Source organism: Strix aluco, chromosome Z (assembly GCF_031877795.1).
Source record: "Strix aluco isolate bStrAlu1 chromosome Z, bStrAlu1.hap1, whole genome shotgun sequence".
NCBI lineage: Eukaryota > Metazoa > Chordata > Aves > Strigiformes > Strigidae > Strix > Strix aluco.
This window is the reverse complement of record NC_133971.1, coordinates 30,492,177-30,762,732: the sequence shown is the minus strand read 5'-3', so window position 1 is coordinate 30,762,732 and position 270,556 is coordinate 30,492,177. Positions and strand designations below refer to the sequence as shown.

Here is a 270,556-nt window from a genome sequence, read left to right as displayed (position 1 = left end):
GCGCACAAAGGCGTCGGGGGGGCGGGCAGCATAGCCCCATGGGGCCGAGGCCCGGCGGCGGTGGTTGGTGCGGCACAGGGCATGTCCGTACCGCGGGGAAAACCTGTCCGAACAGGCAGCCTTGTTTTCATGATTGCTCAGATGGGTTTATCCACACAGTAAGGAAGGAGCAGGAACATGTGGTGTGAAGGATGAAAAGTAGAAACCGCTTTAAAGAATGAAACAGCTTTAGATGTAGCGAATGAGTCTCGTTAGTTTCCTCTCATGACTGGAAAATAAAAGGAGATGGAAGAGAAGTAAAGGTGAGTCTCCACACCATTGCAAGGGCGGTGCCTGTGTTGCAAAGGAACAGCTACTGGTAGAAATAATCAGGAAAGCTTACTGAACCGGTCCCCAGCACTGCTTGTTAGAGGAATTCCTCTGGACTGAGCTGTCTCAAAACAGGTCTCGCTGCATGCAAATTACCCACTTCCCTTCGAAGAACATGGTCTGTCCCACACCTAAGGTCTTCTCTCTCCTAACGTCTTTCTGGTAATAAATTATTGTTAACATATGAATACCACATTTGAAATATGTCCATCTGGACACAAACACAGAGAAGTGAATTATAATGATGTATACATTAGAATCCAGGCAAAACTAATACACTTTGGGAAAAAAATGTAGTAAAGGAGCAAAATACCAAGATACTTCATACCCTAGACTTTTAAGTGGGAAACTCAGAAATGTCTTACCATTAAATTCCCTGCTGTCAGATGTCAATCAGAGCATGTGCTACAAACGCCCTCCTTGCCATAGTCCCTTTGCTCAGCCCTTTTTGGCCTGCTTTTTTGATAGCTAGCCTTCTAAATTAGGAAATGGACATAATAATCAGGAGTGTAGCAGCATCTCATTTATCATCTCCTTTTCTGTTACTCATATTACGAAATAAATGGCACAAAATACATCCCGAAGAATAGGTATGAGTTTTAGAATCATCCTTCTTCTGGATTAATTACAGTTTGCAAGTTCATCTTACTTGATGAAAGCACAGAGAAATTTCTCAAAGAAAATCCATGAAGCAATTAGTAATGGACCTGTGTGTCTTTCATATTTCTCTGTAGCTTCCTTAGTTAATGCTGCAGCATCCTAATACGTGTACATGTAAGAGGCAAGCATGCTGCCGGCTCGTGCTGTTCTGCGGAACAATGCCAGGTTGTTTGCTGAGAGCAGCATTAATGAAGGAACCAGCTACTGCTGCTAATAGCAACTACAATGTAGGATTTTGTTGTAACTGTATGTTGTGAAAAAAGTAAAGAGACTGAAGTCTTTGTAATGTTTGCATTGCTGCTTTCTTTGTGGAGAGGCATGAGGCACATAATTGAAATTAGAAAAAAAAAAAAGCGTGACTATCAAAATCCTCACATCAGTGATATGAATAAGATCTAAACTGTGTAATCTTTGATACATTCTTGTCAGCTGAATCAAGAACCTATTTAGATGCCTAGTATGGTAATTTGGTAATAACAGACTTGTTTTAATTATAGGTTGTTTGTACTTGAGTAGAGAAACATAAGCACATTTCTCAATGTTGTGGCATGGGAATGTAACTCATAAAACCCTGGGATGCAAAAGTTCCATAGAAATGTATTTCATGCAGGGGTCCAAGGTCACAGAGTTTCTTGAACAGATCTGGCAGTGGCTACCAAGGCACGATTACAGGATAGAGCAGCAAGACTTTGATAGCAAAGCTCAACAGAATTGTAAAACCCTTTATGCACAGAGGTCCAGTTGTCAGTTGTCAAGTTCACCTAGTTGAAGATAAGACTTGCTTGCAGCTGCCTACTCAGTGACAGTCATGTTGTTTTGGAAAATGTGCTCCGGAGATAGCTGTGTCCTGAAAAATAAGAGCTCATGCAGAGCTGTGGGAACATCCAGGGACATTGAAATGTTGTAAATCTAGATACGTAAGTCTTGATATTAGTGGGCTAGTGAAAGGAAGGAGGGGACACTGCTGGTGACAAAAGTATATTCAGGATTCAAATGTTGCAGGAGGGTAGCTATTCAAGCACAGTTGCCACTGTTAAGACTCCTGGCATTGATTTGCAGCTATTGCCACAAACTGTCATTTAGATTGTGCAGCTAGCTCTCACCTAATGTTATATCTGCAGCTGTTGCATGAACAACTATGGAGGGTCAGTCCTCGTATTTGAAATTTAAAAAAAAAAATTACCCCTCTCCCTGTTATTATCACTACCAGCAACATAGCTCAAAGCCAAAAAAAACTTAAAGACTGTTAGTGAGACATGGTCATAGTCTATGGCGTGAAGTTTTTTGCCATGCTGCTTACAGGTACAGGCATTATGTTATGTAAACCACAGAAGGTGTGTGACAATCTGTGTTATGTACATCAAAATATTAATTCATCTTGATTTCTGAAAATGGGTTATGGAATAAATGAGTCCTTTACCTTGCAGATTTCTGCTGCTGAAATGTGAAGGTTGCCATAGATTAGCCTGTTATTTAAACTGCCTGTTTTTTTAGTCATCCTTTGACCCACCAAAAATAGACTTTATCATTGAGAACAGAACCATATAAACTGGACAAGTTACAGTAAATATCCAACTCATTTTCCTGTAGACCATCTGCAGAGATGATTTCAGAGGGTGAATTATAATGGTTGTTACCATTCTTAAAGATGAAATCTAAAGAAATATCAAAACATTAATATCAGAAATTTCAAAAAAAAACAACCAACAAACAAACAGTAAAAGGGAACTTATTTGCTATAATGCCACAGGAATATCTTATGTATTTTAAAAGGAAAAGAAGGAAAAAACACCAAACAGTGGATTAAATGCTAAGGCAAGTCAGCAGCAAAGCCATGAGTTTTAGTAAAGCACAGAGAAAAATCACTCTGATTATTGCAGACCTTTTCTGAGTTCAGCCAAGAGAGATGGAAGGAGTATTCCTGTGAAGAGACTGTTAGAAAGAAGGGGAAGAACAGTTTATGCTATTGTTACTGCAAAATCAAAGTGAGCAATCTGTGCTTATATACAGTATATGACCTGAAATACTGGCACAACACTCATTTACAATAGGTAGACTCCATTGTTTTACCAGTCATTCTGGAATAGGCCAGTACAGTTCTTTTGGATTAATCATTATGTTTGTACTCATTTTCTGTCAATTTTTTTTTTTTTTACTTTTATACCAAGCTACAGTTAAGTAGAATAAAAAGCTAATTCTGAGCAAAGAAATTGCAAGTAATAAAATTAATTGGATACATTCCTAGCAATCAATTATTCACAAATGGTCACAAAATCTTTTGGCAACATTACAGAATCACAGAATGATCAAGGTGGAAAAGACCTTGAAGATCATCTAGTCCAACCATTAACCTAACACTGACAGTTCCCAACTACACCATATCCCTCAGCGCTATGTCAACCTGACTCTTAAACACCTCCAGGGATGGGGACTCCACCACTGCCCTGGGCAGACCATTCCAACGCCTAACAACCCCTTCTGGAAAGAAATGCTTCCTAACAGCCAGTCTAAACCTTCCTGGTGCAACTTAAGGCCATTCCCTCTTGTCCTATCGCTTGTTACTTGGTTAAAGAGACTCATCCGGAGCTCTCTGCAACCTCCTTTCAGGGAGTTGTAGAGGGTGATGAGGTCTCCCCTCAGCCTCCTCCAGACTAAACAACCCCAGTTCCCTCAGCCACTCCTCGTACGACATGTGCTCCAGACCCTGCACCACCTTTGCTGCCCTTCTCTGGACACGCTCGAGTAATTCAATGTCCTTTTTGTAGTGAGGGGCCCAAAACTGAACACAGGAATCGAGGTGCGGCCTCACCAGTACAGGGGTAAGATCACTTCCCTGTGCCTGCTGGCCACGCTATTGCTGATACAAGCCAGGATGCCATTGGCCTTCTTGGCCACCTGGGCACGCTGCTGGCTCCTGTTCAGCTGGCTGTCAATCAACACCCCCAGGTCCCTCTCTGACTGGCAGCTCTCCAGCCACTCCTCCCCAAGCCTGTAGCGCTGCTGGGGGTTGTTGTGGCCCAAGTGCAGCACCCGGCATTTGGCCTTATTGAAACTCCTACAGTTGGCCTTAGCCCATCGCTCCAGCCTGTCCAGGTCTCTATTATTTATCATTTGATAATTTGTAAGTTTATGCAATATAATAATTACTGGTTTCAGATAATTCTGAAGTGAATGAATGCTCACCATCCATTTTATAGTGGTATGTCATTTCACACAAGTCACACAATATAGTTTTCAGTTACTCGCTGGACAGTTTATGTAACTAACCAGCAGTGTAAACCAGTAGCATTAGAGCTCAGTTTCCTGAGCTTTGCAATAGAGTTTTGCAATAGAGTTTTGCAATAATGTTTCTTGTTTTTTTTCAGTGGATGAACTGAACAACTGACACACATTTATGCTGAGTTTTGGAAATGTATGTATTATTCATAAGTGGCTTTCACCAAGCGTTCAAGAACCCAAAACTAAAAGTTGCATATGTGGAAAAGCCAAATACAAAGGGAGAAAAAGATTTGAAAGTTCTGAAAGCAACCCCTCTCACTTAATGGATTAATCATTGTCAGAGTCAATAAACATGTGTGCCAAAACCATGGGCTGTCAGATTTAACATAGCTATCACAACATTTGCAGAAGATTTGGGTTCTTTGGAATAAAATCTGTATAGAAACAAGCCTGAGGACTTCCATTTGGTTTTCATAACTGCTATAAATTCAGTAGGGGGTTATTTTTTTAAAAAATCCTTCTACATCAGTGAAAATATCCTTAGAAATACATTATATTTTTTCAGACTTTATTATCTGGGTTTCAGTGACTGACAAATATGCTCTTAGTTTCATGACTAGCCTACCACTGAAGTATTTGCTCTGTGCACAGATTTGCTTTGCCAAAAGCCATTGTGGTTTCTGAATATAGAGAATTGCATTCCTTGAAGGTGCTTAATATTTGATACTAGGAAGCTAGAATGTCCAGAATCACAGATAATTTTATAAGTCTTGGCTTTAGGAAATAAATTTATTCTTTTAGATTCTGGAACACATAATACAGCCTCCTAAGGAAAACACCAACATTATGAACTGAAGATCATTTCATTGGATTGGATCACCTCTGACCAATAAAGAGGCTATATATGGCTTTCCAAGGGGAAAAAGGGATTGTAGAAGGAGTTAAATCACTCTGGCATGCATTTCCTAACATCATAAACAAAGCGATCAAAGAATCAGGGAAGCTGCCGTGTATGGAAAGAAATTAATTAAGCATTTTTGGGGTGATGGCTGCATGTTTTTACCAGGTAACACCCCCTACCTGAAGTATGGGGTACACAGTACAATTACAGTGTATTACATGTATATGAGAATTGCGGACAAAATCGTTGGAGAGATAGAAGCTCTTGCATATGGAAACATTGCTAGATAGGATGACCTAGGCTTGTTGTATGTTATACATTTAAATTATTGGTTTTACTAGGTGTTTCTGGAATTTTGCAAACATTTCCTGTATTGTGTCATCTTAAACTCACAAAAGTACACTTGAATTATATTGCTAGGCATATTATATTGATACATGTTATCCGTAACACTTGTGTTATAGATACAGTGTTACCTGTAATAGATTCTGCCCTGACTGCTGTTGAATTCTTTGAAGAGTATTTTCAGTCTGAAGATGAACAGTAAAGGAAAACATACATGTTGGAGGCAGGAGTCTGATCTGGTGGGCTGTTGGACATCATCTGCAGCATGGGACACCATCTCTATCCAAGAAGCAGGATCCTGACTTACAGGTGTCAAGATGCAAAACACATTTGCAAGTATCTTCTTGAGCAGATAGAAGGGACAAAGTAAAATAAAAGAAGAAAACAGAGGATTTTCTTCTATGTGATTAGTGGATATTAACCATAATTTCATCTTCTGTGTCTCTCCATTGTCGGCACTTGTCTGGACTGAGAGGTGTATTAAATAACCTCTGACAGTGTATTAATGGGCCTCTAGCATTAGCAGCGCCCTCTGCAGGCTTTTATTTGGTTAGCAAAGAGAGCTATAGCAACTATTTTGATTACGTATTTTTACTGGATGAGCTAGTTCTTTTTAAATATTTTTCTAACAGAGCATCATTTAAACTTGGGAATTTTATTCTCAAGCTGCTTGGAAACAAACACAGGGTGCTGTAAGTGAACATCCACAAAGTGCTACACAAACAAAGTTACATGCTTGTTTTGAGAGCCTGGTTTCCTAGTAGTTTGTGTGTTACAACTGTACAGCATTCTGGGCAACAGGAATTCCAGCTTGCATCTCTCTTCCTCTTAGGAGCTCATCTCTGTCATGTCTGTCTATACTGACCTGGCTGTGTCTGAAAGAAACAGGTGATCAACTCAGGTTTTAGTTCTTTGTGGTCAATGGCTGTGCTGGAAAAAAAAAAAAAAATCAGCTTTTTTATAAGGGCCTTGTGTGAGATTTGGCCACATTGATACTGAGGTATATCTGTCCCAACTTCCCTAAAATGCAGCTGCAAGTACAACTGAAGTTCTCACTGTCAGAGAAGGCATCATATTTTGAGCTGTTTCCTGTTCAAGTCCAATGTAAAAAGCAATGATTTTTGAACTCTGTTTTTTTTTTCTATTTGTTAATGTTCTATCTGTTGCAGCTTAAAATATCTTCCAGTTATGGGACAAAACTTGGAAATCATTTATCTCTTGGTAATTTAAAAACATGAAAACTGATTCCTCATCCCAAATCATCATTGATTAAATAGTAACCCATTTAATGTGAGAATATAATCAGCATGAAGTAGGGCCTTTTCATTACTGTATTTATGAGTAGATTGCTCCTCTTCATGCCTATCCCCTGCACATCAAACAAAATGTGTCTTCCAGTCAGGAGACTCAGAGCAGTGAGGACAATTACATTTCCAAGACTTCTGACTTCTGGTCTGAGACCATGCAGGGACATCTGTGTGGTCTCTAGGAAGTCTTCTAATTAACTATCCTGTGGCCTGTTTAGAGGTTTGATGTTTGTAAATAAACACTGTGTGGAGCTATAGAGCTTATTCTTCTGGAGATGTAAATTAGATAACATCAAAACAGCAAAATAAAAGGGGAAGTGCTATATGAACTTCTGCTTTTAGGCTACACTCCAGTAGTCACATCTTTTCCGTCACTGGACCATGCCAACCTGTCAGCAGTTCCTTGACAGAGTTAAATAGACATTTTCATAAATGTAATCAAAGCACTTGTTTTCAGTGATATGATCTTAAGAAACAAAGAGAAGCATTTCAGGTTTTGTAGACCATACCCACAAAACTATTGAGTGGGAAGCAAACTGGCTGGAATGCTGGCAGGACAAAATACAATTCTGTACACCGACACTTACTTGTTTCGGTAAGCATGTTTCGTATCACTGGACACCAGTTTTCCAGCTTCAATACTGCTTTATGACCTGGCTTAATAGTTATAGTAAATAAAGGACAATTAATGCAAAATAAGGACGTGCTCAGGCAGATATGTTTCCATTACTCATCTTTTGGGAATCACATGATGAAACATAGCACCAATTGTTCTTAAAAAATCCTGGGAAACACAGGTCTCGGAGTGACTGGATCTTATTAAGAATAATTGCTAGGTTTTATTAAGAATACTATACTTCCATGTTAAGAGTTATTTTTCTGTTTTACTTATGTAGGTCAATGAAAATTGCTGGCCAACCCTGAATATATTGAAATAATTTCTGTGACTGAAAATGCGCATGCCTGATAGAGGACAGATGCAGCAAGATGTTTAGTCAGAAGACTCCAGTTTACCAAGCATGTGCTTTAAGTGCCTCAGTGACTTACTTTGGCTTCAGTGGTACTTAAATACATTAAACACCTCAGTGTGCCCTACTGTAAAGATCAGAGGTTTTAATTCACACACTGAAAATTAGTGAAACATGTTTTTAATGCACTTCTAAACCACGACTACAGTATCAACTCTCAAACACTTTTTTCATCATTGATGTTTTGCCCTAATTTTCTTTCTAATTAGGACACCTAACAAATGCCAGCTCAGTATGACTTTACTGATAGTAATGAGAACATTATTTTATCAGTGTGTAAATTCAAGGTGTTCTTGTCACTTGCACACTGTTGGCTGTTCTCACCCTTTTACGTCAAAAAGGGCACCAAGGTCAACAAGAATGGTCAAAGGCCTCAGGACTACAGACTGTTGACAAGGCTCTGACCCAGGGTTAAGGTCATTGAACAGGATGTGGAAAATTATTGTACATGACCTGAAGAGAACTGCAATTGTGAATGTTAATGTAAGATACATGAGTGAGGGCATGCGTAAGTTTCACTATTGACCTTCAACACTGATCAGCCAGAGAGGAGGAACTGGATGAGGCTACCTGCATGTCCATGCTTATGTGAGTGTGGTTTGTGTTTACATGGGAATTACAGAACGAAGAGATGAGGGGGAAATATTAAAAGTCTATCAAACTCAACTTGAATGAATAAGGACCTGGTGTTCACTGTCCCTCCCAGTGTAAGACCTAGACAGTATCTAATGAAGCTTGCCCTTGGATAGGTACTGAACAAACAGGAGGAGGAAGTCAGTGGGTCCACTTCTTGGGTAGGCTGTTATGTTGCAGACACATGTTTTCTCCCCATTTTATGATTTTTTTCCAAAATCAGTGGATCAGCTAGCATCTATTATTCCTTGAAGAGCTTGAAGAAGACTGCATAAAGGATAAAAATTGTAATGCCCAGAATCAAAATCATTTCTGTGTCACCTTCATTTGGGATGCATAATACATAGTCCATGAGCAGTCCCCAACATTAAATGAGGCAAAACTCTAATGCTTCATCCATAGTATCCAATGATCCTCCTTCAGCTTTTACTCAGGCAACGCATTTCAAAATGCCATGTTTGTGTTCTTTGACAGAGTATCCATTTTATCCAAAAACCATTTACAGATATTACAAACATTAGATAGAATTCTAATTAATCTCTATTGACATAAAAAAGGAACCTTAGTGACTCTCCAATTACAAATTCATTTTCAATAGATGGATTTAAAAAATTTTATTTTGTGTTTAATTCCTCTGACAGACATCTGAGAACTTATGGGAAGGCACACGGGCAAACCTGCTCTTGCAACCTTTGCTTTTCCAGCTGGAAAAAATCACAAGCTTGCAAGGCTTGTAAGCAAGCACAGGACATGCAAAACTGAAGTCAGCAGAAAAATTGTGTATAGATCTAGTCCTTGAAACTGTTCAGTTTTTGCAGCTTTTGTTGAACATAAAGGGACTTGCAAAAACTCGATGCCCCTCAGGATTTAGCTCTGTGTATATGTGGGAAAACCAGATATGCCACTGCTCAGCAAAATCTGTAGAAAAGCTAGATTTAAAAGAAGTGCTTGTTCATGTGCATATGCTGTCTTGAGTCATGTGACATTTTTGGCTTTGTGGGACTTCTGTCTTGTGATGCTCTTCCCTAAGTTTTATAACAGTCCTTGAAATGCTGACTTTTCATCCCTCCTTTGTTCATACTCCCACTAAGAACTGAATTTCAAAATATTATACCTCTTGGTGAGACAGCAAAATAAAATGCCCATGTTACAGGCAGAGTCCTACACTGTGTTGCAAAAGTGGCTGTAAAGGTCTGAAAAAAATTTTCCAAATGTGACAGGAAAATCTGAATTAAGGAGCTGAAAACTGAGCTTCTTGCCAGTAGAAGAATACAAGAGGTGTAGAAATACAGGATTATCCACCAAGAACAGGACATTATAACTTCATTATTGACAGAACTGGTGGAACCACTTAGCAATCTGGTATTTCAACATGTAAGTAATAGGTAAAATACAAGTCTCCCTCATGTCAACAGCAATGGAAGGTACCACTGTTACACATGTTGGACAAGGGCTAGGTGTCATTAAAACTAAGAACACTAGAGCCAGATTCCAAGCCTCTTTGTTACAAAATGCGTACATGCTACTAGTGCACAACAAATAATTTTTTTAAAAAGAAGAAAGAAAAACAGATCTCTCAGTGGGATTGTTGTTTTCCCTGCCAGAAGAACGCTGAGGTGGTGTTCTCACGGCATTCAGAAACAGCTGTCACACATACCCAACATCCCTGGACTGAGCACAGTGCTTAGGCATCAAACAGCTTGTCTGATCGTATTTATAGAGTCTGACTTGAAATGTCACCTTAGTCAAATAGCATAAAATATTCAGATCTCTATATTTGTAAAACAATGTCTTTAGAGACTTGCCATGGATTATTGGAAACATCAGCCAGACAGTGGTACTCTGGCTCAGTTGATGTTAGTTATGTAGGTTAAAATGTTAACAAATGTGTTGTCAGTTTATTTTTGCTTTTTCTGTGGTTGTTGACACATACTGTTCAAGAGAAATTTGAAATATTAAATATGCAGAGGAGGGCAGGGGGAGAGGAGAGGAACCACACAGAAAATAGGACTGAAAACCATTAGTCTAGCATACAAAGAAATCTTTACTATAGTTTGCTAACAAATTCCTGATGAGAGATCCTCATCAAAATCTTGTTGTTGTTTGAGACACACAGTATGCCAGGGTTATATGCCCAACAGCCAGAACAGGGGTTAAATAACTGAACAGGAACACAATTTGCTATGAAACTATATTCTTTTCACATCCTCAGGGCTGCTTAGTAAAAAATGTTCAGATTTTTAGCTACCTATTCCCTGTTTGGTTTGGGGTTTTTTTTTTTTGGGGGGGGGGGGGGAAGTAGCACAGTTACCATCTGCCATTGTCTTTTTTTAATAGTACTTGTTTGTACTTGCATTTTGCCAAGTTTTTTTTTCTGAAAATGATAGAATCTTATTATAAGATATTGTTTATAATTGTCCATTACTCTGTTTGGTAGTAGGTCTTTCTGTAGCACTTGAGCTGATGATTTATTCAACTGAAAATCACTTGGCTCCATAACATGATACCTTGTATAACACTCTAAGTTAAAAGTCCTTGCCTGAGCATGGTTGTTCAGTAAAAGCAGAACTAGTGCAAGGAAGGTCTCTACCACTTGTTATTGCATTATCAGCCTTACCAATCTTCTGGTCTGCTGCCTTGTGAGAAGTACCAAAGTTGCAAAGTCATGCTGTGTAGCTGTCAGAAGCAGCCCTGAAATGGCATCTTGTTAGATTTAACCAAGTTTGTTTTGAAAAAGAAGTGAATGGGTCACCACAGCATGTAACCAATCCACCTAACTGCAGGTTTGTGGCCAGCTCAGCAAAACTTAACTGTAGAGAAGCTGGGTCAACTTTTGTTTCTTGATTACTTTCATATTTTCAGGGAGAAAAGTCTATTTGAGTGGTTATAGGGATCAAGTCGGCTATATTTCTGCTCAGAGTTTTCCAAATCTCTGCTCACACCTCAGACTGTTCCTGCTTTCCTAAGGAAAAAAACTCCGCTGCTGTGCAATGAAGAGCAACTGGAAGTTAACTGACTTTTAATTTTTGTTAAGAGACAGTTATATTTGACTATGACTATAATAGCTCTATGCATCTATGCTTCCCTATTGCAAAAAAACCCTTTAATATTTAAAAATAGCAACATCCAGGGCTGTAGTTAAATATGACAGTTAAAGCAGAAGGAGCAGAGTTACTGCAGAAGTGGCTGCTCTAAGAATAGAAGTCACAGGAGATGTCCTGCTCTTGTACATACATGACTGCTATTAAAACTAGTAATAATGAGCGTGGGACGTTTTGCAGAAGGCAATGGACTCCCCATTGCTGGGGGCTATGTGGCTATAGCTGCCCTGGCCAGCCTCATTGGTGACCCCACCAATGCACCCTCTGCCCGTGGGTCCAGGAGCCTCCTTTAAGCTCGTGCCCAGGCACCCAAGCCTTGCCAGAGCTGAGCTGTAAGTAGGTCTGTGCCCAGTCCTGTCCCGTGCTGCCCTGACTGCTTTTCCTGGCTGGACCATGGGTCAGTGCTGTAGATTGCCCTGTCTCCAGGCCTGCTGGCTGTGCCTAACAGGATCCCCTGGGTGGGTCTTGGACCTAACTCGTCACCTTGGCTGGTGAGGGGTTGTGGAGAGACTGTGACACCAGCCCTGGTCCTGCTCAGGCATCATGGGGTTGTGCCCTGCTGGGGAGGGCATAGTGCTGAGGTTGTCCTCTGCTCCTGGTTCATAGCCCCTCACGGGGCAGCCTGCTTTTGCAGCTCACTGTCACTTAGTTTACCCTGCAAGGATAGTAAAACTAGTTATATGGGGATGGTGGTGAAATGTCAAGAGATGTGGGGTTTATTCCTTTGATGTCCTTCAGTCTGCTTTTATTAAGGTACATGCTTGCCTTCTCCATCAGTAAATTAGTATGATAGTGTTTACAAACACTTGGAAAACACTTTGAGATTCTCAGATAGAAGATACTGTTGATGCTTCACTAGCTTACAAAACCATGAAGTCAGCTGATTAAATCCCTTTCTCAGGAAATTCTATGCTTCTTACAAAATAGATCAGATGACAAATGGCAAAATTCAGCACAAAAAAACAGTCCCTGCTTTGAGTCCTCTTATGTGAACTCATACCCAAGATAGAAAAGGGGGCCAAAATAGACTGCCTTGTTCCTTCTGAGAGCAGCTGAGTTTTCAATGCAGTTGTTCCTACTTTTTGAGAAACATAGCTATTTTGCTGCTGCTTTTAGCAGACACTTTATGAAAGCAGGTATTTCCCTGCATTCAAGTATATTTGCTATAGTACAGTCTGCTGTACAGTGGGCTTCTGTAAATATATCACATCTGCTTATACAAAGCAGCTTGCAGCACTGAGATCTCCAGTTACTGGTGTTCGGAGGAAAACAAGCACAACCTTATCTTATTGTTGTCCCAACCTTCTAAAAGCCAGAAAAGGAACTTCTCTTTTCATGTACAAAAATGGATTTTTAAAAGACCCTGTATCCTGTTAAAATGCTAATAAAAAGTTTAACTTAAATCTACCAAAGTGGAAAAATTCAAAGAATTAGACTGAAAATACAAGCCAGATTCATTCCAGTTTTGTTTCTCTTAGCTCCCTGTGGCTTTTTGGATTTAATCAACAGTTCAAAAGACTTTCAGGGTTGTTCATAGTCACAAGGAGGGATTTAAACCAGGTTGTGTCACTTTTGCCCTCACAGACTGGTTTTGTACCTGCTCTTCACAGAATGTATCTCCATGGCACAAAGCCCAATTCTGTAAAAAGCCATGCTATATCGTGCCTGTGAAAGGCACGCACCCACATTACCTGGCCAATGCCTGCAGAATCAGAGCAGCAGGCAGGGCAGTAACTTGTACCCACCCTCTGCAGGAGTGCTCCCACTGTCAGACAGCTATGAAGTGAAAGGCTGGTGTGGAGCAAGCCTTAGCATCTGCCTACACATGGGAATGACTAGCTCACAAGAATCACCACATAGGTCTGAAGAAAGGTTTACCTTGTTCCTTATTCCTACTGTAAGGCTTCTGGTTTCTGAACCATCAGCAGGCCCCTTTACTAGAGTATTTACTTCATGACACTGCAAGATGAGAGCTGTTTCTCATTACAAGTAAGGTTTTAGTATATATCAAAACAGTGCACATGTTCTTGTTCTCCTGGGAAAAACCCAGATTTGAACAAGTGTCTGGCCAGACACCAAGGGCAAAACTTTTTTTTAAAACAGACCTTTTTTTTGTTTGTAAGCCTAAGCAATCAGAGTCTCTGAATAGGAGGTCAGTAGTGGATAAATGCAGCTTGTTACTCTTGTTTATTAAAGGGGGTTATAAAGGAAAATTAATACAGGCAACACTGGGTGGGAAACAGTGTCTCAAAAGTTATAACTCCAGGAAAGCTGGTGTCCTCACAAGTATAGACCTCCACATGCATAAAAAGGGTTTGTGTGATCTTCAAGACAGGAGCACAGAATTGGAGAAGGTCTCATGATTACCTTGTCCAGGACCCTGATATCACAAGACCCAAGTCATACAATCTCTTCCATAAACTTAGCTTGAGCTCTAGCTGTAAACAAGATTGGGTTTTGCTCTACTATTTTCACTGAAAATCTTCTGAGCTTCCCTACTCTGAAACTCTCAGGAAGCCTCATCTCTACACTACATTTGGCACAGATCCACTTTATACCTTCATTTCTATCCCACTGTTGACTTTTAAATGTCTCCTTTCCATCCTGGTGAACTATTCCTCCAATAACCTAAATGAGATATTTTTCTTAACAGCAATCCCTCTCAGGCAGGCACGCAAAATCCAGGGAGTACTCAAGTACTACAAAGGGCAATGACAAATATACAGGCTTGGAAACAGGAAGCTTAATTATCTCAGTTATGATCTTGTTTTGAAATAAAATATCAAGGAGCAAGTCATAAATGTAGCCCAGAACTAGAGCTAAGTTATACATGCAGTTCTGCTGCTGTAACTGACAGGGTACCTGAGGCAGATCAATTAAAGAATGAAGCTGAAAATATGCAGATTGATAAAGGATGCATAACTTTTATTGAGACCCAGCCCAGAGAAGATGCATAGGTTGATGACCTTTGACTTAAGAAAATCCTTGTCCTTCTCTACATGGGACTGTGAGTCCATCTGTCTAGTTAATTTTGCTAAATACTTCCTACAATTCTTCATAGCTTACCCTATTTGAGTCAAGAATTTCTCAGCTTCTGCCCATTAGCAGTTCTCCTGACAGGCAAGGCACACAACTAAATTTCCATGTTTCAGGCAGTAGCCAGTCACCTGGAAGCACCAGGAATATTAAGTTATCCCAGCACACAGTTTGGCTTCCTTGTCTGAAGTATCAGAGATTGGACAAGGTCAGCAATGACTAACTGAGCAGAGTTGTCTTGTGCCCTGAAATGGCCTCCGGGGTATGTCTTGTTCAAGACCGTTGACTGATGTGAGAAAATTTTTCACACCCTTGGGCTTTTTTCACCTTCCTCTCTCCAATGTGGGGTACAATTGTACAACTCAGCATTGTGAAAATCCAGGAAACCTGACCTAACCAAATTTCTCCCAGTGGAAGCAACTGGGGCTCTGATCTTTGTTCTCTTGCAGCAATTGTCATAAGCATTTTTAGTTTTGGAAAACTGAACAACTTTATAGAGGTGAAGTTTGAGGCTTGTTATAAAGAACCTGAACTATCCTTCATAAACTTAACATGGGGGCAATTACAACAACTGAACCAGTGATCTCTTCTGGAGTTAAACTCTTAAGTCTATGTCAACAGCAGAATGTATGGGAAGGTGGAAATAGTTCCCATTCACAGCATATAGTAATCTTCAGCTTCGCAAAATTTAGACTGTCATGTAAATAAGCTTCTCAGCTGGGAATTCACCAGATTCTCCATCTTTAAGTTTGCTGAACCACATTCTGCTTCTGGCTTTGAGTATTTAACTAGTCCAGAAGCAGGCTCTATCTCTGAGATATTCCCCAATATCTCAGCAAGGGCTATACTCTGTGGTTTACATTTTGCTTCACAGCTCATTAGGAGCATGAAGTATGTGCATAGCAAACGTACAGAAAATCAAAGACTTTGCATCAAGATCTAAATATGTTGCTTTCGCTCAATAAATTTACAGCTCTCTTGCTGCCTCAGTTTTCTCACTAGTCTGAGACAGCTCCATGGACTAGGGTTGCAGTATTTTGGGGATGTACAGAAGCATCCCTCAGCGGTTCATGGCTTCTTATATGAACCAGGAAATTCTTTGAGCTCCCAGTGCTTCATCTGACTTTACTATTCTCACCAAAATTCTGGACCTCTCTTGAAACAAAAATTGTTGACCTTCTTCTGTTCCCTTTTTCCACCAAAAGCTTCTCCTTTTTCAGTGACATTCTCAGGCTTATATGTCTCTTCACCGATATATGGCTTCTTTGTTCTGCCAGGTTTTACTTTACTGCTCCATGAATACAGGGTGGAGTTATTTCACCATTTGTCAACTTAGCATTTTGGTATAGCTGTTGCCAAGCTGGAGCATTGTTAAGACTGACAATTGGGAAGAGTATGTTCATTATCTCACCTGAAAAATGGTGGATTTCATACACAAATGCAGTCATCCAGTAGCACAACAATCTTCCTGCTAGCAACATTTCCACTGCAATTAGAACTCTAAATTTCTGACTACATAGATTTCCCACCTCACCACAGGAAGCCAGTCTTCACCAGTTGAGACTCATGTAGTCATCTTGCCCCACTGCTTGAAAAACCTGTGTGTGTAAGGAATGCACTTAAACCCACTCTTCAAAATTATACTGCACTTTCCTTATGTAAAGTGATTTCTAACACAGACTTTGCATGAAAGGCATTTCACTTCTCACTTGGAAAAGCCCATTAAGGAAAGAGGGTTGTGAGTAAACAAACCTCAGCTGCAGAAAAAGGGCAGTAAACATAAAAGCCAAAAGTAAATATATCTGAACTCAATTAATGTTTCTTTCAAGTCAGCTTTTAACAGTGTTTGCACAGTGCACTTACCTGTGTCAGCTGCTTTTTACCAGCTGCATATTGAAGTTGAATGAAATATTACAGTGCTCTGTCTATAAAATAGTATTTCAGGGCACACTTGACAACCTGCTGAGGAAAACTAGGATGTCATGTCAAACCAAATGGCAGTCATGGATCCGAGGCCCACGTTTTCATCGGAGTATAAGAAAAGTCAGATAATTGCAAAGGATACAGAAGCTAATTTGAACAACAGATTTACAATCAAAGGTCACTTTGGGTTAGAAAGGACTTCTGGAGGTCACTTAGTTGTTTCCCCACCCCCACAGAAAGTAAAGCCAACTTTGGTGTTAGATCTGTTCCAGTAATGGTGATTCCTTACAGTATAGAGATGGTTTGTAAAACCTTTCTCCTTTGCTATTTTGTGAACTAGGAAGTTACTGGTCTTGGTGGCAAGCAGCATGTTTCTGTCAAGTGAAGGAAGAAATTCTGCAAGAAAAGATGACTGTACTCTTTCTTAAGAAAGACATAGAGTTTTATTCATTGGCAATCCAAACCTCTAAAAGGCATTCACAACTGCTCCCACTAAGCCATGGTCAGAATCAACTGGTAGTTTTCTGGTATGCAGACGTAAGTCTTGTAAGACTAACATTTCAACTGGCCATTAGAAATCCCCACTTCAGTCTTTTTCCAAAGGTATTAGCATTCTTGATGTTAACAGTTTCTTTCATCCATGTCTATGCTGATGTAAATCAAGTAAATGGAGTGGGTTTAGGCTGTTGCTGATATGAAGGTGAACGTGGTACAAAACAGAGCTAATCTTATTCTCATCTGTGCTCCTAATCACAGAGAAAGCTGCAACTCACAGATACTAAAGATGTTGCTATGGTAGAAAAGTCCAGATGAACCTACTGCAAGCCCTTAAAATCTGTGGTAAATAGCAGAGGTGAGGAATGAGCAGGAAAACTAATCACCCAATTTGCCTGTAGCTCCTGTGCTAAAATGGCAAATATGTCACTTCATGTGACTGTAAAGCAGGTCAGAGGATGGCAAAAGTAGAGTTCCTTAGCCAGATGAGAAGAATTAAATAATTTATTTAAACATGCTTGTGAAAAATGGTCATAATTAAAATTCAGTGAACTATGTTTTTGATTACTGTAAACCAGTGGGTAGATTCTTTGCACATCTTTTCTTAGAAACATTCCACTAACTTTAACTGAATCCATACCTTTATACAGTACACTAACATGCTATTGCTTATGACATCCTCCTAGCTGGGACAAACATATGGAAATGAACAGAGGAGGTACATATCAGAAAAGATAACTGAAGGTTCCTATGCAAGATATCCATTATGCCACTCTAAAATGTCAGTTGAGAGTGTAAGTAAGTTTTAAAGTCAATCCCTACAAACTTATCTTTATGTTTCATCTAAAAGTATTTAATATTTTGTAGTCTAAAAATATCAGCTCTTGACTCACTGCAAACTTCAAAACTATAAAAAGAAAAAACAAACCCTTCAAACATTTTGCAGGCAGTTTACCTGTATCTGAAAACTCTTACTTCAGCTGTTTCAAGATAACAGAATGTGAAACAGTAGCTGAAGCAGAAAGAACAGACTCATCGCATCACACACATATCATATGCTTAATGGTTTACAGTAAAAACCAACTCATGCATGAATTCATAGACACATATAGACTGGTCAAGCTGCTGATAAGCTAACTTTCACATACTAAGATGTGACAATCATCCTGATTTATTTTTATTGCAGTTCATAAGTATCCAGAGAGAGCTGGTAAAAATAGGAACTTGTAAACCAAGATACATTTCTGGATATTCTTATGGTTATTACAGTAAATAGTACTATTGCTCCTTTCGTATGAAATGAATAGGGCATAGGATTGTTATGTGAAACTGAGCTGCCTCTGCCTAGGGATGGCAGGTGAAACATTTCAGTGTACAGACCATTAAGAGGGAAAGCAGGGCAGTGTTTGCTATGCCTGTAAAATGGGCAGGAAGCGCTGCCCACACCTTTTCTTCCTGCCCACGCCAAGGCAACATTTACTCAACAGCATAAGATAATGTCAGGATGACTTTCATTTCAGTAAGGAACAAAGATAATCACCATAATCTAATTTCAGAGACTGTCATGTACTATTTATGTTCACCCACATAAACTAAGTTTGAATTACTTACATTTTATGATTATGAGGAAAAAATAAATGGAAAAACGCAAAATTAAGACCTTCCAGGAATTCAGTGGGGTAGATTTTTCACTGTGGCTGACAGAAGGGGCTTGTAGTTCTCAGCAGAGTACAGATGTGACATGGGGAGAAATTGCTTGACCTATGCACTGACCCTTAAGTATTGCTAGATGGTGCAAGCCAGGGCAGTCCCCAAGCTGCTATTGCATCTGAAGCTAAGCAATGCTTCAAGAAGCTGCCTCTGATTCTCTGACATCTACCTGATTTGCCATGTCAGCAAGGACATAACAAGCCTAGTGTGGATTTGTCTTAGCTGAATCCAGTGGCTACAAATGAGTATTTAAAGGTACAATACATAGATATTAAAGTAGAGGTGATGACAGAGATAGACTTGTTTTTCTCTTCCACAAGTAAAATCAACGGCAGCCCTGCTATTTAAAATCAGCTATCCTAGTGAAACAGAAGAGGTGTGAATGCTGTCTTTCTGGTCTCATAGCAGCACTGTAGGTCCACTCCATGCTGGGGTAAATAGCTGCAACATGACACTGGAGAAGCAGCTCCCAGTCAAATCCAGAGCAAGTGCTATGAAGAAAACCTTAACATTACTGATAACAGTATTTTTTGTGAAACAGATAGCACTCTTCCAAGAGCAAGATAATTACAAAAGTAGTTTCCATGTGAAGACCTTTCTTCAGTCTTGTTAACATCTATCTTAGGAGAAAATGCAGCTCACAAGAACCGTGCTCTTTGAAAATAGTATGCCAAATCCTACCCAGTGCCCTTACTTCACTATCTGATGACTACCTAAGATGTAAAGTTGTTTCCTGTTGGGCATTTTTTCAAAACTGGCGCTGTAGAAGCTACTCCCAGTACACAGCATATTTGGAGTTGAATGAGGAATTTTTAGGCATTCCAGTAATACAAAGTAAAACAGGTAAGTGCCTGGCATAGAAAAGACTCATCCTCTGAGAAAAGTTAAAATCACTGTTTCAAAATAATCAGTGCAGAAACCTAGCTGAGCTTCATTTTCACTTTTGCTTCCAAATTCCTCCTAAAGAAAATTCTGTTGAGTAATCAGTTCAAATGTAAAACTTCTTACTGTCATGTACTATAGCATCACTGTTCACGATTTTTTACCTGACTTACTTAAGGGGTTTTACATAGACTGTGCATTAAAATTCTCTTCTGTGACATAATGTTGATTTATTGTTGGTGTTGGGATTTATTTTTTTTTTTTGGGGGGGGGGTCAGTCTGTTCTTTGATTTAACTTCAACCTCTTACTGCTTTTGTGATATGAAATATCTTCCATATATTGCCATGCTGATGGGTACTTGTGGTAATTTCCAGTTTAATTTGTTGCAAAGTTTGGAAATGAGATACAGGCATATAATGATGTCTCCACCTGAAAGATGACTGTTTAGACATAAGATAGCATATACATCTTTTATTCAAATTCCCACAAGATGTTTGAATTCAAGCAACATTCCTGAGACTGGAACAGTTAATAAAGGCATTCTTAAACAAAAATTCCTTGAACAACAGTAAGTCCAAAAATAAAGTGTATCAAAGGCACTCAGATAACCTCTTCACAATGGTAAACCACATTTCATGATAGCATAGTTCTCAGTAACTTCAAGATATGGTATCTGAAGAGGCATAGCTTTCCGTTGCTGCAGTGCCAATAAATCCCCATAAGTTTACTGTTTATCCCAAAACTAAAGTGCTATAACTTTCCTTTGAAGTCCCCAAAAACAGATACAAAAAGTGCAAATTAAGGCATGTGATATGAAGAGTTTTCACAGACCCACACTCCCATTGTCTCTTGAAGCCGTGACAGTTGACAAGTATAAAGCCTCGGTTTGAGAATTAAAATCATCTCCTTAAAGAAAGAAAATGGAATAGTATTATTTTTAAAATCTGCAATAATTTGGGCAAATAAATAGCCTGATTTTAACAACTGAGTGGTAAAGAGTGAAAGGCCTGTCTTCATTGCATGTAAGCTTTTCTGGGCCGTTCTGAAGTTACCATGGCTCCTTAAAGCTGTCATTAATTACAACAGGCATCCTGTTGCAATGTTTCCAGAGAGAAGTATTCTCTCTCTCTCTCTCTTATCTGTGATCCAAATTCTGAATTTGCTATTACATCAAAGCTATCACTGACTCTCAGCCATATAAATGAAATAAAAACCCTGAAATCTGGTTAGACAGCATCCATGGGAATGCTTGTCAGTAAAACCTGTGTATCTGAATAAAAGTTTGCAGAACTGGGACTTCAGTGATGAGTTCAAATGTGCTACAACTTCAGTGCTGATACAGCTTGAGCTGTAAATTAAAATGGTAACGTGAACAATCCTTGTTCCTGTAACCAGGGCCATGTGGGTCATTTCCAAGGCTCTCTGGTAAAGTATCTGTGGCTTTTGTGCTTCAAGTACCTACTCATCATGGAAAAAAGGTTCTTTCCAGTGTTTCTTAAAAATATATGATGCTGAGAAATATAAATGTTTGTCATATGACTTACTGCATGTTGCACAAAGATTTCGGTCATTAAATGAAGAAGTAAAACAAAACCACAAAAAGCAGCTACCTCTCCTTTAATTTCTTCATTTCAGTAAGTGCACAGAGGAGGCTAGGGCCTACAAAGTGAAAAAATTCTACAACAGTAATAAAAAAAGCCACAGGAAGCCACGCCATGCTCAGACAATATGCACTGGAATTATGTCCGGACATGTACCAACACTGTCCTCCAGATTGCTGCTTGCCTTGAGCTTTTGTTCATTTGCACATGGCATAATTCCACTGAAGTTTCACACCATCACATGAGAAATAAGAAAGGGCCTTTGACTACAGCAACGCTGATTTCTGAAGGGTGAAAGTGTTTTTCTGAAAGTGTTATTTTGACTGTAATATATACCGATGGCAGTGGATTGTATAGCTACTGATAAGATGCAAGCACTACAATCTGAGGTGATATGGGAATCAGTGAATTCATGCCCTCTCCATCCAATCCCTAGTTTTCATTTCACCTACAGAGGTTATTTTTTAAGCTGGTGACTTCTTGATGTATTTTTTTTTAGCAATGAGAAACATGGGTGGCTTCTCAAGTAAATCCTGTCCTTGAAACAGCCCAAAGTTGCCCACATGTCCAGAAACTGCTATGTATTTTTTCTTCAGGCTGCTCAGTCAGCTGCATCACAGTTTTACTCCAGCTTTGCTCCTTGGGGGACAATCATGCATATTTCTGGAGCACATTAGGCAGCCTTGGGGCTTGCCTCAATAGGCTGTTACGGTCTGCTTGGACTCCAGCAATTACAGCTGAACCCAATGCCACCGTACCTAATACCTGCCACAGCCTCTCTCCTGACAATACATTAACCTATCAGACTTTTATTTATAGGTAACAAAACTGATTTATGTAAGTAGGTGTTTTAAGAGCTTTCTTATCATATTGCTTATAGTTTTCTATGATGGTTTCTTTTTTTCTTTTTTAGTACAGGACAGTTATATGCATCCTGACACTTTTTTAGGCATTATCTTACTTCTGCAACATGAAAAATTCCTGGATGTCTAGGGAAGTCACATACTTGTAAGATGATACGTGGCTCAGTGGATGATCTAATATTCCGGATAAATGAGGTATCATTGTTAAAACCTGTGGCCTGAGCCAAAAGTATAACACACTATTACCACAAAAATCTTGATGCCATCCAAAACAACCAGCTTTCTATGTGTATCTTACTCAGATGAGGCTGCTAGAACTGCAGATAGTATACAGAGGTGTATACCAAGCTATGTACGCAAGCTATCTGGAGTTCAGTGAAAGGGAACAAACATTTATAAATTTTTACATCACCTGTGAGAAAGTCATAATGTTAGGTACTGCATTTTTTGAAAATTGAAGAAAAGTTGAATTTAAATTCAAATCTAGCCTCTATTTTGATGTAATATTATTTGAGTTGCCATCAATAAAGATTTTAGCTGTAAAAAAGAAAAAGGTATAAGCATAAATATAGAAAACCCTATGACTTACTGTTCTCCTCTTTCAGGTTAGGGTTCAGTTTTCTTTTCCTGTCTGTTAAAGTAAATATATGCAGATTTAGATTAAATATTCAACATATAAAATAGATTTTAAATTCAACAAACTTTTAGATCAAACTGAGCTTTAAGCACATTTAAGTTTATTAACTCCTGCCAAATACATAAACTTCTCTACACTTCTTTTCTTTTACAAATTTTGAACTAAATTCTGAAGTCCTTAATAGCAAGAATTTCATTTCATGACAGTATATTTGTCTGAGTTTACTAGAGACTATTCATGTGCAAGAAAATACTAGAATAATAGCTTGTTTGTTTTATTATCTTTCCACTATTGCACTTGTAAACAAGAGAATAAACACTATTTGTAATAGTCCAGTACAACATACCACTTTAGTTATACAGCCTTAATGGAGATGGAAAGTAAAAGTTCTGTGTCATATGCTGTAGCTACAGTGTTTTTGTAGCCATGAAGAAAAATACCATTCAAACCATGTTTTTACAGCCCTTCTTACCCAAGCCAAAGCTTGTTTGTATTCTTTACAGAATAGTATCTGGTCAGATTAAAAAAATGTATCTTCCTATATACATTGTCCCATGTAAGTAACAAGGTGAGGAAAATAAAACTCAACTCAAATGATCCAAGATCTCATTTTAGAACAGAGTGCATCTAGAAATAAAACACGACCAAAGTCACACAAGCATCCCTAGAGTTACTAAAATTTCCAAAAGGTTGTTCACGGGAAAAATAAAGAATAAGGGAAAAGATTCACTCTCTGAAGCAAAATGTACCTTTTTTGGGTTGCCCATTCTTGAATGATTTTCTCTTTTGAAAGATTATTAGTGCAGAGGGAAGGACAGCTACCATCACACACATGGGAATGATAAATAAGATCAGGGATTTTTGTCCGCTGTACTGTGTGCTCATTAAAGCTGTCAAAAACATGAAAAGAAAGTAAATTTATAACTTACAAAACAGACATCATTTATGAATTTGGCAGTTCTGATTCACCACTGTCTTGCTCTGACTGAACAAAAGATCCTTAAAATTTATCAATGTAGTGTTTTACACTCATTTTAGGAATACTGTATTCTGCAATATTACTAGATGAAGCTTTACAAAAAATTAGTTAAATCTCTCATTTGTATGGCATTTGAGTGAGCACTACTGCAATTTTTCTGTATCCCATTTGAAGAAAAATTAATTAGGAGTCTAGATCAGGGATGACACCCGTACAAATTAAAGGATTTCCTCTGTACTGGCAGCCAAATAATGGGAGCTACCCTAAAATTAAAATATAAAGAAAAACAACAGACTGGCTTGTTGGAGTGCAAGCTAGCTGAGGCTTCAAAGGTGTAAATAATACTGACTTGTTTCTTTTCCAATATTACACTGTTTTCTAGAACCAAAGTCCAGTGGTGGATCGGAGGACACGATGTATGTACAAATACTCCCTGTCTTGTACAAATTCAAGGTGATACAAACCTAAAGTGGAAAGGTGAGCTGAAGTTTCTCCATTTAGTTCTTTATTCCAGAACACACAGCTGTAGTTGTCACTCATATTTGGTTTGAATGTCAGGATGCTGGTGACATTGTAGAGGCCATCTGCGGTCAGCGTATAGGTGGTATTTACAGATCCACTGAGATTGAAGTTCTTCGCATTTTGCCAGGAAACCTCTGCCAGAGGAAAGCCTTCTGCCTGGCACATGAAAACAAACTTGTCTTCACCTGGTTTTCTCATTACTTGAGTGTTTATTTTCTTGTAGGGTGCTGCATAAGAAGAAGTTGACGAAAATTACTTTACGCAACAATAGTAATTTTCCCACTTGACTCTTCCTCCTTCCTTTTAATGCCATACTTTGCCTATGGCTGTATCTGAGGTACGCTTATTTGAAATTATGAAGGATGTTTTGTAGAACAATTCAATATTCATTGTTCAATCCTTGTCACACCTACAGTGACAGAACTTACTCCACTACTTTATACAAGGCAGCAGCTGACACTGAATTTATAATTCATCAATACAGAGGAAACAAGTGAAGTCTCATGGGATTCTGTTTTCACTTTTTGAATATGCTACTTCAAGACAAAGGCCATTTTTAATGTTTATTTTACCACAACTTATAAACAAGTGTGATATTTTCATCATATTAGAACAAAATTAACTTAGAATTTCTGTGAGGATAGTTCAGAGGAACCAATGTGGGTCTTAAAAATGGCTGTATCCATTTTTGCATTTTACAAAGCTCATTGTTTAAATGGCTGTGTGGGAAATGAATGCTGCCTTGTATCACATGGACATACTGCAGTTAGTGGGAAACACCAGAAGCCTTTCAAAGACTGGTCTATCATGCTGTCCAGTAACGTACACCTTTATTGCTAATGTCCATTTGGCCCCTTGCTCTGGGAGCTGCAGTCTCTCAGGGAATTCCCAGTCACTTGGGTAGTTGCAGCAGTGCTCGTAAGTAAATTAAAGAACTTCTGAGAAACTTTTGGGAATGGCTAGAGGTGGCCCAACAGGGCAGGGTTTCAAATGAGAGGTGGGGTGTGGGGACACTGGAGAAGAGGGTGTGTGAAGAAGGAGAAGGGATGAAGGACAGAGGGGCACAGTTGCTCTCCCTCTCTGGCACAGGCTGCTCCAGGAGAAGCTCAGCTGGCTGTTGAACTGAAGACCAGCGAGCACTAAGACTACTGCTTTGGATCACCTGGGAGCTGAGCACAGGGTCTTGGTGAGAGAATTAGCAACAAATTCCTCCAAATTAATCAATTTCTACAAGCCTGTAGGAATGTAGTAGAGATATCTCAATGAATACATACTTACATTCAATTCAGCCACTAACCTTTTACTTCCAAAGTAATGTACTTGTAGTCCACGCCCTGGTAGTCAATGAGACAAAGGTAAGATCCTGCATCTGTGATCTTCACGCTAGTGATCTGAAGGATAGCTCGTCCCAATTTCAGTTCACTGTGCAGAAGTGCTGCTCTTCCTATGTAATCGTGATGTTGGGATGGAGGGAATGCTTTCCCATTGCGGAGTGTGTACACCTCTTTTGATTTTGACTGGCTCTGCCTTTTTTGCTCCCAAACAACAGTCAGGAGTCCTAGGTTTAACGAACCATTCACAGGGAATCTGCATTCCATGGTCACGTTGCTCCCATACTCCACAATGTATAGCTGTTGAGGAACTTCAACTGTAAATAAAGCTATGGCAGGGAAAGAAAACAGTTTCATTTGTTGTATTAAAATATGTTTTGGTTTTCTTTAAATTTGGGCAAAAAGGTGTCATGTAGTCAGGCATATGGTTACTGATTTCACTAAAAGTTTTAAGGATTTTTTGTTCCTACTCACACTAATGTTTTTACCATGTCAGTAGTATTTATAGCAAATTATCTATATTCTGTATTGATTAAGAGTCTGAAAAACAAGGACAAAATGAGCAAGGATTTATTTTCACATTTTAGGAATAACTTAAGGCTGGGTCAGTGATAACACAGGGAGCACTTCTGTGAAACTGTGATTGTATCTTATATGTCCTAAGATTCTCATAAAAGCAACAGTTAATTGTAGAAATAGTAAGTCTAATTTCATTATCCTTTACAAAGAGAAAATCACTTTTCTCTTTGTAAAGATTACACTGGATAAGCACTGGATAAGTGTAACTGAAAGAACTGCCATGTAGCAATTACAGTCCTCCACAATCCTGGGACTGTGTGAGTATCATTTGATCCCATGCATCTTCTCAGATACATGCAACAGTATTACAGAAAGTATATCAAAGTAATCTTCTTAGCCATTCACCAAATCTGAAATTCATAGTTATGAATAGATCACCATTTTAAAGTGTACTTGATAAATGAGACTTATTCATGACACATCATTCAATATACCTTGTTACTGCTTTCTATATTGGATGTACCATATATTGATAGATTTAATTCAGAAGCACTTGGAAGTATTGATAGTGACACTCAAAAGAGAAGTTCATGCAAATGCTTATGCATTTCTTTTATTTCATGTGTTTGTGAAATACTTACAGGGAAGGCTTCAGTTCCCCTTAGTAATGTTTGTTTATTCACTTTAATACAACCATAATGAGGGAAAAAATAGTATGAAAAAGTGCCAGGCCGCTCCTGGGCTTTAGGCAGGCTGCTCCTGCTACAGGCATGGTCAGGGGAATACATGTGGTTTTACTTGACTCTGCCTCACACTGAGGTTGTTCTGCTTTACAATGGGCTTAGGTTGCTTTGGCCATCTCCCCTCTCATAGCCACGCCTGCTAATGCGGGACACCTCAGCCGTCAATACCCTATGGTTTAAAGAAGCTCGATTGTGGAAAGCGGCAGACATCTGTCCCGTGTGCAGTTAGTACACGGTGCCTTCTGTAAGACATTGCAAAGCAGAGGCTCCAGACATCACTGGCTATTCATGAAAGTATTGCTGGAGGTGCTGAAGCCCATGTACTGAGAGCATAGTGGTATCTGCTGCATTGGTTCTGCTGGTGGAATTGAAATGTAGTTTCTCTCCCACCTGAAACCACAGAGAGCTGCAATTCCAGCAACAGCATTGTGAGGATCTGGAACATTTTCTCAGGTGGATCTGAAACAAAAGTAGGATTGCATCAGAACTTGCAACAACCACCTTCTGCTGAAGTAGATTAGAGCCATGCTAACCTTCAAAACCCGCAGCTAAAAATCAGCCAAAAACTCCCCAAAACACTAGGCTACCACTAGAAACAAAGAAAATCCTGATTCAACAACCTGTGCACACACACGGAATATGAACCACTGATGTGAGGCAATGAAGGGAAATAAAACATTTCCACAACTTCACCCGTGAGGCTTTCAGGATCTGTAGCTTGCAGGCAATCTTAAATAGTCTGACAGGGATGTGCTTTTACAACAACTTCACACTGAAACTTTACCCTGGAATAATAAAAATCAATTGCAGCGGCTTCTCACATGTGAGAGAACTTCACAAACATGCCAAAGCAGACTTTTTTAACTGCCTGCACTAACACCTTACCTAGTTTACAAGATCGCTAACCCTGATTTTGTTTCAACTCTGCTTTGCATACTTTTTTGAGGATATTTACTGAGTTCTTTAACCTCAAGACCAGCAGATACCTGGAACACAGTGTTAAGTACTGAAAACCTTGGGGTGGGTAAACTAAAGTTTGCTTCAGAATGGATTAGATATGAAGACTTAATGCTGCTAATTCTTTCACTTTGCACGTGGCAGCGCTTGACGTGTACAAAGTATGTTGTATTACCGACAGTAAACCAACAGCCCTGAAATAATGCAAAAGGAGAAAGTCCAGTTTTAGAGTATCTTCCTGTTCCAGTAACAAGCAAACTATTATCTGTAGTTTTGTATACAGATCAACAGAACTGTAACAAACAAAGCAAAAAACAAAAACCAGGGACAACATTTATAAAACTAAAGAGAAAAGAAGGAATAATTACTTTGAATAAAGCATGATAACATATAGTATAATCTGAAAAATTAGAAAAGGAGATCCAGAAATAAGCATAAGGAAGTAAAGAAGAGAAGGAGCAATTTTAGACTTCCCCAGAGCTAGACCTACTGGAGAGGGTTTTTAATTTTACTTCCCCATTCATTTGTGGCTTAACTTAAAACATTCTGGCTCTGATTTTCTCAGATGCTGCATTTCTCTGATTGCTTCCACCTTTCACCTCTCAGTACCTCACAAAGTCAGGCTCAAGCTTTAGCAAGGTTAGCAGCCAAAATTAGAGGACTTTTCCTGGAAATTTAAATCTTAATCTTTTGATGTCACAGCTAAAGGTGACATTTATGTCACCATAACGGTGGATATGCAAACTACAGTAAGCAGACTTATTACATGCAAATAAAAGCTAGTTATCTTTATCAGAGGACTGAGCTGCCGCTAATTAACGTGTGATAAAGCATAAATATTTTAGCTGTATGAGAAAGGAGCTAATAAAAACCATCAGCATCAGTACCTCCATTCCTTGAAGGCAGAAAAAAGATCCTCTACTGCCCTGACAGCTGGGTTAAATTTCACTCATTATGTAGCCACCAGTGTTTCAGAGTTAATACTATAAAGAAATTTACCATTCTCCATCTCCTGCTGTGTTCACATCTTCACACAACCTACCTAGAAGCAGGAGGACATAGAGGGAAGAACTGAATGAAGAATGGAACAGTATTTCACATCACTGTTAGATCCCTGGATTAGCCTCATTTGGGACATTTGAGGTGATCTACTCTCTTTTTATAGCTCGGAGTACATTGAGAAAGCAGAGCATGTATCTTGCATGACATGGGATGGGACTTTTTAAAATATACATATTACTGAGAATAAAAGGATAGAACTAAAATAAAACAATACACCATCAAAATCCCAGCAGGCAACAATCATAAACAAGAGTAAATCTTGCCTGACCAGATGGGTTAGTATGAGAAGAGCATGACACATATCATAAATAAATAGAAGAACCTAAACAGGGAAACATTTTTGCTTGCGATATTGAAAGCAGAGTCATGGAATGCTTGTGGGATCCATATTAGAAGGATCAAGGATCTATCAGCAATGATCTGTATTAGAAGCCATCCTTCTTTATTTCTGTGATCTTACTAGTGGACATCAACCTGTTGTGCAACCTCAGTGCAATGTAACCAAACAACTTAATCATGTGGCTCTGCCAGGCATCCTGACACACTTCCATGAAGAAGGTCTACGCCAGCATCTGGAATGTGATTTCTTCTGAGCTTGCAGTACCAACCATTCATGCTGTTACAGGATAGCCCTCATTTTCTCCCTACCTTTTGTAAAACATATGCCATGATCTGCTATGCAATAGTCCTTGTACACAACTACCCTCACAAGTTCATGCATAGCAGTATCTTTTTTTTCCTTTAAGCAAAAGGCCATTTTTAAAGTGTATTCATCATCTGTCTGTTACCATTTCATAGGGATGTAACAAAGGAACACTGCACCATGAATATCAGCACTTAGTGGTTCTGGCAGCAAAGTCAGAAATTGAAATTCACACCTGAGAACATGAGAAAGTCGCATGACATTTCAACAGCAATTCAGATCCTGTCAGTAAATGAATTTCCCAGACCAATCTGCAGAAGAAAAAGCAAGTTTTCACACAGTGCTGTGTGATTATGGAAATGAAGCTGAATAAACCTTTGAGGGTTGAGGTGATGAAAACCATAGCATCAGACATCTAAAAACTATCATGGCTTTTTATGACTTGTAATAGTTTCGATGAGGATGTAGGGCCCAAGACTAAAAATTTGAATGGGAACAATGAAAACAAAGGCATGACAATATGAATGGAATAAGGGAGGAATATAATCTTCTCTTTTTTATTTTACTTTAAGTACTAAGTTGAAACATGTACTTAACTTTCTTTGGCCCAAAAGGAACATGTTCTGGTAAGTTTTCTTAGTGAATGCTGAGTGAAACCCAGAAGACAATGATAATAAATTGCTAAAATTCCCCCAAATGGTCTAAACAACACTATGTATAGTTTTCCTCCTTTGATTCAGTTGATCATGTCTATGACTTTAGTCCTGGCCCCAGCTCACATACCCACAGGGATTATAACACTCATCTCCCCCTCAAAAATGTAACTTTTGGCCAATGGATTGTACTATAAAATAAAATCTCAAAATTCTCCTGGTAAGGAGTGAGAAAGATATTTCTTTTCCCTCAGAAAATTTAGACTCAGCATTCCCATTTCAAACTGCACAAGCTGTACGCTCCAAGCCACAATATTGTTTTCAACATATTCAATTTTCAACATGAAGTATAGACTTCATTCAATTCTACAGACAGAAGTGAAGAGATGCTTGTCCTACAGAGCTATATAAGGCTGCTCTCAGAAGGTAAAAGTGGTGGCAAAAGGGGAACATCAAACTCCACTATATGCTTAAACCATGGAGCTCCTGAGCAAAAGCTGAGATTCTTCTTTCAAGTAGCTGTGCTTTGTGTAGATCTCTTTGACATGCATTTATTGTTATGGCTACTGGATCTTCTTTTTGGGGAACATTCGAGTTGTGAACCACAGTGAGTTGGCAAAGGAGGTTGGCACCAATCTGATCAGAAGTGTTAGGACTGATTTGACCTCAGTTAGTTAGAACTCCTACAATGTTGACAATATTGCAGAGTTTGCAAGAACATTTGTAAGAAAAGGGACATTGAAAACACAGACTATTTTGCAATCTACTCCTTGGAAATAAAGATTGAAACCCATATCTGGATAATGTGAACTGTGAATTCAATTCTATTCCTTCCATACATGTAGCTGAAAGATTGTAGTGCTCTTCTTAAATAAAAGGAGCATCTTAGTATAGGACCTTAATACAAGACCCTCTGGCACCACCTTTGGTTAGTAGCCTTGCTATGATTGTACCTGGCCATGGCAGAGAGGTTGGACTAGGTGAGGTTCCTTTCAACTCAAACCATTCTATGATTCTATGATTCTATGACTGATTGCTGCCAACACAAGGATAACAAAGAATGCTGTGCCAGATGAATCTTCTTTATGTTGTCCACTAAATGAACATAAACAGAGGCACAGTCACTGATTTGGGGACCTTATAGTCTAACAAATCATGGATAACCCTTTCCTGGAAACATCATTTCAGTTCTTAAAATATTTGTATTCCAGTGAATGGATGATTAAGAACAGTAAACACATTTAGCATTTACATAATGATGCTTAGTAGCAGTAAGCAAGGAGAGTTTTGTAGACCAAGAGCATATCTTCCGCTAGAATAATCAGAACTGTTGGAAAACCTAAACAAGCTTCCAAACATAACAGCTCTTCTCCAGGTTTAAAGCAGAAGTCAAACATACATAGAAGTCCAAATAATCACAAAATCCAAAAAAAAGGGTTAAAGGACTGAGGAGAGGGTACTTGGTCCTTTTAAAGTTAAGTAGGTATTGTAGGCAGACCCTTGTTTGTATTTTATTTCCCTGCAGATCACGTTAGCATCTTGACAGCACTTATGATGTGATCATGCTCAGTTTTAGCAGGTATAACACAGGTGTTCTTACAAAGTTCCTGGAAGAAAGCAGGGACATTGTACTCCACAGCTGGAATTTGGAAGGAGGAGGGCAACATCACCAGACAAGGTATTGCAGGTGATCTGAAAGACTGGTGAGAAATCCTGAGCTGACAGACTTTGTTACAGATTTGAAACAGCAAACCTGCAACTGATTTGTTCATTCCTACATTCAGCATTTTTGGGCTGCTACTGACATACTCTATAACATCACAGAGATCAGCTCAGATCACTCTTTTCCTATTCCCTTTCCCCCTACAGCTTTTGTATTTTTGTACTGCAAAGGCAGTGCCTGCACAAAGCACAAATCAGTGCCCCCTGGAAATATCACAGAAAGAGAAACTCATCTGAAAAACAGAAGCAATCAAGCTGTGTTAACATGGCATCCTACTTAGCTCCATTTGGCCAAATGAAAGAAAGCATCAGAGCAATACCAAGCTAATGTGACTGTACTGCTTCTCACCCTAAGCTAGTTTGTTTTGGGGTAACTCAGATCTTCCTGTATGAAACTGAGTTTTATGCTCACTTTGTTGGAAAACAGACTATCTTCTCATACACACATAAACTACAAAAGATTGAGGGGCTCCAGTCACTGTTTGCTTTCTTTAACTTTCTCTGTTACTGAAAGTCCTTTGTCTTCTGTTCATCTTGCGGTTGCAAAAGCTTCCTTCCCACACTCTCATGTGTACAAAAAGACAGAACCTTTTCAACCTCCTCATTAAATGATTGAACTGATTTTCCTTTCAGTGATGGATCCAGTTTAAAAAAAAAAAAAGTTTAAAAAAAAAAAGTTTAAAAATCCTGGGTGAGAAAATAAACAACAAAAAAAGCATCATTAGATCCTCATACAAACTACATCTGTTCTATATCTCACCATCAGAGAGAAGGTACTTTGTTTCCATTTCAGGGATTTCATAAAAAGAACTAGCAATGCATATTAACATTTGTTCAAAGTCCGTCTCAGTATATTCTGTGGATGTAGTTTTCTGTCCCCTTTCTCCACAACCCACCTCACCCACACACTCTCACCTGCTGTCCCTTCTCTGCTGTTGCACGCTTATTGCAGTCCCTTGTTGTCCACCTCATTATGCAATCTACTGTTGGGTTTATCGCTTTATATCTGATGTTCACATCACCTGTGACAGCCTATTTGCATTGTTTTGGTCTGCTCTCCATGTCACTTCGGCTTTCAGGTGAAGAGATGTCCTTTCTCACTTCCTTCTTTGCTTACCCTTGGTGTGAATTTTCACTATCCCTGCATCATGTAACTGTCACCTGTTGTATCTTTTTCACTGTCACTTTTTTTGTTCAATGACAAATACAATAATTCTAATAATTCTAATACAACTTCAAATAAATGCTTTCTTTTCTCATAGATGATAAGATTTGGTTGAAATTTTGTTACAGAAAATGTCATCACATTTAAAATGCAGCTGTGTAGAGAACACACGCCTTTCAGCTCTTAGCACTTTGGCATGAGGTGCTGCGAATTTTCTTTCATATCTCCAGCTTCTACAGAAAGATATACTTTTCAGAGAAGCACAAGAAATTCTCCTCTTCCTAGCCTGTGCTCCTCCTGCAAATGCAGAAAGTGAAAGTCCCCAGACTTGCTGTACAACCAAAACAACCTATCATCTGCAGCTAGGGGTTTAATAACAACTGAAAGAAAGTAAGCAGGAACATATAGATACAAATATATAGAGATTTTTTTTCTCCATATAACTCTTGCCTGAAATTCAGAAGGAAAGCTTTACAAACAGCAACATCCCAATGCATAAGCTGAAGAGGCTCGCTAGCACCACTCTTTTGCCTTTACCTATGACAGAAGAATGAGTTGCAAGACAGGTTCTAAAACTTTATTCCCCAGGGTTTGAGGTTATATGGACATGTGTTTTAGAATCTGGGATTTAGCCCATTTCTGGTTCAGAATCAGAGTCCACTCCCTACAAATAATTTGAAAATAAGCTTAAGCGAATCTTGAGAATATAGGAAAAAATCTGCAACCCATCAGTCAGAAATACAGTAAATATCAATTTGCATTTTAGCAGTGTTATACTCACATCAGATCTTTATGCAGTCATTGGAAGAATCAGGTTCATATAACAGCTAAGATTTTCAAAGTTTTAAAAAGTAGCTCTATCCTATTTGCATGGTAGCAGAAACTATCCAACTCTCATGATCAGTTTAAAACATACACCGATAGCACAGCTTGTAGGCTGACCTTATTCAGGCTTTATGTCAGAGAGTGACTGACTGTGTTAAAAGGAAGCCACCAAGTTTCTTAGGAATTTGTAAGCAGTTCCAGTTTCATTTTGATGTTTCATGATGAACATACTCTGAGTTCAGTGCTCTGCATTGCTGAGAATGTGCATCCAAACAAGTTTATTCAAAGCATTCTGTAAAATTTACGTACTCAAATTCTGCTTTTAATTACACCCATCATTTTTTGCTGGATTTATAGCCATTTAAAGCAGTATACAGCCTTGGCATCTGAACTTGCATTTACTAAGACTGTTCTGCATTCATGAAACTATCAAGTTACGTTTTCTTAATTTTTCATTAGAATATTTTTACAAGAATTCCTCGTGAGATTACCTAACATTTGTAACACACATTTCATGTTAATTTTCATTTATATACATATTATTTAAAAAAAAATCACAATGATCACAAATCCACTGGTTGCATCTCTGCCATTTTGCTGGTCAGCCCATGCTTGGATGATGCACCATGGATACATGTCACTCAAGGACACTGAAGTTACTTTTTTGGCCAAAAGGGAAAAGGGACACACATTCTGCATGCTGCTCCATGAAAAGCCCTGCAGGTCAACAGCAATTATTCTATTTTTATTATTAGTTATTCTTTAATGTAATTGTTATAGTCAAACACTGTTGCCCATCAAGGTTGTGAATCTCCATCCTTGCAAATTTACCACACTTGACAAGACAAAGCCTGGGCAATTAGATTTAAGGTGGCACTGCTTTGAGTGGAAGGTTAGGCTAGGTGACTGCCAGAGCTCCTTTCAAACACAGTCTATTTTGTCTTAACCTTATCAGCGGATGTCTGTGTATTTTACTGTTACTAGGTACTGTTTATTTCCATGCTGCAGGTCATCACTCTATCTTTTCATTTATGACCACACCATGAGTGGGAGACATAAAAGAGGATGCAGTCACCTCTTCCCAGGTTTCCCAGATGCATTGGTGCTACATATGGGACATACATACTCTTTTATCTCCAGTTAGTTCCTCATCACTTGGGAGAATTGTGCTCTAGCTCCACATAAATAATGATTATGGCTTTAGTCCCATGAATCCCAGCTGGTTTGGGACGATGTATGATGATTACCTGTCTCACAGTTCCAGTCTGACTCAGACCATGAAATCGTGTCTCCTGCTTAGTGCAGAGCAATCTACCTCAACAAAACCACTGTTATGCTACTACTTTTTTTTTTTTTTCCTTTCTCAGGAAACTTATCCTGTGTAGCCCTATCACATAAAGTAATTCCTGAGTAGCCCAACCTTTTTCCAGAAAAACTCCGATGACCTCTTTGGCAGCTGTCAGAAGTCAGTGGTTTGGATGACTGGACACTTGAAAGAAAGACAAAAGTCCATAGGGCCAGAATTGAGCTTGATCCATGATTTGCAATTAAAATCAAGTTTGTCTGATGTCCTAACACTTTCAATAAAACAAAAAGGTAGCAGCAAACTGAGATCTGCGCTCTTTCCATAAGGATGTGAAAGTGGGGGAATTGAAACTTCCAAAGACACTTCCTCCTGACTGATGCTTATGCCTACTGCTTCTCTTACCTCCACCTTCGCCCTCCACCTGCCACCAACTCTCAAAGCCTTGCCTTGTAGCCTTCCATACTAAGACAAATAGCCTATTTCGTGAGAAGTATTTATGTAAACACACCTTGCAAGCAATAACATTTTTTAAAGGATTTATTAATGGTAAAACAAAGAAAAAGGCAGAAAAATATGATGTGCAAGTTGTATAGAGCCCATAGGCATTTTGAGGTGGGAAAGGCAGGAGATAACCTTCTGCCAGAGGCATTGTAAAAGATGGATGTCCCAGCTGGAGTCATGGTGATTCCCAGAAAATGCCTTTGCATAATACCAGTGTCCTACCAAGGGAGACTTTCTACCTGCATAGAGTCCTCAGGGAAGCCTTGTTTTGTTGATCGCTATGTTCCTTTTTTTCTGATTAGCCCTGTGCTTGCCTACCCCATTCACAACTTCCTTGCCTGTTTGTTGAGGAATCTCTACATCCCCTGTGTCTAGGTGTCTAATTTCCCTGCAAGTATTGAGACTCCTGAAAAGAAAGCAAAAGTGTTCCTTGTTTTCTTCCCACCTGACAGAAAAGGTACCCCAAAGTTACTTCACAGTCACCATCACCATCTTATACTCATTCTGAGCCAGCTCTGGCTACAATAGGTTTTCTTCATGTGATCCTATTTTGGGACAGGGACACAGAAAGCTCAGTGTGATTGCCCAAGAGGCAGCTACCTGCTTTGGACATCTCATGAACCCAGCAGTACCTGGCAAGGACTTGGCTGGGACAGTCACCTAGATTGCAAGACCAGAGACATATGGAGAGGGAGACAGGGAATCAGGGAGAAGATGCTGCAAAACCAGAAGTTCCACTGTTAACATTGGCAAAAGCAGAAATTCCACTGGTTGCATCTCTGCCATTTTGCTGGTCAGCCCATGCTTGGATGATGCACCATGGATACATGTCACTCAAGGACATTGAAGTTACTTTTTTGGCCAAAAGGGAAAAGGGACACACATTCTGCATGCTGCTCCATGAAAAGCCCTGCAGGTCAACAGCAATTATTCTATTTTTATTATTAGTTATTCTTTAATGTAATTGTTATTAGTAATGGCATTCACATTCTACAAAATTAAATACCACATCACAAAATAGGCCACCAGACTGGTTCATTACCACATTTTTCCAATGAGCGAGTCCTGAACTCAAATACCAGTAAGCCAATTTAGATTGTGCACATGAACTGGGCTTTTCTGAGCACTTTTGGGCATCTAACAATGCCTGGCCATTAGGAAGCAAAATGCAGCTTACTGAAGCTGAGTCTGCTCTAGCTTTCTGCTGAAATTCTCTTTCCAAACCACTGAAGTAGCATACAAAAATTGTTAACTGAAGAAAAAATATTACTACAAATACGGTGTTTAACTACATTTTTTATGTTAGGATAAGAAGGATTTCCTCTTACCTAGTTCTCATGACCTAAATGCGTCATATTTTCAGTTACATATGTATTGTCCCTCTGTCCTGAGTAGAAAGTAATTGTGCTGAAACAACTCATGGCATTGGAGGATGAGCATGTGGGCCTGTCTCCATGTATTTATAAAAATGAAGCTGAGAGACTAAAAGCCTAATTTGTAAAATTACTAAAATTAGATTAGGCAAGTTCTGTTTTGGATGTCAGAAAAACATGAAATAGACCTTATTTAGAGAGGACAGGTCTTTTCACATCATCTGTTATCTACCACATACCCTGCTTTTCTAATAAAGTAGCAAAATTTCAAGCTTCTTATCAACCACTCAGGAATTCAGGCACTGGCATTTTGGTTGTTAGGGTTCAGCTACAGTATTGAAAAATGTATTTATATCCCCTTATTTCATTATCTTACTCATATGATATACAGCATTGTCAACAGTAACTTACCTTAAAAGTTACAGTTCCTGCTGTCTGGTGGAGCTTGATAAAGATGTCAACTTCAGTTCCATGACACTAAGCATGCACTAATAGCACTGCCTTGCAGAGGTTGATAATAACTAAAAGGAGTAGACTTTTCACTTTTACTTTAATATGCAAACAGCCGTTGCAGTCTCAAAGAGGAAGCAGGAAATGAAGAGGTTGTCTGGAAGGGGAATTATTTATGTGGTGATATGAAACTACATTTGTGTGTTGAGGAGAGTCAGTGCTTCTACAAATGGCCCTAATATTTCCAAAACCATTCTTGCACTCTGGGAATAATTAAAAATTGGCCATCGCTTCAGTGACACCCAGACTGTGGCCTCAAAAAGCATGCTGGGAAGCAGGAGGGGATGTTCAAGTTCACAAAGCATCCTTGAAGAATCAAATTGCAAGAATCAGTATCAGAATATGCAAGCTCTGCAGTGAATTAAGGAAATCACTTTATAGTAACTATTTTACTTAACTGAGGTCTACCAACTCCATTATGGTTATGAGATTAACTTCTCTATCCTAATATATAGGGCAGCTTGCTGAGAAATGTTAAAACACAACTTTACATTAGCTAGTGAAGCCCTGGGCAGAGGGCTGCATTTACATTCTTAGGAGTGCACAACAGACTCATTTATTTTAAACTCAAAAATAAAACCTGAGGCCAGTGAGATTCCAGCTTTCCACTGTCTCTTCTTTGTGGGAGCCATCAGAGGGATGACATGAGTGTAGACACTATTCTACACCCTAATCTTAGATACCTGATTTTTCCAGAAAAAACCCAAGTAGTGCTAACACTACTTATTGACAAGTCAAAGAGAGCAGGATAAAACACAAGAAAACTGAAACATTTTATTAAAAAAAAAAATTGTGAATAGCATTGTAATAAATAATTTTCATCTGTGTAGGACCCCAAAAAAATCTGTGCACCTAGCAAAATGTAACAAAGCAATAGCTTAAGAAATGGGATCCAGGAGCATGTTCCCTCAGCATTTCTTAAGTAGTCACATAAGCATGTATTTCATGTCGTAGAAGTTCTCTTTCTTCTATTCCCAAGATGAACAAAAAGGCAGTCCAAATCAAGAGCCATTCTTCCTGAATATCCAAAGAGTTGCATTATCCCCAAATTGTAAATCAGAACAGTAATGAGCAGTAACCAAGTAGTGCCAGCTATATCACAAGGAAATTAAATCCCCAAAACACTTTCCAGAAGAATAGATCAAGAAACTCATTATTATCTAATAATTTCCAAACCGTAGTTGCCAAGAGGGCTACAGCAGCTATTTCAGTCTTAGCTGTGAGTATCTGGTATTTTAAGATCTACAGTAAGGACATGTCTGTATGGCATCCTGTCTTGTTGCATCCTTATCTTTTATGAGGATCAAAGTATTGAAAAAATTCTTCAAAAGCTGGAAAACAAAATCTTTGCAGGGAACAGAGAGCTCAGTTGGGGGGCGGGGGGGGGAAATCTCATAAGACAGCCTATTCAAGAACTAGCTATGAAATTCATGATGGTCATAGACCTAAAGTGCTTACCTTAAAGATATTTTTAATTAAATATGTCTTTGAAAGTGCATAAACTTGAGAAAGCAGAAACTTGGATATTTAAATAAATACCTCCCTACCTAGTCACATATACAGAAGCCTGAATCCAAGGACTTTTTATCCTATAATAATTGTTAACTTCATTTCCTGAGTTACAATGATATAGAAGGTTGCCATCACAGAATAAAAGCAAAAAATTAATATCCCCCTTAATAGACAGAACACAGAATGTTGAGCTGTCAAACCTTCACCACAGAGGAAAAAAGCTTCCCCTGCTTTCTCTAGGTCTTCTCAATTTGCATATCTGTAAAAGGAAGAATTATATGAAAAAATTATCAAATTACAAATTGATGAAGTCACAGAACACTTCATGGCTTTGGGACTCTTTCCTAGAGTTTAGAGGTATCAAAAAAGTTTCCTTCATTGTCAAAATAAAGATCTAAAATGAAATTAATTAAAAGGTCAAATAGAAAATGAAGATGATCATGGAAGGAAATACAGTTGTACTTCAAACACACTGGTGGGAAGTGCTCTCCAGAAAATACAGTGAAATTGCTGTGGATTAGGTCCGCCATTTTTTGAAATCTTTAAAATTCTTTCAAATACATTCAGTGTGCTATCTGTCACTATTCCTAGCAGCATAGACCCAGGCCCTAGCTCTTTGACTTGTAGATCTATACCTTCAGGACCAGCAGGCTTACATTTGTTTATGTTTACTATAGTAAAGTGTAGCAGGGAGGGATTTTGGATCTCATTAATATAAGTGCTTTAGAAGTCAGCAAGAACATGAAAGAAAAACTGCAATAACTTCACGCTTCTGTTCCATACCACAGTATGTTTCAGAGATTTCAGAGATTTAGTCATTTATTTTCTTGCTTTGCTGAGACAGAATCTCACAGCTTGAGACTTGTTTAAGCGGCTGTGATGGGTTAAGGTCTCCCACCCCACTGCCATCACCACTCCTTCAGCTGTGCTGGCACAACTGTTTCTGTAACAAAAATATGAACTAGAGAAAAAACTGATTTGGGTTGTTATACATCTCTACATCACATTTTCCTTCTCATGGTTTTTCTTTTTATTTTTAAAACCAGATTAATTATTTGATATAACTCCCAGTACACAATGCGTTATGATGGTGAGTTTGTAAGACAGAATGGGAGGCGGTGCTTCTCTTGAGGGCTCTGTCTGTCGAAACAAGGGACTAAATAAACCAGCCATGAATCAAGGCTCTGATGACCACGGATGATTTATGCTGTGTGCAATTTGCTTCTATTTTTCCTTTTATCATTTATACTTACATTTCAGCTCTTTATCTTCAAAAGAAGCATCTCTGCAGTCATGTGTATCCTTATCTTTTGATAGCTCTTTAAACAAATGGCATACATACAGATAACAGTCAGCATAGCTTAGATTTTTCATAGAGTGACAAATCTTTGTTAAAAGTTGCTATCACAAGCCATCCTGGAACCATGTGACTTAAATGCACATCGAGATAAGAGATTAATACTAAATGTTGTGTCCTTTGGGGCGAGTATTCTCAGTAGGTTTTCTTAGGAAAACCCCCAACTGCCAGTATGAACTAACTTTCACACTGCAGTTTAATTTGAAGTGGTCTCCAAATAAAACCATACAACAAATTAAAAAAAAACCCAGGCATGAGCCATCGTGAGAGGAGGCTAAAGGATTTGAGTGTCTTCTCTCCCATAGTAAATATTAACTCTCTTCACTCCTTCTTGCATTTTTCACTGTCATGGTGGTACTGGTCATTCACTGAGCTTAGCTCATGGCAAAGAGCATTAGTATCTCAACAGGAGGAAAAACAAACTGTTACGGAAGTTAAAGCTTCTTCCTGTGTTACATTCAACAGGGCCAAACCCTATGTCCTCCCTATGTCCTCAATGCTGTGACAAAGACCCTCAAATGAACACTATAATACTAGAGAAAACACAGGATCATGCCAACATGGCTCAAATTGCAGCATAGAGTCTGCACACCGGGATGTGCTGCCATCCTGAGTTATCTGTTCCAGGGAGCATGTCCCATCCTATGACAGACTTTCCAAAACACAACACACCACTCTGTCCTTTTCTTGCGCATATCAGGACTACATTTGCTCCTGGAACAAGTATGCTTTTCTTTCACATTTTCCTTTCAAGAAGTTGATATAGTAATGAAAAGTCACTCTTCAATTGTAATTTGTAGTTGTTACATAAATGAAAAGTAGAAAGCAAAATTAAAGTTTAAAGAAAATCTGCATTAGGTTGTCATTGTTAGAATGTAAATTCCCAAGCAATTATTTCCACAAGAATCACACTGAGCTAGATTTATGCCATGTGTACATACTTGCTATTGATGAACTAGCCACAGGTGTTCTGTTGTCCTTATTTGCTCTAGCTGAAAGAAAAAGAGACAAAAAAATCAAATAGAAATCAAAATACTTACTTTAGATCTAATGGGGACATAAGCACACCAGTGGGAAGGGCATACCTACTACAGTGTAATCACTGGTTCTGGAAATACTCCATTTTTTCAAAGACTTTAAAATATATTCTTCAGTGTCCCCAGCCTGACAATTTCCTTTACAGTTTCTTTTCCTTGTTCCTAAGCCAGAACTCCATTGATACTATACACTAACATCACTGGAAAATACTTGTTCAAATGGTTTTCCATTGCATATTTTCACCCAGAATTTGGGTGGGCATTAGGGAACAAGAAGGGGATCACCTTCTCAGTGCTTTTTGAGGGGAAAAAAGCCCATATTTCAGGGAGATTCTGTGCTGAAAGAATCACTTTCCAGTTGTGTAGAACAGCTTGAGTTTTAAACGAAAAACCTATTACTACTACTTGTAGTTTATGACACACACACACACAAATATATAACATAATCATGATAATCATATATATCATGACACGTATATGTATTATCATGTATACACACAAACAATGAATATTACAAAAGCAACCTAGGAAACTTCTGACCTTCGCTGAAATCCCCAGATGGGAATCTTCTGAGAAGTCAAGGATTTTGCTGTCCCTTCTTCCACTTTCATGTTCTGCTCCTATTCCTATCATGTTCTTAGGACAAATATGTTCTTATACATGCAGGGTTATCTACAGGCCTTCTGCAGCCTGTTAGCATGACATGATAGCCTGTTAAGCTTACGAACACTTCTCCCAGGACACGCTTCCATAGCACTGATGCAGGAGAAGAGTCTGTGACCAAAACACTGAATATCCACATTTAGTTCTATCTTGCATTTATTTTATGGAACTTGAACATGAATGCTCCGTGGTTATAGATGGTTTTGTGTAATTTCCAGACAGAAATTAGGGCTGTTTCTGGTTTTCACTGTGGAAGAGAGAGCTGGCAGACAGGAAAACCAACAGTTCTGCTATACCATTTCAGAAAGTAACCTCTCTTAGTCTAGAAGCTTTTGAGATAGCACTTGAAAAGACAGTACAAGTAGCCTTTGCATTAATTCCAGATGAGTTTCATGCTAGCTACGTACATTTACATCTCCTATAAAATTCAAGAATTTTGAGAGAAACTTTTAATCAACTATCTCATTCAAGTTTTTGAAGCATTTCTGGTAATAATTTACAGAGTGGTGCAGTATGATATTATAATGCTAAGAGTACTGTACCAGCTTCAATGCCTCTTGTCCTTTTTCTCCACAGATAACTTGACAAAAAAAAAATTCAAAAGTTATTTGGAAAAAAAGAAGTAGCTACGCATCAGCTAAATGTCCTTTTGACATTTTCAGATGAGTTCTATGGATGTTCTGAGATACACATGACTTTATTGTATCTGTTAAAATGAAGAGTAAAAAGTACCCCTGAATATAAATTCCTCAAACACATCTATGTTCTCTCCAAGGAAAAAAACCCACAAACAATCAAAGAAATCAAAAAATGCAACAGTACTTACTTCAGGTTAAGCAACATGTTTCAAATATTTTTTCTTTAATTTGGGGGCAAACCATATTATTTTCATGCTCAGATACCCTAAAAATTATTTCTCCAAATTTTTTCTTTGGTTAGCTAGCAAGTGAAAACAAATTACCACCAATGCTTTAGCTTTCCCGTATTCTGTGATGCTGAAAATGTCCAATTCAAGTCAGTGAAGTGAACGGAAAAAACTCAAAATTTAACAAGGAAATGAAGGGAATATTCCCTCTTGTGAAAAAAAAAAAAAACAACTTTCAGACTCATAACCTTGGACATATCACTTCATATGTAGACCACCATTTTTATGACACTTTAATCAGAATAGAGATACATGTAGAATTCATAACAATTAGATCACTTAAAAAAAATGTGCTCACAATTCAGTGAAATTTTTCAGAGAATGCAAGAAGAAAAAACCCTAAAAAACCTCCAGTGCCCTGTCTGCTCTCAGCATTTTGGTCCCCAGTCAAAAGGGAGAACACAGAAATTCCATTTCCAGGAGGTGCATAAGCTGTGCTTTGATGTTTGTATAGACTGAACACTACTCTTACTGCTCTACATCACTACCTGTAAGAATCTAGTGGTTACAGGAGGTCTAAGGCAGACTTTTATTATCCCATTCCACCTCTGTGAGGATGAATTAACAGATTGATAATAACTGAGATACACTAAACTAAATAATTGGAATACCTTTTCTTATGCAGAGCATAAATAGCATCAGTGATCCAAAAAAAGCAGTCACAATGAGAATTGCTCCAACAAAGCGTCTGCTCTCAGTCCACAGAACACCATCAGCTGAATCTTGGAGAAAAACAAGTGGGGCAAAGTCATTACATAATTGCATAAGCTTCTCCCTTTTCCTTTCATTTTCACCATATTATTTTTGCTATGAGCAGTTCAGACATGATAACAGCATTTCAGACTGTGTCTAAGGTCAGGTGCTGATAGTGCATTTCACTATATTTCATCCCAATAAAGGAAAGAAAAGATAGAACATATTCATATTTATTTTTGCTTCCTGCAGTCCATGTGATAGTGCCTTTGATTCCTATCACTAATCCTGCTTGTCACCAAAGTGTTACATGTAGCTTAGTTTCCCATCAGGTCTACAGGAAAAAGGTGACTGAGAAAGAGACAGAGTCCCTTTCCTCTGGTAAAGCTCTGAATGCAAAGGATACGTGGCCCACTTGAATCCCAGAGGTGTTTGTTGTTGAAACTAAACTTGCCTGCTCATCACTCATTGAAAGGATGACTTGGCTTTCTCACTCTCAGCTGTCTGTTTCCACCCCTTGTCAGTCCCAAAAAGTGCGCCAGCACAGGCGTTTTTAAAACTGCGTGGTGAACAGGACCAGGGAAATGACCTGACCAAGTAACAGTCTGATAAACAGAAATACTATTTTTGAGTTGGATCAGGTCTCCACTCTGGTTAAAAGCTTGTGCAAAGATATCAGGGTACAATGCAGAAATTAAAAAAGTAGCCAAAAGCAAAAGCAGCAGTGGTGGTGCCCAGTTAAAAGGTCTAATGAGAAACTGTATTCGTCTTCTCCATTCATGCATCTTCATTCAATCCCAACTTTATGAGAAAAAAAAAATATCTGTCTACAGTTTGTTAAATTTAAATATGCTCAAAGCAAAGGCTGTAGTGGCAGGAAAAGACCATATTGTTCAAATTCATTTGACAGTTATCATCAGCAAAACAGAACATTCTTGGAAGGTGTGTTTAATTTATATGGAAGGATTTTATTTCTAGGCTCTGAGCTATATGCTTTATAAATAATGGAACTTTTTTTAACACTCAAAGTCAATTTTCACATAACTGTAGGTCATGAAAAATTCCTGTCCTTGAATTCCATCCACACATTCATGATGAACATGTTAGTTATGGTGCAAGTGTACACTAATAGCAAAACTTAACAACACAGGTATTTCTTTTTAGCCTTTTCAAAATTAGGTAGCAAAGAGAAACAAATCATGGCTGATTCAACTGGGACAAAATGACATAGTACCTTGAAGTGTATAACCATAAATGAAATTTAGAAATGTTACCTGCTATGTGTAAAACAGCAGATGTGTTTTCTTGCAGCTCTTTATTCCAGAATACACAGTAAAAAATCTCATCAATTCTACTTTTGATTGTAAGGGTACTTGTCACACGATACAGCTGGTCACTTCCAGTTTCATAACTTGTGTTTGCCTTATCAGTCAAATCTTCATGTTCTCTGTTTTGCCATATCACTTCAGCTTGTGGATATCCTTCTGACTGACATGTCAACTTCCATTCATTATCTCCTGTGCTCACCACTCCATGAGTTATAGTTCTATAAGGAGCTAAACACATGCAAGAAAATGACTACCAGTAGGAAGCCAGAAGAACAGTATATATTAGCAAGACACCTTTTCTTTATCTCTAGCCCCTGGGTCAAGTTTCTGTACATCAGCTTGGATTTTATAAATAACGATCTTGACAGGAAAAGGTACAGGATTTATTACAATTTTGACGCTGTTTAGAAAATTGCATTAGCTTTCTGGTCTAAATGGTTTTGCAGCACCTTTCCTCACATGTCGTTATGGGAAATAAAGGACAGAACATGGATTCAACCTAAACAGAAACACAGTATTATACACCTCCACAAGGCCATGAGGCGGCTCCTGTCTTTGGAGAGGTTTCTTTAAATGCTAACCCAGACATGCCTTACTTCAGGGACTCCTCTGAAATCTTTTAACAGCATCAGATAGCGCACTCACCCTTAACTTTCAGATTGATTGTCTTGTAGTCGGCTCCCCCATAGCCAATAAGACAGCGGTAAAATCCTGCATCTCTGAGCTTCACATCAGTGATCTGAAGGAGAGACTGTCCCAAGTTCAGATTCTCTTTCAACAATTTTATTCTGCCCCTAAAGTCACTATGCTGACTTTCGAAGTCTTCCTCTCCTTTGAGAAGTACATAAACCTGCTTCTTTAACTTGTCTTTCTTTTCCCAGCTGACACTTAAATCTCTGAACTTTAATTTCCCATTCACTGGAAATGTGCATTCCATGGTCACATTGTTCCCAAGTTCCACAGTGTAGAGTGACTGAGGAGCTTCAACTGTGAATAAAGCTGAAAAACAAAATTTGGAAGAAAACTTTATTTTCCAATTATAAGCCTAATCTTCAAAGTCATGTCTTACCATATATGTAGGACATTTTAAGGAGCGAAAGTATCTGCCCTCTTCAGAAAAGTTAAACGTTTTTGCATGCATATGCCCAAGTTTGGGACAAACTGTGCTATTTATACCTGCAGACACCTGCTTTGTGGACACATGCAGTGTGATGCTGTACTAAAAATAGGTGAATGTGCATGCACAGTCCCTCAGCTGTTGCTTTCAGAATACTGCCACAGTAACAGGCAATTGTTAGTGCCTTGGATGGGAATGTTCTGTTTAGAAAATGTCAATTGTTTTTACACACAATGTTAAAGAATACGGAACAATTCCCAGGTTTGACAGTGCCAATAAAACTTTTTGTGTAATGCAAATGGTACCTTGTCTGAAATGGTGTCTATGCTGAAATATCAACAGGGATTTCAAACTGGCCCCATATCAAAGCACACATATCTAGTTGACTGTAAAAGCATGCTAGGACCTTTTTACTTAAAACATTAAGGAAAAAACCCAAATGCTAGCACCTGAAGGAAAACTGATGAATTAACATTTCTATGCTTATACATGGAAAGGAAACATACTTAAACAGTTCTACTGTTTCTCATGACTCAGCTTCTTACCATTTAGGAAATGCCAGTAGAATAAAAATACATACAAAAGCAAAGGCTTTTCCATGATGTAGACAGAACCTAAAATGATAGAATAATAGACAAATATAATTATCTGCTCATTTTCTAACTTGCACTGTAAAATACACTTCCTAGTCACTCCACATGAACTGGACAGAAGGCACTGAGTTCCACTCTAGCCAATAACATGACAAAATTGCCCTTTAGCTACAGTAGATGATCAGGCAGAAAGCTTCCTGCATGGGTCCAGGAAGAACATCTAATTTTATTTGCTTTAAACATTTGTCCTTGGTTATGGCAAAATATATGCTTATCACTATCTGTCAATTAGTAAATAAATACTCACAAATACCCCATTGTTCTAAACTGTAGCACAGAGTGTTGCTTCTGCTAGGAGGAGAATGGAGTTTTCTATATGCATTCAGTGGAAGAAATAAAACTTAGTTCTTTCCCACCTGTTTGCCTTAACATACTGTGAACGTACCCAGGTTTTATAATACCTGGCCTCACAGTATTTGTCAAGAGGCTTAGGAAGTTATGTATATTGTGAACAGAATTCATGCAATAATTAATGACTTAATATTTACACAATAGTGTCTTTGTAAAACAGTGACAAAACCAGTCAGCCTACAACCAAAATCTATTTTCTTGAATTTCTGCTGCTGTACCTCTGAACGTGTAAATTATTTCAATTTTCTGTCAGAAGTTTTCCCCTCTTTATTGACATAGCTTTTATATTCCTACACAACACTTTAATACTATAAAACACTGATTAACGTCAATTCATACACTTAACCTTCACACACCCACTGCACTTGCCAAGTGTGTATTTTAAGTCAGAGCAATACTAGTATCAAACACTGCCATCATTTTTCAAATTACTGGCAAGAAAAATTCAAACTCACTGTAAGGAAAGTCTTCTGTGAGTACAAAGAACTGTAGAATTTTATCTAAATGAAGTTCTCATTTATTTTGGATATCCAAACAGACACAAAAATAAGGAAAGAATGCCTTTAACTGGTTTCTAGTGGTAGTTTCAGCATTTGCATAAGAAAGTAAGCAACTGTAATACCCGTCACACTTCCTAACTGATGAAACTCTATCTGGACTGCGACTCTCTAGCATTTTTGGTAAGATGTTTTGTCTTTCTTTCTCTGGTTGTCAACTTTAAGTTGGTAATAAAGTAACAATATTGTCCTGAATCATAAGACACATGTGCTTTTACAGTGTTGTGGCTTAAGGGAATTGGACTCCTCACAAGAATTTGATTAAAGCTACTTTTTTCCACAGATTGCTGCTGCCTGATTCCAATGGCAGGTTTGCAGAAGGCAACAGAGATGGAGCTGAGAAAGGGAGTCAATCTATACATTGTTAGGCAGGCATGAGCAATTACAAAACGATGTTCTGCCAACAGGGGCAGGAAAATACAAATAAGATCTTTCACTCTGAGGATCTGTTTCATTGATAAATAAATCCTGAGCTTCTTAATGTGGTTAGGTACCCAATTCATTCCTTAGCCACAAGTGATGTTCTTAAAAGCACTAGCAAACTGCTGCCTAATTCTGTGGGTACCTAAGAGTTTTCTATGCATGAGAGTGCCTCCATCATGATGCTGCTGCCTGAGTAACAAGCAGTCCAGGGCACCAGCTAAGGTCCAGAGTAAAGCTTCTCAAACAAGATAGCAGCATACCGATCTCACAAGTGTGCTCTGATCACACTTACTCTCAAGGGAAGCCTTTAGAAGAGCAAGCCACTGAGACTGATCGATATAGCTGTGCACCCCTCTGTGCTCCCCATGCCAGAATAACCAAAGTTGTAGTGCACTCAACCCCAAAATACCTTCTACTTTTTTGAAGTAAAGGCTGTAGCTGAGAGACTGCTCAGAACAAATAGCACGTGCACTACAGTCACAGAAAGGTATCCATACCTATGCATGCAACCCATACCCATTTTTTTGTCAGGAGTGGTGTTCTGACTAGACAGATGACAACAAGTAAGCTTTTACGGTTCCAAGACCCATGCTTCTATTCTGCAATTGCTGAACTTTAATTTGTGTGCTTTCTCCCACCGTAGAGGAAAACAAACACAAAGAAGTATGACTACTTACAAAATTTCTCAAGACTGAAAAAGTCTGCTGCTGTACTCAATTTTTCACTTTTGGAGAGAAAAAAGTAGGTCCAGGTCAAATCCAGATGCACATGAAAAAAAACGCTGCAACAACCATTACAGACCCTTCTCCTGTTTCACACTGAGCAGAAGCATCCCCTGTCTGGATCAGTTGAAGTAGCTTGAGACCCAGATGCCAATCAAAGATCTTTACCAAAGCTGCAATCTTCTCACTATTTTTTCTTACAGAACCTACCACAATGCCCCTTCTCTCCTCCTGCTGGCTTCTGACATCTACAGCAAACACAGTTTTATAAAAGCAAAATTATATTCACTGTGCAAAATGCTCTTCAGTATTGCTGCTGTATGTTTCCCTCACAACCAAATGGAGAAGACAGGAAAAACAGAACTATTTGCTCAAAGACTTCTTATGACAGAACTTAAATGTTGATGTAACTCCACCTACATCTTCAGGAAACTTCCCCATTATTGGAAAATTCCCCACTAGGGAAAATTCTCTATTGCTAACAGTGGTTCACTGTAACCAGAGACAAAAATGTTGGGAAAATTAGTACATAAAATGCCACAGGCATTTTAAGAAACATGTCATCTGATCATAACTCTATGTGATCAACAGTCCTTGGAACACCAGTAGCAAGAAGTCATCCATACACAAACTCAGAGTCCCTACAGTTTTAATCTCAAACTGTGCCAAACAGCTGATAACAATGACTGGAAATTTCTACACAACATACTCATGTCTGCAAATGTCATAAGCGGGAATAATGGGAAGAGCATTGCCTACCCTTCTCTGGTAAGAACAGATATTCTCTCCCCAAGATTTGGGCACAATGAAGGCCCCTTGCCTTGCTACTGTGTAGTGCAAGAAGAGTTGTTAAGTCTATGCATCAGCTTATCAAAAAATAAAGAGCACCATCTTTTCCTGGATTGTGTAAGTCATTCAAGAATACAGAAAAAAAACCCCAAGTATTAGAAGCCAGAGGATGTACTCACATTCACTTGCGGACCGTAGTGGGATAACCTGGTCAACAGCACAAAATACAACTTTAAATATATGTTTCAGTGTAAGTTCGTCCACTTATGTTGTCCTTGCTTATGTCAAAAAAGGGTTGAGATTCTCAGAAGAGTTAAAATACTGTGAAACGACTAGAACTTCAGAAGGTATTTTCTTCTTTCCACTTAGCCCACTCACAGTAGCTGTCATGGAAGCAAAAACACGTAACTGGTAAGTGTTAACCTTTTTACTTGACGTGTGGGAGGAACATTGAGATAGTGGTATATGAAATAGCTGAATGTAACATTCAGGTTCTAATAACCTGAAATTACCATGGGAGGTTGAGAGGGTGGATTTCCGCAACAGGTGAGACCGATGAAGATTAATTTCCACTGATTTCTTCCACACTTAAAAACAGGTTTAACGGTATTTTCTCAGAAAAAAAAAAGATGCAACAAAAAGAAAATGAAACACATTTGTAAAATACTGACTGTGAGACCACAAAAGCCATTGATGTAGCTAGCTTTCAATGTCATGAATTTAGTTCCCTCTTTCTCACTGCTTGCCTTGAGGTCACAGGGTTGCTTTTTCCAGGTAAGTATTTAGTAGTAAATAACAGACCAGGACAGGGGTTTTCTGGTTTTGTTTTTGGAGGAGGGTTTTGTTGTTTTTTATAGATACACGCACACGTTTTACAGCATAGTTATACAGTGCGGTTGGTGTTTGGTTGTTTGTTTTACCTCTGTTGTGCAACAGATTTTCCAGACAAATGTCTCAGTCCCGCCTGTCGTTGGCGAACGACCAGAGCAGCCTTCGGGGAGAAAGCACCCGGGAGGGCAGCGGCAGCTGCCAGCGCCACGGGCGCGTCACCGCGGGACAAGGGCCGCGCAGCACCGGGCGGGGCACCGGCCGCCGGCACCCCCCCGGGCTGAGCTGCGGGGCAGCCGCCTCCCCCTCCCCGGGCGCAGGAGATGCCGGGGCGGGGGCGGACGAACACCCGCTCCCGCCCTCGCCTACAGCGGACGCGGGAGGGTGGTGGGGCAGACACCTCCCCGGCCGATCCCCAGCCCGGCCCCCCCTACCTGACGGACCTCGGGGCGCTGCGGGCCACCTCCTGCTCCCGGCGGCTGCTCCCGGCGGTGGCCGCGGGGGCCCTGCGGAGCGGCGGCCGCCCCGGTCGGACCCGGTGCGTTAGACCCCAGCCCGACCCGGCCCTTCCCCCCACGCCCCCGCTGCCGGTTCACCGGTGGAGGCCGCTCCGGGAAGCCCTCCCACGCCGCCCGAAAAGCCCCGCCGCCGTGCTCCCAGCCCGGCGTTTCCCGGCGCCGCAGCCCGAGCGAGCCAGGAAGCCCTCCCGGGTGACTTTTCCATTCCTGAAAGCCACCGGCTCTCAGGAAACGAAACAGAAAGCGGCCGCAGCCGCCGCTCTCCGTGACTTTCCTTCTCAGGAGGGCGCGGCACGGCAGGCGGCTCAGCGTGGCTGCTTGCTCGTTTATTTTCTTTTTTCTTTCTTTCTTTTTAAACAGGAAACACTGTTTCATGGTGAAATCGCATCCTTCGCTTCCCAAACGGACGGCTTGCGTGATGAAATCAACTTAGGTGGACAAAGACCGGTGTGAAAAGACTGTAAATCTGATAACACAGCATCCGGGATGGCTGTAAAGTCCGGCAGCTACATGCTGCTCCTCCAGAGACAACGATTCAACAACAGCAATCCAACTTTATGTAAATAGCTTTGTTCCCTGCCACTTAAAGATCCTGCTGAGGGGTAAAACTCCGATTGAATAACCTGATGATACAGTTTGAGAATATACAGTGGTATACGCTTCCTTTGCTGTGATAATGTTTCTCATGTTACGAAGCATAACCCTAACAAGATCTCTGCCATAACCTTCCCAAAAGCAAGCAACCCCAAAACAAGAATATTACTCAGGACATTAATCTACCAAAGAATCAGCCATTGTGAACACAGTTCACTAGCGAGTACATTTTCAGGGTGGAGTATAAAGCAAATTTAAAACCGTGACTCATAGCAGCATGCACTTGACAGAGATGTGTACTGCAGGAGGGGAAGGACACCCAAACCTCTATGCCATCTATGCCCTAAGTATCAGGTACTGCCCTCTGCAATATGTAGTTAACGTTTTTATGGGCCATAAGCCAGCAGGAGGCTGAGAAGCCACTGGAAGCCATTGGGTTTTCTGTTGAGACAGCACATTGCTGTCAAGGTGCTTGACAAAGATTGGTTTCATTCACTGAAGTCATAGAACATGAACCCCTCAGAAAGGAGGATGTAGAATGTTAGGTTATACGATAAAAGCTCCTCTGCACCCCCACAGAGAGGCAATGGCAGGTGGGGGACCCCAAGTAACACCCTGTCCCTGCTGCTCCCAGGCCCATCACAGGAGATATCGGCCCATCAGAGACCCATCTCCACAGGCACAGAGGAGCACAAAGATTCCAAGGCAGGTGGGAACCCAAATAAAAGACTCAGAGGACGGTCTCCCAGGAGAGCCTAAGCTCCAGGTATGAAGCACACCAGGATGAGCCAACACCACAGCACCTTTCGGACTGAGGGAGCTGCTGCCTGGTGCTGTGCTGTGGGACACATTATAGGATGCCGGAGAAGAGCATTTTGGCATTGCACAGGCCTTATTGTGAGATGCTTAGGGGACCAACCGAAGGTTCCAAAGAGATAGGTCTAAGTGATCTGGGGAGGAACGACTGTGAGACAATAGAGGGGTAAGTGGATAAGAAGGACGAGTTATATATAAATAGTTGCTGGTCGATGCACTTGTCTGGCCATGCCCTGTGCCCAGTTAGTGCAGTCTGTCGTCTGTTGTAAAATTGCTTTCTGACCCTTTTCATGGGTGAATGACTCTTTATTCGGGGTGCGTGTGTGTGTATACAGGGGTCTGCATGCGAGCAACTAGACTCATACCATGGGTCGGAGGACCCATGTGTCCATGGTGCAGCAACCAGAGACTGGAGTGGGTGGACGTCAGTATCAGCAACTGAAGCAAGACCTCAGCTGTAGGGGCCCCTATGTCTGTGGTGGCAGCAGCTGGACTGGGACCATGGGCCAGATGGCCCCTCTGCCGGTGTGATGGCAGCTGGGGAGACCTGTATGACAGCAAGTGCCAGTCCCTGGAATCAAAGGTCCATGTTCCTGGGTGCAACGCCTGGAGCAAGAGGGTGTGTGAGTGCAAGCAAAGATCCAGCCAGATGAGTCGGCAAGTATGTGCGATGGCCTGGGAGGCAGGGGTGGGCGTCTCTGAAGGGAAGATTACAGGAGGAGCTGGGACCCTATCAGAGGGACTGAGGGAGTCCCAGACAGCTGCTGGAGAGACCATGGGGTGTGGGGAGTTTCTAGGGAAGAGCCCCACTGGGGGTGTGTGTGGGGGTGTGTATGTCTGAGGGAGACACCACGATAGGTTGGTACTGGGGGAGCAGGGGAGTTCTGGCCAGCTCTAGGTGGAGGTTTCAGAGAGGGGAAGTGGGGTTTACGCGTATGAGGGAGGTGTCAGTACCAGCAACTGGAGAGGGGCTGCAGGCCTTGTGAGCTAATGTGTCTAGATGCCAGATTAGGAGACTGGGATCCAGGGGCAGCTAGTGGGCAGACTGAACATCTGAGCACAGCTGTGGGAGGAATCCACATTGTATGAATGTATATATATTCCCACCAGCGGACTGCTGTCCTCCTGCTTCCGCCAGAGGGAGGAACAGAATGAAGCTGTTGATGCTGTGTGTGTGAGTGCTCTGTGCGTCTGTCTGTGTCATCTGGCTGGCTGGCTGGCCGTGTGTATATAATGTGGTGTATGCATGAGTACTGTGTGCATGTGCCTACTAGGAATACATGCTCAGCTGATACTGGTTGGACCTATGGGCATGCAGCTGCATCAGCCTCACCTCTCTTTGGCTGTAAGGTCTGCCTGATACCCCCAACATGCAGATTTGTTCCTTTCAGTCAGAATCATAGTACCAACAACTGTTACTCCTACTCTCTGTGTGCTGATGTTGTGATTTAACCCCAGCCAGCAACTAAGCACCACGCAGCCCCTCGGTCACTCCTTCCCCCTCCCACTGGGAGGGGGAGGAGAATCGAAAAGTGTAAAACTCCTGGGTTGAGATAAGAACAGTTTAATAACTAGAATAAAATAAAATATAATAATAACAAAATATAATAATAATAATAATTGTGATTAAAAGTAATATAATAAAAAGAGGGAGAGGAAAATAAAACCCAAGAAAAGACAAGTGATGCACAATGCAATTGCTCACCACCCACTGACAGAAACCCCAGAAACAATTTCCCCACCCGCCAACTCCCCCCAGTTTATGTACTGAGCATGACGTCCTATGGTATGGAATATCCCTCTGGCTAGTTCGGGTCACCTGTCCTGGCCACGCTGCCTCCCAGCTTCTTGTGCACCTGCTCGCTGGCAGAGCATGGGAAATTGAAGAATACTTATACTTAGGACAAATGCTACTTAGCAACAACTAAAGCATCAGTGTGTTACCAACATTATTCTCACACTGAATCCAAAACACAGCACTGTACCAGCTACTGGGAAGAAAATTAACTCTATCCCAGCCGAAAATCGAACAGCTAGATACCTTTCAAAACAAAGGACACAGAGCTACATTTGGAGTGTAATAGCTGCAGTGTTCCACTGTATTCTGCCATATGCTCTAAACAACATTTATGCACTTACCTGCAAGTTGACTACTGAATTTACACCTGCAAAACTACTAGTTGTAGTTGAAAATTACATATTATTTTCTGTACAGAAACTCATCTTTTCACCTTTGTTCCTCTTGTTGGCCTACTGACTTAAAGATTGATGTCTACCCCAACCTTAATACATGCCCTACTCTGTTATTGATGTATAGTTTTAGTTGAATTTTATTGCTGAATCTGACATTAGAGACAAGTCTGAGTTTCTGTAATGCATGATTCACTGAAACTAATTCCATTTTCTATGTGGAAATGAAATATGGAGACATTTTCCGTATTGGGAACTAAAAGCAGCTTATGCACAATACAATTGCATCCTACCTGAGGCTTCTGGAGCATGGGAAAGCAGCTCTGGATAGCTACATTGGATTTTGCTGCACATCTCCACTGTTTTCAAACAAGTACCTCAATGGAGCTGTATAAAAAGGTGTATTTAGCCTCAGTATGCTGAAGGAAGAATACAGCCTAGACTAAGCTTAATGACAGGTAAAGTGTTGTTTATGGCCAAAGGAGAAACAGAGCTTATATGTAAAACTAAGAATTTTTTGCTGTCGTACCAAGCCTGCATTTGTCTATAGTACATAATTATGTTAGTCATAGCGTCATGGTGGTACCATGCAAAGATGACAAAAATAAATTCTGTCCCTCTGTTCTGCTCTTGTGAGATCTCACCTGGAGTACTGTGTTCAGCTCAGAGGCTCCTAATACAAGAATGATATGGACCTGTTGGATCAGGTCCAGAGGAGGGTCACAAAGATGATCAGGGGCTGGAGCACCTCTCCTGTGATGACAGACTGAGAGAGTTGGCGTTGCTCAACCTAGAGAAGAGAAGGCTCTGGGGAGACCTTACAGAGGCCTTCCAATACTTAAAGAGGGCCTACAGGAAAGGTGGGGAGGGACTCTTTATCAGGGAGTGTAGTGATAGGACAAGGGGTAATGGTTTTAAACTGAAAAGAGGGTATATTTAGATTAGATATAAGGAAGAAATTTTTTACGAAAAGGGTGGTGAGGCACTGGAACAGGTTTCCCAGAGAGGTTGTGGCTGCCCCCTCCCTGGTAATATTCAAGGACAAGTTGGATGGGGCTCTGAGCAACCTGGTCTAGTGGAAGGTGTCCCTGCCCATAGCAGGGGGGTTGGAAATAGATGATCTTTAAGGTCCCTTCCAATCCAAACCATTCTATGATTCTATGAAATGAGCCATAGAATACTGATCACTTAGTGAAATTGGTACCAGAGACAATCCAAATAACACCAAGCTGCAGGCAGGTCAAGAAAAGTTTGGATAGAGCAGGCCTGAAAATCCTCAGTCCTGAGGCCTTGCAAACTCAGTACAAAGCTCATGGCCTGCTACTAGGACTAGAATCACAGGGCTACATGATAACAACCATTCCCTGGCACTACAGGGATTAGTTGTAGTAGTTAAAGTGTATTGTAGCGTACCTAGCATATATAGTTTGAGTACTGGTCACATTTGGTATTTAATATGCAGTGTTACATGTGTAATATCTTTTTGTGGATCTAAAGACTGCAGTTCAAACAGAGAATTTGTGACTAAAGTTAACATTTGGCTTTATGAAGCTGCCTTCATTACCAGAAGGGCTAAAGGGTGTAGCCAACCTGTATCTACCAGACCATGCCACAGAGCACATCTGGTTCTCTGGAAATCCTTCTAACATCCACAGAGACTGCTGCAGAGGGTAACCAGAGCCCACTGTGATACCAGCAACAGCACCTGTGACCTCTGCATGTACCATGGAGGAGAGGACAGCATCCTCTATGAACTCCATTAATGATAATCCAGAAGTGTTAGGGAACCTCTCTAATGGTGTCAAGCATGACCAGATACTGAAGGGCTCTGTTAGACTAACAAAATGTGATAATATGAGAAGGACAGTATAAACAAAAGATGAAATGTTAAACACTTCTCCATTCTTCGGTTTCTTACAACGAAGAAAATGCTTTCTAGTAAACACTAAATCAAATCCCACTAGAAAGGAAGAGAATCAGATCATGGGAGTGGGTATCACCTGCTTAGCATTTACAGCATTTGTGATGCAAGAATCCTTTTCCAAATGGAGAACAAAAATGAGCAAATATGAGCTGAGCAATCATTATCCCTGGGAATTATTAAGAAGGAGCATATCTCTTTAGTAACTTCTTCACTTTGATGTCACAAGGTGAAACAAGTCTATTCCACACGTTGTTATCCAGTAGGTTCCTCTCCAGTTGCAGATTTCACCACCTAAATTAACAATGGAATTTGGACTTCGATTTTTTAAAAAACAAATATTTGATGGGTAGGAATTGAAATTACCCATCCAGTTTTGTCCTTATGGTTCAGAAAAGAGGCACACAGGTCATGGGAACTGGTGCCAGACGTGAAGGTAACCACTACAATTAATTAAGCTCGTATTTTAATAAGCTTTAAATTGTTCAGTAATAAACGTGACATTTGTAAGTGGAAAATTTACTTATACAGCTAGGTAGTGTACATAGAAATAAAGCTACAAAATAGTCACAAGACCAGACAAAGCAGTCACAAATCAGTCTGAGAAGTCTCCTTCTGGTAAGAACAATAAATGACTACAAAAAACATTCCCAGAATGAAAAGGAAGCTTCTAGTTTAAGAGCAACTTTAGTAAGCTGATAAATGCTTTAGTTAACTAAGAGGATTAGATAACATTGGGACTTCCCTTATTGCAAACAAAAAATGCTGAATCAAAGCTAAAGGTTTATACTTGCTCTGTGTACGTGCTTGGATTTTCAAAGCTCACATATCTACATATATTCATGCACTTCCTTTTTTCAGAAGTTGAGTAGTAAGAGGAAAACAAAAAACAAAAGTCTTCAAGGATGTAATAATTTTGTCATTAACATAAGATAGTAGAAACCTGAACTTTCTGCTGAACGCTCGTTACCAAAAGAAATATAGTGATTGTCACAAGAACAGAATTTTAGAAGTCATACAGTCATTCATGTTTACAGTCAGTACACTTCTAGTACTCAAATAAATGAGCTATGGTAAGACAGGGAAATCAGTTAGCTAAAGGCTATGAATTTAAGGCATTGATTTTTATCTCTTTCAAACTATTTAACTATTTTGATCCAGCAGCTTTAAAGATACAAGGTATTAAATAAGCATTTGCTGTTCCATTTTGGAAAATATTGATAGATTTTGGAATTTAATTTTGTAGACAATCTTTCCAGTTCAATGGAATCAATCAAGCAGACTGATACAGATGTAACCTCCTTTCCAAATACTTATCTCTAATATGATTCGCTTCCTTCTTAATCTGGATTATGAAACTGAAGTGTTTCAAATCATTATGGTAACATTCAAACTGATTCACCCAAGTGCACTATATAGAAAGATAAGAGAAAGAATGCTTACTTTCTTTCAAACATGTCTTCTGGTTGTTCTTCTATGTTCCTTTTTCTTTCTTGTCATGTAAAAATCACATTTAACTTATCCAATAAACATCAGCATTTGCAAAAGTTACAGTTATTTCCATTTTTAGGTTACTTTTTTTTTTTTTTTTTGTTAAGTACCACAACCAAAATACCTAAGATTTAATTATTTTTTGATCAACTACTTGTGGAGAAAATACATCTTATAATTTAAATCTTTTTAAAAATATAACAAGAATGAAGGAGACATGACTGCTTAGCTAATGGCTGCCAGTTTTGCATTACTACAAAATGTCTTTATGACTGTGTGTGGGTCTTCTGCAATGGCAGCAATCCCTATAGCTTTCTTGACTAATGGAACACTGCCTGCCTTCAGAAATGCCAGCAACCCAACAGCACCATGCAATATGTGATGTTGTCTGATTTTTGTCACTAGATTCCTTATCATGACCTGACAGATTGGTGTTCAACAGGCCATAGCCTGGAGTACTGGAACAAGAGCCTGTGCCTAAGCCTAGGTTTTACACGGCTGTACTCCACAGGACAATGGTTCCCAGCCGATGATCTGCCAGCACATCACGAATAAGGCACTTCACTGAAGTAGACTTGGCAGCACCACTTCTCCAAGCTCTTGTTTTTCATTATCTGGTTGAAACACATAAGACACTGATGGAGGGGTAAGACAGGTGTCAGCCAGCCAAGCAGGAGATTCTGGATTTGATTGTGGTTCTTCGGAGGTGTCTCTGATTTCCTGTGACAGCCACTCAAATGAAGACCATCAATGTGGCTGGGGGCGTGGGAACTGGAACAAGACTGGCAATGTCCTCCAGTGCGGTGCCATGAATATTCACACAGTATCAGTGAAACCATACTGTTCAGCTGGTGTCTGGAGCAGCAAGCAGGTGTCAGCAAGGAGAGGCAAGAGCTGCAGCCCCTGTTGCAGATGGGCTCCTCCCCAGTGTCTGCAGTCTGGTGTAGCTCAAACCTGCCTCCCCTCCACATGCATAAACCACAGTATCTTTTTATGCCCTACGTGAAATTAGCCTTCATTCTCTCTGCTACTTCTCAAATCCTAATCCTTTCTTCAGAAACTAGCCCCACTTCCCTAGCAGTCAGCCACAGTTCCTTCCCGCGCCCCCCCCCCCCTTCTCTACTCTTATATTATTGAAATCTGCTGCCCCATTATGTCAACCTTTCCACAGAAACCAGACTTCTGCAATACAGAGGTCTAGTGCACTCTTTCTACTCAAGAAAATAAATTTGGGCAGACCAAAATGGTTTGCTTGGCTGCCAAGGGCTCAGTGGGTGGGGGTGGATGACATCTTTGGTAACCTGCTTTGAAGGAAAATTACATTCTCTCAAATTTACCAGTGAGAGACCCATCAATCACTATTTCCTCCGATGAAGCCTAATTAAAAATACCTGTCAGTGGCTGCCAGTGCAGTACTGCCATCTTGCGCGGAGCTGGAGTATAGCAGGAAATTTCTCCCCTTGGATCTCTGCTGCCAACCACTACCAGCAGGCAAGGCCTCAGGGAGTTGCGTGCCACCTTCGTGTTCATCACACAAGCCACTACTCCAACGCACTTGGAGGACGGATTCTTCTATCACGGATGGACAGGTCTGTTATCAGCAGTGAGTGATTTCATCTGTTAGTTATAATTTTTTCTGTCCTTCTCTGCCTTCTCACCCTCTGACCCTTTCTTGCAAGTATTTCTCTCTCCCTCCTCTGTACACCATCATTTATTATTTTTTCAGTTCCTTCCCATAATTATGCTAATCTTCATTTTTCATAACATTTTACACAGCCACCCATCACTCATGTTTCTAACCAACCTTCTTGGATCGCAAGCAATTAGAATTAAGTACACATAGTCCAGTGCATCCTCCAGTTCTCTGTGCATGATTGTAGTTTTATGAGTCAGCTTCCCTGTTTCCCCCTCCCTTGGTTGTTGCTGTCATTCACTGTATCTTTATGACAGGGAATGTTTTGAGTCTAGTTACAACCTTATGCACATATTAAACCGCAGAGAAGTTTGCCAGAACAGGGCTTTTCCATGTTCCTTTCTTGTGATTGGCAGCTAAATATAGATAATAGATATAGATAATTTAGATAAAACAAGGCATATGCCAGGATTTTTATTCAAGGGAGTGATATAATACCTTCAGGAAAACTATTAACTGTAGGCAAAACACTTGCTTTCAAAGGTGTATGCAGAATCTTGGGACAGACGGCTTCATCCTTGCAAGTGCTTACATCTATAAGCAGTTAAATAAACACTTACTCTATATTGTAAATTGACAGTAAAAGTTTGACATGGAGCAGTCTGTCAAACCTCTGGAGCTGAAAACACACCCTACTACCATGTTTTTAAAGTTTGTATCTCCTTACAAACTAAAACTATGTGCGGTCAAGAGATTAAATACTTTTAAAAGTCACAGGCATTTTTAAAATATCACAAAAAAATTCAAGTTATTGTAAAGACTTGAAGTAAAGATGTTAAGCAATTTTCCACAACAGAAAAATACTGTTTTTTCCTTACTTTTCTCCTATTTTCGTTGTGCCATTAAATAAAGGGGAAAGGAGAAAAATAGGAAGACAGCTGTCTTCTCAGATGTTTTCAATTTAGGAAATGAATTAATACTAGCAATATGCATTTAGAAATGCATTTAGAAAATGAATTAATACTAAGAATCACTTGCAGGTCAAGACATTAGCAGATTAAGTATTTGAAAATTACACTCACTACATCTGAATCTCATTACATCTAAATCTTGAACTAGAAGACTCTGGATAGGATGATTAATACTTATTGTAACATGAGATGCCAAATTCCACTATGAGGTGGTGTTTGAGGTGCTGTATATTCTCACAGACTGGTGTTGGAAACTTTAATGAGTGACTCTTTAGTGCCAGAAGAATCCCGGGAATCCTATCCAATATTTGGGTCACCCTTTAAAAAGCCAACTAACAGGAGCATAATTTTTGTCTCAACACTTTTTAAATTATGAAAATTAAATGTATTTGGATTTCAAAGTCAGCCTTTAATTATGGATGATGATGCCATGAAAACATTCTGACACATGATGAAAGGCAGAATAAGACAAGAAGCTTAAGTGTCAAAGGTATTTAATTTCTTTCTTTGCTAATCTATACTTTATACTGGTTGCATCATGTCCGAGTTGTGAACCTGCCAGGGCCTGTGAATACATTTAACGCGGTGAAGAGATCCTGGAAGTTTCTTGGGACAGTTTCTATAAAAAAAAAAAAAAAAAAAAAAAAAAAAAAGACAATGACGTGCAGGCACCTGCAGGACTGGTATTTCCCATCCAGTGCATGTTTAATACCCACGCAAGCTGCAAGAGCCAGCACGAAGCCCTTCTTTGCACGTTTACGTTCCGAAGTTGCCTGAAACCTGTAATGTCATTTCAATGCCACGATGCTCCTCGGTTACAAGTGTATGTGGGACCAGTCCCACTTTTTTTTTCAGACTGGTTACTTGAAATTAGCTTTAAAAGAACATAAGAAAAGACAAAGCGTAACCTGGTGACAGAAACCAAGGGCCCAGGTACACACCAGCGGTGCGGTTCCCCCACAGACGTTCCAAACGGCAGCCGGCCGCTGCTCCCCCACCGAGCTCCCGCACCCCGCGGCCGGCTGGGGCCCGGCGGGGCTGCCCGGCGCCCGCCCTTCAAACGGCGGCCGGCTCCGACCAACCGCCGGCCGCAGACAGCGCGGCCGGGGCGGGGCGGGGCGGGGCGGGGCGGGGGGGGCGGCCGGCCGGTGGCTGGGTGGGTGGGTGCCCTGCCGCGGAGCAGCCCGCACCCCTCGTCCTCTGCCCGTGGCCGATCGGCGCCGTTCCCGGAGTGAGGCGGGGCGAGGCGGGGCCTGGCCTGGCCTGGCCGGTGGCCTCCGCCGGGAGCGGGGCGAGGGCCGCCCTCTGGCAGGGAGGCGGGCGCGAAGGGGCGGTCCGCTCAGCCGAGGAGGGGGCGGAGGGCCTGCGGGAGTCGTCGGCCCTTCGCGGGGCGGCCTGGCCTGCCCGCCGCGCTGCCCCGCGGCCTGCCCGCCGGCCTGCCTGCCGCCCCGCCCCGGGGCGGGCTCCTCCGAGCCGCCTGCGGTACGGCCTGCGTTTCCAGCCGCGCCGGCCTCACCGGCCTCGTCTCTTCTGTGCGCCAGGGCACGATGGGGTTTGTCTTCTCGAAGTCCATGAACGACAGCCTGAAGGCTCAGCAGGAGTTTATGGTCATGAACTCACGGCTGCAGGTAACGCATACGCCGGCGGCGGTGTGCAGGAAGGTCACCCGCGGCCGCTGTCTGCACGGAGCTGGTCTGGCGGCCTCACCTGCTGAGGCTTGCTCTCCTTCCACAGCTAAAGGTGCTCCGTTCACACACTCTGCCAATTCCGGTGAGGTCATCTAATGCAGCAGGTTCAGATGTGTGAAGCACCTTTCTTTAACCATTTCTTCGGAAGTCTGTGTTAACAAGTTGTAGAGGTGGAAACTATCCTTACGCTAGACAGACCCTAAAAATACAGTTTTGGAAACTTACCTCAAGCAGTCCACTGAAGCACAACAGGGCTACTCCAGTGTTAAGTGACACGTGTATGTTAAAGTGAACCAGAAACAGAATGGTTACTGGAACATGGATACTATTCCCTTAAAATGCATGAGTTAAATATGTTTCAACCCTTCCACTACACAAAATCTTTCAAACAACTCGTTCTTTAGGTTCAGTTGGGTAACTGCAGTTATTCCACATTACTAGGAAAGCACTATACAGCTGTTCATTGTTCTAGAAACCTCAGGCTAAATAGGTCATAGGGGATTGTTTATTCCCTCTCATAAAATAATAAAATAGCAGCAGAGCAAAAGAAGGAAAAGGAGTTGGACCAAGGTTCAGAAAGTTGTCCTGAATGGAAGTTACAGTGTAGCACTAGTTAGAGCTTTCTGGTTTGTTGTTAGGTATCTTACAATTTGTAACTTGTTTATATACTAAATGGTAGAATGCAATCTGAAGGATTTAGCTGGAGTTTGTCCCTTTAGTTTTGTGTTTAAAGTGAATAGAGGTGAACTTAAAATGTTTAAAGTAGTGATGGATGAACTTCCAATTTATTAAATTGCCAGTAGATGGCATATTCTAGTTTTCAAAGTAGTTTGCAGATAGTAAGTTTTGTAGGATCACGTGCAAACTAAGCTCTGGAGGTGACCCTGGAAATGTGTCTAGGAAGGAGAAAGATAGCATAAGGAAAGATACTATAATAAAATACTGGATAACTCTTAACTGTTTAAAGAAAAACAACTCTTTGCAAGGCTTGTAAACATAATTTTCTGTCTGTGCTGGGTTATATGTTTCTCAGATGCAAGCACAAGTTTTGTGGACAATTTATTTTTTCCCTATACAGAGAGTCTCCTCCAACTCCCAAAGTTTTTGGAAATCCAAATGATGAGAAGGTTTTCAGTTTGAGAGAATGATGATGAAATTAAAGTGGAGGCTTGCTTTATGATCTGCTTCTCTGCTGTGCAGAACAAAAGACAGAGTTGAGGAAACAGCTTGAATTCAGTCCAGCATTTGTAGAGTGCTGCAGACTTTGAATGGCAGTCTTTGGCCTCTTGACCTCAGGTGCCTAACAACTCTAGTTCTAGCCCAAATGCTCAGGCTAACATAAAAATAAACTTCTTTGAGGACAGTTACAAAAAAGCTACAAAAAAGCCACAAAAAAGCCCTTTCAAGATTGAATACAGTATTTTTGCAAGTTGCTCTTTAATAACTCTGCCTGTGTTGTATTTCTTCTTTTTGACAATAGCAACTGTAAACATAGTAGATTTATTTTGTGCTATGTTTGCAGACATACCAGCCATGTTAGAAAACCTGCATCTTTTAAAAATGCATAAAGCGGGCAGTTATGTCAGGTGTGAAAGATACAGTGGGGACAAGGGGAGGACTTAATTTTGTGTCATAAGGGGATGGAAGAAGATAGCTCTGCTCTGAGCTTAGGGAGAGTGTAGGGGAGAGGAAAAGACGGCCAGTTGTCTTTTCCTTATGTGACTAAAACCCGTGATATGTCTGGAGTCTAGTGTTAGACAAGCTACTTTCAGGCTATTTGTGGAAGGTAGTACAGCCTGATTTATTTGTTTTTAGACAGAAATTGTAACTACAAATACCTGGAGAAGTTAGGTCATGCTAGGACCAGAATGAAATAGCTTAAGTTAAAGCATGAGATATTCTCTTTTGGTGAAATACTGGTATTTGGATGCTGTCAGTTCTCCCATCTTCCTCTGCAAACCATCATATTTACTAATAAAATAGAAGCTTCCACTTCAAGCAATATGATGTGATTGGTATGAGAGATTCAAAAGTACTGATTTGTTTTAAACTTAAATCTATCTCAACACATGGGATTGAAGCATTGTGGAGATTTTCATAGCTTCTGAATGTGATTTGGTGCACCCCATGGTTACAGTGTTGAGGGAATAGGGTACTATTGTTACTCAAAGCCAATTGGTGTGGGTCAAGAAGTCATCAGAATTGTTTCTTCTAGAATGCCCTCCCTGCTAGCAGTGTGATAGTGCTTAGAAAAGAACTAGGAAGTCTTTGGGTTGACCTGGAACAAGACACACCAGGTGTTGGTGACACAGTCAGAATCTGTGAAGGCTTCTTCTGTTCCTTGTAGATGAAGAGGAGTCATAAAGTTACTGTAAATTGTTTGGAATAGGATTTTTGTGCTATCAGTTTCCATGACAGAATACTTCTTTTTTTTTTTTTTTTTGATAAAAAAAATATTAGGTATGCGCTCTTCTCTGAATGGAGAGAAGATACAAAGCTGTTCAGTCATTGACTTATCCTCTGTGGAGGATTGTAAGTTGGAGGGACACCACTGCAAAAATAGAAAGACAAGTAACATGACAGAAGTTGATAAAGACCCCTCCAAATACCAAGCCTTGGTGCATGCTAAAGCTTGGTCAGTTTTAGAGTTGCTCTGATGTGTGCTGGACACCCAAACCACTTCAGAATAAGAGAATGTTAAAAGATGTTGTAAAGTTGTGTACATATTTTTTTCTTTATACCCTTCTTGGGATATTTCTGAAAAGAAGGGATTGTGGCCTCGTAAATTGTTTCTTAATGCTTTTTGGAAGAATAATAAAAACTCAACTGATGGTTTGCCTTGATGTTGAAGGACTTGCCAGTTGTTTGTATTGTCTTGGTATGGCTCCAGAATGAAATACCAGTCTGTATCAAGTGGAGACTGTTTATGGTAGAAGTTTGTTGAGGCTTCATTTTTATCATGAGCCTGTTCCTTAAAGTGTAACTTGCAAAATTCTTTCCAAACACTTAATATCTCAGATCTACAGCTCAAGCCTAGCATATGGCCTTGCTAAGTGCTTTTAGCATGGCTGAATAGGTAAGAGGAGGTTCCAGGTCTCAGAGCATTTGTAGTGGATTATTTATTTTCATGAGCTGTATGGGTGCTCTCACCACAATTAAAAGCAGGGATTTCGTGTATTTCTTTTGCTGAAGTTCTATGTGCTGTACTTTCTGTTCTGGTTAGACTTTTATTCCACAACTCAAATATACATTGAAAAAGCTATTTCAATAACTATTTACTAAGAAAGACATTTTAAGATATACAAGGCAACTTGCAGAAAGATACATATTTTGAAACTGACAACTAAGAATGCAGCAATATTTGTGGCTGGTCATTCATTCCTCAGTATGGATTAGAACACTTAAAATATAACTTTTTTTTTAATTTGATATTTCTAGACTGTGACATTCCTTGACCATCAGGTGGGTCTCTTCATAGGAAACTGTGAATTCTCATACTTCGAAGCTTGCTAAAGGCTTATTATGATGAAACAGGTTTAAGTATGATTAATGCATAAGTACATTGTCTTCAAATAATTTAAAAAATATTAAAACAGCCTTGTATGCTCTATATGTAGTGTTATTTACAGTGATAAGAAGCAAAATCCTGGTAGAAGGTCATGGCACAGTGTGACTGATTCTAGGACTACATAGAGCAAAGCTTATTAAATTAACTTTGCACTACAGAAGAATATTTCTGTGCTGATGTGTAAAAGACATTCTAAGTGCAACTTAAACACTTTTACTTTAGCGTATAGACGTAAAAAAGACTAAGCTCTCCTGTGAATTTTTTGCCAAGCTTTCTCATGCATGTAGAGGAATCAAAACCACTTCCTTTTGTTTTGAATGGACTCAGTACTATGCCACTCCCTCCTCACCACTCCCCATCCCCAGGTTAGATTTTACTTTATGCTCAGCTGTTATTTTTATAGAGGTAATACCGCTTTTGGCTCTAAAAAGTTGCTTTTCATTGTTTTGCTTGGGAAACTCTACACAGGGGAAACCAAGTCAGTTCCCAGGTTTCCTGTATATAGTCTGTCTAAGTACTCAATGAACTACATGATAGGTAACCCTTCAGAGGACGAGGCTGAGATTTTGTTTTATTAGGGGATTTGTGGGTTATTTTTCCAGGCGTATTATAAGAGTTCAGTGACATAAAGATATCTCGATGTGTGTGGGAATAATACTGCATAGTAAACAGTGGCTTCTAGTCTATGGAGTTAAAAAAAAATTAAGTCCTGATAGCATTTGAAATCCTTGGTAACTGCTTTCAATTATACCTCAATGTATAAGGTGTTTTCTTACTTAATGAGAAGAAATTTTTCATTGGAACTTCACAAAGAATTAGTGGTAGACCAAGTCCTTTAATGACTAGCCTTTTTACTCTTTCATATGTTAGCTTGCAACATCATTAATAATGACATCTGAATTGATGACTAGTTTATAGTTTTGTTATATCACCCTTTTTTTTAGCATGAGATGACCAAAATGGGAAGGCACTATCTGACTGATTTGTTTGTGGTATCTTTATGTATAACAATCATACCTAAGGGATTAAGCACTCTCTTGATGTTTTCTAGCTACTGAAGTTTTCACCTAGATACTGTTGTGGGAAAATTGTACAAAAATGCAATGAGGAGAAAGAGAAACACTGGTTTTGGTCAGAGAATGGAAGACAAAAATCTGTTGTATAGGGGACTGCCTAGTGGTGTGAAGTAAATGAGGGCAGGTCAGCTCAAAAAGCAAGAATTGTATAGCTAGAGTTTAAGCCATGTAGAGAATATTAATTCCTAGCTTTGTTGAATTGCTAAATGTGATACTGATCAGGTTCTAAACAATTAACTTCTTTCTCTGGTAATTTAGAGCACAAGGAATTCTCTGAACTATTACAGAATGTTTTTACTCTGTTAAAAAAAACCAACAAAATACAACAAAACAAAAAAACACACCAAAAAAAACCCCAGAAAACCCCAAAACCAACCAAGAGACAATGGAAAACCTCCGTATTTTGTCCAAATAAAACAATAAATCTCATTCCTCTATCCTAAAAAAAATTGTGCCCAGTATAGCAGCACAATAGGAATATTTTGCTGTCGCAGCAAGTATTAAGTAAACAAGTCTAGAACATATCTGGTCCTTGCAGAAGCTTTTATGAGTGACAATGTGATGAAGTTTCTGCAGTGTGGATGATTCTGGAGACAGGAGGCCTGTACATGCACAAGCACACATGGACAGAGCCTGAGAAACAAGCAGGAAGAACAAGAGCTGTTTCTGGTCACAAAACTGCAACATCATGGGAATAACTGAGATGTGGTGGAGACAGCTCATGCAACTGGAAAGCTGTAACTGACAGATACAAGCTCTTCAGGAAAGACAGGTAGGGAAGACAAGGAGAAGGGCTCCCCATGATGTGAAGGAGTAGCCTGTGGGTTAAGGTCAGAGGAGAGGCCACAAAACATGACACTGTGGTGGGAGTGTGCTGCAGACGACTGGTCAGGGTGACAAAGTACATGAAGCCCTTAAACTACTGAAGAAAGTCTCTGGATTACTGACTCTGGTTCCTCATGAGACTTCAGTCTCCTAACATCTGCTAGAAGGACCATAAAGCAGGACATAAAAAATTGAGTACATTTCTGGAAAATGCGAGGGATAACTGATACAGGTAGGTACTGGATGGGTCATCCAGGACTCATGTGCAGCTGGATTTGTTGTTTACAAATAGAGAAGAGCTGATTTGGAGGTGTAATATCAAAGGCAGTTTTGGTTGTGGTGGCAAGATCAGGATCCTGAGGGGACTGAGGAAGGCAGGTAGCACAGTGCAGACCCTGGACATTGGGAGAGCAGATTTTCTTATTCAGGGAACTGGTAGGTGAGGTGCCATAGGGGGAAGCTCTGGAGGACAAAGGAGTTCAGGAAAGCTGACATGTTTAAGGACAATCTCCTAGTGTCCCTGGCAAGACAGAGCCCTTGGCAACAATACAGGCCCAGGGGCTGACAACTGGGGAGCAACACTGTAGAGATGGAGGGTACACTGGAAGACAGCAACAAGAGCATAAGCCAGCAGTGTGCCTTGGCAGCGAAGAGAGTCAAAAGGACCAACTGCAAGGGCTTTATAAGCAGGAGTGCAGCCAGGCTGAGGAAGATGACAGTTGCCTTCTGTTCAATGCTTTGTTAAATGGATTTAAATACTGCCTCCAATTTTTGTCCTCCTCCTCCCTCAATACAAGAAAAATGTAGATGAAAAGGGGCAAGTTTAGTAGTGGACCATCAAGATGATCAAGGTCTGCAGCACTTCTTGAAAGGAGGCCAAGTGAGCTGGACTTATTCACCCTAGTGAGAGATGCCTTCTGGAGTGCAGAATCTAACAACAGCACCCCCAGTAACTGTGAGGAGGTCATCAAGAAAGCAGAGTCAGGGTGTTCACAGTGGTGGATTGCAGGAGGGTGAGAGGTAGTGGGCATACATTGAAACAGGAGGCAGAGAGCAGTTCAGACTGAATATAAGGAGAAACCTTTTCCCCCACAAGGACAGGCCAATGTTGACTTACTTCCTTCCCACAGGAGCACAGGCCCAGTGAAGCTGTGCAACCTCTACCCTTGGAGGTTTTCAAGATGTGACTGGATAAAGCCCTCAGCAACCTGGTCTGATCCTGTTCTGAGCAGGACATGCCGCGATCCTGTCCAACCTGAGTTATTCTGTGATGCTCTGACCACCAGGCACAGACTGTCCCACTGTATTTTGTGGATCCTAGGAGGCAGGATTTCCTCACATCATCTTCGCAGACTGAGAATTATGATGAGTTCTTGATGAGAGTTATGATGAGACCTCTTGATGTCTGCACTCCTGTTGAGCACGACATACACAGCAGTGATCTGTTGAAACAAGCTGTGACTTGATCTAACTTTTAACTGACAGTTGTTAGATAGACTTCAGGTATGTGTAAGTGATACTGATACAGAAGTAACATCACAAGGAAGGGAATTCAGATTTAAAGCCTAAGTGTGCCCTGCATGTCAGATTGTAAAAACTAAGCAAAAATCTTGTTGTGTGGGGGAATAATTTACTTGAAAAAGAATTGTACGATCTCCTGTTGTGGTGGTTTAGCCCCTGCTGGGGTCTGAGACCATGCAGCTGCTGCCCCTCCCCCACAAAGGGAGTGAAATACAAAGCCCCGAGACTGAGATAAGGACAGGTTTAATACAGCAGAGCAACAGCAACACAACAAACAATAACAATAAGAATAACAGTGATAACAATGAACAGAGCAAAGTATATACCGATACAGCAGTGAGAGAACCGGCTGCGCCAACTCACACGATCACCGATTCTTCCCGCGCTCGCGCCAGGATGTGACATCAGCATGATATATGAATAACCCGGCTAGAGCTTCCTCCCACTGCTGGGGAAACTTAAGCCCATCCTGGCTAAACCAGGACACCTGTATATTTTGAAAGTTTTATAATATATATTGCTGTATTCAAGGTAAGTTTCCCCAACACTGCTTAATATTACTTATCCAGCAGTAGCACATACATAAATTGGTCAATATCAGCAATTCCAATAAAAAGCGATAACCATTATTTAAGCAAAACTTATTAATAAAAAGTCTTACTTTGAGATCACAGCAGTTTGGCTCTGCCAGACTTTCAGGGGCAGATCAGACTGATAAGAGTTGAAGACTGGAGGACTGGAATTCTTGAAAAATGTAAGTCTGAGAATAAAGTAATACAGGAAGAGCCAAAAATCACTGAAAGTGCTGGGAAGAAAAGAGACTAGTTAGTGTTTAGGGCATATAATTTCTGTAGCTAACAGATTTTTATTGTTGTTTTGGGATAGCAGTTCAGAGTGATTTGGAGCTTTGTTCAGATCAGTTTTGGGGTTTTTTTCCCATCAAGAGAATTCCTTATCAGACAAAAGGATAATCTTCTCTGTGGGAAAGCATAATTGCATTCAGGAGTCAGAGATAATCCTCCAAATTAATCTTTGATGAGAGCCACATAACCTTTGAGAAAATAAACAGGCTAGGAAAATAATACACTTCTGACAAATCTTGTATTTACCATAACAAAAAAGTTTGATTATAACCTCCTGTCTGCAATATGAATCTCTGGATAGTCTCACTCCTCCTGCCATCCCTCCTCTCTTCCTGTTTTATTAAGTCAGACTGTAAAGTGCATTCTTCTCCCCAGGTAATATTGGATAGCCAGGAAACAGCCATAGATCCGCTTTCAGAGCAGTTAGTCTTTGGGATTTTACAGACTTGCTCCTTGTACGCTCCCTGTGTGGGCATGGGAAAGGTTCCATACTCCTTGGTGAAAAAGATGCCAATATCAAGTAAAGCTGGAAAAGTAATGGGTTGATTTTTCTATTTTGACAATGCAGTGCAATTGCATCTTTTCTGAAAATCCATGTCAGCCTCTCCTTGTTTTTCAAATCTTTTCCCTATTTTGGGGTCCCCAATGTTATATCGGTTCATTTCAAGGCACGGGAAGACTACGTTTTCCACTTTTAATGAGGGCCAGCCAGTGGTATTGAAGTTCCTCTGCAGTTCTGTACCTAATTGGATATATTTATGCTCCTTTCTCTTTTTTTCTTCCCCCCCCCCCCCCCCTCCTTGGTGGTGATTTGGGGTTTTTTCTCTGCTTTATTTTAAGCTCATTTTCAAGCTTTGGCAGTGATGCAAAATAATAAGGAAAGTAAAACCTAGAGACATTTTTTCCCCAGTTAGTAAAAACTGTTGCACTGCATAGCTGGGCAGATAGAATAAAACACTGCTAAGGAAACTCATCCTCCAGTGCAATAATGCATAGTCTGACTTTTTAAAGGTGAAAAAGAATATAGCATTTTCTTCTGTGAGATGTTGTTTTGGACACAACACAGAAATGCCAAAACCATGTTTGACTCTTGCAGATTCTGTAGTGTAGAAATAACTTAATTCATCCAAATTATAAATCACAAGATGTCTACTTCTGAAAATGACTCTTAAGTGTTCTGTGCTTTCATCTGTTCTTCAGTTCTTGCCTATGGAGAAAAATGTATGCATTTTACACTGCATGTGCGAGCTATGGCACATGCATTCATGATTCAGCTTGAAGTGAAACTGCTGTTGAGTGTTTTCCATGTCTGCAAATGGCTCTAATGCCCTCAGTGTCACAAGAATATGCTTTGGAAAATTATTTCATCATAACATTAATGTGTAAACATACATTTCATTAGATTGTAATTTGATGTCGTAGAAGATGTGTGACAAAAGAATTTGTATTTGTAAAAACTATCAAAAACTTAGTGAAAGCACAGATAAATGCAACTTTTGTTTCCTCTAGACTGTCAGCGCTTGGTTAGAGGCAAAACATAGCATGATTGCATTACTTTCCTACCAGGGATGTATTGCCTTAAGAGGTTTACGTTGAACGGCAATAAATGCAACAAACAAGGCAGTTTTCTCCAGGCTCAAAAATTTGTCCTTAAATCTGAAATGAAAGTATCAAAGTACCCTGTAGCAAGTTTCTAAGTAGACCATGTTTTATGGCCAAATTATACTGGATTTTTTTTCTGAATTAAAATAATAATAATAATAGTAGAAAAATAGTCAGACCTATTGTAAGTGATGGAAAAGAACCAGAACATTTCAGTTTCTATCCAGACACTCAAAGTTTCTCAAAAGAAAATCTGGCCATAATTCAATTAAATGTTTGTGCAAAATTTCATATTGGAGGATTGGTTTAGAATTCTGATTGTCTTGATGAATTGGAAAATGCCTGAAATAATAGGCAATGGTATAATAGGTGACAAAATAAATATTAGTCCAGAGCGTTATATCCAAGAAGGAAAAGTTACATAGATTGAGTATAAGTGATTAGACTTCAGGAGCTTAAAAAAGACCTAGGTTTTATATACTTGTGCATAAATATCGGTGTATTTTTTAAATATATATATATTTGTATACTGATGTATAAGCTGAGTCAACAGCACAGATTCTTGTAAAAAGCAAATGTAATTGTGGATTTATTAACCAAAGGATAAAATTACTCAGTTTGCACTACTGATGACTTTTCTGGGAAAAAGATTTTAACATTTCTTTTAATGAGCAGACAAGCTGTGAAAAGTTTAGAGGATGGTAGTAAGACTAATAAAGGCATTAGGATCTATGAAGAAAGCATGAAGAAATCATATTTTCCTGATGCTATAAACATGTCCCTTATGAATTTTAAGTTTGTGTGTGCTGGTGGTGGTTTTCTAATCCACTCATTTTTCTCATACATCCTTCTGGAGACACGGAGTCTTTCCCATTGTAAAGCGTGCAAGCAAGAATTGGGATAAATATTAGCAGACTTTGAGTGCTTAACTGCCGTTATATGGGTTACTAAGAAAGGCAGTGAAATTTGTCACTGCTGGTCTTGATTGGGGTAAATAAATGTCTATTTCAGCTCCCTGCTTTCAGGCTAACTTTAAAGGACCTCTGAATATGCTTTTTACCCTTATCTTCATGACTATGCAAACAGTGGAGCTGAAGTACCTGAACAGAATGCAGGTCCATTTAACCAAAGACTGGCTAATATGTAACAAGTTTCTTCTAGATTTATTTCGAACTTAACACTGTTTCTTCCTTAGCGACAGCTCTTTTCCAACCCTAGAATTTCTAACCTGCTCAAACACATAAATAAATGTGGTTTGGTGGGGTTTTTAAATACAGAAAATACCTGTTTTTCAGGACTTAACACTGATTTCTGTGTGAATGCTATTATATTATGTTACCAGTGAGATTTTTATCTAGCAAAGATTACAAGATGTTGTAACTTCAATTATACAGCTCTTTGTTATTGGTGTTTGATTTTCATCTCAATGTATCTTTGAAAATCTACACAACAATCGTAGGGTTTATAGATGCCCAGAAAGAAATAAGTTTAAAACTTTCAACGGGAGTTTTGGGTTTGTTTCTGATTGGGAAGCATCTGATAATCTAGTTATCCTCCTAGTGGCTTTTGAAGTTCTTACTTTTTAAGAAGCAGAAGTTTCTGTGGTAACATATGTGACGGGATATAGTGAAAGAGGCAGATGAAGCATTTTAAACATGTGTTCAAGTGAAAAATTAGATTACTCATTTAGCATAGATAAAGTACAAGCAGTATTTGTACCTGCATAGTTAAGATAAATGTTTTTTACACAAATATGTACACATACAAATATTAAGTTATTGGTTGTGTGAGATTTGAGTTGAATAATGGATTCTACTATCCTTAGGATATGTTTATACATAACATTTTGCTGAACTTCCTTTACTACTGCAGATACTGAGAATTTTGTGAGGGAGAGATGAAGAAAACCTGACTTATTTATCAGGCAGCTCAGCGATCTCCTCTGCCCTCCTCTCCCTGGTTAGTTTGAAAGTGGGAAGGAATTTGTATTTGAGAGGAAGGTTTTATATACATAATTTTTATTTCAGTTAAATTAAAAATGTATTAAGAATATAAAGATGCTATTGCGAGATAGGACAGTAGGAGTTTGGTGGCATGGACAGTGGCATTGAGTGCACTCTCACCAAGTTTGTCAGTGACACCAAGCTGTGTGGTGCAGTCAACATACTGGTGGGAAGGGATGTGCCATCCAGAGGGACCTGGACAGGCTTGAGAGGCGGGCCAGAGTGAACATCATGAAGTTCAACAAGGCCAAGTGCAAGGTCCTGCACACGCGTTGGGGCAATCCCAAGCATGGTTGCAGGGCAAGGAGTGGATTGAGAGCAGCCCTGCGGAGAAGGACTTGGGAGTGTTAGTGGATGGAAAACTGACTGTGAGCCAGCAATGTGCACTCACATCCCAGAAAGCCAACCGTATCCTGGGCTGCATCAAGAGAAGTGTGGCCAGCAGGTCGAGGGAGGTGATTCTCCCCCTCTACTCCACTCTCATGAGACCCCCCCTGCAGTACTGTGTCCAGCTCTGGGGCCCCCAACATGAGAAGGACGTGGACCTGCTCGAGTGGGTCCAGAGAAGGCAACAAAGATGGTCAGGGGCTGGAGCACCTCCCCTGTGAGGACAGGCTGAGAGAGTTGACGTTGCTCAACCTAGAGAAGAGAAGGCTCCAGGGAGACCTTATAGAGGCCTTCCAGTACTTAAAGGGGGCTGTGGTGGTTTAGTCCCTGCTGGGGTCTGAGACCACGCGGCTGCTGCCCCTCCCCCACAAAGGGAGTGAAATACAAAGCCCCGAGACTGAGATAAGGACAGGTTTAATACAACAGTGCAACAGCAACACAACAAACAACAACAATAACGGTCACAGTAATAACAATGAACAGAGCAAGATATCTACCAATACAGCAGTGGGAACAGAGCGATGGCATAATACACGTGTTAACCGTGTTAACCGACTGTCTCGCTGGCGCCAGGATGTGATGTCAGCATGGTATATGAATAACCCGGCTAGAGCTTCCCCCCTACTGCTGGGGAAACTTAACCCTATCCTGGCTAAACCAGGACAGGGGCCTATAGGAAAGGTGGAGGGGGACTTGATCAGGGAGTGTAGTGATAGGATGAGGCATAGTGGTTTTAAACTGAAAAGAGGGTATATTTAGATTAGGTATAAGCAAGGAATTCTTTCCTGCGAGGGTGGTGAGACACTGGAACAGGTTCCTCAGAGAAGCTGTGGCTGCCCCCTCCCTGGCAGTGTTCAAGACCAGGTTGGACGGGGCTTTGGGCAACCTGGGCTAGTGGAAGGTGTCCCTGCCCATGGCAGGGGGGTTGGGACTAGATGATCTTTAAGGTCCCTTCCAACCCAAACCATTCTGTGAATCTAGGAGTTTTATGAGAAACTAGACATTGGGCCACATTCTGTTTTAGTAATTCAACTTAAAGACAAATGCAAAATTTTAATGAAAACCAGAGGAAAAGAAAACAGAACTTTCAAAAAGGGAAAATATTAATGTCTTTGATATACAGTAGACTAGGAGTACTCCATTTTAGGTAAGGTGAATTGACCTAATAAGCCTATCATTTTGTTCAGGGCAGGGACCTGTATCTTTTACATGTTCCTGTCCTTATCCTAGGATTATTTTTGAGTAATAAGCTAAAAGTAGGAATGGAAAAGAGAGTATAAGAAAGTATGAGTAAGGGCAGGGGGTGATGCTCTGTTTAGTTTGATGATGAAGTATATTTGCAATTAGTATTGTGGGATTCTGATGGGTTTTTTCTTAATAAATTCAATTAACCCATTACTTGTTCAACATACTTTTCATCATTTATCAGTTGATCATAAAATGAGATGGCTGTTGAAAGGCATATGTGTGCTATGTTTTGACTCTTGGCAGGAAGAAGAATGGGTAATGTTAAAATACCCATGAGTTTCTGAACATTAAAACTGCTTTTTATGTTTTATCATTTTCATCGATCAAAAAAGAAAGAGAACTGACCTGTGCTTCTGCATAGGCTGCTTTCTGTAGAGTCTTTCCTGTGCTTAATAAAACTTTGTGTGATGATATTCTTTGCATCTACAGATTTGCCAACTTATCTTTATTAGTAAAAGATCAACCACCTTCATGATGATATCTGAAAATTTTGATTTTTCCTAACGTCTTAGGCATGGAGTAATTTTCTGCAGGGTTTTGTAAGTCCCTAACCTTTTCCTCTCTAAAGTTTTTACTGAGAGTTAGTCAAAAGGGTTTTTTTTAAGTTCTATTACAATGAAAACAATTGTTCTCTTTCTTCCATGTGAAGTAAAATGTAAGCAAGCTTTACCTTTACTGACTACTACCATTCTTTTCCCTTTGGGGTGGGAAATAGCTAGATTTGTTTTCTATTGACAAGATACTAGTAGTGCTTATGGCATCTCTAATGCATTTGTCTTGAAGCATTAGAAAAATTGTTTTGCCCCTTAGGTGAGCTGGGCTTAATTCAGGAAATAAATGCTCTCTATATCCTTATTAGTTTGTGTGTATCAAATGGAACAGAACAAGATGAATGATATCTGTACTGAGGAAGATTAGAACAATCCATCTCACAGGAAAAAAGCCCGTTTAGTTGGTATTAGCTGGGATATTGTATACTCTGCCTGATCCCTGTAAGGAAATAAATGCCGTGGTTTACAAAGAGCAGATTTTAATAGCTATTTCTAACATGCAGGCACTACCAGAAAAAGATGCAAACAGACTGATTGCTCCAGCAGTAATGAGATAAATGTTAATTAAATCTGTTCAGTGGAATCAGTTCTACCAGTCTTTTTGCTGGGGAGTATCTGTGAGTAGTACCTATCGTTGTGAGTACAGCTTGCTTAGGTAAAACTTTTGTTTTGCTTGGAGGTGCACATAACCCCTACATGTGTAGGCTTAGTTTGTTGGGGAGAGTTAACTGACTTCAAAGAAAAAATGCCTTCTGAAGCTGCCTCCTTTAACACTATGAATTTTCCATAGTTCCTTCCTTCTTAGTAGAGCAAACCTACCATTTTAGTCTCCTGCTGTTAAGTCCACTGAAGTCAAATCTGGCCATTTACTTGTTTTTCTATGAAATACTTTTCTTTGAATGCTAAGTTTAAAAAGAAAAAAAAAAAAGGGGGGCAGGGGAGGAACCCTGTATTGTGCAGAACTCATAAAAGCCCAGGATGTATAATGTATAGGTAAAGAGCTCTTATACCTATTTTAATTCTGTAACAAAAATGGTTTAAAGAGAGACACAGTAATCTTGCAAGTCAGAATCTGAAATGGATAGGAAGAAGCATAATATTTGCAGATTTTGTTGGTATTATAACACCCTTTCATACCATGGTATCACTTCACTGCCATTTCTTCCAGTTTTCATTTTTGATTCAATGCTCTGAGTCTTTATTTCTTTTTTTAAAAAATAGGTTTATGAAGCACACAAGGTGCATACCTAGAGTCATTATTGGGAGATAGAAATAAGAAATTGAGTAGTTCTTACTTATTCGGTTATTAGCCAGATTTAAAAATAACTTGATATTGTAATGTTAACTCTTACACTGCTTGATCTATTTTACTGTTCCTGCAGCATGGATACCTGTTTTTTGCATAACTGGCCATCCAGTGACTTTGGTTTGTCTTTATAGATCTAGTATAAAGCTACTGAGAATTCTAAACACTAATAATGATACCTTAAAACTTTGCTTAGTCTGTAGATAAGACTATTAAATGCAGGTGGAGGACAACCTTCTTTACTCCGCTGCATGTTCGTTACTTAAAGGCCACACAGTTGAAGCATAGAAATGCGAGGTTACTGCCAAGAAATCTTACTTTTGTACCACAGTCCATTGGATTGAGTCCCTCCTTTGCACAGCTTAAAATGTCAAATGGATTTAGGTGCTTTTGATGTTATTTTATTTTTAAACGGCATGTAATTCCAGTAACTTATTGACAACAACAGAAATATAAAGGATTTTTTTTAAGTGTGATTTATGTTCTGGCTTGTGGCTAATATCGTGAGACACCTTTCTTTTTATGATAGCTCTTAGCTGGTAAATATGTTGTAATGTGTCTTTGCATTTGGAAGCTTTAAAAATTTCATTTTATTTTTAGGGAGTGTAGTTTCTTGCAGTGCTAATGATTTTAATTGTTCTGTGTACTTGATGTGAAAAATATTTGCAAACAAGCTTTGAAGCAGCAGGATAAAACATTTAAGTCTGATTTATTCTAACTGTTTGATCTAGAGGCCCATTTCCTGACACTTCTGTGTGCGCTCTGGTCACAGAACCAAGCAGACGCTGCACAATTATTACAAGTTGTCATCTCTGTATTGCACTCTGTTGACTTACAATGGAGCTGTAAACATAGGTATCACTATGCTATTTTCCATTTATTTTTACTAAGCAACCATTTGCAGCAGCTTCTGGTTTTGTCCATTGATTAGGAAGGATGACACCTAGGTCAAGTCGCATAAGCCTTTAATCTTCTGTCTGCTTATGAAAAGCCAGGTGCATTGCTACTGCAAGGAGTTTGTGCAGTTACTTGGCTATACTACCTGCAGACCAACTTTTATATGTGTTTTGTAAGTGATTTGCAGATTTTTGTATGTGTGACTGTCATATTTTTGAAAAATTCAGCCCTATTTTCATTGTGCCTCTAAGTACTCAAGAAGGTAGAAGTTGCTAGTTGTTTAAAGAACACTTTCAGAGTCTCTGATAGTTGAAAAACTGTAAGTGAAAATAACCTTCTATTATAGGCACAGTAGCCATGGCCTATAAAAGATGTGCAAGATATTAGCCTGTGACAAAACTGGAGTTTCTTTTAACATGAGTGTAAGAATATTTCAAGAGTTTCATGTTCCTCTTTTCTTAGATTTAGATAGTGAGTTTAAGCAGAGATGGTGTATATTTATCTGGCTGATAAATTCTTCTAAGGTAGATTGTTTTTCTGTCTAAATATCTGTTTACCAGATATGTGAGCATAAATATATCTTAATGATGGTGACATGAAATACAGTTCCCTAAATAGGTTTACTGCTACAACTACTCTCAAGCCAAGTGTTTGTCCTGCCCACTATTTTAGAGGGATTGGGGGAAACAGCGTATCTGCCAGGAGAGCCATTAAATATATCAGGTTGCAAATAGAGGCTTTATCCAGGGGTGGTTACTATGTCGTCTTCTCTCCAGATATATCCTGACCTGCATGAAATACATCAAAGAAATTGTATGGAGAGTGAAGAAAGAGCATTTTGCACTGGCTCTGCTTTGCATTTCTGTTGAGCATACCACCTTGCATCCCATTTGTTTTGCTTTGTGCATCACCTTAACACAAAACCAAAGTAGCATCTGTTCCTTCCTACAGCATCTGAACATGAAACAGAAAGACAGAAAGAAAGAGAGAAAACAAGCTAAGATTTCCAATCTATCTACTAGTGCTGATGTGGCTTGTAATCCAGAGAGGACTGTTTATTTTTTTGCAAATTGTCAAAGTTGATTAAATTATTTCAGATGAGAATTTTCTCCCACTGAATTTTAATCAATGAAATGATGGTATAAATGCTCTTTTCTGTGGTTTGACATCATTGTGACAGTCTGAAGGATAATCAATAGAAATGATAAGGATGGTTGCCACTGACTAGTTTATTAGCATTATCAGTTTCACAGTAACTGACCTTTTCCTTCTCCACCTCACTTCTCTTCATCTGTCATGTTTCATTTTGTCAGATTGATTTCCTTTTACTATAACAGTTGGTATGCAGCAGACTTCAAATGCTAATCAGCCCTTACAGTTTCTCACGCAGTGTTGAGAAACTACTAGCTATATTTGAAGAAAAATGGGAAAGTTGTTTCTAATTGGGTCCTCCTGAGAGTGTTATAAAATATGATACTTGCTACTACTACTCATTTTATTTTGAAATACTAATTTAAATTTTAAAATTACGTGATCAATATCACAGAATCACAGAATGATCAAGGTTGGAAAAGACCTTGAAGATCATCTAGTCCAACCACTAACCTAACACTGACAGTTCCCAACTACACCATATCCCTCAGCGCTATGTCAACCTGACTCTTAAACACCTCCAGGGATGGGGACTCCACCACCTCCCTGGGCAGCCCATTCCAATGCCTAACAACCCCTTCTGGAAAGAAATGCTTCCTAATATCTAGTCTAAACCTTCCCTGGCACAACTTGAGGCCATTACCTCTTGTCCTATCACTTATTACTTGGTTAAAGAGACTCATCCCCAGCTCTCTGCAACCTCCTTTCAGGGAGTTGTAGAGGGCGATGAGGTCTCCCCTCAGCCTCCTCTTCTCCAGACTAAACAACTCCAGTTCCCTCAGCTGCTCCTCGTACGACCTGTGCTCCAGACCCTTCACCAGCTTCGTTGCCCTTCTCTGGACACACTCAAGTAATTCAATGACCTTTTTGTAGTGAGGGGCCCAAAACTGAACACAGGAATTGAGGTGTGGCCTCACCAGTGCCGAGTACAGGGGTAAGATCACTTCCCTGTCCCTGCTGGCCACGCTATTGCTGATACAAGCCAGGATGCCATTGGCCGTCTTGGCCACCTGGGCACACTGCTGGCTCCTGTTCAGCCGGCTGTCAATCAACACCCCCAGGTCCCTCTCTGACTGGCAGCTCTCCAGACACTCCTCCCCAAGCCTGTAGCACTGCTGGGGGTTGTTGTGGCCTAAGTGCAGCACCCGGCATTTGGCCTTATTGAAACTGGCCTTAGCCCATCGCTCCAGCCTGTCCAGGTCTCTCTGCAGAGCCTCCCTACCCTCGAGCAGATCAACACTCCCACCCAACTTGGTGTCATCTGCAAACTTACTGAGGGTGCACTCGATCCCCTCATCCAGATCATCAATAAGGATGTTAAACAGGAGTGGCCCCAAAACCGAGCCCTGGGGGACAACACTCGTGATCGGCTGCCAACCAGATTTAACTCTGTTCACCACAACTCTTTGGGCCCGTCCAGCCAGACAGTTTTTTACCCAGCGAAGCATGTGCCCATCCAAGCCATGAGCAGCCCATTTCACCAGGAGAATGCTGTGGGAAATGGTGTCAAAGGCCTTACTGAAGTCAAGGTAGACAACATCCACAGCCTCTCCCTCATCCAATAAGCGGGTTGCCCTGTCGTAGAAGGAGATCAGGTTTGTCAAGCAGGACCTGCCTTTCATAAACCCATGCTGACTGGGCCTGATCATCTGGTTGTCCCGCACATGTTGTGTGATGGTACTCAGGATGAGCTGCTCCATCAGCTTCCCGGGCACCAAAGTCAAGCTGACAGGCCTGTAATTTCCTGGATCATCCTTCCGACCCTTCTTATAGATGGGCGTCACATTGGCCAGTTTCCAATCTGTTGGGACCTCCCCGGTCAGCCAGGACTGCTGGTAAATGATGGAAAGCGGCTTGCCCAGCACCCCAGCCAGCTCCTTCAGCACCCTCGGATGTATCCCATCCGGTCCCATAGACCGGTGTATGTCTATGTGATGCAGCAGGTCACTGACTATCTCCTCCTGGATTGTGGGGGAGTCGTTCTCCTAGTCTCTGTCTTCTGGCTGAGGAGGCTGGATTCCCTCAGCGCAACTAGTCTTGTTATTAAAGACTGAGGCAAAGAAGGCATTAAGCACCTCAGCCTTTTCCTCATCGCTTGCTACCATGTTTCCTCCTGCATCTAGCAGGGGATGGAGGCTCTCCCTGGTCTTTCTTTTGCTGTTGACATTCTTATAGAAACATTTCTTGTTATCCCTGAGGGTTGAAGCCAGATTAATTTCTAGCTGGGCTTTAGACCTCCTGATTTGCGCCCTGCACAGCCTCACAGCATCTTTGTAATCACTGTGAGTGGCTAGCCCCTTCTTCCAAAGGCTGTAAACTCTCCTTTCCTCCCTGAGTTGCAGCCAAAGCTCCCTGTTTAGCCAGGGTGGTCTTCTCTGCCAACAGCTTCTCTTACAGCACCTGGGGACCGCCTGCTCCTGTGCCATTAAGACTTCCTTCTTAAAGAGTGCCCAGCCTTCCTGGACCCCTAAACCCTTCACGATCATCTCCCAAGGGATCCTGTCAAGCAGGTGCCTAAACAAGTCAAAGTCAGCCCTTTGGAAGTCCAGGGTGGCAGTTCTGCTTGCCCATCTCCTGGCCTCTCTAAGAATAGAGAACTCTATTATTTCATGATCACTGTGCCCTAGTCAGCCTCCAACTGCCACATCATCCACCAGTCCTTCTCTGTTCACAAAGAGGAGATCCAGCAGGGCACCTTCTCTGGTCGGTTCACTCACCAGCTGCGTCAGGAAGTTATCTCCCACACATTCCAGGAATCTTCGGGCCTGGTCTCGCTCTGCTGTGTTGTATTTCCAGCAGATGTCTGGGAAGTTAAAGTCTCCCACAAGAACAAGGGCAAGCAATTGTGAGATTTCTCCTAAGTGCCTATAGAATATTTCATCCACGTCTCTATCCTGGTTGGGTGGCCTATAGTAGACTCCCACTACGACATCTGCCCTGTTGGCCTTCCCCCTGATTCTAACGCAAAGACACTCCACCCTGTCTTCACTACACTTGTGCTCAAAGCAATCATAACAGTCCCTAACATACAGCGTCACCCCACCACCTCTCCTTCCTTGTCTGTCCCTCCTAAAGAGCTTGTAGCCATCAACTGGCGCACTCCAGTCATGGGAGACATCCCACCATGTTTCTGTAATAGCCACTACATCATGATTTTCCTGCTGCATCATGGCTTCAAGCTCCTCCTGTTTGTTACCCATGCTGTGTGCATTGGTATACATGCACTTCAGATGGGCTGATATTTATTACTAGTAAAGAAGTTGCTACTGTTGTTTAAGAAAATCTGCTCATTACGGAATTAAACTTGCAGAAATTTAAATAGTTTTTTTTTAAATTATGATATTAACTGTACTTGTATATTTGTCTCTAAAACATGGCCTCGTTGTAGGATGTGCTTTCTTAACAGTAATAAAAACACGTGCTTGGATGTGTACCCATGCATCCACATCATGGCTTCAGCTCTCTTGTGCCACGCACAGCAACCTGGCTGGGAAAACTACAGCATCTCCCTTCCTCCCATGGCAAATCTGTGCCTGAGACTCTTTACCTATAGTTTTTATGCAAGCATAGGCACGTAAATAGTCCCTACTGAAGTTTCTGTGGCTATATAGATGGGAGGCTTTTGTATTTAAAATAAAATAGAATTTATTCCCTAAGACATGACACTTGGATGGTGAATTATTGTTCACCTGATGTGTATGATGTGTACCTGTGGCTTGTTTCCTCAATAATCAACTTCTCCCATCAGTGAGATTATTCTAAATAAACTACAGCACACCTCAGTTAAGTTTGAATGATACACATTTTTTTCATCTTATCTATAAAGTTCTATGGGTGAAGTTATGGTTTGCAGTATAGTGAATACCTACTGTTCTTAATTCTTGCTTCTGATCTACCATAATGGGAAAAGAAGTTATCTTAAATGTCATTGCAAAGTATGTCCTAAGGGAAGAGGACTTGGCCTTTGTTGTAAAATCTGCATGTTAATAGGTCAGTTGTCTTCTCCACCCTTTCACTATCCCAGTGTGGCTGGCATTTTCAATAGGACACATGTGGAGGACAATAAGACACAATTTCTAAGAAAGAAAGAGCTGAAAATGGGATATTGATTTGAACTGCAGTCAAACATGATTTCATTTTCTATCTTTCATCTAATTTGGAATCATCATTTGTGGTGGACTCCTGAGTCTTTCCATATATAGATCTGCTTTCAAATCCTGACTTGCTTAACTTTAACGTAATCTTAATGTAATAGTTTCGCCTTACAATCTACCAGTAGTTGTTTGCAGGTGTAAGTCAGTGTATGAGGGTATCCTGGTCATTCAAACCTGTTGGAGCTCAAGATATTAAATTCAGATTGACATGTTAAATGGGTAAGCACAAGGATATTGCCCGTGAGTTTTTTTAAATTTTGAAAGATTGAGGTACATAGGAGTTGTTTGAGTGCCCATGTAGGTGCTTAATTTTGCCACTTAGAGCATCCAAAATTCGTTTGAATGCATATACTCTTTTAGTGTCAAACATTGCTCATAAACCTATTTAGCTGCTCAGATGTCGGATGTGGACATGCTAAAGCAGTCTTTGATGACACAGCGTGGGTAGGTGTTCTGCTTTATGTCTGCTCTGTCAGAGTCTGCCAGAGGGGTGTTCCCTGCTGCGCTGAACACGCGTTGCTGGAGCCCACGCATGGAACGTGACGGCAGCATTGACCCACATCATTTGGCAGTGCAGTGACTACAGTGCTCTCTGGAGAGAGCTCAGGCATACTCTAAACTGTTTTTTCTACAATCGTTCCAGTAAGTTTAAGTTGGGCGATGAAACAGTATGTTCTGGGACAATTTTAACTGTAATTGTGGCTCAGTTTTCCCTTTCCTTTTCCTTAAGAATAGCTTGAAATCCAGTGAAGTTGGTGTGAAATTGCCCTGGCACGCTTTGACTAAACCTCTTCGTTATGCAGATTCCTGTTGCAGTCCTACAGCTACAGCACTATAGTCTTTTGTTTTGGCAAGATGAAACTATGCCAAGTCACAAAACTAATCTTGGAAACAGAGAGCGTTTCTGGCATTTAGGAGAGGTATTCCTGGATTTAGCATAAGACTGCATAGGTTTAGAGGGATTTTGGAGCACATTTTATTATGTTTGTGCGTTGTTATTAGATTTCCTCCATATAACTTATGACTAAATAAAAGTTGATTTAAAAACAAACTCTCCAGCAATACTATAGTTTACTTAGCATCCCTAAAAACATCTCACTGCTTTCTTGGTGCTACACTGTAAGTTTATGGACAAAATAGATATTTTATAGTAAACTGTTCACGCAACTTCAGTAATAGCAAGAATTAAATTATTAATTTAGCTAAATGTCACTAGATCTACTTTTTACTGCCTTCTGTGCATCAAGATTCCTCTGAAAGCTTTTCTTCTTGGCTACACCACATTTTCCTATGTACACATCTCTAAGATTCATCTAAAGCTTCCCTCCCACATATCTTTTTTTTAATAAATTAATTTAAATACAGTATGGTGTTTAATCTAGGTAAGATTTTACATTCAGATTGAAGAAGTTTGCTCAAAGGAAAGGAACTAGGAACATTTTCCTGCACATTTCCCCCCCACCCCCCACCCCACCCACCTTATTTTTGGATGGGGTACCATGTAAAAAGTTGAGGATTTTTTTTAAGTGGAAAAGAGAAAAAGATCCTTCAGGTTAGCAACAAATATGAAAAATTGTTTGTGTTATCTGGCTGCTGTTTATAATATACAAAACAAGTTGTTTTCATTTATACTAAGTTAGTTATATAAATTACTTGTAGATATACGTGAAAGTATCCTTGGGCTTCTGAAATTTGATATGACAGGCTCCTACAGAAAGGTGTTTGTTTGACCTTAGTGTCTGTGACTTAGGAATATCTTTTTCTTTCAGTACTTGGGTTTTAAAGAGCTATCAAAGTATAACTTGTGTGAGAGTTTTTCTTGGGTTTTTTTGTTTGTTTGTTTTTAAAGAAATCATGTTAGGATCCTTTAGTTTACTCTTGCAGATTAAAATTTACAGCTTTCTTTTTATTCCATGCTTTGTTCTTTCTATGCTCGGTGCATATTAAACTGTCTGTTTTTCTTCTTTTCCATTAAGTTTCCTTTTAGTAAGACCTATATTTCATCAGCATATCCTTGTCCCACTTCTTCCCCATGTACTTCAAATTGAAGCTCATTTAGGGTAATGCTGTGTATCTTGGAAGCGTAGGCTCCTTATCTGTGCTGGGAGGCAAACAAAGGATCCCTTAATACTTTTCACACATATGCAAACTACACACATAATCAAATAGAAGGGAAAAATAGAGGTCATTAAATTGATATTACATGTCATTATTCTATCTTGTCACGTCAACCCTCAGCAATTTACCAGGCTTAGGATATTGGAGATCACAATGGGGCTAATTAACGGGCAGTGTGCTAGTTTACTTTAGAATTTCCAGGTGTCTCATAGGTGACAAAATAAAATCTAATTATTCTGATATTTTATTAAGTGGTTTGTCAGCCATTATATAATTGCTACTTCTGAAAAAAGCGATCTGAAAATTATGGATATCAGGAAGGTAGAGCCTGTTGATATTTTTTCTGAGAACAATTGCCCTATAAGTCTTGAGGAAAGAGAAACAGATGAAACAGCATTGTGAGACTACAGTGAATGTTGTTTTTCCTACTGTGTACAATTATATGTAATTAGATCTGTCCTTTTTTTTATTATGCAGTCTAAAAAATTAATTCTACCTATCCAGGTACTGAATGAGCTTGTAAGTAAGACAGCAAGATCAACATAGTCTGAAGAAATAATTAGTAACAATTTAACAGAAATTGTTCTGTTCAGGCTAAATCAATAGTAATGGAGATAAATAAATGGGCGGAAACTTTAAGTAATTACAAATCCTTTAAATTATTCTTGAATTAGAAAGCAGGAGAAAAGAACAGATTTAATTACTTTTATAGATGCATGAGAAGGGAACTTTCTGAATTCGCTCTTTGTTCTTTCTTTTCTAGAATATACTTTTTTAGGCAGCTGGTATTCTGTTTTCTGTACCTTGTTGGACTTTTTATGCAACTTAGTTAGCTAGGCTAGACATACCAACTCAGGTACTCTGAAAAATCAGTTACAAACATTAATGGGAAGAACCAGTCATCTTATTCTGTTAATTAACTTCTGTACTCTGGTTTCAGACTGCTTATTTTTGGCACAATTCTTACTTTTTGCATCACTCTAAGGAGGAAAGACCATTGTCTTTTTGGTGTTCTGTACAGTAGAGAGGAATTTTTAAGAAATACTAAATTTACCTTTATTTAATGGAAATGTACCAGTATGTTTAAATGGGACACGTAATTTAAAAGAAAAAAATCTAATAGTCTGCTTTTTTATTCTTACGCACCATAGAAAGTTCTGCTTTGACATGTGAATATACAGTCTAGATTGTACTTTTTGCATTACTGTTTTTAATTTTAGTTACAGAAGTACTTTCTCATGGACTTTTGATATGTATCCCAGTATCTTTAAAAGATCTGATATCTTCACAGTGTTTTTTCTGTATTTGTAAACTATGGTGTTTCAAAAGTTATTAGCTTTATGATGCATCACAGAGAAATCCTCAAAGGGCAAAGCAGTGTCAAGACTGAGTCTAAAGATACTATCAGCTAAATTAAAATCAAGCATAATAAATTGGAAAGCACCTAGGTGGTACCCTTTGGATCACCATGGAAATGCAAAGGTCAGAGAACCCAGGAAGTGCTGCTGAGACTTGGAGAGCTCTTAAAACCTAACACTGGTATTTTGGTTTTCTTGACCTTGAGAAGCAGCATTAGAAAGATTCTGCATTAAAGCATTTGCTAATTGACCTAAGGATTTATTGGTGTAAACTATTCTGAGTTATTACTGAAGAAGACCATTCTCAATCAAAAGCTATGAATGACTGAAATAAAAGAACAAAAGAGAAACCTCAGTGTTTTGCATTTATGGAACAACGAGAGATTGACTCAGTCTTTAAAATAAATGGATGACTTAATTTTGTTTAACCTCTCTCCCTTCTTTAGCTGGAAAGGCAACTACTCATGCAGAACCAGATGAGAGAGAGACAAACGGCCATGCAGATTGCTTGGACAAGAGAATTTCTCAAATACTTTGGGACATTTTTTGGACTTGCTGCTGTAGGTTTAACAGCTGGGTACGAAGTTTATTTCCTAACAAAAAATATATTTATGTTACATTTATATTTCTATATTGCTAGATCTTCCTTTTGCACTATAAGAGGTAGTTATTTTTATCCAGTAACTGCTCAGAGGTTGATCAAATGACAGAGTGACTCTGATTTCTGTCTGCTTCCAGATATGTTTTGGTTATGTCTGTACTGCAGACATATAAAAGCAGAGACATGTCAGCTGACAATAAAATAATACAGCTGAGGTACCAGAAGTTCAGCGTAAAATAAAAGTTGTGTGGAACATGAGGGATTGTTTAAAAGCCATGCTATTTTCTTTTCTGTATTGTGATTTAATGAACTATTAATGAGCAAGAAATCCTTCATCATCTGGTATTTTTAATATGTCAGTGAACATATTCTGAAATCTGTTTACTTAAAATTTGAATCAACAAACTCACCCAAGGGGAAAAAACCCTGGCTAATAAAGCTGTATTACATGGGGAAGAACTTGCCTTATAGGACTTTTGTTTGGTAACATGTTTTTCTTGTGCTATAACGTGTTTAGAGGGAATGTAGGATATATTTGTGATTTTGTGTACATAGTACAGATTAAATGCACTCTATGCATTATGTGTTCTTTGTGGACTCAGATGCATTTGGAACTGAACGTAATATCTTGATTGCTACATGTTGCATGTGGCTGGATGAATATATGCATATGCACATGCATGCTACATGAGTCAGATAATGCCATTTTTGTTAGATATATTCAAAACTCACTTGAAGCGTTTTTTTAATACCCTAGGGTTGATATTTGAGTAAGAAAGCAACCAGAAGACGAATGCTTTTGAGGAAATTAAGACTTGTTCTTCTTTGATTAGAGATTGTAGAAGGACACACAAGTCCAAGACAGTCAAGGTCAACCTAAACTAACAGTGCTGATGTGCTGAATGTCCTAAATAACATTTTTTCCTTTTTAATTTTTTTTTAACAGAGCAATAAAAAAGAAGAACCCAGGAGTTTTACTGCCAATAGTTCCCTTAAGCTTTATATTTGCCTATCAATATGATATGGGCTATGGGACACTGTTGCAAAGGATAAAAGGTATGTGTATATAAGTCTGTCCGGTTCACACATAGAACCAAGCTTAATATTTCAGATAACCTATTACCTTTTTAGAATGTCTGGGAGAAAACTTGTGATAGATTTTCTCCCTTTTTTTGACAAAGATCTTACTCTTTCATTTCTTTTCTTCTCTTACAAGCAGATACTTTCTCAGTCAGGAGTACTCACTCTACTTTTACAGCCTTTCCCTCCAGTTAAGACTGTTTCTTGTCTCTTGTTTTAAAAAATGTGAATTCTAAGGCTATAAATACAGCTGAAGAAAGCATTGCATATTTGGGAGAAATGACAGATCTAGTGATTTCTTTCCATATTCCACTCCAATACTGCTGTTTTGGCAAGGCGTAGGGGATGATAAGAGCAGATAAAGGGACACAGACAGGAATCATGCCCTTATACCTTCATGACCTATCACAGTTGATCATCTTGCCACAGTGCCCTGCCTGCTAAGATGGAAAAAGGAGAGTCCCAGAAAGTGGGGTCTTGCCTCATAGTTAAGTGATGGGTGTTGAGGATTACAGAGGTGCATTTATGTTAGCTCTGATTCCTAGTGAAGGAGACAGGCTAAGAGTGTTCACTGTGAGTACAGCATTGGTCCGTGGCCTGTCATCTTCACAAATCATCTTAATTAACTAGCTTGATTTTGCTGTCTGCTACTGACACAAGCATACAGAAACAAAATAAAAATTTGTTTCAGCTCCTGATCTTAGCCTCTGGATCTAAGAGCTAGGTTTCCTAAATCTGTGTACTTCATTGAAAATAATGAAAACAACACTGCGTACTTAATTAAAAATTGCAAAAATATTGCAAATTTGACTGCAAAAGACTTGACTGGTGTCATCAACAGGAAAGAAAGAAACTGTACTACAAGAAGAACTGATGACTTGAAGAACTGAGATAATAAAATAGGATTCAATTTGATAAGAAGGCCAGCAGGAAGCTAGAGACTAGTAGGTATTTCTACCATCAGAGCTCACCAGCTGGAAATGATAGAAAAAGGGGAAAACCTGAATGTATTAGGTGATCACAGAATGAGTATAATCCAGATGAAATAATAAGAGTCAAGCAAAGTATACAAACATCAAGTGAGGTTTCCTAGTATCACAGTATAGTTGAGGCTGGAAAGGACCTCTGGAGGTTGTCTGATCCAACCCCCCTGCTCAGGTAGGATCACCTAGAGCCAATTGCCCAGGAAAATGTCCAGATGGCTTTTGAATATCTCCCAGGATGGATATTGCACAACCTTAGTACAAATAGAGAGTACAGATAGGAAGGTATTGATGCAGGAAAACAGTAATACCTTCCTTGGAAATTTATACATAATTTGGATCACTTCTGTATAAGGAATCTAGAATTACTGAAGAGTTAAAATTATTAGGGAATGCTGAGCTGCCTTGCAAGAGAAAATAAAGTGATTAGTTTGTTTAGCCTTGTAAAAAGACATGAGAGATTTGGGTCTACAGATTCTATTTACAGGATAGGATAAAGGAAAGTAAGAGAAGGAAATTAAACTAATTACTAATATCATCTAGCATTAAAGGAAGTGGACTAGACTGAATGAATCTAGGTTGGAAATCAGAAGAAGGTTTGTAAATATGTGTAAATCAGGTTCAGGAGTTCATTTTTGGTTTAAGATTAAAGTGAAGTAGTTGAAGAGAAGGTTTTATGATGCAATTGGCCTGCAGGCACAATGCTTGCTCTTATTACTCAGCTGATCGCTGTGTCCACTCTCATACTACTTTCTCAACTGCTTCTCTGTTTGCCCATGTATTCTGTTGGTGCATTGTATGCTTCACCTGTGCGGTGTAATAATGAATGTATACTCCATTCCCTTTATTGTTCCCTCTTTAACTGGTCTCTTTCCTTCAGGATATGCCTATTTTCAGCCTCAGACAATCCCTCTCCTAAGCTAAACTGCAGTTATTTCTGTACTGCACAATCTTCCTTGTATCTGAACCACCTTGATCGAATAGCCCTGCTGTCCTTCATTCTTTGGAATCAGTTTATAGCCCTGGAAGGTTTCTGTATTTCTCTTTTGCCAGGCATTTTGCTCCGATCTTGCTTACAGTTAATCTTTTCTTCTTTCTCTAGCCTACTTGTCCAAACATCTTCTCACAACTTGCTTATTCTCCCACACTGAAGTCAGGGGGGTTTTTCCCTGCTTTGTAGCTTGGGCTACTTAAAGCGAAAATTGAGGACATAAGGGGGAATACCTGTGCCAGGGCCATGTATCAGAACTGAATCTCTTAGGGATGGCAGGGTTAGAGAACAGTGCTCAGGTGCACTGTCTTCTCTGAATGGCTAAGGACACAATCTTTCATGGACCTGCTATCTGTATGCTTGGCCTTGCCATTCTGCTTCTCTCAGTCCAGGTACATATTGCTGGTGTTTTTCAGACAAATGATTAGAGGAGGGGAGGGATTATATAGCCAGCCTCCAAATGCACAGAACTTCTCCACTAAGCAATGAAACTCTGGCTACCTTTTCTGAGATTTAGATAGTTCACTCCTTGTATCCTGATCCATGTGAGAAGCATGGTGTCTGGGCAACCTGTTCTAGTGCATGTGTGACACGCATAGAGATTTGACTGTAACGTCTCTCTGTCCCCTAAGATCTCTTGCTATTTCATAACCACATGCTATATGCAACTGATGGACATTGTGTTATTACCAGTTACAGGGAGTTGTAATCAGTGTTGTCCTGTTGGATATCACTGATGTGTGGAGATCCCAAGCACTGTAATACTACCAAAACTGCAGTTGCAGATTTCGGCATTCAGAATGTTTTAAAGAATTACCACGATCTTGACTGCATTACAATATTCAGTGAGGTTTACTGCACATAAATACAGCTTCAAATCACTGCCATAATGATCCTCAAGCTACGAGTTAAGGCATAGGTAAACAAGATTGTTGGCATTGTACCAAATGGCATCAGCCAAAACAAACACATTCTTTGCCTAATCTTCCTCCTTTCTCACATCACAATCAGACCACCACAACTTATGTATGATGTTCAATCTGTATCTTTGTTTTTTGGATTCTCTGTCCTAGATGTTTTCATTCCAGCCTTACCCAGAGCATTCTGCACCCTGCAACTTCTCCCTGCTAGGCTGTTAAGGCTGCTTTTTTAGGTAACTGTCTTACCAAATCTTTTTGTGAGCAGTATGCTTTGACCAATGCTTCTTCAAGTCCTGTGCCTGTAGCCTGACATCTTCTAGCCTAGGCCTGAAATAAGAAGAAAAATTGTGCCCAAATACAGCGCATCTAGGATATTGTGTACGGGGAATTTGCTTGTTAAAGATTATGCACGCTTTTACGTGTATGTCTGATCCACCCTCTTCTCAGACTCCTAACTGGTCAAATACAGTATGGGGTTGGTACAAAGTACATGGTGATGCTAAGTCCTTGCTGTATCTCATGCTTCCATTCCAAAGCATGTGTATAATAAATAAATCTCTAAATGAAGCTTTATTCTAACTCAGTATAGTTTTTTAGGAGAAAGGGGCTAACAGAAACAGCAACAACAGCACAATAGATTGTTTTGGTTGAAGTTCTTTCAAACAAATGCAGCCTGAGGCAGATACTCAGTTCAGATCAAACACCTCTGTGTGCAGTTATCCCATCAGTCAAAATTCCTTAAAGACAACTTTAATGCTACATTGGCATCAGCTCATTTCTAAAATACATAGCTATGACCTGGTATTTTGTTGTTCTGGCCAAAACAAGAATAGCTAAATCAATTTCCTAATTTTTTTTTTTTTTTTCTTCCTTTGCTTTCTCACAGTAAGGATGAGGAAATTTATTTAATTTCTTTATTTTTTTAAGGTGAAGCAGAGAACATATTGGACACACACAGCATTTTGCTAGAATTGCCAAAAGGACCACTCACTTATGAAGACCTGGAGAAAATCAGAAAATCTCAGAGCAAGTTCTTCACAGAAAAATAGGAAGATGGTATAAAAGCTTGATATCTGAAATGTGATTGTATACTGGTTTTGGACAGAAATGAATCATTAAAATTTTGAGAAAATTATGAGATTTTATAAAATCAAAATATAATTCATCTTTTAAAATCTGCACTTCATAAAGCAATTATTTTCATATTGTATGTAGCTGTTGAAAAATATCAATTGTTGCTGTAGCATATTGCTCTTGTTTAGAATGAAATATTAAATTTCCACTGTCTATTTGGAGTTTGAAAATAACTTTCACCTGTAGTAAAAATGTTCCATACTGACCAAATTCACTATAATCAACAAAAATAAGTTAATTGGTAGTTACAAATTTGTATAAATATGGTCACAATTTTCAAGTATATTTAAAGATGCAGAGCTCAATTTGAAGTCAGGAATAAACAGTCAACTCTGAAAAATAAGACACTTTTTATTTGCTGTTCTTTAGTCAGTAAACTCACCATCTGCTTCAAATTCTGGAATAAACAGCTTTTATCAGAAGTAGGTTCAGAAGTAAACACGTCACTTGCTAACTGTGTGTTTTACTCTTAGGAGAAACTGTATTAAAGTATGAGCAGAGATAATTTCTCAAAAAGAGAAAACAAATTATGTAGTTATTTCCTGAATCTTTTTCATACTTGTTTGATATTCTGAAACTCAGGATAATTTGTTTACATGAAATCAGAGTTTCACTACTAAGATGAATATTAGCTTAGGCTAACAGCAAGCAAAATTATTAATGTATGTGTTTGTAATGGGTAGATCCAAGGGGCCTTAAAAGTAATGAAAAACTGAGGGATTTTTTGCATGCCTTCACTCTAGCATGGTATATAGTGAGAATATAATTTTAGTATATTTTAGTGTTCTGATGTTACACTTGGCAAAAAATGCATCTTTCTGTATTGGAAATCTTGTTTAAGCACAGATTATTCAGTGTTTTGGATGGAAAATCTTCTAGCATTCGTCTACTTGTGGAATGAAAATCAAATGCTCAAAAAGCATCCAATAATGAATTAAGCCTAAGTCTGTACTGACAATTTGTTGAGTTAAAAATTAAATTCCAGCTGGAGTTAATGCCCTGAATCTATTTTTGAAGACTACTTGACTAAAATTGTAATATAGTTACAGTAAGACAGGTGAATATATAATAAAACAAAAACTTCTCAATGTAGAAGAAATTAATAACAGTCTCCATAGCTGTGTAAGATTGATTTCTGAAAGTACATTAACTTCCACCTTCAAATCACTTCTGTAATTGGTTCTCTCATCTGCATATTAACGATGCATACAATATGTAACATTTCAAATGTGATGCATTTCATGTGCAGACTGATAAAATGGGTTATAATAGCTTGTTGAGTTATAATGTCGTGGTCTACACTTTGGCTGATTAGGGTTTAAGGCGGTGATTTTAATTGTCTTGTAAGGCGTGCCTCAACTCCATGCCACCCATGTTCTATAAACTCACAAAATGCAGTCCAAGACCACCTCATGTTTTCTGCCTGTCCTATAACATAATCCCTTGCCACTTGCTGCATATTATGTACTACTCTTAGGACATATGTATTGCTGCTTACTTGTTTTGCTTTCAATAACAGATTATCTACTACCTTTCCTCCAAGTTCTGAAGTTCACCTTGCTTTAATTTTGAAGAAGTTACAACAGCCTTTTATGTTTTAATATGTCATCTATCGATACTCTTTCTTCCAAGAAAGAAAAACAATTAAAGCAGCTTGTTTTGGTATTTGTATGTCTCCACCTGGGCCTTTTAACCCACTTTTTAATCCTATGAAAGACATTTTTACAAGAGAGCAGTTTTAATAGCAGTTTTATTTACAAATCCTAGAAAATTAGGAAATACCCTAATCCTATCCACTGTGGATTAGGAATTAATATCTGTGTGTTTGCAATAGATTGCTGGCTATGGTGTTGGATCAAAAGGCAGTGTTAAAGGAAGCAAGCAGGCTAAGCAAAATAATGACCCACATAGCAGTTTTAGGAGATAATAGGATAGCTACTTATTACTCATCTAGCTAAATTTTAATTTTTTTTCCTCCCAAATGTTAAACATAGATCAATAGTGTTCATCCATTGCAAGGCTCCACACTAAATAGTGATAGAAATGGGGCAAATTTAATTCAGTGTTACGCAGTGAGTATCAGTGAAAAGTTACCAGATCTATAAAGGAAAAGCAACGGGCTCTAAGCAGGACAGCCTAATGCCAAACCCAGAAATGGATTTAAACGGGCTACATAGGATGTGCCAAAGATCATCAAGAAGTTAAGGGTTAATCACCTTTACTGCCTTTATTTTTTACTGTTAGCTTTGCTTTTTTTTTTTTTTTTTTTAAAATAAATATATGCTTTTGTTTTGAAGATGCTTATTCTTTGTTACGGAGTATTTATTCTACTGCCAGTGTATTAATCAAAAGGCTTAAATGTGCCAAGCCCAGTCATAACTGTCACATAGGTATCCAGCCACAGAGTGGTTGAGCTGTATAATTTCCTTCAGATAACAATGGAAGAAAGCAGGAGAGCTTACCTTTGACAGGGTCTACTTCAGGGAAATAGATGTTTACAGCACAATTGCCCATAATCATCATGCCGGTTGTACTCATGGAAATAAATAAATAAAACACCTAAAACATCCTGCTCCCTTCTGTCATTGGTGCTTGACTGGCTTCAGATGTAAGACTTACTTCAATATATCACAGCAACTGTCTTTGTTTTCATGAATCACTGGGGAAGAGAAGGAGAATAACTGCAGGGCGAGCTTGTTCTGACCTGAGGGCACTCCTTCTTACCACATTAATCCTGTTGGTTTTTCTGGTTGTAATGTCTGATAGCCACGTATCCTGAATCAGTGTCACCTGGAGCAGGATTCTTCCAGAAAAGTGAGAAGTCAGTGATGATTAGGATGTTAAAATTAGACTTTGTGTTCTCATTATGAGTATGTCTCATTTAGAGTCCAAGAAAGTGCATGCTATTTGTGAGCCACAGCTGCCTGCCCCACACTTCTCTTGTTAATCTGGTTTTGAGAGGAGTATTGTTGAGAAACAAGCAAATTCACTTTGGGGAGGTCCAGTATGAGCTCATTCCTTCATTCCTTGGATGAATGATTTAACTTTTCTGAACCCTTCCTTTTGATAAGGGAAGCTGATTCTTAGAGTCCCTTCCTCAATGTTTTGAAGTTCTTTTATGACTATGACTGCATATCACTGCTTTTAAAAGTAGAAGGGAAAAGCACTTGTGTGGACATATACAAATGAGATTGTTTCCACATTATTATTTAATTGCTTAATAGGTCTTGGAATTCATTATATAAAAATGCTTGGATTTCTTCATTTTTTAACTATTAGCTTTCTTAAAGGTGAACTGCTTTCTGAAACCAAGGATCATCTGATGAAGATAGCTGGATAACACTGGTACTTAGTCACCAATCACATGCCTGCAGTGGTATTTCACGTTTCTTGCAGAATCCTGTCTGGTACTAAGCAAACTTAAGAAATATTTTAAATACATATTTGGACAGCTTTCAAAAACTAAGTAGTTCTTGCATCAGTGAATTGCATGATTTTGAAATGAAGTCTCTGAAAAAAGATTAAGGAAGTCTGTGATTTTCTGTCCTAGACTGATCTTCAGTGTAGATTGTCTGACATTTAATGTATGAATAAGCCTTTTATTCAAGGTATTCAAGTCTATCAAGATACTGTTAAAAGGTATCTTTTTTATTTAGCCACCTGTTTTCATGAAACATTCTCTACTCTCCATAAACTTTGATGCTATTGGCCGGCAGATTCAAAATTTCGTGCAAGGGAGATAAATGGTACGATCATCTTTACCTTATTTTAGGAAACTCAAAAAGACAAAATACTTTCATTGAGACAGTACACTAGATGTACCTACCTTGCAAGATCCTACAGATCATGAATGGACTTTCATTCTTTGCTCTGCTGTTGTCTGTTCTTTATAATACAAACAGTAAGAACGTGGATAGTTACTTCAAATTGGTTGTATCTATCTATTTATTTTCTTCTGTATGTAATTGTTTTGAATAGAAGTAGTTTTTCTAGCTATGATGAACAGATCAACAAACCTAGCCTCTGACTTCATTTAAATTCATGGCAAATTACTGAGAGATTGCCGGTTAGGCTTTTCTGTATAAAATCCTCTGTGTTTTAAAGTTATATGACTAGCATAGTAAGTTTCTTTATAGCCTGCTATTCAAATCACATTAGATGTAGTCAAAAGCCTTAGATGCAAAGGCAATGTTGCTAAAATACTGCTGGAGGGAAAATAATGAGCAATACACCCTACTAGTTGTGCTGGGTTTGTGCGGCAGGGTTTTGGTAGCCGGGGAGGGGGCTACAGCAGTGTCCCACTGTGAGAATCTTCTTGAAGCTCCCCCAGCTCCAAGTTGGACCCACCTCTGGCCAAGGCCGAGCCAATTAGTGATGGTGGCTGCACCTTTGCAATTAAGAAGGGGAATCTGGGAGGGGGTTGGGGGACTTGTGAGGAGGCTTTATGAGAAGGAGACCTATGGGAACACCGAGGTCAGTGGAAGGAAGGAGGAGAAGGGGGGGAGGCGCACCAGTGCAGAGACCCCCCTGTATCCTGTGGTGAGATGGCAGAGCCGCTCCCCCTACCACTCATGGGTGTCACCAGAGGAGCAGATTCGCCTGTGGCCTGTGGAGGATCCCGGGACTCTGTGGGACGAAGCAGCCCCTGCTGTTGTATTTTGGCACTGGGAGGACTGCAACACGTGGAGGTGACCCACGCCGGAGCATCCCGTGGGGAGGACTCATGATGGAGAAAGTCTGTGGAGGACTGTCTCCCATGAGAGGGACGCTATGTGGAGCAGGGGGAAGAACGCAGAAGAGTGCTTCCCCCGCCCTCCCCTTGCAGGAAGAAGTGTCGAACTGACTTGCACGCCCCATCCCCTGCCCCTGCGCTGCTGGGGGAGGAGGAGGTGGAGATACCGGGAACAAAACTGGGCCCAGGAAGAAGGGAGGGATGGGGGGAGGTGTTTTTAAGGTATGGTAACGCTTCTCACTGTCCCATTCTGTCTGTTGGTAGTGGTTTGAATTAAAGTGATATCTTTTTTCTCTCCCCTAATGAGCCTGTCTTTTGCCTGTGACCATAATGGGTGAGTGACCCCTCTCTGTCCTCCTCCATTCCTGAGCCTTTTGATTCATTCTTCTTCCCAGCGCTGGAGGGGAAGGGGTGAGTGAATGGCTGTGTGGTGCTCGGTTGCCATCTGGGCTCCAACCATGACACTAGTGAAACTGCATTAAGCATAGTAACATTAAGCAATGTCAAACTACTGTCAGCTCATGCAGATATGATCCTCATTAACTCACTGCCCGTTGTTGCAATCTTTAATCCTAGCACAAGTGCACTCGTAGGTCATGTTTTTCAATGAGAAGAGCGACAAAGAGCGCTGCAGTGTGGGCTCTGCTGAGGAATTACGAATGTCTTGAAAAGACAGTCCCTCCAAGGCCTCTTTGACAACTCATGCTCTATCACCTACCAACAGGCATGACGGAAAGCACAGAAAGTATTCTTTCATATTTAGTACGATGAAGAAGCAGGTGAGGTCAGAAAAAACATTTTGAATTATTTGTTTTCCAGTCTCTTGAGTGCTTGCATTTAGCAGCTGTAGTCAGAGGTTATGTGCTTCAAACAGTTGCAAAAATGAGGTTCTTACAAAAAAACATAAAGGTGGTCATCATAATGCCTGCCTTTGCTTAGGGAGATTTAGATGTGGTGCCACAGTAACTGATGGTCCAGTTCAATTTGAAGCTAAAGCATGTGGAGAGTCAGGAGCCTCCCAGCTAGATGGACAAATCAGTCTGCTATTTGGGGACCTCTCTCAAAATTCCCTGGTAAAAACTCTGAGAAGGACATATCCAACATTTTGCTGCTTTTAAAGACTGGATCCAATATTGGGCATGGGCATCATAGTAGGGTATAAAATAAATTGTATTAGTTTACAAGCTAAGTGAGTCACCAGGTCAGTCACTGTCCAACTCAGGAAGCACCTTCCTCATTGCCCTAAAAGTCCTAATAGTGCTCTTGTACACAACTACAGCTCTCCAGTCACTGAAAACTATTCCCTTGCCTATAAGACAAGTTACAATCCACGAGTAAGTTGAGCTAATGTGATGGGTATTTTCAGAAAAAGTCCACAACACCAACAAGATGGAGCTGGTGCTCTCTTTAAAAATGCAAGTTGTGATTACCCCTGTGCAACTTGTCTCTAACAAAATAGCAGTTAAGGCTTTGAGGGAAGAACAGATCGATGTTTTGTTCTTCAGGAATTTCACGTTGGCAGCCTTCACTTCTGCAGATTGTATCCTAGTAACAGCCTGCATTATAGTGTCTACTGTTGAAGCGGTACCACTGTCTAAAACATTTAAGACTGGACCAAAAAGAAAGTCCAAGTATAGACACCTTTGCAGGTTGCTCACTGTTCAAGTCCTCGGCAGCATTTTCCTAGATCCAGCTCAGTGTAAAACACCCAAGTCCTCCTTGAAAAGGTGACTGGAGTCTATGTCTTCTCTGCCAGCACAGGTGAATCATTCATCTTTGTACACTAGCCTGTGAACTTGTGTCTCTGTGCTCTCCTTCTAGACTGAGTTTTGAGGGTTTTTCTCTATACACTGACAGTACTCAAGTGTAGACAGAAGGCATAGCCCTCATGCAAAAGGTTCTATAGACAACAGCGTTACTGTATTTTTAGAGAGATTAACTTTTCTGGTTTTCCACAGTGTGATTTCTTATAAAAGGGAATGTATTGTGCTGGAAAAAAACCAAATCAAAACAAAACAAAACAAAAACAAAAGCAAAGTTTACTTTCACAGGGCGAATGGTTCTACTTGGTGAGCCCAAAGAATGCCACCCTTGTCAGCAAGAGCCTGCTGGGAGCTGCTGGTGAAACACACAAGTGTGGAGCTCCACATCCGTGGTACGTGTGTGTCTGAGCAGAGGTGACTCTGACGCTTGGGTGCCTACAGCTGCCACTGAACGTGGGTCTTGAGAACGACAAACCTGAGAGGAATTCAAGCTTTTAAATCCCACCTCCCTCAGGTGTCCATGGCCTAAGTAGTTCTGCGGAAGCGTGTTTATTTTACTTTCTTCTGCCTTTTTGCTTCAGCCAACATTTTTTAGGATATAGGGGTAGTTATACAGATTCTAGACCTGCAAAGGAAAAAAATGAGATGAGCAGATCCGTTTTTCACATTTTGAGAGTCATTTGAGAGGGCACTGGCCACTGGTACTTGACCACGACCAGGGAAACCTGAGACGGAGTGCCTGGCGGAGGGGCCGGAGCGTGTCTCCGGGTCGGTGGGGAGGCGGGAGCCCCAGGAAGGAGGCCGAAGGTGGGGTGCACCCACGCCGAGGCGTGAGGAGCCGCGACAGCAAGAAAGGGGCAGAAAGAGGAGGGAGTCCTGCCCGAGGGCGCCGCGACGCCGGTTTCGGGCACAGGGACCGGCCGGCGACGGAGCTGCCGGCTGCAGCAGCGGGAGCGGGGCGGAGGAAGGGGCTCGCCCCGGGGCGGGGGGCCCTCGGCGGAGCCGCGGCCGGGGCCGGGGCGGTGACTCAGCGCCGCCCTCAGCCGATAAAAGGCGGGAGGCGGGCAGGCGGCGGCAGCGCGCGCGGCACGCGGCGGCTGGGCTCGAGGCCGTGGGCGGTTGTGAGGCCGGCGGGCGGGAGCGGGACCGGGAGGACCGGGACGGGCAGGGCCGAGGACGGGCAGGGCGGCCGGCGTCATGGGGGCCAAGCTGCGGCTCCTCTGCGCCGCGGCAGCGCTGCTCTGCGCGGCGCGGCCCGGGCAGCCCGGCGGCGGGCGCGCGGCGGCCGCCGTCGTGCTCCCCGCAGCCGAGGGGGACGGCTACGGGGTGAAGCTCTGCGGCCGGGAGTTCATCCGCGCCGTCATCTTCACCTGCGGCGGGTCCCGCTGGAAGCGGCTCTCCCTGCTGGCGATGGAGCCGGTGCCCGCGGCCGGTGAGTGTCCGAGGAGCGGGCGGGGCGGGGCAGCCCTGTACGGCGGCCCCGGGGCGGCGGCGCTGCTCCCCTAGCCCCACGGGCAGGGGAGACTCTCAGGGCACCGCGCCACGCTCGGGAGGGATCCTGTGAGGAGAAGCGGGGGGGAACGGGAGGGATGGGGCAGGGCGGGCGCCCCGCGGAGCCTCTCGCTCCTCCCGCCCTCAGCCGCGGCGGCAGCGTCCCCGACCCCCTCGTTCGCGGTGCCGGTCGGCATTTCCCGTGACTTCTGAACGGAAACCTGCGAACTTGAAGAGACACGGCAGCCGCTGGGGCGTTATTAACCGGGACAACCTACAGAAGTTTTTGGCCCTCTCCGAGGCATTGCTCGGCACCGGGCTGAGCAGCCCTGCCGGCGGCCGAGGCTCGCTGAACTCTTTGTTTAAAAAACCCACAAACAATAAATCGCGCTTTTTTCTTGGCCGTGCAGGGAGATGTGATGCACCCGTGGAAGGGGTAGGGAAGTGCCTCTCGCTATGGCTTCGCTCCCTTCCCAAAGCTCGGTAACTCTGCGGGCTGGGGAGACCTGCTTCGGTTTTCCTGCTCCGCAGGGAGCTTTGAAGCTGTGCTCCTCGTCTTCCTCGGCTGTGCTAGGGGCATCGTAGGATGTGGAATCGTTCGGGTTTTTTATCATTTGCTTGTGATTGCTCTGTACAAAAGAGTTGGCACGTTGGAGGATGGATGGGGCCCTGGTTACAGTTTAAACAGCAAGAACGGCTTTAGGGATCTTTGGTGTTAATGGGTAAAATATTCGTCAGAGAATTTTACTGTCACGTGCTCCAACCCCAATACATTAAGAAAGTGTAAGATGGTTTTTGGGCCGCGTTCTCAAACTACAGTAATGTAACAGTAATTTTAAGTGATGACTCTCATGTTGATATTTTGCATAGTGAAAATAACGTTTTTAGCAATTAGTTGGAATTAATGGCTAAAATGTGTAATGGAAAAGCAGTTTTTTTCTTGCTGAAACATGTTGTTAATGAAACAACATTGGACCTCAGTCAGTTGATGAAGCCACTATCTTGAGTTCCTTGGGAGTTTTTTGCTTGGTGTGGTTTTTTTTTCCAACAGGTTAAGTGGAAGATAAAAATTACCTTTGTAGTTATAACAAATTACATATGTACAGCCTCTGTTGGGACTGTGTTCTTTCCCAGAAAACTTTGTTTTCATTTTTATTAACAGTGGCATCTGAGAGCACCAGTCACTAAGGACCCCCTACTGTGCTGCATGCCGTCTAAGTCTTCCCTACCTCAAAAGAGTACTACACAACAGTTACTATCTAATTAGTAAAGTAGCTACAACCACTTCTGTTTTTGTATGTATTCAGGCCGCTGTTCTATCTGAAAGTTAGCTTCTATATATTAATCATATGAAAGTAAATATAACATTCACTGGATGTTCTCATGTTCTTTCAGCTTTCTGAAACAAAAAACATGTTAACAACATTAAGACCACAAGACAAACACTTCGTATTTTTTTAAGAATTAAAGGAGTCGCTTTGCTTAACATTAGCGGAAGTAAGCAATGCCATTTGTCTTGCAGAAGTAAAACCAAGAGAAACAGTATGAGGTGAAAGGAAGTAGAGCTGGATTTTTGAGAACGCTTCAGTCAGTGTGCGTTCAAAGCGTGTTTCCAAGTAAATTCTGCAAGCCTCTGCTATGCCTTCAGAAATGAGTGGAAAGTGTTGGCTAAAAATAGCTATAGGAAAATACAATCTATCAGAAGCTGTTTACATACAATATTTGCTTATTTAGTCCAGTATTTAGCCCTCCTTACATTTGTTCTTTGTATGATGCTAGTTTGTATGACTGTGCATAGGAGAAGAGTGGTCTAACCTAATTCAGGACACATGTCATACCTCTGTGTGGCTTCTGCACACATGTCTTTACAACAAAATTTTGTTTCTGTGGAAATATTAAGAATTCTAGATCAGTAACTCTGCAGCTGTGATAAGATGTCTGTACCTCAGTCACAGTTGTAGGTGTGTACTGTCCTTGTTGAACAGGCTGCTGCATAGTCTTTAAAACATAGAGATTCCCCTGAAAGTAAGCTATAAGGAAATCATGGAGTGAAGACTCTGCAGTACTGACAATTCTCCTAAATAACAGTGCTTTGCTTATTACTGAATGGTTTTTATTGCTATTTATTCAAGCTATGTGCTCCTTCTGATACTCCTACAGTCTGAACTTAGTCTTCTCTTTAAACAGATTCTGCACGAACAGCAAGTAGCAAACTACTGGGAAACGTCAAGCTGCAATCAATTTTGAGTCCTGAAGTGGAGCAGCTGCAGAGAAGCAGTCCGTTTCTTGGATGGCAGATGTTTAAGGACTTGTATAGTTTAAATGACTATAATGAATATGTACCTGTGGCAGATGACTTCAAAGAACTTGTTCATCAGGTAGAGGAAGCTGTCAGCTCTCCTGCTGATAGGGGAGGAACAGGAGTTGCAAACCCCATGGGATCAAACAGTTATCTTTGGGCCAGGTATCCCAGAAGAAAACGGGAGTCTCTGGGTTTGGCAGGAATGTGTTGCAAATGGGGCTGTACAAAAGCTGAAATTAGTACTATATGTAGAGTTTAAAATCCTCTCTGCAGTTATGCATGAAATCAATGTTTGTTGCAGTGCTACTTGACTGAATACTGTATGGAAGAAGAAAACTCACCATATTTTATTTTGTCTGTATCTGCCAGTCAATACTGCTGGTTTTCTTTAAAAAAAAAAAAAATCCATAGGTGTAATTGTAATGACTTTGTTTTGCTGCAGTAACTTTTGATCTATATTTTTTACTAAGTCTTTTCATTTTAGTGTCAAGCCTTTACACTTGCATCGCAAATGTATCTTTCTAACAGTTTAGGAAGAACTGCAATGTTTCATTAAAGTGTAGTTCTAAGTGTTACCGAATTGTTCTTTCTCTGTCAACAGAAAGAACATCCAGTGATGTTCTTGGAATGAGATTCATGGTACAAAACTGTACAGAAAGCATATTTTGCCAGTTGAAACTTCACTCAACATTGACTCGCTTGCCGATTATTCTGAACACGCTTTTTCCATTTCCTTGTAATTGCAGAATTGTTCTATGCAATATTGTCTTTCTAGAAGTTTTATCACAATACAACACTTGCAGCCTAAATATTTCTTCATATTCATTGGTGCGCTTAAATAGTTAGCAGGTGAAGTATTAACACTTTAATTATTCCTTGCTTACCTTACTTCCCAATTTTTTTCCTACTACTGCTAAGTGAGAGTGGATGTGCTTCAAGTAACTTATTCTACAGACACTCTTACCATGTGTTCTTACTGGTCTACAGTACTTCAGATGTATTTCTAAGTTGCTAATTGCTACTGTATTTATAAATAGCTAATTTAATCTTTGTAGTTTCTAAGCTTTTTACCTACCTGGCTTTTTTCCTTAGCTATAACAAATTGTATTTCTAGCTATGTTGTTGATGACTTGAGTTTTGGGGTTTTTTTTTTTCTGATCTTTATGATGCTTATGGTAGCTTAGCTTTGTAGCAGTAGTTGATTCAGAGTATACATCATAGCTTAGACTGCACAGTTGTTACCTTTGGCTTCATTCTTCAAATTGTCTTTCAAAAAGTGTTCTTTGATTGAACTACTGCTTAGTGAAATTATTGCATTGCTTCTTTATTCCTTTTTCTAAGATATTACTGTTATTTCAGCAATTAGGCATCTATCAATCCTTTTTCATTTTTTTTAAACCATGTCAATTTTATTCAGTAGAGACTGGGCAGAATGGGCATTCACTATGAATGCAGTTATTTTCAAGCTGAAAAGCACCATCTCTTCTGTCATTGTAATGATAATGTTTAGCAAGAAATGAGCTACCTTCTTCCACACCACCATTGCAGTGACTGTAAGATGCTTTTCATCACTCTTGAGTGGAGAAGGTAAGGTGTAAAGTTCTGCAATAGTTTTCTTTGCAACAAGCTAGCTAAACTTCTATACCTTAGCATCCAGCAGCTTCACTTCACAAATAGTTTGGGGTTTGAAGACTCCTAGTTTAGATCAGAATTTCCTAGAATAATACAGGAGAGATCTGAGGGGAACTATTCCTTATTTTTGAGTAGGGTCCAGGGCTTTGAGAGTTAAGATTCCTTAGTAAGGTGAAGATGAATTGGTACGTAGAATCCCTAAGAAAAGGGAAAATGTGAAAATGCCATGCTTGATGAAACTGAAAATTGACCTGTATGCATTGTTCATCTTGCTGGAAAACCTGCTTTTAGAAGCTTTTTAAAAGGAGTATTAGGAAAGGCGAATATGGTGTTTATTCTAGTTGCTTGCTCCGGTAGCACTGCTCTGTTCAGGTACACAGCTTCCATATATAGTGACCGGGCTTTCTTACATCCTGAATAAAACAAAGATGTAGTTAAAATCTTAAATTTGTGAGCATAAGTCTTGAACAGAACAATCTGGATTTTAACTTGACAGGTTAGATGTAACCTGTTGGTAAAACTATAAATAGTTTAAGTGGAAATTAGCATTCAAGATAAACTGGTTCATGCTGAGACAGAATTATAAATAGAAAAATCAGTCTTTATTTGACATAAACAGGCATTTTTCAGAGGGATGAGTCCAGATATGTCAGTATGCATAACCCAGAGAAATGGTGAAATTTGTGTTTTCATCTGATTTCTTAATAGGCCTCATCATAGTCTGTAGTGGCTTTAGCAGGTCAGCCGTGACATAGATCTATGGCACAGACTGAGATTCTGTCTGTGTGCTTTAGAATAAAGAAGTATTTGACTCTGTATACACTAGAGTGTGCAAAGGTTTTCTTTGCGTTAAAGCAAATTGAGTTTTCGAAGACCTCTAAGGTTTTCTGTGCTGGTAGGCCATATTTTATAATGGTTTCTTTGCAATGTAGCCAAAGGTGACAATTACATGTTATCCGATTGCAATAGGTCTAGAGGATGCCATCTGCCTGTGTGCATGTGACTCAGTGTCCAGACTCACTTTTTAAGGCCAGAAGCAAACCTTTTATGTAAAATGAGGTGTCTAACTAGTTACATGGGGGAAGCAAACATGTCTTGGAGCAGACAGCTCAAAATATAAAATAATTACTGAGTTGGCATATTGATCCAAACTGCAGACCAAAAGGACATTGTCTCTGCTGAAAGCTCCTCTGGGAGTACTGCCATATGTATATATAGCATAAACATGAGCACAGCAGTTCAAAGCAACACACTGTGCTTACCATCACAACTGTTCAGAAACATACACTTTTTCACAAGAAATAAGCACTTTTTTTAAACCCATGTCATTCACAGAGCAATTAGCTATTGAGAAATCCTTGTTCAGTAACTTGCTACTTACAGAAACTGCAGTCCCATCGATTCTTAACCCATGGAAAATGTCCATTTTCTGGGTAATCTATTAAGATGTGTGAGCTATCTTCTGAACAGTTTTGAGTTTGTGAGTAGAAAATGGCATATCAGCATGTTCCTATATTAGCAATTCCATTTGTGTCTGCAAGAGTTTATTATTCTGGGTGGTTTGGGGATTTTTTTTTTCACTGTGGTTGTAGTCAGATTCAGGTCTGACCAATTGAACAACACCCAAAGTCACAGCAATAATCCACAGCAGTATATACCACAGGTTTCCCTGCTATTGTCTTGTTTAAAACCTGACAGAATTCTTCATGTAAAGCATTAAGCAATGTGAAGATTGTGATATAGCTAGAGCCAAGTACCTCAAATTATCATAAGGTGTAGGTTTGACCATACATAGAATGCTAAATGTGCTGCAGAGGGCTATCTAACAAATCCCAGAGACCTAGAGGACACAGCTCCATTCTATGTCCAGTCCTATTAGGTCAGTTGCTTACTTTGCCAGTTGATTAAACCATATGAGAAAAATGTAAATTCCTGAGTTATTGGGGTAGATCTGCTATCCTCTTCTTTTTTAACCTTGGCTGATAGGCAGAAAAAAGTTAACTTTTATTTCTACGTTTGGGCAAAGTCAGTGACAGACCTAGAGTTAGCACTCTTGAGATTTTGGTAGACTTTCTGAGACTACATCTTTCCTCCTCAGCAGGCAGCAGAGACTCAACAGAAAATGCAAACTTCTTTCCCACTCAGCAGAACAGAACCTGGATAGATTTGTTTCCCATCTGTTGTTCTGCAGTCACCCACCAGTATCAGCAAGTAGCTCAGAGATGGTCCTTTTCTCATTTGTACAATACTGCCATCACATGAGGAATGAATTTTTTTCATCACACAGCTTTTCTGTATCTTGGGAACAAACACCAGAGCTATTAGCTCCAACATTGTTACCTGACTGTTACTCTGACTGCTTTGGGCCGCTTGCTTTCTGGTTAATTCTTGATACCAAACACTGCACTATCACAGTGCACTTGTCTGTTACTGTTTACTGACCTATATACTCTAGAGAACAAGCACTACCAGGAAGGAAAGTAAATTTGCTAGTCTGCGCATCAGCCTCTTTTCCTCTGCCCAACCTCCCCACTATCTACATTTTTCCTGGAACTTTCCTATACTTGTTGTGCAATGCTGAAAGTTCCTCAACTGCAGCCTACTCTCATATTTTAACATTAAAGTGTGTAAAGCCAGATGTGTACCAAGAGCACATCACTGTTAACCCAACTGCGCGAGGGAACATCTCTCTCATGTACAGAAACTCAAGATGAGAACCAAAACCCAGCTTCCAGCCTCTGTGCTTTGAAAACTTCTGGGTAATGCCCTTCACCAAGTATGCCAGCCAAACAGGCCTCAGCCAGATGTGCCTCTTTGCCTGTTTGGATCACCTTCTCTGGGTTATACTGTTTGACCTGAGACTCTCCAGGTCCTTGCAGTTTCTGTGAAATCTGAGCCAGCAAGTGATACCTCTCCTCTGGCACTGAGGAGTACCTCTTCAGGAACTGTTTTGTCCAGACAAGCTGAAAGTGAAGTGCAGTAAGATCACACTTTCTGCCTCTCCACCAGAATTGGATCACCGTGGTTTCAGATCTCCTGATATCATTCTTCAGTGGCATATTTAATGCTAGCATGAAGTTGCTCCCTGTGCTAGCAACTGGTGTAAAGAATTTGCTTGTGACTATATGCTTCTGACACTGCAGAGGTTATTGAGGTCACTAGTAACTGGTCTCAGCACAAAAGGCCACTGTTGAAGTACTTCTCTGTCTCTGTAGTTTTGCATCTTTTTGTCTCTGTGCCAAGGGATGGACTCTCCTGAGATGTTTCCCATGCAGTGACACAGTGTGACAATATGCTTTTTCCTCCTGCCCTTTTTTCATTTGAGCTCACCACACTGGGCTGAGGGCTCCGCTGCAGTACCATATTGATCCCAGCAGCCTTGTGCCCTCTGTGCAGAGCTCCTGAGAAGCAGAGACTTTAGTAGGTGAGTCAACATTCCTGTCCTGCTGAAGTGTGATAGCTGTTGGTCTTGGGAGTTTTTCAGTAACATATGTAAGGGGCTGCTGTGTTCTACAATGGGCTGATGACAGCTAGGACACCTTGCTGGTTTACAGAGCAGGAAGAATCATCCTGCATATCCTTCCAGCCCTGATACAAGGAACAATGTGGGCCAGGTTACCTGAACAACTAGGCAACTTTTCAGAACCTCTTAAGGTTTGTAGCAGTATTGCTGCACTTCCACTTCAGAGGAACATCTGGTACTTTGCACACCTTGTCAGAGTTCCTACATTGCCAGCATTCATGTTAAGTCCCTCAGCACTAGGTCTCTTGGGTCTCTTCCACTCTCATTGAGTGCTGCATGAGAGAGAGAACCAAGAAACCGACTAGGTCATGGAAGAAGGAATAGTCTTCTGCACTGTTCCAGTTGCCCAGCAACCAGTCAGACCTTGTTTGCCAGGTGTGAGTCTAATTTTGTTTAACTTTTAACCTTAGTTTAGCTTTTGACGGCTCATCCACCTGATGTAAGAGAAGCGCTCTCAGCTTTGCTTTTGGAAACTTAGATGATTTCCAGCCCAGCACTGAGGAGCGTGTAGATACACCTTCCTGTCAATCCCCTCAGATGGTTGTCTGCATTATCTCTTAGAGGTGCAGGGTGCAGATGTCTTCAAAGAGATACACTGATCTTGGAAAGCACTTTTTATGGATTGGAACCTCATCCTTTAAGGTCCACACATCCTCTTTTCAAGGATTTCTAGACTACCCTGCATTTCCTCGGAATCTTTCCAAAATTTATACGAGGAAGAATACCTTCCAATTTCTTGCTGTCTCCCTCACACTCTGCTTTTGGCAGACCTTCAGTAATTACAGCTTTGCCAATCCACCTTCAAGCACACACAAGCTTTTTCACTTTTTCTGGTTCCAAGCTGGTCCAAAACTTTAATCAAGCAACAGCATCCATCTCAAAATTTGTCAGTGAGCTGGATTTGAGTTTGCATAGGGTCCCAGACCACACAGAAAGGCCATATTGGAACCTAAAAACCATTATCAGTCAGGAGAGAGTCTGTTAATAAGTATTCTCCAGCAATGTCAGAGCTGTGTGCCTATTCTAAATTCAAGTCTCATTAAATTACAGTGATTTAGGCTTCAAAGAAGCACCTGTCCTGCTCATAGTATAATCCTTTTGCCATGGAAGTGTATGTAAGTGAACTTTCACTGGTGTTTCTAATGCGGCTTAACTGCTCTCTCTTTCAGACTTGCAGCATCCAGTAATCTCAAATTTTTCCTTCGAGCCTAAATTTAACCATAAACTTAGATTACAGCTAAACTAAATTTGTTGGCCTGAATGTGTAATTGGAAGATCCAAAAAACGCCCATGACACAGCCTCCTGCTATCACAGAGGAGGTCATCAAGGAGTCAGGCTTTTCACAGCAGTACATGGCAAGAGGATAAGAGACAATGGTGATAAAGTGAAACACCAGAGGTTCAGGTTGGAGATAGGAAGAAGATTTTTGACCACAAGAACAGCCCAACAGTGGGGCCAGGATGCAGGGAAGTTGTGCTGCCTCCCACCTCAGGGAGTTTTCAAGCCCTGGCTGGGTAATGCCTTGAGGAGCCTGGTCTGACCCCACAGCTGAGCCTGCTGTGGGCAGGGTGTGGGACAGGAGCCCTGCTGAGATCCTGCCAACCTGCGTTCCCCTGGGATTTCCCCTGCAAGACTGCAGATGGGACTGGCTGCAGAAAGGACACAAATCAAGGAGTGACATACAAGACAGCAATTAGTACAAAGACCAATGTGGAAAGAAGTCTTTTCCCGATGTGGTATTGAGAGAGGTAAACAGAAACATCTTAGTTCAATATATACAAATATATATTTATTGTATGCTATTGTTCATTATATACTAATAGATAACTAACATATATATTTACACACACTATAATTAGTTTATTACATAGTAATGCAAGAGAATAGGAAACAGGAATGGCAAGATGTCTTAAATCCTATTCAAAATTGTATCTTAATTGGCATGATAGAGATTTGGTTGGATAGTTCATACAGACAAGTATGGTCTGTTCAGGAAAGATAGACAGGACTAAAAGGCTATTTCAAAGATGTGTATGCTTATTCTTTAGTCCAGAAGGGTTATCAGAGGCTAGAATGACTAAACATTTCTCAGTAAAAGCAATATTGCTGTCATGTAAGGGACTACAGTAGGCAGTAAATAAAGAAGATAATGGAGATGAGTCTTTCTCTGGGTGACCAAAGGACTTATCAAAAGCATAAAAACTTCATACTAATGGAAAATTTCAATTATCATTTTGATGAGAAAGCAATACAGAAGGACACAGACTACCCAGAAAATTCTGGAAAAGTGTTGAAGCACTCTGCAGAAGAAGGAAAAAACAACTGGAGGGGAATGTGCTATTTAATTACAACCACTACAAAAGATCTGTCTGAGAATGTGGACATGATGAGCACCATAAGAAAGAATGGCCATGATGTAGTCATCATTTTCAGAAAAGAAAGGAACATTAAAACAAATCATGACATAGAGAAGGAAAAAAAAAAGTATCTAATGCCTACCCCCATGCTCCAGTGAAATTACCAAGTGCAGTCAACTAGCACAACTGCACCAGTGATCTAGGGCTGAGAACTGAGACTAGGCTAATGTGACAGATGAGTGGAATGCACTTCACTCAAAAGAGAGAAGCAGCAATATGTTTTATTGAGGTAAAATAACAATATGACAGAGTTCAATAAATTCAATGGAATTTAACAGAGTTTAACAGTGGTTTGACAAGGTTCAGTAAGTTTGATGGCAAGGTTCAGCTTATTAATTACTGCATGAAAGAAACATACAAAGGAAAACTGATTTAGAACCAAGTTAGGATGGTTTACACAGAGACAGGAGATGCAAAGAGTCAGGAGGATCCTTCCATTGAGTCAAGAGTTTCAGAGTGGACCCCCTCGCTTTCTAAACTCCTTATGGAGCCTAGGTGGGGCTAGGTCCAATCTTAGTCTCAGACCTGGACAATAGTTTATGCCTAATGGAATTATGCAATGTTTATAGTACTATTGAGTAGCTACATGGATTAGTAATGTTTCATTAGTATTAATTCAGCATGCTATCAGTCACTTACTGAGGATCTGTCATGGGTAAGGGATCTCTCTGCCTTGGGCAAAGAAGGATCTCTTAGTCTCAGGTAAGGGATCTCAAACCTTGAGATGTGCACCTGCTCAAGGGGAGATTCACCTGTGTGCAGTCCAGCTGCAATTCAAGGAGACCCAGCTGGGCCCATCCGGATGGTAATATTTATAGTGTGAAGTAGCTGGCTGCTAGCCAATAGTATAGACAAGTTACATGTCTTCATTTTAGCTCTAGTATCTTGTGCTGTGTGTTGGTGTCCTGGTTCAGCTAGGATAGGGTTAAGTTTCCCCAGCAGTGGGGAGGGAGCTCTAGCCGGGTTATACAATACCATGCTGACGTCAGGTCCGGGCACCCAAGCGTGGGAAGAGCAGGGACGGCTTTTGTCTGGGTCGGTCCCCTCACTGCTGTATCCGTGCAGTGTATCCCTTGTTCTGTTCATTGTTATTACTGTTATTGTTATTGTTCGGTTTGTTGCTGTTACACTGTTGTATTAAACCTCTCTTTATCTCAACCCCGGGGTTTGTATTTCACTCCCTGCCCTGTCCGGTCTGAGGGTGGGGGAGGGGCAGCAGCAGTGTGGTCTCGGGTCCCGGCAGGGCCTAAACCATCACAGCCTTTTTGGCGCCCAACGTGGGGCTCGAGAGGGTTGAGATAAGGACAAAAAAAAGACAAACCCTGACCAGAGTGTGTTAGAGCAATCTGTTAGGTGCAATTTTTCTGCTTTTATTTGTATTGTTTGATAAGGAACATTTGCAATGCTGGCCAACTTGCTTGGGTGGTGGGGCTGGATTAATCCTTATGTCCACTGTGTGTTCCCAGTGCTGGTGTTTATTGTCGGTGGAAAATGTGTCAAGGGTCTTGTTTAGCTGTACTGGCTACTGACTGCTTACAATGTGCTTGTATCACTGCTTGTGGGGGTGAACCGATACCTGTTTGCTGCCTGGGCTTTTGTTAGGGGCCTCACCCCCCCCTATGGGTGAGCCAGGGGAAGAGATGCTCTCGGTTTTTGAGAGTTTTAGCTATCCTTGGATCATCCAGACCAGTGTGTTTGCTGCACAATGCTTTCTGAATGTCTGCCTGATCTTGTTTTGGGCCATGCGGTACTTCTCCAACAATAGCACCACTCGGAAACCTGCCCTGAGGGCAGATAGTTATAAATGGCTAGGTATGTGGGAGAAGATGGGCAAGTGCCTGAGTGAGTCGTCACCCCCAACGTTCTGGGATTTTACTCCCGAACAAATGCAGAGTCCTGATAAACTGATGGAGTGTTTGAAAAAGGTGTGTTGCCAATCTGACAAACCCCGGGAGACACAACTCGCTGCGATGTGCTGGGGACTTGCCCATGCCTACTGTGTCATCTTTAACACTGTTCACTGCCCTCAAGGGGGAGAAAGGGCTGCAGGATCTGAAAGTGAACCTACTGGTACAGCAACTGGGCCAGAGGGACAGGCAGTGTCAGTATCAGTCGCCTCCACCAGCACAGCAGCTGGGCCAGAGGGACAAGCAGTGCCAGTATCAGTCGCCCCGATACAGAAAAAGAAATATACCAGAAAGTCAGCTCACATAGTAGGGGGTGGAGATGAGCCAGGCCCAGCATGAGAACAGGGGAAAGAGCCAGAGGTAATCATCCGATCTCTATCCCTGAGTTGCGAGATATGCGGAAGGATTTCAGCCGCCTTCCAGGCGAGGAGATTTTCACCTGGCTGCTCCGATGCTGGGATAGTGGAGCTGGTGTTTTGGAATTGGAGGGGAGAGAGGCCGAGCAGCTGGGATCTTTGTCCAGGGAGGCTGGTATTGACAAGGCAATAGGGAGACAGACTCAAACCCTCAGCCTTTGGAGGCAACTCGTGCTCAGTGTAAGGGAGAGGTACCCCTACAAGGATGATGTCCTATGTCAGTTAGGCAAGTGGACCAACATGGAGAAAGGCATTCAGAACCTCAGGGAATTGGCTGTGCTGAGGCTGTGTTTGATATGGTTTATGGTGATCTGAATGATGAGCGGTCACCCATGGATCCAGATCAGGCCCCTTGCACACAGTCGATGTGGCGGAAGCTCCTGCAAAGTGCACCAGGAGCACATTCCAAAGCATTAGCAGTAGCGTCCTGGTGGCGAGACACCCAGACTCAAACAGTGGATGAAGTGGCTGGCCAGATCCAGCAATATGAGGGAAATCTCCCTTCCTCCCAACATGCCTGGGTTTCAGCTGTAGAGGAACTGTCTCAGAGGCTCCAGAAAATGGAAGAGGACATGTCCTACGTTCCACCTGCACAGGCCGATGGCTCAGCTATTAGAAGCAGGTGTTTCCCCACCCAAGAGAAGGGCAGTGGAAGACACACACCACAGGGCACCCTGTGGTTCTTCCTCCGCGACCATGGGAAAAGCATGAGGAGGTGAGATGGACAGCCCACTCCCGCCCTAGCTGCACGAGTACAGCAGCTGAAAGGGAAGACCACCATGAAAGGGGAGTCTTCCAAGAGAGACACAGCTCCAGTGTCCAGTCGGAAATCCCGCAGACAGAATAGAATGGCCAATGTTATGCTTGACCCTCCTGAAGGGGCCTGTGAGTCATTCTTGCAGGAGTTATTCTTACAAGTGAGTGATGGTGAGCAGGATTAGAGGGGCCCTGCCTCCAGCCAGGTGGAGGAAAGGGACAATCGAATTTACTGGACAATGTGGATCCAATGGCCTGGCACATCAGACCCACAAGAATATAAGGCTTTGATAGACACTGGCGCACAGTGCACCCTGATGCCATCAAGCCACAGTGGGGTTGAACCCATCTGTATCTCTGGAGTGACAGGGGGATCCCAACAGCTGACCCTATTAGAGGCTGAAGTAAGCTTAACTGGGAAGGACTGGCATAAGCACCCCATTGTGACTGGCCCAGATGCCCCGTGCATCCTAGGTATAGATTACCTCAGGAGAGGGTACTTTAAAGACCCAAAAGGGTACCAGTGGGCCTTTGGTATAGCTGCCCTGGAGGAGGTTGAGCAATTGTCCACCTTAGCCGGCCTCTCAGAGGATCCCTTGGTGGTGGGGGTCGCTTAAGGTTGAAGAGCAGCGAGTGCCAATTGCTACCAAGACGGTGCACCGGCGGCAGTACCGTACTAACCGAGATTCCCTGGTCCCCATCCATCAGCTGATCCGTCGACTAGAAAGCCAGAAGGTGATCAGCAAGACTCATTCACCTTTCAACAGCCCTATATGGCCAGTGAGAAAACCTAATGGCGAATGGAGACTGACCGTGGACAACCGTGGCCTGAATGAAGTTACGCCAGCGATGAGTGCTGCAGTGCCAGACATGCTAGAGCTCCAGTATGAGCTGGAGTCGAAGGCAGCCAAGTGGTACGCCACGATTGACATTGCTAACGCGTTTTTCTCCATCTCAATAGCACCAGAGTGCAGGCCACAGTTTGCGTTCACTTGGAGGGGTATCCAGTACACCTGGAATCGATTGCCCCAGGGGTGGAACCACAGCTCCACCATTTGCCATAGACTGGTCCATACTGCACTGGAGAAAGGTGGGGCTCCAGAACACCTGCAGTTCATTGATGATATCATTGTATGGGGGGACACAGCTGAGGAAGTCTTTGAGAAAGGAAAGGAGGTAATTGAAATCCTTCTGAAGGTTGGTTTTGCCATCAAGTGACAGTTAAGAAGAAAGTTAAGGGGCCTGGAAGGGAGATTCAGTTCCTAGGAATAAAATGGCAAGATGGGCGTCGCCACATCCCAATGGAGGTGATAAACAAGATAACACCCATGGCCCCAGCAACCACTAAAAAGGAGACTCAGTCTTTCCTGGGTGCTGTGGGGTTCTGGAGGATGCACATCCCAAACTACAGCCTGATTGTGAGCCCTCTCTACCACATAACCCGCAAGAAGAACGATTTTGAATGGGGCCCTGAGCAACAACAAGCCTTTGAACAAATTAAGCAGGAGATTACCCAGGCAGTGGCCCTCAGGCCAGTCCGGGCAGGGCAGGAGGTTAAGAACATGCTCTACACTGCAGCTGGGGAGAATGGCCCTTCCTGGAGCCTTTGGCAGAGAGCAGATGGGGAATCCTGAGGCCGACCTCTAGGCTTTTAGAGCTGGGGATACAAAGGCTCTGAAGCTAACTATACCCTGACTGAGAAGGAGATACTGGCAGCATACGAAGGAGTTTGGGCTGCCTCAGAAGTGGTCGGCACTGAAACACAGCAACTCCTGGCACCCCGACTGCCGGTGCTGGGATGGATGTTCAAAGGAAAGGCTCCCTCCACACATCATGCAACAGATGCCACGTGGAGTAAATGGGTTGCGTTGATAACACAACGGGCTTGAATAGGGAATCTCAACCCCCCAGGAATATTGGAGGTGATCACAAACTGGCCAGAGAGCAAAGATTCTGGGATGTCACCAGAACAGGAGGTGACACGTGCTGAGGATGCCCCACCCAATGAGCTGCCAGAGGAGGAGAAACGAGATGCCCTGTTCACTGATGGGTCTTGTCGCATTGTGGGGAAACATCGACGATGGAAGGCTGCTGTGTGGAGTCCCACATGACGAGTCACTGAAGCTGCTGAGGGACAAGGTGAGTCGAGCCAGTTTGCAGAGGTGAAAGCCACCCAGTTGGCTTTGGATATTGCTGAGTGAGAGAAGTGGCCGAGGCTCTATCTCTACACTGACTTGTGGGTGGTGGCAAATGCCCTGTGGAAGTGGTTGCAGCAATGGAAACAGAGCAACTGGCAATGCAAGGGTAAACCCATCTGGGGCGCTGAAGTATGGCAGGATATTGCAGCCTGGGTGGAGAACCTCATCGTGAAGGTGCGCCATGTGGACGCCCATATACACAAGAGTCGGGCCACTGATGAACATCAACACAACCAGCAGGCGGACCAGGCTGCTAAGATCGAGGTGGCTCTGGTGGACTTGGACTGGCAGCGTAAAGGTGAACTGTTCATAGCCCGGTGGGCCCATGAGACCTCGGGCCACCAAGGCAGAGATGCAACATACAGGTGGGCTCGAGATCGAGGGGTGGACCTCACCATTGACACCATCCCGGAGATCATCCACGGATGTGAGACATGTGCTGTGATCAAACAAGCCAAGGGGGTGAAGCCCCAGCGGAATGGAGATCGATGGATGAAATATAAATATGGAGAGGCCTGGCAGATCGACTACATCACACTGCCACAGACGCGCCAAGGCAAGCGCCACGTGCTCACAATGGTGGAAGCGACCACTGGATGGCTCGAAACTTATCCAGTGTCCTACGCCACCGCCCGAAATACCATCCTGGGCCTTGAAGAGCGAGTCCTGTGGCGACACGGCACCCCAGAGAGGATTGAGTCGGACAACGGGACTCACTTCTGAAATAACCTCATAGATGCCTGGGCAGAAGAACACGGCATCAAGTGGGTCTACCACATCCCCTACCACGCACCAGCCTCTGGGAAGATCGAGCGCTACAATGGCCTGTTAAAAACTACATTGAAAGCAATGGGGGGTGGAACCTTCAAACACTGGGACACACATCTGACAAAGGCCACTTGGTTAGTGAACACAAGAGGATCTGCCAATCGAGCTGGCCCGGCTCAGTCAAAACTTCCATGTGTTGTAGACGGGGATAAAGTCCCTGTGGTGCGCATGAGGGACCTGCTGGGAAAAATGGTCTGGGTTAGTCCTGTGCTGGGCAAAGGCAAACTGATCCACAGGATTGCTTTTGCTCAAGGACCTGGGTGCACCTGGTGAGTGATGCAGAAGGATGGAGAGGTCCGATGCGTACCACAAGGGGACTTGATTGTGGGTGAAAACATACTGTGAGTTATATTGTGTTTTTGTTAATTGTTTTTTTTGTTTTTGTTAATTGCTAAATGGCAGCTAGGCATGATGCAGATGGCATAGAATAAAGGCATGGATTATGTCCTGGTTCAGCTAGGATAGGGTTAAGTTTCCCCAGCAGTGGGGAGAGAGCTCTAGCCGGGTTATTGGATACCATGCTCACGTCAGGTCTGGTCACCCAAGTGTGGGAAGAGCAGGGACGGCTTTTGTCCGGGTCGGTCCCCTCACTGCTGTATCCGTGCAGTATATCCCTTGTTCTGTTCATTGTTATTACTGTTATTGTTATTGTTGTTCGGTTTGTTGCTGTTACACTGCTGTATTAAACCTCTCCTTATCTCAACCCCGGGGTGTGTATTTCACTCCCTGCCCCGTCCGGTCTGAGGGTAGGGGAGGGGCAGCGGCAACGTGGTCTCAGGTCCCGGCAGGGCCTAAACCATCACAGTTGGTTATCTTGCGTTTTTGCATTTCAAAACCACATTTCAAAATATTTTTCTGAGGCACTTTCACTCCCCTGTACATAAGCCAGGAGCTTTCTGGCTCACCAGTTCACCAACAGGGCCTGAGGCCTGTTGCTCCTTAGTCAGCCTGAATCCAAGTACCACTAGGGGTCAAGTGTATCCGCCACAGCTAAGGAAAGATGCAGAGCACGCTTTATAAGCTGGGTGTTTTTGTTCCCCAGGCTGAGACTGCAGAATCATCAACAATTACCTGTGGGAATTCAAAGAGGACAAGAGAGCTTTCAGGTGGCAGGAAAAAATATATAAACTCTGTTTAAAAAGTGGGCAGAGAATTACAGATCAGTCAGTCTGTTTGTAATTCAGTGAGCAAGAGGAGATGTAGCAAACAGTCAAATAAACAATATGCAGAAGATGATGAAAAACAACCATCATGGATTTTTTTTTAAAAAGATAGAATTATCAAATCTTGTGGTTAGGCAAGATGTTATATATCTTGGCATCAAAACTGACAATCCTTGCAAATAATCCAGGGTAACGCAAACTGAACTAAACTATTAATAGGATGAGTACTGTTAGACCTTCTTAGTATGGCGTTCCAGACATTTATCAAAGGTGTGCTGTCAAGGAGGACAGACAGACCAAGCTGAGTTCAGAGCATCCTCTCTTTGGTCTAGTACTATTTGGCATTTTCATTAATTGCTTGCATGAAGGAAGAGAGACAATGAAGATGCAGAAAGAACTACAGAAAAGATGCAGAGGAATTTGCAGATGGAATTAAAGAGGAAGGGAGTGGAATTATGTTGGAAGAGTTCAGACTGATTTTCAAAAATTAGGGAAATTATTTGCTATGTTTAGGAACAATAAAAAGCATAAATACAAGGAATCTCTCTATACAGAAGAATCTGGAGTTGTAGATGATCACAGAATGAGATAACAGTAGCATATTGTAAAAACCGGCAAACATCATATGGGGATGTATAAATGAGAATTTTAACTGTAAGATATGTGAAATATTTCTTCTGCTGGGAACAAATAAGGCCCACAGTACCATGCCCAGTTTTGGACACCACAATTTAGGAAGGAGGAAATCTGTAAAACAGTAACAAGAATTTAAAAAAGATATAGAAAAGATATAAAGATATAGAAAATATGGCTTATGAAGAAAGAATGTAGAAAAGGCAGCTGCTTTATACAGAGCAAAGAAGACTGAAGCAAGAACTTGCAGAAGTCTTCAGCTATCTAAAGGTAGTAGTAAAAATGGAAGAAAGACATTTTACACAACTAGTGTAGGACAAAGAGCAATGTGTTTAGACTATAGAAACGTATTTTAGAATCTGAAAACACTTTTTAAGAGCAAGGAAAAGTTATCCCTGGAATAGACTTCCCATAGAGGTTATGGAATCGTCACTGCATATTGGATAAATATCTACCATACAGCAGGACAGGTAGATTTGCAAAGATATAAAAAACCCTAGTCTATTTTACAGGATCTCATGAATTCTTTATAAATAGCAGAAAACTATCAGTTTGAGGTACTTAGTAAGTGATATGTGGTAGGATAAAAGGACTTGGCTGTGGTCAGCTGCTTCAATTTCTCCATCCATTAGTTTAACTATACATTTACACTGAAAAGATACCTATGTCAGTTCCTTTAAGATCCACTTGACAGTCCTCACATCTAAGGAATTTGGTATTCTCTCACCTTGGGAACTCTCCTGTGATTTCTGAAAGATTTGCCAAACTTTTCTCTCCTCTCCCCCATTTAGGAATTCAGTTTGCAGTGGGGTTCCAACCTATTCGGTCCTGTGGTGGTTTAGCCCCTGCCGGGGTCTGAGACCACGCGGCCGCTGCCCCTCCCCCACAAAGGGAGTGAAATACAAAGCCCCGAGACTGAGATAAGGACAGGTTTAATACAACAGAGTAACAGCAACACAACAAACAACAACAATAACAATAACAGTAGCAGTAATAACTATGAACAGAGAAAAATATGTATCAATACAGTGATATCAGCAGTGAGAGGACCGGTTGCACAAACCCCACGTGATCACTGATTCTTCCCGCGCTCTGGCACCCAGACATATGAATAACCCCGCTAGAGCTTCCCCCCACTGCTGGGGAAACTTAACCCCATCCTGGCTAAACCAGGACAGGTCCTCAATGGAGAAGTTTGGGTTTTTTTCATTTGGTATCAAAACATCCTTTTAAATAGCAATGTATTTGGCTGAGCAAATAGAGGTACTCATGTCCTTATGTCAGATGCTCTTCTGTTGAAGGCTGAAGCCAAGCTTAGGTTTAACCTTAAATTTTATTCAAGGTCTTTTTAGAGGTCAATTCAGAGGTAAGAACCTGCATGTGCTTGTTTGTAAGCTCCACACTTCCCATACAGAACCTGCTGTACCTGGGCTAGTTGCTAAGTTTGATTTACCTTTTTACTTGATAAATCAGTATTTCTGAGGAGAAGCCACTTCTAATAGTGACCTGACTGCATGTTTTTAATGACATAGTTAGAAAAGCCCATTGATCTGATTAGAGCTCAACCATCTGTAGCTCAGGCAACACGTCTAGCATCCACATTTAATAGCTGTTCTTTTCAAGTCCTCTTGACCTAATTGTTTAGTGTTTGTTGTTTCATAGTTCAAGTTAGATGTACTCAATAATACACTAGATGATTGTTAACTGAAGTTCTTGTTTGGGGAAATTACTGCAATTTTGAATGAATTGCAATACACTTGATCTATGTACTCAGTTATATTTGACTAATTTAAATATCTGATTTGTTAATATTTAATTTCTTAATAAAGTTTTACAAAAGCTCTGTAAAAAATTTTATATATATATATAAAGACTAAAGTTAAAATGAGTTGGTAATGGAAAAGATGCACTGAACAATTGCAATTTAGTTCAATTAGTTAATCTTTTTTTTAATATAGCATTACAAAAAATAAATTATCTATACCACCTGCCACAATCTTCACCACAGTCGTGGTGCAAAAGGATGAACTCCAGAAGGGTGAGCCCAGGACTCATAAAGGCCTCACAGAAAAGTTCCCTACACAATGCTTGGTTGTCACACAGCTGCTTAGAGACTCAGGAATCTTCCTCCCCTTATACTTCCAGTTGTGCCTGCGAGAGTGAACAAGCCTTGATCCCAGAGCTCCAGGCTGTATGTGCCTTGGGATTTGCGCATGCATTGACCCAAAGGCAACAACTGTGAATTAGAATTACTAGGTATGCAAACTTCCTCCGAACACCCCGTTGAAGCATGTAGCTCTTATTTTTGCCTGCTGTGGCAACCATCCTTTCTGCCATCATGGGGACTCCCCACACAAAGCATCCCGCCAGTTCTCATGCAGCAGAATGGGTGGCTGCTGTGCTGCGGCACAGGGTAGAGAAGCAGATCCCTGCCACGCTGGACGCCAGCCTCCCACCTGCACCAGAAATGCAGGCATGACATGGCAGTGCCAGCAAGCACCCCAAGGATTTCCCCAAATTTTACCTTTCAGTCCAATTTTGTTTGGCTTTAATACAAGAATTTTTGCTTTCTAGGTTGATGTTTGCCTTCAAATTCCTATCTTCTAGAGTTAATACTGTGCAGTCTGTCACATACTTCACGTGAGTGCAAGTCAGATGTGCAGTACAGTCACAAACAGGTTGTATGGCTTTCTGAGAGCAGCTACTTCCTGTACAAGCACACGAATTGACACAAACAGAAATCACACTTGCCCCTGTAGCACCAAGCTTGTTACTCACATGCTACACAGTCCCTTTATACATTTCAGATGAGAAACTGGAAATACAGGGCAACTCAATGTGTGCATGCACTCACCTTCTCAACCCAAAACCTTGAACTAGTTTAACTCCAGAATAAGACATACCTACATAGAGTACTACCATACACAGTTTCAAACCTGTCAGGGTACTCAGTTGTTTTTCATAGAGTCTCAGAATAACTTTACAAATGGAATAAAGTTGCACTGGCTGAAGAATTCTATGGAATTAAATTCTCCTCTAAAGAAGTAGTGTGATTCAGAGGAGAGGTAAGTTGCTTAATTAAAAAAAAAAAACAGTTGAAAAAATCATGTCTCAGTGTCCTGGTTTCAGCTGGGATAGGGTTAATTTTCTTCCCAGTAGCTGGTACAGTGCTGTGTTTTGGATTCAGCGTGAGAATAATGTTGATAACACGCTGATGTTTTAGGTGTTGCTAAGTAGCGCTTATCCTAAGTTAAGGATCTGGCAGTGTTCTGCCAGCGAGCAGGTGCACAAGAAGCTGGGAGGGAGCGTGGCCAGGACAGGTGACCTGAACTAGCCAGAGGGATATTCCATACCATAGGACATCGTGCTCAGTACATAAACTGGGGGGAGTTGGCGGGTGGGGGAATTGTTTCTGGGGTTTCTGTCAGTGGGTGGTGAGCAATTGCATTGTGCATCACTTGTCTTTTCCTGGGTTTTATTTCCCTCATGCTCTTTTTTATTACATACCTTTTCATTATAATTATTACTATTGTATTTTGTTTTATTGTTATTATGTTTTATTTTAGTTATTAAACCATCCTTAACTCAATGCACAAGTCTTACTTCTTTTTCAGTTGTTCTCCCCCTCCCACCAGGAGGGGGCATGTGTTAGTGAAGAGCTGCGGGGTGCTTGGCTGCTGGCTGGGGTTAAACCACAACACTGTGGTCAGACTTGGTCAGAATGGAAATGTCAAAATTGGATCCTAAAATAACAGCCGTGGCCACCCAGACTTTCAGTATTGATCGATCTTTGCTGCAGAGACCACTATTTGATGTTTTTTAGTAAGCTTACATGGATGTGAGGTTCTTTTTTTTGTACATTCACTAAAAGCTTCGCATCTTTATAACACAAAAGGGAAAAATACTTAGAGGAAACAAGATACAGTCATTTTTACATGAGTTGCTTTGGTTTTTTTGACTGATAATTCCTCAATGAGCTGAAGTTTTATAGCACAGCTCCATATGGAAAATGCATCTGAACACACAGAAAACCAAATACACAGCAAAATAGGTATTGCAGTCCTGCAGAAGTTTCAAGGTAATAACTCAGTTTAGTATGTTATTCAGCATTTCTCATTCCCTGAAAAAACCCAAACCCAACCCAATGCAGTTCATCAGAATTTAATACTTGCTGTGCTGCAATCTTAATTTAGCTAAAAGTTCTTGAATCCTTTCCACTCTTGGATGTTTCTTCATTGCTCAAAATAGTCAGTCACATAAAACTTGAAGCATTTTAAGCTCTACCTTCTTGTTCTGCTTTTACTAGTACTACTTAGCTATAAGCTTAATATTTAATGTTTTGGCACTTGCTCCAAGTTATTGGTGTTATGAGAAAATCTATTAATTTGTCTGCATTTCTAGGCCAGACTCAACTGTGTCAGGACTCTATAACATGCAAATATCTGAACTACTATCTGCTGCCTTGGTTGCTTTATACAATTAACATAATTACTTTCTATTGTTTTTTCTTTTAAATGCCTTCCCGAGTCCTTCCTGAATTATGACACAATATTTTGAGATAATCTTTGTAAATACTGGTCATTCTTATTTCTTTCCTTATTACTATCCAGAGAATATTTCATTTAGTCTGACTGCAGTTTCACAAGTTTCTAAACCTGAATTTCAGAATTCATTAAAACCATTATGAATATTTATCACAAGGTATAAGCAAAACATCACACTAGTGCATAACATGAAAATGAATTGAAGGCTATATTTTCCCATACTTTATGACATGGGGATGACATGCTTCATGACATTATTACATCTCCTACAGTATTTTATTCTTCAGACTTTTTCGTCTTCCCAGAAATTTGTTCTCTGCAACAATTAAAGATCTCTGATTATGTCAGTAGGTGTTGCAAGTAATACCTATAACAACCTTTAAACTTCATTGGGATGGTATTTTGTCACATAAAAGGAAATAAAACCCTTAGGCAATCTGCTCTGAGAATAAGATGCCTTTTATGTGTGGGAAGGGGTAACTGAACTAGCTTAATTTTTACAGTAGAGTAGCTTAAGTATATATTTGCATGCTTGTATTTATATGCATATTTTCCATTTTGCCAGTGTAGTTCTCAAAATTTAACAGCAGCATTCAACTCTGTTTGAGGTAAGTGGTGGTAATTTTCATGTAAAGTTAGAGGAAAGTCATATGAGAAAACAACAAAGTAATGCAAATCAAGAAGTAACACAAATCATAAGAGTTTGCATTAGAAATTCTACAGAGCTGTAGTCTGATAACAGGCAATCTTTAGCAGTCCCTGTCTTACAGACTTGCTTCTCTCTAAATACTGAGAGTAAACGAAAATGCTTCTTCATCACAAAATAAATTAGTTTAATGAAAACTTTAAAAAAAACCCAAACCACAGTCTTTTTGTTAGGGAGCACTCAATGTACTACCTTTACTTCGGTACATGTCACTTCCTTCCAAAAGATAAACACTACATACGCCTACTCTGGGAAGGTCAGAGTTGTATGTGCTGTATTCCACCCCTTTAAACAGAGCAGCTCTCTTCAGCAGCAATTTAAACACCAGTAACTAATTTTAAGTATTATATAAAAAGAAAATCTTGGCAGGCATGTGCCATTCATTATATTTAGTTATTTTATTTTCACCATCCAAACTCAGAAGAAACGCACAGTTAAATTTCAGGTATCAATATACAGTTTTCTAAAACACATCCCTTTTATGTTCTCTTCAGCAAACCATGTGTTCAAATGTTTGCAGTCCAACCATAAGTAGCAGGTGTCTTTCCCCTCCCCACCCCCAAGGGACTTTTCCTACTTTAATATAAAGTATTGTAAACCTCTTATTCAAAAAGCAAAATTCAGAAAAAAATCCTTAGTCAAACACCTTTTCAAAATTGCTGTCTGTTTCTTTTGGTAGAGTAATTCTTGTATTTTTCAGTCAGGTTGGGTCTCTGTATTAAGGCAGACGATACACAGTTTAGAAATATATTAGCACATATTTGTCATGGTATGGCATTTTCAGTAGACACCAGTGTTTTGTAAATCACTAGGCATTTCACATTTCAGAAAGCTTCTTCAGCGTTGATCATCAGCCTTTTTCCATCAGTTTTCTTGTTCTACGTTTTTACTTTTGCTCTCAGAACTCTATCCTCCAGGTGTCTGTGATCACACATTCCTGAAAAGCTTGCTTTCTTTACACAAGAGTTACATTTCTTCGTGCTTCATACAGTAACATCTTTTCCCATACATTTGAAGGCAGTTGGTCAACATCTCAACTAAACACAACAATTAAAAGCTTAATTTCTGGGAAAAAAAATAAAATTTACATACCCTTTTATAGTTATATTCATCTGTATATTTAGTAACAATTACCTCAACTATGGAAGTTTTTAATCAATACTAGAACTTGACAATATAGGTTTCTTTTCCTGAAAATTCACTCCTCCTCTGGCTTATTACATGAGTGTTGCAAGGCAGTGGAATATATTTTAAAAACAATTTTGAAACTTCACATATTTATACTGATAGACAACAAACCAATATTATACTAGACAATACTTGTCTGCAGAGATTCTATAAAACATATTGTGCACTTACAAAAAAATCTTTCACTTCAAATATAAGTGCAAAGCAGTAGTTAATATTTTAATTCTACATCATAGCAGCAGTCATGTATGCATAAACAACACTTTCTACAAAAAAAAAATCACAGCATTTTGGGAAGCATAATGATTACACTAAAGTATGACAAATGCAAGGCCAACTGAAGAAAGTTTCTAAAACAAAAAAATGAGTCTGTCAATACAAAGGCTGTATAAAAATATGGCATTATACAATGCTACTGTAGATCTGAGAGCTTTTGAAATGCAGTGGTGTTTGTTTGTTTGTTTTTAAAAAGCTTACTACAATTGGCAGTAGCAAATTTAGCAAAATCACTGCATTTACATCCTCAACAGCTTTTTGAGAAAACCATTTGGTCCGCTTCAGGACCTAAACATTGACACTGCAGGTGATCACACATTCCCCAAGAGTCCTAAGCAGTACTTGGTCCCATGCACCCAACTGATAATACTCATCCTGAATGCTCAATCCCTTTGCACAGACAGACTTGTTACAAAAGACTGTATGTTCCTGACCAACAGCAGGAAATTACACTGCAGTGTAAAGGTATGGCTCTCTCTAAAAACTATAACATATTAAAGTAAAAAAAAATTCCACAAAACACTTAATTATCCTTGAGTTTAACACTGTATTTATGCAATCAAATATACTATGTAATCAGTCATACTGTAGTAGAACAAGAAAAAGACTTTTTATTCACTTGAAACATAGCAGACTGGAAGATTTCTTCATTGTATTACACAAACTTCCCTGAGATTTTTACATAAATTATGTTTAGTCTACTATATATTGGAAACCAGTTAGCTACTGAGTGTCATACACTGCAAATTTTACATAATTCCTGCGTATGTTATCCAGCTAAAATGCTCTTTCAATCTTTAAAGCTTTATCTTCTTTTGTTACATAAAACATGTATGCACAACTGAGACTACAATTGCAAAGACATTTTTTGCACAAAATTTTAAATCTTTAAAGCAACATACAGAAAACACATGTTAAGTTGAACAAAGCACTTTAAAGTTCTTTGCAGCTTAAAACCTGACTGTGAAATTAGTTTTAAAAATTATGCAAGTGCTTGGTGGCAAGAAAACCAACAGAAATATTATGAAATGCAATGGGCAGAAAGAGGGCTGATGCTGCCCTCCCTATTTAGCAATCTCTCATATTTTAAAATCATGATTTGGTATGAGTGATTGTGGGAGAGAAACATCATAGTGGTACAAAACATTGCTATACTGGCACAATGTTACACTAAGTAAGGATTGTTTTATTTATTTTTTAAAGTTGAGGTACTTAAACTTCTGGTAAGATGAAGGTAGTTAACCACAAATCTTAAGGAGGCCCCACAGTGAAAGTAACTCCTTTGTTTCACTGACTCACTGCCACAAATTTTAAAAATTAACACTTCATTTTAAATACAAATCTGGCTGTCAGGTCAGTTTGCAGAGTTGTATATCCCCATAATTGAACTTCTCTCAGCAAAAGTCCAAGACGAACAAGCATTGTACTTCACAAACAATAATGCTTAAGAATAAGTAATAACAAAAAGAACATTATTTGAACTAAAAATAAACAAAACCTGCAACTTTACCGCTTTGAGATATGAGATTATCCCCAAGTTTTATGCCTGGAGGCAAAACTAAAGAGTTGTCTTGTCTACAAATTTTTGTTAGACTTCTTTCAAAAGCTTATACAGCATAAGTAATCTGTTAGGTAGCTCTGATCATATTCCAGTTCTCAGCAACTGGGATCATGCCCTCGCCCCTGCTAAGTGTGGAGCAATTGCACTTGTAATTCCTCATTGAAAACACTCTTATGTTGGGTATTACCACAGAAAGAAATAGGACATAATTTGGGCCTTATCTGGGCCTTATTACAAACCAGACTTGATGTGGTTCTGACTGGCCATATCAGATACAGGGTCAAAAGCATTCTTTTTTGTGTACTGCAAGGAAGGTAATAAGGTGATCATCTTAACAGCAAAGTGAGGAACTGTGAAATGGAGGGCATTTTCTAGATTTTTAATTCTGCTTTTAAAAGTTCCTGATTTACAGATGCACTTATCACTGCACGAAAATTACAACTATGGAAAGAATAAAAGAGCAGCACTTAAAAGCAGTATGTTTAGCTTTTTCGTATTCAGAAACAAACTGAAGACACTGCCTTGTATAAAATTACTTCATTTCTACTTCTTATCACTGTATCTTCAATTATATAAAGGGACTCTAATACTTACTCAGGAGAGGAGAAGAAGAGTAAGAAAAACTGGGTAACGTTTGCTTTTTCATTTTAAATTAAAATTTTCACATGGATGAGTAAGGTTTCTGGCTCTCCAAATTAAGAACAACTTGCTCCCTTTCCCCTCAAAATACTCACAGTACATCACACAGCCTACTATATCCCTTTGTATATATTGCTGGCTGATACTGATTCAAATGGGCACATCAAAAGTTTCTGGGTTACATAACCACTTCTATTTTGATATACAAAGAAGCCATTTTTGCATTAACAATGAAAACGTTATAAAACTATATTAACACACACAAGTTCTTGTGCAACACACAAAACAGGGTGCCAAGTCACTGTATACTCAACTATATACTCTGTGTATCTCCATTTCAACAAGGAAATACACTGTGTTTTCATCTCAATCTCACATTTTAAGTCACCTCTTTTTTGCATTGCCAAGTAAGGCAAATAATGGTGTTGTGGACTGATTATTTTATTTAGAAAAGTAATTTCTCTCCCTATTGAGAATTTCAACATGTTCTCATAGTTACAAATACATCCTGATAAAGAAAACCAGAAGGATTCTTCAGTATGGAGATTGAGATAGGATATTTGCCACACAGATTTTACTTCCAGCAAGGGTAAGATGCACATGTGTACACACATCAATTACACACAGCAGACCAAGTACATTTTGTTCTGCATTCCAACACATCCTCTGAAGGAGGGACAGTTTTCTCAGCCACCCATGTTGTCCCTTATATGATCCACTCGCTGAGCAAGATCCCTAAAGGTGGGGCGCTGCATAACATTATTGTTCCAGCATTCTTTCATGATAGCGTAAATCTGAAAAAGAAACAAAGAAAATCAGTAGTAGGTAAACAGATGCTACAAATAGTTAATAGTTACTTTGAACTGGTCCAAAGAACATCCAACTAACTTTATGTTTCTAAGCAACAGTGACTAAAGTCTTGCTATACAGATCAGTTTATCAGCTTGATTCCAGTGACAGTGAGAAGTGATGATAGCTAGCTCTGCAAAAGCCCTTATTATAAAAGATTTCTTTTTTTAAAGTTAGCATAGAAATTCACTCAGCTAGTTTTTGACACTTTTAAGAGACTTATGTTATTTTGCTAGGTGTTTATCTTCTTGCTTGCTCATATTTTTTGAAAAGCTAAAAAATGTTTAAAAATCACAAATGCTTCACAAGTCTGACCAAAAAATGGATTTACAAAGACATCAATTCTAAATTAAGCTCCCCCTGCAATGTTAACAGACTTCTCCACATTTGTATATTAAATTCTGAATTATTCTTCCTACATAATAAGAAATAAGCCAGAAAAGTTACTGTGCAAACTGAACCCATTTCTAGTAGAAGTAGATTTAAATGATTTTTGGAAGATATTTCCATTACAATAGGCATTTGGCAACAGTTTTCTTTTTTCCCAAACAGGTAGCTGACACCTGGTCGCCAAAGAACTTGCCAAGCTCTTCACCTGTACTCTTCTCACTAATTTAACCCAGATCATTATCATCAACTTCTCATACTTTCAATAATTTTTAACATGTTGCTTAAGAACAATCTGCGCAGCGCCCAGGAAAAAAAAAGTAGCATTGGTTTCTTATTTTTCAGCAAATCTGAAACTTCCACATTGACCAAGCTGCTTGAGACCCAAGTCTCAAGCAGCTTGTAAGATACAGACATCTGGAAGATTTAATATCTGTGAGGACTGGCCTTTCGGGATCAAAACAGGAAGACCACAGTTTCTCACAAAAGAGAGACATTTCCATCTTGCTTTGATATCTGAAGAAATGTCAGACATTGAACCCTTTGCATTAGTTTGGACACAGTTTCAGTAAAACAGATTACGTATTATCTTATACATATGACATTCAGGTTATCTACAAAAAGCCAAGCCTTTGCAATTCAACAACTGCTGTACTCATACATATAATGCAAAAAGGTTATTTCAAAGGCTTCTCTTTTGATTGTCTACAGACCATTTCTTCTTCTGTGGCTTCCCAGCCCCACCTAGACTCTCTCTTTTCTGCTAGACCACTTGACCCTGATCTCTCCTTTTTCCAGTTTTGAATGGATTATTTCTTAACTTATTGCCAAGTGTGCTTGATTTTAAAGGGATGCAGCAATTGATCTGAGCTAGAAGTTATACATGTTAAAAAGCATAACTATTTTACTTACACTCTTTCCCTAATGATTCACCTACCCAGTCCTACCAGTTTGACTCAAGCTGAAGTGCACCCTGCTCTGAAGAATAGAGAACTACAAGACTTAGAAGTAGTATGAAAGTATTTTTAAAAACATCTTTGAGTATTAGCAAAAAAAAAAAGAACACTGAATTAATTTGTGTGCTCTGAGGATGGCTTTACATACATATACACTTCAGTATCTAAGAAGAACATGAATACAGATCTGACAGCCCTGAACATACAAAATCTCATTCATATACTTAACTGGACCTACAGTCTGCAGGTAGCTCTTGGCTGAGAATGCTCAAAGGTGAATAATATGCATGATAAACATGGGTATTCTTATGCTTGAGGAGGGAAGAGCAAGAGAAGGGAAATAATCAAGATAAGGAGTTCCTTAAATCTTGGAATTAAATGTGAAAAACCTCACACAGATATTAAGATACTTCTGCTAAATGTTACAGACTTCAAAAGAACTCACAGTTCACAGCTTGAACATAAATATCTATATGGGACTCCCATGGAACAAGTTCTACATACTAATCTCATTGCCTTAATAAATTATATTTTTGAAAGCCTAAGTGCCCCAGTACAGCAGACAGTCATAATAATCCTACTTCATGTAATTAGAAATCTAGGCTCCTGAGAAAATGCAGTCTAAAGGATCAGACAAGAAAAGTGATTATACTCATCATGCATCTGACAAAATAACAGCACAGCCATTCCAATTGTATAAATACTAATAACCCAAGCAGAACGAAGCACAAGGTTTCCATTTACCAGGTACTCACCCCGACTGAGCACCTTTCAGGCTATAGTAACATATTAACACAATACTTCACCTCATCAGGGCATCCATCCGGTCTTGGTAGTCGTCCGTTATTCTTCAAAAGCTCTATCAAGTGAAATACAATCATCTGCCCTTGTTTATCATTGCCAATCATGCGCATGAATTCCTGAAACAGAAAGCTGACGGTCACAAATAATTTTCAAAGGAAAAAAAGATGCTGCAATATTCTTACCAAGGGAAAATTCTGTATAAGAAGAATAAATAAATAAATGTTCTGGTAACAGAAGTAACTTTAAGTTACCTTATTTAAATCGACTAAACGTATATGTATTTGTTTGGCTCAGCCTTAGATTTGGAATGGCATTAAGGATACATGTCATGTTGCAATAAAATAGTTGCACCTGGGATTACTCTTCATGAAGGAGGAGAAAGAACAATCTATAATGAGAGATTTTAAAGTCTTTTTCAAACAGTTAGGAGTTACAGGATGGATAACATCTGCACAGACTATCAGTAATTTTCATATTTCCTTTCCTTCTTATGACTTGATACTAATACTTTTTAGCATGTTGGTGCTTCTGATTGGATGCTGCCTCATTAACACTACGGTATCTCCAGAAAAGGATCAGTAAGTATCAACCTATTTAGGTATCGGAACAATGATATCTTTTCAAAAATTTAAAAAAACAAACAAAAAACCACTGAGAACCATTAACTATGTACTTACAGCTGGTGGGCTTTTGCTCTTGTCAATATATGTGAAGAGTTCATACAAGACCACACCAAAACTCCACACATCTGAGGCCACAGAAAATTTGCTTTCTGTCAGAGATTCTGGAGCATACCTGCAATACATGGTAAAAGGAATATTGTTCTGTGCAACATGTGTCTTTTTGGTTTTGAAGATATTTCTTTTAATAAGAGTGATTTTTTTTTTTCATTAATAACTGTTCTTTGTTTATAGGTATTAGCACATTCTCATTTCCTTCCACTACCTTCACTAGTAACTATTCTTATAATAATAGTTAATTGGTATTGAAAACGCAAACAATCAGTTAGTGATAACTATATCTGTTTGGGTTTTTTTTCCAACAAAGTTGTAGATATTTTTCTTATCTGTAGTGTAAGTAAACAAGATTTTGATGTGAGAAGGCCTGAAAAGAAAGACAATTATAGGCAGTAAGCATCCTTCCATCACTTTCAGTGAGCCTTGAACTGTGTCTCAGGTACTTCAGGACTTAAATTTTGCAACTCCCAGTAACATTTAGTAAGATGCCATTTTGTATGATTTATGCTTTAGATATGCCATTTTTACAGTGCCTAACAGACTAAAATATAGACTGAAGTCACATGTATGGAATGGCATTTTCTTTTGCTATCACGCCATATCACAGTTATCTGCCAGTATATTTTCTAAGGTATTTCTATGTCTTTATAGAACAGAACTGAAGTATGTATTTTGCATTCTCAATACAGTTTACCAATTTACGTTTCACAATCCTTCAGTTTCCCACAGGCTACACAGTGTTCTCTTCCTTTTCAAGCTAAGTGCAGCTCATTGAAACATTACCCAGATACAGACATCTACGCAAATATTCAACCCAGCACTTCATCCTTTCTAATTATATTGTGTGGGATTTAACTCCACTTGGTCAACAGAGGGTCTATCCAACAGATCTCAGTGAAAAAATATGAGTGACCAGTGTTTAGGGAACCAAAAGGTCCAAAACTTTGAAAGCATCCTTGGGAATGGACCCCTTTAGATTTCTTTTATCTTTGAATATCATTCCTGTTGCATAGTATTTCTTTTAAATATTTTGTTGGGTTTTTTTTTTTGAAGTATGTTGAAAAGTCCTACATGCTCTTCTGTAAAGTCAAACATCACCCATGAGACTTCCAACAATGCTGGGCAACTGACTTTAAGTTTGCACTTAAAAATTCTACAATATGCAAAACAGTTGGCTGAAACGTCAAAAACTGAAAACAATGATATGATTTCACATACCAAAAGAAGACTTACCAAAATATAGGGCTTTCACCAGGTTCTTTTACTTTGTAGTATTCTTTGTCTTGTGGCAAGACTTTCGTCAATCCAAAATCTCCAATTTTAACTCTGTTCTCATTCTCCACTAAGATATTTCGTGTTGCTAAATCCCGGTGAACGTATCTTTTTGTACCCAGGTACTCCATGCCCTAGGTGTAAAGTTCACAAACACAGTCAGAAAAGAGTTACTTCCACCATTAAGTAGCTGCACTTTCCCTAAAGAGATGAATGAACCTCAAAGTCAAAATCAAACAGATTGTTACCAAAATCGATGTGCTTCAACATTTGTCTTCTCTGAGGAGTTACTGCTTTCAAACACAAGGACTTCCCTTAACTGAAGGGAAATACACAGAGCACTTGTCAGAGCCAAGTATTTTTTGATTATGTAGCTGGATAGCTTTACAGCTCCTTTCTAAGGCCAAATGCAGTTTGCTGATGATAGAAGGAAAACAAAATTTGGGCTAAACTACACATTCCAAGGCAGATGAGAAGACTGTCCTATCTACCCATTTAATTGAATCTTTTCATTTTGTATAGCTGCTTTCCTGATTGCTTTATGAAACTTTTTATTATGATTCCTTGAATCTGGCAAGTATTCTCTGACCGTATTCCCACCTATATGTCTTGTTGCTCTTCTGTATGGACCATTATTCACCAATACAGTTCCGCTTATTGTTATATTTCCATGGGTTGCTGTAGCTAAACATTGGTCCAAAGCCATGTTGTCTTTTGCTGCTGCCAATCTCTTCTTAGCAAAAAGAATTACTTGCATTGGTAAGAGTGAAATTTGAAAGAAGCCAGTGTGCATAGTGGCATTACTAAAAAGAGATGGTCTTGGTTACACAGCAACAAATGGAAGACAGAAGCTGACACTACACAGTGTCAAGAGACACCTGACTCATATGTGAAAGGAAACAAAGCAAGCTCTCAGTTTCAGAGTTTCATAAGAAAGCATCTCACTCCTTTAACACAACTGAAAAGCAATAAATGATGCTAAGAGCATTGACGACCTCAAAAGTTTTGAACATCAATGTTACGCTATTAGCGCCAAAACATACAAATAGAATAGAACAGAATGGTTTGGGTTGGAAGGAACCTTAAAGATCATCTAGTTCTAACCCCCCTGCCATGGACAGGGACACCTTCCACTAGACCAGGTTGCTCAAAGCCCCGTCCAACCTGGTCTTGAACACTGCCAGGGAGGGGGCAGCCACAACCTCTCTGGGCAACCTGCTCCAGTGTCTCACCACCCTCACAGTAATAAATTTCTGCCTTATGTCTAATCTAAATCTACCCTCTTTCAGTTTAAAACTGTTACTCCTCATCCTATCACTACACTCCCTTACAAAGAGTCCCCCTCATCTTTCCTGTAGGCCCCCTTTAAGTACTGGAAGGCTGCTATAGGGGCTTCTTGGGGCCTTCTCTTCTCCAGGCTCTCAGCCTCATACCATCTCAGCCTGTCCTCATAGGGGAGGTGCTCCAGCCCCCTGATCATCTTCATGGCCTCCTCTGGACCTGCTCAAGTAGCTCCATGTCCTTCTTACGCTGGGGGCCCCAGAAATGGATACAGTACTGCGCGTGGGTGAGAACAGAGTAGAGGGGAGAATCACCTCCCTTGACCTGCTGGCCACAGCACGTGTTCCCGTGATGCCAATAACACGGTAGCTCTGCAGGTGTGCACGTGTCTCTAGCTCCTCTTGTTTATTCCCCATGCTACGTGCATATTTCCTTCTCCCTATTTTATTTTTTAAAGTGAGAAACCTCAGAAATAGTGTGACTCCAAAGTCTAACCTTCCTCTCAGACGTCTGTTACCTCCTAGCACCGCTAGGTGGCATTGCTGTTTACTCACATCCCATTCCAAAAGTGTTCAGAAGTGCCCTATTCGTTACCTGCTTATCCACGACTACCCTGAAAAATATGAAACCTATCTTTTTCAAAGCGAGACACCTGCGTTTCTGACAAAGCCAGTCTATGTAAATGCTATAACTTTTTATTACTACTACACAAAGTACTGAAAACAGTACTGAAAACTGAAAACTAAAGTTTCTCTGATCATAGTAATTTTTCTGTTAGCTTAGAAAATACCTGTTTTAAGAGAGATACTTAAATTAAATCGTGCAAGTTTTAAGTGGAAATCACAATCCTGTGGCCCTACTCTAACAGTGGAGTTGAGGTTAATTATGCGATTTCAAATGTTTCTATCATTAAAGTTGGGCTCTCCAGCAAGAACCCTGAAGCACTTTAAACATTAAGAGATGGAAAGTAAATTTATTCTTAGCCTCTTCTCCTATCAGCCAGCATTAGCAAAATGCAGGGCCAAAAGAGCAGAAACAAACATCCCCAAAATCAGATGCATGGAGGAGTTAACTTCTTTACTTGCCATTCTATTGTAAGGATTCTTTAAAGTTGAGTAGAGACTCCTATTGCTTGCCACCAGACAAGCTGTACTAATGGCACAAGCTGCACCAGATGATAGCTGCACTAATTTGCATCTACAGAAACATCACCACTAGCAAATGTCATCTCTGAAAATGCTACTTTACACAGTATGAGATGCACGAAAACAAAAAAAATCACCTTTAAGTCAGGAACCCTTTTCTAGTATAGTAGCAAGGAACCAAAATACAGCAAGCAGCAAACACACTCATTTTAACCCTCAGGTATGGGCATGCGTTCATTTCTCTCATACATTTGAGAGAAGAGCAGCAAGGCAGAGGGATAAAGATTGTTGATTAAAAAACCCAAAATAACAGAGTGACAGAGCTGCAGAACAGAAAGATGTGACATCCTGGAAGAGCAAGCATTTCAAGAGAAGCAAAAACAACTAAAGGAAAGGGTGAAATCTGATCAGCTAAAACAAGAACGACAAGCATTCAGATTCCATTTTTGTAACATTAGGTACTCTGTTTTTAATTAAGTTGTTTTGAAGTAACAGAATGCTGCAGAGTGAAATCTTAAAGCAATCAATATAACCTCTGCTTTGCAGGTCTACAGCAACAACAGTGCAAAGCAAGACACATACACTGTAATTCTCAGACTTTGCTTCCCTTAGACGGGAAGAAAAGATACTTCTTTAAGAGCAAGTCCTATATGCAGACTTCCCACATTCTCATACTGTGTGTACCTACGTTTTGACACATGAAAGCAGGATGTTTTCCCACTTAAGTATCTGCAGAGGGCATATTCTAGCTCCCTTCCCCTTGGTTGGTGCTTGGTACTCCAGAAGCAGTCATTTCATCTGCTATTTTCATTTTTCCTCACCACTCTGAAGACCTGTAATATTGCGATGCTTCTTTTATATATATGTATGTACAGACACACATCAAGAACCTTTTCCTTTGTACCTTCTGAAAACAGTTCCTTTCCCAAAGTTCCCTGCCATACTCGCACTGCCTGCAAAGGCCAAAATCCACCTTCCAGTCCTCCTATCAGATACTTCTGTCTCAGAGACCAGGCTCCTGAGATATGTTGCCACTGCTGTTCCTTCAAGCTTTAGATAAAGCTTTGTATAAGGCCTGAAGACTTACATATGCAAACTCTACAGCTTCTTAAGAGAATGAATAGGGCAGGCACCTTACGACCCCTCACATCATAGGCTGAAATGGCCACAGAATGAAACAAGTAAGTGGCTGCAGCCTTTGCATGTTCAAAAATCCCTGTTGCATCTTCATTCTATAAAAAGATTCACTGTCACCACCCTCCTAGGTGGTGCTGAGTGTTAGACTCTTCCAGCTCTTTGCTTGAAGGAAGATCGTCTTCAGTGACTTATCAGCACCGATACAGTTATTTTGTTGCAGAAATAATACTGAGAGAATTTCTTATGTCTGTTACCGGAGAATGACTTCTTGTTTTGGAGACACAGATCAAAGGGCTTTTTAACCCTCTGAGTAGGTGGTCACATCTTCAACCCCTCCTCTCTGTGAAAAGACTGATGCTTATCACTGACTTATGCACTTTTTTCCAACCTCACTGCACAGTGCTTGCCCATCATGGAGTTTTTGCTGGAGACTACCCATCCAGCCTTGCTTCAATGAAGCACACAGGCAGGTGAGATCAGCTGTTAAAGGTGCACACAGCATCTTTCTGTACATGCTCCAGGTTCAGTAGCTAAAAGGTTTACAGAGTCAGTCCAGTTTCAAGCAGGGAGCTACCAAGCTCTGTTCACCAGGTGAAAGTCTGAATGCCTGGACAACATCTCTGCTCTGGCAGAGACCCTCCTGCTTGATTCCTGTCAGGCCTTTTCTGTGGATATTGTAGAAGTAGTCTTCAACTCTGAATGTGGCAGGACACAATTACCAGACATAAGACTATCTGTGGGCTACAAACCCTGAAGAATACTCATTAATTTTAAGTAAGCTGTGAAAGGAATTTACAAGTATTTCTGGTACATGCCTGGGGGGGGGGGTGGGTGGTGTGTGGGTGTGGGTGTGGGGTGGTGGTTTTTTTTTTTTTTCCTTTTCTCTCTTCCCACACACTTTTTTTTTTCCTTTCCCCAAACTACTGAACATGCAATGAAATCTAAAGCGTCTGTAGTTTCTTGTACCTAAAACATAACAATAGAATAAAACTAGGGTAGGCATAAGCCCTCTTTCTGAGAAAATGAGATATCATAATAAAGATCAGCTATTTGCCCCCTCCTTTTCAGAATTTTATGAAGGATGTTCAGTACCAACCACTGAGACTACCAAATAATTTATTAGTTTTGGGCACTTCTATGGCCTCTAGTTCTTCATACAGAAATCATCTATCTTTACTGTTTCTGTTAAATAAGCTAATATTATCCGCAGTTTAAAGAACATTTTTAAAACACATATATGCTGTTACAGTGATTTGATAGCTGAATGTCCAAGTTCTGAAAAATCAGTTGTAGTATGTCATGAACAGTTTGCCTGGGTGAGTTTAACTCCTGCAAAATTTTATTTCAGCTCTCACTAGGAAGAAAAGAGGTTTTAAGTCTTCTGAACAAAATATAAAATAAACAAACTATAAAATAAACAAAAATAAATGGAGTATATTCTGCCTCAGTCAGCAGATAGGCCAGTCTCAGCATCCTGTATTAAAATACTCAGACATCTGTCCAGTTCTTGAGTACGTCAATATGTATTGCTAGTCTTTTTAGGGTTATGTGGTGCCAGCAGCCCAACAGTATTATAAAAGATATTCCGAAACAACCAGTGATCACTGTTTTGAGACAAATGAGGTAAGGCCAAAAAGACAAAAATTTGTTGAAAAATATCAATCATCTGAAATTTCCTACCTTGCATATCTGAGATGCATACAGCAAAAGCTTCTTGTGGTCCAGCCTCTCCTTGTGTTTCTGCAGATAATCTCGTAAACTTCCGTATGGTAAATATTCCATAATTAATCTTAAATTCCTACGACCTTTTACAACAACAATAAAAAATACACTTAATTTTTCTGTAATTTTTCAACAACAAGTTTTGAAATATATTTGCAAATGTGTACGAATAAAACTAATAAAACATAGTCTTAGTATCAAAAACCTAATTTATGTACATCACTATGCAACTTTTCATATGTTAACTGCATTTGTTCAGGAAATGCTGTTTATTTAAACATAACAATAATGTGGATATGCTTGATACAGAGTATCACTAATCAAGATCTTCTCATCAATACTTTAGCTACTATCGCTAAAGCAAAGCAAAAGTGCCATATGTGTGTACCTTTATGTAATTCCTCCTCATCACTGACATGAAACTCAGAATGACAACTGACATCAACTAGTCATCAATTTTACCACCTTCAAAAACAATCTGATTTTGAACCCAAGATATTTCTTTATACAGTAAGATCCTGGGCAGAACCCATGCTTTCATTCATCAACAGCATCAACTTTTTTTCGAGTGAACAACAATCACTCAAAAGGTGTTTCTGAAACTTTTTCCTGTCTAGTCTTTTACTGTATAGTACTGTACTTACACTGTACAATAATTGGTAGTATCTACTCTGGGACATTACATTGAGCAAAAACAACAGTTGTTACAAAATTATTGCATCTTCCCACTTAACCCTAAATTCTTTTCTAGGAAGACTTTTATGCTTTAAGGCAAAGAAACTTGGTAACTACTGAAAATAGTACTTTCTCTAAATCAAATTATGCAATGAGCTGACTGAATAAAATGTTCACTTTGTCCTGAGTAGTATACGACAGACACTACTTTCTCTGATTTGTATTCTATAAGTCCTGGTAAAGTTGGGACAAGTCAGTGACTTTCATAAACACTTACCTCTCCGAATTTCTCAGTACGCATACTTAGGTGTACACCTGAAAGTGTATTCAGCATAGCACATACCTGCGCTGTAGCATACTCCTTTGTATTTAACAATGTTATCATGTTGCAGAGACTTAAGTATTTCAATTTCTCTTTCAAAGTCCCTAAGGTGCTCTTCTGTGCTATGTTGCAGCTTTTTCACAGCCACCACCTCCCCAGTATTATCCTGCAGTGGGTCATACCGGCACATTTCAACACTGCCAAAATTTCCCTAGATCACAAATGGAAATACTTAAATTAAATAAATACTTAAATACTTAATTAAAAACAAGTCTACATCACTGTTTCTTTCTTAGTGCTTGTTCATACTGTCTTGGTGCTCACTGTATTAGCATTAAGGTGCCCACAACTACTGATTTAAATGAAATGCCACAAAACCTCCCTGGGAGAAAAAAACATGCAGGGTCACAGGTAACAGTTCTATAAGAATAAGAAACATGTTCTATGAAAGGAAACAAACAGCACAGGAGGGAACAAGGACAAGGAAATGGGATTATGTCCGTTCATTTCCTCCCCCCTCACAAATTCCCACCTGTATTTCCAAACTGTGAATTGGCATACCCCTTTTCCTGCACTTGCAAAAACCCCTTTGTTTAGGTTCCCCTTGGCTCTTCTCCTCTGCTTCTTGATGGTTCTTCCCCTACTTGTTTCAATGTTCTACCTTCTTCCCTTTCTCTGTTTGTATTTTATCTTCAGTCATCACCTACTACTCTGCTCCTCTCCCTGTGCTATGCTACCATTTACAGTCAACAACCAATCATCTGAAATAGAAGTAGTTCTGCTACTTCACTTTCAGGTGATATAGGAATTTATAGCTATTATTTCAGGAATATATAGCTATCACGTCAATAAAAAACATAAACCAGTAAGGAAACATTCTGCAAAAATAGTACTTGGTGAAGATCTGCTAGCTGCACTTGGTAATCTGTCTAGGCACAGTTTCACACAGCCAGGCTGCAATGACTTGCAAAACTAGTAACCAAAGGCAGATTTCTAAAGCCTAAAAAGTTCAAGGCCTACATATATCAGAAAGACATTACTGAATTTAGGGGCTGCATATCCACACTTCTCAGAATATGCATGCACAAAAAAAGCCAGCTTCACTAGTTCTATGAAAGACTGCTCTGGAGCATTTTTAAATGAACATCAAGTATGAAAAAAAAAAAAGATTATGTCAGATGTAGCTCTGCATTACTGAAAAAGATTTTAGCCTTTCCGTGTGACTGGATTCATTGTAGAGGTCAACTATCTTCCTTCTATCTAATGATATTGTAAAACAGAAAAAAGATCTAAAAGGAATGGCCTGTTATGGTCAGAAATAACGGAAATTATTGATTTCTGTAACAGAAGTTTCAATGTAAATAATGTGTATGGGGTCATCGGAAGGTAACTGGAAAAGACAGTTCTTTTCTAAGAAAATTTCAAAACAACCTACCTTGCCAAGTTGCTGTAAAAACTTAAGATGTCTTTCTTCAAATTGTGTTGGGTCCCGATCTTCAAAAGCACCAGAAAATCCAAGTGCTCCAATTCTCATATTTGGCAACATATCACTTTCCGTCAATAGTTCATAATCTGAGGGAAGGGAAGAGAGAAAGGGAACAGGAGGTACAGAGAAGCAAATAGGAGAATGAAGAAACTTACTACAATCATGGCATGTTCTACCTTTGCTTGGCATACCCCAAAGCTCAGTAGAATATTAGCAACCACCTTAATATCTATATAGTAATTTGCAGTCAAAGACAAAGACGTATTACGAAAAAGCCAAATGACTTGTCTTGACTCATAGCAAGTCTTGTTTCAATTTCCCAATCTTCTTTTTTGGAGGCCTATCATACTTCAAAAGTAGTAACTATTGTGCAACAACTCCACTACTGCAGTCATAAGAAATGTAAACTTTACAAGGACTTGTGGTAACATGAATCTTCCACTTGGAGAAAAGAAAGATACCTATTTATTTTGAGAGAAAAAAGAAAGACAGTCACAGCATAACATACTTTGTTAAGAGACTAGAATTTTTTGGTAGATATTAATCAAACCAGAAGACTGCTTTGAACAATAATGTTAAATTTTAATGTGTTCTATTTTAGAACAAACTAAAAAGCAGTAACATAGTGCCCTTATGAACCTGTATTTCCAGGGCTGCTTTGGAGAAGGGTTCTGGGTCAACATACCAAAAAAGAAGTCACCATATGAAAATAAACCAGAAGGAATCAGGGTCCCTTTTGTCTAGTGTGTTCTTGTGGTATCACAGACTCACCTGGAGTGAACAAACTATTCAAGTCACGTATAATTGCTCTAAATGAAGGCCTGAAATCTGGCTCATAATCCATACAGTTGTTTATAAGGTTTGCTAGTTCTGTCCAGTTGGGGGCAGGAAGCTGATGCCTATCTTCATAAAACTGTAGTTTCTGAAATTAAATAGACAAAAGGAATTTTAATATACAACCATGAAGAGCTACAGAAGACTTAATATTTTCACCGGAGCAGCCAAAAACTACAGCTCTCAACCAAAACTTGTTATCTCACTGAACGTACATCTGACCAATTTACATCAAAAGCCAAGGCTGACAATGTAGCAAGCCTGGCATAATATAATCAGTTCAGAAATTCCCAGTCAGTTACTGATGAAAGATAGGAAAATAGAGAATGATAAAGATGGTGTCTTCTTTACTGGTAATTTCATAAAACCTCAGCTGGACGGGTCCAGCAGAAAATTCTATCCACCTGTGAGCTGGCTGAGCTCCTCTAGTTGTAAAAAGCTTCATGAGTATTATCAAAGAATGTGGATTAGTCCAGGAGAGGAGGGCAACTTCTGAAATACCTACGTATCTATAAGCTAGGTCTAGGTAGACCTTGGATCTTATTGTAATAGCTGATTACAACACCTGAGAAGCCAGATCAGACTTTGTGAGAATGTAACAGTCCATTTATAAAAATAATACTACAAGTCTTTTTGTAGCATAGTAAAGGAAACAATCTTTTTGCTTCCAACTAAGGAAGCAAATATGTAAGAAATAATATCTTTATGTAATATGTTTCCCCTTCACCCCCTGTCCCTAGTTAAGACAAAGTTAACATTTCTGGTTTAGCTAAAATAGTAGAATTGTCTGCAACACAAAGTCTTACAGTATTTAAGATGTTCAATTACTAGAATAATGCCAATTAAAATCTATGTACATTGTTAGGAATACTTTTTGTTTAAAGTGATACACTGTTGCAACAAAGCAACAGAAACATGAACAAGATAATATTGGCAATGCTGTACTTTGTCCCCATAAAAATCAAAACAAAGAACATAAAAACAATCTTCAAATCATCACTTCTGATCATTATCTACCAGTGAAAGTGTCCTTTTCCTACAGCGGTCACGGGCCACATCACTTTACATGCTGATATAGTTACAACAGCAGATGTTTTAAATCATAACTGTCCAAAGAACTGTTATGACTGCACACCCAGTAATACTTACTCTTGAAGAATCCAGTGCACTCAGGGGTTTGTCTCCTCCACTACAGATTTCCCACAAAGTAGTACCAAAACTCCATTTGTCTGTGGCCAGGCTTAATTGTTTGGGATTCTCAATACATTCAGGTGGAACCCATGGTATTCTCTCAAGAAGAACTGTGCAATCATGCAAAGGAACCATCACATTAAGATTAATAATACACCCAGAAAATTCTATAACACATTTGATTTAGTAGAAATTACTTCAGTATACATAGGTATTTCATTCTAATGGCTTTTAATACCTTTCCAAGTTTTTGTGCCTGCCTTAAAAAAGGCTACATAGTATGTACAAAAAGAGTATTTATGAATCAGAGTGGAGGACCATTAGTTTTATTATAAAACAACCCTAATGTTATAAAACTGCCTTAGCTTCATTTCTGCATAATATTTTTGCTCCAAATTCTGTATTTCTCCCAGTGTTACCAAGATTTAGTAGCTACCACAAAGGAACTAGATGGCAAAGAGTACTTTGTTAGCGGTTGGCAGGTTATGGCACAGCAAAAGGCGCCATAACAAGGAATTTCAGAATATTTGATTTTTAAACTTTTGATACCGATCGTAGTAACAAATTAAAACATGGTATTGTACTGATGTAGATTTAGAGCTCTTTAAAAGGAGATCTCCTAAGATTCATGTAGGCTTCTCATTTAAAAAGAAAGAGCTTAAACAGTTTATTGGAAAATAATTGCATTGTTTATAGTCTCTTAGATGTGTAATTTTTTTTGGCATGTATAAAATTACCAAGTATAAAGTGTGTTCATTTTTCCAAAATTATTAAAAAGACAAGATAAAGAATAATAAGGTTAATTCATTTTCATTAGCATAACAATCTTGCATGCACTTCTCATTTCTTTTTATTTAATTAATTTTTCTGTTTATAAAGCATTAAAACAGCCTCACTGCCTGATAATTCAGTATTTTTTAGCATCATCAAGTGTTTTCAGGCATTCACCAAGAAATATACTGAAGATTTTCAACCAGGCACCATTTCCAAAAGTTCATTTATTTTCAGCTCTGAAAGCTTCTCCAAGCTATAAAATATAACAATTTAATCTTGATCAATAATAGGATACTAAGTCCGGCAACTACCTGCAGATGCAGACTTACTCATGGTACATTTTATCATACTAATAGTATTACCAGTGAAAAAAAAATTTGAAAATGAGAACAGCAGGAAAAAAAAAACCCTCACACAATGGAGAATTGTGGCTTTATTTCCTGTAGCTACTTGCTGATAAAGAAGATACACTCAGAACTGCTAACTAGGACAGCAGGTATTATTTTAAAGCTATGGATGGATGAAGGAAGTTGCTATAAGAGAAGTACCAGATGGTAGTCAGAAAAAAAAAAAAAAACAAACTTGAAAAATAAGTCACAAGAATAAAACAAAAAAGTTGACACTAAGACTTACTATCTCTTGGCAAAACTGTAATACTGATGCCAGGATCACTTAGTTTTATAAACGGAAGGTTTCCAGACTTCCTGTCTTCCTCTCTGATAAGCAAGATGTTTTTTGCACAGACATTCCCATGAACAAGGCCTTTATCCTCCTATGAACAGAAATGTATCTTTTACATACTGACAAAAGATCTCACGGTTGAAGAGGTAAAAACCAGTATTTTACAGCATGAGGGAAACAAAGAAAATAATGATCCAGATTAAGTTGATCAAATCTCAGACATTTTATCAGAGTCTGAGTTTCTAGCCAGCTTTCATTCATTTTAATTATCTACCTAAAGTTTTGATGCATGTTAACTCAGAAGAATAGTGATCCATCAGTATGATCCATTTAAAATGAATATAAGAACATTTAAACTCTGTTAAAGGAAAGATTCATCTAATCACATACCCTGTTTCAAATAATGGCCTTTATGTTGAATTAAACAAACTGTAAGGTTGGGACCTAATGCACAAAAATAATGTACTAGTAGTGAGAACAGTAAAATGTTTTCCCCTCCCAGTGGTTAACTATTAACACTACCAGGAAATAGTTTATGTTCAGCATCATGAGCTGAGGTAGGAAAATCAGGAAGGACTGATTTCTGGTGAGAGAAAAAGAAAAATATTACTGGAAATGAGTTTCTATTTCACACTAAAACATAAAATATTAAAAAACAATAGGAAATTCAATTACACTTTGTGCAAGATACATAGGTCTGTCCTCAACTATCCACTATCTGGTATACATCCAGCCTATTTTCAAATACCCTCCAGAGTTTCAAGAATTAGGGTGACAGCTCAGCCATTCTACATGTATTAGCCTGAAACATTTGAATTCAGCCATTAACAAAACTGAAGAATAAACTACTTACCAGAAAATGCATGGCTAATGCCAGCTGTTTGGCTACTTCCAGCTTCCACAAGATATTGATAACATTTTTGTTCTTTTTCAAATATGTGTCCAAGGATCCAAATTTTACATATTCTTGTACAAGGATGTCTGATTAAATATAGTGGAAAGAGTAACAATTAAAACCAACAACAAATAATGGAATTTTCGGACAGATTCATTACTCTAGTACTACCCATCTCTTTTGTTGATACCTTGTTGGTGAACTAACTCTAAATTCGAAGCTATATGACATCTGTCTATTGCCACAAATATCCTATGTTCTTTATATTCTTCAGGGTGTGGAAGTTTGTCGAATTTCTTCTCAAATGCAAAATTATTAGATTTAGTAGTTTTTTTTACAGAATAGTCTTCCACCTTAACAAATCCAGTGTGCGTCCTTCCACCCCCACTTGAAAGGCACAATAAATAATGTAACTTCTGATAAAGCATAGCAGTGTACAGCAATATCAATGTAGTGAGTCAAATAACTTTCAAGTCATTCACTTCATAGTCATTTACAATCTATATTCTTAGTGAAAAATACGATGCTTTGCTGACAAAGGATGAGCTTCTCAAAAACAGACTAATATTTGCACTAAAAAAAAATTTGTGTATATGTATGACATATGCCTCCACGCAGTTATCCAGTGAGTAACCCAAGGAAGAAGATCCATTTCATTGTACTGCAGAGTCTTCATCAGTTTCAATACGACAATTTCAAATTTTATGACTGAACCCTTGCCTTCAGCTGCAAGATGCTCACATTGCAGTGCTTCTCATTCAGACTCTAAAGACACTGGAAACTACTGGTATTATATTTGGTTATCACAAACTGATTTTTGTAACAAATTCATTCTACAGACAGAAAACTTCACAATTATGTGAAGCAATTTGCACAAAATCTCAACATCAAGCATGTAACTCAAAAAAATAACGGTCTTACTATTTCTTAGTAACTGCCTATTACTAAACTGTAGCCTCTTGCCTTTAGAAACAAAACTGTCTAAAGGCCAACTGTGATCTAAAGGAAAAGTAACCCACTATAGACACCTTTAGGTATATTTTTTTTTTTTTTACTATTATACACTTGATCTACCTGAAATTTTGCATATAGACCCTGTTCACGGTGCAATGCATAAACTAGAAAAAATGCTCATGGGAGTTTTTGTGAAGAAACTGGTGTAACAAGTTCTTGGCCAAACGTTGTGCTGTGCCTCTTCCAGCCTCCTAAGAGCAACAACTTCTCTCCTTAATGCAGGCAATTACATAACAAGCTTATACAGTTATTATAAAATGCTTCCTTTAGTTTATAATCACAGAAAAAAATAGTGAAAACTGACATTTCTGCCCAAAGACTGAAGAGGAAAAACTGCCAAAATGAGACCCAGAAACACGTATTCAGCACACATAAGCGTATGACAACCATCCAAAATTAAGATTTCATTACAAGATGTTATAAATGTATTTCAGGTGTTCTTAAAAAAACCCTTATTAATACATAGTCACAATAGAGCAAGCTAAACTGAAAACACATTCTACTTCTGTAGACAATAAAAAGATTTTACCTTTATTAACATTTTGTAGTGTTTTTGTTGAAATAATGGTACCTCATGTTTTCAGAATGGGATCTTTAAACCAAACTTCCCAAATCTGTATTTGTGCTCACAAAGTCAGCACATGGGTGGGAAATGGTGGTAGGTCTGTGTTTCTGATCACAGTAAACAAATACTTTCTTCAGTAGCCAAGTAATTTCCTTTCTAGCTAACCACAGCTGATACAATGTAGGGTCACAATTTTTCTGGCATTTCAAAAGGTCATTTCAGAATTTCAGCAAAACTTTTCAAAAGTGAGATTTTCAGATAGAACAGACGTGACTGAGTCATCTACAGAGGTTACTATTCACACTGATTGCATTTACACAATTTTTCTATTTTCTTTGCTATCACCACATTACTAGTTCTCAGACACTAAGACTAACACTACTACGTTATGAACATGTATTCTGTGTCCAGCTGGTGTGACAGGCTGTTTTGGCTTTCCCCTGCTTTACCCAGTACCCATGGTAGACTCTAATGACAGCTGTATAAAACTAGTACAAAAAGATAATTAATTTCTACTTACTCTCCTCTCCACATACGCAGACTCCATAATTTAACACCAAATGTTTGTAAGAAAGCTGGCTCATCATACTTGCTGCCTCAAAGAAAGACTTTGAGGAAAGAGAGAGATTGACAGAGAATAAATACCAGTGAAAACAAAACCCCAAAACATTACAAGATATCTAATAAATTTATTAAAACCATGTGCATTTTTCAAAACATTTCAACTTCCATGCCATTGCAAAGACCCTCTGTAACATTTTATATTGTTTGTGGTTGTTTTAGGTTTGTTGTTGTTTTTGTTTGTTTTAAACAGATAATCCACATTCCAGAGAGGTTAACAATCTTTCTGTAGGCAGGTGTTATTTCAACATTCTAAAAAGAATCTTTTCTTCCATGTCAATTAACTAAGTAAACTGCAGACAAATTCATGATGCACTACTCAGTTTCTAATTTATTCTTTCATAATGCACTATTCAGTTACCAATTTATTTCTTCATAGAACATTATTAAGTTAAAAGACAAAAAGTGTATCACTCATCCACTACTGTGAGACCTTACCTAACCTTGTCAGGAAGGTTTCAAATGCTTTTATTTCTTTACTAATTTTTTTATTCTCTTCAGTGGTATCTCCAGCTACACTTGGTTGTGCCCTGATTATTCACCCAGCAGAATGAGGTCAAAATTAGCACGTTTTCCTTCAGGTGACTGTATTTGTCATTCTGTACTCTTAGTCCTTTGAACAACCAATTTTCACTTAGCTTTAGTAGGTAAGGATATTACCCAGCTTACTAAAATTAAAATATGGGTTACTTTCTTTATTGTTTTAAATTGTCCAAAGTGTATGCCTACATTGCTTATGAATAATTAGCTATTTGAAATGTCTTTTACTTTTTTGCTTACATTTTTGTACAGATTTTTCTTAAGTAATTGAAAAGCACAGTAAACACTGGACTGCTTCTCTTGGTTTGCTGTAAATACAGCTAGATTAATTAGAAATTTGATACAATTATATAATCAAACAACAAACAGCATATAAAGTTACATTAATACTTCTGCTTTTTTATGACTTGATGTGAAATGTTGATTTCACCAGAGAATTGGTATGACTCCAAAACACTGAAGATAGCCTACCAAAAGAATGTATTTTTCCATAAATGTTGGTCCCTGATCTGTACATGAATGAATTTACTGGTAAAGGCAATTCCATGGCCATACCACCTCTCCTGGGGAACTTTTATTGTACAAAGAGACTGTTCTTTGTCTCTCAGTGGATAGCTCTGAATTCTCTGACAGATGGTGGAGAGAGGGGAAATAAAAGTACATTGGTGTACTCCCCAAAGCCAGTCTTAAATCCATCCTCCCAGTGTCACAAGGCCAAGAATGAGTTTGGTTCAACATACGATCTGCTCTACCATGCAACAAATATTTGTTTATTGTAAAAGTAATCCTCAGCACAGCATGGACAAACGTTACATAGTAGTCAAAAATCACACCAACCTCAGAGTAGTTTCTATGCACTTTATCCAGCACCTTTAAAAGAACTTCAGTTTGATGGAGCTGGCCATAGTCTCCCACTTCCTTCCTTACACCTTTAAAAATCTTAGTAAATGTGCCCTGTCCAAGACTCTCCTCCTAAAAGACAGGAAGGATACAGATGGGACAAAATCAGAAATCTCTGCCTGCTTTGCAAAAGATCTCTTAAATAACCACGCTAAGTAATGCATATGCAAACCTTTACAGCCAGCACACCTCTAGAGTCAGATTGATGGGACAGGGTAGCAACTGTATCAGAAACAGCTTAAATCTTTGCTTATTTTTAATTGACTCCTAAAGGATCTCAGAAAAAACTTGCTGCAAGAACCAGAAAGGAAGGAATTGCTGCTAATGATGTATTTAGACATCCCTAGAAGTAAAGACAACTACTACTGCAGTCAAAAGAACACTTATCTAAAAAAACCCCCAATTATTTGTATTAATGAAAAAAAATTTATTTTCTCTCACAACTCTAAGGAAAGATTACAGCAAAATCTCCCAGCTCAGAAGAGCTCTTTTAAACTTATACTGAGTTTTTAAAAACTTAGCGTTTATCAAACCAACCATCTGCACAGGAAGAAGCAATTAATGGACTTACGAATATCAGGTCCTCATTTCGAATTTTGTGAAAGACCATCTGGTTGACATTATTGTGTCTCTGTAGCGTAGGTGATGAAGGTACATCAGAAACACTATTGCTTCTGAAGACTAGGAGATTTGATTTATCTGGGAGAAGAAATAGGGTGAGGGAAGAAAAACAATGTAAATTTGTAAAATATAAAACTAAACCAAAGTTATTTCAAAAGGATTATTAATGAAAAACTGTTAATCCAACAAAAAGATGTCACACTGAGATCAGCTTATTCAAAAAGCCACACTGTATTTCATTAAACAAATTCAAAGTCTGATTTTTTCTAATGAGCAAAACCATTTAGGTTTACTCAGCTATTTTAAGTTTCTCAAGCAGTCCTACTTTTGACAAACATTCTGAAAATATTCCTGCCTCCTTTCACATTTTAACTTCTGCTGTATTTGTAATAACCATCAGGGATAGAAAAAAGGGATGTTAAGTCACCTCCTTCTTTTATATTATGAAGCCATTCTGTTAAAGATGTGCTTATCTTTCTGATGCCTCTTTAAAACTTTTACATATTTTTTGTCCAGCATCCCTTAAGTGATGCTCATTGTCTTTATGTTTAGCAGAGTAATTATTCTTTGAGTGGTTTTGAAAAAAGGTTCTTCACGAAGTAGAGCAGGTCTCTTAGAAAAACTAAAGCTGGTAAGTATATATGTGTGGATATATGCGTGCATGCATGTGCAATTATATTTATTCAATAATTTATAATTCTGATGCATATACATTTTTGGTTTCTATGGAAGTAAGGTTACAAAATTAGTCTCTGTAATGTGCATATGTATTTACTTGTCAAATTTTTTCTGAGCTTTTGAATCCATTGGCTAATTTCAATCAAAATTTGAGAGGTAAAAGTGATATCAAATAGTCTGTTCTCTCAATTTTTTGTTAAATAGGGACTTGCATAGAGACAAAGACTAATATTAACTGTAAGTAGTACTACTTATTACAAGCAAAAATGGCAGATGTTACCAGAATACAAAAAAGGAGAAAGATACTATGAATATCAAAGCTATGCAAAAACCTTTACTGTAAATTCAAGAAAAATCCACTCCTCAGGCAGAAGTTCTATTCTACATGTATTTTTCAGTGTTATGAAGTTGAAATCACATTGCAGCCTTGGCATAATTCAGCTAAAATATCAACACACAATGAAAGAAATTCACTGGCATCACTGGTTTCATTGCTTATGGAACTATCCTCAGTGAGAAATGATGTATTAGTAGCTCTTTCCTTCTCAAGACATGAAAACACTTGACTGAAAAACAAAATGCTCCTGCACACAATCCACTGCAATTAAGAAACCAGTTTTCCTTCTAATTACGAAACTGGCTACCATGATTCTTTCTGAAAGACCGTGTTATAACAAAGTAAAATTTGGCAGACACTAGGACTGCAAACTATGAGTAAGAAGATGAACAAATGGGTCAGTAAAATTAAAAAAACCCTCACACAAACATATATATCTACCTACCTGAGAGTCATTTATAACATTAACTGCTCAAAAATCTTTAACCTAAAAGTTGGAAACCCTTCTGCTCAGAAACAAATCTTTCTCTTACCTTTTGGTTTTGGAGGACAGCATTTGATGAACTGGAAAATTATGCTGTCTGAACGGACAGTTTCTGTCTGGTAACAGGTCAACAGATCCTTAAGATTACCAAAACTTCTCTTAGTTCCACTAAGATTATATTCTCCTTTCTCATTCTTCGTAATTAAGCAGTGTTTATAATCAGTGGTATTCTCATGCTGCAGAGATTTTTTCCATTAAAAATAAAATTGATCAATATTTAGTATTTGAAAGCCTATTTAAATGTATAGCACTCTACTAATTAAAGAAAGAATGCTTCAGCAAAACACTACCATAATTTGTTATTTTGTTCTTGCTATGTAGTATTGATTCTGAGAAAACATGATCCTACTCCTATCACTGGAATTAGCATGTTGATGTTAAGAAAAACAAATGTTACGAAATCTGCAGATGGAGCCGAGAAAACAGATAATGGTTCCTAGGAAAAAATCCTTCAGAGCTAGTAATGAGAGCTGCTTCACCCTTACATGGAGTAATATCAAAACAAAATTTTGTTGGAAGCAATAGTCCAAATGCTCACGCTCTGTGTTCTTTTGGCAAGCATTTGGAGATCTCAGCTGTGTTTCTGTTTTTCTATTGCCTGTAGTACAGTTCTAAGCAATTAGTTCCTAAGCACAGATTTTCAATATGCACTGAAGTATTTTTGCAATGAGTCTTGAAAAGATCCCATTAACCATTTTTAAACAAGAGAAGCTCTTAATAGTGTTTTCATGGTTCTTCACGTCAACACTGTGGAAAATGTTCCAACAAATTTTGAATCTCAGAAGCCTTCTAACAGCTTGCCTGGAAGGACGCACAACAAGAAAAAACAAAGTGTGGCTATGTCACTCAATGGCAGGCTTAACTCACAAGCTTGACTGTTCGACTTTGACTCCCTAAGCTTGCTCAGGGACTGATCTCAAGCTAAAAAATTCCCTATCACAACACACTTCACTGACTGGACATAACATGTTTTTGAAACTGATCTTCAAACAGCTGTTTGCTTCTCCATCCACACATCAATGTTACTTTGTCATTTTCAGAGATGTATGTATCTCTGACAATATTTAGCAAACTTGCTAGCTTGCTGTAAACCAGCAGGAAAACCCATGTATTACCTTCCCTAGTTAAATACCCAAAGGCAGCTCTGATAATTGAGGAAAAGCCTAGCCTTGGAACAAGACCATGCAATTATGTGACAACAATAATAAAGTACTGTATTAGTAACTTCAATCTCACAGAGGGGAGGTACACGTTGGGTCTTTAGCTGCATGAGACCTACAGGCATTTCAAGGGTGACTCCTACTCTAGCTAACACCAGATATCCAGCAGGAGATCTGTGCTGAAGTAACTGGTACCAAATAATCTGGCTGGCCCAGCACTGGGGATGGGAACAGGACCCAAACCCAGAAGAACCTGTAAAGGAGAGACACTCTCAGATCACCAACAGCTGTGTACTGAGTCTAACTAAGCCCTATTTTGGAAGGGGAGGTAGGCAGAAATCCCAGGAAAAAAATCCAACTAAAAAACCCAAACCTTAAAGAAAAAAAGCCTCAAACCACTCCACCACCCAAACATATACAACAGTCCCAAGAGCCATATCACCATCCCCAGAACTCTCAAGCCCTCTTTCCTCCATCTGTCTTGTTCTCCTCGGCATATGGTATGTGTCATTAGCGAATCTTTACCATACAAGTGTTTTGATATTTCTCACAAGATGCTGACAGTTGGCCAGTCTGATGAAGTAGCTATAGAATATACACATCAGACAAATATTCTGAAGAGAAAGTTCAGAATAATTTACTGAACATCCCAGACTCATTATTATAATGCAATAAAGATTATACAGGTACTAAGACAGAATACAAACCTCTATAGCAAAGGTGAGGAAGTATTTTTTAAAATCTTTAGGACTGCAGCGAAGAACGTAGAAACCAGTCTGATTACCCGCTTTCTTCAGTTTACTGATAGCAAAGTCCATGCTATAGTGAAAACAAAATGTTTAACATTGCATAATTTCAAAATCCAGGAACATCAGAGATTCGCCAGTGAGAACTAGTATCAGGTACCTACCACAAAAATTCAAACTCTCAATTTTTTACAGATTCCTTTAACTTAATCATTTCGCCCCTTTATTTTCCAATATTCAGGGTGGCTCCTTATGTAGAGAGCAGTACATTAAAAATTCTTCATACTGAAACTACCACAATTATTTATTTGATGAGAAATCTTACAGCCTAAAAAAGTATATTCCCCTGATCTTCAACATCCATTATGGAAGCACCTCTAATAAAATTGCCTAATAAGTAAGCTAAAATTAGCAACATATCTGTGTGGGTGAAAAAGGTGTGTTTAATTCGGGAATGGGCTAACAGGAAAGTGGAATTGAAATGAAACATCATTTGTTACTACAATAACCAATTTCCCCTTAAACAAGTCTTGCTAACGGACTATTTCTATCCATCTCAGGGAATGACAAACAGAATAGTTTGGAAAGGTCTAGCCTCTTTGCACATCCTTCTAAACACCCCTAAACAAAGGTCAACATACAGCATTAGTCATTAGTGCAAAAAAGGTCTCCATACCTCTCCTCCTTCATCTCTTCTGAAGCTTATACCAGCTATCCTCTTTCTGTCATTGGGAAAATTACAGAACTATTCTGTATAAGCTGAGTAGATGGTGCTACTTTCACACAATGTATCTTGCACATATCAGCCTTCAAGCTTTCTGTGCTAAAGCAAATAACCATTTTACTCTGACTAACAAAACATTTCTAAGCTCCCACATGTGCTTCTGCAAACAAACAATACTATATGAACTCTTAAAAAAGTTTAAAAAATTCAGTGAAAGTACTAAATTCATTCTCTTAAAAAAAACCCAAACAACAAAGAAAGCCAACAAGGAGACAGCATTCCTCAAACCAAACAGACCCTCCAATTTATATGGCTAGCAGTTTACTGCAAACCTTCCTCAAATATTGAAGGGAGTGTTATCTGAATTTGCCTTTTTCCCCTTGGTAACTCAGATAATATAACTGCTAGAGGCTCCAGTGAAAACATGAGCTCCTCTGTCTATGACACTGTATGTTGCTGCCATGGTAGTAACTGTAATTCTGTAAAATCAGCACGATAACATTCCTGTCTGTCTCACTTGAAGAAAAAAAGAATTCTAAGGGAACAAAATTAAAACCAGAAGCTTTCAATTTATTTTTTATAATACATCAAGAAGGCACTGTATTTTGCAAAGTAAAAAATAAGAGGAAAAATGTAAAGCATTTTATGCTACATAAATGTAATAAATTCACATTTCAAGATGTCCATCATGTTCAGAGTCAACTAAAGTTGATCTTTCAAAAATATCACCTTGTTATATTACTAAAAAATTGCTTACAAAATTGGTCCATGGCAGTTGCTTTGGATGTTTTCAAGGACTGATGGTGGTGCTACTTCTTTACAGAGATAATGGTGGGCATCCGCAGTTAATCTGTAATATCCATCAATTAATGATACAAAGGAGAGAGCTTCTCTTAATGACTGAAATTCAGCCTCCTGTTAAATTGCCAGGGGAGAAAGCGGGGGGGGGGGAGGCAGGAAGAGAGAGAACAAGAATTTCAATTTTTAATAGGCAACCAAAACTCCTGGATATGGCAATGGTATAAAAGATATAAACATATACCTACATTAAAGATATCCCAATTGTTTTTTAACTACTGTTTGTATAATTCTACCTTCCTGGTGCCATCCAAAACTTGTTAGTAATCTTTAGTGTTCAAAATTGAATCCAAACCAAACTCATCTACCATAAAAAACCCCTTACTCTAAATATATGAAACATCAGAGAAATGCTGACAAGAGGGAACATTTGAACAGAAAAAACTGACTGGATACAACTCAGCATGGAGACACCTACTGCACTGGCAACACAGTGTTTTATTTCTTTTTCCTAAAGGAAAGCCTTCACTTATCGAAGATATATGGGGCTGCCATCTCATAGCAAAGAAAAATCTGTAGGAGAGTACCTGCCTAAAATTTAACTAGTAGTCAGCAAAAACCAGCATCACAGATAGCAGCTGACTTTTAACTACTATGAAGAGAGGTGTAATGGATAGAAACAAGGAGAATAATAATGTAGTCAAAGGAAAACAGGATGTGGAAAAGTCTGTGCAGAATACATTGAACAGGTAGGAACACAGCAAAATTAAATCCATCTGTGACAATTTATTTATTTCTGCCAATAAAGGAAAATAGAGTCTATTTTTATGTAGTTATCTATATTTCCTTAATATTTTGACAGTTGTATCTGAGCATTAAAGGCTGTCTTTACTTCAACAGAGAAGTGTTACTCCACCATCTACAGAGTCACACTAGATTTCATTCAGTAGCATAGCCCAACAGGGTATATTAGTATATGCTGCACCAATTTGCCTATTATACTGGGGACACACTTAGTGGCTGAATGCAATTCCTTGGCAAGTTCTTTGCTAGACAGCAATAACAAAGCTGGTGCATTTGATCACATGCCAAGAATTTGTTTGGAGTTTTCAAGCTCCTTATTAAAAGAGGACCTGGAAACAACCATCCTTCCAGTTGTTTCAACATGATTGGAAAACCCACACAAATAGAAACCCAGCCATTTTTATCAATCTATGTATCCTAAAACTGTGTAAAGTACATTTCTATCATGAATGCTACTAGCTGTGTAACAGGTAAAACTAAATCACAAATCCTAATTTACACATCAGCTAATTCTGGTGTGTAAAGCGTTCACACAAAAATCATAAGCAAAACAGCTGCTACTGCACTTTTTCCTACTCTTATTCTTCAGCAGCATTTTTAGACAAGCTCCTAGAAAGTCACTTTTACCCTCAGAAGCATATGCAGTCAAGTATGTAACTACTGCTATTGAAAATTTTTAAAGAGAATTTTAATGGCTTGAGATTAAGGAAGCCTCCTCCACCAACCTGAACTATTATTATGCTCTCAGCATCATAGATACTCCAGCTACTCTTATGTTTCAATAAAAAGCCTTGAAAAAATTACAAATTCATTAATTCAGGAAATGAACATGAATCAAAATAAACGAAAGTAAACCATATGCCTTTTTTAAAATAAGCATCATTACAGAAAGAATAAAACTAGTTAATGCTTTATTGAAATATTTTTGAAATGTTGAAAGATTATTTTTATAGAAAAGAAGTACATAAACTGTACATAGCTTTTTCACACACACGGAGAGTGGCTCTCTGGTCACACAAATGCCTGAGATGGGGAGCCCTGAAGGCCCACAGATCAGTCATGGAGATAAAGGAAGAGACAACCTGTATTGGGTTTGCCTGACAAGGTTTTGGTAGTGGGGGGATTACAGGGGTGGCTTCTGTGAGAAGCTGCTAGAAGCTTCTGCCATGTCCGACAGAGCCAGTGCCAGCCATCTCCAAGACAGGCCTGCCGCTGGCCAAGGCTGAGCCCATCAGTGATGGTGGTAGTGCCTCTGGGATAACGTATTTAAGATGGGGAAAAAACTGCTGCGCAACAGCAGCTGGAGAGAGGATTGAGAATATGCGAAAGAAACAGCTCTGCAGACACCAAGGTCAGTGAAGAAGGAGGGAGAGGAGGTGCTCCAGGCACCGGAGCAGAGATTCCCCTGCAGCCTGTGGTGAAGACCACAGTGAGAGGGCAGGCTGTCCCCCTGCTGCCCACGGAGGTCCACAGTGGAACAGATGCCCACCTGCAGCCTGTGGCAGACCCCATGCCCAAACAGGTGGTGGATGTGCCTGAAGAAGGCTTTGGCCCTGTGGAGAGCCCATGCTGGAGCAGGCTCCTGGCAGGGCCTGTGGCCCCAGGGAGAGAAGCCCACACTACAGCAGGGTTTCTGGCAGGACTTGTGACCCCCTTGGGGGACCCACACTGGAGCAGTCTGTTCCTGAAGGACTGCACCCTGTGGGAGGTACCCACACTGGAACAGTTTGTGGAAGACTGTCTCCTGTGGGAGGGACCCCACACTAGAGCAGGGGAAGAGAGTGAGGAGGAAGGAGTGGCAGAGACAACATGAACTGACTGCAACCCCTGTTGCCCATCCCCCTGCACCACTGAGGGGGAAGGAGGAAGAGTAAAATCACGTGTGAAGTTGAGCCTGGGAAGAAGGGAGGGATAGAGGGAAGGTGTTTTTAAGATTTGGTTTTAATTCTCATGACCCTACTCTGATTTGATTGGCAATAAATTAAATTCCCTGAGTCAAGTCTGTTTTGCCTATGATGGTAACTGGTGAGTGATCCCCCTGGCTTTATCTCGACTCATGAGCCTTTTGTCATGTTTTCTGTCCCTGTCCAGCTGAAGAGGGGAGTGATAGAGCAGCTTGGTGGGCACCTGGCATCCAACCAAGGTCAAACCACCACACCACTATGTGACAGTTATACCTCCTGGAAAGCCTGGAGTTGCTGGAAAGCAAATTGAAACAACTTAACTTTTTACATTCATGTATAAAATACTTTAAGATCTTCTTCAAAGAATTTTAAACAGTAAAAGCAGTGACATTAATTTTGTCCCAATACTTATTTTCTGTGTATCATCATTCCTTCAGAGCATTTTGAAGCCTTTTTCAATATGTTGGTCACTGGCAGATGGCTTACCATGACAGCATGGAAACAGTTTGCTCAATAGATAAAACCACAGACTCAGGTTTAAGACTCCAATAAAGAAAAGAACCAATCTGTGTGTATCAGAAATCACCCTCAGCTATAAACATCTATTTTTATCACAGTCTATGCACAGAGCTTTGAAAGCAAAAGACCTCTGGTGTTTCGATACAGTACTTATACTGCTGAAATTTAGTTTTACTTTATGCTTAATTAACATGGTAATTGGTTATACAATACTATAAATACAACAGCAATCACACAGTCTCCTCAAAGCAACATCTATTTGATAAAACAGCAAGCAAAGTAACAGACCAGATTCTTGCTGTCTTGTTTGTGAATGGTGACAATTCTTCTCTCACTGGAGCCTTCTTGGCTTGCTTGTTTAATGCTGACATCAATGATATCAGGAAAATCACAGTATGTTTGTAAATCCTGCAATAAATGTTGGTTATATAATGTCACTAATAACATAAATAGCACCTAAAACACCCATGATTTGCAGCATTAGAATTCCTACAACTCTGAATATGTAAGCTAGCAACAAAAAGACCATAAAACTTTAAATATGCCATTACAAATAAAGAAAGGAGCTTTGTCTTTACAGGACCATCACTATGAGCATCAATTAAAAAATGCACAAAGATCCAGGAACTGAAAATGGAAATATCCATATATGGGTTGGGTTTTTTAGTTGTAGATATTTCTTTGCTCTGTAGTATTTTGTGAGGATTAACAATGGAACATTTTGATTAATCTTTGGGGGAGGTGCCTTTTTTTTTTGAGAAGTTACTATTAGCATCCTGATTAAAGAGGTTTAGAAAGCCTGTTAACAATCCAAAATGTCATGCCTTCGTTCAGAGTGATACAAGCTGCAAAATCTGCTGCCAAAGAGATGAATGTAGTACAAATGAAGAAAGGGTCTAAGAGAAGGTTCTCCCATCAGTCATGTTCATCACTGACTGGGTAACACTGATCCTAATTACATGGGAAATCCAAGATACATCTTCCTTTGATATCAAGTTCAAGTAGTTTTTGATACTATGATATGCTGTACCACTTCAGTCTTTCACAAGTCAAATTACTATGTCATACAAATCACTTTGTTTTGTTTACAGTAGAATTTCAGCTACTAAGTAGCATTCTTAAATAAAGGTAGATTTATCTATCTAAAATTATTCTCCCAATGCAAACAGATTTTATTCAAGTCAGAATACCCCTGACTGCAAGCATATCCTAATGCATAAAGAGGTGTAATAGCCAAGGCTGTAAGACTCAAGGGAGTATCAGCTATCAGCTGTTTCAATGCAGTATCTTTACAATACAGATTCATCAGTATAGTTTGCTGAAACAAGAGTTATGACCACATTTACAAGCAGCCTTATTCATTTACTAAGTCTTCATAGCCAATTTTATAAATAGTTTCTGTACCAGTGAAAACACATGCAGACTACACCATGTCTCTGTCAATAACTGGGATAATGTTATTAATTATGAAAAAATAATTTGGCAATCTCTGCAGGAAATATCATCAGTTTAAACACAACTTAAAGGCTTGGTTGCCAGGCCCAAACAGCATAGTATGCATAAATTCTGTACACCTAAAACTAGAAATTGCAAAATCTGACATTTATGTCAGCTCCTGCCAGAGCAACTGACACTTGCAGTTGCTTAGGAAAGGCAGAGGGCTGATACATAACAACTATGAATGACGTAACTGGACCTAACATCAATCCATAAATATTCTAAGAAGAATACACTTTTAAAACTTGGCTTTGTGATCAGATTTTTTTTTTTTTTAAAGTATTACTAACAAAGTAGCATTTTTACAAATTATTATAGCACACTGTAAAAATAAAACCTTTTGTAGTTTGGTCTTGACTGCTATATATTATGCATCAAAACTACCAAACTAACAGATGCAATTATTTTGGAAAACTGACATGTGCTTCACTTTGCCTTTAATTTTACCTTAGGAAAATTCCCACACTCTCAATGTATAGTATGAGTTTGTATCAGATTCCGGTAAATTCAACAAAATGAATAGTCATGCTGGGAAATCACACACAAAAGAAATAACATTGATAAATACAAATGCAACAGCACATGATTACTAGCACTTACTGGAACCTTTTAGCACCTAATTCCAGAACAAATAGTATATGGACCCCACAATCACAGAAACGTCACTTTAAATGGGCTAGCTCAAACACTGGAAGGAGTCTAACTGGAGCAGGAAAGAGGTATACGGAAACTTGCCGGTTTTTTGGGGTCCTTAAAACCCTGCTTTCAAAGAGAATTGTAGGAATTTGTGCATTTTACCTATACCTAGTGGCAGGATCATTCTTTTCCACATTGATTGTTTTACAGTAATGCAGATCAAATGCTGAATTTTTAATTTGTCAAGCACATAAGTATTACATGTTTAAGTATTGACTTTCTTATAATATTTCAATAAAAAACTGATTTTAGAATCCTGCACTGTTTCTGTGGGTCTTAGCCATATGGAAATTGTATCATCCCTGTGAAGTAAAATTTATGTACCAAATTTACCTGGGGTAAATCAGAATTTCTAACATAAGCTAAACCCTCTGTTACATGATAAACTGCACAATTATTAAAATAGTAAAAGAAATTACCTGCTCTGCCAGTGTCTCACAGTCTTTCAGTTTTCCTCTTGAGCACTGAATTCCACCATTTCCAGTTATTACAATGGTTGCAAAACTTTCCTCTCCAGAAGGATCTCCACCAGGTTCTTTTACTTCAAAAACTTCTGAATAGAAGGCAGACTGAAGGGTTTCCAGATTTATAAGATACTTAAGTTTCAAGTTTCTGGCAGTAGCTTTGCATTGGCCAAACTGTTGTATAAATTTGCGGAACCTGTACCTTATTCTTTTTCGCGTCAAAATGTGGTAGTCTTGGATTTTTGCTCGCACACATTTAGGCAAAAACATTTTGTAGCTGTGAATACATAACCAGCAAGAAAACTACTAGTATTATCCATTAAGTCCAGCAAAGATAATTAGTTTTGTGCTAAACAAGTTGACATGAAAATATCTTTTCCTCTAAATGTAACCTTATTTGTTAAACTAAGATAGCAAGGATCCTTTCTTCAATCCGTTGCATGTTCTTTCAAATACAGCCCTGTCTCCTCTTCCATTTTCCATTTTCCCCCCTCACTCAGTTTCAATATATTTTACATAATGCATTTTCCATAAATCCAGACATGTCTGTTCTAGTCATTACTGTAGTTTTCAGGTAAGCCAGCAGAAGTTACACAGTTGCTTTATTCAGTGTAGAAGCTGGACAGACAGAAGCAATTACATTGACAGAGGACAGATTTCCTGGCTGAAAATATAGGTAGTAGAATACAACACTGTGGTTGGTTGTCACTTAAGTTCCTATATCACAGTCCACATTCTATATCAAAGGGCAAAAGAGTAGTTTGTCACCTGCAATGAGCTGGTCAATTCGTCTCATTCTGTTTTTAACTCCTGCTAGATTTCATTAAAAGACAAACATCAATTAAGTACTAAGCAGGGACAGAATTAACTCAGCTGCAGTGGAAACTGATCAGGTGGATAAACCAGAGTGAACTGATAAACTCAAGCACATTTAGCAGACATCTGCCCAAGATGGTTAAGAGCCTGGAACACATGACCTGACAGAAGAGGCATAAAGGAGCATGATTTGTTCAGCCAGAAGAAAAGAAGGCTCAAGTAGGGTGTTCTACTAATTGTCTTCAACTAACAGATGGTTATGGAGAAGACTGAATCAGACTCTTCTCAGACATGCACAGTGAAAGGACAGGAGGCAACAGAGGATAATCAGCATCACAGAAGAGGATGATTAGATACAGAGAAGATCGTCCTCAATGAGGATGATCATACACAGGACAAAGCTGCCCAGAGCTATGGTGGAATCTCCATCCCTGAACATTTTCAGAACTTGACAGGCGGAGGCCCTGAGTAACTTCATCTAACTTTGAAGCTGGCTCTGATCTGAACAGGGGGTTGGATTTGATGACTTCCAGAGGTCTCTCCCAACTCAAATTATTGCTTACATCCTTTCCCATATGAGTACCTGCTGCCTTACCTCTCATTAAGAGAGCCAAATCCATGTACCCAAATACATGAGTGGCCCTCAAGATAGAAGCTTTCTATTAAATTCTAGTTTACAGTATAGGTAAGTTTACGGAACCATTATGCTAGAATAAATCAATTTCCAACAGCTGAACACCTCCTCCTAGAAGCCAATGTGCAAAAATATTGGTTTTAGATATCAGATAGGTGTGATACAGTCATGAAGTACGGAGTCACCTCACTGAATTGTAAATAGCCAGTGGGGTTTGGTCCTTTTCTTTGGCCACTCTCATCATATCCAGAACAGCCATTCCAAGGCATTCTTCTTGTGTTTCATGAGTAACAGGCATCTGTATCCATCCATCCAAAAAATCATCTCGCCACTGAGAGAGAAGGATGCAAGAAAGCAAATTAAAACTGTAGCACTGCAGCTCATCAATAAGAGTTTTTTGAGGTGTGGGGGTTTGGCTTCTTTTGTGGTGTTTTTTTTTTTTTGTTTGGGTTTTTTTTTGTGGGGTTTTTGTTTAGTTGATCAGTTTTTGGTTTTTTTAAGACTACATTCTTCTGAATGAGTCCCCTTGTCCACAAAAAGATGCACATGTTCATAATGGATACTGGCTACCATCATGCTTAGAAACACCATTTTCAAAATATTTTCGTTTCAAATCTTGAAAAGGTCCCTATTGGAGAGGATATTGTTCTACATTGTGTCAGTCCAAAATGAAAGTCACACTGAAAGACTTCCACGTGGTAGTGGCACAAGAAAGGAGCTATACACTCTCACTGCTCTCTCACAACTGCCATTTGAGCTTCATCTGTCCAAATACACAATATGACATGGAATTTAATTTTCATCTTGAGTGGGCTTCAAGTTGTCAAAGAAGCCTATACAGTTACTATCAGAAGATGTGCAAGTGAATAAATACTACCAACCTTTACCAATCTGCATTAAAAAATAATTAAGTAAATCATACCTGTGCAAATAGGTAAGACATGACATGATCATCAAGAACAGGGCTTTCTGCACCTCGAAGAATGCCATACCGATATGCTCTGCTGGTGCCATTGCAATACCAGTGGGGAAAATAAAACCTGTTAGGAAATATTTAAACAAACATCAATAAACAGCTACTTTCACTTACCAACACCAGATATTATTGCTTTCATAGATATGTAATTAGTGCTGGCTGGTTTGGAGGACCAGTATGAAGCCCCAGTTAGTCAATGGAAGGCTTTAGATCCGGTTCTTGGTGTCTTAAAGTACTGCAACATTTAAGTAGGGTGTGATAAGCTGTACTGGTAGGAGCAAGGAGCCCGGCAAGTTATCCTCATTGATCAGGATATAGAGAGTTTTATGTTACTGTCTTCCTGTTTCCTTTCAGACAATTCCTAAAGAAACACTCAGGCCACATTATGCAATGTAAATAAAGAAAATCTTTTACATAAGGAAAACTGTGACTGAAGCTTTAGATGTCCACATTCAAAAATCAAGTTAGAGAAAAATGGTTCTATTGCAGATATCTGCCTGACTACACAGGATAATTACTCTGCATTTCAGAACTGCCACTAATTTCAAACAGGTAAGCACAGAAGAGGTGAGATGTATCATTATTAAGATAAATACTATTTTTATTTCTGCTATATTTTTAGTTGTTTGTTTCTCCAATCTGACATTGAAAACTTGGTATACAGACAATTGATAAAATATGTTATTCAAACTTACCCCGATAATTTTGATGCTTCTATCTGTCTCTTATCCAGATATTACCAACAATCTGTCCATAACTATGGTTCAACTAAATATCTTATTGGTTGTGTTTTTTCACATAGGTTTGTTTTACCATGAAAAGTGCATAACATTCGGTTTATATTACCTTAGCCGGTAAATTAGGATGAGTCTGGTTGCTTCATCTACATGGAAGATGTGATTTGGGGGATACCACATTCTCTCTGTTTCACCCATGAGTGCAAACATGTTATGATACACTGGCATGATACCTAAAGAACAGAGAAGCAAACATTTATAGGAAATTAATTTCACAAAGAATTGACTTTATTAAAAAAAATGTGGGTTAAAAGTAGTAGATTGGCACGTTCCCCAAGTATTCATTGCACTGCTCTATCACTGTCAACAGCACTGCAATCATCACCCCATAACCTGCACACCATTTTTCCCTGTTTATTTTCTCATTCTGCCTTTATGTTCTCTGACTGCAGACTGTGTTCACCTGTTACCCTGTACTTCACTCTTAGATTATAAGATTTTCTCTGTATGGCATTTAACACAATGGCTTCTTAGCCTCTCAGTTTAGTAACAGCTAACAACAGTACATTACCTTTCTCCTTACCTCTTCCAAAAACAGATCTAGGCATTGATTTTAAGATTTTAGACAAATGAAAAATTCTAGGTAAAGCAATACAAAGAAAGTCATGACTAGGACAACCACCTGCCATTTGCATTTTAGTAGCTCAGTTGAGAACAAAACCAAACATACAGTTAATTAAACAAAACTGGAAAATATTTTTTCCCCGCAACAATTCAGGATTGTTTTAATAAGAATTGACAAGCAATCCTACTTAATCACAAACTATGGAAATCAGTTGAACACCAATTCTTCAGCAGGACCAGAATTTTAGTTTGGCTTTGAGGTTCCCTGCGGACAGTACAGCCTAACACAAGACAGGTGCCAGAGCATTGTACAACGCAGTGTTATGCATCCATGTAGCATGAGTGCTATGATTTGGAAAACAGGTTAAATGACTGAGAGTCAACAGCAAAAAAGTATGAACTTCAACCACTGACAAACATATTTTGAAGACAGGAAGAGATACAGGTCTAGAGGTCCAAGAGTAGGATGAAAACTACAGTGTGAAAGTCACGGTAGGTCATAATGAAAGAAAACTATATTTACATTAAGGAAAAGGACTTTGGGAGAAAAAGGAAAAAAATACTGGAAAAAAAAAACAGGTAAGACAACAAAACTAACTTAAAATTACATTAAGAGACAAAAGAATTCTGGGAAAAGGCAAAGTAACCATAACCCTGCCCAAAGGCTCAGACTGAAATAACTGAAATTCACAAAACAAACAAGGAGAAAAAAAAAATCCCTTCTTTCTTTCTTTCTGTTCTGAACAACATCTAGGCAACTTCTGAAGGCAGCAGACCCAAATTTCTTTCATCACATCTAAAAATGCATGTAAGACAATCAGTTATAAACAACTAATCAACTCCACATAAACTGCATAAGCTCACGTAACAAAAAGTAATTCAGTCTTAAATAACAACTAGCTTAAATTTGTTACAAAATGCGGTTTGCCTCTGTAGGGAGCCAGTAAGAGGGTTAAGAACAAGAGGTCCATTGTGCAGATGTAAGATTAAATGGCTGAAATATACAGGCTACTCAGGTCCTAATACATGATCTTGTATGAAAAGGAGTCATAGACTTACAGGAAACTACAGAAGTGGAAAGTATTATGTCAAGTAACTGAAAAGAAACCAAAACTAAACAAAACTCCCAAAGGAACAACCCTGAAGGGATTACTAACTGAAGGACTGGCTGTAAATCTAGATGTTGCAAATCTATGGTGAAGTGAGACATATTTGATCCATCAGAGTTTTGACAAATATCAAATTAACTCCATTTTATGGAGTTAAAAAGAAATCTATCCCATGTAACCAAACATGGTTCTCATTTGATGTGTGAAGTGGGATCAACTAGATAACATTACAGATCACTTGCCTATAAAGCAGTAACAACTGACTTAACAGTTTTAAGGCTGTGAGGTTTCTCTACCCCAAATAATTTCAGATCAATTACAGTGTAATGCATGTGAATCACCAGCCTATTTCAGGATTCTAGCCAGATGCTAAACACCATTCAAAGCAATGTTGAATATTTACCTAGTCTCACTTCCCTTATTAACAATGCCACATAAGCACACTGAACAAGAAAAAATTTCCAAGTAATTTTCTTAAATTCAAATGTTAAGCGGCCATACTTCACCAAATACACTACATACACAACCCCCACACCCCTGCCTCTCAAAAAAACCAAAACACTCTACAGATATTTCAATCCAGATATCATTGCCATTCTGAAACTTTTAACTAAGCAAGGAGTGTGACTTTGAAATTCCCCTTACAATTCAGAAATGTTGGCATTAACAAAAAAATATCCAAAAATTACTCTTCAATGTCCTTCTATGTATGAAAAGTAAACTCTGCACTCATCCAGCCCTCATACTTTAGCATTTATAATTCCAAACTGTATCTTGTACCTTTCACCGCCAGTATTCAATGATTCAAGATCATACGTGTTTCTCAAGAAAAGGAGTTACACTTTTTTCATTTTCACTGACCCCTAAGAATTATGCATTTGTGCCAGAATATTGCTACACTTGAAAAAGTTCAATGATTATACAAATAGAGCAAATCCTCTTAATGGAGACTTGAAAATTGTCCGCAAAAGTCTGACGAAAGCAGAGGCCAGAAACGTCTCTTTTCATGTAATTCTTACCAACGCTATTGTGCAGAGAAATCACAAGCAAATAACTGCAGTATTGAAGTGTTTTCTTCAGAAACAATGAAAACAAAAAGACTGGGAGTGGGTGTGAAGGTGTGGGAGTGTTGGGAATCAAAGTCTTCTGATGAAGCCTAAACATATCAACAATAGTGAAAACTTCTGAGAAATGTATTTTTAACACAAGTAAAATCAGAAAAGCTGTTCACAACAGGTACTAAAAAAACCTCCCCTGGATTTCTGCACTGCACTAACCATACTACCAAAGCAATCAGTGATTAATTAGGAGAGGAGACAGTGACTCAGACCTAATAAAGCAGAATTGTTCTCCACTTTGCTTCTCCAGCAAGGGCTATTAAGTAAATTGTCTGGACTACTGCAAAGACAAAAACATGACTATCTCTTGGCAAATATTTTATTTAGTACATAAGGCTAAATAAAGGAGTCTCATCATGCTATACTGTCAAGTAACATCATGAAAGGCTGTAACACAGAATTTTATTCCTCAAACCTCTACCTCAAGCCTAAAAAAAAGAATGATTTGCATAGTAGTTTCTTCCCTTCCTCATTATGACTTTAGAGTTCCACATCCAGACAAGTCACACTACTTCATTTACCCTGAAGCAGCTAAGGAAATACAGTTTTTCTATATATCCTCCTTTGTTGGCATTAGGTACCCTTTCACACATACAGTATGTTTTCATTAGGTAATGTCCCTCTAATGAAAAATAAAAACCAGAACTGTAAATCACAAAATGCCATGACACCACTATGATATGTGGAAGCCATACGTAGTCTACAGTAGAAATACTGTTTTATGAAATTGTCAGTTCAAGCATGTAAGTAACTAGACATATACAGATGAAAGCAATTAGTTGCATGGAGTTAATGATTAAAAACAATTTAAAAATCTCCAATTTTCAAAGTTCAGTGAAACATTAAGTCAGTTCTCAAGTAAACTATCTAAAACTTAGGAAGTCTTGCACATACCAGATGGAAAATCGCTTGTCTTTTCTTACATAAAAATAGTATCCTTACCCTCATCTTTCACACAAACTGGAGGCTTACCAAATTCTGACACCACATTCAGTGTTGCTATCCTGTCAACAAAATGTTTTCTGAATGGTTAATCAAAGCACATGTTTCCTTTCTTGGTAAAACAGAATTACCCAGAGTTCTAATTCATTCCTTCACCTTGGGGGTGGGAGGCGGGAGGAGGATAGTGTGTTGTGTGCAGATTTTCAGGAAAGGCTATCACTTAAGAAAAAGAAACAAAATAAAACTGACTCACACTCCCAAAAAACACACACACACGGGCAGTTATAATCAATGATAACACTGAGCCATGTGAATCCTGGAAATTGAGCACGTTAAGGATAAGTCTGCTTAAAATTCTCTACATACTAACAATGAATCTCACCTGAACCATACAAGCGGACATGTACTACAGATCAATACAAACATCACATTGTGCAACACAGTTGCTTGCTTGAAAATGTTTAATTGACTGCAGGCACTCTCAGTGCTTAGTCACATTACATGTTTTGAAAGTCTTTTTACTTTGGCGTAAGTAAAAATTCTCTGCTATCTTATGGCTTTCCAGGAGGCACCAGCACTTCAAGAAAAGTACCACGGAACTTCAAAACTATTTGCAAACCAGATGGGTGAGAATTAAAAGGTTCCAAGGTGGAGTTTTGGGATATCAACATTAAAAAAAACCAAACCAAACACAGAAGCCAACAAATTCATAACTGCTAGCTGCCTGTAACTCAACAACCCAGCCAGGGTTATCAAACTGGTTCCCCTCTTGGGATTCTAATGCCATTTAAAGGTTAAGATTTCAGGGTTTAATGATCCTAACAGAAGGGCAGGGGTGAAATCCGAACAAAAGCCTGTCAGAAGGTAGCTGAAGTCAGATACATCCTACAGAAATTTGGGGGTTGTATACACCAGGGAGACAAGCCATGGCAGAAATGCAAGACTCTAAACAAAACTATGCTCCTTGGTTGACTTTGTCAAAACATTTTTCAGTCTGCTATTTAAGTGTTATAGTTACATTTAAAGTCACTAGCTCTGCATACTTTGCTACTGATTAAGATTTTCAAGAACACAGCACAAATTTATTTAACACCAAAGCAATCCTTTACTTATAACCCTTTTAACTGTGATTTACAAACTCACTTACCTAGTGTAATATGAAAATATCTTCACTTTGTTAACTTTAATTTGGTAATAATTTGGATTATACATATAAACATGCATATATTTTTCACTTGAATTATTCGGCTGATGGAATAAATCAACAAATTGTTAGTTTAAAGATCAAAAGAAAATTATTCTGCCATTTAATACTGGTCTTGTGTATAATGCATTATTCAGGTAAGTTACAGTGCATAGTCCACAGTTTTGTTTTTCTGGTGGCTTTGGGTTTTTTTTAATTACTTTGATAATAAAAACTCTTAAATCCACTTACAAAGACTGGGCTTTCTTACTGCAAAATTACTGGTACAGCATAGTTACACTAATATAGTATACAAAACATCCTTCTTTCTGTATACAAATAAATACATCCAAGATTCAAATTCAAAGACTTCAGATGTTCCCAGTAGTCTGTATCTGATTTACTGATACACCAGAACAAAATTCAGTTCATGTTATTTTCAATACATCTGATAATTTTAAAACACAGATTTCTAGATTTTTTTCATTATTTACACTTCAAGTAAAACAAAAATTATAAACAGAGTTTGTAGTTATTCTGTAAACAATCACATTTATTTATTCTGTAAAGTATCACATCAAGCTTGTGTTATCACCCTCTCGCATCAACTCTGGTGGCTTTCCTGAACCATTACTACTACTTGCATTTGTCTGGTCTTGACTGCTTGATAGTTTCATAAACTGATTAAAACACATTAAAAACAACTTGAATGAGAAATTCATTTAAGATTACTTGAGAAAGTGGAGAAAATGAAAGTGTTTAAGATCTTGATTTGTGAAAACAAGTGTCTCATACTAAATTCAAAAAACACATCTAACACAGTGATTCTGTAACTTCTAGAACAATTTCTCAGTCATATTTAATTTCCACCATCAGTTAGGTTCCTCTAATGCCACCTGAGAGTGAAGACTTACCTTGGTTTTGGTGTGACATTTATAATTTTACACATGGCAATTAACATACTAGTTAACATACAAGAGCTGAACACAACATTGATTTGTCAATTTAATTTCAAGACACTTCATTTATTCTTGCATTTCTAGTTAGAAAATGTGATATTCAGTTTCATCTTCAGAGAGTTTTCCATGTAAAAATACAAACCTACAAATAGTTTCATATTTGTTATATTTTTCCAGAAATGTAAAGTTATTTTTAAATAAAGCCTTAGCTTCTGCATGCGTGCCTCAAACTGGCATGCAACTAGAGTAATATTTAGACAGATTAATACTTACATAGCCAATACATGCCACATACAACAGATCTAGAGTCAAGTCAGAACAGATTGGAAAACTTCCAGTTGTTTGAACTGTGTAAAAGGTACGTAACAAGACTCTCTGTAACTGCTAACGTTTGCCTAGATCCAGTTCTGCTTGCCACCAATAACAATCAGCCATACTTTGATGTAACCAGCTCTGCTATCAAGAGATCTAACAATTGCTCAGATGACAGAAAGTTCATTAACAATTACCAAGTTTGTTATATTTTGGACATGCCTACTACCTGAACCACTCTCTTCTTTATTAAGTGTTCTGATTCATAGCTTAACTCCCAAAAGAAAAGTCTTGCCAACATAAACATTATTTGACTGTATAAGGCTTTGCAGACCTACATGTTCTGATGTACAACCACAAAACCTCCTAGAAAAAACAAAAAATAGTAAGTGGTACCTTGTGATTTAAATGCTAATGACTGTTATGAAAGAGAACAAAACCTGCAGCCATTTCAGCCTTTTCCACCAATTTAGAAAGAAATTAAGCTACAAATTCCTTTGAGAAAAATAGTAGCTGTCAGGCAGAAACCACTCTTGAGAGGACTTTGTCAACCTCAGCTCTACAAGGATAAAGGCTTAACATGATAAAATATTTTATTTATACAAGTATAAATCACTACCGATATACTTTAGAAACTCTGGTGAAGAATGCTGAAACAGAAATACCCTCAGTGACTACAACAGTATTTACTTCCATTAAAAAAAAAGTATTTAACCATTGTCTAATGTGAAAATTCAATACCATTTTAACACTCAGAAAGTAAAGAACCTCCCCCCCACCACTAGCCTTATACACCTTTAGATGCTGTACCTGAGGACCTGAACTGAGCTGACAAACCTAAAAAGGCAAAATTGAAATCCAAGAAATACAGGCACCAGTGCTAAGAAATCTATCCTTACTACAGAAATGACTATGGGCACATTTTCTAAAGCTGGGAGACAATACTTTTTTTTTTTCCTTCAAGTGGAGTAAAGAGACTACAGAATCTTGGGGACACAGTGGAAGGTATCTGGAAGATCCTGATTTGAGCCACCAAAAAGACACCTCAACTTCAAGAGCACTTCCAGGTCCATCTGTTAAACTCAGACCTACAAGGTTGTTAGAGCAGTGGAATCTCACACAACTAAAACTTTGTAAACTTCTGAATACCATACTACTTCCTCATGGTCTCCCAGAATTAATCCCTGACAGTGCTTCTGCTGACCTCATTGTATGTGCTTATCTGCCTAAAGCTCTCGTGTTACATAAAGAGCAACTCTGCAAACTCGGATCTTAGTCCGACTCTGCCACACCTAAAGAACTCCAAGGAACAACAGGGGTTAAACCCACAAGAATCTTTGTGAAAGTAGCATATACAAGCAAATTACCAACTCACAGCATGCAACTCAGTCAGTACAAGACATTCAACACCACAGAAAAAACTATCAGATCCCTCCCAAAAGTAGAGTCATTAAAACCATATTTAAAAAGAGTACAGCAATCAAAAGACAAAAATAACAAAAGTATAAGAAGTTTGGAGATAATAAAATGTACAGTCTGAGTCAGCAGTTTTATATTTGTGACCCACTGGAAAAGAAACATTTGTAATTACGAGCCTTTTTTAAAATTCATTTGCACTTGAAATACAGCACTTGGAAAGCCAGAAGACAAATCCAGCCTTGTACCATTGACAGCCCAAAAGAAGATATGGACAGACTCTGTGTACACGTATGTATGTGCATATGTGCATGGGGAACAAAAAGACAGTCACTTTAATATCTGAAGTTTATTGGAATGAATTTTTTTATTCACAAATTCAGAGTAGTTTTGCAATGACAGAAAGAAGCATGCATAAAATGCATGCTTGAATTTTACTATGAGTCTCAGCACCTGTTCATGTTAAACTATGGGCAAATGTAGCAATTCAAAGGCATTCTTAAATACAAATATGTTTCATTTATTTATTTATTTCAAATATACTACCCCTTCATTTACTCACTTTATTTCCTAAACGATTACGAAAAGCCTTAGACACACACACAAGCAGTAATATTATATCTGATAGAACAGTTTCCATCTGCAAAGTAATTAAGCATGTATAATATACAAAACGTGTATAGCTTCCAGAACCAATCTGTTTTGCAGGGTTGCATCAGAAAGTAATTCAAGCTATTTCCAGCTCCTGCTGTGATTTAACTATCCAAGCTATATCTCAGCTTAATGAAAGAATTATTCCAGGTAAAGGATAGTATGCCCTCAAATTATTTGAAAAAAGATAGCAGTCACGTGATTATAATCTCAGTTTCACAATCATTCTGACAGGAACAGTTTTGCAGCCTAGTGCTAATTATTTCTGAAAGAACAGACAGATTAGCAGTTCACCTAAAATGCCACCATTTTGATGAGCTCTGGATTATTAAATTGAATTTCGCTTCTTCATTAGGAAAACTGTTATGTATATACTTACCACAGGCTTTACAGGCAACAGCACAAATCTCTTCTGCAACATATTCTCCAGCTGGAAATTGAAGGTAGTCTCCTCCTGTCTTCCCAGGAGAATGATAAAGGTACACTTGAAGCAATGGTTCTGTCTGCTTCGGTGCACTGCTATTCCTGTGGATGTCACCATTCTGGTGGGCAGTAGAAGTTGTACCTTCCATATTTGTCATTGTAAGACAGGCCATTGTTCGTTTTGGTTCTGTTCAGAGCATTTGCCTAAAAGAAATGTAAGGAGTACTTCTTGACTAATTGTATTTGGTTTTGCTTGTAATACTCGTATTTAATGATAGTACTGTTCTGACACAGGAAAAAATATTAACAGCTGAGGACAGAATGGCTTAGAAGGTCTCTAAAAGCTGAGTTTCTCTTTGATTTACTACATTGCCCTAGTCTGAGAAATAACAGACACTACAACAGGGAAAAATGAAGATACTAACTGAAAGTCCAACTAGAAGATTTATTACCTCCCTCTTTTAGACCGTGTGTTCTCACTTATCCAATTGAAACATGCTAGTTAAACCTGAAAGCCAAAATAATCCTTTTAACGACATCTGTGCAACTCATATTCCCAGCTTAAACGCAAAGATTGCACTGAGAACTTACAAGACAAAACAACTAGATAGGTCACAAACTGACACTGATGAAGAGAAGGGTTGGAATAGCACCTTTCAGCTGAGTTTTAGTCTTAAGCAGACATTTAAAAGAAAACATAGAATCATAGAATTATCCAGGTTGGAAAAGACCCTTTGGATCATCGAGTCCAACCATCAGCTCTACTCTGCAAAGGTCTCCCCTACACCATATCCCCCAGCATCTCATGTACCAACTGAAGTGAGAGGTAAGACAAAGTAAGCAGACTTGTTTTGTATCTACAAATGGGAGGACTTCCAAGACCACTTCCTTTCAGACTGAAGTCTATTCATAAGGAACTCAAGCTAAAAATCCTCTCTGATAAATGTAATCAGAGACAAACAACTCAATATATAACCACAGGTATATCTGATAATGAAAAAAACCCCAAGTTTAAAAAGAGAGATTGACAGCATATTCCAAAAATCAGTTGAAGAATGCTTTTGCTCTTCTGTGGCTCTATCATAATTTTAATCAGTAGAATCCATGCTTATGATAAAAGCTTTGACCACAGTCTGTAAGGCTTGCTTTTATTACAACTGATTTCAGTAACTACCACCAGGAATTCAGCATTTCATATTTTGAAAATGCAGGATGGGTCTAAACAAGACATCAGTTATAAAGATTTGATTTTTTAGAATCATAGAATGGTTTGGGCCACAATAAGGTCTCCCTGGGGCGTTCTTTCCTCCAGGCTGAACAACCTCAACTCTTTCAGCCTTTCTTCACAGGAGAGGTATTCCAGCCCTCTGATTACTTCTGTGGTCCTCCTCTGGACCATCTCTAACTGGTCCATGTCTTCCTTGTGCTAGGGACCCCAGAGCTGGACACAGGACTCCAAGTGGGGTCTCACAAGAGCAGAGAATCACATCACTTGACCTGCTGGCCACGCTTCTTTTTATATGATACAATCGGCCTTCTGGGCTGCAAGCACACATTGCCAGCTCATGTCTCATTTTTCACCCACCTCTATCCCCGAGTCCTCCTCTGCAGAGCTGCTCTCAATCCATTCATTTCCCAGACTGTACTGATACTGGGTATTGCTCCAACCCATGCGCAGAACCTTGCACTTGGTCTTGGGGAATTTCACAAGGCTCCCACAGGCCAACTTTTCAAGCCTGTCAAGGTCCCTCTGGATGGCATCCCTTCCCTCAAGCCCATCAGCTGCACCACTCAGTTTGGTGTCATCCCCAAAGTGGCTGAGGGTGCACTCAATCCCACTGTACATCATTGTTGGAAGATACTGAATAGTTAATAAAGATACTGAACATGAAAATGTTACAGTTTAACTTAAAAATATGCATAGGCAGATGGGTGTTACACTCTTAAAGTGCAATTTTTGACAGCTTTTGTTTATATTGAACTATGTTGCTTTATCATAAAAGAGCTGTTTGGAATATGGGTTTTTTTTAAATTTTCTGCTCTGAACTACAATTACTGAGGAAAGGATGACTGTATGAGTATACATTTATGTGGGCTAAAGATGACTTGTGCTACAGAAATTGATCACAACAGTTAAGTCCACATTAAAAAAGGCTAAAAACCTTAACGGATGAAAACCTTAACTTCACGAACTATGTGACAGACAAAAATATTCAGTTACACATACAGGAGGGTAAAACTATGCTACCATGACAGTAATTCTGGGGGAAAGAAAAAAAAGACATCATCACCAAGAGAAAAGTGCATAATTCTATTTCCCAAACTAAGTAACACAAAGAGCCAGTGTATCACAAACATATAAATCTGGATTTCTAGGTGCAACTGTCACTCACTATATTCCTTGGGCTCTGATCTAGCAGGTCATATGGATTCCCTATGCCTCATTCATAGAGCCAGTCACCTTTAAATGAGATTTGTGCTTTCAGCTGCAAAGGCAGCACACAGGTAACAAGTGTTCAATTAAGGAAAAATACGTGTTTCTCTTAACCCATCAAGGAATTCCTGTTTCTTAGAAGAAAATAACCACCACATCAATAGAAGCATCCTATTTAAAAGATTTCTCACTACCTCTGTCAACAATATGCAAAATACAATGTTTGTGCTCTACCATTTTCTTATACAAAATATTCACAACTTTAATCTCCAGAGGAAGACTTATTTAATTACCACAGCAATTTTTTAAAAAATAGTCTAACATTAATCCTCTGTTGAATACAGATCTTCACCTGAAGACCTTTCATCTTGGTCACTTGGTATTATGTGTATCCAACACTGAATGAAAATCTTGTTTATAGGACTAACTGAAAACCTGGCCAACTTCAAAAGTGAACTGAACAGACATGTCTGTGCCTAGATCTCCTTCATAAAAAGCTGGGTATTTAGAAACACATTCGCCATTTCAAAAAAACCTCAGCATTTCCTCATTTCTATAGAAAAAACTCCATTAACCAAGAAGGGACCCTTGCTTAATCACACCTAAGAATATGAAACATCAACAAAGTGCAGTAAAAAATGCAAAGTAAATATTGTAACAGAATACTCCACTCTTTTTGTTGCACTAATTTCAAAGGTTTCATGCAATAATGTGAAAAATCTCCAGAGATACTATTTGTATAATTGTGTCACAATTTCAATGTAAATCATTTTCAAGGTTTTCTTTTATGTCAAAGAGCTGATGAAACAGGTGAAAGCAAAAAAATCCCTAAATCAGTTTCTTCACTGAAAAACAGAAAACGCTTTTGGCCTTTGTCCTATGCATCCAAGTAAACCAGTTCTATGACAGAACTTGTGCAGTAATCAAAACACAAGGTCACCACTCACCAGTGTGTGAAAAAGCTCATCACGAACAAAACTGCTTTCACCTTTATTTCTTAGCAGACTAGTCTCCAATTGCACACACTTGGTTTTCCCTTCTTTGCTGCATCCAGAGACCATTTCACCATCACCACAGAGAAATTAAACATGGCAAAAAAAAAAATTGCTGTTCATCCAGAATATTTAAAATACAGTCTATTCTTCAACCATTGTAAAAGTTGAGTAATTTGAGACTAAATATACTGGGAGACATTAATCTCCCTGTTTGCAGAATATATCTGAGTATCATTTTCTGGGGTATATAGAACAGATTTGACATCACACTGTAATTCAAAAGAATTTCTGTGTTTGTATAAAGAATGTAAATGTTCATGTAAAGAATTACTATAGCTGTGTAAAAGGATTTAATATACCCAGAATGGGACTTTTATAGGTAAGTTACTCACAGTACCATGGAGGTATTTGTTTGCAAAAAGGGAGCTATGTACCTGGTCCACACACATCTGAAAGTGGTTATCTGACACAATCATCACTCAGTGAAAGTCAAAATGGCCTGACCCTTTATCCACATAACAAAAATGTGTAACAAAATCTGGGTAGAATATAAACATCTTTATTTGGAGATCAAAGCTACTAACTATAAAAGATCTGATTCTGGTACTGATGAACAGAGGATTTGATCCAACAGGATTACTTTAATGTTCCTAATCTGGATAGCACTTCAAGTCACAGCTTCTAAACGATGAGATTAATCGTTCCCCATATTGCTCTAACAACAATCACCAGCATCTACAATGCAACATGTTTACATGCAATATTCTGTTGTCTGTACCTCCACTGCACCTGAGGATTAATTTTATCAGCCACACTGGACTGCACTAATTCATATGGTTCTTTTTAAATCAACAAGGAAGAAATTAATTAATGTGATTGAAAACTACCACTTATGCAAGAAATTTCATTAAAATGTGGAGGACATACAAAATCCTCATGATTTAATAATACTCAGCATTCACAGCCCTGTTCAGAACATTTTTCTTCTTATGAACGATTTGAGCTATGGGCTCTACCACTTTTGCAAAATCTAATCTCTCTTCTTGAAAATAATTGTCCCCCACCTTCAGTTTATGTCTTTTTTTTTTTCTTCCTTTGTGGGTTTCTAGGGAAACATCCAGGGCTAGGATCTTAAGCCATACCACTTCAAAAATACAACTCTGGAGATTCAAAAATCAGAGCATTTCTCACTACTTTCTCACTAATTACCTTTTCTCACTTGAGAAATCTCTGTATGAAACATGGGAGTGATGAAGCCCTTTAAATAAGCATGTCACAAATCATCCACTTGCTGCTGGTATCCACAGGAGGTCAGACAAAGCAGGCACACAAGCAGTGGTAGAACATAATGTATCTGCAATAAAAACACACTTAATATTAAAAAAAGTTAATGGCTGTGAACCATACGTAATACATCCTTATTTAAGAATTCAAATCTGTGTTTAGGTAGAGATAGAGTGATCCATTCCTATCTCTTTTGCCCAAATTCCTGTCGTCTTTGCCAAGAACTGTTTAAATTTAGGTTTTTTTAAATACAAAGTTTGGGGAAAAAAATTTAAAAAACACATTTTTGGCACAGTTCTAGCAAGAAATTGGTGTATGAAACAGACATCTGACTTGAAATATAATTGCCAGTACTTTTTCTGCACTCACCACATTTTTCTTTTCTGTGAATACAGCATCAGTTTAAGAAAACTGTTGATGGCATTACATGAAGAAAAGAGGAATTAAAAAGGAAGAATAATTACAAAAAGAGACATGGTATGTTCACTTCATGTAGTAAGTCTCCTTTTAGCCAGAACAATTAATTCTATTTGAAAACTGACAATAGCCACTCGTTTCAATTCATGTGGAAGTTAACACCAAGTGTCTCACAGCAGGAAGGACAAGGGCACACCCACCCTTACTCTCTTTGCACAACATTTCTGTGGTTGCAAGAAACACCATTTGAAAGCACTTCAGCACAACAGCAGCTTCCTGCACCAGTGAAAAAATGATAAATTCCTTGCTGTGACCCTCACAACATAAGAAAGGGCCTGCTAAAGAAGCAAAAATGAATTTTGAAAACAAACCAATGGAAGTTCAAAGTGGGCAGAATTCAGAATGGAAGAACTCCGCAAGTTTTAGATTTGATGACTCTTCAGATGGAAATCTGCCTGGACAGTAGAGAAGGAAATCTATACAATTTCCTTAGCACCATGTGCTGTGTCTACTGAGTCTATCATCAATACCCCAAGAAAAAGGAACCCATCTCAATGAGCAGTAAATTCAGCTTCTCTCCCCACTGACTGTTACAGCAATGATTAGCGTTTCTTCCCTTGCAATACTGGCTTTAGAGATAAGCAGTTTTGCCTTGTTTGGACAGCTGTTTATTTTGTATGCACCTCCAGGGATTCTCCTTCAAATGCTGTCTAGCCAGCCAATTAAAATCTGATCCAAAGTCCAGTACAGTCAATGCAAGTTTTCCAGACCTCTGTTAAAGTGCTGGAGGGAGGGGGAGGGGTGGGTGTTTAGGGCAGAGCAGTCTATCACTGACCTACTGAGCATACATTCCATCCAGGCCGATCTGAGAGCACCGGCTTCAAACTGAGCACAGAACCACTACGTGCTCATGCAGGTTTCAGATCGAGGGGCATTGCTGGGTATTCTGAATTATTTTCTATTTTAAAAGTACTGTTCCATGCTCAGAACTGCCTTGCATTCATCATTCCCAGTCGGGCTCCTGACTTAACCAAAACTGCATGAAGATTTACCTGACTGTAGTTAATTATGTAGTTTTTCCATAGACACCTGATCAATTGCATAACATCATCAGCTATAGGAGACAGCTGCTGATGAACTGATGAGACAAACCAGGTTAAGCTAAGAACTGAAGCCACTTCTACTCTCTGCCTAGCAGTTGCAGTATTTTGAATAAGCTCAGTGACACTGCAGCTTGCATTTCAAATGCAAAAATTGGGATAAAGCAGCCTAGTATCAAATCTATCCTCCTTCACATGACAAAAAAATGATTGCTTGTTTATACAAGAGAAGCTCATAGCTCTGAACAAAAAGCCAAGGGGATTTGGAGATGAAAAACTGCAAGCTGAACAGGCTCACAGTGGTTATAGTAACATTTATTTTTTTTTTTAAAGAGTCAATAACTCTTTCTTCCACACACATTTACAGACATACCTATTTACAGGATCTGCATCAAAACGTTATAAACCATTCAGTATACGTACTTTCAGACTGAGTAAATCTCATCTGACAAAACTTGTTATTTTAGCAGCAGAGTTGCAAAGAATGTTACCTACATTTCTGACTGTACCAATCTGAGAGTGCATCATCTTGACAGTGACCAAACTCCCCCACTTCCTCCTTCCCTCCAATTTGTTCAAGTTTACATCAGCTTATATTTCTGGCAGTTGCAAGGATTTAAATGCCCAATTTAAAAATGAACTTAAGAGTCTGATGTAACTCAGTCAAAATATATAAATTAGTCCATCATCTCCACGTTGCCATTATCTGCAAAGAACACAATACAGAATTTGTTATGCAGAAGAGGTTCTACAACCTGAAAAAGTCACTTCTTAGCAAGCCCTCAGAATTCATATAAATACAGTTAGTGTTTATTGTGCCTGTGTCACTGAGTACCTTGAATACTCAAATTACTAGCATGAGAGGAGAAAGATCAAAACAGTGTTTCCTATTAACAAGTAAGGCCTGGAAGACATAGGTTGTCTCCCAACAACTCAACATGTTTATTGCCAGTAGACTAGGACATCTTGTGTAAACTCAAGATGACAAAAATGTGTACATTTTCCATCTGCTTATACACATATCCTTCTTTCAAGGAATTTGAATGCACATTGTAAACATCAATCACAAAAGCCTTCCCAAGTAATGGTAGGTAGGTGATCAAGATTGTAGGTAAGAGTCTTAAGAGTCTCACAAAAAATGCCAACAGGTCTTACATTGGTCAGTAGTAATGGGAGAACATCAGCAAGTTCTGGAGAGTATTATGTGTCTTGCTACAAGACCACCAAAATACGTTTTTTACCTCTCAAACCAAGATTAGACTAAGAAAAAAAGTCAGCCAGTTTCCCACTTGTAATTGTTTTGGTTTGTTTGTTTTACGCTTATTATGTATACTTAATATTTCATTATAGTCTTCACAGTTCAGTTTCAATGTACAGACAACTAAACTTTCCTGTAACATGCACCCAGCATGGCCTGTTATGCTATGAAAAATTTAAAATCTTGAAAAGATAACAATAGTATTCATATTCTGCATACAACATGCAGTATTCCTTGCATATCTGACGTGACTTGCTTTGTGTATGCAGGTTTGTTTTGGTGGGGTTCTTTAAACACAGAAGTACACTAAATTCAGGGAAACAAATGCATATACTACTTTGTCAGGCAATAAAGTATTGTATTTTTAAAACAACAGCATGTGCAGAAATGCCACTGCTTGTTAATGGACCACCGAGACATTCTGAAGTCTTTGGTCTGTCAGAACATATGACATCAGCTAGAATTTCACAAGAAGTTCACAGCAACAGATTCACATCTACCACATTCACGAGAAAACATTCTTCTGACTAACTTAATCGAAGTACTCAACAATACCTTTAAAAATACTAAGCAATCTGGGAAATTTAAGAACTTTTTCCGTTGTTTAGACAACAGATGCCCAGTTTACATATAAGGTTTATCTGTGCTTTGATTGCATCATCTTCTGCATTAAGAAAACTTGTCTTTTCACAGGTAATATTTGTTCTAACTTTTAAAATAGCTTTCACACAAAAAATAAAATATTGTCTTAAAACATATTTTAAGATGTTTTGTAGAGAAAGGGTGTGTCTTCAGTTTTCATGGTCTTTTTCTAGCATACTCTGCCTGTAGGGGGATCTAAAAGTTGCCCTGCCATGAGGTAAAGCCACCAACACAAGAAAGCAACTGCTCATACAAGAAACAACTGCAAAAAGTTACTCCAAATGAATTTTCTTGTTTTATCAGCTGGACATTAATATCACACAAGGATTTTTAACATATCAAGATTTGAATTAACATAGTAGCAAGCAGATACAGAAGGAAGATGACAGACTAACATATCAATGACAAAACATACACTAAAAAAACTGGAGAAGCAAAGATAACATTTGCTTACAGTTTTCACTTGGCAAACCACTGCCTGTATCAGCAATTCAGCAAGAGTCCATGAACTTTTGCACAAGGAAAGAGTAATGATCCTGGCCTGATCTGCTTGTATGACACATAGAGACTAAGTTAGAAGCTGTTAATATTAGGATTTTAATATTTTCATTCCCATTAGGAATAAAAAAAAATATAAAAATAATGATTTCTAAGTTCTTCACAACAGAGTGAAACCCTTGCTCTAGCTTATCCCAGGAAGAAAGCTATCTGGGGGTGCTGCTGGAAAAGCAGAATGAACAATCACTGAAGAAGCCTCTGCATCACAGTAACCTGCCAAGTAGGTGAGTTACCAGAAAAGTAATCAAATCAAAGACCTGCCCACAAGCAACAGCTCTGCTTAGGTTCCATCAGAACTTTGGCAAAAGTCGGTCTGTATCTGCAAAACATTTCAGTTTCACCATGCTGATAAATTTCAGCAAAAGACTATTTCATCAGAAAATTTCCAAGCAATTCAAATGGTTGCCCAACTGTTTCGGCAAGGATGATCTCCTGAGACAGTGGCATCTGAGGATCCTTAGTCCATTCAGAGCCATCATTATCTGCACAGCTTTATATGCACAGAGGACATAGGAAAAGTAACCACAGTAAGTCAGAAAGACCTTTTGCATGAAGTATGTGAAAAATGTCACCAATTTCACATGATTCCCTTACACATCTCTTAAGTTCTTCTAAAATGATGCAATAAAAGACGACAACAGCAAAATTAGGACTAAGTGATATTTTCACAAGTATGCCACATCATACTAGACTGTTTCATGAACTGTACTGAGAACTGAATTCTGTTTAATAGCTCAGATCATGAAATAAGGGTTAATTAGTAGAGCACAGGTATTCCTTAATTAATTCTTCAATTTTTTTCAAAAATACATAAAAAAGGAATTTCCAGTGCTCCTGTGTGCACAGAGCAAATTAACTCAACATAAGAAGTTTTTCTGAGGATTGCTCCCTACTAGTCTCATTCTGCCTGGTGGCTTTTTGTTACAAAAAAAATGGAGAGCCACTGTCCTACATAGAACAATCAAAGCACTGGCTTCTATGTAAAAACAACTACCAGTGAATTACCAAGAAATTAGGAGACAATTAAAAAAGGTTAAAAAAACCAATGACATTTCAAAGTGAAAAAAATATTTCGACTCACCACTGCAACAGAAAGAAGTAGTTTTCTATTAAAAGGCATTTTTGTTGAAACACCATCTAGGGGAAAAACACTTTAGCAACCTCTAGAGAATACATATGACAGTTACAGCTACACTCACAAGTTAAAATAAATATTGAAAGTGCAAACAAAAGCAAAAAGTGCAACAGCAGCAAAGTAGACTGTCAAATTGCTTGGCTTTCTTTAACACTGCAAGATTAAGATAGTGGGGAGGTGATGCTGGGAGACACTTTTGAAGAAAGCAAGCTGTCTTCTTCCAAATGTAATTCCCAGTGTCATAACTGAAGAGGGATTTGTCAAAACACAAACCAGCAGTTGTTGCTACAGCACTGCGTGGCCAAAGAATAGCATCAATAGTTGCAAAACAGATACCTGTTTAGCAGATGCTGTCAAGAACCAAGCAGGCTACACTAAGCTATAAGGAGTCATACGCATTTCACGTTGCAGTCAGAGAGTGCTGAACAGTGGCGCAGCAGACACCAGCCATATCGAAATAGAAAAGGTTTCAAAACTGCTACTGTTCTCTCAGCCTCCAAAGACCTGTCCTTTTTCCTGTGGCAGGCAATCATTTCTCAGGCAAATGTCTGCTCTCAACAGCTTAACTGTGGAATAAAGAGAACAGCCAAGACCCACCACTTGCCGTAGTTTGGTACTTCTGAAGGACGTCAGACCTTCAACAAAGTTCTTTATCCTCTCCAACTACAGGAGTGTTGTGGAGCTCCAAGTCTATTAAAAAAAGGTATCTTCTAAGCAAACAACAACACAACAGTTTCATCAAGTGGAGTTATATCCTAGTAGAAAATACGAGGTTCTCTTCCTTCACAGAAGATAGAGGGTTTCTCACAGCAAAAGCTTCTCTGAGAAAAACCAGTCATAACTCTTTCCAGTTGCCATTGGCTACCACAATAAATTGCCTAGCTTGCGGTTGTTCAGGAAGCTTTTCCCAAGACCTGGATTTTAAAAAGTTAAACCCTTCTGGACCTTCCTTCTGAATTCTGTCATCTCCCTTTTCTTGGCCTCTTATCTCACTTCCCCAGTCTGGCAACTTCCCTCCTCAGAGGTTAGTAAAACTACTGCCTCTACAGTAACTGTCATATGTGTTTACACTTAGTGTAGAAACTCACTAGGGCTGAAGAGCTAGAATTTTCTTCCTGTGAACCAGGAGCAGAAGCTTATATGGTGGGGGGGAAGGGCAGTGACACTGCTAGTCTCCTGTAGGCAAGTAGGAGGTACACAGAAGAAGGAAGAGCCAGGCAAGTGTTAAAAGTGTTTAAAAACCTTCTTTTCCCCTCCGTGGGTTAAGACACTTATTTTGTGGCTTATTCTCCCCAGCACAACTTGAAAATAGTAACATCACAAAAATGGGGGAAAAAATGAATGCGGTATAGAAAGATCCTGATTACTGGTTGAGTACCAAAATAGCTTAACAAAAAAATGATACTCAAAGACAGACTAAGGAAATTTGAAGTCACCTTTTGTGTAGTGAGAAGTAATTGCACAGGTATCGCTATGCCTCTTTGCCATATCATTCTAGATAAAAAGCTGTCCTCAGTTTCAACAAGTAGAATATCATGACTGAGAATACCCTTCTCTGTCAAATTTCTCATCTCTAAAGGCAGAGATTTAGAAGTGCACTTTTACACTTTGCCATACAGGGTAAAGTACCAAGAAGATAATAATCACAACCCCAGCCACCTTTTCTGTCTACAAAAAAAGAAAACCAGAAGAGATCCACTACGTTCTTCACAATATCATATGTATAAGATGCTCCCCTGCTGCTCCCACTTTTGTGGGGTCTCTGGTTTCTTTCCTCTCTCAGTTTTCATCACCTTAGAAAAGCAAAGGGTAAAGTGGTCTTGGACAAGAACATTACATAATATAATGCATGCTAAAACATGCATGACCTTGTTTCCCGTAACATTTTTCAGAGAAAAATGTGAGGGAGAAAAAGACTAGTAAATCTGTGACAGACGTCAAAAATGTGAAAACATCTGGATAAAGTTATCCCCTTATTTCTAGCACAGCTTTTACACTATCTGAAGAGAATCTGAAAACATGTGCTTCAACAAACTAGCCCTTTGCAGAAATAACTGTCAGCATGTAAACAGGGTAACATTTAAGTCAGAGTGAATCAGCAATCTCTACCGCACAGCCAAGAGCAATAGATGTTAGAGTCTCCTTTGGACTCTCCAGAAAGACTCTTTCAGCCTACCCTGCTTTTTCAGCTTCAGTTTAGAAATAGTATATCAATAGGCCAGACCTGATGCAAATTTCATGTACAAATTCCCTCCTCAAGGTGCAGGAGTTTCTATGGGATTTTGATGGTGTCGTTCCCCTCTCCACCTTTGGAAAAGTACTTTAAGTTCTGTAGAGGAAACAAAGCTAGCTCTTTACAGTGACACATCATTTACAGAAACCTATAACTCAAATATTTAGAAGTGCTTAACTTTGAATTACCTTGTTTATAGAAAATGTAATTCCATACAATGCAATCTATATAAGATGTCTTGCATTTTTAAGTTTTCTTTGGTATTGCAGGAGCAACTAAAAACCTAGGCAAGATTAGAGCCTGAAGCTCTAAACCAGTTTATGAAAAACCTGGCTTAAAAAAAACACCACCAAAAAACCCCAAAGCCACAACACCTCTCTCCTTGTCCCCCAACTTAAATCCTGTACAGATTCAACAAGGCTACAAATGGGCATCGTGCACAAAGTCACGTTTTTAAATCTCTACAGAATCAGGGCCCGGTCACATAATGCCATACAACAAAACACGAAAAAGACCCTCCGAGACATCCAAGCAAGTCTTGTGAGACAGTGCCACAGAAATATTTCAAATCAAGTGATTTCTGTAAATGAAAGTTGAATTAAATACTAATACTCTAAAACCCCAAACTATATAAATGTATTCACAAGCCTATCAAATGATGATTTAGAGTTCAACTACTACATAAATATTGCAGTTTCTGTTATTCTTTGATAGAAGGGTTGAAGTATTTAAAAACAGGAATACATTCTTTTTTTAGACCTTATTTTACTGCTTCATATTGTTGAATAATTTACGATAGCAATGTTGACATTTTATCTTTATAATTCAGGAAAATGTACTTGCTTGATAGTTTATTTAATGCTTCCTTAATCATCAATGGCCTGAGAGCTCTCCACTTGTTCCCTATCTGAAATACCAGCTAGCTTTTGCAAAGATACAGCGCTACATGCTTTGCCAAGATCATGTTATCTCTATAAACACAGATTGTCAGAAAAAAATGGAAGCCAAAAACCCAGTGCTCTGAAAGTAAACAAAAGGTTCATCATAAATTGCACCATTAGCGGAGATTCTGCAAAACTCTAATGAAGATGACAGAGAAAAAAGTTTAGTTGAGACAACCATATCTTCACAATGTAACGTTTCAAATATTCTGTGTCCTCCTGTACATTTAAAAAGAAAAAGAGACACAGGTTCTTCCCCCCCTGCTGGAAAAGAGTCGAGTTATCATCATATGTGATCAGTACTTACAGAACTCTGTTTTGAGTGTGATTATGCAATTCAGTTGTATGCTTTAAAGAAAATACTTCCAATTAAGATACACTTACAAAAAAGCTCCCTCTATTCAGATTGCATATTTCCCCAGGTTCTGAAATAAGAATAGCACAAAATGTTTTTCACGATTCTTGAGATTATATGCTGAAAAAGTGTAAGCAAATTGCAGAAAGCAAGAGCATGAGAACTGTGCCCCAACAGATCAAAAAGCTCCAGCAGACTACCTGACATGGATTCAAGAAAAAAACATAATGGAAAAGCAAATAATGATTTAAATAGGGGATACAATGGCTGTAGAATAAATACCTATTTGAAATACAACATTCTTTCTCTCAGAAGCAAGAATATCAAACTTCTGGAACAAAGAGTCAAGAAAGCAGTAGATTATGTATTTGTTGATTTTAAAACATTAAGAGTATGCATTGTTGCAAAATAGGGTTTAGATAAACCCATGTTGCTGAACTTGGTAGAGCAGGAAAGCCAAAATGTAACTGGGCCACAATATATACAAGATGAGATAAGAAGATACAGTGTTCTTTTATGGATTTCAAAATGTGCTGCTATAGATTGTGCTATTATCAGTTCCTTTATGAGAAGGCATTATAAAATAAAGATGAAGCATTTATAGCATGACAGTATTTTTAAACTGATAAGTTTTTTATAAAAAGTTAATTACAAAATTCCCACTGAGCAATTATCCAACTATTCTTAAACGTCTGATGACAGAAAACTAGAGAAAACTTAAAACACTCAAGTCTTTCAGTACATAAGCCAAATTCCAACACAAGCTTTGCCTCTGAGCCCTTAAGTCTAGGGCTCTCATCTATATTTGAATCTCAGATGAGTTTCCACTACTCTAGAGAAAGTTCTGCGGATGTACCCACTCAGTAATGCAAACCAAGACACATCAGTTCTTCCTGCTAGACCCCACTCCAAGTCAGAAATCATACTGTTTCAATCTTGCCTAAAAGTGGTATTTTCCCACCCCCTTTTGGATGGAAAATTCAAATCTACCTAAGGTCATCTGTTCAAAATTTAGAACGCTCTAAAGAGAACAAGATGGGCTTTTTCCTAGATCAATCTCAAACTCACAAACCACTTCAGTTTCCTACAGAACTTTTCAGCATATTATACATATTTATGCGCAGCTTCACCTCAGCTCTGCCAAACTAAGAATTTCAGACCGCTGTGCCAGGGTTTGAAACAAGCTCCTGAAAAGGAGTTTTCTTTCATGACCCTCAAGAACCACTTCCCAAGGCAAAATAGAAAAAGATTAGGGATTCCACAACAGAGATGACAAAAACAAGCTATGACTGTGATGCAATGGAAAACCCAGCTAGCTTCTCAAGAAGGGCCTGTTAAAGATATTGCAGACTATTTAACCCTTTTTATTTCATTGAATACAATTACTTTTAATTAGATAAACTGCAGCTAAGTCTAGAATACAAGGGAAATGCAGCCTATTACAGCCAAGTTTTTTTGTAACTTGTAAATTACACTAAGACAGGTCTCCAGCTGAGCTAGGCACTCTAAGAGGTTTTCACATATGACAAATTTCTGAGACCCACTGAAATCAACTAGAAGTTTAAAACTGACCATGGTTTCTCCTCTCTTTATGCATGCTTTGAGCTCCTGAAGATACACCCTAACAAACTATAAATTACTATAAATACTATTAGTTATTGGATTTGTTAAATGTATATTCCAATTAGCAAACTAAATCCAATTAAAAATCCTAAGCAGGAATTAAAAACGTCTGAAAGGACCACTTCTAACCAGGCATTCCAGTATCTATAAATGGATATCCCTCTACCCGCTCCTGCCCTTAAGCATTTGCCACATCTGCTCACCTACCAGTAAACAATCTTTTAAATAACCTTTTTTTACTTAATTGGTACACAGTAAGGACTTTGACCACTACTACATGCAAGAAACAGTCCACCCATACCTAGATCCAAACTAAACACTATGATATTTGTCTGCCAGTTCATCAAATAATAACTAAATTGAGTTTCATTTTGTTAAAGCAAATAAGGTCACAGTGCAATTACATCCCTCTGACTGGCACATAGACAAAAAGAAAATGTAAAAAACCCCACCCAAATAACAGCAGAGGCAAGACCATGGCCTTAAGTTTTTAGATCACTGATAGCATTCTTTAGTATCAAATTTGTTTAAAAACAAAACGCACAATGCAACATTTCTGTAGAAGACAGATTGTGCTTCTGTCAGTGACAAACAGGCTCAGTGCCATCAGATTACTTCCACTATTCTAGGCAATCTTTACCCATTTGCACAAGTCCATAACTATGCATAGTAATCTTCATATTTTCAGTTTGCATTGCACTTCAATACTAGGGTGATTTACATAAAACATTGTCACTTTTCTTATTTTCCAGATCTAACACAAGTACAAGGTTCTAAACTATTTGCCGAAGTTCACACTGTGAGCCACTGGTAGATCAGATATAAGCACAATTCTTTGTTTCCCAAAATAATTAATAGAACACATTTCACTGTGAAGAAAGAACTACCTCATAATTCCTTTCAAGGAAGGTAAACAGCTGAAAAATTAAGTAACATTTCAAAAGGAAATACATTTTAAAATTCAACCCTTACCATAACTCTCCCCATATGCAGTTTCATTTTTCAGTTTTCGTATATAGAGGAAACCTCAGACAGGGGAAAGAAAAAGAAACTCTGCTGAACACACAGAGTTCAATATGAAGGGCATGTGTAAGAAAAAAATAAACAATACCAAGAAAAAAAAAGACATTAAGAGGGAAAGACATAGATGCACTATATTCAACACATCTCAGAGTAGCACACACAATGATTCTGCAACCTGTTTAAGATTTTCATTCCCAAATACTCCTTAGAGTTCAGGAAAAATAGAATTAGGTAGCAAATGTTACACTACTGTGAACATCTCTATCAAAGCCTGTGGCTATATTGTTCAGTACCTCATATCCCTTCATGCCTTCAACAGAAACAGGATTCTTAGTGGCTCTGTGGTACTGAGCCAGTCTAAATGCCATTACTACGTAGACTTAATGCCCCTGCATTATTCCGAGCAGTAAATAAAACAAGTTCACAGAACGGGCTTTTGAGTTTTATTTTTGAGCAGTTTCTTTTTGAGAAACATTAAGGTAGTTTGATGACTCTCATAATCACCAAAGGATGTTAGAGATCACCTAAAACCAAAATAATGTAAGAAGTGGTAGAGCATAACAGAGTCTTCCCTTGCACTTCCTCTTACCAGCCACATGCTTTTCTTGACAGCAAGACAGTATAATGGAAGGATTCATCCTCTGGTGAAGGATTCCATCTCATTTGATACAGAAGCTTCCTAAAGCCAAATTATCCCTCTTGAACTATGCCCTATTAAGTAATGTATGCACAGCTGTTGAGTCACACCTGAAGACTTCAGCCCATTTTACATGTTGTACACAGTCTCTAACAGAAAGAAGAAGAGTGGGCAACAGGAAAAACAAGCAAATCCTTGGGGAAAAAAAAAAGGAGAGAATTCAGAAAGAGGACAGGATGACAGATATCAGAAACTGACAGTTACAGCAGTACCAAGATCAACAAAGATCTGAGTATCCCTTACTCTACAACCTGGATGTTGCTTAAATAGTCCTCAAGTTTGGAATGTGTTATTAGGGTAAAAGCATAGATTAGTATGCCAAGTCTGAGCCCAAATGTCTCAAAAGATAGATGCTTTTCCTCTTTCCCCATCCCTCCTCCCTGCCAAGTTTCTCTAATACAGAGAATTCTCTTCTCTCTCACCTCCCATCCACAGCTAGGTATGGAACCAGGTTCAAATTTTAACCGAAATAACCTCAGTCACTTGGCATTTACTCCACCTTGTTAAAAACTAATCAAAAACTTATTAAAATTGTTTAACTAAAAGTTAGCGGATTGCTAGGCAGGCACAACCTTAATATACATAAGGTGAAACAGATGACTGTACTTAGGCAAATGAAAAAAACTAGCAGGTCAGAACCTGCTTGATCTCAGTAGGTACAGGAAAATACACAGTAACTCTGAACACGACCAAAAGCCTGGACTCCATTTAATTCCTAGAAAAATCCAAAAAGAGGAAGGAAATTAAGGCATTTTGCCACAATCAACTTCTGCCAAAGCAAGTCTGTTTTGTTTTAACCTTTGGAAACAGAACTGAATACAAATGAAAACTTGGGAAGAAGTTTAAACTACTCCTGAGAAGAAAAATACCTTCTCACAATTATTTGCTGGGAGGCAGTGACAGACACTAGAGGGATGAGATACTCCACAATGGGAAAGGAGTGAAGTAAAAGCAGAAGCCTCAGTTCAAGTTGAAGATAGAGATAGCACACTGAGTCATATGTGGGACAGAAACCAAGAAAACTAGAAAGAGGGTAGATGTTTGTCCTACTTTTATCTCCTGCACTTTACATTCTTGTCCAGTAAGAAAGAGTATATAGGACTCTTTCATTCACCTCCCATCTCTGGCAGACACAGTCTCTCCCAATCAGGTCCCAAACTTGTACAAGTGAACTCTCCACCAAGGACTCTCCTCTTCCAGTCTCCTTAGGTTCTGTGACTCTGCTCAGCATCCCCAGGCCACTAAATCAGGCACTGCAGAGCGTACAATAAGGATCACATCCCATAAAAATTCATTAGTTTTCCATTCCCATGGTGTCCAAATCATAGCTACATGTAAGCAGAAATAAGAAGCTAGAATAGCTATTGTTAAAAATATACCACAGGTGCTTGGGTGGGTGTTCTTCCTCCTCCCTTTTGGAGGGAAGGAGAAATTATTATTTTAATCCTTACCAAATATTTCTTTGGTTCTTCCATCACTCTCCAAGCAACATTTATTTATTTCCTCAGAGTGCTGGTAAAAGGTGATGGAGGAGGATTCGATCACATTGGCAAGCTTCAGGGGGTGGTGATTAGGACTGTTAAGTCAAGCATTTCAGTCATTTCTTCCTCTTTAAACATGGGGAAGTGCCACCCTACTGTTGCTAACATCTGCAGACCTTTTTTCTTATGAAAGTAGCACAGATGAAACCTATAAAATCATATTTTAAGCAGACAGAAAATGAGAAGTGGACAAAAGATCTTTATGGGAAAAAATAGACCATCAGGGGTGATTTATGGGAAGAAAAAAAAAAAGAGAAGGCTTAAGGAGTCTTCCAGTAGAGCACTTAAGCAAGACCAAGTTGACACAGTTGTCCAAATCACCTTCTGAACCTCCTCACTGTTGTGCAGTGTGTAAAAATGCCAGTAACAGTGACCATTATTCCTCCATAAACTTGAGCCAGCATGGCGCAAGAGGACATGCTAAGCGTATTCCCAATGACAGAATAAAGAATGTTTAGAGTCTCAATTATTGACAAAGCTTACCTATTGCAGAGCCAACTAGTCTTACTGAAAGAAACCAGAACAGTTAACACTTGTAGCAACATGCTCCTCCAGAAGAACAAAGCAGCTCTGATCCCTGTGGTTCCAGCTAGGTACTCTGTGACCTGCCACTCTGAAGCAGAATGGAGAGACATGGAAGTAGCTGTGTTATTTTCTTATCACCTGGAACACACAATGAGCCAAACTACAAATGACTGTAAGCATCTGGCTGTCTCTCAAGTACATACAAAATAGAACTGAAGAAATGGTTCTGCACAGTCCACCAGCTCACATGGGGATTTCACAGTTGTTCAAATTTTTCTTGGGCAGTCTATGCTAACATCTACTCAGATAAATCAGTTTTGCTTCTTCCTGAACACAACAAATTACCTAGTTTTCCACAGAGCTTTTAAAACACCCAGCCTAAATATGAACAGGCTTCAGCAAGGTGCCAATTATTCCAGTGTTTCTACATAAGTGTTTGAAATGGTGTATAAAATACATCAGTGTCAGCCAATTTATTCTCTAGCCAAACTGACATGCAATCAGTACTACGAGTTTCAGTGCTCTCTACTCACTGGTTGGTCTTCATGTACAATGAGCTCCCAGACAGCTTTTGAAGCAGCTTGTCATTTCCTGGTTTCTTGTCACAGGGCTTACCCCCAAACACACCTTGTATTTGTAATAAGTCTGAATGCTTTGCAACCATACAGAAGTTGAAAAGGTCCAAGCACAGAATGAGAAGGAAGAAACCTGGATGTTCAGAAGCACTAAAAGAAAGGGCAACACACTTAGCTGATCCTCACCTGCTGATGCTAAATTAACATTGGTCTTTCTACTGCCTGATTCCTCAGCTGCCCTGTTATTTTACATTTGAAAGGGGTTGTATGATATCCAGCACACAGTAAACCCTCCCACAATGGGTGGTGTACGTTTTATCTATTTACTGAAGCAGCTGTCAAAGTTAAATGCACTTGTGGTACATCTTCCCTCAGCTGCTTTACACACCATTATCATAACATATAGGATGGAATTATGGAAAATTAGAGATAGGTACCTGCCTTTCAAGTAGTTTTTTTCAGCCTTTAGAAAGAATTAATGATAACTGCATTTTTACTTCAGGCATCTGCCTAAATTGCAAGCCTAGCATAGGGGTTTTTTTAATTAGTATGTAGTATTTCAATCAGTAAAGTATCAGTTTTATGATCAGTAGGTGTCACAGCAGGAGACAGTTCATCACAAATTATTTTGTGATTAACAGTTTCCCCAGACTACCAATGTGATGAGCTTGAAAAATTCAATTTCCCTTCCATCACTAGTACATGATGGGAATTTCTTTCTGACTACTGCCCAGATTAAACTGTCTACTGTACAGGAAAAGAAACTAGGCAGAGTAATGCCTAGTAAGTTCCTGACAAATTATTAATACTTAATACTTTGGATATTGCCCACAGTGGTTGCTTGACGCCCTGTGGCCACTGAGGACATACCAGACAATACAACAGCTTGTAACAAAACCTGTAATAGACTGATATTCTCTACTAGCATAGACAGTATAAGAGATATTAATTAGTGCTTATGGCCGTGTAATTTTCAAGTATTTAAAATTCAAGTATGTGAACAAAGATAACAAATATGGGTCATTTTTTTTTGGACAGACATGTCATCAAAAAGCTATCTTGTTGCATGCATTTTGCACTACAGCCATTGCCTAACCGCACTCCTTTCATTCTTTTTTATCGAAGACTCAGAACCAATATCTTTCTTGATTCAAAAGCTAAACTCCTAAATATTTGCTTCCTTCCAAATGAGCCCCATTCTCTGGTCTTTAATGTTGCTTGGTCCTCATAGTCCTAGGTGCTACTTTTACTCCTACAATGAAGGAGGATCAGTAAGTATTTCTGGAGCACCTACACTCCATGATAACTAATGAATAATGAAAGAAAGGCTCAACTCTTCACACTCATGAAGAGTTTCATGTTATGAAACAGTTCTTCATTAGGCTATCTCTTCCATTTCTTTCAGCTGATGAAGCATTCATTCCTCCTTTTCCTCAAACTCCATATAACAACCATTCCAATTCCTGTAAATCCAGCCTCTGTTTTGAAATATCTCTAGAGAATTTACCCATAGCAACTAAGGTTCTTTTAGTTCTTTATGAACATGCATTATAGCAGTTTTGGAGTGGTTTTGACTTAATGCAACTCAAAGCTTACTCCATATACTTACTTAGTCATCTTTTGTTTTTCTGAGCATTCCACTCTAAATGCGCTTTTTGCTTACTGGCAGAGATCCAGTGAGCATGCTTCAGAGTCATCCATAAGACCATACAGTAGAGGTCTCTCCCTAGACAGCCTCAATGCACATGGTGTGATTTCAGACTAGTTTTGCTTTTTAACAGCCCATGGCACAATTCTGTTACTTGTATTTATTCTGCACCTAAACTACAACAGGAAAACATAATTTTGAGAGTTAATTCTCTCTATGTTTTTTTCAAGCCATTTGCTTGTTCACTTGCTTCAGAACTGGCATACAGGATCAGATCAAAAGGCACATCTAGCTCTTCTAACAGGGGCCATAAATGAGTACCCAGGGAAGAGCTCAGGAATAGGGCAAGCCTACAACAGTACTTTCCCAGTGTAGTTTCACAGTGATCTGAGTTTCACAAACATCTTAAACCAGGATGAATACAAAGTTATCTTTGTGTTCTTTACAAGTGGCACCTGAAAAAAGGTAGAACAAGTGCATTTTTGTTGATCAGGCTGTTTACACTTCAACTATTGTAGTCGATGTTAGTACCACATTCAAGACTTCCTTGTATTCCTGTATTTTCAAAGTATCTCTTACCTGTGATTAAGGCAGAATGATATTTAATCATTTGCAGGAATTGCCTTCATACACGGTTCTCCTTCCTTTCTTTCCTCATTTTAGAACAGTCAGACTTTCCACATCAAGGGTGTTTTATTTGAGGGTTTCACTCATTCTTCTTTCCCCATATATTTTACTCTAACACCACATCATCTTGTATCTTTAATCCTTTTCCCAGCAGCATCATTCCTATATCACTGCCAAAAGCCTACAGCAGTGTTTTGGGCACTGATCAAGACCAGCAACGTGTAACAAGGAAAGAGCTTTAACTGCTTGGCAGAAGAAAGATATTGGCAGCTGGTAAGTAAAAAAAAACAACAAACAAACAAAAAACGGTTGGCATAGTGCACAGGGAAAGAAAGCCGTGACCACATTTCATTTTCTTAAGTCAGTTCTGAGTGAAAAGTGACTGATCAGCACTATTACACACCATCTAGTTATAACATACAAAATCTTAAAAGAAGAAAAAACCTTCATTGTGTTTTTGAAACAAGTAAGTCAATGCATTTTCACATTGTCAGATGATGGATTAAATTAATTTGTACTGTCTCATTGCACCATGAGTACAGTGAATATCTAAATGTTCCCAATTCCAATGTTTATGCAAAATTGATAATACAATGATTTCTGTTAATACAAACCAAATTAACATTGTTGCGCTCATTACAAGAGAGATTTTTATGCTTCTGTATAATGCCCTATGCCCTACTTTTAGCACCTATATAAACATCCTTCCTCCTCAGCTTCCACTCATTTCAATTCCTTATCATAATACCCTCATCCTTAAACAGCTCTCTAGCTCTCCTCACAGCCCAGAAAACTTCAACTTCTGACCCTTGGCTAGCTTTTGTTGTGTTCCTGTCTTTGTCTGATCTCCCCCTGAGCCAAAGGACCTCCATCAAAGAACATTATGCTCTGTGATAATGCTATCTCTCCCCTACAATCTTCAGCCCCACAATTCTACATGCCACCCATTCCACAACTTTTCTCCATCAGCACTGGCCACTTCACATTTGATTTCCTTTCTGTTCTTTTCTCAATCTACTCACATAATTACTGAATCTCTCCACTTACCCCTTTATTTCCGCCCCCTCCATTCTTTCACCTCACTTCAGCATCTCCATAAGCTTCTGTTTCCACTCAAGCCGAGGCCCACATTGCAACTGATCAGCCTGAACTTCCAGTGCATATGATTCTTCTCCAACATTGTGATTTTACAAGGGAAAGGACATTCTCTCCAGCATGCTGCTTAACTTGCACTTCAAATTCCAATCTCCTGTCTCTGCTTTTTCCTGTCCTGATTTCTTCCCAGGGCAAACTGCTAAATGGTCTTACCTCTGTAACCTTCTTGCTGTTTTTTTCCTTCCACTACTATTCCTCTACTTGATGTCACAAATTGACACGTGTGTCTGATCCGTCCTTTGATCTCTGTATTTCCACTAATTCCATTCCATTTTCTAACCTTGCTCATTCCTTCCTCTTGTTCTACTATTTCATACTCACAGGCAGTTTCTGTTTCCCATTCATTCCCCACCAGACTGATGCAAAAACCCAGTCTCCATGTCTCAATTATTGTTTGAAATAAACCTCTTCCATACTGCTCCTCTTGCCAAGAGGTGCTCTCCACAAAACATCCATCATACCAATAATGCATTGGCATTCAGTTCCCATCTTAAGATTCTGACACCTACACAAAAGGTAAATGAAAAAAAACTAAAAAGATGTTGAAGTTGTACCTGCCAACTCGACCATTACTGGCCCTTTGCTCTTCCTCCTCATCTGGCTATATTTGCTGTATACTGTCTTATGTGTAGAGTCTAAGCCAATTTTTCTGTTCTGCATTTGTATATAATTTATGCAGCAGAGTCCTCAGCCAAGCTTGGAACTTCTGAGAAGTTGGACAGACATTGATTACACTTAGGAAAATACATTATAAGGGAAATGTTGCACAATTAAAGCTACCTAATAGGCTCAGGGAAATCTTGTAGGACAGATACAACTGCTTGAGAGCAGTTACTTGACAGTTACTGTTTTCTCCTACGTAAGTATATATGTTAGGTCTTAGGTTTGTGTGTCACAACAGACTGATGGATGAATCACATATAAATCGATCCATTCTCTTAATTATTTGACTTGACAAAGATGCTCTCCTACTAAGTGATAAATGTTACACCAGGATGAACCGGACATTTTTTATGTGAACATTTAAGATGACTAACACTTATTTTTGTTCCAAACACACATGCATTGCCACATGTCATTTACTTCTACAGCACCTTCACAATATTTCAGTTTCCTACCATCCTACCAACCATGCTCTTTTTTTGTTCATGCAGTTGAAGCATTCAGTTCCAATTTCTGAGGCAGATGATGATTACTGGCCTTCTGAGACCAGTAATACAAATCTCAGCACTGCTCAGTTTCCAAAATTTATCTGTTTTCCTGCTTACAAAGAATGAAGACAGGGAAAAATAAGAGCTAACACACTCCTATTGAGATATTTCTGATTTTCAAAGTAGATTCAACTTTTTCATCCATTTTCCCAATACAGAAGAATTACATCATTTGGCAAACTAAGCTTATCATTCAAATAAAACTAAACTAAAATACACCAAACATGCTCAATGAAGTACATGGAATAGGACTGAACTGATTTTGGTCATCTGTCTTTGTAATAATGATGACATATAGAAGGGAACAGATTCTTATCAATGATATGTGGTATTACGCTAAAAGAGAAAAACATAGTGAGTATTACAGCTTTTTTAATACCTGCCAGACTCCAGGCCCCTGACACCACTATCAGATTAATTTGGTGTTCGTTTCTCACCCAAAACTAGTATTAGACTCAGGATAAAGATGACTTTGTATTGAAATCATCACTGAGGTAGGTTGGTGGGAACAAAAAAAAAAAATCAGTAACACGTTTTGTAGGAATATGCAGACAGGTGATGTTATCTGCTAGATTAATATTCAGATGGATAGTCATCTATCTTGTCAACTGTATGGCACATATTTGGGCTGCTTAATGTCCTGGCCAACTTCTGCCATGTTTTCAGAGGTTTACAAGGAAGGATGCACTTAGCTGAATTAAAATATAAAAATCACTCAAAAGATTAATTGATATCAATGGGTGCTAGGCATGTCTGACAGTTCTGAAAAATCCCTCTGGCCTTCAAACACAAAAATCATCAGACCAGAAGATATTTGAGTTCTAGCCATTAAGTTAGAGATACTTTTCCATTTTTTTTTTTCCTCCCCAAATGACTAACTTTAAGATACCACATAATTCCTAATTTCCATGTAATTTCCTCTTCCTCTTCTAATCTTCCCTCTCTCCATCTTTTAGTGTCACTTCCTACAGGTTTTTTTTCTCCCATCCTACTGACTAGGCAAATCTGCTTTTTCTGCAACCCAAAAGGGAAGGAGATCATAGGGACTTAGCTAACTTAGAAGACACAGAATCACTTTCAGCAACTCAACAAGTCAACTTCCAAGTGATGAAAAAGCACATTAAAAAAGCACTCAAAGCAGCACATCTGGCAGATATTTTCAGGTATGAAGAAAATACCTACCATGAGCAGTCCTTGCATCATGTAAGACAAGCTATTATAAAATAACAACTCCATACTAAAATAACTGGGTAAACAGGGCAAGAAAGGAAAAGAAAGCAAGCAGGCCATTTTCCTCTCAAGAGAAGACACAGAACATGGCAGCAGGATTAGGCAGGACTGCAAATCCATCTGGCAAGGACAATGACTCACACTGGAACACAACATGGGGCGAGACAGAATTATACAACTTAAGTAGTCACAGATCTTGAAAGGACTTGAGGAGGAAGGCAACTGATCTTCTCCAGTGACGCCTCCTGACCCTTAAGAAGGAAAAGACAGGCATATACTAAAGGAAGAATCTGGGTTGTGCTTTTATTCAGGCATATCTGATTATACATGTTGACCAGCAGAGAGAGCTGCATGAACTGGAAAGTCTGCATCTCAAATAGGGCACTAGTCAACACTGACTATCTGGAACAGCATTAGGGGCAGCATTTAATTAATAATGTGAGATAAGGATATTAGGTATGCCTATGTGGTACACACACAAATTGACAGACCACAAGAAAACTGAACCCACACAAACACATTCATTCAATTCTCATATACAAACACTAGGCATTGCTAACTAACATACAAGAAGAATGCAGACAGTTCTGAAGAGCTGGAGTTCTGAAAAAGTTCTTCTATAAAAGTGGAATTCTTGAAATCATCAACACAGTTTCCAGTAATGAAATAAGTGAGCTGTTGGCAAAGACATGGAAGCAGGTGAGGAGAGTGTTTCCATTATCACAACTTCAAACAAAACCTTCTGAATGCATTTGGGATCAGCATGTAATTGATGAAGTCCAAAAGAACCTTACTTTATATTCCCTATCTTTCAAGATGTATTCCTGATTAACTCTTCTACACGCTAGCTTTTCAGTACCTAAACAAATCCATTTAACCATTCAAACCCCATGAAAAAGCACAGAAACTTTTAAATAAAAAGAAGTATACTTAAATAGAAAGATTTTATCACTAAAAGAATTGTGTACGTTGGCTTTGGATATTCATGATTTCCACCTCATATTACAAAATTATCTAGAACAGCAGCAGCCAAGAGTTGACATTAATCACATATCAACACAAATAAAATTACAAATGGCAGCAAGACCCATACTAGCCTGCTTTTTCCCCCATTTAAAGGGTTTAATAAAGCTACACATTTCTTTGAGATACCTATTGTATAAACACGTCACAGAAATAAAAATCCGGTGAACCAAGTGCATTTACTTGCAAATTTACATGCAAGAGACAGCTACGTTTTGAGTTGAACAGGCAACTCAACTAATTTTGAATGCCTACAAAAAACACACCCCTATTTCATCATCACCAAAACTTAAGACTACTTTAATTATCTAACAATTAATAAATCTAGTAACAAATTTAATTTTTTAGTCTCAAATATGAAGGTTAATGCAGCCTAACTTCTCCTTGGAGGAGAGTGGTTTCACACTGGCTTAAAGCTGTGAAAATGTGGAATGCTGAAGTCCACTCTGACTTTCACCCGGTATTCCTACTCGCTCCCTTATGTCAGCACTTGTAGTTGTACTGTGACAATATTTAGTAAACCAATTTCAGTTAGGACTATTTTACAGTGTTCAGCAGGATCAGTTCTCTGCATTCTTTCACTCCACAGACACAGGATTGCCAGAAAAGATACAGAGAAATCTATGGGAACATGCCTTAGTCCAACACTGATATGGAACTGTATCCTCAATGAATGCACCACTGAAAAAAAAAATTCAACGTTTCTTTAAATCTGCAGGAAAACCAGCAGAGTTAAGAAAGAGCTAGTTTATGGCTGGAAGCTTATACTGTCTTAGAAAGAGACTTAAGGAAAATCTGAAAAGAAAAGATTTCATATAGGAAAAAGGCCATGAGCATACTTTTTTCACAGTAAGACACTTTTTTAAAAAAAATAAATCTGCACTGGTTCAGCAGGCTTTTACAAGGATTTCGACTTAGTATCTCATTACGTTCCACTTCAAGAAATAAGCGAAAAACATACTTTAGAGAGGTTGTTACACATATTAATTATTGTCCCAAAGTAATTATCAAGAGGGAATCAAAACCAAGCAGGGTTGTTTATCCTGGGGTTATGATTATTCATACAAAGGTGCAATTCAAGCAAACATTTTATTTAGTGTGAGACAATACACTATTTTCATATCGCAACAAAAACAAGTCACAACTATTATGCATGAAAGTGACAAAGGCTGATATAAATTATAATTAATAATAAATCATAGACTAATATAGTTGGAAGGGACCTATGGTGATTATTTGGTACAATACCCCTGCTCAAAGCAGGGTTAGATTATACCAGGCTCAAAGCCTGTCTAATGAAGTTTTTACTGTCTTCAAAGATACTTCACAACCCCTCTGAACAGCTTGTTCCAGTGTTTGACCATCCTCCTGCTGAAAAAAATTTCTGTAATACCTAACAAAAATTTCCCATGTTTTCACTTGTGTCTGTTGTCTCTCATCTAAACACCATGTACCTTCAAAAACAAGTCCAGCTCCATATTCTTCACAGCCTCCCATCAGCTAACTGAAGACAACAAACCGATGTCTCCTCAGACTTCTCCAAATGGAAACACACAGTTCTCTCAGCCCCTTGTACAACATGTACTCCACCCCTATTCATCTGTGGTGGTCCTTCACTGGATTCATTCCTGCATGCCAGTGTTGATCTAGTATTAAGAAGCTCTGAACTGGAATAGCACAATCAGACAAAATGACTGCCCTTTCAAATATACGGTTCATTCAAAAGAAATATATTTTAATGATACAGATGGCAAAGTTAGATACCCAAGAAAAATGCAGGCTACACCTAGGAAATAACTGAGTATGCCCTGAGAAGTAGCAGTTAATAGTAACTGATGGCAGAGTGAGAATGAATTCAACACAAATTTTCAATATAATTCAGCAGTAAACATATTTTATAAGCACCACCCATATGTATGGATCAGATTTTGTCTTCTTTATACATACACATGTGTAACATTATGCATATTCAATTTTACTTACATACTTTGTATATGAAAATGTATATATATATATATAAATAAATCAAGGGATTTAGTCACCAAGGGTGGAGACAACTTTACCTTTACATACCACCTAGCTGAAATCCAAAACAGGAATACAGTTCTATAGTCCCTGCAAGAGTGACATTTAAGATTATTCTAGTCTGAAGACTATCTAGAAAATAAATTACTAATTTTTTTTTTGCAATTGTTAAGCATTTTAAGACTAAATGAAAGCATAAAACTGTCATTTGTAAACATTTGTTGTCAGCATTGAAGTTGTACATATTTGACAATCACTGAACTTGCTGGAGCAGCTTCTGACTCGCAAAAGTGTCTGTGAAGCAACTGCAAATCTGCGTAAGAAAGAAGGAACAGTAACCCAAAATTCTACTCTTACGTAGGAACTTTGCTATGCAACAAAAACAAACACAAAGTGGCTGGTCCAGTTTTAAACTTTCTTTGGGCTAACATGATTTAATAATTATTCTTTTTTTCAAGCAGTGCAGATCAAACTTTACAATGAGACAACCCCTTTCCTCAAACTTGGAGGATGTTTCATAGTACGCTACAATACACTTTGCTAAACTACATGAGAGAAACTTGTATTTTACTCCATGTAACAGAAAATTCAATCTGTAGATGGAAAAAGAAGTAAACCCAGAGACACAGACTGATTCCTGAAAATGCACTGTACCTTTCCAGATTCTACATAAAGGTAGAAGAGGATTCAAAAACACTCTTTTTGCCAGTACAGGTCGTGGGATGGTTACATCAGCCAGCAAGTAAATACTCTCAATTTGACAATAAAATGAAATAAATTCAGAGAAGAACCATCTTAGTGAAGAAGAGATGTTCGTAATTGTAAAATGTTTGGAGATTAAAAGGATTTTATTCCCTTTGCAACTACAATGAAGTATTTGTCTCTGCAATCTGGTCTGTCAATAAACACAAGCAAGGACTATAACCTGCTTCATGCTGTCCACTCTCTGCCCTCCTGCTCCTAGCCCTCTGTTACCCTTAGGAGGTTCAAGTGGAGTGGAAATTGGTATGGAAGTTTTCCCATACATCTTCTCAACACTTAATTTACATTGCAAGAAAGATCTGGGACATGGAAGCTTGTTAAACTTTTACCAGGAACTTCAAAGCTTTAATAATAAACAACAGCACCCACTACACAGAAATGTTCACAAAGTAACAAGTCCAATGGGTGCTAAAATACTGGTGGTTACCTCCAAAAGGCTGTATTTTATCTTCTATCCAGAAGAACCTTTTAATTACCTCAGCAATAACTCAGAATCGACCTCAATTAAAAAATAAACTCTTGCTACATAACACCTGCTTAGATTTATTCAGTTACTAGCTGAGTCACACTACTCAAATATTTTTATCATGTCCACATAGATTAAAATGAAAATGGAGAAGCATTCAAATTAATTTTGTTGATTTCATAAGACTTTGACTGAAGGTCCAAGCAGTGAAACAGTATTTGAATCCTGACAGAAAAAAAAATTAGAAATCAAAACAAACAAGCTACAGCTCAGTCAGATTAAGGAGTTTAACGTTTTATTGTTGACTTGCTTTTTGCATATTAATCTAATGCCTTTTTCAATTTGACCCCCAAAAGAGCTGGGTACTTTAAACTAGGCAAGTGTCAGAAGCTAGGCTTCTAGTAATAATACTGAATCATTTGAACAGAGGTGTTCGGTTATTTTTAAACATACAGGACCAAAAAGATATGATTCAACTGCAGATCCTCTTTAAAGACACTTGAAATTTTCTGCTTCAAGGGCTGTAATCATATATGCATTTATGATTGTTCTTTTGTTCTTAAGATTTTATGAACCTTATTTTATACTGAATGAAATCAAATAACAGAATCAATGTTTTGATGAAAGACACCTATATGTATCTGAAAAACAGTATTTCTTTTAATTCCTTCAACTACTATAGCAGGACTGTATATCTAGGTGCAAGGATTTTGTCAGCTTAATGCACACCCTTTATCACTGCAGCAGCAGTACTAGAAATAATACAATGACAAATACAAACCTACTGGCCTTCTGCACCTATGTTACTCAACTCCAGTTAATTCAGTTGTCCTTTGACTCAATCAGAGGATCCTTGCCTTACTTGCCTGCTAGGCCCCTGACATGGAAGACAGCATCAGTACTCAAAACTTTTAACCCTTTCTCTTATTCTATACCTCTCTCTTTTCAGTGCTTTCTGCTCAAGGACCTCATTCCTCTTATCAGGCGTGTTTGAAGAAAGTGTTGGTAACAGTGACACTAAGCTTCCATGTACCTTTTCATCCCAGCCTTGACAAACCTCTTTTTCTTAACACTGTTTACCTCACCTTATTAGCAATTCTACTCTATAAGCAAACAAAACCAGTAAACACTTGTCCTGTTGTTCTCCTTTACACTCTGCTTTTATGTGTCTGCAACTGACATATTGGATGGGAAACTTGTGTCACATCGCTAATACAGGAGATACAGCTCACCAGTCAAAGGCTTCACATGCCAGTGCCCAGATTCTGGTGAACGGACAACATGCTCATTGAAACAAGTGTATTTTCTACTGCAGCCAAACAGCTGAAATGTCATCATATCTTCCTCCTTTTACAAATCCAAAGCTGTCCCACACATAGCTCAACTGTCTTCCTAGAGCTGCAGTTGCTCTCAGATCAGTCCTTTCTGTACTGCCTTTGCTCAGTTGCTGAAGGACCCCCTTCACTGGTCCTTCACTTCACAAGCTTTTCCAAGGTGGTAGCAGGACTCAGACAAGTGACTAAATATTTCGCCCTTTAACACATAAATGCAAATATATTGCCTATACTGGGCCTGCAAAGCCTCAAAATACTTATCAAGCTGAGTCTCCAGTCCAGCAGTACTGTAATTATGCTGGCAGCTGAATGTCCTTCCACATTTTCCTCTGGTTTTACGTTCTTCCCTTCTTTTTTATATATCGTAATCCTATCTGCACCCTCAAAAAGACAAAAAAAAGGACAGAAAAAAAGTGGGGGGAAAAAGAAACCCCACACCCTCCTTTGTTCTTTCTACTTCACACCCCTGTTCTATTCTGTATTTTATAAAAGTTCCCCATTTTAAATTCCTTTTCCTTTGTTTATTTTGGGCATTCTCTATTTCCCATTTCCTCCTTCCTTTCCTAGCAGCAGGACTCAAAAGAACTCATTCTGCCCCTTTGAGACATTTGGGGTTTTTTTTTTCCTTTCCGTAGAAGAAAAAGAGTCAGCTGTCCCTAGTATTTCATTTCCTTATCACTCAAGAGCATACAAGTTGCTTTTGGAGTTGATAATCTGCAATGTCTTCTTGTATAACGGCTGTCAAGTCAGTAATTAGAAACAATCCATTAAAAGTATAAATTACTGATCAGGCCATTTATGCAACCACTGAACTTTACAAAACAGTCTGAGTGCATCCTGTTTGCAGATAATCCTGACTTCTTAACAGAGAAACAAGTTAACTCAGAAATTTATATAAATCCTAGAAATATATATATATATATAAAAATATATCTAGAAGAAGGTTCTGGAAAACCCATTTTTATGCTACCATTAAGGGTAGTGTTGCCAAATTTTTCTTGTTTCTGTGCTGTAAATTACTTCATTCCTACTGAACCATGATCAAGTTTTGATTACAGTGTTACTTTCATTAGTTCCAGCACTATTAGTGAGCTAAAAATCATGTAAGCTTTTTTTCATCATCTTCTTTTTGTGTGAAAGAAACAATTGCAATTGCAACAATTGTGTGAAAGAAATTGCAATGTCAAATGATGTGTTACTGTTATTGAGTCTAGATATCATGCATTTGTTCCAAATAGCCTAATTACCATAGTACTCTTGACAGTAAACATGTTCTTTACTCAACAAGGATTTCCAGGTTACAAGGGCAAAAATGAAAAGACAAACTGACACTCCCACATACAGTCTGTGTAATCCACTGCTGACCTGCCATTTCTTTCATTACTTGTACACACGATTTAACACTTTAAGTATGGTTGTAATCATATAATGAGATTTGCTAAAGACTAGTGAACTAGTTCAACAGTAGCATTTTGATGATCTACTTGCTAAACATCAAGAATAATTTTCAAATGTTTTGAAACTAGCAGAAACAATAGCATTAGTAATAACACATTTGCAATGCTCTAATTACATTTTGAAAGCATGTGAAATTTTCTAATCATCACCTAGATTAACTTCCATGTTCCATTAAAGAATCATGATATAATTTTAAATACAGAGATAATTGTGTATTTATGCATGCAATGGTACTCTACTAAAGAATCCCTCTCAAAAAATATCAGAATTGTATAGCATTTTACTGTAAACATTGCATGTACAAGTATGTATTTATGAGTAAAAAAATTGTTTCAGTAACTTAAAACAGTTCTAGTCTTACGTAGCAATTCACTACCCATCATTAGTACTGCAATCTGATATTTCGATTATGCCTTCAAAAGGACCTCACCCATTACACAGATAAAAGGAAATAAAAGTATGTAGGAACAAACAGGAAAGATCACAAATTACAATTGCAAAACTAATCCTGTACACCATCTGTGACAATAAAACAGAGATGCGATAAAACAAAAAGGTCTGTTAAACTGCTACTTTATTCCACCACACATCTAAGTAAGGACAGAACCACAATGTGAAATACACTACATATTCTGCTCATTCCACTGTTAAGAAACTAAAAAGTTATTGGTGAAAAATAAGTAAGGAATGTGTGAATGCACGTGTTAGATACAACATGTGCTGAGGAAATAAATTCTAGTTTATTTTACAGACAATTTTAGTTCAAATTATGAATTCTTTAATGCTCACATACATACAGCCCTCAACCATGGTGAATCAAAATGAGCAAGAAACTCTAACACAGCATGAACAGCAGCCCCAAAAGCCTACCAGTATCCATTTTTTCTTGATAAACTGTCTATATGGAGGTTACAAAAAGAGAATTTCCAAAGTCTTATCAAAAGAAAGGAATTCCCCATTTTCAACACACCAGCCTCACTGAAATTTCCAACAGCTATAACTGTTGGAATAATTAAACATGTACATTAACAGTTAAGGTTAAAAGGACACATACAAGGACTTGCACTGTCGGTATTTCCAGTATGGAACTACTCATCTACCCACACTTTCTTGCACCGTTTTACTCATCTCTGTCATCTGGGTTTTCTTCCACCATTCATAATACATTTCAACTTCCTCCCATTATCCCTGTATGTCAGACTAAACATCAGTTTTCATCCAGTCCACTGCCAAGCCACCTGACAGTCTCTCCTTCCAGACAAATACAGCTTCTTCTCATTCCCCACAGTTCAAAATAAATTCTAATCACAATACCACACCCTTGCCCACTGAGGCTAACAGAACTGAGTCTTCTCACAATCTGTTTTTCACAAGCAATTTGTTTCTTCCACTAACAAATCAAACCTAATTTCCTCTTCAAAACCAGCAACAGTTCTCCTCCAATTGAAAAATCAATTTTCCAGCCTCCCAGACAATTTTAATATAGTTTAACCCAGCTTGCAAATATAACTATATTGGGTGTGTAGTTTCTGATCTTAATGCTTTTATGTAATGTGCTTTTTGGCTATTTTATTTTCTTCCCATTTTCCCATCCAGAGGCGCTCAAAACTTTACTGGGGAGTTTGCTCTAGCAAATCTGAGGACGACAACAGATCCAGAAAGACAAAAGGTTATTTCATTAATGTTACCTGAAAGGCAAAATACTTGGCTGGATCTGGGCCCTGAAGTTTGGTTCCAAGTAGGTCTGACCTTGACTACTGTCAAGATCAGAAAGCATCTTAAAACCTACTTAACTCTGAGAACAACAGCACAGCCAATGGCTCTTTTATTAATGGGACTGAAGAAAGGTATGTAAGAAAGAAACAGCCACAACAGGAGAGATGTGACTGAATATGACAGAAAAGTTCTGAAGACTAAAGAGATGGTAAGAAGGTAAAGAACAGAGATGCATCTGGAGGTATGAAGACACAAAGCTGTTTACATACTTGCTCCCTCCTTAAAGTAATTTTATTTTCAGAATCCTACTGAGTTCCTCTTCCTGCCTGTAAACTCATCTCCTGCTTCACTACTGTGAGGAAGGAAAGCAAAAATTTTTTTTACTGTTGTGCAAGAAGAAAATTTCTTTTCTTACAGCACAGGAAACAACCATTCAGAAGCAGTAAGGATATATTATGCTCTCCCCACAGTGTCTTTGACTGAGACTCTCTTTTTATTTGTAGGTTCAAAATAGTTATCTTGTGTGTGGTGCAATATCATTCAGATTAGAAAGTCCACTTCTACAATTTTAAAAAACTTTTATTTTTTCTGGCATCTGTTGTGTAAGCTTACCAAATGACTCTACAAGTTCATTTAACTCTGTTGCTGTACCTTGTATGTTTTTGCCAGGAAGGCTTTTATATTGCTCTTGTTCCCTTAGTCTCTCTTTCTTCTCCTTAATGTGTTACCAAGGAGGATGATTTCCCTGACAGCAAAAGGATGTCCATCAGTTTTGTTTGCTTTGTTTCTTTCTCTAAAGGCTCAGTGAGTAACTGGAAATTATGTCAAGATGAGAAAGATACTGCACCAAACAATAGGTAAGTATTCTAAATTCGTTGTACTGGATTATAACAAATTAACTCTTAGGTGAGAATTTATATTTGCTCTTGAAGCAGAACTAAGCAAAGATAGTTTCAACTAATAAAAACACAGAGGTAATACATGCATGCTTACTGCTTCCAAACAAATATATTTCTCAAATAGAGGAAAACAATTAAGATATTTTGCTTAACAATTTGGGATTTCTTAAGATCTCTTCTTTCCTCTTCTGAACTCCTCTTAAATAATCAAGAAAACAGCCTAATATTTTAGCTCATCTTAATTTGATAATAGAGGCAGCAACATGAAATCTAAAAAGCAATATAAAACAAAAAGTGGAAACAGAAGGCAAGTGTTCTAACATTACATATATAATTAGCTTCTCAAGTACAAGACTGAATCTCAGTCAGAAATACAAGAATTTCAGGAATAAATAATATCAATAGTACAAGCTCTTATTAAACAAATTTAGATATCATTAAATGATGCAAAAAAATAGCATACTGATTCATCATACATTTATGTTCCTCAAGGGAAGAAACTTACATTCCACAATTAACTTTATTAGTAAGGAAAGAGGTTACAGAGCAACTGTTAAGAAAGGCAAATACTAAAACTAACTTGATTTGTAAACTCGTACTCAAGAATTCAGGTTGATAAGAGAACCGTATCCCACCAGCATACCCTTGTAACTGGCTCTAGAAGACATTCCAGCAAAACGGAATGCATTGGTCTCAACTGGTTGAAGTTTAATGACGTGACAAAAACAAAAGGCTGTAATACTCCAAGAGTTCCAGTTGGTTTAACAGTCCATGAATCTTACAGAACCAAAGGGAATTAAAAAAACCCACAACTAAAATGTATCACATGCATATAAACTGTGTGTAATTAAGTACTCAGCAATCTGAGGGCAAGACAGATTGATTTATTCAAATTAATTTAGAATAGCTTAAGTTATGATTGAAATTGAAGAGAACATCTAATATAAATCACTTGTTTTGCACATTTTAAGCTGTCGTTCTGCACATTTAGTCACTGAAGCAATCAAATAGTTCTTTGTACTAAAATTTTTTTAATGAAACAAGACATTATGTTGCATTTTTATGTAAGCAGTGATACAACTTAATGGGTTCTATCTAGACTTTGAGTTTTAATTAATTACATTACGCTAACAAGCACATTGGCTATGGCTTTCAAGACAGTAATTTTTAACTTATTTGTGGCACGCTACATTTAGAAAATTTAAATATAACAAAACCATACAAAACCAAAGAAAAAGTCTACAGCTGAGATTATTAAATACAACACTTCTAAAGAAATGCTACATAACCAAATAAATTTATCAAAACACATTTTACACCTCAAACTGAGCAGTTCATTGAAGAAGAGAAGCGCTATAATTATATGAACTGAACAGATTGTTTCTGGTCACAATGTCCTTCAAGGGTTTAAAACCAATGCATCACATAATCTTATGACTATTTTTATACATAAACTGGGAGAGGAAAATATTCCCAGTTTGGTTGTTTAAGAGTCTGACTGCCTACTGTCCTGGCATTTCTTTAGAACTTTGACAAGATTCAGATCTTACTTGAATTTAAAATTCTGTGTCCAGGACCTATCCCATCCCCAGAAGAAACACTGACAAACAGGAACAAGTTCACAGCAGAGGCCACCAACATAGTCAGGGACTGTAGCAGACCCTGTGTGAACAGACTGGGGAGTGAGGCCTGTTCCACCTGCAGAATAGAGGACTGGGGAAAGAATTCCCTTTCATCTATATTAACTGTCTGTCCAACCAGGATCAGAGATGATATAGTCTTGTTCTCCTTCTATATGTCCCCTTAGCGTGAAAAAAGACCACCACTTTTCCTATCTCCAACACATATTTAACCTATTGTTTTAACAGTATGATAAAGGGCATTTGAGGTCACTTCCTCTTAGGCATTCTCAGTCAGAAATACTTCAGCAACATTGTGGCAAGTCAAAACAATACTGAGTTTCTTAGCCAAGACAGTCTTCAGATGTGGGAGAAGGAGAAAAGTAGTTTGACACATTAACACAAAGCACCAAGTGCCCTACACAATGTTTAAAACTAAAGCTTTTCCGTATTTCCAGAAATGGCTTCAAGTAATCTAAAGCTGCTCAAAGATATTTCACAGAACTTGGTAGAGCAGTCCACAAGGCTACTGCAGGAGTAAAACTAAGTAGACAATGCCTTCTAGCATATTATGTGGTTAACTTGCTATAATAGCAGGTAATGACAAACTTCAGATTTCCTTCCAAAGAATCTGACTGTAAGAAATGCTATTTCACCACCTTGCACAATCTTCTAATCACAGCATATCATCTTAAATGGTAAAAGAATACACCATGTATTATCAATTTATCCAAAATTTTTTATCTTAGGTTTAAGAGTTCTAAAAAATTATGTATCAAAACTCACAGAACCATGATAAATTGACAAATATACCAATCTTTTTTACAAAGTAAAAACATTTTAACATTCTAAAGTTAGTTTAAAACTCAGTTTTGTGAGTTCATGGGCAAAAATACTGATAAACTATCAGGCTGAACAAGTGGCAAGAGCTCTTAGAAAACAAACTTGGAAAAGCACCGAAGCCCAAGAAAATTATGGTATGGCTTAAGTCTGCTGCAGTCTAAGGACATCCTTCTGAACATTGTTAATATATCTGAACCAGCTTGGGTAGCAAAAGCAACATGAAATTTCCAAGTGTCCTTTGCAATTTACACTGCTGTGGCTTCCAGCTGCTGAAATATGAGCTAGTTCAGGTACATCCATGTGTGTTATAATCACACATGTAACTATATTGCAGACATAGCTTCAAATTGATTTGGTTCTGATTTATACTGGTGTAATCTCATTAACATCAATGAAAGAAACCTCCTGGTTTATTTATTCTCCACTTTGACCACAGTCTATATCATCACACTGCTTTCAGGTCTGTCAATGCATAACAATGAAAAATGAAGATTCCAGCTCATTTTTTGCACCCGCTTTGCACAGATCCCCTAAGTCCTACTAACAGTTTCACATTTTCATTATCACATGCTTAAATCTAACATGCTTCTCACCAACTTCTGCAAGCATGCTTCCAAAATACTCACTGGAATTCAGTACAACTCCATCATCCTTTCAATGCCCAAAACACCATTTTAGTGTGCTAGGCTCCCGTTTTAGGGATTGAGAGACTCATAGGAATAGAATGTCCTAATGTTAGCCAGCTACCTTGAAATCACCTTTAACTGAAGCCAGGTTAAGATAAAAGCAGCCAGAAGTATTTATTCAGAAAACCCCTGATATAGACAGCGTAGTTACAAAGGTTTATGAAGACCCAGGTATAGAGCAATTAAAAGAAAACCATGCACCTATTTACACAGTTGTTAAAATAGTTCCAAAGTCTCAACCTTTTGGGAGCCAGCTGTTGGACTGACACATGCTTTATTGCCCACAGCTGAGGATATGGGTCTTGTGCAATCCCATGTCATCAGATTCCACTGGGAACTCAAAATTTCTTTTGTAGCTCAGTCCATTCTTGGGGTTATCCAGGATGTGGTTACACAACATTTTCTCTGGCACTGCAAGCTAGCTTAAGAAGTTATCCTGTTCGTTCCCCTTTCCTCATGCCACTTGTTCCAAAAGACAAAACCAATAATTTTATTTTAACTTAGGGTCACAGTTGTTATACAGTTTACAGCACAGACCTATAAAGAGTTGTTGTGTTTACAAAGTCGAGGGAGCAGCAAATTGCAGTGTTTGTGAGAGGCTGAGGAAAGAAACACCTTATGCACTAGAGACAGTTTAAGAAGACACTTAACACACATGGAACTATCACCTCTACCTTACTCAGTTCTCTGGGACTTCATGGTTTATAATTCCTGACGAAAAGGTCAAAACTCTTTCTCTGCCTGGATTCCCACCCATTCTTCCCAGCATTAGGAATTCCCCTGTCCCTTGACCATCAGTTGCCAAGTAGGAAGAGTCTGCTTTCTACTGCTCCAAAGAGCAAAACCTCAAGGACCAAAATACAAAAAACCCAGAAGAGTGTCACTGTTTTTTTACTCAGTGCAGAAATCTAAAAACTATGCATAGCAGACAATTTGTCCCCACAATAAAAATAAATCTGTTGCTTAAAAACTGCATATTAACACTGATCTTAACACACAAAAGTGGGCATTCAAATCTCACACAACTAATCTGAGACTCAGAGTACAATCTCATACAACTGGCTTAAATCTGATTTTACAAAACAATAAAAACTGAAGACATTTCTATGTACATATTATTATATGACTGTAATATATTCCATATTGAAATAAAACTTCCTAGTGGTTCAAAAAAGAATCCAAAGCGAGAACGTGTAGTGCCAGCTGCAAGTATGGCAAAATAATGTCAGGAATAAGATCAGAAATGCCCAGCTATAATTTCCAAAATCAGTTTGTACAAGAAGCAGTTCTCTCCATGTGAGGTACATTTCATAGTGAGAGGAAATGTCTTTAGAAGTTTGATAAAGTTTAAAAACATGCACGCTTTCAGGTTCACTAATTCTCTTGGCAGTCTTCATGTCACCTATAAAATGGAAATAGTTTGGCTTTGTGTCCAATTTTGATTCCTTCAACTATAAGGAAAGGGCTTTAAGGGCTTCACTTAATTCAACTCTTTTTTTTACTCCCTCCATTTTCTGAGGATAACATTTTGCCTTCTTTACCTTTGTAGACTACAGGACTGGAATAAGAATGGTTTTGGTTCCGCTTGTCCCTGAGGGGATGTGCCCTCATACAGACCACTTGCTATTTAGACCCAGCTCCTGATTTCTGAGCACATAGGAACATTCCTTCATATAGACAGGATGCAACAAACACGTAGACGGCTTTATTCCACCTCTGCATTCCGGCAACCTGTTGCTCCTTTGCTTTAGAGAGAAGTATGGAGAGAGCTGGGGATTGCTGTCTCTTGCAACTGTACTAGAGTTACTTATGAACAAACATAATACAGTATTGCTACATTTTGCAGAACCAGCACCAAACACTAAAGAATGTCAGAATTCCCCGCAACTAGGAAATGCTGCAAAAGAGAAGATACTTGCTGGCTTATAGTGTCTTACCGTAGTATGCAGTACACCAACTACACCCCACATAACAGACTTTGTATTTTTTTTCTGAACATGATTCTCCAACGTGAATCCTCACTTGAAAGCTATTTTTAAGAGGCTTTTGTCCTCAGAGCCTTCTATGTTATCTGACTATCTTAATAGGTTTCCAAAGCACCTTTTTAACTCACAAAAACCCCTCTTTTATTAGGAATTAATGGTTGTTTTCCAGTAGCCTTTGTCCTCAAATGCTCTTGCATTAGTCTCCTAGTAGTGTTTTACCTAACATATTCAGTAAAACTCAGGCACCACATGTGGCCCTATCTCTATAGCTCAATCCATGCAAGCAATCCCATAATTTCATGTTGAAGTTAACAGGGCTCCCAAACTAAATGCACTTGAACAATTGAAACCTCTAAAAATTGTTTGAGAAATACAGGTACCAAATGTACTGTACATTTACATGTATCAATATTAGACATGTAAAGGTTTTTCTTGCTTCAAAAATATCTCACAGTGCTGGAAACCCAGGCTGTAGCACAACACATTGAAGAATGATGAACATTTTGCTCATAACTACAAAATCCTAGCAGTCAACCAAGACCAATGGAGAACAAAGACAGAAAGTATTAAAGTATACTAGACATGTTCTTAAAGATCCATTTTGTATGTGCAGTGTCAATGTTAGACTAAGAAATGTTAACACTACTCCTCTAAAATATTAAACAAAAAAAAATCTCAAAGTTCTTGTCCCCACACTCTGTATTTTTGGGAAACAGGATGGCTTAGTTTGTGCAAAAAAAGCCTCACAAACTGTTTTCAACTGATTTGATAATTATTATTAAAAGCTACAAAAAATAAATTATTAAGACCAATAAAGTCACATAAAGAAACATTTTTTAATTCTTAAGTATACATGCTTTAGTCACATCACTTTGAACATGTACAATATATTTATTTTAAAACACTTGTAAAATACTCTTTTAAACCCTGAAATCCACTGCAACTGCTTGAGCAGATAAGCAAAATGATAAAGGGAGTATCAGCTAAGATAACTCCACTGGACTGTCAGTATAAAAATTCACATCATGAACAACACATAGCTCAAGAACTGAGGTAAACAGCAGAAAAGTTTCTACAAGGGGATGCACACAGAGCAAGAAATACCACACTATACATATTTATGCAAGCATATAAGCATGTTCAAAGTCCCAGCTTAAGTAATCAATCTTGAGTTTAGTAAGTCCATAAAATGTTCCAGCTCTATTTCCTAGGCCTGGCATTGAATATATTTTTTAGCTTTCTAGTGAGTATTGAATGGCAACCTAAAAACAACTTTGGTGATAACTGGTTAACATAACACTTGAGCAGGATCAAAATTGAGAGCTAACCGAGCAAAAAAAACCAGAAGACAGATAAGATTTGATGTGAACAAATACAAAATAATAAAGTCCTGAAAGAATAACTTGCAGGTATTCCTACACAGCATTGAATTTTAAGCCAAGTGTAAGCAGATAAACAAAATAACCATGCACGGGATGTGCAGCTCAACAGAATCTCTGCTTAATACAGGCACATGCAAGACAAGAAACAGTGTTCCAATGAACAAAGAATGGAATCGAAAACATTTTTATTTCACCTGAAATACTGTGTATTGTGACATCACAGAAAACCAGAATCAATTCATAGATTTATCTCAGCTATGGATAAATACTAACAATACTAGGGGAAAAAAAAAAAGCTCAGAAGAAGGGACAGAGGTAGGGAAAATCAAAACATCAAGAGTTAATGCCTCTCTTCCCAATAAAAGGAAATGTTCAACCATGATTAAGAAGCAATCTACTAACAACAAAAGGAACTCTGTAGTACTACTGTGGAAGTCAGTGTCAGAGACACAGATGCAGAGACAATTCACATCATAAAAGGACAATGCTTGTATTGATTTTAAATCAATAGTTGGCTGCACCATGTTGGATTTTTTTTTTTTCACAAGTCAGATTCAAGTATTCATGTTTGACTGTATGATACAGTGACTGCACAGCCAAAATCAGATGGACAATTCTCTTCCAGGCAAGGAAGTACTAAAGAAGCACTTACATTTTCCTTCACATAAAACATGCTTTCTATTACAGGTCAACAGGACAGAAAGCAAGCTAGAAATTACTTTAGTAGATCAAATCAGCTGTACTTCAATACCCATGATAACGCAAGGGGATTATATCTGTCTGCATTCAGTACTGCATAACCCAGAGAGTTTAACATTGGAGTGAGGCATCACCTTTTTTCTTCCAGCTCCTCACAGGCTGCAACTGACAGCAACAAGATACTTTACACTTGTACCTTCTAGCTCTCACTCATTTAAGTGAGAGATATAATGTACTCTCTAGATCACCACAGCATGCAGCAAAAAGCAGCTACTTGTATGTGGCAAATAAAACTGATTATAGTTCTTCCAGCAGAACTACTATAAAGAAGCTTCCCTGTATATACACCATTTTTGTTTTGTTTTTCAAGTCTCCATAAAGATAGATCTACCTTATGGAATAATCTGCAAAATCTCATATCCAGAAATTCAAGCAAGCTTCTCATTTACCTTCTGATATAGAAATCACATCTGAAACAAGTTAGATACAAACGCAAGTGTGAGCTCTAATGTTGACTCAGATCTTGCTAGTCTTACTTGTATTAGTCATCTTATGGGGCTCATGCTGAGAACCCTGTGGGTGGACATATGAATTCATATGGAACCCACTGAAATCAGTGCACAGACAGGGTCAGAGGCTTTGAAACAGCAGCTCTACTGAGTTAAATGGAAAAAATGTAGCTATGTATTGCCTAAACAGTGTTAATATTTGCATACAAGCCTAGGTAAAAAGAAGCGGGGGGTTGTTACAACAGAAATGCTAGCCTATAACAGCACAGCAGCACTAGGACAGGATAGGGCTGACAGGCACCTCAGGAGGTCATCTAGTTCAGCCTCCTACTCAAACCTCCAGCTGCTTTTATAAAAAAGCCACGAGGGTTTGGTTGCCTTCTTCTACATCAGTTGTTTTTTCAAATCACCATTAAAACAAATCTTTTTAAAAAATTATTGCATGTTTAATTACATTAATCTCCTTTTTTAATGAAAGTTTTGTAACTTTTTATAGCTGTTCCCTTTTATCCATAATTAACACCAATTCATGTATCTGTTTAACATTACTGTATTTATGAATCTTGTTTATTTCCCTCTTAAGGTTCTTTCAGCTGAGATCCTAATTATTTCCTGTAACTGCAAACATCATCACTTAGCTTTTTATTTACATGAGGTCATACTGCAAAAATGCCCCAGAGCTGAGATAAAGAGACCCATGGCAAAAATGTTCAGTAACTGCTTTTCTTACAACTTCAGCAAGATGCTATTGCTAGTACAAGACAGTAGAGACATTCACTTTAGTAATCTGTGGTCATGCATAGCATTAACTCCACACAGTTTGGAAACAGTTATTCTACAGAGATTTCAACTTTGTTTTTTATTAGCCCAATCACCACTCTTAACAGCTACACGTGAGAAGCAGCAGCAGTCTCCTTTCATTTTCCATTCTGCAGTTCCAGTCAATCTGATTTCATCAACAAGAATGTCAAACCATTTTCTGCATTCTGTAAGCTTCTTGCTCCTTAAAACTTCCCCTATCCCAGCAGCAAATACTGCTTCCCTATGTTGCTGTCGTTGGCACTTACGAAAATTAAAACTCTGTAAACAGCTCAGATTTAAGGCTTCTCTGGAAAGCGCACCACTGCTTAAAAGCCCTATCATTTCACACTATAATCCTGAAGTTGTTTACCACAAAATTCTCCACTTACACCACTGAAGTCACTTGGGACTCATTCTCATCAAGCAGAACACAGTGGTACCTACCATGTTCCTACTGGATTCTCAAATTACTGTCACCGACGCTAAGAAGGGACAATAAACGGGTATGCCCAAGGAACATCACTACAATACTACTCCCATAACAATTACTAGGAATACTGGGCAAGGGGGAAAAAAAAAGTTAACCCATATAACTACCCTTTTTAACAGTGCACATAACCTCTTTATGATCTTCTGTCAATATTGATTTTCCATAAAATACAAACTTTAGAAATAGTTCTTTCTCACCTAAACTACATATGTATTAAATCTGACTAACAACAGAACCAGTGGAGAAGTAGATGATAAACTGGATAGCTGTACAGGGTTAAAATATTGGAAACACTGACCATTAAGTAACTACTATCAGGTGCAAAATCGCATCTGAAACTTTAAGTAGACATTCCAACCTTCCCAATTACGTCTCCCTCTGCCCAACAACCAAAAAGAATATAGTCTATGTCTCTCTGGCAACAAATAATTTAGAAATAACCAAAGCAAGGTGTTACCTTCTCACCTGTCACAGACTGAGGAGGTGAGAGGGGATATTTGAAGACAGCGGCAATGGAGTCCTAATTAGACTTCAGCTGCACAAACAAAGAAAAATCTGAAGTTTTATCCGCAGTTCTTTTCTAAAAAAAAAAAAAAAATTATCTTGTGAAAATAAATGAATTTCATTAGTTCATAACCCACATCTAAAGGAACATTTCCCCACCCTGGAGCAAATTCAGTACAGACACATAGAGAAAAACTACGGATGCTTCTGTGACTGTCTGCCCTCGTTCTGCGGTGAGATGAAGTTGTTTAGTTATTTTGTTTCCCTTTTGCTTAACGGCGCAAGTAAGCGTTCTCGAGGAAGTTCTCCTGCCAAGCACACCACCTTCGCCGCGGTGCGGCAGCCGGGGGAGGGACGGCGGGACTTCCAGGTCCTGCACCGGCCAGCTCGGACCGGCGCCCGGCCAGCCTCCCCGGCAGCGCGGGTTCGCGGGGGGAGCGCACGCAGCAGTGACCTGTACACACACCGCCAGACAAGAAGGGCCTTCCGCACCGACCGGGAGCCCTCTCGCCCCGCTGCCGCCCCACACAGGTAGGGCCCGCCGCGGGGCCGCCGTCCCGCCGAACGCTGCCCGCCGCCGCCCCGCGGGGCCCCGCCGCCGCGTTGCCTAGCGCCGGCCCCGCCGCGCCCCCCGATCCCCGCGCTCAACTCACAAGCCGCGGGGTCCGGGCAGGGGCAGCCGCCACACGCGGCTCCCGGGCCGGCCGGCGGAGCTCCCCGCCGGCGGGACAGGGCGGCGGGACACGCCGAGAGGTACCCGCTGCCGAGGGGTGCCCGCCGCCGAGGGGTGGCCGCCGCTGAGGGGTGGCCGCCACCCCGGACACCCGCCTCCCCCGCCTACTCTCACACCCCCCCCGCCCCGTTCCCGGCCGCTGCGGCCAGCGGGCAACGGCCGCCGGGCGGCGCTGGCCCCACTCACCCCGGCAGCGGCGGCGGGGCGGACAGGCGCGCGCAGGCAGTTTCCCGCTCGGCGCCCGCTCCCTCTCCATGCACGGCGCCGGGGGACGCGGCGGCGGCGGCGAGTGCCGAGCCGCGCTCTGACCGCCCGCTCCCTCCGCGCGGCCGCCCCGCCCTCCCGCGCGGGGGAGCGGGGGGGCGGGGCAGACACCCCCCGGCTGGGCGGGCCTCGAGGCTCCCGCCGGCTGCGTCATCACGCAGCTTCTAGGCGCGGCGCGGCGCGGGGCGGGGCCCGGCCCGGCCCGGGACCTCGGCTGCGGGCAGGGCCGCCCCGCCCCGCCCCGCTCCCTGCCCCGCCCCGCCCGGAAAGGCGCCGCGGCTCGCGGGAGGGAGGCCCCTTCTCCCGTCCTCGCCCCCGCGCGCAGCCGCCCCGCCGTGGGCCCCCCGGCGGGATGTCACTCGCCTCAGAGAAACTGTCCTCGGGGCCGGCAGTGCCGCGGCCGCAGGGCAGGCACAGAGCAGCCGGCCCGTGGAGGCGGCAGCTTCCCTCTTAGGCACTAGGGCGGGCGCCGGGGTGTGCAAATACGGGAAGGGGAGCCTCTCCCGTGCAGGCGGCTGCAGCTCTCTGGCCCCCTGCCGCCCCCGGACACTGCGGGTACAAGGTCTACTTGTTTCTCTCAAGTTTCCGCCTTCCCTCACCAGTGGGAGCCGCTGTGAGGTAGAAGCTGAAGTGAGGCAAAGGGCCTTGGACCGGCACGCACAAGTTTGAGGGACAGACTTTGCCCTGTCCAGCCGTGGTAAACAAAAGCAGTGCATCTCCGCGGTGGTCTCGCTTCACAGTGATGTGCGTTAGTTGGGCCAAAGGAAAAACGCACGGGTTTTTTGAAGCGATGCGTGTGTGTGCTAGTTCTGTCCTAGCTGACAGGATTTATTGCACAGTTCTAACCTTGCAAATGTGCTGTTTCTTGTAACTTCTTAGGTGATAAGTTTGTTCTTTATTTTCTTGTGCATGCCAAGTAAACATGCTTCGTCTGAAAGCTCTGGGACTGGGTTGTCTGTTGAAGGCGAGCAAAAAAGAGAGTTTGACTGCTGACCTGAGGAGGTGGTGAGTTAAGGAAGGAACACTAGAGTCAGGGGACTCCTGTGAAGTCTATCCAGGAGACGAAGAACAGAATTTGGGACAGGGAAGAACTAAAAAGTCATATAAACGTTTAATAGATTACGAGTCTTAAAACTACCAACAGACTCATGCTCATAACTTTAGTGATTACAAAGTAAGCTGTTAACTGTCAGCTAACAATTTGGTACTGTCAAATACCATTCTTTATGGACAAGCTTATCACTGACATTTCTACAGTGTTATATGTGGGTTTTCTTACTTTTTTGTGCAGAAGAAAAGCGTATGCCCATGAATATAACATTAGCTTACAGAAAACAAAATCTAGGCCAATTCAGAACTAGAATTTAACTCAGTATGTACATTGCTTTGTATATGTGGTTTCCTTGAACATACAGTTTAAAGGATATCTGGTGATTTTGAAATAAAGTTAATTACATCACGTTTTCTTCTAGTATATGTACTGCCTGATCTCACTGAAAGTTTCTATGGTATTACATCCTCTAATAATTTGTTTTTCATTTTTAATGTCTCTCTCTTTCCAGGCTGCAATGTGGAAAACTCACACAAGCATGTACTGCAGTGACACTGAAAATTCCTCACAAACAGGGCAAGGAAACAAACTGCAAAATAAAAATGTTCTGATGCTTCCCAGATATAATCACTCATATGCCACCCATATCCAGACCACTTTAGGAGAGTAGTGTACTATGTTGGTTGTGCTCACTGCATATCTAAGACTCCGCTCATCAAGATCTCTGGGGACAGAACCCTGCAAATGCAAAGAATTCTACTGAACTATATGGGAAATCCTTACAATACTAAGTTTCAACATTTTGTCAGGGTCAGGTTTAGTTGGACCTGCAAAACTTGCCAAACTCTTGACTGATAAAGCACACCATCAGGTGACAAGATCGTGAAAGTCCAATCTACATTAGGACTCTAAACATTACAGCTTATCTAATGATACCAGGAATTTTTACTTTTGTTTGACTATGATTAGTTTAAGCACATTTTAGCATATTATAGCAAGAAGTATGAAATACCCTTTTTCACTGTCTGTTCAGGGTTGTTCATTACTTTCAACAGTGCTCCTGCTACTCTGTTAATTTTTCATAAGTCCTTTCAAAGGCATCTGCACCGAAAAACTGTCAGCATCTCAGATTTGCATCTTATAACCATTTCAGCATCCCCCTTTCCTTCTTCTTTGCTAAATGACCACACGCAGTCTCCATATATTTGCATGTTAACACCCTTGGGTACAAGTGTCAGCCTGTGACATGCGGGACCTTAAAAGGGTTGAAGTATCATTTATCTACATCCTGTTTACACATTTCATTTCACATATTCACACCGTGTCAAACACAAATATGTGCAGAGTGTAGTAGCACAGGCATAACCACAGAATCCTAAATTAAACAGGGATGTAAAACACTAAACTTAGTAAACATACCCCCAAATAATGGATGAAAAATACCACTAATTATACATGAAATGTGATTTTTACAACTGTTGTAACAACTTCCCTTCAGAGTTAATTTGCTTTTCAAAGCAAGTTACAAAACTTCACATCGGTGCAAAAGGCTCAGTTTTACTTTCTTGATTACTTCTGCATTCTAAATTCCAAGATTAGCATACACACCGGGAAACAGATTTTGTTTCATTTTCATGTTCAAACAACTAAAAACGATAAAAACAGTTTTGTTGTAGTTACTTCAGAAATTCTCATAGCTGGATTTAGATTTATCATTTTCAACTGAAATTCAAATCAAAGCACATTCTGTATTCAGGATGGGGGGATTATTTGCAAAACTTTCATGAATTAGAACAAAGCTAAGGAAGTTACTCATTTAAGATAAATCTATGAAGTCAGACTGTCTGCATGTATTTCACTTTTCCTTGTACTTTTGGAGTAGAATGTAGAATTCTTAACATTTAAAGTTAAGTATGTATGTTGTAATAGTTTTCCTCCCTCTCTTCGTGTAGGCCCAGCCTTAGAGAAAAACATATTTCAGATAAAAAAACATGTTTTTTCTTTAAATATATGGCACAAAGAACACTCTTGAAAGAAACTTTATCATTATTTATAGTTCTTCTCTGAAACCTATTTTCTTGAGTGATATGAATGAATACTTCCTTCCTGAAGGAGAAAAGAGGAACAAGCACCTGTAAATATAGGTTTGCATATGATTCAGCTTCTGAAAGGACACACTTCTAAGTCATCCACTTTGGGGGGAAAAAAAAAAAAGCTAGGGAAAAAGCCATCTCTTGGCTTTGAGGGCCCCAGTGGTAGGTGTAAGTTTGTCCCCTTCTAGACATTCACTTGATAACTGTTCCTCTGAGAGACAGTAGAGTGCACCTAAAAAACTGCCATAATGCGTTTTTGCAAAGACTGCTTTTCGACCATATATGTAAGAATGAAAAGTGTACTTCTTCTGACACCGAATTCTACCCTGAACACTGCTCCTGGTAGAAGATGCATTTCTTGGACACTACGTTCTCTAACAGCCCCCTGTGTTCTTCATGAGGTACAAAATGCTGCATCATACAACAATCCCTGAGGAAGAATTTTAAAGAAACAAAAAAATGACAACCCACAGAAAAAACCCCACATGAACAGGCATCAGTTCAATTGCTGAGCAACTGAAAAGCACTCAGACAGCACTACAGTGACTAACACAGTACAAGGACTTCTACAGAGAGGAATAAAATCAGATAATGCTCCCCCCTCCTCTGTGTCTGTAACTGCCCCGTTTCCCTTCCATATAGCATTCACCAGGGGCTAGGTAAGCTGCTGCTTTCCAACAGCTCCCTGGGATGCCTTCTGAGCTGTACAAAGACAAGACAGTGAAGAAGTCCGCTTTAAAGCCTACAGTGATTGGGAATACTGCTCTACCTGACAGATTCTTGGTTTGTATGCTAGCGGTATGTGTGTCGGATGTGCAGTGGCAATAAAACTTGGGCTAAAAAAAGGTGACATAGTGGCATTGCTTTATTGCTTCCCTATATTGGTAGTGTATACACAGATCAACCACATGTAGTGCATAAGATTTTAATCTGTATCTTTCAAATTGAGTTATTCTGGTTTTCTTACTTTCAGTAGTTTCTGATAGGTTTTCTGCAAATAGGGAAAGATTAAGTAATATTTTAATTTACTCTTTAATGAAGCTGATTGACTCATTTGAACAGCAAAGCCGCCACACCAATCTGCACACTGCCTGTGGCTCTATTAAGTGTTCCAAGCCTTTGAACCCTGTCGTCCATGTGGCTCAGCACAGGTCGGTGTGGATCTGATCTGAAGATGGAGTGAATTAATTTCTTGCCAAGTTAGTTGAGTCACATCTGAGCAGCAGCATGGGATTTCCTTTTAAGGAACATGTGCGTTTCTCCTATTATAGGATCAAACCTAGCATGCAGCCAACAGTTATGGAGCTGGAAAAAGCAGGCAGGCAAGTAAGTGCAAGCAATTGTCTTAACTGTAGAACTTCTTGAAAATAAATTTTGAAGTACAGTCCACTGATGGGAAATGGCTTGGTATAAATGGCATTACAGGGAGCCACGAATTTACTGTCACTCTGTGACTTTCAGAGCTTAGTGTTGGAGTAAATAGATATGTATGCTATCACCATTCAGTGAGGAAAAGAGTAACAAAAGTCTGAGATTCTCCTTCCTGAACAAAATCTGCTAACACAATGAAACAAAACAAAATTAATAAAACTGCAACCTGAGTTGAAAGAGTACCTTGAAGCATAGACACTGCAAACCTCAGTTTGCAGAGTTTGCCAGTGGCTCTGCAGTCAAAACTCCTAGTGATTGCAGTACCTGCCTAATACCAATACCCAGCGATTGCAAATATTTCTGGAGTCCACCAGTATAGGTCTCCACTGAGTTACACTTCATTTCGTAATCAAACTTTGCTGGTACAGGTTTGGTTTGGTTTTGTTGTGTTTTCCCCCAAGACTATTTGATGTTTAGAGCAGGATATCCTCTGTGTTTAACTGGTGCCTAAACACAATGATACATGATTTCATGTGGGTTTTGGTTACACTGTTACACAAATTTAATGTGTTTATATTCATAATAAAGAGAAGCTAAAGTTGTGCCTTCCTGGGTCTACCTCTCACCTGGAAAATAGATTACAACACCCCCCAAAATGTGTTAGAAAATCCCTTGGGAGTAGGGAAGTCTACAGACTTGAAAACCTCTTGTGAGAAATTTTGGAGGGCCCAGGTTCGGGTTTTTTCTTTTGAAAAATTTAAGCAAAATCACCTCAGCCTGTCTTAAATTAGTCAGAGAAGCTCACTTCCCTCATATTCACAAACAAATACTTCTGCTTTCAGCCTTGGAGTTTCCAAACATTTAGAGGGGCTCAGAAATTAACCAGAAGTACTCTAATGCAAAATTAAAAGTTTGTAGCCAAGTTCATGTAAATAATCTTCTCCAGGACTTCATCCTGTGCAGTGTTCAGGACTGCATAATGACTGTGTACATATATTAGAATTTTTTATTACATTTGAAGATATCTGTGGATATTTAGATGGAAACCTCTGTTAAGGACTTTTCAAATTAAGGTTTCTAGAAGTTAAATATGTACTGATTAATAATATCTGATTTTAAATTCAGTGAACTGTGGCTCTGTCAAGGTGCTTCCACTTTGCATTATTACAGAAAGTTAACCTTCCTGAACTTGTTTGGCAGCACTTATCTATCTGTGAAAAGTCAGGAAGCTTCAAAAGTTAATGTTTATATAAAGTCATTTCAGTCAGTAATTTCTCATCCTGTTGGGGTTTTTTATTATTATTTAATCTGTTCATGTAATTTAATCTGCTTTAGCTAGTGTGACAGGATGTGTGTGTGATACAGATAGAAACTAAAAGGACAAAAGAAAACAGCACAGGGTAACTAAATCCCTTCAAGGTCAACTGTTGAAATTTTGGAATTTCCTCACTGGAGAGATCAACCTTAATGACACTTTTGAATTATTTTTTTTTTTTTTGCATTTTTATGTATGATCAAGATACAATTACTAGGCTACTTGAATGAAATATGGAAGTTAATGTCATAAAACTGAACCAAGTTTATCTTGTACATTTTCCAGACTGCCTACTGTATTGACATCAGTCTCCAGAGACCCTGAAGAGTAAGAACCTTTAATACACATACATATATATGAACAAGAGCCTTTATGAACTGTTTCTAAAACTCTTTAAATTGCTTACAGTAATGTCAAAGTGAAACATTTCATTTATTTGTTGTTAATTTTTCCAGTTGGTATTCTCAACTTAGTATTAGACAGTGAAGCAAAGACACTGAGTTGCACTTTTGTTTCTACTCAGCTTCACTTCTGGTTGATAGTAAAAAGTAATAGCAAGTTGTGTTTTGATTCACAGTCCTGGAAAGGGATAACCGAGTTTAATTCAAAACCAGAAACATATTTGTTTGAAATAAAATTATAAAAAGATGTATCGTGCTGATTTTTCAAAAGTACTAAGTAATTATTGCTCAAATGAGAGTCAGTATGACATCCTTTGCTTTATCAGTATTTCTGAAAAAGTAAGTTAGCTCAGGAAGCATGTAGATATCAATGTTGGTATCAAACGTGCACACTGCTAAAACTGCAACATCAAAACAGTTTAGGTTAAAAATAAATTATTAAGTATCTTTAGCATAGCTGCTTTGGTTTTGAATCTTTTGGGCAATTTCAGATAAAATTAGCAGAAGCACAGGGGTTTCACAAAGAAGTAAATTTCCATGTTTGAATTCAGAAAGGCACCCTGCCCGGTACCTGTGCAAACCAGCTAAGAAGCACTTCTTATTAAGAGAGAGGTCTGTCCCACAGGCCACCACTTAGGTAACATCGCTTTAATTAATTAATTGTGGGTCAGACTCTACATAATTTTAATTAGTAACTTTCACTGTTGCTCTGGAATTATATCAGTACAAAGAACATCAAACCTGTGTCAGTTGCTCTTCTTTTTCTCCTCCTTTGTTTTTGAACTCCAGTCACATCGGTTAGGTCTTTTCTTTGTAATTAAAAGAATAAATCAAATTCAGCTGTTTTCATTTCCTATTTTTAAAAAAAAAAAAAGGCACCCAGCAACTATTACGTTTAAAAACGTTGATTCCTCATTCCACTTTTTGTAGCGTAATGAAAATAAACCACATATTGGAGCTCTCAGGGAGAGCATTTCAGGATCTAGAAATAGCTTCCACAAACTGCTCTTCTTGGAGGAGGAAGATTTTTAGATAAGCAGTTCCAGCAAGTGTTTGCTCACACCAAGGCAAACATGCCAAATAAAGCATGAAAGTTCTCCCTTAGGCTATCCACTAGCTATCAAGCTTCCTAACCTGCCTTCTGTGGGATTATAAAAGATATTGCTAAGGTAGTTGTATGTGAGGCAGAAACATTAGTTAACTCAGTTTAGTCCACACAGGGAGTAGCTTCAAAATATGTCATTCCCAAGGTACATTTCATGTGAAGGACCAAACCAATTAGAAGTGTTTACCTAATTGCTTGAAAAAGTACAACTAATTTTCATCCACAGAAATGAAGGAAAGCTATTTTTCATCAGTTTTTTTTAAATGCCCTATCCAGTGCTGAGCTCTGTTGATTCTATCATTCCCAGGGCCAGAGAACCCACAAGAATGCCCTGCAGCCCTTTGACACAGCTAGACCTGAAGCGCAAACCTGGTCCTCTGAGATGAGCTGTGTGAGTCCATCCCTCTCGGTTGCAAATGTCTTCTCTTCTGCTTCCTCTGTCACTACGCAACCTAGTCAGCTATAGGTGGAGATCCTAGAGCTACCAGCAAACCCAGCTGAAGGTATTTTTGGTCAGCAGAAATTGTGAAAATAGGAGTCAGTTTGTATAGAAGAGATGCTGCAGCAAGCAACAGAAATAGATATTCTACGAATCTACAGATGGGCTACCGTTCAGTAGATGTCAGAGGAAACAAGCTGAAAAGATTGCAAAGGAGGCAGCTTTTACTTGGAACCACCGCTTTTCTGCTTCCCCTCAAAAGTGAAACTAACGTATTCTGCCACATACAGAGTTTGCCAAGTTTCGTATTTGGCTAGCAGCTGCAATAATGCCAGAAGGAGTGGGTTGTCATGAGAATGGTGGGTGAGATACAGCTACTGAAATCCTTAGCATCGGCATTTCTGGGTTTGTTATATGAGCTAGCGCTGTAAAAATATTCTGGCAAGGGTTGTGAATTTTTTTTTTTATTGCCTATGAAATGTTAGTGTTATAAAGAGCAATGTTTTAAAGTAGTTTTAAATATTTTAAATATAAGGAGATAATTGAAACACCAGCACAGTTACATTTATTTTTTCCATTGTGTGCTTTTGTATCTCTATGACTTTTTTCCCACTTTTTTCTAATTTATGTTCCTCACTCTGCTTCTTTGAAAAGTGTCCTGGTTTTGGCTGGGAAAGAGTTGATATTCTTCCTAGTAGCTGGTACAGTGCTGTGTTTTGGATTCAGTGTGAGGACAGTGTGGATAACACAGGGATGTTTTCCTTCTTGCTGAGCAGTGCTTACACAGAGTCAAGGCCTTTTCTGCTCCTCATATCGCCCCACCAGTGAGTAGGCCGCAGGTGCACAAGAAAGTGGGTGGGAGCATGGCCAGGACAGCTGACCAAAACTAGCCAAAGAGATATTCCATACCATAGAATGTCATGCTCAGTACATAAGATGGCTGGGGCATCAGTCAGCGGATAGTGTGCAATTGTATTGTGCATCACTTGTCTTTTCTTGGGTTTTATTTCTCTCTTATTTTTATTATATTCATTTTCATTATAACTATTCTTATTATTATATTTTATTATTGTTATGATTATATTTTATTTTATTTATTAAACCATTCTTATCTCAACCCACAAGTTTTACTTTTTTTTTTCCAATTCTCCTCCCCATTCCACTGAGAGGGGAGCGGAGAGAGCAAGTGGCTGCATGGTGCTTAGCTGCTGGCTGGGGTTAAAACACAACAAAAGCAAGGAGCTAAAAAGTAGTATCTCGCCCCTAGAACACCTACTCTTAAGCCAACACTGTCTTTGTGTTGCGAATAATAGTCTTTGTAGTAGCAGTGGTAGATACCTTATATAATGAAACACAGTCAAGGCTTTCACCAGTGGAAGGTTAATGAGAGAAAAACTCACACTATTGCTAAGTAAACACAACACTAGGTCTGCTTCCTTAACAGATGGTCCTAAAATAATAGTCTTTCAGCTCCATAAGAGTAGAGCTGTATGTCAAGATTTTCTCCTGTGCAACCCTCCACCCCAGGACTTTAAAAGAACATGTCCATTGTCCATTTAGTAGCATGATATCCCACTGTTTTAAAACAGTCCATACATTTTAATGCCAATCAGCAAGAAACTGATTTTGAGTGTAAGTAAATAGTTTGCTTTCTAGCTCCAGCAGTTTCAGCTAGAAGACCATTACTATTCCTCTCTGTGTCAGATCAGGCTTTCTGATCCCAAAGCAGGAATCTTTTTCCTTTGAGATCTTTCTTGTATTACTCATGGGGTAGAAACATATTGGATCCCACAGGGCTCTCTACTACTGTAAGAACCAGGAGCTGCAGGCTGGCCAAGTTAAGTATTATTTATAAACAGCAAGTGATTAAATGCTAGAACAAATTCACAAAACTGTGTAATGGAAATACCGTGTCTCAGTTTTCCTGGTGTAGACTGGAGGACCTTCTGAAAATTGTAATTTCCCTTGAAGGAGGACAGGAGGTCAGACTGTAATTAGCAACACCTCTTGGTCCTAAACTCTCTGACTTCAAGACGGCAAGCCTCAAGGAGACCTCTGAGATGGAAGAGATGAGGATAATGCTTTGCTTCCACAGCAGGGACTATCGGGGCACATTTAGTTAGAACTCCAATGTATCTATACGCTTTTCCTTTCTATAAATTCTGGATGAAAGTCTCTGCAGTGAGGCAGAACAGTGGCAGCTGGACAAAAGAGAGTGAAGTTGACCGTGTGAGTGGCCAGGGAGACAGCCTGCAGAGGAATCAGTGTATGTGCCAGGGAACAGAGAAGGGAAATGATCCAGCAACTCAAGAACACCACAGCAGCATGGTGGGGAATGTTCCTCCATCTTGGACAATGGAGGAAAGGCCATGGAGCTAACAGGAGGCGGGATCAGCAGAGAAAGAGATGTACCACAAAGGATATCTTTCTCAAGTAAAAATGGAACGGTTTAGTCTTTACAAGAATCTAATGTAGACAGAATAACCCAAACAAATCCTATGAACAACTAAACAAAAAACCCAGAACACAGAGCAGAAATGAGCCTTGGAGACTTGGGCCTGTAGAGCCACAACATGCTTATAGCCCTCATAAGGTGAGGGAAATGTTTGCCCAAACCTGTGAATCTGTGTATCTTGATATTTTCTACTCTAACACCCTGTGGGATACAAATGAGTCATTTCATTCTTCTGTACCACAGGCACAAAGGCAGTTCTCCAAAACAGACTTTGGAACAGATAATAAAATCCATAAAGCCAAGAATCTCATTACATGAATGCAAACAATGCACCTTTGTATATTTATATGACTATGACATGCCAAAAACAATTCAAATAGTTCATTAATTAATAGCATTGTTCTTGCCTGGGGAAGACATAAGGCAGAGGAAATCAATGAGAGATTTTACTTAAAACTGAAAAGGTGTGAAAACGCAAGTTTCAGTCAAGTTCTCTCATAACTCTTTCTTCGAAAGCAGGGTCAGTGAAGAAAATCCCATGAACATGAGCATGGTTAAGTTTTTACTCTGTGTTTCAGTCAGGCAAGTGAAGATTTTTACAATTTCCTGTATTTTCTTTACAATGTCTCAACAGCTATTCAGCAATTTCTGAATTGCTCTTTTCTGTGTAAATCTGTGGGGCTGGGGAGGGAAAAGAAGGGTAATAAGATTCTGTAATATCCATCTCCTTGGCTATTAGTTAACTCTCTTTTCATGAACACCTCTTACCATAAATTTCAAGTCTTAAAAACCATCTGCTTACAATACTTATTTAACTCTGCAAGCTGAACCAGATGTTCATTCTTAATTTGTACTTTGAAACTGAAAACAAGAAAAACTAGACAGCTGCCACATTCTTCCTGTGACAAGGCCAGCCCCAGATGGTGTAGCTTTAGATTAGCCCTCCCCACCTCTCATCACTCTGTTGTTGAGTAAAAAGCTGTTAAAGCACCTGTGCTTTGTGTAATAGCCTGTTCTAAGACACTCTACATACCATCGAAAGAGCCAGACCTTTTCACATCAGCTCTTCTTCACTTTGAATCCATACATCATTACTTAGACAAGACTGGAATAAGATCTTGACACTGTTTCAAGGGAAAACTCACTACTGATATTAGTAGTGAAGGATGAGGAAACACTATTTTTATCAACAACCTGACAAACACCTTTGCAAAATAAACGGGAATAACATTTTCTAGGCTGTTTTATTTAGCACTGATTTATTGTGGATATTTGCTTGGAAAGCACTTTACATACATTATTTAAGTCACAAAGAACAAGGTGAAAATAGTGGATAATACACTTGTAGCATGAATGATAAAGTAGATTTTTAAATTCAGTGCTTAGAAACATTCTGCAGTAATAACCCTTTCCCACAGATACATTCTGAATCTGTAGATGTGTTTCTGAATACATACTTAAATCTCTCAGGAAGACTTACTGAATCAGGCACCTTCTGAATGCTGACACACAAACAAGCCATCAGGTTTTGGGTTTTCTTCCCTCTTTTTTTTTCATTTTGGTGATGTTAAAAAAAAAAAAAAAAGGGAATAAATAATCAAACCTCGTGAATATTTTGATCTTCATACCTCATCAAAAGTACCTTTCCAGACACATGGAAGAGAATTGTCTGCCCCGATGATGCTGAGGGATGACCATTCAGAACCACAGTCTTACCTCACAAAATATATCTACATTAATCACTGTTTAAGGCAACTTTTCTTCTTATCCATGGAGATAGGTTAGGATTGGAAAAGGTGTAAGTAACTTTCAAGGAGCAGGGTGGTTGCAGGTTAGAAGCAAGGTAAGAAGACAGACATTTGTTCTCAAATGGTGCGACTCCGATGCAGCCTGCAAATGGGTGCCCTACTGACCCTGTCACATCTTGTGTAAGGGGATGTGTCACTGACATGCAGTGATGATCACTGGAATCAAGCCCTTAATCCCACTAGCTCATCCATAGTTAAGCACTGGATACCTCACATGTATCAGTCTCCACATGGACTGTACAGATTTTCACCATGGGAGTTCACTGTTAAAGAAGTAGTGATGTTTGTTGTGTGACCAGCATAGCGGAGGCTGCCAGGGAAGTGCGGCCAAACCGATACAGGGAAGAGCAGGGTGAGTGTGGACAATCGGGCAGACATACAGCATGAGGGCAAATGTACAAAGACACTAGTCTACCCTTGGTGTGCACAAAGGGCCCCCCCAAAACAGGTGCACAGCTGTGCAGAGAGGGGTTGCCACCAGTAGCAGGGTCCTGGCCGCTTCACTTCTGTGGCTCCCAACCACCGTTCACCCTGATGTAGAGTTGCTTTGGGCCATTTTTTTCTTGTGGTTATATCATTGATCAGTATCAGTTTACAATAAAACATTTTCTCTGTGGGTCTCCTTATTGCTACCTTATTGCTATAGTTGTTTCGATACTCTGTAGTACACAGGCAATATAGGTCTGAGCACTTGTATGTATATAATAATGGTGTGTATATATAATAATCTTACTGTTCCAGGAGAGAGATTAGCACTCATGCCTAATATCTATTGCTATAGATACTACTACAAATCATCCCAAAAAACCTGTCTTATAACAATGTCACAACTTAACTTTATTTAGCAGAAGTGCTATTTGGACATTGTGGTGCTCTGATGCAGTGCATGACTTACCAGGATTACACATACAATGCCGTCACTGCAGAGTTCAACCCACACACTCTCTTACCTCCAGGACATTCTGTCTTTTTACCCCTCCCACTGACAACAGGTAATAGGTCTTTTTCAGAGCTTGTTAATTCTGCTCCTAGATCAGACACAAGGAGAACTGTACATAAGCCAGCAAGAATGATCTTTTAAGACAGAGCTTACCAAGACCTAAGCAGTAAAAGATGCCCCTTTCACTTCTTTTTTTTTTTATTTAGAGCTGCCCTGACACAGTTGCATGTCGTACTTGGCATCCCCTAGGATCCAGACTAAATAGAAATGCTTTTATCATACATACAAAATAAAAGTGTGGAGATGGCCGTACGCTATCAAAAAATGAGAAAGAAACCCATAGGCAAAATTATGCCTCCTGAAAGCTGGTACTTTTCATCTTTTTTCCTCCTGTTGCTGTCTCAAGAGCATGACTGAAAAATTGGGGAGTGAATGTCAGAGTTTGCAAGCAGCAGAATTATGCCTCCGTGGCTTGAAACAAAATCCATTTGACTCATAATATCACCTGTGGGAAGGAGGAGAGAGAGTATCTATGCTCTGGCAGTAGCATAATCACCATTTTGAAAACATTACCCAAGACAGCCATGTACTTACTGTTTTGGTCTAGCTAACTTACCTACATGTGCTTCCCCAGACAGTTACTGCACTGGCTTCTAGTCATATGCCTTCAGTAAAGTGCACTGGCTTGGACTGAAGCAATTTCACCTTCAGCATAACCTCTACTACTCCAGACCTGTCCTACAGCAAGTTAACATGAATTTTCTGATGTAACCACTGAAGATGTAGTCAAGTTACCATCACAGCTTAGAAATGGATGAGAGTTTGACAATAGATACTACAAAAGTTGAAGCAGGTGCTACATAAAGGCACATTTTACAAATACTTTTCACACCACCACTGTAGCAGCCTTTCTTTTTATGCAAATTTAAAGGAATTCTCCATTTATTGAGGTATTCTGATTAGTTCTCCCCCTAACCATTTTTCTGTACATTCTTCACCCTCTCCCAACATTAAAATTATTGCAATTAAAATGCACATTACAAAATACTTCTGTTAATTAGTTCCCTTTCATACCTGTACCTCCTTATGGTCCATCCTTAAAGCTTTCTGTAAGCAGAAAAGTTTCTAATCACAGCAGAAGGGTATTATCAGAGTTGTTCACCCAAAGGGATTAACTAAATTGATGATGGATAGCTGAAAGAGTACAGGATTATTCATGTAGAGCTAATCAGTTCAAATTCAAGTCATCTGAGTATTAAATCTGCCATGATGGATTCAGATGAAAGATGCATCTCCTAGTAACTACCACCTTTACCATAAAGTCTGTGGCTACAAAGATTAGGCATTGTCTTCGAAAATTAACTTCCTCTGTCCAGCTCTAAAACAGAACAATTTTACTGACTGTGGGATCAGACTACCAGAACAGGTGTTAATTGCTGTTCTGCTAATAAACAAACAGCTTTTATTGGCAAGATTTCTTCTTAATAAGTACTTTTCACAGAATGTGAAGGTCAAACAATTTTAAGAAAACCCTTACCTAAAACCTCCTCTGGAATTATTCCTGTTTCTCCAGAGACTGGCTGTTCTGGAAAAACATATTCCTTTCACATACCTATCTTTTTCTCTGTAAAGCAACAAGCAATTCTGAGTCATAGCCAGCACTGTGCTGTAGAGCTATGCAATTTGCAGCAGGCTAAGGGTTAGCAGTCTAACTTTAACAATGAGGTTTAGTTAAGCACGGGTAATTTTATGATATAATTACTCCATTGCAAAAGAATCTGCTACCTGGGCAACACATTGCCCTTTCTATGTTTGGTGTGACTGGAACATTTGGAAAAGCTGTCACAACTTCAAGGAGCTTTAAAAGTTTAAAGATAATAAAGCTTTTGATTTTTGAAGTTTTTATAATACTTCCAAATTTTTACTTAGGTCAATTTTAGAAATCTGAGCTACGCTGCAAACTTGTATCTTTAATTAGTGTAAGCTCTGTATTTTTATTCTAATGGCTATTAATCTCAGCTTGTACATTTCACCTTCTGGATCAGTGGCTCCCTGTATTTAGGGTAATTCTAATTTGGGGATTTTCTAGCTTTTTCGTTGCATACGTAACAGACGTGAACAACATAAATTCTTCCTTGCCCACACACTTTTTCCTAATGTAACTGGAAATATAAAAAATATAGGTTTATTCAATTTCCTTAGTTGCAAATCACATTTTGGAAAGATAGTAAATTATAAGAAAGAGCTCGCCCTCTCCCTCCCACCCTGGCAACTCCCAAAGCTGTTCTTTTGATGTATCCATTCAAAACAGCCATTTATCTTTTGAAATGCCATGTTACAGGGCTGGGGAAAAGGTTTGTTGTTTTGTTTTGTTTTAAAGGGAAATAAAACCTTATTTAGGAAAAAATACTTTATTTTTTCCAAAACATGTTTAGACAGATTGCAACAAGAACAAAGTACAGTACAAAAATGACTCACACATCCTGCAATAGTTAATAAAACACTAACCACAGACCTAACTTTTGTCAAAGTCCTTTTGGGTCCAATATACATTTTTCATATTACAGAGGTAATGCCCATTTAACAGTGGCATCAGATAAAGTTTGTAAGACCATTATAACACAGTCACTAGTATTTGCTCCACATATATACCAGCTTTTGACATAGTTTTATTTTACTCCAGACACACTGAGTGTAGTCTGAAGCCAAGTATAAGTTTCTTTCCTTGTGTCAAAAGTTCCGCATTAACTTCAGCATGTTTGCCTAGAATCTACCAAAAGCCTTTCTTGGGCAAATATTTATATCACAGTAGAGACTTTTTGCACCTGTCAAGCCAAGCACTGCCCATACACCATTATCCCCTCTTTCAAAAGGGAGCAGGTGAACAAAATGTGAGGGCATAACTGAATATATTTTTCTACCTCAAAGCTTACAGGTTTTTTTTGCTGCCTTTCACAACTAATTGTGAACGGCTGTGTGTGGCATGCCAAACAAACCTGAAAAGAATATATGTGGTAAGTCGAAAACTGTCAAGGAGGTTTCTCCTCCCATGGCCATCTTTGCAGAGGAGGTTAAAACAAGTCAGTATAGGCTGTGATCTCTTCCGCAGTATTCTAACATTAAGGAAAATTAAAAGACAGATATTTTTTCTTACTGTGAAACTGTAATTTAGTCAACATAAGCAGGAGTGAAGCATTTGACACATGCAATGTATAACAAAAAATTGTCACACCTTTACTTTTATTTCCATGCCAATATTGTCTCTGCAATTACTTTAAGAATCTACTATTTCTGTTGTAATCATCTGTTTTGCACTGCAAAGCTCATTTTGGTCAATCTTGTTTTCCCTCTCTATCTAAACCTTTCAGAAAAAGCCAAGAGTTAAGTCTGTAGATACACAAAACTAGAGCACCCACTGCATTAAGGCTTGAGGGCACAGGGACATAAGAGGCACCTGTGTCCCATGCAGTGGAATACAGTGCAAAGAGTCCCAAGCCAGCTGAGACTCCAGCCAGCCATTCCATGCAGCACAGAATACTGGCATTGCATTTATAAACAGCACAGGTCTAAATAGCCTGAAGTCAGCATTACTGTTTACATGCAGCAAGCTTGGGTACTTCTGCACTGAAATCATCACTGGTTTCCCTGTGCCAGAATAAGCACAGGGAAAGGCAGGTTTTATCAAGATCTTTGCTGCATTTTCTCTCACCCCATTTCATGAAGTGTGTAGATGTTTCTTATCTTATAGTTTTGCTAAGGTTGGAAAATCCAATGCCAACACACGTCATTAAGACTTTCTCCCCTCCCATGTGCTCTTCCTCAGGGGTCTTTGTTTCAATTTTAAACATGATCTGGAAGAAGCTTCTCAGGTGTCGCAGAAACTCAATTCTGAGGGAGAGAAAATAACAGAGTTTAAGAAACAAAACAGAAAGCCCATAAGCAGTATGTATTAATGCTGATTCCAGCAACGAGCACAGTGAATAGAACATGAAAACATTGCTTCATACAGAAAAACAAGCCTACAGGCTCAAAACATATGTTGTTCTCACTTGTGTTCTAGCAGTGGCTAGTGACCCCTACTGAAACAACTGCACTCTCTGTATGAACAGAGACAGAAGGAATGCCTGGTAACATAGCAAAACAAAACAGCGAGGGAAGAAGAAAGGAGAAAGAAAAGATGTAGTCAGGCAAGGTCACTTACTCATGATGCTGACTCTCCCTCAGGGCCATATGAACCCCATACCAGCCTGTGGTACTCCTCCCCCCGCATTGTTTAAAGCAAAAATATAAGATAAAACAGGGATAGCCAAAAGGTTGGCCTTGGGTTGCATACTTTAAGAAGACAGACATCAGATCCTAGAGCACGTGTTTGATTTGTATTACTAACTTGCCCATGTCTTAGTTAAACTAATGTTTCATTAGAATCACATTCAGACTGAGAATTCTTCCTGTTTTCTCTCCTCACTTTCAGGAAAAAAAAAGGTAGGAATTTTCCTTTCATCATTTTAGAATGAGAGGCACAAAGAGACTAAACAGACACAGTGCTCCTAAGTGTATACTGACTAGAGGGTGAGTGACAGGAAAAGCTACTAAAAAGTATAAAAACAGAACAGAAACAGCCAAGAAAACATTCCTACTGGCTTCCTCAAAACAGGGAACAAGTAATTACACCAAAAGACTACAAATATAAAATTGGTAATTGTTCCTGACAGAAGTCTGGTCTCTTCCAGTCATGGCCACAAGCAAGTCTGCAGTCTTAAACTAAGGTTTAATCTCCTGCAGCAATTGGTATGTGCCCTTCTTAGGTTAAGTTTAACCTTTAAAGAAAGGGAATGTGCACATCCAGTCCACACATTTCTTTGGCTGGCAATCTGGAAAAACCTTCTGCTCTGCATGCTGAGAGCATAATCGCAAGCTAAATCACACATCATTACACCAAGTCAAGAGAAAGTACCCACAAAATGGGAAGCAGGAGACCAAGAGGATATGGCTGTCCCCACTGCAACATCATGAAGCCTCTGAAAGCCTCCTGGCAGCTCCTACACATAAATTATGAATAAGCACAACAAAAGTTGCAGGAGCAAGAATTGCTTTATCCACTTCAGCTGGGCATGCTGCTGTTCCTGTGCTTGCGTACATCCATGGGGAGAGAAGGGAAACTGCAGGAGCCAGACAAAGACAGGCTGTCATTACCTACACTGGTCTGTGCTTAGCAAGATCTGAAAGTTATCTCCGGTGCAGTCAGCTGAATAGTTCTGTGGGGTGAATGTGCGCACATGGCTCCCCATGCTATGTACATCTTCCTACCTCACCTTCCTGGGCTGGCAACTAGCCTTAGCACAGACACCAGCTCTCATCTCTCAAATGGATTAACAGGTGAAAGAAAGAATTAAAAAGCTCCTTTTCTTCCATGCCTCCCCAACTGGTTGGGGTTTCTGCTTGCTGCTATAATAGGCACATGGGCATAGGCTGGCACAAATGCTTAAGTAAAGCTCACAGGCAACAAGCTCTGTACCAGCCTCCTCCTTAGCTGGGTCCTTTCCCAGAGCTCTGGCAGTGTGACAAGAAAGCAGCCGAGCCCAAAACAGCAGGAGTGGCGTGCTGAACTGCAAGGAGGGCACAAAATAAACCATACAAATGCCAGAGGTGGCATGGAGCCGGAAGCTCAGGGAAAAATCCTAACATCTGATCAGCAAACTCTGCAACATGTGGGTGGGATCAGTTCAGTCAGTACCTCTCTCTGCGCATACGTAGACTACTGTGCTTCTCTACCTCTTCTCCCTTTTGAACAAGAGCAAACTGAGAAAACACAAGAGGGCTTTGCCACAGCCCCCACGTACACAGAAAAGGTTCACAGAGTGAGAGCAAAGGGGAGGCTGCCTGGGGACGTCGAGGGAGAATTTGTGAGCAGCAAGAAGCCAGCTCTGTCTTGCAGCAGTAGAAGCACAAGCGGTAAGAGCCCTGGAAATAGGAGAAAAAGAGGTGGGAAAGACAGGGGTATGTGACAGAAATGCAGCAGAAAGCAGGTTTGTATAAGCTTGAGGCTGATATGGGTCATGTGTGGGAAGGTTTGCACCTCAAGTAATAGTGGAGGCTGCACCAAACATGTACAGACTGGAGGACGGAGGGAGGGGGCACGAGGCACAGAGAAGTTTTATTTTTCTGGAAATTTAGACTGTGTTCAGGCAAGAACAAAACAGCTGAACACTCTTCCTTAGGCCCAGGGACAGCACATGAGCCACACTGGAGGTTTTCCTCAGGGCCAGCCACTTTCAAATAAAAACCCACTGTACTACAAAAAAAAAAAAAAGGCATAAAAAGTCTGTTTACCTAAGTGCTATCTTTTCCCAGAAGCCTGCTAAGCAACACCAAAAGATACATAACCACTTCACACGTCTTAGCTCGCTGTCAGGGCAAAGCAACCAACTTGCAGATCACTGCGAGAGAAGACCCGTGCACCAGCAACGCCTTCTCGGTTCGACTACCCCGAGAACAGGGCAGGGCACAGCTCGGCAGTGCTGGCGGCCCCGGTGCTGCTCCCCAGTCTCACGCCGGGGCCTTCCCGGCCGCCTCCCGGCCAGAAGCGGTGCAGCCAGGCCTGGCCTACAGCTGGCGGGTGCGGCCTGCGGCCAGGGCTCGGGCCGCCAGGGGGCGCCGCGCCACGGAGAGGCCGCGGCCCCGACCCGCCGGGCAGCGGGCGGGCTGCGGGGGGAGAGAGACAGGCGAGGGGCTGGGGGCCGGCCGGGACGGACACCCCCGACCCCGGGCTGGGCTCGGGCAGCAACCGAAAGCGACGGCCCGGCCAGGCAGAGGCGCCCTGCCCGAGGCAGCCCCGCCTCAGGGGCTGCACCGGGCCCTGTTCCCTCCACTTGAAGCCCCTAAACCCTTGCGGAACAGAGGGCCTGGGCACTCTGGCTCTCCGGTTATCTCCTTCATGTACCCCCAGCTCATGCCAATTCACCTGCATGCAGACTAGCCTGTCCTGCAAGACTGATCTCTGCTAGGTGGCAACACAGCCGGCACCCTCGGCTTGACAGAGAGGCACTTCCAGATGGCCGCACGCCAAGTGGTCTTTTTGGGCTGCTGTCCCCAGTGCCACTCAGGACAGCCCTGCTTATGGTGTTGCCCCCGCCCCCAACCCGCCGTTAGCGGGAGCAAAGGATGTCTCCGTGGAAACACACAAATTAGGGAGACATTTCCTCATTCTGATGGACGTATTCCAAAGTACCATGTACCTACACAGTGCTCTCATCCCCAGCTGAACTGTCACATGCATGCTACATTGTGCTAGACAGGGAAGCCAATCTAGTGCTAACGTGGCTTATAAATAGCTTTGGATTCTGCAGGTTGAAAGTGTTAAATGCAGAGGTGTCACAGCCCCAAGACAGAAAAGAAGGGACAATGAAGTTGAACATGACAGTACTACAATTTACTTCAAAAGCCTGTGCATTCGATGAGTTGCTCGGAAGCCAAATTTCCCAGCCCTTTATGAGCTGCCTTAGTGGGGGCATGGGGGTGCTGCAGGCAGAGCTGTGTGATTCCTGAATAGATCCTCATAGGACTGGTGATTCACAGATTGTCACAGAATCACAGATTTTATGATCTCATGTGACACATACTGCTTCAGGATGTCTTCTCCTGACCTTCAGCTTTGTCACACACTCCCAGCTTGGAAGTAGTGACAACCCACCCTTTTGAAATCAGCCTGCTTACAAACTAAACTAGTGCACTTGCGTGATCTTCACAGCAAAAGACTGGACAATGACAAGTGATTGGTTTGTTTCACATGCTTAACTGTGCACTTCAGGCACTGGTATCTACTCTTTGTAAGCCTTTCACATGGATACTTACTTCACAGGGACTACTTTACCCCTGTGCAATGGGAGGCTTCCCTGTCTTCCCTTCAAAATCTGATGAATGTTGTTTCCAAGTTATCAGGGGTTGAGAATAGCAGTTAGGCAATTTCTAGCTCTCATGTGATGGCACCACCATTCTTCAGTTATCACAGTACTGTACCTTTCACGTATACAGCACCGGTACCATGATAACCGAAAAAGGACAGTTCATAAGTCTTATTATTTGATGCCATTGTCAGATAAACAGCCCTCCCTCTATTTGATTAAAGGAAAACTGCTCAGTCTCTAGGAATAGCTGTGATCTAGTCAATCACTTGTCAGTCTGATAGAGTAAATTAAATTTTTGATACTGGATGCCCTTTCCCTAACCTGTGTGTTGTAACTAGCAGTGTAAGAAATTTAGTCTTTCTTTATCCTCTGAACCACTACCAGCCACAGAAAAAACTTTAAAAACTGAGACTGAAGGACTAGATAGAAGTCTGCTGCCTGACAGGGCAAAAGCTTTGGTGTTGCACATAGCTCCATGAATTGAACTCCTAAGCTGTTTCCTATGCACAATCACAGCTTTAGTGTCTGGCTACTATAGAAACATGCCATTTAATGCCACAGCAACAGAGAGATTACTAGGAAAACACAGTAGTGTACATAGGCAACAAAAAGCAAACTGATGTACACATATAATCCAAGACCAAGAACCAACAATAAACTCCATCTCTGCAATTCTCAGAACCAGGAATAATACAGAACAGTAAGGGAATCGTCTTCTAACATGCAGAAATAAACACTAGGTAACTTACATCACCTGTCTCATTTGAAGATGGCTACAAGTCGTTCTATTTATAGCCACAAGAAAAGTCTTCTGTTTACAAAAAATATCTGTGCAATACAACTAGCGAATTAAACACAACTGGGTAATTAAACTGAACAAAACAACTTACGTGTATGGAGACAGAGGTCCTAACAGGACTTTGGAAACATCCCGTTGTCCAAGGGTCATGAGGAGCAGAGCAAGGCTCTGATTTGTTGAATCTACACAGCCTCCCTGCAAACCAAAATGTTTTAATAATTAATCTCTGTACAAACCAGAAATTGGGATGGAAGGACAGTCATGAAGGAGACAGATACACTTAAAAGGCTGAACTACTGCTCCCAATTTTCAAGGGGCAAAAAAGATAAAAATCTGGATTTTGTAACAATGACAAATTAATTTCACATGACAGGCTGGGAAAGGAACAGAACTAAAACAAAACCCAGTAACAAGGCCACATTAAAGATCCCTCCCATCTTTTCCAGCCTGTTCTCGTCTAACATCACAGAAGGTAAGCACTGAAGAATTTATTTGCAATAAATTGAAAATAGATATTAATTACAGTTCGTGTGCATTTGAAGATACCATGAATTGCAGCACTTTTTAACTATGAAGTTACATTCGGACAAAAAGTTCAGTGTTAGGAGGCGCAGAAGAGCAAGTTAAAAGTATTTTCACATACATCCACCTAAACCCTTGCTGCTAACTTTTCTGGTTTTACATTTGTAAAACATCTCCCCCATACTTAAAATGGGAAGTATTTTTTTATTGCTATGTGAAAGAGCCATACATACAATTATGTAGAACTACACATACTCTTGCACATATTTGACTGTAATAAATCATACGTGCACGGACAATAGTTTTGTGTGTGGAAAGTGTTAACTACGATGCATATGTAAATAAAAATTGAAAGCTTTCCTCATTTACAAAGCTTGAATGTAAATTAAAAGGCATACCTTCAGTCAAGACTCCTGTAGAGAGAATTTACCAATTATTACTACGTAACCACATTGAAAATAGAAAAAATATCTGGCATAACATTGTTTCGGTCTGTCCTCGCATTCATCCTGATCCACAGCCACATCTCTGAACAGTTTTCTGGTGGATCAGGCCTAATGCTAAGCTCTCTGAATAGGCTCTCTGCAGACAGCAAAACCAAAAATTCATCCTTTTAAAATCAAATTCTCTAATGAGGTAAACTGACAGTTACCTTTGTGGGCAACCTGTCATCATTTTAAGAGGTAATACCATCCAAAAAAGCAAGGGAGAGGCAAAATAAATTTTGGACTTCATATATTAAGAAAACACCATGATGTGACAACTTCAGCACATTTACTCAGTGAAAGGGCAGAAAGTAAGACCTTTCCAAGGAGAGGTACTGAATGTTTAATTTCAAGATGGCTTTGCTTCACTGTGACAAGTCTCAGCTCTGTTCTTCTGAAAAAAGCCTCTGTGCTTAATGCGACAAATGATACACCACAACGAAGGAAACATCCTCATTATGTTGACTCCCATGACCTAATGCCTAGCAACATGCTCTTACAGCAGCCCTTGCCCTTTTAACTGCATGAACCTGCCATACCAAAGTGAACTTCATGCACTCCAGCTAATGCTCTCTATGGGACTGACAAAAATTGTGCTTTATCTTGAGTGAACAGGCTACCTGCAGAATTTGCTGGTGCAGTCTAGAGTCACAGCTCTCACCAGCAGTATTTGCCTATCTGAAACACATACAAGAAGCAGATGAGTTTGGTAAGGATTCCTGATGCAGGACTTTCTGTATTTGTAGTTCAGTTAATAATTCAAAATGCTCTTTGCCACTTGGATGAAAACTTTACATTTTCTGAGCTTGTTTCTGTTTTTCTAAAACTGAAAACATTATAAAACATCTATTTTTATGACCAAATTTATACAAAAGCTTCAATCAGCATGGAAACAACCACATCCTAAACAATATAGCAAAACATGATGCATCCATCATGTCCTAGCTGCTTACATAAGCTCTCTCACTGCAGTGAGTCAGTCGCCCCCACTATTGTTGCACATTAGCAATGCACTGTTATGCCCATTCCCACATAGGCAGTTGCCAGACAGGGAAATTAAGTGATTTGCTTGTAATCTAATGATGACAGAACAGTAACTTGTGCCAAATGAAGGACATGCCACTCCCAAGGAGGCCAACTTTTTTCTCTCAATCCACCTGGCCACTTACTCAAAAGCCCAAAAATCAGAAACAACCCTCCCAAGAGAAATGGAACAGGCAAAGTCAGAGCCGAATTACTGACATTTGTTCCAAAATAGCTGGCACACGTTACCACCCTAGGATGCAGCTTCTAGTCCATATTAATTCAGTTTATGGCAGTTTCTCCATTATTGTTTCCATTGACAACAGCGCCAGATCCAACCGTATGTGACAACTGAAGACACAGATCACTTAGAACACCATCCATTCTGAAATGTTGTTATACTAGTACCACAGTTGACATGCCTGTACAAATATTACAACTCTGGGTATTGGACAATAGCATTTTGAAGAGGGTTATTCTTCGGAGCTTGACCCCAGCTTTGATTTAGTCTTGGTTATATTTTGGCAATATACAATTTCCTCCCTTACCTGTATGGTACATACTTGCATGCCTCAATAATTTGTTACGTGAAGTGCAGAGGTTTTGTTTTGGTTTTGTTTTGGGGTTTTTTTCTTGTTGTTGTTGGCTGTTTTTTTTTTCCAGAAGAATGGAGCAGAGCCTTGTCATGCTGAAGTAAGGCCATCTTGAAAATTAAGCCTTCAGTGAAATGCTTCACTCATTTTAGCTCTAGTTAAATAAAAGTCTTTCCCCTCCTGCCCCTCCAAGTCCCCCTAACAACTCATCCTTTCTTCATTTAAACAACTCACCCTTAAATAGGTATTGCATCCTCCCCCATTTTTCATGATCACACAAGGAATACAAACATTCAATCCTCTTCCAGTTCTTTCAGGCCTTTCCATCCTGCCAATCACCTGCTATATAGAGCTCCCATAACCAATGCCTTTCACAGACAAGAGGAAAATCCTTACTGGCCTTCTACAATTAAGCTTAGGTAAGAACTGCATACGGATTTGTAAAGACAATGCTAGCCAGTCACTCCATGCCCCCTTCTTTAAGCTACTGTAATTAGCACTGTGCCACTTATTATTAGTCAATTAGCTTCAGTATCTTTCCATCAACAAATACACATTAAAAAGCTCCACTGATCCAAAGAATCTTACAGCCTCTTTCATTTATTTTTGAGGGCTTAGTAAAAGGGACCATTTAGCACTTCACACAGCAAGACTCGAATTAAGCAAGCACTTCAAGAGATGTCCCTGGACCCCTTTAAACTGTAATGAACTTCAGCAGATTTGTGGGCGACCCTGACAAGTAAAACCCTTCTACAGAGAATCATCATTTCCCATACTCCCAGTTTGCCCTTTTCTGGTCCCAGCTCCTGCAGCACATTACCTACAGGCAAAGAGACAGATGGAGAAACAACCTTATAAAGAGAAGATCTAAACACAGGGAGAGAAATTGTCACTTGAGCCCTATATTGAGTGACAAGGTGGTGTAAAGAGAGCGGGACTTAAAGAGTGCCTATTCAGAGCCTATTCTTGCTCCATGCACAGACATCATATCTAGGCAAAGAAACTTAAAAAAATAGTATCCTCAAAATAAACAAACATTGCACACTTTGCAACATGTTTTTATATTCTCTCTGGGGTCAACACTAGATCAAACTGACCTAAGTTAAAAAAAAAAAAAAAAAAAATCAATGAGAAAGCCCATTTTTTCAAATTCCTGGCTAGTGCTATGTGAGTGTACTTGTCATACATAAATTCAAGTGCACATTCTGAAAACTACAGAACAAAACCCACCATACTGCCTATGATGGAGGGAGTGGTGAATTCATGAACAGAGAATAAGGACTCCACTGAATAAGCAGCACAATAGCAAAAAATGCTCACAAACAAGAACTTTTCCACTGTGAGCTGCTGCAGTGGAGGACCACAAGCAGTTTGTATGCTGCTCAGCACTTGTCAGTCACTCTTGGACTGAAGCACCCCACATATAAAAGAGCCTTCCAGGAGCACCAATGGTACCATAGCAGGCCACAGCTAACAACCTCACATCTGACCCTTGAAGCCATTGAAACTTCATGGCCTATCACTTTATCATTCAAAGACTTGCCTGACGCCGCTTTCTCCTCAAACGCTTTTCTTCTGTTGTCCTGAGATCCTATCCTGGTGCTTTGTAGAATTTGACTCATCACATTCAAATAGCTGCAGTACACTAAAGCAGAAAATTACCTGGTTCAGGCCTTTTCAGCCCTCTGCATTTTGGAAGTTCTCTGACATCTGACTCTGAAGAAAGCATAGTATCTGGACAAATTCCCTCACCAGTTTAAATCTGTCAAGTGCTAGATGGTTTCCAAAGGAAAAAAAAAAACCTATTGATGGTGATAAAAGTGTATGAAAAGTGGATTTTTGGTGCCTCTAATCATCTGATTACCTGAAGATGTTTTCCAGGAGGTTTACACAAAGCAACAAATGCACCAAATTTTAGGTGTGGGGTTTTTTTTGGCGGGGGGGTGGGGGGGGGGGGGGTGGGAAGCTGGAAGATTTTACAATTCATCTCTCAAATAAAAATAGATACCTGTCACTACATAATTGTAGAAACAGACAGATGTTTCAGTCACTAGTTGTGACTGCATTCTCCATGCATGCTGGACTTTGATATGCAAGGGGTGTGGACTGTATCCAGAAAGAATACTTGTTTGTGGTGTTTCTATGAGATAAGAACCCTGGGCTAGGAAGGGAAAGTCCTCTAGCAACATGGTGCATATACCGGATAAACAAAGACAAAACATTAATGGAAGACTGGAACAAGTGGGCAAGTTGGTAATTCAGACAGATGAAGGGTTTGCAGCAGGGAAGGGAAGATAACATGGGCACAGATGAACAATCTACTAAAGGCGTGGATGTGATTTATGAGGTTAAGGGGTATTTTTATAATTGACTACATTACCTAATACAGAATCTCATTAATGGCATTTTTAATACTTTGCAAAGTCTGACCAGGTTATTCTAGTTCAGAGCAATTACTGTTTTTTCAAAGAATGAGTACAATTTGTAGGTGACTGCCTCCTAAAGACCAAATGTGTTTTGTCAGTACTAACAGCTACTTATTTTAACATTTGTGGAGGTACACAACAAAAGCAGGTAGATTTTTTATTAAATCAGAAACTTACTATGAAGCTAATTGCCAAATCATTTGTAAGACTGAAACCTGTTCATCCACTAAAACTCTCATCACAAATGAAAAACATTATAATACAAAAAAACCCCCCTAAACGCCACTGCAGAAGACTGTGATGCACCTAAGATTCCCATGCAAACACTGTCCTAGCTCCTTTCCAACAAACCATTCACACAATTCCTCATACAACCAACAGATCTCTGCACATTTGACTTTGCCATCATCACCATAAAGCAGCCAGCATTAAGGCTAGATGCTTTCCCCCCACCCCCCATCTGCCTCCACTCATAATATCCCATTCCAACCGCAAGCTTAAGAGCATTGACTCACCCCTCCAACTTATTAAAAAAGTAATAGCCTGTGTGAAGCTGTCCTGATTTGAGTGAGTGGTGGGGTTTTGGTAGCAGGGGAGGGGGCTACAGCGGTGGCCCCCTGTGAGAAACTTTTTGAAGCTCTGCCAGCTCCCAGTCAGACCTGCCTTTGCACCTAGGCTGGGCCAATTAGCTGCGCCTTTGCAGTAACGTATTTAAGAGGGGAGGAGTTGTGGGAGTTGTGAGAAGTTTCAGGGAGCACATCTGTGCAAACACCACACTGAACACCCACCGAGGTCAGTGGAAGAAAGGAGGGGGGAGGGGGGGAAGGTGTGCCAGAGCAAAGGCTCCCCTGTACCCCATGGTGAGGCAGCAGGGCCACTCCCCCCACCGCCCATGGGGGTCTATGGTGGAGCAGATGCCGATTTGCGGCATGTGGGGACCTCACGCTGATCCAGGTAACTGTGCTTGAAAAAGGCCATACTCGCTGTTGCAGTTCGGCACTGGGAGAACTGCAACATGCGGGGGTGACCCACACGCCCATGCAAGTGACTCATGTTGGAGAGAGCTTGTGGAGGACTGACTCCTGTGAGAGGGGGACTGTGCTGGAACAGGGGAGGAATGACAGAAGTTTCCCTCACCTCCCTGAGGTGTAAGAAGCGGCAGGACTGACTGCACCCCCCATTCCCTGCCCCCTGGACTGCTGGGGGGGAGGAGGGGTGGGGGAAGGTGTTTTCAAGATGTGGTAATGCTTCTCACAGTCCTACTCTGTCTGTTACATGTTGTTATTGTTTTCAGTGTCTGTATTAAATTTTATGTTCTTTTTTTCTTCCCCTAATGAGTCTGTCTTTTGCCTGTGCTGTAATGGATGAGTTCATCCCTCCCTGTCCTTATCTGAATTTCCTGGGCCTTTTGCTTTCCTCCTTCTCAGCGCTTGGGGGGGGAAGAGGGGAATGAGTGGCTGCATGGCACTCAGTTGCCCTCTGAGCTCAAACCACAACAGAAACCAACTGAATTCTGTTGCAGACAGAAAGCAAAAGAGAAATTTGCCACTACTATGATTCATAGTAACATCTCCTGGACATGGGAAATAACATGGCCCAGTCAGTCATTCCACTGTTAAGGGAACCATTCAAAACCACTCCTTACCGGGATGAAGAAGACACTGGCAGCATCAAATCATTTGTCTGTTTAGATCTGAACCTGCCTGAGGTTGCCCCCAAGCTCCTTCATTTACTAATATGTCATCACCTTCTTACCCTACAGCTATACACAGAAAGCATACTGGCCACTTACCCTGTAGACCTCCTCAAGCAACAGCTTAGCACAATTCTGGCCAAGTTCCTCGGGAAGCACGGCTGTTCCCTGGCCCTGAGGGTTTGAGGCTAGCTCAGCACTGAGAATAGTGCCATTGATGGTTTCTGCTGTAAGGCACATGCCAAAACCTGGTGATCTGAAAGAAAGGGAAAAAGTGCATTTGATTTAAGGACAAAATTCATGTAATAAGCCAAGAACCACTTCCAGCCAACCTCCTCCTCAAGACACAAACAGTTCCTCTCATAGGAACATACTGGGAATCTGGACTTGCTGACAAATTTTCTGTTCTATACATTTGATTCACCCTGGAAAGAAACATTAACAGTATTTAAGTTAAACCCAGTACCACTGTCCCCAAACCCAGTGTGCTGGCTATTGCTGACACAGACTCTTTAAAAAGAAAAAAAGCAAAGAAAAAAAACCCAAACTGAAACATCCAAACCTCAGAAATATGCTCCTCTATAAAAAAAATTGTATCTTTCACATTTATTTAATTAATGTTTGAGGAACATTTCAAAGGTGTCTAGTGTTTCTTCTCTGCAACATTCAAAATCAAAACTTTCATTAGGGATTGAGCTCTTTCCCTGGAAGCTTCAATATTTAGCAAGATTAGACCATAGCCATGGCACCAAACAGGAGAATTTAAAAAAAAAGTTTGATCCACATTACTTATATTTCAAATCACTTCTTTTCACTTTCAGTTCAAAAATATCCAAATCGTTACAACTGTGTAAGAATTCTGAATGTATGATTTGAAAAAAACAAAAAAACCCTGTTTTCCTTAGAGCTTGGGATCCTACAAAATGTTATTGTGAGAGTTAAGAAACACTTCTGCTACAAGAAAGTCACAGATTTGAGTAAGTACACAGATGTAAGTACAGCTTGTTGAGAAATCAGAAGTTGTAAGGAAGAAAAGAAGAAGTCACAAGATCCTCTTCTTTATAGGCTCTGGAAGAGCACCAATAGCTAGCCATTCAAAATAAGGTTAACTTAATTTTACTCCGCACACAGGATTTCCCACAGTTCTGGACTCCTGCTGCCACCACCACCCAAACTTTTTAATTAAAATAGTCCCACTGACCCAAAACTGCAATAAATGTCACTGACATCAACAAATCACCAAAACAAACCCCAAATACCAATACACACAAACTCTCCCCGTGCCAGAAAAACAGCAGTTCCTCCAGAGGCATTTCAGTAGGGTGGTAACAAAAAGGTATCAGTGGTTCCCACCCATATTTAACTGCCTGCACTTGCTGAGCAACACAGAAGGTATGATAAAGATGTCTCCCTTCTCCTTTCCTTCCTCTGAAAAAGACAGAGATCTAGACAGCAAGCCAAGAACAGTGTCAAAGATGTTAATTTTTGGACAAGTATCCTGTAATAACTGTAGCCCGTCGCAGATCTTGTTAAGTGTTCAGTGGCAATCTGCGTAAATAAAAGTTACAATTATCCAGTGCGTCATGTATGGGCAGACAGTATTACAAAGCATCTGCATAGACAAACTTTTTGCTGTAAATGCTCAAAACAGAACCGGGAACTTTTTGTTTAGAGATAGATTATAGGTGGCAGAAGATGCTCAAATAACGTATTTCCTGAAGCTTTTGGCACTGTGGAAGGGATATAGATCAATGCTTTATATTCTGACATCAGAGCTTGGTTTGGGCTAAGCACAGATGGGCTGAACTAGTCATTGCTGGTCTTACTCATCACCAAAGGCAGCACTGGAAACAACGAGGCATACTGCTTTCCTTCCTCGTCCTGCTAAGACACACACACACGCACGCACTGGGAACCAGGTAATATAAAAAAAACTTTGCCAAAGTGGCACAGTGTTAGTTACATAGTCATACTATGCTGCAACCGTATGAGCGCCATACTTAATGCTGAATGTGACAGCACAGCTGCATTAGAAAGCCACATGCACCAGGTAGGTGGAGAGAGATTCAGTTTCTCTTCCCATGCTATAGTTTATCTCTCTGCATGGGCTACCCATAAATGTAATGCTGCTGCCCCAATCCATTTGACTTGCTCACTTCATAGACAGATAAAAACCAAAAGAGAACCCCAAAACTACACAGGTCCCAAAAAACATTTTGCAATTCTGATCACTGTTAACAGCCTGGAGGCACAAGACTTAGCAACCTGGATTATTAAATGTGATGGATTGGAAAAGAGGAAAAATACTTAGAAAGTGTCAACAATTTTTGGATTTGTAAATTTGCAAGCCTAACAAGCTTTAAGGTAATATTTCAAAAAGCAGAAACAGTGAAAGAAAATGTCCATGCTTGGATTTGAGCATACAGACAGAAGACCAACAAATGAAATATCCAGAATTCCATCAACCTCAACGAAAAGTGACAAGAGGACAACAAAGCTGACATGTATCAGTAAAATTCTCTGAATCACATCCATCACTTCTGTATTCTGCTGGCAAACAAAATCTGTGGAAGTACAATAAATGAGTATCTCAATTTTCCAGTCCCTGCTGCTGAAATGATACCCCTTCAGCTATTTATGTAACAGTAAAGCAGAAGACAATCCACACAGCTCAAACACTTTCTAAACAGTTTGGTCCCATCCTTAAAATTACCACTTCTGTCAGAAGGTGTACAGTAGGCTTTCACAACATACCATCTTAATCTCACTCTGAGGTCTCACTCTCTGATCTTAATCTCACTTCAAAGCAACAGGTTTAAAACTGAAGGCGGCTAAAGTTGCCTTTAGTAGCAGTAACCATGTATTATATTCCTTGTTTAAGAAAACACACAACTTCTGCCCCTGTACCACTTATCTAGTGAATCATTTTTTTTTTCCCTGTGAGGAATATCTGAAGTCAATGAAATAGAAGATCATGGTCTAGAACTCATTAAATTACAGATCAGAATACCCTAGCAGATGAACAAATGCAGAAATACATTTCTGTTCCCTGTGAATACTGGATACTCACTTTCCAGAGCTGACCCCCTTCATATGATCTGTGTAGATATAAATGTCTGGGAGGAGTTTATTCAGGATGCTCCTTGCAGATTCCACCATTCTGTTTGCCATCTGTGGTGACACTCTGACAGAGTATCTACATTTCCAAGCTAAGGAATTCATTGTGGTCACAAAAGAAATTTAAACCAGAGACCGACAAAAGCAGCCAAGAGGTCCCAATGCATTATTTCAGAAAATGCGGTTTTGTCCTATACACCCATTCATGAGCGCTGGTCCATTCTCCTGTTCTCATAAGCACATGTGCTTAAGCGCTTTCTACAGTCTTTTCACTGATATACATTGAAGTGAGGTACACAGAATATGTGCAGAACTCTTCATTATGACTAGGTAAACATCCACCTTAAAAATGCCCTTCAAAAATTTTAAATTGCTGTTTTGCCATCCTGTGTTTTCTTATGATGTAGGAAATCCCATGTGCTCTGTTCTTTATATACTATTAAAAGAGGGTGATGGGTGAAGTTTCTCTGAATTATCAGTTAAGAAATCCTGTATGTCTCCTGTCAGGGAGAAATCAGGTAGATGAACTGAAATGTTTTAGCAAAAGAAAAAAGTAATTTTAAAAGGCTAAAAAAAAAATAATCTTTGCTCTCTGCAACTATTTTGCAGTGCTGTGAGGCTATCCGGTTCACTGGTTCTCTAGTCACTCGGCATCTGAAGGTAACGGTTCCAGGGAAGAAGAAATTACCACCCTCCTGCTCACCCCAACCCACCTCCTCACAGTACACAAGAGATAACTGCCTTTGTGCCCTTTTATTCAGGTGCTGCTTCAGTGACGTTCCCAATAGATCTTCAAATGTACAAAGCACACTGTGCTCCAAATTCCATCCCAACTATAATGCAGACTCACGCTCTGCACATTTAACCACCCATCTGCACATAGCAATGCAGAGAAACACACTCTCAAACCTCCCAGCTGCCATCCTCTTGTGGAATAGGTAAACCAAAAGCTTTCAGATCTTAAGGGCAAAACCAGTAAATAATTGTTCTGCACAGTTGGTGCACTCAGTATTCTGGATGCCTATAAAAGGTTACTGAACACAAGCTGCCCAGCTGTGAGGAAGCAGATTTGCTCAGCTGAATTCCAAAGGGACAAAAATGCACATATAAAAGACCTAAGTACTCATCCTTCCATATGTTCTGTCTTTTACTGGCTTGAAGGACCACTTACTGGCTAAACTGAGACTGCCTCTCACCAGGCTTACTAAAGGCAAATCTTTATCCCTGAGAAAAAGCCCAGAAAAACCTGAAGGAAAGTGGAAGTTCAAAAACCTGTAGTTCACATACACTGACCAAATCCAATCAAAGTGGCCCAGAACGATGCTGGGTATTAACGTCAACTTAGAAAGATGGCACTAAAGTCATGATCATTGCTTCCTCCTTCACACAGAAGCAGAGGATAGAACTACTGACTACAGAGGTGGAAGAGGGCATAAGGAAATTACTTTCTTCATGGAAAGACTGTGACAACCACCACCAAAAGCACAACAAGCTGCCTCCTTTTTATTCTACAGCATATGCACCCAGTAAAATTGCTGTCACTTGGCAATGCTGCACTCATCCAAATACTGCAGTTGGAACAGAGGTCAAAGTGTCCTGTTCTCACACACAATTATGATGGTATGCCATAAGTAAAAGGAGGAACAGGCTGCAAGTCTGCACCTCTGGCAGGAAACCCACCCCCATTCCTAATTTCCTTTTGAGTAATCAAAGCCAGGTCATGTTTGGGACTCTAATAATCACAAATCAAACTACAAGTTGGTCAGTGCTCAAGAGAGAGCAGGAGCTCATGAAATACAACCTTTAGTATACCTTGCTTGTAAGGGATTTGTGTCTTCTTCCTACTGCAACAGCAGATTCATGACAGATACCATATAAAAACCACAACAGAAGAAAAAAACCTCCAAAACATTAACTAGATGTGCAGTTCTGCTTGCCAATGCAAGTACTCCACAACAATACTTTCTGCCCTTATCTTTGTGCGGAAGTAAAACCTCCTCTACTTCCATCTCCAATGGTAATGCTAAAGGTCAAGAGCTAACAAAGTTTTTTTCATAAGGCAACAAACAGCTCAGTTCACATGTGTGCAGTGAGCTGTACACTGAACTAAGATTTAAGCTCCCATCTAACATTCTGCTAGACCCATTAACAGCCAAGATGCCACCTATTCAAGGCATAACAAACTACATTTGTTAACTACTGGATTTACACACAAGGTAAGACCCCTTTCAGTGCTGCTACATTATGTGATGGAATGTATTTTAACTTTTTCTTGCTATTGAAAAGCTTTTAAATAGTGCTGTTCAGTTTTAAATTTATTTACTTGTTTACTGATGCTTTTTGAACAGAGATGATCTGAACACAGCAGTTTTGATCTGAAAATCCTGAAATCTCGTTGCATAATCCCCCTGTGTGACATCACTCTGTCATCTGGATACATGCTCAGCAACATAGGTGCACTTCTGCAACCTGAAGTTGGGAGGCTTATTTTTTTAAGGCAAACTCATTTAAAAGAAAAAAACAAAGAAACAAAAAAAGGATACGCAGTTCCTCTGATGCGCTTGATTTTGCCCGGGTCTGTGAAATGAATAGGCTGCAAGACCTTTCTCACTGGGCAAGCAAACAGTATCTCTCCACCGCCTTTGGGAGGCATTCCTCTCCGGTTGATCTAGACAATAATGGAGGAAAAAAGCAGGTTAGTAAAGAGCACAAAGAATGTACATACACATTCAAAAACGATAGCATTTATTTTGCATATAATGAAATACTATCGGTAGGGGTATTATGCAAACACAGGCGAGAATAAGACATCCTAAAGCCAGAAATAGATTTTGCATCAAACCTATCAGCAAAAATTGATTTCTTTTTTCCTCCTCTCTCAAGTACAGTAGGGCATGACTTCTCAATGGGAAACAAAACAAAACAAAATGAACCAACTAAAAAACCAACATCTTTACCAGGAAGGCAACCCTGGCTTAAGACTGATCTTTAATAGCAAAGCTGTACCTCACTGCTGAAGAAAGCCTGGAAGTGTTTGATGCTTACTATGTATATGGCAGACCAGAATGAACTCATTCGCACAAATAGCCCTGGCCAGCCTGACCCTGTCCCACTGTCTCAGCCAATGTCCACAAGGATGGGGATGGGACATGGGCCCACAGGTGTGTCTTGCTCAGGGGGCCCATGGCCAGGCAGGGCAGGGCTGTGGGGAGATGGGAGACTGGCCCTGCTGCAGGGGCTGACAGTCCCAGAGTGATGACATAGGGTCCAGGGCCCTGGGCAGGGTGGGGAGAGGCACTGGGGCAGGGCTTGGTAGAGCAAGCAAAGATTAGTAGTGCAGCTAGGGCTTTCACACATTTTAAATGGAGTGTTCTTAACTTTGAAAGGCTATAATTTCTTTCTCCAACCTAAAAGAAATCTATTCTACATCCAGATTTATAGGGCCTGCGAAGAGTGTAGTCTTTAAAGAAAAGTTTCTTTCCTGTATTTTCTAAACTATAAGCAAACCTCAATCACCCAAACACAGATCCAGCTCCTCTACCGGTGAAGGAGGCAAAAGATTCTACTATTACTCCCTAGCCCTAAGCATGGGGCTGGAAGAGCAAGTGGAAGGAAAAAGAAATTAAATGAACTGAAGAGGAACAAGAAAGCAAAAAGGTTTCTTAGCTTGCAGAGATCTCAGAGACTAAGACAAGTCACTACTTTCTCCTTACCCTCTCTACACATAGCCTCTGCATTTCTCTTCCACCACATCTTCAATCACTGTGTGGCTGGTATGTCAGTTAAAACATGTCAAGAACAAGGGACAATTTTAGAAATATGTGTAGCTACAACTACATATCTGCTAGAGACAGATACCGGCAGCAAGCATATGGCCCTGTGAAGCAGTGTGAAATTATCATTTCAACGTGGGCCAGAAAAGAAAGGAACAAGTTGTCTTACCTTGATTTCCAGACTTTCACCATCAACTCCAAACTTCTTCAGTAGGGGTAGAGCTGTTACCTTAAGGACATCAACCTACAGAACACAGAATTTAGAAAGCAGACTCATTGGAAGTTCCCCAAGTCAGTAATTTAAAAATAACTGCATTATGGAGGTGCCTAACAAAGACAAGGCTTCTCCATAACAGGTATTCTATGGGAAGACATGGGAATAAGCACAGAGAGCTACAGCTACTCTTAACACTACCACAGTATCTCATCACTCAAAAGATTTGCTGGAACAAATTACTGGGAGATAGCATTTCCTATTCTAGATTTTCTTCCTCAGCCTGATTTTTACTTCTATTATGGTTCAGCTAAAACTGCTCATCTGTTTCTCTGAACACAGTTATTGAAAAAAATTATATTCTTCTGTCACTGCTAAAAAATCCTACACCTAAATAAATGATGACTGCATGAACTTCTGCATTTTGGAGCAGGCCCTTGATCTGGCAGGAAGAACCTCATCCTTCTGTCAAGAACTTCTTTAATCTGTTTCTGAGAAAGAGAAGCTTCTAGGTAACTTATGTTGAAACACTCAGAAGAATCTGAAGAGAGTGACACATCATCCATATTCCCTTTGAGTCACATGCTGACCGGATCCAGGTCTGCGTAGGATTTTCCTTGCCATTGCTCCTCCTAATCACTGACCTAAAACAACAGTGACTCTGCCTTCCTCCCTCTGCTGAAACTTCAGTAGCATTGGCGAAAGTGACAAAAATCATTTAGCAGTGCAACAGCACATGGAGTTACCCAAAACAAACAGCTTGGGAGAGACAGGACCAGAACAGCACGACCAAAGAGGAACTAAAATTCATGTGAACAAAACAGGCATGCAGTAGACAGCAGTTGAGGAGGCAGATAAAAAGCACCCTCCTTCCCATGCCTTCAGCCAGAATCCACAGTTCCTGAGTTTCATTCTCTCTGCTTTGCACAGAGTGCAAGCCACTGATGAAGTAGTAGCACCTATAAAGCTGTGAAGCACCTGCTAGAGCTATCTGAGTAGCTACAGGTGTATGCTGCAGTTCTCATTCTTCAAATCCTGCTGGCCAACATACCTCCTTTCTTACGGAAAGGCACCTGGTGTTGTTTTTAACAGTAGTATCAACATTTCAATGTCTTCATTAAAAAACTTGTGAGTCAATGATTAATTTTTTGTATTTATATTTCTTATATTTTTGACAGCCAGGCTACCTTAATTTGTCCCCTCAGTAGTATTCATTAATCACACAAATTTGTCTTTTAGAGCAAAAATCTTTACATACGTGAACACCACTGGCAGATCTGGTTCACATTAAAGTTACACAATATTTCTCCCTCTTTCTTATGAAACAAAATATACCAGTAGAAAAAGAAAAGCTTCACTGTGTAGGTTAGGAACTCTCTTTCCCTCCTCTATGTCCACTTCAGAAATTCTTTGCACTGAAGTCTGTATCTCTGGAGAAACCATGTTATACCAGCACTAGGAAGTTGGAACAATTTGGTTCTCGCTTGTGTGTTTTCAAGAATTTCAAGTCTAGTCAGTTTTTAGTCCTCAGACAAATTCCAGGCATGATACTTATCACATAATAAGAGACTGTCTCTGTTCCAAACTTGCAGCCTAAATAGAGAAGGTAATCGGTGGTATTTGAAGAAGTGGAAAAGGCTCTTATGCTTAGCCGATGACTGGGAGTTCAGGCAGGAGAGGTTAAGTACTTCACTGGAAATCACAAAATGGTAACAGAACTGATACCTAAAACTGTATTTTCTAGTCTCTTGCCTATACTCAGCCATAACACCATCTTTCAGCTCCTCTTGAAGGGCAGTTATTCCATCTCCAGAGCAGATAATACAACACACAGTTGTACCAAAGCAAATGTGCCATACCAAGTGCATACCTCACTACAAATGCCAACAACTTGCTAAGATCCACAGACATTGCTTGTTCAAAAACTAGTGTAAATATAAACCTTTTTCTTTTAAAGCAGACTACAACAACTAGAAAAAAAAGTAACTTTTAGTGGTTTGCAGCATCCCTTAGCTAGTGCAAAGCTGCAAAAAAACAGACAAAGACCCTACAGCATAAGGTTATCTAGGAAAGGGGCATTAGCATTAGCTGGCCTGCACAGCCATTAGCACTGCACAGAAGAGCATTTATCCTTGCCATACATACAGTGTTATGTTTTGGGAACTAGGACCTAGACTTGCGATGGGAGCAAGAGCGAAACCAGAGTTTAGCAAGAAAAAAGAAAAGGACGGAAAAGTCAGTAGGAAAAGTTTCTTGTTTTCCTAGGATTACAAACAACTGCTGAATTTTCATTAACACTAAAGATTATTCCTCCCAAGCCAAAAGTACTTATGCTAGTCTCATGACAGCATGAAAGTCATTTCAGTTGAAAGTCCCATGATATAGCTGTAAAAAAACTTCAACACTTGCAAACGCAAACATTAAGAACAATTATGCTAAAACCAGGTTCCTGCTGTACGATGTATCTGTCAGAATAACATCATGTTGTTGTGGTTTGAACTCAGCCAGTAGCCAATCACCATGTGGCCAGTTGTTTACTTTCCTGCCCCTCCTCTCCAGTGAAATAGGGGAGGGACAAAAGAAGAAATTCATAGGTTAAATAAAAAAGAACTAGTAATAGTAACAAAACCAATAACAATAATAAGTCCAAAACAGGTAAAATGCAGCAGTGGCTTACCAAGCGCAGCGACAGGTACACAGCCCACCCCCCGACAGCAGCGATCTGACCGCACCAGAAAATCCCTCCACGCTGACCCAGAAACCGAAAACGGGGCATGAAAGAGCACACGTCCGCCTATATACTGAGCATGATGTCACGTGATATGGAATACTCCAATGATCGATCCAGGCCCAGCCCTCTAGCTGTGCTCCCTCTCAGCCCAAGGAAAGTTAACTCTATCCTGGCCAAAACCAGGACAGTCTCCACCCCTTATTCCATACCATTGACGTCGTACTCAGGCTCCAAATACATCCTAAGGAATCACCACCCCTTTTGCCCAGGTCTCACAGATATCATTCCCTTAGTCTATGGGACATCCTTCCACATTGTCTGCTGAGTTTATTTAGTCCATAACTTTGGGTTCCATCTGTCATGACAGTCTTTAAGGCTGGAGGAATGAGGTGGAGTTGGCTCAGTCAGTGGAGCAGGAGGCTATGGATGTGGCAGGAGGATGTTGTGAGGCACCAATTGCAATTACAGGGTTATCTGACAGTTTGATTCATTGGCTATTTTCACCTAAAATAAAATCTCCTTGAAGCACACATCAGGCTTCTCTGTCCTTCTGCAATCACCCACCAAGTGCACCCAGGTCCTTGGGCAAAAGTGATCCCATGCATGGGTTTACCTTTATCCAATGCCGGAGTAACGCAGACTATCTTCCCCAGCATATTTTTAATGCACACTACAGGGGCTTTATCCTCATCTACAGTATGTAGGAGGTTTGACTGAGCAGGGCCAGCTTGCTTGGCAGATCCTCTGGTATTGACTAACCAGGTGGCTTTTGCTAAATGCACGTCCCAGTGTTTGAAAGTTCCACCACCCATTGCTCTCAATGTAGTTTTTAGCAACCCATTGTATTGTTCAATTTTCCCAGAGGCTGGTGCATGGTAGGGAATGTGATATATCTACTCAATATCATGTTCTTGGTGTCTACGAGGTTGTTTCGGAAGTGTGTCCCATTATCTGACTCAATCCTTTCTGACGTGCCATGCCGCCATAAGACTTTCTTCTCAAGGCCTAAACTGGTGTTCCGGGCAGTGGCATGGGGCACAGCATAAGTTTCCAACCAACCAGTGGCTGCTTCCACCATTGTAAGCACATAGTGTTTGCCATGCTGAGTTTGTGGGAGAGTGATATAATCAATCTGTCAGGCCTCCCCATATTCATATTTTAACCATCATCCTCCATAACAAATGGGTTGTAACCATTTGGCTTGCTTGATTGTAGCACATGTCTCACATTCATGGATTACCTGTGCAATAGCATCCATGGTTAAGTCCACCCCTCAGTCACGAGCCCATCTATATGTTGCATCTCTTCCCTGATGGCCTGAGGAGTCATGGGCCCAGTGAGCCATAAACTGTTCACCCTTATGTTGCTAGTCCAGATCTACTTGAGACACCTTGATCTTGGCAGCCTGATTCACCTGTTGGTTGTTCCGATGTTCTTCAGTGGCCCAGCTCTCGGGTACATGAGCATCTGCATGGTGTACTTTTACAGCCAGATTCTCTACCTGAGCAGCAATACCTTGCCATAATTCAGCAGCACAGACAGGTTTGACTCTGCACTGCCAGTTGCTCTGTTTCCACTGCTGTAACCACCCCCACAGGCCATTGGCCACCATCCATGAGTCAGTGTAGAGACAGAGCACTGGCCACTTTCTCGCTCAGCGATATCCAAGGCCAGCTGGATGGCTTTCACCTCTGCGAACTGACTCGATTTGCCTTTTCCTTCAGCAGCTTCAGAGACCCATCGTGTGGGGCTCCATACAGCTGTTTTCCACCTTCGATGTTTCCCCACAATGCGACAGGACCCGCTGGTAAACAGGACATATCGCTTCTCATTATCCAGTAGTTTATTATACGGTGGGGCCTCTTCAGCACACATTACCTCTTCCTCTGGCACCATTCCAAAAGTCTTTGCCTTCTGGCCAATTTGTAATCACTTCCAGTATTCCTGGATGGCTGGGGGTCCCTATTTGAGCCCGTTGTGTGATTAATGCAGCCCATTTACTCCCCGTGGCATCAGTTGCATGGTGTGTAGAGGGGACATTCCCTTTGAACACCCAGCCCAGCACTGGCAGTTGGGGTGACAGGAGGAGCTGTGCTTCAGTCCCAATCACCTCTGAAGCAGCTCAGACCCCTTCATATGCTGCCAATATCTCCTTTTTGGTTGGAGTATAGCGGGCCTCTGATCCTCTGTATCTCCAACTCAAAAACCAGGGTTTGACCCCGAGTCTCCCCTGGTGCTCTCTGCCAGAGACTCCAGGTAGGGCCATTCTTCCTGGCTGCAGCGTAAAGCACATTTTTAACATCTTGCCCTGTCCAAGCTGGCCTGAGGGCTACTGTATGAATTATTTCCTGTTTAATTTGTTCAAAAGCTTGTCATTGCTCCGGACCCCATATAAAATCATTCTTTTCTGAGTCGCTTGATAGACAGGGTTGACAATCTGACTGTAATTTGGAATGTGCGATATCCAGAAACCCACAACACCCAAGAAAGTTTGCGTTTCCTTTCTGCTAGTCGGTGGGTCGTCAGATTCCAAAGGAGGTGTTATTTTATTAATCACCTCCATTGGAATCTGACAATGTCCATCTTGCCATTTTACTCCTAAAAACTGGATCTCTTGTGCAGGTCCCTTGACTTTACTGCGCTTTATGGCAAAACCAGCTCTCAGAAGGGTTTGGATTATTTCCCCCCCTTTCTCAAAAACTTCTTCTGCTGTATTACCCCATACAATGATGTCATCAATGTACTGTGTTTCAGTGCTTCACCCTATTCCAGTGCAGTCTGGATCAGTCCATGGCAAATGGTGGGGCTGTGTTTCCACCCCTGGGGCAGTCGATTCCAGGTGTATTGGACACCCCTCCAGGTAAAAGCAAACTGTGGTCTGCATTCTGCTGCCAGAGGGATGGAGAAATATGCATTGGCAATATCAATCGTGGCATACCACTTGGCTGCCTTTGACTCTAGCCCATACTGAAGTTCTAGCATGGCTTGCACGGCAGCACTCAGCAGTGGCATGACTTCATTCAGGCCACGATAATCTACTGTCAATCTCCACTCTCCATGAGACTTTTGCACTGGCCATATGGGGCTGTTAAAGGGGGAGCGCGTCTTGCTGATGACTCCTTGGCTCTCTGGCTGATGAATCAGTTTATGGGTAGGGATTGCAGAGTCTCGATTGGTGCGATATTGCCGTCGGTGCACGGCTGTAGTGGCAGTTGGCACCCGTTGTTCTTCGACCCTCAGCAATCCCACAACAGAAGGATCCTCTGATAGACCAGGTAACACAGACAGCTGTTTAATTCCTTCTGTTTCCATGGCAGCTATACCAAAAGCCCACTGGTACCCTTTTGGGTCCTTGAAATACCCTCTCCTCAGATAATCTATGCCAAGACTGCATGGAGTTCTGGGCCAGTCACAGTGGGGTGTTTTTCCCACTCTTTCCCACTTAGGCTCACCTCAGCCTCCAATACAGTCAACTGTTGAGACCCCCCTGTCACTCCCGAAATACAAACGGGTTCTGCCCCCTTAAAATTTGATGGTATTAGGGTGCATTGAGCACCAGTGTCCGCTAGAGCCTTATACTGCTGGGGGTCAGACGTGCCAGGCCACTGAATCCACATGGGCCAATAAACTCGATTGTCCCTGTCCTCCGCCTGGCTGGAGGCAGGACCCCTCTAATGTTGGTCATAATACCCTCTAACGACAAATGGGTTAGTGTGGTGTGCAGGGGTTTCAGTCTCATCTTGATCACTCATTTCTTGTGAATACTAATCAGAAGTTCTTCTCATAGGACTGTGAGCAAATTCGACCTTTCTGCTCTCTTTGGGCACTTGACTACTGGAAACCGGAGCAGCATTTCTCCTAAAAGAACCCCATTTTGTAGTTGTTCTTCCTAACTCTATCCTGGCTGAAACCAGGACACACGTAAGAAGGAAAGGAAAGTAAGAGCTATCATTTGCATGCCACCTCCATTCTCTTCAAAAAAGCACTTTACGAAGACACTCCCCCACATACATACTTTGTACAGAGAAACTTGAAACTACCTCAACTCTACATGCCAGTCCCACACGGCTGGTCCCACAAGTTACTCATGGTCAAGTCTCACCAGTGGTCGTGCAGAAAAACATAATGCAGACGTAGGCTGCCAGTGACCAGTTCAGGCTGGTATTCCAAAGCCACATCTCTTTCCGAAAAGTGCTAGCAAAGTAGTATCCCTCTCGCTCATTTAGGATGTACCACTCACACACTATTATCACCATGGGGCACAATACTCTTTCAGAATGGTGCCAGACGTCAAAGAGCTTTCCACTGCACTCCACTGGAGAGCTATTAATGTATACAAACAAATGCTAACAAAAACACACTCTATTTACACTCCAGGAACTCAGCCTGACCTGTGCCTCACTGAACTTGGCAGAAGTCTTTCCTTCCCCAAGTCACGCTTCAGAAACGCCCTTCCCCTCGCCTTGACCACTTCCATTCTCTCCACAGCAGGAAATCTGCCATGTTTCTTTCTGTCCTCCTGACAAGGGGGTCTCTGGCAACCTCAAACACACAACACAGCAATCCAGTGGACATTTTGAGGATGTGTAAGAGCTCAGTGCAGAGAGCAGATTTCAGAAAGCCCTGTGGGTCAGCCTACTTGTTTACCACTACCCTGAGGGAAAGGCCCCACTTCTCTGGCTGCACGCGCATTCCTGCTACTCACCTCATGGAGGCATCCATGAGAAAATACAGGGGTACAGCTCTCTGCCACTTTGCCAGTTAGCTGAACTGGCTTAGGGAAGACTCTGAAAAGTGTCCAGGGTATTGGTGTATGCAGGACTGGGTGGCCGAAAGCAAGAGCTATGGAGGGAGGATGGTCAGGACCACCTTCTCCTTTCAAGCACAAAGGGGGTGCTATAGGATCATGTGTGTATGTGTACATAAACATTTTCACACATGTATGTGAATTTGTATGCTTATCTGCAGATGACAGATGCTGAATACACTCATGAAAGGATACATCCCGCAGAATTCATCTAGCTCCAAAATAAAGATACATGTCTACAAAACATGATATCCCTTTTACAGATAAAAACAATGAAAATTCTCCAAAGCAGATGAGCAGGTGCTTTGACTATTGTACCTACTAAGTTGAAAAGGAGAGGTTCTTACTACCCACAATATATATTTACGTTGGTTTGCCTTTCCCCCTCTTCTTGGAAAGCCAAAAAGTGTACAGATGGATAGATAAATTTAAGCATCCCTTTTTGGGCAAGCATAGGTAATAAATGTTCACCCTGTTTCTGAAGACCTTCTGCCTACTGAAAAATAAAAGCTCAAATCAATTTAAAACCAAGTTTCCATTTACTTAAGCACAGAAATCACTTAGGGTAGCATTTATACTTGTGTTTTTAGTCTTGTAAACATCTTGTAAAACTCCTTAAAAGTAGTTTATTGGTGTGCACCAGCTTTAATATTTCTTCAGGCAAGTTAAACAGACATAAACCAGGTTTAAACCAGTTTTCGGAACTAGTATTCAGTTATTGCCACTTTAAAAAGTACTACATATAAGCCGACTCACAGTTGTGCTTCTACAGCTCTACTTAGCATGCACATCTGCATTTTATTTACACTCATGAGTCAGGCACTATGATTCAGCTGATGCAGACCAGCACCCATCTGCGTCTGAGCTTTGGCCAGTGCAAGCCCCCTTCAAGCACACACTAACTGGCTCAAATTCTCATACCCCTTTCAACTAAAATTGTTTAATCTCTACTGGCCCATGTGGCTGATGCCTGATAAAGGATAATTTCCAGACTCAGTTGCTTAGATGAGTGTCCAAATTTACTTGAAAGAAACATTAAGATTGGACTGCTCTTAAGAATTTATCCATTGTGATTAAAAAGACACAGTCCACCAAAAGAGAATTCTTTGATACTTACTACTTACCATTTATATTAAGTAATCATGGTGACTAAAAGGTTAGCAAAACATGCTTCTCAACCTTTTTTTCCTCCTTTTTTTTTTTTTTCTTTTTGACAGTGTATAACCCCCACTTCAGTCATCCTTTGACTCATGTTGGTGTCTCAGACCCACAGGTGAGAGAACAAATTTTTTTGTTTTTTAAATGACAGGCGAACCACAGTTGAAAAGCCATAAATACCAGCAGGACTCAGAGGCTCACCTACTATCTGCAATTATACTTCACAGTATTTGTATTCATTTAAACTGGTTTTCAGATGACAATGTTTCCTTAATCTACTCAGAGGAAAACAGGCAGTTTCCAGTCACCATTCAAAAGGTAAACAGCAGTGCTGTTCTCAAAAAGCCATTATGTTTGGGGTTTTTGGGGAAAAAACAAAAAAAAATTAGCATAACCACTAACCATCACTTCAGTGCTTTAATCCCACATTGCACATAGTTAATTTTTGTAACAACACTGTTAAAACAAACAACTGTAAATTAGCAGTAACAGAAAGCAAGGCAAGCATTTCAGTCATTTGATCTACTGTACCTTCTAGACTCCTTCTGAAGAGTTATTACATATTTTTGCTACTGTAATTTCATAGTTGTCATGTGACTTCTTTTTCTAACAGCAAGGTGACTTCACAGCAGCATTAGTATAACTATGTCCAGCATCCAAGAGAAGAGCAAGATTCCTTCCTTATCACACTCAATTTTTAAAGACAGTTTCCTCTTTTTACAAATAAATACATGTGTGGGGTAGGAGAAGCAACCCATCTAATTTCTAAGAGAAGAGTAGAAGCAAACCAGTGGCAGGGCCTCACATCACATTTAAAGGGAACTTCCAGGGGAGAAGACAGAAGCAGTACAGAACTGAAAGTCAAAAGGTAGATTACAAACTGCAGTTTGGAGTGTGATGCAGAAAGGGAACAGTTTAGCAGATGTTTGCTTGATTCAGAGGGTTTGCTGGTGGATGCATTAACACTGGATACTTCTGGATGTGAGGGATGATAAAAATGGAACATGTTTTAGATACTTCTTCCTAATCTTTATTTTTTTAGGAAAAAAAAAAAATCCTCTTCTGCTACTCAAATTTTATTACTTACTGAAGGATCTACTTGATCATTTGTCACTCCCCTCAGGACAATCTTCAATGGATGTTTCATGAAAGGTGCCAAGCAGAGTAGACTTTCCAAATAGTAGCCAATACTACGACTGGGGCTGCAGTCGTGTTCCAACGAGCCACCGTACAGAAGACCAGGCTGATAATACAAGGTAGTACCTGCGGAAGATGTCAGGGGAGCAAACCAAATGAGACCACTGTCAGCACACTGGCCATTACTACAGCATAAAGACACTTTGCAATGATATATAAAGGCAAATTGGAGACAGGGGAATTTATGAAAGATGGTAGCACTTCCATCACGCTATTTCTATGTCTGCAGTCAATAAATGGGCCAACGCACATGAGTGTCTGTTTGTCTTACACATAATTTTTCTGCTCCTTTCCCCTTCTCCCCAAAAAATCCAGGATCTCTTACCAATCCCCGAAATGCTCATACAAGCAATTATTGTCCTCCACAGCAGCTAACTCTTTACCAGACCATATCTGGCAGTAGTTCATCTGCTTTACTGACCAACTGTAATCCTCAAACTTATTTTTAAAAAAAAAAAAAAAAGGACAAGAACCATATAGGATTTTTATGTGGGATGCTTCTTGCTCAAACCAACCCCTTTTCTGACACAACGAGGCAAGCAGTCTTGCTCAGAAGTCTGCCCTTGTAGAAGGCAAACCTTGCCTTCTACAAAAGTCCATTCTGGTTCAGAGGGACCTGCCCCCACTACAAAACCCTGCATACCAAATAAAAAACTAATTTTAAATCTTAAGCAATATAGTTTCCTTAAGTCTCTGCATTATGGTGGAGTGCTGATCTTCTTGCATGCGATCAATTACTACAAAACTTCTCAGGGTGGTTATTTCTGATCTTCTCAGTCAATGATAGCTGATCACCTACCTCTGTCAAGCCAAAACTTCTGTTTCATTGCAGCAACTGATACAACTCAGAAGACCAGAACAGAGGAATAAAAGAAAACAGATCTCACCTGTTTGGTTTATTTCAATCCGAGAGCCATTGGTCACTTTGTCAATCAGGCGAATAAAACTTGCTTCAAAATCTAAGGAGTAGAACAAAGAATTTTAAAGTTCCTCAAGTTTATTCCCGGAAAAATAAGAAACTTCAACACCATACTTGTTCCCTTTCCTGCCTTTCACAACAGAAAGGCTACCCTCACTCTTCAACTTGTTGTGGTATAATTCTACTCCATGTGAAAAGGCAATTCACTATAAAAATAGAGATGTTAATTTGAGCCTCGACCACAGTGGCCTGAGGGATCACTTGATCCCAGGATAAAACCTCTGACAATTTACATTTTGCTCAGGACGAAGCAAAACATACAAATCCTAGCAAACAGGAACCTGTGTATTTAAGCACGACAAGCTTCCCATTAGTCTCTGTTCAAGTCTTAGAAGAAGGTGGCACTCAGATGTGAAGTGCTGCTGCTGCACATCTGTTCCACAAGCACAATCAGCTATCTGCAGCCTTTCAGATTTTCCATTTCCAAAACTGTCACTGACATAATAAAGGCTAGAGAAACACAAGTCTCCCCACTGCCTCTTTTCTTGCTTACTGTGTACACTATAGCAGTTGTGTGAAACTAATTCCTCAGTTTCTCTTTTTTGTGTGGACTCTCACTCAGAGACATAGGAAAGGACAAGCACATTTAACCAAAAAAAAAGGTATCCCAAGCTGGTACAGACTCAATATCAAGGAAAATATGTGAACATACACAAGTCCAAAACCCAGGTAGTTTTAAGGACCAACAACACCTGCATAACCGTTGGTAGGTTACAGAACATCCTTAGCAATAACCTTGTCTTACTTCTTAAACAGTAAATCAGGTTCTTCTTCCTATATGAGCTTCTAGGATGCAGTAAACATTTAAACCAAAGAGCTACCTGCAGAAATTACAGTTCGGTAACATTTCCATAACATGGTTGATGCCCCAGTCACACAATGCTGGTTCTGCTCTCTGTTATGATAATTTCTGAAGTTTGTATTGCAGCATTGGGACCTCTTCCAGTGCAAGAGTGCACCTCTGCAAAACACACATTTCCCTCTTGGAGATCAAACCTGTGGAAGAGTTTTCATTGCAAGTGTTCCAGTCATGAAAAGCAGAGAGAACTGCATGTTGAATCACCAACACAGATCAGGGTTTGTTGTTACTATTTTTCCGTTGCAGTCACAGTTTACATTTTAACCCATACTTGGAAAAGGCGATTCAAACACCTTTTAAAAAAACACATCAAAACCCACAAACTTCATCATCACCAAACATCCCATGGTATTAATGGATTGGGTCATGGTAAATGTTAAGCACACAAGAATGTTCTGACAGTTCAGGAGGTGAATTTCTAGCTACAAACTGAAGCCTCCTCAGGAGGCAGAGTAGCATCTATGCTGATTCCATCCCTGTTCATACCTTGCCCAAAAAAATAACAGAACACCACAATGTTTCTTCCGCAATCTCCTATTGTCTTCCTACTTCAGTTAAATGAGGAAATTTGCTTTGGGGTACCAAAGGTCCTGCGCAGGAAGGAAGAGGGTGCTCCCTAAGCAAGGTTCCCTCAAAGGAGTCAGCACGGTCAGAAGCTTTCAGAGATGAGAAGTAAACGTATTTCATGTCTCTTACCTTCACTGCTACGGGGGTAAAACCCAGATGAAAATCAGAGCATAAAAGCTAACCCATGAAAACCGTGGGAACTTGGGCTCCCACAAGGAGATGCGGAACATGCTGCCAGGCACTCAGCAGAAAGCGACAGCCGGAGAGTCAGCAAATTCTGCAGCTTTTGGCTGGAAAGCCCGCTTTTACAGAGACACGGACCAGCTTCCGGGGCTGCCAGCAAACCTCACGCACGACCAACCTACCAGGCGACCCCGCTCCCCCACCCGCAACGCCCCCCGCAGGGCTGGCCGAGCGACCCGCGGGGGGCGGCCCCCTCCCACCGCCGGGCTCCAGCCGCCCCCAGCGCCCCGTGCCGGCCCAGGCGGCGCCGGGGGAAGGCGTGACCCCGCGGGGCGGCGCAGCGGCCGAGCCCAGCGGAGAGCCGCACCGCCGCCACTCGCGACGTCGCCCCGCGGCACCCCGGCAGCCGCCAAAGCAAGGCGGGCAAGGCGGCGCCCTCCTTGCTTTGGCCGCGTCGCTCCCCGCCCCGCCACCAGCGTGCGCCAGTCCCACCCGAGACGGCGCCGGCCACTCGCCGCCCGCAGCGTGTGCGCGAGGCGGCCGGGGGAACGCGGTTCCGAGGGGAGACGCCGGCGCGCAGCCGGGACCCCCCGCAACCCCACCCCCGGGCGAGACCCGCCGGGAAGGGGCGGGCGCTGCCCCAGCCCCCAGGACAGCCGGCGCCGGGGCTCCCTCACCCCGCGGCCGCCGGCGCTGGTGCCCCCGCTCACCGCGGAGGCCGGGGTCCTCCTCCTTGGCGCGGATCTTGCGGATTTTCAGCGGCCGCCCGCTGAGGGTGGCCAGCACCAGCCGCTGCCGCAGGAAGTTGCACCCCACGTAGGTGAGGCACTGCGCCTCGCCCGCCATGCCGCCGCCCGCCGCGCCCACGTGCTGGGGAACAGGAAGCGCCGGGGGAGCGGCGGGGTCAGAGGGCAAGGGGCGGGGCGGTGGGCGGCGGGGCTGCCGGCGGGCCCGTTCCCGCCCCGTTCTTCCCCCGCGCCGGGGCGGCGGAGCTGCGGGGGGCGCGCCGCCACAGCAGCCCGGATCTGCCGCGACAGCGAGCGCGCAGCGGGCCGTTCTCGGAGAGGTGGGTCGCGTGGCAGTGAGCCGTGATTATCGCCTCTGCCTTTGCTTCTGCTGTTCTAAAAGTTTCAAAAGTTAAAAGGTACCGGTATACTTTCTCCGCCGAAGGCCGGTGCCTGCCCGGGCGCCGCGCGGCTGGGCGTGCCGGCCGGCGGGAGCTGCGCTGCCTCCCCCCGCTGCCGGCTGAGCCACCGCATCCCCCGCCGGCTGCTGGCCCCGCGCCGGAGCGAGACAGTTTCTAGGAGCACGCTCCTTCAGACAGTCCTTTCCGGTAATTTATCGCTGGCTGCCTTAAGGAAAGCTAAGCAGAGGAAAGAGTGCGACTTCCAGTCTTCAGGCCAGCCTGTCTGCTTCATGATAGTGGCGGGGCCCAGCTGTCCTTAAAGACGAGACTGCGTGAAACTTTCAGTCTATTTCAGGAGGAATGTGGATTATAGTAGAGGTGTGACAGCATCAATTGCTAGGCTATGTTTATGTGTACAGTGAAAGAAGTTCCTTAGAATAGAACGTCTCAGTTGTAAGGGACCTACAATGATGACTTAGCCCAATTGCCTGACCACTTCAGGGCTGACCACAAGTTAAAGCATGTTGTTAAGGACCTTGTCCAAATGCCTCTTAAACACTGACAGGCTTGAGGCATCGACCACCTCTCCGGTGGTCCGTTCCAGGGTTTGACCACCCTCTCAGTAAAGAAATGTTTCCTAACGTCAAGTCTGAACCTCCCCTGGTGCACCGTTGAACCATTCCCACACGTCTTATCACTGGATCCCAGAAGAGATCAGCACCTCCCGCTCCACTTCCCCTCCTCAGGAAGCTGCAGAGAGCAATGAGGTGACCCCTCAGCCTCCTTTTCTCCAAACTAGACAAACCCAGAGTCCTCAGCCACTCCTCACAGGACATTCCTTCCAGCCCTTTCACGAGCTCTGTTGCCCTCCTCCAGATGCATTCAAGGAGCTTCACATCCTTCTTAAGTTGTGGAGCCCAGAGCTGCACACAGAACTCAAGGTGAGGCCACACCAACGCTGAATGCAGCGGGATAATCCCCTCCTTTGACTGGCTGGTTATGCTGTGTTTGATGCACCCCAGGATGCAGTTTGCCCTCTTGTCTGCCAAGGCACACTGCTGGCTCACATTGAGCCTGCTGTCAGCCAGCACCCCCAGATCCCTTCCTGCAGAGCGGCTCTACAGCCATTCCTCTCCTAATTTATACTTGTGCCCAGCATTACTATTTCCCAGGTGCAGAATTCAGCATTTGTTCTTATTAAATTTGATGCCACTGATGATTGTCCAATGCACCAGTCTATCCAGACCTCTCTGCAAGGCCTGTTGTCTCTCAAGAGAGTCAACAGCACCTCCCAGTTTGGTGTCATCAGTGATGAACAGAAAAGGTAGGATCATTTTCCATACAAATCATAAGACTTTTTTTTTTATTTTCTCAATAAGTTGTTTTCCAGAGACTAAAACTTTTTTTTTTTTTTTTTTTTTTTTTTTAAATCATGATAGGGATGCTTTACAGGAACTATGTAGAAACTAGTCCTCCTTTTATCAGCTCCTTGCTGACTGAGCTTTCCTGATCAGTGTGCATAAGGATCATTTTTTGTTTTGATAAACCAATCTGCAAGGTATGTATCAGAATCATAGACTGGTTTGGATTGAAAGGGACCTTTAAAGATCATCTAGTTCCAACCTCCCTGCCACGGGCAGGGACACCTTCCACTAGACGAGGTTGCTCAAGGCCCCGTCTGACCTGACTTTGAACACTTCCAGGGAGGGGGCAGCCACAACTTCTCTGGGCAACCTGTTCCAGTGTCTCATCACCGTCACTGTAAAAAAACTTCTTCCTTATATCCAATCTAAACTACACTGTTTTGGTTTAAAACTGTTGCCTCTTGTCCTGTCACTACAAGCCCTGGTAAAAAGTATCTCTCCACCTTTCATATAAGCCCCCTTTATATACTGAAGGGCCACAATAAGATCTCCCCACAGCCTTCTCCAGGCTGAGCAACCCCAGCTCAGCCTTTCTTCACAGGAATGATGTTCCATTCCTCTAACCATTTTTGTGGCCCTCTGCTGAACTGGCTCTGTCATGTACTTGTCTTTCTTGATCTGGGGACCCCTGAGCTGGAAGCAATACTCCAGGTGGAGTCTCACCAGAGCAAAGGAGAGGGGGAGGATCACCTCCCCTGACTTGCTGGCCATACTTCTTTTTATGCAGCCCAGGATATGGTTGACTTTCTGGGCTGTGAGTGCACGTTGCTGGCTCATGTCCAGTTTTTCATCCACCAGTACCCTCAAGTCCTCCTCCGCAGGGCTGCTCTCAATCCATTCATCTCCCAGTCTGTACTGATACTGGGGATTTCACTGACCCGTCAGCAGGACCTTGCACTTGGCCTTGTTGAACTTCATGACGTTCACATGGGCCCACTTTGCAAGCCTGTTAAGGTCTCTCTGGATGGCATCCATTCCCTCAAGAGTATCAGCTGCACCACTCAACTTGGTGTCAGCCACAAACTTGCTGAGGGTGCACTCAATCCCACTGTCTCTACTGTTGATTAAGATATTAAATATTATTGGTCCCAATACGGACCCTTGTGGGATACCACTCATTACTGGTTTCCACTTTGATACTGAGCCACTGTATTTTAATTTGGTGGAGAAGGCAACCGGACAGTTCCTTACCCATTTAACAGTCCATCTGACAAACCCATATCTCTCCCAATTTAGCAGCAAGGGTGTTATGAGGGACCGTATCAAAGGCCTTACAGAAGTCCAGGTAGATGACATCTGTAGCTCTTCCCTTGTCCACTGATGCAGTTACTCCATTGTAGGTGGCCACTAGATCAGTCAGGCATGATTTGCCCTTGGTGAAGCCATGTTGACTGTTTCCAATCACCTGTCTTCCACGTGTTTCAACATGTCTTCCAGGAGGATCTGCTGCATGATCTTACCAGGCACGGAGGTGAGGCTGACTGATAAGTAGTTCCCAGGGTCCTCCTTTTACCCTTTTTAAAAATGCGCGTGATGTTTCCCTTTTTCCAGTCACTGGGGACTTTCCATGACTGCTGCGACTTTTCAGGTATGATGGAGAGTGGCTTAGCAACTACATCAGCCAGTACCCTCAGGACCCTGGGATGCATCTCATTGAGTCCCATGGGCGTGTGTGTGTTCAAGTTCCTACGGTGGTCTTGAACCTGATCTTCTCCTACAACGGGAGTGACCATTCCACCAGTCCCTACCTTGAAGATCGGGAGCTCAAGAGATGTGAAAAGAGAGATTACCATTGAAAACTGAGGCAAAAAAATTGTTGAGCACCTCAGCCTTCTCCATGTCAGTTTTGACCAGCTCTTCTGTCTTATTTATCATGGGGGGTACATTTTCTTTAATCCTCCTTTTCTGGCCAATGTACCTGTAAAAGCCATTCTTATTTTTGCATCCCTTGCCAAATTCAGTAGAGTGATATCACTCACAATTTGACTAGTGTGGTCCTCAAAAGACAAACTTTGTTTTTACTAGTAGCTATGGAAATTGCATGACAGTTACCTTCCCACAGAGTTTCATGTTGTGAAACGAGCAATTTCATATATTAGACTTGAATTATTACTGAATCTTGCAGTAAGCATGTATCCCAAATTATGGACCTGTCCCTGAGTGAGCATGCTGTGATAATTTTGAAGAGATAACTTCTGTATTTTAACATTCAGCTATATGCCTTATTCTACTTTTAAACCCACAAATGTTTTTCATACATCTGCATTTATATTTCAGTGCTTTGTTCTGCACTGTAGGTGAAATATGCGATTGAATCACACCTGACTCATAATATTCCTGGTTTGCCTTTCTGTAAGCTGCTATGGCAGATGAAAGCACAGAAAAAATTTGAAATGAGATTTCTGTGCTGCTAATGTTTTCTCCTGTTCTTTATGTTGGCTGCAGCCTAAATCATGTTTCACCTGCTTAGTCACACATTTATTATAGTAGTAAGGAGCTTTTCAAGGCTGTAGTCACTAGGACATCATAGTTCTCAGTCAACAAGAACTTCTGTCTGTTTCACAAAGGTCTTTTTTGAAATAAGATCAATACTATATTTGTGTAGTCTTTTTAGCAGTGAGAGTCCACATCAGATAATTGGTGCTAATCCGTAAGGGGTTCACAAGCTATTCATATACCCTGTGATACACTTAATTTCCACGAGAACTGTGAAGAAAGTTGCTGCATTTTGTTTGTTTGTTTGTTTTAACTAAACTGGAGTGCTGTCCCACCCTAACCTGCTCCATTTCCTCCGTAGGTAGCTGAGGCAAGGAAGCAGCAAACTGAAATTCCTTGGCTGGCTAAGGGTAGTAATACAATACTACAGAAGTGTTGAGTCTTTTTGTCTTCTGCTATTATTTCTATTACTGGCACTTTTAAGGCCTCAAACAACATCTAATCTTGGTCTCTATGCACGTAGTGAGAGACTAGGTGTTCTTCCAAGAATTCCAGCAGAGAAACATGATGAAAGAAATTTGAGAGAACACTTAGACAACATCAGTAGCTGAGCTGCTACAGGTCAAACCTTACAACTGTCAGGCCTTCCAGTCAAACAAAGGAG

General features: G+C 39.9%; 6 protein-coding genes and 1 long non-coding RNA gene across 24 annotated transcripts; 3 read left to right on the top strand and 4 right to left on the bottom strand.

Annotated features, from left to right (window-relative positions):
• Window positions 1–20,061: 20,061 nt before the first annotated feature.
• On the bottom strand, window positions 20,062–27,250 carry LOC141918672 (programmed cell death 1 ligand 2-like). The gene is made up of 6 exons (XM_074813434.1): window positions 27,196–27,250; window positions 25,510–25,872; window positions 24,155–24,439; window positions 23,461–23,601; window positions 22,664–22,705; window positions 20,062–20,516 (listed from the first exon to the last, which is right to left on the bottom strand). The coding sequence occupies exons 1-6, from the start codon at window positions 27,248–27,250 to the stop codon at window positions 20,434–20,436; spliced, it is 969 nt and encodes a 322-aa protein (XP_074669535.1). The 3' UTR covers window positions 20,062–20,433.
• Window positions 27,251–38,271: 11,021 nt separating this feature from the next.
• Window positions 38,272–51,197, bottom strand: CD274 (CD274 molecule). 6 transcript variants are annotated; one of them, XM_074813437.1, is made up of 10 exons: window positions 50,912–51,197; window positions 50,162–50,262; window positions 49,829–50,032; window positions 46,700–46,768; window positions 45,683–46,036; window positions 44,984–45,265; window positions 43,628–43,738; window positions 41,333–41,383; window positions 40,288–40,353; window positions 38,272–39,293 (listed from the first exon to the last, which is right to left on the bottom strand). In XM_074813437.1, the coding sequence occupies exons 4-10, from the start codon at window positions 46,752–46,754 to the stop codon at window positions 39,271–39,273; spliced, it is 942 nt and encodes a 313-aa protein (XP_074669538.1). In that variant the 5' UTR covers window positions 46,755–46,768; window positions 49,829–50,032; window positions 50,162–50,262; window positions 50,912–51,197; the 3' UTR covers window positions 38,272–39,270. The 6 variants fall into 6 exon arrangements, 5 of the variants coding, with proteins under 5 accessions (XP_074669538.1, XP_074669537.1, XP_074669541.1 ...); XM_074813436.1 differs by lacking the exon at window positions 50,162–50,262; XM_074813440.1 differs by lacking the exon at window positions 50,162–50,262 and having other exon boundaries at window positions 50,921–51,197.
• Window positions 51,198–61,525: 10,328 nt separating this feature from the next.
• Window positions 61,526–95,206, top strand: PLGRKT (plasminogen receptor with a C-terminal lysine). The gene is made up of 4 exons (XM_074813195.1): window positions 61,526–62,239; window positions 87,375–87,505; window positions 88,476–88,585; window positions 92,431–95,206. Exons 1-4 carry the CDS (start codon window positions 62,159–62,161, stop codon window positions 92,550–92,552), a joined length of 444 nt encoding a protein of 147 aa, XP_074669296.1. The 5' UTR covers window positions 61,526–62,158; the 3' UTR covers window positions 92,553–95,206.
• A 5,123-nt stretch (window positions 95,207–100,329) lies between these two features.
• Window positions 100,330–103,280, top strand: LOC141918711 (relaxin-3-like). The gene is made up of 2 exons (XM_074813561.1): window positions 100,330–100,564; window positions 102,811–103,280. Exons 1-2 carry the CDS (start codon window positions 100,330–100,332, stop codon window positions 103,182–103,184), a joined length of 609 nt encoding a protein of 202 aa, XP_074669662.1. The 3' UTR covers window positions 103,185–103,280.
• Window positions 103,281–124,028: 20,748 nt separating this feature from the next.
• JAK2 (Janus kinase 2) lies at window positions 124,029–224,076 on the bottom strand. 11 transcript variants are annotated; one of them, XM_074811607.1, is made up of 27 exons: window positions 181,263–181,294; window positions 180,078–180,169; window positions 178,219–178,429; window positions 176,132–176,276; window positions 171,450–171,697; window positions 162,866–162,989; window positions 161,966–162,083; window positions 161,229–161,374; window positions 159,549–159,870; window positions 157,225–157,344; window positions 153,669–153,826; window positions 152,149–152,260; window positions 150,271–150,457; window positions 148,673–148,800; window positions 148,039–148,173; window positions 146,561–146,648; window positions 144,420–144,547; window positions 143,519–143,657; window positions 142,070–142,221; window positions 140,858–141,008; window positions 140,036–140,172; window positions 138,622–138,811; window positions 137,562–137,686; window positions 132,280–132,452; window positions 130,987–131,104; window positions 130,312–130,425; window positions 124,029–128,107 (listed from the first exon to the last, which is right to left on the bottom strand). In XM_074811607.1, exons 5-27 carry the CDS (start codon window positions 171,664–171,666, stop codon window positions 128,000–128,002), a joined length of 3,390 nt encoding a protein of 1,129 aa, XP_074667708.1. In that variant the 5' UTR covers window positions 171,667–171,697; window positions 176,132–176,276; window positions 178,219–178,429; window positions 180,078–180,169; window positions 181,263–181,294; the 3' UTR covers window positions 124,029–127,999. The 11 variants fall into 11 exon arrangements, with proteins under 11 accessions (XP_074667708.1, XP_074667704.1, XP_074667702.1 ...); XM_074811603.1 differs by lacking the exons at window positions 178,219–178,429; window positions 180,078–180,169; window positions 181,263–181,294 and adding exons at window positions 215,863–215,977; window positions 223,871–224,076; XM_074811601.1 differs by lacking the exons at window positions 178,219–178,429; window positions 180,078–180,169; window positions 181,263–181,294 and adding exons at window positions 215,855–215,977; window positions 216,821–216,968.
• Window positions 217,268–220,892, top strand: LOC141917908 (uncharacterized). Its single transcript, XR_012621514.1, has 2 exons — window positions 217,268–217,903; window positions 218,461–220,892. It is a non-coding gene; the product is annotated as an uncharacterized LOC141917908 (long non-coding RNA).
• An 8,192-nt stretch (window positions 224,077–232,268) lies between the features above and the next one.
• On the bottom strand, window positions 232,269–265,760 carry RCL1 (RNA terminal phosphate cyclase like 1). Of its 3 annotated transcripts, none has more exons than XM_074813277.1 (9): window positions 265,584–265,760; window positions 263,206–263,277; window positions 262,209–262,384; window positions 252,381–252,455; window positions 250,982–251,106; window positions 248,392–248,517; window positions 245,421–245,577; window positions 238,671–238,774; window positions 232,269–233,764 (listed from the first exon to the last, which is right to left on the bottom strand). In XM_074813277.1, exons 1-9 carry the CDS (start codon window positions 265,750–265,752, stop codon window positions 233,614–233,616), a joined length of 1,155 nt encoding a protein of 384 aa, XP_074669378.1. In that variant the 5' UTR covers window positions 265,753–265,760; the 3' UTR covers window positions 232,269–233,613. The 3 variants fall into 3 exon arrangements, with proteins under 3 accessions (XP_074669378.1, XP_074669379.1, XP_074669380.1); XM_074813278.1 differs by having other exon boundaries at window positions 265,617–265,760; XM_074813279.1 differs by lacking the exon at window positions 265,584–265,760 and adding an exon at window positions 264,119–264,180.
• Between the last annotated feature and the right edge of the window lie 4,796 nt (window positions 265,761–270,556).

Excerpts from the sequence above, each read along its gene's own strand:
- LOC141918672 (XM_074813434.1), bottom strand. The coding sequence starts at position 27,250 with ATGTTCCAGATCCTCACAATGCTGTTGCTGGAATTGCAGCTCTCTGTG. Across the intron at positions 23,602-24,154 it reads AGCTCACCTTTCCACTTTAG|CTTTAATGAGCACACAGTAC; the intron begins GTTTGTATCACC and ends TGTTTTTGACAG. Across the intron at positions 20,517-22,663 it reads TAACCTGAAAGAGGAGAACA|GAGATGATTTTAATTCTCAA; the intron begins GTAAGTCATAGG and ends TCTTTCTTTAAG.
- CD274 (XM_074813437.1), bottom strand. The coding sequence starts at position 46,754 with ATGGAAAAGCCTTTGCTTTTGTATGTATTTTTATTCTACTGGCATTTC. Across the intron at positions 43,739-44,983 it reads TGCTGTTTTACACATAGCAG|ATTCAGCTGATGGTGTTCTG; the intron begins GTAACATTTCTA and ends TTTTTCTCCAAG. Across the intron at positions 39,294-40,287 it reads TGAAGATAAAGAGCTGAAAT|ATATGCAAATTGAGAAGACC; the intron begins GTAAGTATAAAT and ends TTCCTTTTACAG.
- PLGRKT (XM_074813195.1), top strand. The coding sequence starts at position 62,159 with ATGGGGTTTGTCTTCTCGAAGTCCATGAACGACAGCCTGAAGGCTCAG. Across the intron at positions 62,240-87,374 it reads TCATGAACTCACGGCTGCAG|CTGGAAAGGCAACTACTCAT; the intron begins GTAACGCATACG and ends TCCCTTCTTTAG. Across the intron at positions 88,586-92,430 it reads ACTGTTGCAAAGGATAAAAG|GTGAAGCAGAGAACATATTG; the intron begins GTATGTGTATAT and ends TATTTTTTTAAG.
- LOC141918711 (XM_074813561.1), top strand. The coding sequence starts at position 100,330 with ATGGGGGCCAAGCTGCGGCTCCTCTGCGCCGCGGCAGCGCTGCTCTGC. Across the intron at positions 100,565-102,810 it reads GGAGCCGGTGCCCGCGGCCG|ATTCTGCACGAACAGCAAGT; the intron begins GTGAGTGTCCGA and ends CTCTTTAAACAG.
- JAK2 (XM_074811603.1), bottom strand. The coding sequence starts at position 171,666 with ATGGCCTGTCTTACAATGACAAATATGGAAGGTACAACTTCTACTGCC. Across the intron at positions 148,174-148,672 it reads GAAATGAGGACCTGATATTC|GAGGAGAGTCTTGGACAGGG; the intron begins GTAAGTCCATTA and ends CCTGTCTTTTAG. Across the intron at positions 130,426-130,986 it reads AGAGCAAAAGCCCACCAGCT|GAATTCATGCGCATGATTGG; the intron begins GTAAGTACATAG and ends TTTCTGTTTCAG.
- RCL1 (XM_074813277.1), bottom strand. The coding sequence starts at position 265,752 with ATGGCGGGCGAGGCGCAGTGCCTCACCTACGTGGGGTGCAACTTCCTG. Across the intron at positions 262,385-263,205 it reads GATTGAAATAAACCAAACAG|GTACTACCTTGTATTATCAG; the intron begins GTGAGATCTGTT and ends CATCTTCCGCAG. Across the intron at positions 248,518-250,981 it reads AAGCGCATCAGAGGAACTGC|ATACTCTGTCAGAGTGTCAC; the intron begins GTATCCTTTTTT and ends TTGGAAATGTAG.